This window comes from Amblyomma mixtum, chromosome 2 (assembly GCF_055824585.1).
Source record: "Amblyomma mixtum isolate Tamu chromosome 2, ASM5582458v1, whole genome shotgun sequence".
Classification (NCBI taxonomy): Eukaryota; Metazoa; Arthropoda; class Arachnida; order Ixodida; family Ixodidae; genus Amblyomma; species Amblyomma mixtum.
In genome coordinates, this window is record NC_143013.1 from 59,940,148 (window position 1) to 60,227,643 (window position 287,496).

General features: G+C 48.0%; 7 protein-coding genes, 1 non-coding gene and 1 pseudogene across 11 annotated transcripts; 4 read left to right on the forward strand and 5 right to left on the reverse strand.

The window, feature by feature from the left end:
- Positions 1–18,963: 18,963 nt before the first annotated feature.
- Positions 18,964–23,707, reverse strand: LOC149359458 (3'-5' RNA nuclease TATDN2-like). The gene is made up of 5 exons (XM_089567686.1): positions 23,417–23,707; positions 22,823–22,992; positions 21,515–21,644; positions 19,867–20,079; positions 18,964–19,101 (listed from the first exon to the last, which is right to left on the reverse strand). Exons 1-5 carry the CDS (start codon positions 23,705–23,707, stop codon positions 18,964–18,966), a joined length of 942 nt encoding a protein of 313 aa, XP_089423812.1.
- A 14,644-nt stretch (positions 23,708–38,351) lies between these two features.
- Positions 38,352–41,134, reverse strand: LOC149359459 (3'-5' RNA nuclease TATDN2-like). The gene is made up of 4 exons (XM_089567687.1): positions 41,031–41,134; positions 40,451–40,580; positions 39,002–39,214; positions 38,352–38,489 (listed from the first exon to the last, which is right to left on the reverse strand). Exons 1-4 carry the CDS (start codon positions 41,132–41,134, stop codon positions 38,352–38,354), a joined length of 585 nt encoding a protein of 194 aa, XP_089423813.1.
- Positions 41,135–44,040: 2,906 nt separating this feature from the next.
- On the forward strand, positions 44,041–49,105 carry LOC149359460 (putative phosphorylase b kinase regulatory subunit alpha). Its single transcript, XM_089571674.1, has 3 exons — positions 44,041–44,238; positions 45,060–48,014; positions 48,271–49,105. The coding sequence occupies exons 2-3, from the start codon at positions 45,126–45,128 to the stop codon at positions 48,832–48,834; spliced, it is 3,453 nt and encodes a 1,150-aa protein (XP_089427800.1). The 5' UTR covers positions 44,041–44,238; positions 45,060–45,125; the 3' UTR covers positions 48,835–49,105.
- Positions 49,106–57,114: 8,009 nt separating this feature from the next.
- On the reverse strand, positions 57,115–73,442 carry LOC149359461 (procathepsin L-like). Its single transcript, XM_089571675.1, has 8 exons — positions 73,289–73,442; positions 72,212–72,326; positions 71,235–71,377; positions 68,680–68,877; positions 66,892–67,083; positions 63,794–63,959; positions 58,830–58,935; positions 57,115–57,299 (listed from the first exon to the last, which is right to left on the reverse strand). Exons 2-8 carry the CDS (start codon positions 72,312–72,314, stop codon positions 57,200–57,202), a joined length of 1,008 nt encoding a protein of 335 aa, XP_089427801.1. The 5' UTR covers positions 72,315–72,326; positions 73,289–73,442; the 3' UTR covers positions 57,115–57,199.
- Positions 73,443–95,192: 21,750 nt separating this feature from the next.
- On the forward strand, positions 95,193–152,371 carry LOC149359462 (uncharacterized). Of its 4 annotated transcripts, XM_089571679.1 has the most exons (3): positions 95,193–95,311; positions 143,486–144,310; positions 144,479–152,371. In XM_089571679.1, exons 1-3 carry the CDS (start codon positions 95,246–95,248, stop codon positions 145,121–145,123), a joined length of 1,536 nt encoding a protein of 511 aa, XP_089427805.1. In that variant the 5' UTR covers positions 95,193–95,245; the 3' UTR covers positions 145,124–152,371. The 4 variants fall into 4 exon arrangements, with proteins under 4 accessions (XP_089427805.1, XP_089427802.1, XP_089427804.1 ...); XM_089571676.1 differs by having other exon boundaries at positions 143,486–152,371; XM_089571678.1 differs by lacking the exon at positions 95,193–95,311 and adding an exon at positions 142,284–142,322 and having other exon boundaries at positions 143,486–152,371.
- Positions 124,209–138,182, reverse strand: LOC149359463 (cathepsin L-like). Its single transcript, XM_089569053.1, has 7 exons — positions 138,065–138,182; positions 133,287–133,429; positions 131,157–131,354; positions 129,938–130,132; positions 127,625–127,790; positions 127,235–127,343; positions 124,209–124,758 (listed from the first exon to the last, which is right to left on the reverse strand). Exons 1-7 carry the CDS (start codon positions 138,180–138,182, stop codon positions 124,659–124,661), a joined length of 1,029 nt encoding a protein of 342 aa, XP_089425179.1. The 3' UTR covers positions 124,209–124,658.
- Positions 152,372–153,416: 1,045 nt separating the features above from the next.
- On the forward strand, positions 153,417–161,201 carry mRpL42 (mitochondrial ribosomal protein L42). Its single transcript, XM_089571680.1, has 6 exons — positions 153,417–153,684; positions 153,798–153,840; positions 154,326–154,410; positions 154,506–154,538; positions 156,717–156,841; positions 161,004–161,201. The coding sequence occupies exons 1-6, from the start codon at positions 153,630–153,632 to the stop codon at positions 161,056–161,058; spliced, it is 396 nt and encodes a 131-aa protein (XP_089427806.1). The 5' UTR covers positions 153,417–153,629; the 3' UTR covers positions 161,059–161,201.
- A 16,866-nt stretch (positions 161,202–178,067) lies between these two features.
- Positions 178,068–178,139, forward strand: TRNAG-UCC (transfer RNA glycine (anticodon UCC)). Its single transcript has one exon. It is a non-coding gene; the product is annotated as a tRNA-Gly (tRNA).
- A 40,219-nt stretch (positions 178,140–218,358) lies between these two features.
- LOC149359466 (26S proteasome non-ATPase regulatory subunit 4 pseudogene) lies at positions 218,359–219,664 on the reverse strand (annotated as a pseudogene).
- Positions 219,665–287,496: the final 67,832 nt, after the last annotated feature.

Below are 287,496 nucleotides of genomic sequence, written 5' to 3' on the forward strand. Positions count from 1 at the left end.
TTCAACGTCTCTGCCGGCCCCTTTTTCTATTCGTGCAGCATGCGTCTACACGCATGCAGTGAGCAATTTACCTGCTGCTGTCGAGAATGTCTCTTGGCCGCAAAATGAGTCCCGTGCAGACTCTACCGGCAATAAAGCCAAAAAAAAATTTTGCAACAGCTAAACAACGCTATGCTAGTGCTTTACGTGAAATTTCCAGCGAAAAACTGAGCCGCTTCCGTTCTCGGCTTTGGTTTTTTGCAGAATAATCTGAATCTTAGATAGTTGGTTCACAATGCACTTAAAACAGCAGCCTTTTTGGTTTTTTGTCAATTTTTAAAGCGACAGCGTTACAGCTGACATTAGGAGGAAGAGCCTTGCGTGTTGTCACACTAATCCAGTATTGGTTGGCAGAGGTCGGCACCTCTCAATAAAAGAAAATGCATTGGGTCCCTTCCGAAAAAAATTCTGGCTACGTGCCTGCATTAGACCCGTTCCGATTCGTCGATGTCCGCCAGTCCGTACCGGAGCGAAGCTTGACCACTGGATTGTTTGGAGATTGTGAACGTTGGTTTGATTTATTGGGGTTTAACATCCCAAAGCGACTCAGGCTATGAGGGACACCGTAGTGAAGGGCTCCGGAAATTTCGACCACCTGGGGTTCTTTAACGTGAACTGACATCGCATAGTACACGGGCCGGGATCGAACCCGCGTCTTTCAGGTCAGCAGCCGTCCATATTTCTCCCCCTGATCTTGTTGACGCAAGAATTTCGCCTCTAGAATTTCGCCTTCATCGAAATTCTAGAGGCCCGTGTACTGCGCTATGTCAGTGCACGTTGAAGAACCCCAGGTGGTCGAAATTTCCGGAGTCCTTCACTACGGCGTCTCTCGTAGCCTGAGTTGCTTCGGGACGTTCAACCCCAATAAACCAAACCAAATCCACACGGGACAAATCTTTAGTTTGCACCCGTTAGCACAACTGACGGTCTTACCTGTCTGAACAAATCTCAACTTCCGCGTGCCACCAGTACTCCCACCCAAGGAGGATATATAAAACTTGCTGGAGTGGAAGCCGCCTATACGCGCCTATGCGGGAGAGTGAAGCCTTGGCGGCCATCTTGCCAGTGGCAAAAAGCAGCAGTGCGCAACCGCGCTCGTGCTTCTTCGCGCTGCCTATGAAGTTGCTCGCGTTTACAAAACAATGAAAGCAAGCGGTTGGGGTTGTAAACGTTTATTTTTCATCCATCAGCAGCCAACTGGCATGTAGAAAGCAGTTAACCTGAACAAATATTAAGGAAAAAAAGCTTAATAATCAGACGCACAGTAAAAATAATGGTGAGAGGCAACCTACTGGTGATTGAAGATAATCACCCTTGACAGAACTGGTCTGACTTTATTCTTGATCAATTCCCGATTTCGTTCCTTTGTCATGTGGTGTATCCTCACTTTCACGTACTCTTCAGCGATTTTTTTGCACAAATTGTAGATATGATTGTCAAGCGGATCGAAGTCAAGGATGTGCTCCTCCAGTTTCTGGAACCACTTTTTCTCTGAGGACACATCCAGGACTTCCAAGATAAGGTGTTTTGCCCTTGCCAGCACCGTTGTAATGGCATCACATTCAGCCTGCAGCCGTCGCAGCCCCTTCTCAACTGCTTCACATAGGCCAATGACGTCTTGCGACGGCGAAACAAGTCCACCCCGGCTCTTCTGCTTAATTAAAGGCGCAAGCGCATCAGAGTGCAGGGCTGTGATGCACTGATCGCATGTTGTCGTTGCACGAACTTTTCGCACAATGAAGCCTGCTATATATGGCACCACGGCACCGACAAAAGCAGAAAGACTTTCGGGCCAGTCAATGCGATGTGTGTAGTCGTGGTCATCGGGCTGCAGGACTGATGACCTGCGCATGTCAGTGACCGTGCTTTTTGCATCTACCATGGCTACAGTAGTGGTTGAATTCAAGATGGAGACGATGTCTTGGGAGCAGTTTCCAGAATTGGAAGACGTCACTTCCGTCTGAACCAACAGACGCTTGTATGCAGCCATGAACTGCGCAGCTGTTGGATTGTTGTTATGTCCCCCTCGTCCACGTATGGACCCGAAGAAGTTCTCGGCGTAATATTGACTGAGTTTGTGGGTCAGCAAGTATTTCAGTTGATCCTGGCCGACAAGCTCGTCGAACATTCTTTCGGTGCTTGCCATGCATATCAAAAAGCCAACAAATCCAGTTATTTTTAGTCCTTCTGTAACTGGACGTCCTGCCGGATCTCTCAGCCCGTTTATGTACGCCCGGGTCTCCAAAAAGAATTGCTTCCAGCAGGATTCATTCTGCTTACGAAGAGGTGCCTCACGGGCTTCCGGTTCCCGGTGCCTCACGGGCTTCAGTAATACTCACGGGCTTCTGTAGGTGCTGCGGAAAAGCAGGAAACACAGAAGGCACACTTCCCGCGCGCAGCCGCGTCGTCTGTCCGGTGCAGTCAAAGCACTCGGGCGCGAAGTGTACGGAGCACAGGCGATCTCCATCTTTTGCATGCCATCTTTCACGGCGAACGGCCCACTCCCACAGGCTCCGCAGCTCGGGATCTTTTGGAAACCTGCCAGTAATTTAGGCACTATTATTTGTTGCACACATCTACCATATCAGTTTGCGCCGCTCGACAACGCGCGCGTAGGGCTCAATTGAACACGTTTTCGTGTACTTACAGGCGGAATGTGAGGCCACAACCCTTCTTCAGCCTGTTTGCACATCCGTAGGCAACGCAAGAGGCAACCATTATCAAACCGTTGGTGTTTGCATGCCCGTCGCGTCAGCTTGCACTCAAACAGCGCGCCAAAGCAGCAGCGCGAGCCGGCGTCAAGCGCGCTTTCTGCCACTGGCAAGATGGCGGCGGCCGGCTTCACTTGACAAGCGCCCCCTCCACTCCAGCAAGTTTTATATATCCTCCTTGGTCCCACCACATGCATAGCGGAACAGGTGGTTCAGTTTTCGAGTGGGAAGCCAGTAATAATACTTTGTTTCCTTGCCGCAGTTAAAGGTATGTCATTGCGACAGAGATGAGGAAAACACGTACAAAAGATAATTAGAAAGCTTTGGAGCCGAACTTGACACACCATGCTCGAAATTAGTCAACACTAGCCGCCATCAAAGCCAGCTTATGCCGTCGAATGCATGGAGGTAAAAAAGCTTGCAGAGGCTGAGCGCACTCTCTCCTAGTTTTTTTTACCTCCATGCGCAGACGACTTTCGCGCGAACGCAGTGGGCAAAACCCATAGTAGTGAAAACGCGACGACACACGACGCCAATAAAAGGTTTCACTTTTCTGAAATGCCATTAAAAACCTCTTATAGTGTTTAAGCAACAAATTTTTTTTTGAAAACATATTTACTTTTAAAAGTGCGCCTGTTAATTACGAAATGCTAGTTTTTATAGTGTTCTTTACTTGGCCAATAGGAGAGCGAGTCGTCTCTTATTTTGGGCAAACTTTGCACTTAAATGCTTTTCTGCTTGTTTGTTGCAATCATTAGACCAGATATTGAATGCTAGGACGTTTTTAGTTATCAAACAGCTTTATTTTTCTATTATTTTTTGGCCAAAAGTTGCAGTTCCGCAACAAGTAGCTCACCGCCCCATGATGCTTTGAGCGCCCATGGTGGCTGAAGTGGTCTCGAGGGGTCGCCATGCAAACTCCCGTAGACGGGCTGCCAGCTTTCCCTCTAGGTAATAGTAAGAAACTCTATGGTCGAATGAGCTTCTGACATGGAGGAAGGAAAAAAAGAGGAGAGGCCCTTTCCACACAGCGCCCTGGGAGAAAAGTGTGGAGGAAATCACGTGGTTTTTTCTCAATTGAGAGGCCATCTTACTCCGGCAGCTTAGCAACGGCGTTGTAGTTGCTGTTTACAAACCGGGCGATAGCAGACGGCCGCGGCGTAGCATTTGAGGTGCGGCGTAGGCGTGCTTTCCTCAACTGCTCGAGTTTGTTTTTGATCGTGGTTACAGGCTGACGTTGGCGCCGTTCACTCATATCTCAGGTGGAATTCGCCGCAAAACTCTCGTTGTTGCGTGCATTGATTTCAACGTGCTCGGCGACCACGATCGCACGGGCATTTCGTCTACTGCGTCACTGCTCGGAGCCGTCGGGAGACCGCCGCTGCATTCGCGCTGTTCGTTCACCAGTGATTCAATACGGCGTGCGCTAGAGCGGTCGTCGGCGCATTGTGCGGACGTTTCGCGTCCTGTACGTGCAGTGTGTGTGTGCCATTCGCGCACCCGTTTACATCGGCAGTGAAACCTCGTTGCTACCTATGCGAGTTCTTGCAACGCTCCAGCGATTGTCACTGACGTCGGTATAACTGTCATTTTCGTTTTTCGACGATTGCGCTTGTTTGAGCGGCGGGGGCCATGACATGGGCGGAGAGCGATATTGTAAAGGAAGCAGCTGCGCTCGCTTTGCTCTTAGTATACAGAAACTTTGTTACATGCCCGTTTGAAGCGTGTAACGTTTGAAGCGTCTAACGAGCTATTTGCCTCTGGGACGTGCCGGGGCTCAAGTTTATTCGTTCATATTGTAGCGTGCAACGCGAAATCGAACACCGGAGTACGAAAAACTGCGGCCGGTCCCTCAGTGGTCCGAGCGCGCGAGCGAGAGCCAACTTTCTTTCTCTTCTAGTGCATGCACTACTTCTGTCTCTTCGAATGCATGTATCAATATCGTGGCCAATTCTGTGCTTTTGGTCACGCGCTATGTTTATACCGGCTTCCTGTAGCAGGTTTGCAATTGCTTTTCTAGCTGATGTCATGGTCAAGAAGTGCGAAAAAGGCGAAGCTCTAACTGAATTTGGAGGCCTTTTCTCACATGCGTTTATTGTGCCCATGTCCTGTGATAGTGTTATTTGTCGTAAAACGTGCGTGGTGAAATGACCCAACAAACACAAAACCTCCTCAAAATCTCCCAAAAATAACCCATCGGGACATATGGAATCTCCCCAGGAGGTGCTCATTTTTCCCGAACACATCCAAATAACGTCCCCACAACTAGCGATGTCCAAAAAGTTGTACGTTCCATGGAAAGCCCCAAAAGGTTAATGCTCGATTTCTCGGCTCTGGTTCAATAAAATTATTCCTCCTTTTTCATGCAGCCTGCGGGCATCCAAGCGCATATATTTGCCAAATTTCAGGCGCATACTTACTTTACAGGTGATGTAATTTGCCTGTCCACTTGTGTGAATGCGTGCTGGCTCGGCCGTTCCGCACTGTGAAATGTCCTAGCATTTTACACAGAAAGGAAATATTAATTCAAAAAGTCACCCCATCTTGCCCATATAAGAACAAATAGCAGCACCACACAGAAGTCATTTCAGTTTACTAGCCGTACACTTAGCACGACTTGTCAAGGGCGTCCGCAGAACTTTTTCCAGGGGGGGGGGGGGGGGGGGGGGGGCACCTGAAGTCCGGAGATGGGGGCGGCGGTAGGTTAGCACCAAAAAGAAGCTAGTGCATAAATAATATCCGTAATTCCAGGGAGGGGGGGGGGGGGGCGACCGCCCCCCCTTGCCCCCCCTTCCGGACGCCCATGCGACTTGTAGCCTATTGTTCATACCGGCGATAGCATTATACACCACCACAATCGAAATGCAAGTCAAAGAGAAACAATACAGACGAATTGAAAGTCCGTGCTGAACAAAACTTCCGGTGAACGGCGCAACTTTGAATGAATACAAACAGCAGACGCAAACGTAGGCACCTTTTAATACACAATTTGTACATAGCACTAAGGCGCCATGCATATAATGATGACCACTTTTTTCTCTAGCTGTGAGAAATCTGCAAAATGAAGAAAGTAAAACAGAACATGGGCTGGAAGTTGATGCACCTTAAACAAGTATTCTAAGGGCTACAAAAGCAGATATGCACACGCAAAAGCAAACGTACGTAAAGAGCAACTTGGATGACAAAACAAAAGGCGAGATGAGCGTACGCTGCAGACACGCAGTTTCAGGTCATGGATTTTCTTCAAGTTGAAACCCCCCTCTCTCGGAACAAGCTTCAGCGACATGTTATCAAAACAGAAAAAAATAGTTCTACCAGGCGAAAATAAAAAAAAAGTACGAAAGGGCCCTGCAGTATGTTTAAATAAATAAATAAAATAAACCAACATACCTTGACAACTTTGCCTACGGAAACCCAGGGATGAAATAGGAGGCTGCAACAGCTGAAACCATGAATTAAACGCAGCCTTCCGTCCTGCGCCTTCTCACAGCACAGCGAACGCTCAAACATACGCGTTACACCCTCGTAACGATCCTGGGAGTTTTATTTTCTTGTGACTAAGTGTGGGGATAAGACTGCTTGAAGCTAGGCTGGAGGGGGGACGTCTTGAGGCAGGTGCGGTGGCGCGCTGCATCCATGGTGCGGCAGACCGCGCATGCGGCACAGTCCGGCGTGGGAGTCGAGATCGAGGCACGATTAATCCGGTGCGGGAGAGTCAATATAGCCACGCGAACACTGCACAAACTACACCGCTGCGACAGGATGGCTGGGCGGTGGCGAAGTAGGTAGAGCAGGCTAATCCATGGGCACTCGCAGAAAGAGAGTGGTGAGTCTCCGAAGGTCCTTCCCGCCTATGACCGTAGTTGAGGGCCACGCTTCCACCACCGACGCGTTGCAGTCGTCGGAGGCGCTGAGGAATGCAAGTGCGTATGAGGAGTCGCCTATAGCCACTAACTCCGCCGCCTCGAACAGCGGCATCAGTAGGGCCGTGAAGCTGCGCAAAGGACTTGCTATGCGCCGCCGCTGCATCAGTTCCAAAAGGAATGGTATGGGCACGCCGAGATGCGCGGGAAAACTGCCGTGAATCCGTAGCTACGAAGTCCACGACAGCCCAGTTGGCGTAGTGATAAGAGCAAGAACTGCCGCGCGCTGGGGCTTGTGCTCGAACGGCTGAGGCAGCGCGAATAACAGCGCGCAAAATGGCTTCCGTCCAGCGAGGAAGCCGGGCTAGCGACGGGAGGCCATTACTGCACTTCTGCTAGACAGCGGCGCAGCTAGGAGCGCCGATAGCCGGAGATGCCTGGAGGGGCCACCACACAATGTTGCAGTTGGACGGCAGCAGGGGAAACGCTAGAAGACGGGAAAGGTGGTGACCGCCGCTTACGGCGGCGCGATGAAAATGGAGACCGCCGTCACCTGCCTGCAACATGGAGCCGACGGCCCACGTGCAAGAAACGCATGCGCCGAGAGAGATGCGGGGCTAGCGGGGCTAACCGCTTCCTTCGGCTGTTCGAATGAAACTGCCGTTTCATCTCTCAAAACGACGCGTGCAAGAGCAAAACCTCCTCTCGCCGCAGCTTGTGGCGCGAGGGAGAGAGAAAAGAACGCGAGCAGTCGATTTTTGTTTCTTGTTGAAAATCATTGGTCCCGAAAACGTTATGCCCAGTTACCTTTCTGGGACCAAAATCCATTAACTCGATCGCTTTTGTTGCTGCTTAAAACTCCAGAAAAAACGTTTCTAGACCTTTAGTGGGAGCACTGCCTTTTTGCTTGTGTTTCTATGTCTTGCCTCTATGGTCTCGAAACGTTTGAGAAACGTCGTACTGGGACTGGGACATTCCATCCTTTCTGGCCGCACATGGGGAGGTCTTGTGCTTGTTGGGTGAGGATCCGCATGTGCGCTGAATTTCATTGATGCTTGTGGTGGTCATTGTGATCAGGAAAGTAAAAACAGCGCTAAATTTTACACAAACCACACAGAAAGACGGACAGCGCTCGTCCTGTCCATCTTTCTGTGTGGTTTGTGTAAAATTTATGCTGTTTCTACTTTCCTGAACATATGTCACACCAACTAGCCCAGCAAAAGGGCCTGTGGTTATGTTGAAGAAAAATAATTTGATGCATTCATTACGTACAACAGATCGACTTTCATAGCTGTATTGTCGATCACAAGTAAAGTGTGGGGTTGAGGTTGGGGGGGATAGAGGGGTTTGATTGACACGCCCAAACCATGTGGAAGGTGTCAGCCACCTCCCCACAGAACTGGCACGCGCCATCAAAGGATGTATTGAAATGTTTAAGCACCGCCGGGCACAGTACAGTGTTAGTAAGAATTTTGATGAGGAGGCGCTCGTCAGCGCGATCCAGACCCTTACAAGGGGCCGGGTAGCGCCGGTGCTCCTCCTTGTAGTAATCAGTGATTTGTTTGAATGTAAGGGCCAGATTGTCTGATTGGGAGTACCCTTCTAAGGACGGGGAGATAGCCCGGGGAGAGAGTGCGCGGGCGGCCTGATCGGCCTGTTCGTTTCCCTGGAGTCCCTGGTGACCGGGGGCCCAAATCAGGTTGCGTGGAGTTGGATCTTCGCATCGACAGCTATATTCCAGTATGCGCCAGGCAAGCGGGGGGCCCAGCCCAACTCGTAGTTCCGACAGGCCCCTCGCGAGTCGGTGATGATGTGTATTGACTTGGGATTCGTGAGAGCCAGAGCAATGGCAATCTCCTCCGCGTGTGTTACGTTGTAGGCTTTGAAAGTGAGCCCGTTAACTGTGTTTGTGTTGTGTACGACTGCGGCCGTGTACCACCCCCCGTGGTGTGGGCCGGCAACGTCCATGTAATACACGTGTTCTTGGTTACCATAGTATCGCGCCAACGCTTCCGCGCGCGCCTGGCGACGACCGCTATGGTCTTCTCTGGACATGTTGCGGGGAAGGGGTCGGACCCGGAGGGCGCGTCTCCAGGGTTCTGGCACTCTCTCCCTTTCCTCAATGTGTTAGTCATGTTTGATGTGTAGCCGGTCCAAGAGGCGGCGACCGGACGTGGTCTGTGCAAGACGCCTGTATTGGTTGACTAAGTGGGCTTCTCGAAGCTCCCTGAATGTGTTCACCACGCCCAAGGCCAGAAGCCTCTGGTTGGACGTGGTGACCGGGAGATCGAGAGCCCGTTTGATGACTTTCCGCAGGATGACCTCCAGTTGGTCATCATCGTGTTTGCGCAGGTGCAAGTAGGGAGTTGAGTAGAGGATTCTACTCGTTATGAAAGCATGGGCAAGCCGCAGTGCATCCTTGCTTCGTAATCCGCCCCGCTTGTTGGAGACCCGGCGGACCATGCGGTCCACCTGGTCTCCCACCGTGCGAAGTTTGGCTAGGGTGGTGTCGACTCTGCGTTGGTGGTGTATGAAGAGGCCAAGGACGCGGATCTCCTTGGCCTCCCGGATCGGTCCCGAGGGGAGACTGATGCGAAGCGTTGTGTCCCGAGGGGAGGGACGTAAGTGCAGAAATTCTGATTTAGCTGGGGCGCACAGGAGTCCGCAGTAGGCCGCGTAGTCGTTGACTAGGGTCGCCGCTGCTTGCAGGCAGGACTCCATGTGGCCCAGGTTACCTTGCGTGGCCCAGATTGTAATGTCATCCGCATAAAGAGCGTGATGTATCCCGGGCAGAGAAGACAATTTGGAGGGAAGACGAAGCATTGCCAAATTGAAGAGCAGGGGAGACAGAACCGCGCCTTGAGGTGTTCCCCTCGAGCCGATGGTGTATGGCCCGTGTTCCGCATCTTGTATGCGTCTATAGGCTTGACGGTCTGTAAGAAATTGTCTTATGTAATGGAATGTTTTGTGGCCACAGTTGGTGTTACTGAGGTGGTCCAGGATTACTTCATGTTTGAAGTTGTCGAATGCGCCTTTAAGATTCAAGGCCAGGACCACCTCGTCGTTGTGGGGACATTCTACAGGATCTAAAATGTCGTGGTGGAGCTGCAGAAGTATATCCTGTGCTAACTTGTGAGGACGAAAACCGAACATAGTGTCCGCGAAAATGTGCTGTGTTTCGAGATAATCGGAGAGTCTGTTACGCACCATCGTCTCCATCAGCTTGCCGACACAAGACGTGAGGGAGATTTGGCGAAGGTTCTCCACATCAATAGGTTTGCCGGCCTTCGGAATGAAGGTCACGAGAGCCGATTTCCAATCGAGAGGGAGAGGAGTCTCTCCGTCCCAAATGCTATTGATGTATTTGAGGAGCGCGGCGTAGGCTGCGTCGGGAAGGTTGGCCAAGAGCTTGACCGTAACCTTGTCGCGCCCGGGTGCAGTGCCCGCTTTATCTTGCTTAAGGCCGCCCGGAGGTCGTGGAGCTGGAACGGAGTGTCCAGCTCCGTGTTCTCCTCGCCTGCGTAAGAGTACGCCGCCGGCCGGGGGTCCTTAGTGGTGCACAGGTATCGATCCCTGAGCGTGTGCGCTAGCTGTGTTGTCGATCCTGTAAAGTTGTGCAATGCCCTATGTAAGTGGCGTTGGGTTTCCGTGCGTGTTTGTATTGGATCAATGAGAGCGCGGAATAGGCGCCACGTGTTGCGGCCAGACATCTGGCGCGCAGCCGCGTTGCACCGGTCCACCCAGTTAGTGTCGGCTAGCTGAGTAGCATATTCCGCTGCCTGTTGTGTGAGTTCGAGGATGCGTTTCTTTAGGCGTCTGTTATGTTTCTGTTTCTTCCATCGTTTGGTGAGGCTGCGGCGGGCCTCCCAAAGGTGGAGCAAGTGGTTGTCCACGTCCGTTTGTGTTTCTGTGAGCTGTATCTGCTTTTCGTGTTGTGTGAGTGTAGACGTGAGCGATTTGGACCATGCGTCGTATCCCGACTGGAGGGGGTCTACGATGGGTAGAGAGGTGCGGAAAGTCGTCCAGTCCGGGACACGAGCTTGTGTTAGTGGGCGTTTCAGGGGACGCATGTAAATGGTTGTGTTGATTATACAGTGATCACTACCCAGAGTGTCCTCTGTATTCAGCCAGTCGGCATGGCGTATGTTGCGTGTAAATGTGAGGTCCGGGCAAGTATCTCGTTCAATCGAATTGCCGACACGTGTTGGGTTGGCGGGGTCAGTGTGTAAAGTGAGTCCAAGTGTGGAAAGAAGTTCCGGAAGCTTCCTCCCACGTCTGTCCTCCCGGGGGTACCCCCATAGCCTGCTCGGGGCGTTGAAATCCCCGACGATCAGAAGGGGATCCCTTCCAGCCACCTGCATAGCTTGGGTGAAAATTTCATTGAACGTGACGTTCTTAAGTTTAGGTGGGCAGTAAATGTTTAGAATGTGTACAGGTGGGTCAGACCGCTTCAGGGGCAGCACTGACACCATCATGTATGGGAAAGGCGGTGTTGTGGGGAGCGTGACCTCCTGCGCAGTATACTGCTTGTGAACAAGTATACCTGTCTGCGGGTTGTGTTGAAATGTAGTGTAGTTTGTTAGCTTGGCCCCGGCGCCGGGTTCCTGAAGGGCAACCACGGCAACGAGGAACTCAAAGGTCTCAAGATAGAGGCGGAGATGAGTCCGCTTCGTGCGGTTCTTGTGACCACGGCAGTTCCACTGCGTTAGTGTAAGCGGCTGAGTTGTTCTTGCTCGCGACTTAGGGTTGGGGGCCATGGTCGGAGGCGGAGGGTGGGGTTACGCTGTTAAGACTCCCCAGTCCGCTAGTGCCCGGCGCAGACGTGCAGGAGTCTTCCGAGAAGTCAAATCCATCGGGAATAACTCTGTTGAATTTGGAGGGGCGGTTAGCGTCCCTGATTGGCCCTACGCGTTTAAGGACGCGCGGATTGTCTTTTATCCATTTTTGGATAATGTGAGTTACGGCTTGTGTCACCTGTGCGATGACACTCTCCACCTGACGCGCAATGGTATCGTGGATAATTTTGGGGAGGTCAGCCAATTGCGTTTCAATCGCGGTCACCCGGGTCTCTAGGGCCGCGGCGCTACTCTCCACAGGAGAAGGAATCTCCCTGTCTGTGATGTTTTCTTCCTCGCCGCTCGACGCGGGCGGAGTAGGGAATTGGGCTTTGAGCGAGTTAAGCTCGCTGGCTAGTTTTTCGTTTTGAGCTCGCAAGAGGGCGAGCTCGCGCTTGAGTTCCTGCGTCTCTGCGGTGCTGGTGGGGGAGGAGGGGAAGGAGAGGAGGCGACCCTCGCCCAGCTGCCTACCTTGGGTTGGTTGCAGGCGGCGCCGCCAGATGAAGCGCTGAGGGCTGGGAACTCCGCTGTTCCGGGTGGTGGCGGTACCGTTGCTGTCTTGCCAGGGGGAGGCCGTGGCGTCTTCTGGTTGTTTTGCTGCCGGCCGGCGACATAGGTCGCGCTCCTTCATGCCTCTGTGATGTCCCGAAACCCTTCGGATGAGGTGCGATATCGCGCCTACAACCTGCTTGAGTTTCTTGAGGGTGGTGGTGTTTTTGCCATCGTTCTGGATGTGCAGGCCCAATACACGGAGGGTGCCAACCTCAGGTACTGGGTCACCATTCAGTTCAATGACAATGGGGGAGCGGGGACTGCGGTGGTTCTTAGGACGGATGAGGAGCAGTTCGGAGTTCTCTGGGGAGCAAGACAGTCCGATGGTCCGTGCATAATTTTGGGTGAGTGTGGCTGCTTCCTGTAAGGTGTTCTCTACGCCGCCGTCACTGCCGTGGGTGGTCCACAGGGTGATATCGTCGGCATAAAGAGTGTGCTTCAGGTGGGGAATAGTTGCCAATTTTCGGGCGAGGGGGATAAGGGTAATGTTAAAGAGAAAGGGGGGAAAGGACGGACCCTTGAGTGGTGCCGATACTCTGAAGCGTGTAGGAGGGGGAAGACAAAGGGCCGAAGTGTATCTCAGCTGTGCGGTCAGTGAGGAATGCTTGAATGTAGGCATACGTGCGCACACCCACATTCAATGGGGATAGGGCAGTCATGATCGCCTGATGTTCAATGCGATCAAAAGCTTTGGAAAGATCCAAAGCTAAGACTGCCTTGGTGTGACCTGGAAGAAGCGGGACGTTCGGCCCGTTCTTCTGTTTCCTCGGCACGTCTTCGTCTCCTAGCTTCATTCCGTATAGCACTGCTGGACTCCCATTCTGAACTTGAAATGGCTTGCTTAGCTGCTTCTGATTCTCGTCGTTTTCGCAAACGTTCTTCTCGCCATTCGTCTGTTTCCTGGGCACGTTGTTTCCGCTTGGCTTCATTCCGTTTAGCTTGCCTAATCCCAGCTTCTGAACTCGATACAGCTCGTTTAGCTGCTTCGGCTTCTCGTCATTTCCGCAGTCGTTCTTCTCGTTGTTCTTCCGTTTCTTGGGCCCGTTGTAACCTTTTTCTTGCATTCTTCCTAGCTTGCTTGAGTTAAACTGTTCAGAAGGAGTAGAGCAACTAGATTCAGATATAGACTCTTCGTCGGTGACTTCCATGGCGAGGCTTCTCGAGGAGCGCCGCACGACCGGCTCCTCCTGGCTGCGGTGGAGAGAGCAAGCATACCAACGGAAAGGCTGACTTCACACCATCTGTTTGGCGCTGCGGCGGCTCCTCGACGAACAGGGGTGTCCACGGACCAAGCGACGAGCGGTTAGACCTGGCGTAGTACTGCTTTTGCAATAAAAAAATTATTTGCGGTTCAGCTACTGCTGAACCTGGTTAGAGCGCGAAAGCTATGGCGTATCGGGCAACTATAACGACTTGGTGTCTGTAACGTTGAGTGCTTTCCGGACACTGTATCGTCAGCGCACCCACTCTGACACCCTGACAGGTGGCAGTTAATGGGTGCGGGCAGTGGTTATGGCGCTCGGCTGCTGGCCCGAAAGACGCGGGCTCGATCCCGGCCGCGGCGGCTGAATTTCGATGGAGGCGAAATTTCATGAGGAGTTCGAAACTGGCACATGTTATAACCGCTTATGGCATTCATCCTTTCTCTACGGGCCAATGAGCACGGGGACCAAGCGACCTCGGCAGAAACAATTCATTAACGCGCATGCTATAGAAATAAACACATGTACGTTGGGCAGGGCTGCGAAAGGAAGTTGCAATAACATTCGGGAATAGAAACTTCATTTTAATTTCAGCTTTGTCTAGTTCCCCGCGTCCCTCTGAAAATAAGTGAGGCGCTCAAAAACCCCGTAGGTTGAGTTACAAAATAAGTATGGACTGCTTTCTTCCGAGGGCTGTAACTAACATGGAGACAATGGACATTATAAGCACCTCTGTCCAGCTTAGTTTGCATTAGTTGCATATATCTGCTTAACAAAAGCTAGCTCACCTTCACGTACAGACCGCGCAACATTAAACAAAAAAAAGTGGAATATTTTATTTATGCGTTATCTAAGCAAGCCTGCGTAGCAAATGACACAATGCTTTGAAAGACAACTCACGTGGATACAAAAAATGCATTTAAATGCGTGAGCGCATACACAAAGAACGAATCATCCTGTAGTTATATTTAAATGATATAACACACATTTGATAAGCAGCATTTCATTGACTGGCGACGCTCATTCTAAGGCCTGCTTTTCCTATTTTTGTGCACCAGAACAGTAATGCAGTTTTCAATGCTGCGTGTCGTATTCATTGTCGATTTGCTTGAAAGTTCTTCGAAATTACTATAGTTCTCTGTGTTTTCTACGCGGCGTACCGTTTTAATAAAATCTCTATGTGACACGATTTCACTACTGATGCGTCAACGGGTAAAAAGCGGCCTAATAAAAGTCGTGTGGTGCGTTGGCGACTGCACGAACGGCTTTATTTCTGGAGATGTGGGCGATATTAGTCGCTGTAGTGAAAGGCTGGTGGCTGTAGTCAATGTAGGTTCATCCTGAAATAGCTTTCAGTAGCGTAAGGGCGGCATGAAAACGTAATTGCATACTCCTTTATTGTTTAAGAAAGAGAACAGTTGTGTAAGATTAATAGTAAGGCAGAATTTATGTGAATTAGAGCTTTAAAGTAAATGGCCGATTACAAATAATATTCGGAAGAGACTGGAAGGTTGTAAGCAAATATAGATTATATGTGTGGGAGAGTTGGCAATCGTTGAAGAGCGTCATCTAAGCTCCTTGCAACAGGGTGGAGACATCACTACCATATTATATCCTCCAATGCGAAACACACACGTGTCCGCTAGTATCGTAAATTATCGTTTTGCCTACCACCTAGAGAACTTTCCACATTACACTCTTCTCTCCACTGATGCCTCCAGCAACTGGGAGAAAGCAGCGATAGGATATTCGCAGGATCTGGCTTGGAGGTATTCCGTCCGCATCTGTGGTTACATTCCTGTATTGCTTGCACAGTTCGTGGCTCTTGATATTAAGGCGGAAGCCTTTAATGCCTCATCGTTGTAAGCAGGAGCTGTCGACAAGAAATGTCACGCTTTTCAGTTGGTCGAAACGGTCGTAACCTCACAGTGCGCGAATTTCAAACGGGGCCAATTGTACTTTGGCTACTAACCATGCAACCAATTAAAGGGATCGTATAGTGATGCTCCAAGTAAGTTTGAGTTTAGTTAATTGCTTACTTAACCAATTAGTGCAATTAACTTTTCTAGTCAGACCAGATAAATAAATAAATAAAACCGAGTAAGAAATTGGCCGAGCTTGGGAATCGAACCCCGGTCTCCGGAGTGCGAGTCGAGCACGCTACCACTCCGCTATGCCAGCTCGATGGTTTGGAATGAACAAAGGCGCGTCTAGTGAATACGGTGTCTTCGTTCACTCCCATCTTCCTCCCTTCCCGTTACGGTGAGGTTCAGGTGTGCACCAAGATACACACCTTGGTGTACACCAAGATACCGTGTACTGTGCGATGTCAGTGCACGTTAAAGAACCCCAGGTGGTCGAAATTTCCGGAGCCCTCCACTACGGCGTCTCTCACAGCCTTAGTCGCTTTGGGACGTCAAACCCCATAAACCAACCAACCAACCTGCACCAAGATATGCGAGACAGATACATTTCCTTTCCTCAAAAACCAATCTACTGACGAGCAAGGCGTATTTGTACGCGTTTCAGATTGGTCCAAATTGTCGTGATGTCACCACGCGCGAATTTTGACGGGTGTCCACCGAAATATGAGACAGTTACTGCGCAACTTTCTTTCGTCAAATACAATTTTCGACTAGTGCTACTGAGAGATGCGAGACAGTTAATGCGTAATTTCCTTTCCTCAAATACAATTTTCATTTTCTTCATTACGGCCCCTCTTTCTTCTTTCATTCCACTTCCTCCCTTCCTGTACAGTGCGGCTCAGGTGTCCACCGAGACGACAGAGAATTACTGCGCCATTTACTTTCCTTAAAAAGCGTTGCGTTCAAAGGGCAAGGCATCTCGCCGAACGGGTGGTGGCGTTCAATGGACTCCGTGGCAGCGCTACAACACGCTGTCGCGTTCCACTCCTAAAGGCGTAGGTAGCTTAAGCGTCATTAATTGGCAGTTAATTAATGCACCAACAAAATGTGAAGCGAACAATCGCGTAGCAGAATGCAGCACTCAGGCTTTCGCCTTTCAGCACTTTAGCCGCTAAAGTTCCTCGTAATTTTTTTGCTTTACACAACATTTCCTGATAAGTATCACAGGTTATCATCCTCGCAGATTGCGTCTCCGTTTTGGTGTCTTGCCAAAAGTCAAAGAAAAGCTGTTTTAAATCGTTCCGTAAGGCTTCGTGTTCCATACCCTATGAGAGAACTCCCTTTTGTACCTTGTACCTGGGTACCTTCGCTATTCTGGTAAGATCGGCTCTCAGCGCCCCTGTAATATTTCCCGTCCCACATTTCATTCTGTTTTAGGCATAGAGTTTCTTACTATTACCTAGAGGGAAAGCTGGCAGCCCGTCTACGGGAGTTTGCATGGCGACCCCTCGAGACCACTTCAGCCACCATGGGCGCTCAAAGCATCATGGGGCGGTGAGCTACTTGTTGCGGAACTGCAACTTTTGGCCAAAAAACAATAGAAAAATAAAGCTGTTTGATAACTACAAACGTCCTAACATTCAATATCTTGTCTAATGATTGCAACAAACGAGCAGAAAAGCGTTTAAGTGCAAAGTTTGCCCAAAACAAGAGACGACTCGCTCTCCTATTGGCCAAGTGATGAACACTATAAAAACTAATATTTCGTTATTAACAGACGCACTTTCAAAAGTAAATATGTTTTCAAAAAAAAATATTGTTGCTTAAACATTATAAGAGGTTTTTAATGGCATTTCAGAAAAGTGAAACCTTTTATTGACGTCGCGTGTCGTCGCGTTTTCACTACTATTAGTTTTGCACACTGCGTTCGCGCCAAAGTCGTCTGCGCACACACGAACAGCGTTTTCGGAATGAAACATCTTAGTAGTGCCACTCCGTGTTCCCGAAAAATTACGACTGTTCCGCAACAAGTAGCTCACCGCCCCATGATGCTTTGAGCGTCCATGGTGGCTGAAGTGCAGCGCCGCCAGCTTTCCCTCTAGGTAATAGTAAGAAAAACTATGGTTTTAGGTGTTCCGTTTCCACCAGTCGCATTATCTCTAAGCCAGCAACCGTGATGCGTTAGTCAACACCGCGGATGTCAAGCACTTGAAATGTCAGGCTACGAAAATCATCAAAGTGTGACGTGTTAATGAAGCTTTTGCGCTGCAGCTTCCGCTGCCAAATCCCGTATATAGTTATCCAGATGCGGTTTCGGTACGACAATACTTTGCGTTATGCGCGGGGATGTTGAATCAATATAACATTTTCTCCTCCCTTGGCACCGGTTCGCACTTCTGGGAAAGACTCATCTGGATGTCCCCCTCTCGCGGTTAGTGCTCCTTCCGTCACTTTTAGGTCGCCTTTGGTTCGATGCAAGGGCCAAGAGAATCGCGTGAACTGGGCTGTGCGTATACATTCACGACTGCATTGATGGTGCTTGAAGGCTCCTTCGTGAGCTGTATTTGAAAATTCTTCGGCATGCTTAAATATTGTCAAATATTTCTGCCTTCTATATTGTTTTATTTCTCTATTAACATTTCCAACTTTCAATCACTGACCTATTCTTTATTTCGACCACGTGCCTGTATTCCCCTTTGAATAGCCTGCGCGATTTCCCTTGGCACTCATCACCAAACCCCGGCCAATCACCGGACGGGGCCATGTCTACTGAGGTCAACAATAATAAGGCGCAACAGGCTGCCACGATGGCCGTGATGCTTAAGAAGCAGGGCAACGAAGCGGATTCGTTATATATATAGCATTGGTTCAAATTGCACTCGAGGCTGAAGTGTTCGTGCGCAAATTTACCCAATATTGCAAACAACCTGCTCTGCATGATCGGAACCTTCAGGTTCTATCTTATGCTCGCGTTTCCCGGACATTTACCTCATAGTCTGGTGCGAAGTTAATGAATTACAATTTCAGTCAATTAAAGCATCTTATAAAGGGACGCTGGAAACGAAGTGGAAATGTCCCAGCAATACCTTGGCGCCTACTCGGAGCTCTGTCATCAGCGGTCACCCACAGTGGGAGATGAATTGAAAACAACCACAGTGCAAGACGAGACAACACCACTCAGAAATTATCAAAAAGACCTTTATTTAAAGTGCTATAAAAAGCCACACCAGAAAGTAGCAGCAAAAGATGCTGTTTCGCCCATACACAAAATGATAACTTAAAACGGGACAAAATTTACCAGCACCATGAGTTCCGTGTCAAGCAGCTGGGGAGGCCCCGTTGTTGTATGGAAGATATATTTTCACTGCAATGTGTCACACAGCACGGCGTTATATTTCGGCTTCAGGATAACCGCGATTACGGAACAATATTGGCCTGAATTTGCAAAGGGGCTAAAAGTATTTCATCCCTAAAAACCCTGTCATGCCGAGCGACGTGCTGATTCACTGCTGTAAAATTGATCATTTACTATTTCAATCCTTTAAAACATCGCATGACGGGAAGGTGGAATCCGTGTGCAAATTCCCAAGGAATACCTTCACACCAGCGGGCGGCCTACAGTGTCGAGTGAATTGAAGACAAGTGCACGGCAACCACAATGCAAGACGAGAGAGAACACAACAGCGAAATGATTAAAAATAAAGCTTTTATTTACAATGTTATAAAAACGGCATCAGGAAGTAACAGCAAAAAATGCTGTGTTACACACACAATATAAAATAGTGTGGTACGGAAATAAAAGAAAATAGCACTAATTTTGATGACAGGCAGCCGGGGCGGCCCCGTTGTCACATACAGCATACTCTTGGCACTGCGGCGTGATGCACAGCACGACGTCAGATGTTGTATACGCGGTGCGTGTTCTTGCGGACAGCCGAAAGGACGTCCTCCACTTCGATACCTCGCAGTGAGGCAAGCCGGGTGGCCACGTGTATTGCCATTCCAGGGTGGGAGGATTTGAGGTTTCCCGACTCCTGAAAGAACACATTGAAAGGGAACAAGTGACTAAACGGAAAGTGGGTGTATCTGGCGAGCAAACAAGCCCCTACATGTATTATTATGCGTTACAGGTATTTCGTAACAATGAATCTGCTACACACGTCCCCTTATATTCTGAGGGGCCCATCTAGTGGTGCCCACGGCTGTACTAGCAGTTAGTCGGGTTGAGAATCACTTTTGACCGCAGCAAAACGTTTGGCATGGGACTAAAGATGGCGCTGTGCTACTGTACGACATAACCTGTGCCATAAAATCGAATGTAGGCGAATCTGCTAGCAAACACGCGAATGCATGTATGACTGCACTGTGTTTCGCGGAAATTAAGCTACTGCAGCAGGTGTCCTGTTACATTTTTGGGGACCCATCTAGTGCTTGGTAGCTTCAGTCACTGTGGGAGACCCACTGCTGCTCTAGAAGGTAGTTTCGCGCCCTGAAACCACTGAGAACTCATTGTCACCGGAGAAAAAAGAAAAGCATGGCATGTTAATAAAGACGATGCTATGCCACTGTACGATACAATCTATACCGTGAACAAACTCTGGAGCAGAAGTTGGGGAAAACAGCTGATCTTTCGTAAGTTTTGTGCCCACTGTTCAATACTGGTGGCTGCTTATAGCGAAATCCTTAGTCGCACGAACCATCTGCCTGAGCGGAAAAACGACAAACAATGCCGAACAACATGAAATTAAACGGCGTACAGGTAGGGAAGTTCCCAGTTTATCACCTCAAAAAGTACTCACCGATTTTGGAAGGAAATATGGCGCATCCGTCTCAATCAACAGCCGGTCCAGGGGGATCTTACTGGCTACCTCGACGACACCTCCGGCGTTTGGGAATCCCACGAGGGGGGTGAGCCCCAAGCAGAGGTTGGGAAACTCTCCAAGCCACTGCTGGGCTTCCCGCCAGCCACCTGTGAAACAGTGGCGATGGATCGGGTAGTCCGTAGGGACCATCTGCGGAAGGGGACGGCAGATGATACACGCCATTAGAAAAGAAAAGTCACAAAGCGACCGGACTGTTCTAGCCACGCGCGCAATGATAGTAACCGGGGCTTTCTGCTGGGAGAAGTTGCGATTGAAGTGCAGATCATCTTCATCATCATCAGCCTGACTACGCCCACTGCAGGGCAAAGGCCTCTCTCATGTCTCTCCAACCAACCCTGTCCTTTGCCAGTTGCGGCCACTGTATCCCCGCAAAGTGCAGATACAGTGAATGAATGTTCTGTGATCTGTAGAAGTGCTGAGAAGTCGGCACGCCACTATGCGACCGATACTGAGTATAAATGGGTAGCCCTGCATAGGGGTTCGAGCGAGATGATTTCTGCCGGATTGTAATACCAACGCTTGTTAGCATGAGATAATAGGTGAATCATAAAAGCTAGTATTGTAACCATTTATAGTAGCCAAGTTTCAGACATGTGGAACCTCCTGCTCCACCATGTTGTATAATGCTATAAGGGATATTCGAATGCCCCTTAGTAACAGCCATGATACCCAGCAATGCAGGATGAAAGCATTATTCAGCGGGAAAGCGATTATGAATGCAAATTTTCATATAGTGTAACTGTCACTGTGACAATCAATATATACGCAGATCACCATATGGCAGACGTATTTTTTTTATGTTAAGAGATCTGCGATCGTGAAAAGGGTTCCCCACTGGTTTTCTGTTGCAGACTTAAATGTTCGATACGATCGTCGTAAACACTTAAAAAAAGATTTCGCTACATATCAGACGAATGGACCAATGACATCAATACTTTCATAAGAGTATCTGACAATATCCTAATATTCAAACTTTTTGTCCAAGACAGCTGCACTTGATGAGGTTTTAAATTTGGAAAACAGGATTAGCCTCGGCGCTCAATTAGTCTCGGCCACATCTCACCAAAATTCGAAAATTCCGCGCCTGCTGTGCACGTACAGCGACGCCTGTAAGTGACGTCACATCGCGGCGCATTTGTGTGCCACGTGACCTTTATTGATGAGCGTGGCTTTGGGCGCAGATACACGATTCCTGAATTTGGCAGTAATGGCCAAAATTTCTGAGCCATGGCACCGAGGCCAAACGCGCTTTCAGAAATCTAAAGAACCGGTGTGGATGTTACCAGAGTCTATAAAAGGCTAGATTAAAATTTCGGATCGGAAACAGGCGGGAAAATAGAATAGTGAAAAAAGCAATTAATAAAAACAGATAGTGCTATAGCCAAAATGATTCTCCTATTTTTCGATGTCAAGAAAACTAATGTTACTATGTCGTCGAAGCCATCTGAATGCCTAAAAATTCTACTGCAAACATCCTGTATATCCGGCATCATTATATTGCATTGAAAGAATTATGGACTTTAGGTTGCATTCAGGATTTAGTGTAGCCAGGAATATAGTGTACCTTTTTGAGGATGTCGAGCGTGTCAGCCGCAGAGTCTCGAGAGTGGATGATCAGCGGAAGGCGCCCATTCAGGGCAAGACGTACCTGCCTCTTGAACACGCACTTCTGCTGGTCACGTTCACAGTTGTTCCTGTACGAGCGAGATGAGTGTTACAAGCAGAAAACGACACACGCATGGAAACTAGCATGCGTACAGGGGTCCCTCTGCGGTGCGCTAGATGGCAATAGCCACCGCAGTAGGGCGAAAGGAAAGCTTCCTGACGGAGCGCGGAAACACTAAAACACACGTGAATTTTGACCAGGAAATTGAGTCAGGTGATTGTAGCATTCACAGCCTCGTGATCAGAAGAAACTCAAAGTGTTTTCATCCGTGCATGGTGGCTACTAATACCTCTGTCAAGCGCACAAGTTAAGGGCCCTTGCGGGGAGTGCGCTTCGACGCCTCTAATTAGAATTTAGACTTCGCGGTGCTAAACGGGAAGGAAAAGTGCACTCGTGGTAAAAAAAAAAAAAAATTCTGACTTGAAATGAGCGAGATTTGTGAATAGGTTGACGAAAAAGAAAACTTAAAAATGGACTCTTTGGCGTGATAGCCCAAATAAAGCGAGCTTAATGAGTTTCTAACAATGAAAAAAAGGGAAATAAAACAGAAGCTAAGAATATTCAGAATAAGATGAAGGCGTGCAGCGGAGTTGCATCTGATCGCGTTCCTTTGTTGTGTTGCTTCGCTTGTAGCCATAACAAATAGATGTTTTTTTTTTTTAAGTCTGATAACAAGTAATATAACTTGTGAGTACAGAGGGCAGAACACATGCCTAGAGCGACCGAACTGTGTGTTCAGCTGACCCCAAAGTCACTGAGACCAGGAAGGCAAAAAATGACGATTAAAACCTATAAGTTTAACTGCACATGCTTACATCCAGACAATTTTTCAACCATATGTTATCACTTCTAGACTTGTTCTAGACAAGCGCTTTGCCCTTTGCACTGTTTATACGCCATACATGATGTGCCTTCAAGGCCGCTGATGTCGGCCTTACGTACTTGGCCCTGAAAGGGCATTCCCTTAATGCACTTTTACCGGAAAGGTCTCTTCTGCGAGTGACACTCCACAGTCGATGTTTACATTTGAGAATGTGCACTCAACTTGACCATTTCGGGCCACAGATCAAAAACGCGCAGCACATATAAACTTTATCTTAAACGTGGCAGCCTAGGCTGACGTGATCGCTCTGAGGTGTTGCTCAATCCGTGCATTGATCGCTGTGAGTGCGATAGAAGAAGCAATTCGCAAGCTCTCGCACTCACCTGCTAGAATAATCGAGGCCTATTTCTCCCAGGGCGACCACTTTTGGATGTTCCAGCGCCACGATGAGATCGTCTTCGACCTCCTCCGTATAATCGCGGGCCCTGTGGGGATGGCACCCGAACGCACCCCAGACGCCTTGCTCCGTCAGGATCTTCTGCCACACGTGGCGCTGCAGGGATACCACAGAATGAGCACATGGCAAGGAGAAACAGGGTGCAAGCTGGTTCATGCCAGTCCCAGCGAATGCGAGTAACGCATCAAAGATGGACCATATGCTCAGCGAAAGCTGGCAGGGGAGAATGAGTACTTTGCGACACAACATCGCACTTCCGAACAACAGCGCTTGTTTTAACGAACGCGCCTACAATACAGCAAACCACTGAGTGCCTTCCCAGCCTTCACGGAGCTAGGAACAAAGCAAGGACTATGCACCGCTGCTTTCACGCCTAGGAAACATAACAGCTCAACTTAATTGGTAATCGCATGAGAGAAACGCGCAAAGCAACCAGAACTTCGAGCCTGACAAATAACGGCGGTGGGACGCTCCTTGTGGAAGCCAAGAACTAGCATCGAGATTTCGTCTGAAATAGTACCTTGCGAAATGTCGATGGGTCGCAGAAGTTAGCCACGCAGGCTTCGTAGCAGTCCGGGTAGGTGTCGCGATGTTTTACGCGGAACTGAGCGTACGAGCCGCGGTGACCCACTCTGTTGAAAAGGAAGTCGAGATGACAGTGGGTGTCCACAAGGCCCACTCGTGATGACAACCGGTAAGGCCACTGCTTGTTTGGCTTGAGGATGACATTCGTGGCTGTTGTCGATTGGTTGTCCCAGCCGACAAAGCCGTCGTTGCAGCAGGAATCAGCGAGTGGCTGCTGTAGCGCCATGATAGTCAACCTGCGCAGTTTTTGAAGAGAATACATGCATCAAATGTTTCTTTATAGAGACTTTATGGAATTTTTTAGAACTCTATAATCAAGAATCAGCCGACGGTCGGATATAACTAACATGACAAAGCTCTTCGTGCTCAAGTTGATTTAGCAGTCTTGGCGACGGACCACCTAAGTTGTCGAGTGAACACATTATGGACAACAGCGTAAAACGGGGCGTAGCTTAACGCGTGACGTATGCGGTGAAAGCAGGGCCTCCGCTCGGTACTTTAGTGCAGCAACGGCTCCTGGTATTTAGGTAATATAGCACTTGGTTGGTGAAAAAGAAAACACTTTACTCACCCGTGCGATGCTTCCAACAGTCCAAAGAAAAGTTGCGTTGGTGACGATCAGCGCGTATATCTCCGCTTTTACACTGCTTGGTCGAGAGCACCGAAGAGGGGAGCGACCTGTCCGCCTTCTCGAAGAAAGTCCGACTGCCGCCGTGCGTGGAAGTGAAGTACCAAGGGGACCATGTGACGGGAGAGGAGGCTGAGCGATCTGCTGGTGGAAAGGAGGAACAAGTTCCTCTGTGGAGATGACCCCTTTCTCCTTTATCACTGCATCTCTTTGTCCGTGAATGAGGTCACCTACCTTAGCTTTTTCCTAGTATTTCGACCATGGCCGCACCTATATGAATCATGCACTAAGGTATTTGTTTGGGCTAGTCGGTACATTGTTAAAACTGAAGGAACAGCGCACGAAAGAGAGGACTAAGGAAGGAACAAACACAGCGCTGAATGAATCATGGCTGACTGCCATCAACGAATTTCTGGAATGTACAGGAACAACTCACACCTGCTGTTATCTCTCGAAGGCCCAGGACAACAGGCTTCTCTTTCGCCAGTGTCCTGCACACGTTAGCATGCCCTGCAGAGCCGTATTCAAGGGTACATTTTATTGCACCCCCCGCCCCCCCCCTCCCTTTACCCAATCGCACAGACTGACCTGGAAAAGAATGCGCCATGTTTTCGCCTGCGGCACAATACAAGGAGGAGGAAGTTTCTTGCATGAGTGCAAGTGGCTTTCCCTAGCGTTTCCTTTTAAACCACTGCTTATTACATTCACCGGAAGCTTACCATGCATGAAGAAATAATGTGGCTGGCTATAACCAGTCCTGAGCATGTCACCATGATAACCGAAGTAAAGCAAAAGCAAATTGGTTTCTGAAAAAAAAAGGACATGGCGCACTGTCTCACTTATCTCGACGGACACCTTAACCGGGCCGTAAGGGAAGGGAGGAAGGTGGAGGTAAAGGAAGAAAGTGATGCCGTAGTGGAGGTCTCCGGAATAATTTCCACCACCTGGGGATCTTTAACGTGACCTGACGCTGTACAGCACACCGCCGCCTTTTGCGTTCCGCCTTTATTGAAACGCGGCCGCCGCGGTCAGGTTCGGACCAGGGTACTCCGGCTCGGTAGACGAGCGCCTTAAGCACTGATCCACCGCGGCAGTTCATGATAAGTTCCAAGTCAGAATTTTCTGCCATATTTCACCAATGTTCCAGGCTGAGGTCTTTGCACTTCACTATCTGCTGACGCATATGTTTCTGGGTTTTGAAGCGCCGACTGAAACAGATGGATCAAAGAAACGATAACGCCTTGTTTAACTGGTTCGAAGGGCTGTCTTTCATGTTTTTTTTTTTTACATTTTGCTCTCAAAAAAAGGTGTGTATGGTTTATGGGGTTTTAACGTCCCAAAACGACTAAGGCTATGAGAGACGCCGTAGTGAAGGGCTCCGGAAATTTCGACCACCTGGGGTTCTTTAACGTGCACTGACATCGCACAGTACACGGGCCTCAAGAATTTCTCCTCCAAAGAAATTCTAGCCGCCGCGGCCGGGATCGAACCCGCGTCTTTTGGGTCAGCAGCCGAGCACCATAGCCACTGAGCCACCGCGGCGGCGTAAAAAGGTGTGTATGCCGACCCACTAAAATTAACATGGCAAGTTAGGAGTCGTTAGCGAAGAATTTCAAGACATGCTCTGGAAGTTCAATAAAACATGGTGCTGGGCTAGTTGGTAATTCATACTTGGAATAGTTGGAATAGCGTAGCATGGTAAAGACTTGGACGAAAGAAAGGAAAAACGTCTTCCCCTCGGAGCCATAACTCCCGGAGCATGTCGCACCATCTGGCGTAACCATTTTTGCTGCTCACTTTTAAGATGGTCTTTTAATTCAAAATAAGGTAGGGGTTCATGACGCTCGCACAAGATTGCTCCCGTATTGAAGAAAATTGCGCAAAAAGATGACATGGCCACAGTTCTTTTCGAAATTTCTGGTCTTAACGACCCCTAGGTGACATGAAATAGGAAAAGTAGAGTAATCGTTGAGAGAGGGCGGAAATTTTCAGACATAGCTCGGTAGAAATAAAAAACGGTACACAGAACTGGAATTTACTATGTAGAGTGAACGGACCGGCATTGAAAGTGAGAAACGAAGAGAAGGCATGCTGTGGGACGTTTCGTGCGCGCGATATTACGCACATCTATACGACTGCCGTTTCGCAATAAACCCGGCGTTGGCATTGTTGTGAGCGATAATCGGGAGTGGTCGCAAAGTTCGCTGCGTCAACACATAGAGCGGTGGATTTGAAACATGATTAAAACGTCACAAATTTGGTGATCAGAAGTTCGCTAACTGTTTCAAGCTTTATTAAGACATGCAAGTATACAGGGTGTGTCACGTAGCTTGAACCAAGGATGTTTTAAAAAATGGCGCACCGGAGATGGGTGACAGCAGTGACATATTGATTCCAACAAGATTGTTCTGCAAAGGTCATCGGAGTTGACAACTAGTCTTATATACGCGCATGAGTGTTATTGGCAACCTCGCGGTACGGTCGCAAGATTGCGTGTTCGTATGACTGCACGTGGCGACCGTGAACGACAGCGGACACGACGCGGCATAGTTCAATATATAAATTTGTCCTTTAATATGTTAATAGCTAGATGTACTTAGGTGTAAGCTATCGGGGATAGATGCAGACTAGGGAGCAAAATTTCCTCTTTTTAGCGGCTAGGTTATTCCAACCGGCAACCAATATTTTTAAGGCATATTAGTGTCATGTTTCTTTCGATCTAAAAGAGCAGAAAATGAATTTCGTTAAGGAAAATTGGTTTTTCTCTTACTGAGTGGTCAGGATTTTCAGTAAACAGAATTATCTGAACAGATGTTTGCCCATGGTTTGAGCCTGTGCACGTTCTGATCGATTTTTGCGGCAGGATGGCCAAGCAAAAGAAGGTTAGACGCAGGGACTGTGCGGGATTTGAGAGCCTAGAGGAAACGCGGTTTGAATCAGTACAGCACACGGAATACACGGATTTTATGTGTACGTCTGGACAGGATTGTCCTAGAAAACGTGACACTATAGCGTCATGTATGGGTGCCCGAGAGAGAGAGAGCTAGAGGTAGAAAAGTAAAAAAAAAATGAGAATTTCCTGAACAGCCTGTTCAAATGAAGAAAAAATGGCCGACACCGCCGTTGATCTGAAGCAGTAGACATTACGCAAAAATGGGGCGTGGCTTTGGAAAGAACATGAAAGTAGGTCAAGCAGGGTGGGACAGGCAAAGCTGTTCACAGGTGACAGCTGGGAAGTCTGGAGAGGATTTAGATGAAAGAAACAAGGTTATTCCCAGAAAGGAGATCCCAGTAAGTGATAACAGCCAGCAGAAACCTAAGATAGGAGAGAGGGACAGAGTTCCGAGGCGCTTATGACTCACGACTCAAAATGAGGAGGTCTGCCGGAGCTATAATGGGGCGCGTAAAGAGAGGAAGTAACACCTTCTGTTGGGCGAGTTGGTTCATCTTGTAAAAGCTTTTAGCGCAAATCGACATGCGCTAAAAGCATTTACATTACTAAAGAGAGATACGCGAGAATCAGTAGCGACTTTTCCAGGAAGGAGAATGTAGCTGGTTCTAGGAGACACGAGCAGCAATCTGTCTTGGGAAAATCGCTGGGCGTTACCCGGTAATGGTAGCGGAGGGACTAAATTGTATGCCCCCAAAAGTGACGCCGCATAAGTGACGTAAAGTGCAGCTAAGGCAGTTGACGACAAAAGGTCAATAGCGCAGCCAGAGCAAATCGTTTTGTGCACAGCACCGAAGGCGCTAGGACGGAAGGAAGAGGTTGCCAAGGGCGTGGTGAGTGTTAATCGTGACATAAGGATGTTAAAGATAGGCTTCGATGTGGCAGAAAGAAAAAGGAAAGAGCGTGTACCAGGCGTTGGCAGAGGGAGAGGACGAGATGGCATCCATTTTGTAGAGGTGCGGGGAGAGGGTTGGGCTGCCGGAGCTTGGCCGGTCGTGCAGTAGTAGCTTTTTGAGAGAGGACGCGTCTGCTAGCAATGAAGGTGAAATCGACCGAAACAGCAACCACGTGACCACACTTTATCACATAGCAACAGTGTGTGCACCTGTACTTTCGATCCTTCATATATGTGCCAGTATAGAGGCCATCGAAGTGCGACGCCCTGGGTGCACCATTGCATAATATTTGGTGGCCACCCGCTTGACACAGAATGTTCGAAGTGGTGCCAAATGATAGCATGTTCCTGAGGATAAAATTACTAATCGAGACAAAGCCCAAAATTTGAGTGAGATTCGCTACGACGACCGTTCGTCACCGAAACCGTGCCCCTTGAGGACCTTGAGACGGCCATTATGGCCGAACCACTTGGCGCAGGGTGTTGATGGTATCAAACGATTCATCGTGTTGTGATATACACGTTTTAAAATTATCAAGCGATATAAATGAAAAAAATATACGAGATATAGCGAAGGTGGCCATAAATCGCAACAGTATAGAGCAAAGTGAATGAGTAGTGTAAAAAAAATATCCGCGGATATTTGGATTTGGTCTTTTCCACGTTTGTTGAGAACATTGATGTAAATACTTGAAGCTCCCATAGCTAACGCTCTTAAGTCGAACACTAAGGGAGTGTTGGCGGAATTTTTTTTTTTTTTTTGGGGGGGGGGGGGGGGTGGCGGGCACGGGGGCTTTAGGCGTTGGTGGAGGCGAAGAAGAAAGCATTTAATGAAGGCTGAGCCAAACAATATTGACATCTAGGCACAGGAACAAAACTATATAAATTTAACTCCAGTATCAGTTATTGAACATGAATATGTTCAATAAGTTACTGAAAGCTATGAATAAGCTTCAAAGATAGAATGGGGTAAACAGAAAGCGTAATGGTTAGAAACACAACAGCAGTTAAGGGCAATGAATTTAGTGTGTACACTCTGAGCGAAACACACATCAGGGATCTGGGCATAACCACCTGTAGATGACGTGAAGATAGGAAGAGAACGGGAGGTGTACCATAGGGCAGAGATTCTCACGGTAGAAATAAAGAGCGCTACACAGAATTGGAATTTACTACGCAGAGTGAACGGACCGGTGTAGAAAGTCACAAACGAAGAGAAGGCATGCTGCGGGTCGTGCATTTGCGCTTAATTAAACGACATCGTACGACTCGCACTCTGTAGAAAACCCGGCGTCGTAATTGTGAGCGATAATCGGGAGTGGTCGGAAAGTTGGCTGCGTCACACATCAAGCGCTGTATTTGAAACGTGACTAATACATCACAAAACTGGTGATTAGAAGGTCGTAACATGTTTCAATCTTCATTAAGACATGTAAGTATACGGGATGCGTCACGTAGCTTGCATCAAAGATGTTTTAAGAAATGGCGCACGGCAGAGCTGGGTGAAAGTATGACATATTGCTTCCCACAAGATTTCTCTGCAGAACTCCTCGGAGTTGACAGCTAGTTGTATCTACGCGCAGGAGCAGTATTTGCAGCCTTGCGGTGCGGACGCAAGATTCCGCGTTCCTAAGATTGCACGTGGCGACGGGGACCAGGCGCACTAACGACAGCGGGTACGGTGGGCATCGTCCGATAGATAAAATTTTCCTTTACTATTTTAAAAGCTAGGTTTTTTTAGCGGCTAGGCTATTGGAACTGGCAGCCAGTATTTTTAAGGCATATTAGGGTCATGTTTCTTTCAATCCAAGATAGTAGAAAATGAATTTCGCGAACGAAATTTGGTTATTCCGTATCTGGGTGGTGAGGTTTTTGGGTAAAGAGAATTATGTGAACGCATGTTTGCACATGGCTTCGATCTGTGCACATTCTGATCAATTTTTGCGGCAGGATGGCCAAGCAAAAGAAGGTTAGACGCAGGGACTGTGAGAGGCATGGAACCTAGAGGAAACGCGGTTTGAATCGGCACAAGAGGCTGAAGACACGGATTTTATCTGTAAGTCTGGACAAGATTGACCTAGAAAACGTGACATTACAGCGTCACGTCTGGATGCCCCAGAAAGAGAGAGCTAGAGGCAGAAAAGTAAAAAAAAAAAATTGAGAAGTTCCTGATCAGCCTGTTGAAATGAAAGAAAAAATGGGCGCCACCGCTGTCCATCGGAAGCAACAGTGGTAGGCATTCTAGCTCGAGCCACATGGATGGGGCGTGCACTGCCTTTGAAAAAAACATGAAAGTAGGTCAAGCAGGGTTGCACAGGCACAGCTATTCACAGGTGGTAGCTGGGGTGTCTGGAGCGGATGGAGACGAAAGGGACAAGGTTATTCCCTGAAAGGAGATCCCACTCAGTGATAACAGCCAGCAGAAACCTGAAGTTAGGAGAGAGGGACACAGTTGCAGGGTGGTTATGACTCACGACTCAAACATGAGGATGTCTGCAGGAGCTATAATGGGGCGCGTAAAGAGCGACTTTTCCAGGAGGGAGCATGTACGTGGTGCTAGGAGACACGAGCATCAATCTGTGTTTGGAAAATCACTGGGCGGCGTTACCTGGTATTGGTAGCGCAGGGAATCAAATGTATGCCCTCAACAGTGATGCCGCATAAGTGGTGGAAAGAGTAGCTGACGGAGATGACGATACAAGGGCAATAGCGCAGCGAGAGTAAATCGTTCTGTGCACAGCATTGGGGGGGGGGGGGGGGGGGAGGACGGAACGAAGAGGTTGACAAGGACTTGGGGAATCTTATTTGTGAGATAAGGATGTTAAGCCTGGAGATATTCTTCGATGTGGGAGAAACAAAAAGGGAAGAGGTGTACCACGTGTTGGCAGAGGGATTGGACGAGATGGCATCCATTTTGGTGGAAGTGTGGGGGAGAGAGAGAGAGAGAGAGAGAGAAAACTTTATTTACAAAGGAATTCGGGGCACGCCCCAGGGTCCCCGCACGACCCCAGTGCACTCAAGTGTTTATGTTCCTGAGGTCCATAACACTGGCAGCACGGCCGGTGGCGATGGTCTGCACGGCCGGGTCCTCCGAATGCAGCAGGGTCTCCCAGTCCTCCCAGGTCTTGAGGTTCTCTAGGTCCCGCGGGTGAGGGTCCGCCGGGCAGAGGGAAAGGATGTGGAGGGAAGAAGCGAAGGGCTCTGGGCATAGGGCGCAAGCAGGAGTGGGGAAGGAGGGATGATAGTGGGTTAGGGTAAGGGGCGAGGGGAGAGTATGTGTTTGTAATCTGCGCCAGAGTGTTGCGTGTCTGTTATCTAGGGAGGGGTGGGGCGGGGGGTAGAGCTGGCGAGAGGCTCTGTATGCCTGGGTCAGCTCACTGAATGAGCGCATGCGATCCTTCGTGAATCCCCGATCCGAGGCCACCTGAGCCCGGTTTAAAGAACCTCGGGCTAGAAGGTTGGCGGCCTCGTTTCCGGGATTCCCGGAGTGCGCAGGCACCCATATCAGCTCCACTTGGCGGGGCGGGGGTGCATCGGGCGAGTCCAGTATGCCAAAAGCAGGGACATGAACTCGGCCTCGAGCAAAATTTAGAATCGCAGTTTTAGAGTCAGTTAAAATATACCGGTCTTCCGTGCGGGTTATAGCAAGTGCAATGGCGGCTTCCTCTGCAGCCTCTGGGGACGTATCTGGAGGGAGAGGTAGTGTGAGGAGGGCGGATGAAGAGGAGTCCACCGCAGCTGCTGTCGCTTCATCACCCGTGCAGGCAGCGTCCACCCATACGGCGTCCGGCTGGGGGCCGTACGCTCGATGGAGTGCCTTCGCACGGGCTCTGCGGCGCTGCTCATGGTGGGACGGGTGCATATTCCTCGGGAGCGGCCTGATGAGAAGCTCTCGGTGAAGGGATCGTGGGATGGCGAGAAGGGTTGGGTCGTTGGCCGGTATTTTGATTCCCAGGGAGTCCAGGATATACCGACCTGTGGAAGTTTTTGTGAGCCTGATGTATTGGGCCTGTCGGTGGGCCTCCACCAGTTCCCCGATCGTGTTGTGGAGGCCCAGGCCTAGTAATCTGTCTGTGGGTGTGTTGAGGGGAAGATGAAGTGCTACCTTGAATGCCTTGCGAATCAAAGCATCCAAAGCGTTTATGTCATGTTTGGATAGTTGTAAGTATGGGGTAGTGTACAGTACACGGCTGAGGACAAAGGCATGAATGAGGCGACATAGGTCACGCTCCTTCATGCCTCTATGATGTCCCGAAACCCTGCGGATGAGGTGCGATATCGCGCCTGCAACCTGCTTGAGTTTCTTGAGGGTAGTGGTGTTTTTGCCATCGTTCTGGATGTGCAAGCCCAATACACGGAGGGTGCCAACCTCAGGTACCGGGTAACCATTCAATTCAATGGCAATGGGGGAGCGGGGACAGCGGTGGTTCTTAGGCCGGATGAGGAGCAGTTCGGACTTCTCTGGGGAGCAAGACAGTCCGATGGTCCGTGCGTAATTTTGGGTGAGTGTGGCTGCTTCCTGTAAGGTGTTCTCTATGTCGCCGTCACTGCCGTGGGTGGTCCACAGGGTGATATCGTCGGCATAAAGAGAATGCTTGAGGTGGGGAAGCAGAGATTGGCTGGCGGTTGGCCGGCCGTGCTGTAGCTTTTTGAGAAAGGACGCGTCTGTCTACAATGAAGGTGAATTTGATCAAAACAGCAATTGCGTTACCGCACTTTATCACATACCAACAGTGCTGAGGCCTATACTTTCGATCCTTTATGTATGTGCCAGTATAGCGGCCATCGATGTGCGGCGACCCGGGACCACCACCATCATCAGCCTGACTACGCCCACTGCAGGGCAAAGGCCTCTCCCATGTCTCTCGAATTAACCATGTCCTCTGCCAGTTGCGGCCACCGCATCGCCTCAAACTTCTTAATCTCATCCGCCCACCTAACTTTCTGCTGCCCCCTGCTACGTTTCCCTTCTCTTGCAATCCACTCCGTTACCCTTAAGGACAAGCGGTTATCTTGCCTTCGCATTACATGCGCTGCGCATGCCCTTTTCTTCCTCTTGATTTCGACTAGGATGTCATTAACAGGCGTTTTTCCCCCCACTCAGCCCCCTTCCGATCTCTTAAAGTTACACCTATCATTTTTCTTTCCATAGCTCATTGCTTTGCCCTTAACTTAATCTGAACCCTCCTTGTTAGCCTACACATATCTGCCCCATAGGTGAGCACAGGTAAGATACAGCTGTTGTAGACATTTTTCTTCATGGATTCTGGCAAACTTCCATTCATAATCTGAGAGAGCCTGCCATATGCGCTCCAACCCAATCTTATTTTTTTAGTTATTTCCCTCTCATGATCCGGATCAGCGGTTGCTACCGGGACCACCATTTCGATATTATCTGGGGGCCACTTGTTTTTAGCAGAACGTTCGAAGCGGTGTGAAATGGCGGCATGGTCCTGAGGATAGAATTACTAATTGAGACGAAGCCCCAATTATGTGTGGGATTCGCGACGTCGACCTTTCTGCCCCCAAAACGTGCACTTCGAGGACAATTCAGACAGCCGTTACGGCCGAACCGTTCGATGCGGTGCGGTCCGGATGCTGTCAAACGATTCTTCGGGCTGTTATGCTCATGTTTATAAAATTTATTAATTGATTTAAGAAGAAATGTACCAGATATAGAGAAGGAGGCTGTAAATCGCAAGAGTAGTGCATGATAGATGAGTAGTGTAAAGGAAATATCCGCGGAAGTTTGTATTTGGTTTTACCCTTGTTTGCTGAGCACACCGATGTAAGTACTTCAAGCTCCCATAGTTAACGCTCTTAAGTCAAACACCTCTTTAGAATGTGATTTTTTTTTCTTGGCGCCGTGATGTATAACTATGGGTATGCCCGCATTTCCTTGCTTGCCCAAAGCTCGTAATTGGCCGAAAACGCAACCTTGCATTTTGCGTGAGGCAGTACTTCTGCCCTCCTCAAATAGCCCACCTACTGCATCCCTCTCGATTACTTGTTCCTCTCGCGCTAAGCCCCTTTCCAAAGGATGCCTTGCTACTAGCGCTATTAAAGTACCATTTTCCAGCTTAGGTTCTTTTGATTCTAGATTGAAACTGCCGCGGTCGGGGACATCTTTACCTGCCTTTTCCTACCGTGCCAATAAACTACTGTAACTATATACACCATTGAGCCGACTCCATATGCGTCTTCGATTCGTTTTTGCTTGGAAAACGTGCGCTTTTTAAGGCGGAAGCCTTTAATGCCTGATCGTTGTAAGCAGGAGTTGTCGACAGAAATGTCACGCTTTTCAACTGGTCGAAATGGTCGTGACGTCACAGTGCGCGAATTTCAAACGGGGCCAATTGTACTTTGGCTAATGGCCATGGAAGCAATTAAAGAGATGGTATAGTGATGCTCCAAGTGGGACTGAGCTTACTTAATTAACCAATTAGCCCAAGTAACCTTTCTAGTCAGACCAGATAAAAAATTCAGGGGGCACTTTGGTTCTCTAAAGTGCTGCAAAGCGAAAGCGTTTCCTGGCGACTGTTTGTTTTTATTTACTTCTTATTTTTCATTTTGTTTTTATTTATTTATGCTCCTTTTCTTAATTTTCTTGTTGCTTTATTTTTATTTTCTCATCTTTTATTTTGTTGTTTTTATTTTTGTTTATTTTCCTATTTTTATTCCCCTTTTCTTGACTGCTCCTTTTATTTCATTTATGAAGCCCATGCATTCACTAGATGCGCGTTTATTCATGCTGGAACCTTGAGCCTATTAAGCAGCGACGCCGAAAGGCGGACGAATCTGCCGACGCCTCTGTCGACACTTCTGCCGACGCGTCTGCTAACGACAGTATGAGGCATTGAAGGCTTTCGCCTTAATAAATAAAACCGGGTGGGAAAATGGTCAAGATGGGAAATCGAACCGTCTCCGGAGTGAGAGACGAGCACACTAACCACTCCGCCATGCCAGCTCGAGAGTTCGGAATAAACAAAGGCGCGTCTAGCGAATACGGTGTCTTCGTTCACTCCCATCGTCCTCCCTTCCCTTACGGTGAGGTTCAGGTGTCCACCGAGTTATGCGAGACAGGTACACTTCCTTTCCTCAAAAAACAATTTACCGACGAGCAAGGCGTCCAGTACAGCCGAACCAGGGTTGCCAGTTCCGCTTATTACAAGCGACTTTGGGCTTCTTTTTTCACCGAGTCGCTTGTAAATTTTTACAGTCGCTTGTCGCGTTTTTTTGGGCTTACTCGCACTTTTCCTGCAAATATTATTATTTTAATGCCCGTCACGCGCGTTTGTCGTTAAATATACGCGATAGTAGCAGGAGTCATAAAGTACGAAACTGTCCCTATCTAATCATGAATGTTTTGACGCCTTCCCAGCACTCGTGGTCATCAATGTCGTAGTGTTTTGCCGGTGGTCTTTGTGCAAATGGCTTCGAAGTGGTCGAAATATGGCAAACGATATTGTAAAGAGTGGGAAAAAGAAACGCAGCTCAAGGATTGGTTACGCCCAGTCACCGGAGACGATAAAAAAGCTGCATGCAAGTATTGCAAGTGTGAAATCTGCGCTCATCATGCCGACCTCGTTCAGCATATGGCAACTGAAAAACACGCGAAGAACTCCCGGCCACTTTCCAGTGCACGTCTGACAACCATGGGCTTCACCAGATCATCGCCTCCAAAGACAACACCAGAATTGGAGCTCAAGCTGGCATGTTACTCAGCGTGTCATGCCACTGTCAACTCTGTGGATCATCTAGTTTAGTTTAGTTTATGGGGTTTAACGTCCCAAAGCGACTAAGGCTATGAGAGACGCCGTAGTGGAGGGCTCCGGAAATTTCGACCACCTGGGGTTCTTTAACGTGCACTGACATCGCACAGTACACGGGCCTCGAATTTCTCCTCCAAAGAAATTCAACCGCCGCGGCCGGGATCGAACCCGCGTCTTTCGGGACAGCAGCCGAGCACCATAGCCACTGAGCCACCGCGGCGGCCTGTGGATCATCTCGGCGAGGTGTTACAGTCGTTCGCGGCGTGCGAGGTAAAGCTGCACAGAACAAAATGTGCAGCGCTAATAACAAAAGTTCTTGCCCGTTGCCTGCTTGAGGACCTCGTGAAGGATATAGGCGCTTCGCAGTACTTATTATTGATTGACGAAAGCACTGACGTAGCAAATGAAAAGCAGGTCGCTGTCGTGGTTCGCTATTTCAGCACCTCACTAAAAAAAGTGGTGTCCACGTTCCTGGGACTGTTCACGCTCGAGGGTTCAAGTGCCCAACAGATTGCACAAGGCCTCCTAGACTTCTTGACCAGTGTTGGTCTGGATTTCATAAGGTGTATCGGAATTGGAACCGACGGCTGCAATGTTATGGTTGGGAGGAACAATTCTGTGTACACACATTTGCGTCTAAAAAATGAGAACCTCATGCTAGTCAAGTGCGTGTGTCACTCGATTCAACTATGTGCAAGCAAGGCAGTAGAAGTGCTGCCCCGGAGCCTAGAATTCCTGGTTGGCCGTTCGTACAGTTGGTTTTCGCACAGTTCACTGCGGCTTCAGGAGTATGGCAAAATTTACAGACTGATGAACGACGGCAAAGAACCATTAAAGTTGGTTCAGCTGTCAGGAACGCGGTGGCTGTCCATCTCTGGCTGCTGTAAGCGTATACTGGAACAATGGGAGGAACTCAAGCTTCACTTCACCATCTGCAAGGACAAGTACCGTTGCTATGACGCTGAGATTCTGTCCGAAATGTATCGGGATCCTGTCAACAAGCTGTACCTAGTGTTCCTGAACCCATTGCTGCAAGAATTCTCAAGAATCAATAAGCTGTTCCAACTTGAAACTGGAAATCCACTGAAACTGGCTGATTGCCTTCAGAACTTTTTCCGGTCATTGATTTGCAGAGTGCTCAACCCGCTGTACATCCCAGCTGCAGGAGAAAGACTTTTGGAAGTCAACCTGGAGGACAGTGCGGCCCACCTTCCACTTTCTGCTGTGGACTTTGGAGTGCTATTCAGCATCGATGTGGCAGCTTCCAAACTTAACGCTGAGCAAGAAAGAGACGTTAAATTGAGATGCCGGGATTTCATTTTTGAGGCTGCAAAGCAAGTGCAGCTTAGGCTTCCTCCCAACATTCAGCTTTGGAATTCCATGAAATCATTCTCGCCTGAGAACGTACTGAGCCAGGTAAAACTGCCCCTTCAGGATGTGCCTCTCCTCAAACTGTTCAAGGGAGATCTAGGACTCCTGGACACTCAGTATAGACGGCTGTGCCTCCTTCCTTGGAAAAATGTAAGCAACAAGGACGGCGCTTCTTTCTGGGTAGAAGTGCTAGATTTCAAGGATGCAAGCGGTGAAATTTGTTTCAAGGAAATAGCAGAGTTCGCTCTGTCATTGTTGGCCATGCCCCTTAGCAACGCCGATGTCGAGCGCGTGTTCTCGCACATGAACCTGGTGAAGTCGCGCCACCGAAACAGAATGAAGAATCCTATGTTGAGCGGCATCCTGCACGTACGTTATGGCCTAAAGTTTCGAGGTGTTTGCTGCCGGGACTTTCAACCGACCTTAAAAATGTTACAGCTGTTCAACTCTAAGAACATGTATGGTTCCGAAGTGGACGCTGAGGAATTTCCTGATGAGTCGAACACATCCGACGATGACTGTGTGTAGTTGAGCCGTGAAATGAAACATACGTTGCAGGAGTCAACAAGTAACTTCATTCATTTATACTGGCAACGTGCAATGAACAGGGTGCAGAGTACCCTGGGGAAAATGTTAAAAAACACATGAGTGTTTTTGCTAATTCTTTGATATCGTCGCTGTTTAAAATAAAGTGATTTGTTCACCTTCCCTTCGTATTTCTACGATTTTTGGATGCTATAATTAAACAATTTTCAAGAATGAGAAAATTTGTTATCGTCCGCTTTTTTTGGGCTTGTTTTGGGGTGGCTATTTGCTTATTTGCTCGGCGGCATCTGGCAACTCTGAGCCGAACGGGCGATGGCGTTCTGTGGACTCCCTGGCAGCGTTGCAAGACGCTGCCGCGTTCTACTCTCAGAGGCGCCAAACATCAGTGACACAAGCAGCAACACCGCGCTTAAGGCTTTCGCCTCACCGCACTTTAGGTCAACAAAGTGCCCTCCCTGAATTTTTCTGTTTAAGTTTTATTATTCCAGTCGCGGTCATTGTGCAGGTAGCCTTCTATGTATACTTTCTCGGCTAATTTTCATCCACCCAGAAAGTTGACAGCAGCGGGATAAGCCTACAGAGTCACACCACTGACCGGTCCCTAGAATGCGAGCACTGGCAAAGAAATAAACAATCAAGGTCATTTAGTTTGTTTTATTTGCAGTTATATTTTTTCTTGCACGCGCAAAGGTTACACACTGTCCGACGTCAGATTTTGTAGATTCGCCGCGTGTTCTTGCGGACGGATGTCAGTATGTCGCCGACATCGATATTGCGCAACGATGCGAGCCAAGTGGCCACATGAATCGCCATTCCTGGGTGCGACGCTTTCAGACGCGCCGATTCCTGAAAAAAAAAAAAAAAACCAAGAAAGTGGGAATGTCAATAACGCGAGGCCCATGCGTAGTACATATGGCTTCTGCGAGCATGACACTGTAAGGATTAGCTACCAGTATTGGCTAACAATAACTCGTTGAAAATATCCCAGTACACATTGAAAATATCCCATTACACATTGGCACCCGTCGTTCTCTGCAAAGTAGCTCTACCCAAGACCCATGGCGTTCCAAAATTTTCAAAGGATGCCTCATATCAACAGGGCGGCTGAAGCAAAAAGGTGGCTTGCGTCAAAGGATGGTGCTAATAGAAACACTGCCTTATTACGTTGCTCTCTGCACAGCACTATTTGCAATGGTGGCTGCTTATAGAAACAAAGGTGTCATACAGAGTTCCCCGATTACACCGACGGGGCGAGAGGGGGGGGGGGGGGGAGAGAAATCACACTACCCAAGCAAATAACATTAAATTAAGGCTAGCCACGTAACTATCATGAACCTGTCGCGAAAATCCGTGCGTACCGATTTCGGGAGGAAATACGGGGAGTCCGTCTCTAACAGCAACCGGCCCAGGGGGATCTCTCTGGCGACCTCGACCAGCCCACCGGCATTGGGGAAGCTCACGAGGGGGATGAGCCCAAGGCAGAGGTTGGGAAACTCCGCCAGCCAACGCTGCGCCTCCGGCCAGTCGGCGGTGAAGCAGTGGCGGTGAATCGGGTAGTCCGACGGCACCATCTGCGGAGTAGGGGAGCCTGGTATCCACCTCGTCAGCAAGAGTGAGCAGTCAACGTAATATACCAGGTGTTTCACCTAAGATGTTCTGCCGTTGTCTACAATAGGCTTTTCGAGTTAGAACAGCACTTTTTTGGGCATTGCGCTATACAGCGCGTCAGAATACAGCTAATACGGGCTAACTAGGACGGTTAAATAATATCGACTAGCCAACTTTGAAACTATTACCACAGTCCTTCAAAAGCCGTTGATGACTATTACTGAGAGACGCATAGTCCACCATCCGCAATATCCACATCAGTTTAGAATTTTGAAAACGCACTTACCCTGGGCGCTATGGGCGAACAAATCTGACTGCATCGCTCCAAAATACATGCGCTTAGCTCGCAGGCAAGGAAACCCCTCCAGTACACCCAAGTCGTCGATATAGAGAAAATTTATTGTACCACAGTGCCAAGGGCAACTGCGTTTTTTGTATTCTAAAAACTGATATGCTTATGGGGTGGGCTACCGGCCTCTTAACAATTAAGGAGACTAACTAATTGCTAAAAGGTTAACTACTCAATATTAGTAAACCCGCCTACTACATAGCACGTCTTAGCTGTATTGTGATGTGCTACACCACTGAGAGTACCATGAAAAAAAAAAAGCCTCTTTTAACAATTGCAGAGCATGTTAAGTGAAACACCCGGTACGCTGAGGCAGCCCGCGCACGCTGCCTCAGCGTACCGGGTGTTTCGACCCCGCTTCCGAAGCGGGGTCGCTCCTTAGTGTCATTAAAAGGAAGTTATACCGGTGATACAATGAATACAAGCTATCTCCTGACCTGGAGCTCGGCTTCTTTGGGGCGAAATGTTTAGAAAGCGGGTCTTGGACCCCGCCTCGAGTAAACGAAGGGCACGTTATGCAACAGTGCTCTTTGGTCCCCGATTTAGACCAAAATTAATTATCATCAGATAACGCACCGCAAGAGTAAACGGCGAATTCCGTTGGGGAGAAGCTACGAAGAAAGCATCCGAGCCGTCCGCAGTGCGCGAATGGAAGCGACGTGCGAGGGATAAAGTTGATAAAAAGCAGCCTAGGTAAATATGTGACTCACACTAACGAGAAACTTATGGGGCACCTGAAGACTCTGCACCTTACAAAAGTTATACATGTGGCCGGAATAGTCTACGTCTGGAAAGTAATGAATATGGGGCTGCGCCAAGTGACGAGTGTAGCAAGGCAGATAGCTTATACCTCTTTGAGGATGCCGATGGTGTCGGACGTGGAGTCTCGAGAGTGGATTATGAGGGGCAGCCGACCATTCAGGGCAAGCTGCAGCTGCCGCCGGAGCACCCGCTTCTTCTGGCCGTGGTCGCATTTGTTCCTGCAAAAGCGAGATAGCACCATTTCGTAACGTGTAGCGAAGAAGGCAGCTTTACGTTGTTAACGCTACTCAGGTCTCAACACGGACAGGAGTCGTTACTAATGCCCCATGACGCCGAAAAGTTTGTCGCATTATATACGGCATGCTCGTAGCAATTACGGTAACAGGGCGCTAATAAAACCCGTCAAATGTATAAGAAAAATGTTATTGACGGTTAAGAAAGGAAAAGAAAAGCATGCAGCCAAGCTTGAGTAAATTTTGGGATGCGGTTGTCTCTTCATTCACGAAGCACTAGAGACAGAAGCTGCCATATACGGTGGTTTTTTGAGCGATGGGTGGAACCGTATTGATCTTTGGCTAAGTCTACTAATGGACAGAAGACAAAAAGCCCTTCTTCCCCCCCCCCCCCCCCCCCCAGCTTTCCCGCATTGAATTGGTATGCGCACTCACCTGCAGGAGTAGTCCAACCCTATTTCACCCAAGGCGACGACTTTTGGATGTTCCAGGGCCTTGATGAGGTATTCGTCGACCTCTTCGCTGTACTCGCGAGCCATGTGCGGATGACATCCGAAAGCTCCCCAGACGCCATCCTCGGCCAGGATCGGCTCCCACAGGCGGCGCTGCGCCAGTGCCAGTAGTGAGCGCCAGTGCCAAATTAATGAAGGCAGAGGCTATAACTAACGTCAAAAGAGGCAGGACTAGCCCAACAAACACAAAACATCCTCAGAAACTCCAAAAAAGGATGGAATGTCCCAGTCCCAGTACAACGTTTATCAAACGTTTCCAGACCATAGAGGCACGACATAGAAACACAAGCAAAAAGGCAGTGCTCCCACTAAAGAAAAAACGTTTCTACGTTTTTTCTGGAGTGTTAAGCAGCAACAAAAGCGAGTACTATGCAGTGACATTACAAGCTAGTATTTCACCAAGTAGAGAAAAGTGGAGCGTACAGCTGCAGCTCTGCACATTAAATATGAAACACAGCATTGAAATGAGGCACAACACCATGAAACTTATACTGCAGCCACTGGGGACTCCTAAACTTCTAGAAGTCTGAAAAGCTACGGTCATATATATTATGCACAATACTAGATCTGTGGATGTGAAACATATGCGATGTTGCCATGCTACAAAGGGTGGATTTACGGAGGGGGCAGTCACATTTTAAACGTATATTTTCTGAAATTTTTTAATTGAGCAAAAGGTGTTCAGAATGGTTGTCCTATGTAAAATTTCTGTCTTTTGGAGGGAAGCGAGCCCCCCACCCCCATCCATAAATCCTCTCCGTTTCTGTCGCCTCTATGAATGGCTTTTGGAGTTGTATCAAAAGTCATTGTTGGCACGGCCACCATTACAACACGTTATGATACTACATTTTGTGTTCAGGGTCAAGAACTCAAACTTATTAGTATATTTGCCCATCCTCACTGCTGTATGAGAAAGCATTCCTTGCATGGCCAGCCACACGAAAACATGCAATGAAGATAAGTATGGTTTTCAACCCCAACAAAAAATTACCGCAGAATTTTTCTAATCCTCACTGCTGCAACAGAAGGCACTGTTGACACTGCCAGCTTCCAAAACATACACAATGGAGGCAGATTGCAGCATTCAGCGACAAGAGCTGCAATAAAAGGCAGGTTGAACTCTAAGGTGGGGTGTGGTCATGAATGACAGCTTTGTACGACGCAGTACGAAGCAGTAACTGGAAGTAGCCGCCTGTCTGACACGGGTATTTCCGCTTTATTAACTTTTCCGCTGACGAACACCAACATAGGGCACCCTAAACCGGCAAGCAGCCAAGCGCCACTCGCGCGGGCGTTGCGCGCGGGGGCCTGCGCCCATGCGGTAGCACGCTCCTTCGTTGGCTTTGAAACGCGCGCGCAATCGGCGCGGCGGCGAAATGTAAACAGAAGCCCGCCGGAGTAAGATGGCGCCGAGCTTGTTTCCGGCTTCACAAAATGTCACATGACGGCCTCTCCTTTTTTTTTTCCCTTCCTCCATGGCTTCTGAGCATGGAGGTAAAAAAACTAGGAGGGAGTGCGCTCAGCCTCTGCAAGCCATCCTCCTCTGACGCCGCTGCCGAGGGCCCTTTTGCGCACTGACTCATGGGAAATAGGCCCTCCTCCACAGTTACCAGACTGCCAGCCAGCGGTGCTTTTTAGTGAACGTCCGTGCTCCGAAGTAGCGCAGCGCAGCGCTTTGGCGGAATGCGTACCGAGCTCGAGGTTGTCTGCAGGCTCCGCGTCTCTGTTGATTACACTCTTGAGTTTTTGGGTGCACTGTAGAAAACTGCGGGTAAACTTTTCATCAAAGGGTGCGGCCGCGACCTCGTCACTGTTCAACTGTGGTTCATAAAGAGAATGGAGAGGAATTCCTTTCGTCGTTATACACACATACCGAGCGTTTATTTCAGCGCATGCTATGAGCGGAGAACTCGAGAGTAGGCGATGAAACGAGCCTCTAAAAAAGGGCGCAGCGGCTTCCAGAGCGCTCACGGCGGACGGACGTGTTGAACGAGCGCTCCGGCGCGCTGCGCAAGATTCTATTTCTCGGGCAGGCGGACTTCGGCCCGCCCATGGGCCCTCCGTTCTCCGCTATTCTCAAGGCACAAGTCGTGCCGAATACGCGCGCGCACATAGGCGGTTCCGACGTGAAATTCAGCAGTGAAGTATTTCTCTCTCTCTCGCTGTCGAGAGAGAGTGCCGGCGGCTTTACGTCTGCCCCTGCGCGGGGTCTCCCGGCCACTGCGCACAATCACTTACAAAAAGAAGTAAACTGTATGTATACATAGCCGCGCGCTCGTAGCGTCCTGTCTCGGACTAATCGCGCGCGCGGCATACTGCTCTAGCGGCCGGGGTGGGGCGCCCGGCCGCGTATACCGTCGGAGGTAGCACCCACGGAGCGTTCGTGTCACGCGTGCACTACCTGGCGAAGAGCGAGCGGGAAGTCAAGCCCGCCTGTTCGATGAACGCACAGAGGCTCACCACTGTTCTGTCACGGGTATAGAGGCTAGAATATTACGGGTGCGCGCAGTGCCGCGCGGCCACAGGAGCGCTTCGAGACTGTCCGGGATGATTCCCAGCGCCCTGCAGGCCGCGAGAATCTCGCGACGCGGCACTGCAGAAGCGGCACAGCGAAGGAGCATGTGCTCCAAGTGTCTCCACTGCGCCGCAGTCAGCGCACGCGTCGCTCGGGGATGGTGGCCGCTGCGGCGAGCGAGCAGTTTGCGCTCACCACGGAGCCGTCAGTGAACGCAAGCAGATGGTCGCCTAGTTGCTCGTACAGCGAGAGAGCGAAACCGAAACCGAAATCCAGCTAAGAGCTACCACTGCCTTGTCACGTGAGGGCCTATTTCCCATGATGCTTTCCATTATATTTTTTATGACTAGGCTTCAAGATTGTGACGTCATGGTCCCTCCTACTTCTGAGCATAGCCTAGAGTGGCCTAGAGGAGCCATGCCAGGCCAAGCCAAATCGCGCTAATCGTCCGTCCGTCCGTCAGTCCAACCGTACGTTTGATTGAGACGGTTATGTTGGCGTAACAATGTAGTTCGAGTTGTTTGGCTCTGACCCGCGTACTTTTATGCGCGAGATCTTCGCGTACTGCAGTTTGTACCTGTTGTCAGACCTGGAATGTTGTTTCAAGTAACCAAAGGTGAGCCGGTGTTTTGGAGCGGACTGACGTGATACAGCAGCCGCAGGCAGCCGCATTCCATTAAGGCCCTTGTTATGAACCCCGAAAGAAAAGTCTCTCTGTAAACTGTAATGTTTTGGCCATCTCTGTATCTGCGCTAGGCTATGGCCGAGGCATTTCTTTGAGCGCTGTCTTGTTGGGCATGGCAACAAAAGCTGTCAAGCCGCTGTTAGACTGCGCATCGGTCTCCAGCGGTTGAGCAATCCCGGTGGTTGTTTCCACAGATAGCGCAGCGCGGAGTGTGTGTCGAAATTTGCCTCGTAAGTGCGGATTCGTTTGCTGCGCGAAGCACGAAACTGGTGAGTGCTGTATTACATGCCCGTGCGCCTATGGCCCAAAAGGCTTCTACAGCGCACAGCGCACAAGGCTGTTGCAGTTAAACATTCGCTTGAAAAAACTTCAGCCCACTCGTGAATTTCAAGCTTCAACCACTGACTTCATGGGTAACTACGACGCTGCTTCTGAGCAGCAGCATTGCTTCGTCATATTGCGCTGTGGTTAATTGACTTTGACATGGTAGCGGAGTGCGCTGTTATCTTGCCAAGTGTTGCAAGTTGCTGCGCATGGCATGGTGGTTAACTAATACCCGGCTGATAGTTGCATGCCTGCATAAGTGCCTTCGACGTAAGCTTGCACCAGTTTGTATGCGTCCTTAGATTCAAAACGTGTGCGCGTGCGTGTGCGCGTGCGTGTGCGTGTGCGCGTGCGTGTGCGCGTGCGTTTGCGTGTTTGTTGTGCGAGCTTTCCTTTGCGAGCGTAACATGGGTTTCCTTTCTTTCCAGTCTGTTCATGCCAGCGGATCACAACAGAACATACCGCTCCAGAGATTTGCAAGTAAGGTAGCCACAATGAGGAGCAGAAGCAATTCTGGTGTGCGGCTGGACTACTACCAGCGCCTGCTTTACCACACCATTCTGAACTTCCAAGATCCCGTTACAGGGCTGATTCCTTCGCAGAAATATGACAACCATGCCTGGGTGCGTGACAATGTCTACTGTGTTCTGTCCGTATGGGGTCTGTCAATGGCCTACAAGAAGAATGCGGAGCTTGACGAAGACCGTGCGAAAACTTATGAACTGGAGCAGAGCTGCGTCAAGCTGATGCGCGGTCTGCTCATGGCCATGATGAAGCAGAAGGACAAGCTCGAGCGCTTCAAGGAGAGTCAGAGCCCTGCTGATTGCCTCCACGCCAAGTACAGCTCTGTGACAGGAAGCACCTGTGTCAGCGATGGCGAGTGGGGTCATCTTCAGCTGGATGCTACCTCTCTCTACCTGTTGGTGCTCGCACAGATGACTGCATCGGGCCTTCAGATCGTGTTTAGCCTCGACGAAGTGGCGTTTGTGCAGAACCTCGTGTTCTACATTGAGAATGCCTACTGCATTCCGGACTACGGCATATGGGAACGGGGTGACAAGACTAACCATGGGCTACCTGAGCTAAATGCCAGCTCCGTTGGTGCGGCCAAGGCTGCTCTCGAAGCCATGAATGAATTGGACCTTTTTGGGGGCAGAGGTGGACCACCTTCTGTCATCCATGTGCTTCCGGATGAAGCCCAAAAGTGTGACGCCGTGCTCAATTCGATGCTGCCACGAGAGTCAAACTCTAAGGAAGTCGGTGCAGCACTTCTGTCTGTGATCGGATTCCCCGCCTTCTCAGTTACGGACCCCGAGCTGATAGAAATAACACGTGCAACTGTCATCGAGAAGTTGCAGGGTCATTATGGCTGCAAACGATTCCTTCGAGATGGTTACAAGACTGCCAAGGAAGATTCCCGAAGGCTGCACTATGAACCTTGGGAGCTCCAAGCTTTCGAAAACATTGAGTGCGAATGGCCGCTCTTCTTTTGCTACATGATTATTGACGCTTTGTTTCGTGGTGACACAAATATGGCTGAAGAATATTCTGAAAGGCTAGAGCGTGTCATGGTAAAGACTGATGAAGGTCTCAGGCTTGTGCCTGAGATGTACGGCGTGCCTGCAGACAAAGTGCATCTCGAATACCAGACTCCTCACAGCCAGGTCAGGGTGCCAGTTGGACAGGTCCCCTTCATGTGGGCCCAGTCTCTGTTCATACTTGGTCGCCTTCTACAAGAAGGGTTTCTCGCACCTGGTGAGTTGGACCCTTTGAACCGTCGTCTGTGCTCCCTGAAGCGGCCTGAGGTAGTGGTTCAGGTAGTTCTGCTAGCCGAAGATTCATATCTCCAGGAAAAGCTCTCGTCTATCTACCCCGACATTGAAACAGTCAGTGAGGTCTGTCCCTTTGAAGTGCAACCCGCTCGGGTATTGGGAGAGCTCTACTCTCACTTGGGCCAAAGCCGCAAGTTGGGTCTCAAAGGCCGTCCATCCAAAGATGTCGGCTTGCTGGCAACAAGCAAGCTATACCTCCTGCAGGACCGGCTCTTTGTGTTCTCACCGCAAAATTTAGACAGCGAGGAATTCCACTTGGTAAATGATGTCGACCTTTTTGCAAACACCCTGCGTTCTGACATTTCTGTCCTTCGCTCACACTGGAACATTTTGGGACGGCCAATAATGGTCGTGACTCTTCAACAGAGGCAGCTGGTAAACGATAGGGTTCCAATGAGCTTGCGGCAAACCATAAAAAAGCTGTCGAGTGGATACCTCAATGGCACACGGGTATGTTTAGGCAAACTGAGCGATTTCATCAGCACTTCCTGCATGGCTAGTCTGGACTTTCTCAGGGACTACGAGGATGGGGACCCGGAAAGCTTGCCAACGCAGGTACGGGATTATCTGGACAGAGAGATGCGTCGCACATGGCTCAATCGCCCTGGGGCCATAATGCGTGACCCGCTGCGAATGGGTATGCCAGGCGCTCGTTCTCGAAAGTCAGGGGTTGCGGGTCTTGTAAAGCGGTCACGTTCCATTACGGGGAAAGATGGATTTGATGCGGAATTCAGTACAGTTATGTCGTCGTATCCAGCTTTGTCTCGTCGCGTGTCTCTTGAAGAAGATGTTCCTCTCAGAGCAATGTCAGAACTGCACCTTGATCATGTGGCCGAGTGGGAACTGCTGACCACTCTGCGTGAGACCGACTCCCTCGAGGAGCAAGGAGACATCCTGCACTACCTCTCCGTTCACAAAGGCCTCAACTGGGACACGGGGCTTGGCCAGCCACACTCGGTAGTCACCGTAAAAGACCTCTTCCAGGACTTCTATGAGCGCACATGCCGCGAGCACAAGTGGGGGCTGGTGCGGCACTTTGCCAGTTGCCTCGGGAAACGGGTGGAAGACCTGGCCAAGTCTGTGACAGACTTGCTCGTGCGCCAGAAGCAGGTGACAGTGGGCATGCCGCCACTCAACGAAGAGGTGATCACGCGGCCACTCTCAACTAAGGAGCTGAGGGTCATAATTGCACGGGCTTACAAGGGAGACCAGAGCACGGCCATGCTGACCCAGGAGCTTCTTGCCTACCTGGCCATGTACATACGGACAGATCCACACCTCTTCCACGAGATGCTGAGGCTAAGGGTGGGCCTCATCATCCAGGTCATGGCGGCAGAGCTGGCACGCGCCACAAAGTGCTCAGTGCAGGACACGGCTGACCGGCTGCTCAATCTGAGCCCATTTGAGATGAAGTCGCTGCTGCTGAACATCCTCAGTGGCAGGGAGCTTGCGGCTGTCAAGAGCATATCGGCAACCAGTCCAGGGAGCTTTGCTGCTAAGCGCAGCATTGTCGACACCTTTGTGCATGGTGATCGCCAAGATGACTCACAGGTAATCGTAACATTAATCTCAGAGGTAACTCTTAATGTCTTTAGATTTCTCATGGCAGCCAGCATGTACCCGTGTGCCCGCTAATTTAAGGACGTTTAATGTCCCTAAAGATCAAATTTTTGAGACAAAACTAACGTCATATTTAAGGCAAGTTTTGTCAACATATGCCAAAAAACTGTACCTTCATTCCTGTGTGTCTTAGCTCTTTGGCCCACAGACGTTTCAGTGACATGCATATTTCTTTGGCCATTTGCAGGTGTCTGACCGTCAGGGCCAGTGGTTGCGCCGACGACGCCTCGATGGTGCCTTGAACCGGGTTCCAGTTGGTTTCTACTCTTGTGTCTGGCGCGTCCTCGAGCGCTGCCCCGGTGTCTGGGTGGGTGGCCACTGCCTCCAGCATACCCTCACCAAGGAGATGACACCTGGGGAGCTCAAGTTTGCGCTGCGCGTCGAGGAGATGCTTAACAAGGTTCCCGAGCCTGAACACCGGCAGCTTGTTGTGGAGGCCCTCATGGTGCTGAGCCTGGTTGTTGAAAACGAAGCTGTGGCACATTTCAGCATGCCCATCGATGTGGAGACCATCATCCAGAGGGCACACGCCCTCTTCCTCGAGGACCAGCGCTTTTGCAAAGGAAACTCCACGCTCTGTTGCCTGGCGAATGCACCCGTCGCTTCGTGCTGTCGAACGGCAGGCTTCTGCCAGCACTTCCTCGACAGTGCACCCAGTGGTTGCTTTGGTACCATGACCTACCTGGTTCGCTCGGTTGCCTACACGCTTCACGACCTTCCGCAGTCGGTTCTGGAGTGCCCACTTTCATGATGTCTTGCCTGTCGATGCTCTTGGACACACTTTGTGGGCAGAAGGTTAAGCACGTTCATGTTTGCAAGTAGCTTTCTCTTTTCTGTTGGTTGGTCATTCTAATCTTTCTTATCTGTGATGCTTTGTTACACAGTTCTCGGGTCCTGCACATAGCAGATTTTGTTGAAGACTGTACATTCCTACGAAAGTCGCCGCATGATGGACGGTGCCTTTTCTTTTTTACTGTGCAGCGGCACTGATAAAGCACATACTGGAGATTGTGTGGCTAGCATTTTCAATGTGGTCTGTTGTACTTCCTCATCAGATGCATGTGAATAGAATGTGTCACAGTAAGCTTGCCTAATCTGTGATTGGGCTTGTCTTGTACATGTGTGCTATGCACACTGTTAGTACTGTGCAATCATTGCAGTGCAGTTTAGGCAGCACTTAGGTTCAGATTTAGTTCAAGAATGCCATCGTCCTGTTATCAAAGTGAAGCTGAAGGCATGGATATCGTTTTGAGAGTGGTTAGTGGATAAAAGATTGCCAAAGTAGAGTCAGTCTAGATCACAAACACACGCTCTAATTTATTGTAGGTAAAGTTTTCGACAGTGAACAAATTTTGCACTTTTGTGCTCTAGCAGTACTCAACGTTGAGGTGTACTGCTAACTAATGCAACTAAAGCTTACACGTGACCACTGTAACGGTCGTCTTCCAGTTGTTTTAACTCAAGCAGAAGCATGTCAAAGATGGCGTTTCTGCGTGGATTATGACAAGGTCACAACTCCTTCAACTTTCTACTATAAGTCTCTCGCACATTTGCAAAGCATCTGTGCATCTCAGAAGTCCGTGGTTGGTGTGTAGCTGCGTGGAGCTCTGCCTTCCTGCTACAAGGCGATTTTATTCCTCACCAAGTGCTTTAGCAAGGACAAAGCAACCTCAAGTGAATCCAGCATTGACTGTGGCTGGGATTTCTTTCCTCGCTTTGTGCAGCTTGCTGTTGTAGGCATGATAGATGCAGCAAATGGTTTGTTTGTAGTAGTAGCTCAAAGTATTAGAATACTTATCACTATCACCTAGGACAAAAAAAAATGGAATGCTCTTAAAAGGGTGAGTCTGCTGTCACCAGTTCCTAAACCTGCAGACAGGGATGGAGTTACGGGCTGTTTCTGCAGGTACCAGATGGGTGGGGTCCTTATTTTGCAATGCATTTCTGAACAGTTTTCATCAAAAATCTTGGGGCCTATGTTATTTCCCGTGCAAATTTTTTTGCTTCGGGCCAGGTGCGTATCCCCTCCACTCCTTGTTAAATCTGCCTCTGACTGCATCCAGTGTGTTTGACTAGTCTAGTGAATAGCAGGAGCATTTCGTTTTCGTTTCATTTCTTTTTTTACCTGCACTGCGTTCTTCCTTCTCAAAGCATTCCATCATTTACGAGTCAAGAGAAATTTGAGTGTGTTTCTCCTAGGTAAGCAACAAAGAGTAGTCTGCAGCAGAAGAAAAGCAGATTCAAGTGCTGTACTACACCGGTAAACTTGGAACTTTTGCATCTTCAATGAGTCATTTCGCTTCTTGTCATCAGTATGGAACATCGACCACTGGTTTGATCTACTCTTTGATGGTACTGGAATACACCCGTATATTTTGTATTACAGCTTTTACGCATCCAACTATGCTCTGTGTTTGTAGGGTGGCAAGTCACTTTCCAGGCATAGCTTGCTTGCAGAGCTTGTATTAGATATATGGCGCAGGAATAAAAATATTGATTTTGATAAAAGCAGTTCCTACATTCTCATTATTGGTGGTCCTTTTACCATGCCCTTGTACGATGAAAAAACTAGAAACGAGGACGTAATTAACTCCTGCTCAGTAAACAATGGTGCTCTTTGGATGGTCAGTTGAAACTCCCAGTGAATACAACCACTCCATGAAGCAGTGTACCCAGGTGTGTGTAAATAGGTACAGCTCATGAAGTTCTGCCGCTGTGGCTCAGTGGTTATGGTGCTCTGCTGCTGATCGGAAAAGCACAGGTTCGATCCTGGCTGCGGCAGTCTCATTTTGATGGCGGTGAAATGCTAGAGGCCAGTGTACTGTGCGATGTCGGTGCACGTTAAAGAAACCCAGGTGGTCGAAATTATCCGAAGCCCTCCACTACGGCGTCCCTCATAGCCTGAGCCACTTTGGGATGTTAAACCCCATAAGCAAAATCAAATATGGAGTATATGCATACTTCCCAGGTACTTTTTTGATAGTACTTCAACAACCAACAAATTATTTATACACTGCATTTTAAACAAACTTTTAAATGACCCAGAACTTTTCTTAAATGCTGGCAATTGTTGAAGTACTTCGCTCTGTGTGGTTAAAGGCCTGATTTACGACATGACATTGTTTAAACGGACACTGAAAACAAATTGAGGTTGGCCTGTACCGACACGGTGCCGCATTTTAATAGAGACCATCTCAATGGACACTGAAACTCCCTTGGACATCGAGGATGTCTACAGGACGTCTAAGGAAATTTCAGTGCCCATTGGGATTGGCCCAAAATGGAGTCTTTGTAATTAAGAAAAGGCCACGAAACGAAATACAGGTGTCACCACTGCCGGCCGATTTTGCAAAATGCATGCGTTGACACCAATTTTTTGGTGCCAATCTCAAAGGCTGTGTTACACCGCCGTTCACTTCAACACAATGGAAGGCAGTTGTTTTCAGTGGGGACATCACGAGTGTGAATCGAGAGGTGGGAAAATTTAATTCAATTCTCTCGGCCCTGAATGCGTATTTTGCTAGCCAACAGTCGTCAGCACACCTGGAAAGAGCCAGAAAATCGATTTCTGTTGAGGGCAGTAATTGAATGTAGTTGTCTTTAGTCCCCTTCAATTCAATTTAGGTAATAACCAACTCGTGTTATAGACTGTGCCATCACTACAGCACTGGTATGCAGTTACAGAAATGGGGCGAATTGAACAGACTAATTCAGTTCTTGTTATGATAGCAACACTCTCATCGAAATTTTTGCAGTAAAATTTTCACTTCAGTCTTTATATTTCACAACCAGAAGTGCCCGTCATTACAGGTTGATTTTGCAGATGTGCTTGTAAGTAGTAGTGCCGAGTCTTCGCTTTTGTCTGGATCGGTGCCAACACCAGCATCCGGACTGGCATGCCACATTGATATTCCACGTTTGCGTCGAGGTAGTTGCATGATATGGTGAAATGGGCTAGAGAGACAGACACTTGACTTGTTCAGTCAAGTGTTATAGCTAGGTTTAAGAGGAATTATGGCACCAAAGTATTGAAAAACTCCCGCGAAACATTTAGGATCCTTGAATGTTGTAGGCTACGCAAGCTTAACTTGATTGGTTTGTTGATACAGATTTTGAACGGTTGCAAAGGATCCCAAAGCTGGAATGATAACTACATTGCTCAAAGTACACCAATGCTTCTCAGCATAAGAAAAATTTTATTTTTATAATGAATACCAATACCTACATATTTACAAATATTTAGGTCATCACTTAAAACTCGGCTCAATTCGACATTATTTTTCAGCATTTTATTTACTCAAGACGGTAACAAAGCACAGTGCTAGAAACTTTCCCTTGGAAATATTAGCAGAACTGTCCCAAGACTTTACTTTAAAGCGCAAAGTGCTTTCTATAGCTACCTTTCAGTATACTTCAATGCAAATCTTCCTGATGCATTTTTGTAGTCCTTGAAATCGCCTGTGAAACAGCGACAAGCAATAGTGCTGCCATGCCGAAATATTACCAATTCAAACTCGTTTCAGGTTAAGCATGAATGATGTATTTGATGTGAAAAAGGAATGTTGCTTCTCAAGTAGTAATACCCACAAAAACAGGATGGCCATACACAGCTGATGTGGCCGACGAGCAAGCGTGCCAAAAATGCAGATGGCCAGTCTGTGTGAATGTGAGTGTAACGTGTGCGATTGCTAGCGAAACATGCAACAACTGAACAATCCCATGCACATTACTGCGGAATTCATGCATCACTAGCAAGAATGTAGAGCCACACATACTACACTCATGCACGCTGTTTGATATGAATACCTGCTTCATCACCATGAAGCGTTTCATGGCTTTGCTTCCTAAATCACTGAGAAAGGACCAACTTTTTGAATTTCTGCATGTTTGTTCATGGATGCAGCGGGAAATGTGTTGTCCACACTCCGAGCTTAGTACAGATCGCAGCTATAAACACTGCATGAGGCTCCCGAATGAAGAACTCCCCTATGCCTCTGCATTATATTTTGAAACTGCACACATCAAACAGTAAAACTAGAGCTCAGGCTTCCTGCATGAAATGGCATGTTGTCATGGGTATGTCATGAGTTGTAACCCTTGTCCCTTGCTACATAGTATGTGTAGAATCATTATTTCTCTATGCACTTTTCTATATTTCCGTGCCAAGAAAGAATAGTGTACCTTCAACAGCTGTCATGAAAACGTCACTATGCATGTCCTCAGTTCCTTGATTGTGTAAACTATGAAAAGGTTCATGTCCTGATCAGCAGTCAAGGGTGGGCCCCAGGCCACAAAGCAATCACTGGCTCTAAGCCCAAAGTGCAACCACTTTCACTGTCTCCGCATTGCTTAACCCCTTAACAGCCAATTGTTCTGACCATGGTTTATTGGTCATACTACAAATGCCACACAGACTTGGTGCAAAGTCACGAAATAATGGAACTAAATTCGACGAGGCAGGTTCGTCAAAAGCCAAAAGAGCTTCTGACCAAAAAACAAAATGGGCTCATCAAAGGCGGTTAATGCATTTTTTGTTTCAATCAATTGCACTCAGGAGCCCAAATTGGAGTGCATCAAGGAAACTGCTAACAATTAGATTAAAAGCACCAAAAACGCCAGCAGAAAAATACTCGATTCAGTTTTGGAGCCTGCACTAACCAATGCTGTATTTTTAAACTGGGTGTGTTCCTAGCATACAAAGATATCTGGAAGATATGTGGGAGCTGCAAAATACCCTCCGATTCAAGAGATATTAGTTCGTTGCTTCCCGAAACATTTTCGTCAGATTTCATAGTGCACTTCTACAATGTTGCTTGTGCAAAGCAAGTATATCACTGCCACAAGATTCTGCCACATAGATGCTATAGTATGCAAAGCTTACACACGTCCAACACTGGCCGCTCTGTTCCATAAAATTTGTGTGGTTCCCATTATTTTTTTTTTTCTACTTTCATCTTCTCTCACTTCCTGTGCCTACAACTCAACTCAAGTGTCCATACTAAGAGATAGCAACAGCACTTTTACTCCATCCATAACCTTTCTTGCTCCTTATTCATAAGATTACAAGGCTATAATAATGAATAACACCTTTTATTTCACTTGAAATTTCCATGTTCTGAATCTGGTTAATATATATATATATATATATATATATATATATATATATACAGTGAAAGCTCGTTAATTCAAAACTCGATAATTCGAATTTTCGGATAATTCGAACTACACTACTTGGTCCGGCCAAGCTCCATAGAGATCTGTGTATAAAAAAGCCCGTTAATTCGAAAGCGAGTCGGTTCCGTTACGGATAATTCGAACTACGCGCCACCGCGTCTGGGCGGCTTGGCACACAGCATGTGGCCAAAAAAAAAAAAGCACCTCCTCCGCATAGTTAGCTGCGTACGTCCTAAACGGGCACAGAAGATGGAACTAGATAAAACCTTTGAAAAGTGGGTAAAGCTTAAATGGCACCATCACCGGCGCGGTGGCCGGCGGCACCGGAGGGTAGGGTTTGGCGACCGCACTGGCGGCTGCCTACCCTCTTTTCCGCGCAACCTCCCGAACTCGCATCTAAATACTCGTTAATTCGAGCCCTGTTAATTCAAAAATACGGATAAGCACTGTCAGCGCGGTCCCAGCCAACGCCCATGAAGGCTATGACTTCGGACCGGCGCTACAAATTACGAGCGAAAAACTTTTTTTTTCTTTGCGAGTGTCGTCGACGCTTCCACCCATCGGTCGGACGCGACGGAAGCACGCGCTCAGCCGCGAACAAGACGCCCGCTTTTGAACTAGGCTTGTGCAACCGAACAAGCGCTGGCACTTTGCCAAAGTTCGCTTCCCCCTTGCTGGAGCTACCCCCCCCCCCCCTTCCCCCCCCCCCCCCCCGCCCCCGGCCTAAGAATCTGAAAAAAAAAAAAAAGCGTCAGTCGTTAACGCTTCCCTCCGTTTGGCACCGTCACGGCCCACAACGCATTTCTTGGCGGCGCGCCAAGATGCTGCGCAGCGATAACAGTCGTTAACGCTTCCCTCCGTTTGGCACCGTCACGCCCACAACGCATTTCTTGGCGGCGCGCCAAGATGCTGCGCAGTGATAACATCACTTATCGCTGCGCAGAATCTTGGCGCGCCGCCAAAAGCGTTGTGGGCCGTGACGGTGCCAAACGGAGGGAAGCGTTAACGACTGACGCTTTTTTTTTTTTTTTCAGATTCTTAGCCAAAAATCAGGGCGGGGGGGGGGGGGGGTTCATTATGTGAGTGGGTTCGTTACGCGAGTAAATACCCTACATATACCGTAATGCAAATGGTTCTTGTCGGTTTTTTCGCGGCCATTCGATAATTCGAACATCGGATAATTCGAACTTTTTTCCTGGTCCCGTGAAGTTCGAATTAACGAGCTTTTACTGTATATATATATATATATGCTGTATCTTTAAACTGGGTGTGTTCCTAGCATACAAAGATATCTGGAAGATATGTGGGAGCTGCAAAATACCCTCCGATTCACGAGGGTATACCCTCCGATTCCCTTGTTTGCTTAATTGCTTAGAGAGGGCCTCGGTTCTGGCAGCCTTGATGCCATAGGAAGCATAAGAGGGTTCTCACGCAGCTTCCACCCTCTTCGTTCGATGACGTTCTACGTCACACCTGCGGTAACTCAGGACGTTCCACGTCCGCCGCTTATGAACGTGGGTGGCGCTGATGAACACTCTCAAGGTTAGGTTACTTGTAAACATAAATACCCCCGAAAGCAGAAGATTTGACAACCGTCGCCGTAGCTCAGAGGTAGAGCACCGGACGCGTAATTCGGAGGTCGTGGGTTCGGATCCCACCGGCGGCATGTGGTTGTTTTTCTTCTGCTTTTCTAATCAATTAGCATTGAGCGATAACATAGTAATATTCTAAATTCATCAACACAAGTTAAATAAATAAATTAAAAAAAAAAATCCCCTGTGCCCCTTGGTTTCTGTGGCTGTTTGCTTCTGTCATATATATATATATATATATATATATTTCAGCGAACACTTTCAAAAATTCTCATAAGTAGAATTTTCTTGGTAAAGATATGGCTTTTGCAGCATAGTATTACCAATGTTGGCGGACACCAGAAAACCGGTAAATCATATTAGGTAGTAAACTGGTTCACTAATTTTTAATAATTAACTTTTTAACTATTACAGTTAGGTGCCTAGTTGCAATTAGATATTTGTAGCCGGTCGTTAGTAATAGCCATATCAGTTTTTAGAATTTTGAAAACGCAATTACCCTCACCGCTGTGGCTCGACAAAGTCTGGCTGTTTTGTGCAAAAAATACATGCGCTATCGAAAGCATGCAAGCAAAGCATCCCCTCCAGTGCACGTAACTAGTCGAAAAAGCCACGTTTTGTCGAGCCACAGCTCCGAGAATAATCGCATTTTCGAAATTCTAAAAACTGATATGGCTATTACTAACAACCAGCTACAAATATCTAATTGCAACTAGGTGCCTAACTGTAATAGTTAAAAAGTTAATAATTAAAAATTAGTGAACCAGTTTACTACCTAATATGATTTACCGGTTTTCTGGTGTCCGCCAGCATTGGTAATACTATGCTGCAAAAGCCATATCTTTACCAAGAAAATTCTACTTATGAGAATTTTTGAAAATGTTCGCTGAAACACCCGGTATATATATCCTTAGGACGCAACTACTGCACAGATACATTATGATGCATCAGCCAATGAAATCAGTCAGCTATGGTCCACATTCCCACACGAAAACAGCCCTATGACTGGAACCTGCTCCACTATGCACACAGCTTCATTAATTTGGAAATACTAAGCACAACTGCATAATTTTGGGCAATTTGCTTGTTGCAGTGAATTGGGAAACATGTAAAATCAGGTTTTTGTATCCCCCCTCCATCTGGAAATTTCTAGGTGGCAAAATAAATTGATTTGATTTGATATTCTGAAACAGTGACTCAGGTGACACACTGCTGCATGGAGATTTTGTACCAACCTGCAAATGATTACACACGCGACACAAGAACACTGTACAAAAGGAGAGTTTATTGGCGCAGAGTGAGAAGAAATGCAATGAGAAAAAAAATGCACGCAACAAGACGCGGCGGTCCCTAGACAAGCGGATAGCTGGCACTGCTGGCAATGCCACACTGGTTCTCCTTGTTCCTGGTCATGTAGATGTAGCCTTCGTCTCCCCAGGTAGTGCCCCAGCTGAAAGCACACACACAAAAAAAAATGTAATCGGGCTGTTTTCTAACTTCTCGGTCCCTACCCACACTGCAATAGCCAAGATCCAGCTGTAGCACACGTTTCCGAGTGTCTATTTACAGTGCACGCTTCTCGTAACAGGTTTCATGGGCTGGCCCCTAGGCTTTTATTTCCATTGCCCGCTTATTTTCACTCCACCTGTGGCTTAAAATATACAGTTTCTCGACCTAACAGATGAAAATTACCGTATTTTTTGGTGTATAAGACGCACCCGCCATGTATGCAAGCTGTCATTGAAAAAGTTCGTATATAAGACGCACCCCAGTTTACCCAGTTAGGCTAGTGAGGCTTAATAAACCCGCTTGCGCGACCATCGCGATATGCACCGTACCTGTGAGAAATTCTTAAGCAACGCTAAATGATTGAAAAAGGCAACACTCACGCCATATCCGCCCACGTTTTAGCAAAAAATAAAGAAAAAACGAATAAGCTCCCCATGAGTGCATCTTGGCTTGTCTTGACAATGGCAAGAAGCGCGATTGTCGCCATCTTTTGGCATTTCTCATTACTTTCTTGGGGCCTCCGAAACGGCCGCACGTTTGTGCTCCCAAAGACGTCATCCCTGCCGTTTCATGATAAAGTTCACCTAAAAAAAGTTGCGCACAGCAGTTCCGGTATTGAAGCATTGACCGTGATACAGCCGCGTTACTGGTAGTGATACTTTTTCGGTGAAAAAAGCTTGAGCATGAACCCAAGTAATCTCTGAACTCGGAAAAAAAAACAAAAAATTCGCATATAAGACGCACCCTTGTATAGGACGCACCAGCAAGATTTTTGAAAAAAAGCCGCGTCTTATATACCGGAAAATACGGTATGTGAGCTGAAAGCAACCACTTGCAAAACAACCACCGGAGTTCATGCGTGCCATAGCTTTGCCCACTGTGTTAACTTCCGTAAGCCTGTAGTAACCAAAAACAATAGGAGCAGCTCTGGCATGCGTTCTTTCTTTGCCAGCACATTCATAGCCAGTTGTCAAATGCAAGCCGTTTTCTGATCTGCAAGCACATGGCTCTTGATGACCATCAACATATTGGTTTTGTACAGCGCATTGGATTAGCATGAGTGCACTTTTTCAACTTGCTTGCAGTCGATTCAATGACGAAATGGGAAGTTAAGTGACCAAACAAACGCGAGATCATTTAACTGAGCATTTGGAAATGCCACAACGTTTGAACACAAGTTCAGAAAGACAGGAAATTTTGTAATTTCTGAATATTCAGACAAGCTGGTTCAAATACTTCGAACAGTAGAAGTGTGGTGCAAATCGACCCGTATGAAATTTTTCATTTTTTGCGCACCCCTAGTTCAATGCAATCCTGCATTGAAAAGCGCCACAGTTCGGACAAAACACAAGAAAGCTGATAAAGACGAGCACCGTTCTAAATCAGCTAGCTTTACAACAAACGTTGTTCAAACATGAATTCATGACGCACAAAACGCGACTGACTCCCAAAAGCAATGAATGACACCTACCTGTTCTTGACAAGCCAGTAGTCCTGACCGTCCTTGGTGCCATAACCGACCACAAGGACACCGTGGTCAAGGCTCTCGCTGCTGCATTCGGGCTCGTTATAAACGCCTGTGCAGAACAGAGAGGACACACGACCGTGTCACACCTGATACTTGCAATGGAAAGTAGAATCGGTCACAGTAACATCACCACACCTTTCATCTATCCCCAGCAACGGAACGTATATTATCAATGGCACGCACCTCTCATTGTTGTTCTTCAAAATAAGACATCCGACAGAGGTCTGTCTGGTTGCGAAAGCAAAGTTAATAAGAAAAGAACGCTAACCAAGTTAAGATACCAGGACGTTTCGGAAATGCGTCAATGAGAGCAGCTCGGCTCATGCAAGTGGTCACTTCTGAAGCAAGCGAAAAACAAGCAGATAACAGAAACTGTGTCTGCTAGAAAGGAGGTCACCTGAAGCCTGGAGATGAAGGAAGGCTTTGCAACTTAGGCTGAAACTACTGATGTAAAAGAACCTTGTAGTGGAAGAAGCAGACATGCTTGCTATGGTAATGGGTATCTGTGGTGTTCATCCACGGCTTCAAGAAAAAACTTTGTGACAGAAAGCTTACAGGAGAGGAGCAAAATTGCAGCTCAGTGTCGTGTCGCAGGTTATCGGTCAGACAAATTGATGTCCAATGCAGGAGTGCTGGGATTTTAAATCATGCCAAACGGGCCCGAGTTTTAAAAATCTTTAACTTTAATTTTCCACCAAACCTTGCATTTGAAGGAAGCACAACAGAGTGTGCAGACAGAGCAAACAAAGCTGGCTTCTCTGCACCAGCAGGACAAACATTTCTGTTGCCTTCACATTCCAAGAATTTGCTTTCATTGCCAACGGTGCCGCTAGATTAGCAGAGCCAAAGAATGACAAAGTGCACCGAGTGAGTGTGTAGCCAGACACCAAGCATGGTTCCAATAACAATAACAATGATAATCACCCACAGCCAGCAATGGAAGAAATTATTGACACTTTTGACAACGCTGTCAAACATCCACAATGAAAGCACAGCACTAACATAAGAAAATATCATGACAGCAAATGGCACCTGAGGCAAGGGTTCATTCACAAGTTTTCCAAGCTAGCCTTCATTTTTTTTTTTTTATGTGCCTTACTTCTGTTATTCACTACTTTCTCGCGGCACTCTCTGTCAGACCACTTCTCCGGTCACTCCAGGCCTGCAAAACCAGTCAGGCATCATAAACTATTCCACCCACGGTCTAAAGCATGTCCTGCTATCACACCATGTTCACCCACTGAACACGTCCTGTCGTGAGGCTCTCCATTCACCTGGATCACGGACTCCTCACATTACTGATGGGAAGCAGCTTCCCTCGTGCAGCTAACGTTCACCCCCTTTCTTTCTTTCCCCGCTCCTCGCTGCACTCAAACTGGCTTTTCTTTCTCGGAAGCCTGGCCCACCTTCTTTCTTCCTTCACAGGTAGCTTGACTTTTTCTTTTGTTTGCCTCCTGGCCCCCCCCAAGGCCTTCAAAAAGTTTGACTTCTCCTCGCAGCTCTCGAGCTTGGTGGCAAGGCCATCTTAAAGTGCACCATTTTATTGTTTTCGCTATTCATCTGCATCCGACTGCTGGCCGCACGATCACTGACTTCGCATGTGTCACAACGTCATCATTCCATGGAAAGTACAGCGCCATGGCCGGATGCTCTTTACTACAGCTGTTTCTTTAAAAAAAAATGTCTTTACTACTATCAACGAAAGAAAAATTTACAGTCGTATATGGAAGGCAAAATGGGACCTGAAGTTTAACTTGACTACGTCTGAGTTTTCACTATATCAGAGTTTAATAAAGTGGGGGTTCTACTGTAAAACTATGTTCACAGGACCAAATCATCAATGGTAACAAACTGCAGTTCAAATCATGCGAGCTCAAGTTAATGATACTCCACTGTACAGCAATCAGCCAAGGGCCTGTTATCACGAGCACAATTTTCGATCACAAGACACGCTCAGTGGTTGCGGCTCCACGATGAATGCCATTAAGGGGGGACACTGGTCTTGAAGAAAAAAAAATTTTATTAATTTAGTCATAGTTATGAAATTTTCAGGGCACATGTATTTTTGTGCACTGATTCTAGATATGTCATTTAATTTCATGTAAAACAATTCCTTGAGCACTTATGCACTTTTTATGCAAGTATTTTGCGAAGAGCTTTGAAGAAAATTTGCTGCGAGAAACTCGCTGAAATGTATGCCATTGGGTTCTCTTGACACCAAGGAATACAATAAGGGTAAAATTATCATCCTGGCTCTCATAGAACTTGAGTAATAGGGTACGGAAACTGCCACTTCAGAAAAAGGAATACACACTATCCTTCTCATTTCTGAAGCGACAAGTTCAAAACTCTATAACTTAAGTTCCATGATAGGCAGGAAGACAATTTTGCCCTTATTGTACCGTATTTACTCGCATAATAGGCGCACTTTTTTTCCAGAAAATCAGGCTCAAAGTTCGGGGTGCGCCTATTACGCGGGGTAAAATTTCCGGAAATTTTTCGACTCGCAAAATTGACACACCGCGTAAACGCACTTGTGTATGGGCCGCGCCCCGTTTTCGCGAAGAAAATGTTAAAAAAAAAAAGGTCCGTGTAAGGGCCGCACCGAAACTTCCGGAATGCACGCGCCGAGGCCTCCGCGATCGGCTCCGGCTGCGCGCAACGGGCGCTTGATCGCGGAGGCCACACACGCGCACAGGAGCTTCCAGACGCCGCCCAAGGCCAAGCTCATCATCATCATCATCGTTTTCCTCCGCCGCGAGCTTTCGCTCCAGCTCGTTTTTTTTTTTTGTTGTTGTTGTTGCTGTCAAGTGCCGGGATTTGCGCTAGCGCGATAGTTATCGTGGTTTATGGCTTTGCGGCGGAGCGTTGATGTTTTAGCTCGACGGGCAAGCACCTTAACAGCTACACGGCTGGGAGTTTGCTCTCGAACGCGGCAAGCGTGCGGCAGGTCGGAAAATACGACGTGGCCGAGAAGTGCTGCAGTTGCGACTGCGGCGTCCCTAAATTTTCGTACGCGACTCCAAGCGCCGAGGTTTTCGCGGGCCTAAGTCGGGAACGTTTCCGGCTGGAGATGAAGCTTTCCAAACAGACGTTTAAAGTGAGCATCCCTGAAAACTGTGTGCGGCTGTTCTACGCGATGTCGTTGTACGTGCTGTGGGTCCGCAGCAGCTGCGACGGCAGCAGCACTAGTAGGGACGGCAATTTCCTCACTGGCGTCCCAGAACCCTCCTCGCAGCGCCGCCTCTCCTCCTCCGCTTTTTTTTCCCTTCTCCTCTTTTTTTCTTTCACGGCTGTTGCGCTCTTCGAAGTTCGGTCTATTCCTCCGGCGAGTCTGCCTCCGCGCACCGCCGCCGCGAATCTGCGCGTCTTCTGGACCTGGTCAGCGCGCCTCTCAATGTGCTGACGCATGAACACGTAGGTGGTGGTGGAAACGTTTATTGCCAATGATGTAAATCGTAGGGGGCGCCTGGTTTGCCGCAAAAGTTTGCATGATTACGAGCATTGGTCTGGGTATCGGGCATGCAGCAGCAGTATTGGGTATTGAGCAGTCCGGGTTTGTAGTTGTCGCCAATGTGCAGCCTGCGCTATGGTGAGGGACGGAGCGGGGGGTGCGTATTCCCTTCTTTTGTCTCGTTAATACGAGAGAATATCACGGAAGGAGACCAGGTAGTGCATTCCCTGCTCACGACAGTATGAGGCATTAAAGGCTTTCGCCTTAATAAAGCGATTTTCGTATTGTCTTTCACAGCTGTTCTGCTCCTGGCGAGCTTCTAGGGCGGCCGGCTCGCGATTTTCGCGTTGCCCTTCGAGCCATTTGTGTGGCCGGCACGTTCCCCGCGCAAAGAAGGCGACTGCGCACGTACTTAAAATGGCGTTAAAGGGCGATTCACACGACGGTCCGTTCGCCCGCGGCCCGCGCACTACCTGGTCTCCTTCCGTGATATTCTCTCGTATTACCGAGACAAAAGAAGGTAATACGCACCCCCCGCTCCGTCCCTCACCATAGCGCAGGCTGCACATTGGCGACAACTACAAACCCGGACTGCTCAATACCCAATACTGCTGCATGCCCGATACCCAGACCAATTCTCGTAATCATGCAAACTTTTGCGGCAAACCAGGCGCCCCCTACGATTTACATCATTGGCAATAAACGTTTCCACCACCACCTACGTGTTCATGCGTCAGCACATTGAGAGGCGCGCTGACCAGGTCCAGAAGACGCGCAGATTCGCGGCGGCGGTGCGCGGAGGCAGACTCGCCGGAGGAATAGACCGAACTTCGAAGAGCGCAACAGCCGTGAAAGAAAAAAAGAGGAGAAGGGAGAAAAGAGCGGAGGAGGAGAGGCGGCGCTGCGAGGAGGGTTCTGGGACGCCAGTGAGGAAATTGCCGTAGGGACTAGTAGTCAGTTCAGCAAAAACTTTGTTAAAATAAAGATTGGGAAGCGGGGGGTGGCGAGGCGTCGGCTTGCAATCGTGTAAATACAGTATTGATCACAGTGCCAAGTTCGGGGTGCGCCTATTATGCGCGGAAATAAAAAAATCTGATTTTTCGCGCCCTAACTAGGGGTGCGCCTATTATGCGAGTGCGCCTATTACGCGAGTAAATACGGTATTCCTTGTTATCAAGAGAACCCAATGGCATACATTTCAGCGAGTTTCCCGCAGCAAATTTTCTTCAAAATTCTTCGCAAAATACTAGCATAAAAAGTGTGTAAGTGCTCAAGGAATTGTTTTACATGAAATTAAATGACATATTTAGAATCAGCACACAAAAATACATATTCCCTGAAGATTTCGTAACTGTGACTTCATTAATATAAAGCTTTTTTTTTTTTCAAGACCAGTGTCCCCCCTTAAAAGCGATATGAATAGAGAATCCTTATCAGATGAGGAAAATCTCACCTTCTGAGTAGAACTGGAAGGACTGGTGGCTCGCATCGATGGCAACCGAGACGGGCCCAACGGTGGCCACGGCCTTCTTCAGCAACCGCTCATCACCCTCCGGGATGTCGACGAAGCCGGTATCGGTGGCACCCACATCACTCTTCTTGAAGTGGCAAGTGCCATCCTGCACGGTCGTTTAGAGGAGGGGGGGTACACATCGTTGAGCATTATAACGTATGAGCATAGTAAATCATAAAACACCTTTTAGGACCAATTTCAGCGATACCACAAGCATCACAATTACTAGCAGTTTTCATTTCAAGAGCTACGCAAGCTCGATCCATACCGGCACTTTGTCACACATTTTCAGTGGTTCAAGCAACAGTTCCCTATGTTGCACACAGTTTGCGAACACGCAATGCAATTAACGAGGCTAGTTGATGCTGTTACCATCATTCTTCCATCATGTCCGCCCTTATTCTTCTGCCACCACTACACACATTCAAGTTGGCATGCTGAACATGCAAGTTTGTTGACTAAACAAATGCCATGACTTGTTGCCCACTTGCACAACCGAACCACACTAATGAATGATTCAATATCAGGCGTTGTGAAAGCCATCAACGAGGGCAGAGCGCTCTGAACCTCACCAAACGAGGCCATCCAGGAATCAATTAGTAAATTGTGGGGATTAACCTCTCGAAGCGACACATGGGCTATGAAGAGTGCTGTAGAGGAGGGCCTCTGATTAATTTATACCAGCTGGGGTTCTCAACATGCACTGAAATGACTGAGCACATTGGCAGTTTTGTTTTTCGACTCCTTCGAGATGCAGCCACCATGGCCGGGATCGAACCCGTGATGTTGGAAGCAGCAGCCGAACGCCAAAGCCATACAGGCCAGGCAGCAGGTGGTCACCCCAGAATCAACATTACCTGAAGCTGCCCCCTCCCCTACCTGACAGCCCTGAGACGGACCTTCTCGCTAACTAAAATGCATCTGGGGTCACCGTAACGTCCCTGTGTGATCCCTAAATGGATGTTTGGCAGCACCTTTTCAGCTATCACAACAAGTGAAAGTGGCTTCCACACTGTGGCCCAACTATATCATTGGTACTCTCATCAAGCATGGCACTGTCCCCAGTCGATGCAAGCTCAGATCGTAGACAGTAGCAATTTTTTTTTTTTATGCTACATTTCTGTGAGGAAACTGGGTACTTATGCAACCGAGGCAAAGTACAACTCACAATATGTGCTTGCGCTAATGAGGTATGTGAAGAAAAGTAGAATTCTGTGGTGTTGCCAAGTAAGTATCAGCACGAGGCCCTTTGCAGCAAGTTTCGATTAGTGGTTTTGCATTTCTTGTCATGGATATTTAATATACATAGAACCTCGTTAATTCCCTACCATAAAATACCAGATTTACTCCATTGGCTCCGTATATTTCATTTGTGTGCAGGAATGCACAGCATGCGCTGTGCCTAGCAGTGTGTTGCAGTGTTGCAGTGTCACGCTGCAAACTGCGTGCTGTCAGGCACGAACCGTCAGGGGGAACGGCTCATGTTGTTCACTGCGGCCTTCAAATTTCAGCCGATCACCTACACCGAGGAACACGATCGGGCGGCTGGGCACAAGTATGATGTTGACAAGAAACGTCTTGGAATCTCCAGAAAGACGACTTCGCTGCAACCAACCGAACACAAAAGGCTTTCCGCAGAAAACCATTCAAGTTTCTGAAACTTGAAGAGCACCCTGTCAATTACATTTGCAGCGCCAGGCGCAACGGCTACATGGTGTCCACTGAGATGCTACGCACGTGAAAGCCCTGGCTATCGCCCTCCACATGGACATCACTCTTGCAGACCTGAAGAGAAGCCGAGGATGGTTTCATCAATTTATGAACCAGCACCAACTGTCCATACACCATCGAACAACATTGTGCCAGAGGTTACTAGCCGAATCTGAGGATAAGCTGTTGAAGTTCCATAACTTGTCAGCACGTGTGAGAAGAGAACAAGGGTATATTGTGTCACAGATCACAAATGCAGATCAGACCCGTGTCTGGTTCAACTTGCCAGAGTCCCACAGTGGACTTCAAGAGTGCTAAAAGCCTAACTGTGCATGTGAAAGGTGCTGAAGAACAAGGATGTACAGCAGCGATGCCACTGCTGAGATTAGGTAGCTTCCACCAAACATGATATTCTAGAGGAAGACTCCCTCTAGAGAAAGGAAAGCATCATGGTCCACATTCAAGACAAACGCTGGATGTCTTGCAAACTGGTCTCTGGACTGTGTGACAGAACCGTACTGCAACCCAACAAGACCGCTTTTGTCCCTTTTGATTGGGTCAAGGCCCCATACACATGATGAGCAAGCTGTAGCCGCTCGATGTGTGCATCAACCGCCCATTTAAAGCGAAGTTTAGATGTTCCTTAGCTGAGTGGATAGCCAAAGGCAGCCATGAAATGATGCTGACTGGGAAACTCAAGGGGACATCTCTTCCACGGGTCTGCATGTGGATTTGGAATGCATGGCATTTGCTGTCGTTTCACATGGTCTCAAAGAGCTTAAAGGTGACAGTCATTTTTACAGCACAGAAGCTGACCACTGGGAGGACGCCGGTGACGTGAGGTGATCGGACAGCAACGAGATTTAAAGTGAAGGGAATAGGGAATAAAAGTGTTTTTAACTCGTCACCAGCAGTAGCATTACTCTGTGCAGAAGTCACAGCAATGTTACGCTGTTTCTGCACGTCTTACACAGGTAAATGCAGTGTCCGAGTCCAGCAGATTTTCAAATCATCAGAAATTGAAGGTGCTAGTCTTGAAATCAGCTGCAGCAGGCACTTCGGAGATGGCCAAGAGTTTGCCCTCGCACTATCGACTGCTCAACCTGAAAGCAATTCCCCTGTGTTTGTAAACGTGGTGTTGGTCTACAGATCAACCGCCCAGTTGGGGATGATCATTTTCGTACAAGGTAGGGCAGCAATATAAAGTAATTCGGACCACCTCGCATACCAATATCGCACAGCACGTGGACAGACATCTTTGTGTTTCGCCTCCATCGGAATGCAGCCACCACTGCCAGGAATGAATCCTGCAACCCATGTGCACTCACCGTGCCATTGTATGGGTAACTCTGCTCGGTGTCAATGCCCCCATTGGCCTTGATGTACTTGAACGCATTGTCCATGAGACCTCCCTCGCAGCCGTTGTTGCCAAAGCTTGTCGAGCAGTCAACCAGGTTCTGCTCGCTGAGTGACACCATCTTGCCGGACTTGCGGAAGTGCTGGCCTTCCAGAGATCCCGTCTGGTCGTGGAAAAATAGAAAGAAAACAATTGAATTCACCTTTGCAAAAGCTCATCACACAGGATACACAAAGTAAACAGGGAAAAAGGGCTAACCGTGCCTGTGGCATCAACGTAAAGTGTAACATCACAAATTCCTAGTGAACTTGTGGTGGTAGACGCGCAAGAAATACAGTCGCCAACAGATTTTCCGGACTCGGCGGGACACGGACAATGGTCAGAATAATCGAACAGGCCGAAAAATCCGAGAACTTCAAAAAACAGAATCTTTCTGTTTAAAACCAGCTTTAACAATCACAAACTTTGCCGCTCACAACGTTCTGCTCGCAAGCAATAATGTTACTGTATCTGACAGAGCCACAGTAATGCTTTCATCAGGTCCGCACCATCTCACGTCATGATACCAGGCAGTGCGATGCGGTGGCAGCAATGTACGCATCAGGTGAAGAAAGAACAGTTGTTCAAGAGTGAGCAGCGATACTCATGAATACCAAGAGAGGTAACCCATGGGAATATGCAAGCGGAAGCTTGCCCCTCTGAATGCATGATTCCCCCCCATGCGGTGCCATGCCAATCATGCGGTGAAGCTAACCTAACTAAAGCCCAGCGGCGGCCCTCACCCGATAAGCTTTGTTGCCAAAGTCGTTGCATAAAACAAGTGTGCCTTGATTTTAATTACCAATTATTCTGTATTAGTGTATTGGTAGCATAGTTACACATCTTATGATAGGCAGTGTCTAGTTCCAAACAACTTCCCACAGTGACTTTGATGCAAAGCAGGTTAGGCACAGCAACACCTTTCAAGTGGAGCACTGCGTAGGCGGGCAGCATGTTGTTGCAATAAGTGCGTCACTAGTGTGGGTGCAATGCATTCTCTCTTCTAAGTTACAGATAAGCTTATTTCTTTAAATTTTTCGCACACAAAACTATTTCGCGATCCCCTTCGAAATCGACATATATCTGGGTTCGACTGTACAGTGAATTGAACAGCAACACTAACCTACTCTGCATGAAGCTTCTTTATATCATTAAGTTTTGCATTCTGTTATCACTCAACATTTGTTTCACTGATTCCTTCAGTGGAAAAAGTGGTTTTTCTTGTCATTAGAGAAAAAGCTCAGCAGCCATTCATGAAAATTCGGTTCAGTTTGTGATGTTTAACATCCCAAAGCGACTCAGGCTGTGAGGGACACCGTAGTGGAGGGCTCCGGATAATTTCATCCACCTGGGGTTCTTTAACGTGCACTGACATCGCACAGTACACGGGCCTCTAGAAGTTTGCCTCCATCGAAATGTGACAGCCACGGCCACGATCGAATTCACGTCTTTTGGGTCAGCAGCCCAGCCCCATAACCGCTGAGACACCGCGGCGGTTTTCATGAAGCTTCAACCACCTAACCAACACGCCTTCAATAGTAATCAAGAGTGCTTGATCTAGCCAGAGAGATGACATCGCCAACCTGCCCACAGCCCTGGCTGCTGATTATTTACTGCAGCGCTGCAGTGTTACTCCTTTCATGTTGCTTTTCATGTTTTCTTTTTTTGCCAAGTTCTCAGTAAACACTTCGGTGCCAAGAGTAAACAAAGGCCAACTCACGGTGCTGAAGGCCCAGCAGGATCCGCACTGTCCCTGGTTCTTCACGGGGGTCACGGCACCCTTCTGGCGCCAGTCGACCGTCTTGGGCAGGTGCTTGTCCTCGATGCCCTCGGGCTCAATGTAGAAGCTTCCTTCCCGTGGCGTCGACTTATAGTCGCGCTTGAAGCCGTTCCGTGTGCTCACAAATTCATGATGCAGCTAAGGAAGCAAAGTGGGAATATCAAGATGTGCGAAACGTCAATGATTGATGCATGTTTACATACTAAAGCAGCCACAGCAAAGGCTACAGCACACGCTGTAGCGGAGAGCTCCAGCTAGGGTTCTTCTAACAAAAAGTTCTTTGAAAGTGCACCAAGACTTCTATGCATGGATGTGAGTCGAGTCAAAGGTAACATATTCCAAACAAACAATCGTTTTTTAAATTTGGTAGACTCTTTGGTATGAATGTGCCGGGGCCTTACTAAACCTGTTCAGTTTATCAGAAGGTAATTATCAGCTTAAAGGGATACTGAAGCAAAATCTGAGAATTGAACAAAAAGGCTGAATATAGACTCTCGGAATGTGATTACACTGAAATCTAGTCGTCACTGCGCATATTTTTCAGCGGATGGTTTTATTTTCGATGTTTCATGAGCGCGCGCCAAGCCCTCCCGGTCGGCGCGAGGTGGAAAGCGTGACGTCATGGCACCCTCCCGCGGCGGCAAATATGGCGGCGCCCTTCGATGCATGAAACCTCGCTTCGGACTGGTTGCGTCGTTGTTACTGGCTTCTTCAGCGCGTTCACTGGCCATAAATGGGCCACCAGTCTTTCGCTTCATCTGCTGTTGCACATAAGAAAACTTAAGAGTAATAAATTTGCTTTATTTTTTATTGAGAGTGATGATTCTGCCCCCTTTAGGCTAAGAGGGGTGTCGGTTTGTTGACAACAATGCTTCCCCTCCTAACCTCCAGATGGCGCCACTAGTGTGAACGTCGTTGGGCTTCTGTTTTAAAAGCGAGAATGCTAGAAATGGCACAAGGTCCGGACAAAGTAGCTGCATTTAGCGGACGTAAGCGTGCATAATGTTATGGTATGTAGACAGCATCGATTAACATTTTGACATATCTGTGTACGCCGTGAGCAGACGACAGATATAGAAAAGCCGCGAGTAGCGATGGCAATCATGCTTCTGCGGGAACGGTGGGCGCGCGGGTGTTATGACGTCTAGTCACAGCTTCCACAGGCGGCCACCAGGTGCAACGATACGGCAGTAAATCGCGAAAAAAAGCATGTTATCAGCCTTTTTCGCTAAAATGCTTGTCATATTTATCAATTTTAGCAGTCAAGCTTTTGTTTACATGCAAAAGAGCAGCTCCAAAAGTTTGGTTCAGTATCCCTTTAAGAGCATGTGGGCACTATTAATAAACCTCACGCAAGCATAAAAGAAGCATTTATAAGCATAATGAAGCATAAGAGAAGCGACAAGTCTGAAGTACCATGACTGGCAATCTGCTGCATTTTGTTTTACGTCTTGCCACATTCCCATACTGAGAAAAAATGAGACTTCGAGAAGTAAGAACGACATGTGGCAGTACGATTCGTGGCTGATAAGGTGAATCACTCCAACGCCATCCAAGCCTAAAAAAAATTTGCTGTAGTTTCACTACCATTGGACCGGGGTTAGAGAGCGAAAGCTCTAGTGTATTGGGCAACTAGATGCGGCTTGGCGTCTGTAACATTAAATGTGTTCCAGACAACAGCTAGCACAACTGCTAGCACTGGAGCTCATCAAATCAACTTCATCTTTGTTCCCACCCATCTTGTCGCCGTCTGTGGCAAGAACAGAATCAGTAGGCGCCTTTTCAACGCACCAACTGACTTCACGCTATGTCAGCGTGACTTATATTGTGTCATATCGGATATGATGTCATCCGTTCACCCATTGTTATTCTTACATTCCGCTAAATTTTTTTTCAAGGTCAAGCTGAAGGTCCTGTCACGTGTTTAACACTTGCAGTTATTCGTTGTTTTAGCACAACATGCATATCAACTGATTAACTATTGTAATTAATGCCTAATTAGTGTTACTTAATTATGCCAAACTTTCGTCTTTCCAATGATGTATTATATGTGTACATTGTTATGTTTACTATTAATTATGCTCATTACTGTACAATGACGTCATCATGGTTAGCCACACTAACTAGTACACACCTATATACTATATTAGTCTAGTGATCCAGCGGACCTACACCATGGCGAAACACGGAGGTCAGTGCAGCAACCACGTGTTTCTAGACACAGATCCGGTTGCTAGGGATACCGTTGCTAATCACCTGCTACTCCGCTTAAGGCTCTGGCAACGCGCAGCAAAACTTTGGTTCAGACTAGCATAGTAGAGCTTTCGCACCAAATGTAGTTTGTGCGCAGTCACTATCACCGAAGTTTCCAGAAGAACAATTAATATGTGGCAGAGTAATATGGTTTTGTGGGCGCGCTACTTCTACAGCCTCCACAGCATTGACTGCGACGTACGAAACATATTGTATAAGTACAACATCGAGTGAAAACTCACCAAGTCTCCATATTCATTCATTGCAAGCTTGTATGAGACCTTGTTGTTGGCGTACTTCTCATTGTGTCGCGCAATCTTCAATCTATTTTCCATGTATATCTTCAACCTGTAGTATTCTTCAGTTTCTGACTGGTATTCCTTGCCTGCAGACAGTGAAGAGGCAAAACATATTGCAACACACAGCAACTGCTCCTAATTCAACATTTGTATCCAAAAGACTGATAGATGTTGAGGAGCATGAGAATGAAATGGGCGCAGTAAACAAGCCGATGTAATTATGATGTGGTTGGATATGCAAAAATGAAAAACGTGGCAGCTGGCGTAGGAAGCAAGGTTGGCAGGATTTTATGACTAGATGCATAGTTTTTTTTCGCAACCGATGTAGTCAAAAATGCCTATTCCAAAAACAGAAAAAGAAAGATGGCGCAGAAAACAGCTCATTGCAATGGAACCAGAAGCTTCAAAAAGAGTCCTTTTCTGTGTGCCACAACGTAATACTACCCACAGCACGAGGAGGCAGCGATATCTATGAAACTCCACACCAAGTCCCACTAGGCCAGAATATAAGATAAAATATAACTCACCCTGTCACGGATTTATGTCTTATATTACAGCGAGTCTGAGCATGCCCATGTCAAAGCTTCAAGGTGCTACTTTGTGGTAGACACTTCACTTCCACTTAGAGCCACGATCATGCACATAACATGAAACATTATAAACAAAGCTGAAGATGCCTGCATAGTATTAGAGCACATTTCTCGCAAAAACCTTGTTAACTTGTCAGTATCAGTAACCACTTTTCCACAAGGATGTATTAGCTTGTTGACAGTAGCACCCTCCGCATAATAGCTGTTGCAAACAGCAAAACTACAGACAAGCACAATGGTTTTACTACACTGCATGAGAAAAGCATCTGCAACAGCCTGGCTTATGCTTCAACAATGTACAGAAGAGCAACAAACATAGCATCTAGTTACCGTGCAGTGCCTTGAATGCTGACCATTCTGCCCCAACCAGTTCTTGATGAGTAATTGCTGCTGCAGTCACGAACAAGCAGCACAAAACGACGAACCCCCTCATTCTGGCCGCGACCTGGAAATATAGCACGCATTTGTGAAACGAACTGAAAGTGAGGCACAGAGCTCTGTTTCTGTTCTAAGGAGATCTTGCTAGTAAAAATACTCGTATTAAGGCCTTCCACAGGGTGACTTTGCGGTAAATGATTAACAGCAAGCACGTAGAATGCGGTGCTATTCAACAAAAGCGCCCTGGGACGCTCTGGGGGCCAGTAACACTAACACAAAGAAGATGCATATCGGCGCACATGGTAACGGCGTTCATTCGCCGGCACGGCTTTGTGTCTTGCGAGAATCTGTAATGACTGCCTCCAGGGAACGTTGCAATCGCCCGATGCGATCTATTTGATTACCTAGCACTACTTGAGGTCATGATGCCCTGTGAAAAGGCGTAATAACAAATCTTCTCTTTGTTTCTCGTTCTTCTACTTGACCGTAATTTCATAAAAACCGCCGCGACACGGAGTTCAAAACAAAAAGAAAAGTCGCGCGACAAACAGCTGTGTAGGCGGCTGACGTAACGTGCAAGCAGTACAGCGCGCCATGCTTTGGAGGCAGTAAACTTCGGCGAAGTTCCTGAATGCACGCAATGTGGTTCGTAGCGCAGGCACACTTTAGTGAATTTCGACATCCACTTCAAGGCCCGAAACAGCGCGTTTGTTGTCAAGGGCAGGTACGGATATTACAGCGAGGTCGACGCAGTGGCTTTTCGTAGTTGATTCAATTAAGCGTGCTTCAGCAGCTCTTTCTACTGCGGTCAGCGCTGTGCTTTCAAAATTCCCTTAATTGTCACTCCGTTCACTTCCCGTCAGTGCTCGCAAATTCAGAATTTTCTACTCAGCACATTTAGCACAACGTGCTGTCCACAACAAAGGGGCGGCGGTACCACCGATACTAAACAGCCAGTACAGTAAATGTTCGCGCTTGCGTTCTCAACCATTGAACTGAAGAGGAAAGACAGCCAAGATGTGCACTCACTCTGTGGAAGCCAGGGAACAAATGAAGCTCTCCAACAAAACACCCCGACGGAGACCGCCGGTCCTGGGCCGTTCTTATCGCTGGCAAGTGCAACTCTTTTCAGCGGCGCCTCAGGGCCACGTGACGTCTTCCTCTCTCACTCGTCGCGTCACGTGAAGCGCGGAGTGAGTCAGGGAGGATGGAGAGTGGATCTCTCTGCCCTCTCCACTACTCTCCCCACCACCAACGATCTGTCGTTTCTCGTCACCCTTTTTTTTTTTTTTCCTTCTTGGCTTGCACACCGCTCCTTGTTGTTTTCGCCCCACGCTCTCGGAAAACGCTGGCTTGCGGAAGGCCGACGGCCTTCTCTGCTTTCTCTCTAATGCCTACCACGCGCTTATGAGCGGTTCTCTCCGTATCTGCACTGGCAGCGACGCACGGCTTTGCGCGCATATCGCTCATATGGCCTGTGTCGAGCCGTCGAAGGCAGTGGGAGTTCTTTCGAGGGTGCATGGTATGTGAGGTAGCGCAAAACGGGACAAGGGACAGAGAATGACGCACACAACACAGGCGCTAACTTCCGACTGACAAAAACCTAGGTGTCCCTTGTCCCGTTTTGCGCTACCTCACATACCATGGATCACCGTTACCGACTAGCCCAAGTATCGACCCTTGTGAATTATCTTGCGAGGGCCTCCGTTACGGTCCCTTTATTGATTTTGCATAGCATGAGCAGATGCGTTTATTTTAACTGTGCGGTGTTGCTATCGAGGTTATATAATATCCGCATAAGTTCATTATGCTGGCACACAGATTGTGATAAAGTTAGTCGAAGTTATTTATAAGTAGCCTAATAATTAGTGCAGAAATAAGGGGAATCATCATTCCTTCGTTATATCCATTATTACGTTATAAACAGTTTCGTTATAATGAGCTTCGACTGTAATAATTTCCGGCTATGACGAGGATAACCTCTGTTATTTTTTTCTTTTTTGTTAGACGAAAACTCGCTGAATTAACCATTTCGCTTTGCTGCAGTGCGCTGCATATGCAACCGAGCGCGCTTCCTCAAAGCCTAAATTGGCCCTGTTTTGTTTTTAAGCCCTTATTAGGCAAGTGTGCCACAAAGCATACGTTCACTCCTGACGCCCTGCACCGATTTGAACAACAGCAACCGCACTTAGTTGTGCGTTCCGAACACCGCACTTGCCCTTTATCCTTCGTGCCTCGAAGTGCCATCCAAAACGGCTACCAAACCGCGCAACAGAAACATGGCGGAGGCTCGTGCTGAAAAAATGTGCATGTCCTATGACCATTCTTGGGACCCTGTCAAGCAGCTTCTGAGGTTTTCTAGCGAGAAATGTTTTAGCTGGTCGATTAGATACAATGTCCATTTCTTGTTTTATTATAACCGAGCACACTCTGTGTTGTTTACCAATATTCAGCTCGTTTGATCGGCTTTGCCTTTTCTCCGGGATTCGGAAAGCACCTCGCAATGCCTGTCATGAAGATTCACTAATACGTGTGTGTGTTCTGTCACCGACATATTTTTGATATGCCAAATTTGCACGTATCTAATACTTTCATTTCCTTACACTAGGTGCCCCAGACAGGTTTTATTTTGGGACTTCCTGTGTTAATTCCTTTCATGATGAAAAATAGTGCGTGTTCCCTTTGCTTTATTTTTCGTCATGTATTTGCACCAACTTGCCCAATTATCGGTTTTTCTTAATTCGTTCCGTGGGTATGTGTCTGCACATTGCTGCTTAAATAAACTCGTGAAATCCTGAGATGCCACGCCAGCAAAGCCGGGGGGGGGGGGGCAGCTGGTAGTGGTGGGGCGGTCCCAAATGCACGTTGCAATTACTGAGTGGTATCCAGTGAAAGAAAGAAAAAGTCCCTGACTTTTTCGCTCGCTCACCCGTATGTCTACGAGTCCCGGGCTGCATTATCTGTGTTTTGCTGCTGGCTTTGCACTGCTTTATCTCCTTTCTTTTCTTTGCGACACACGCAGTGTACGCGTCCACTTCCCCCGCACGCCGAGACTTTTGCACTTTTGTACGTAAAACCTGAGAGGGGACTCGGTACTTGACCTATTTATTTTCGGCTGAGCGATGGCTGGCGTCTTATCCGCCCAGTACGAATGTTTTTGCTTTGACAAGATTCGTCAGGCGTAGCCCAACTACGTCCACTGAAGGACAAAGGCCACTCCCACATATCTCCCACAACCCCAGTCCGGCGTCATCTGCCGCTTAATCTCTGCAAACTTCGTAATCTCACCTCCCCAACTGATGCCACTGTTCTGCTGCTTAGTGTCGCGCTTTCCATTTCATTTATCGGTTCCTTTCGTTTCTCTTCTCCGCTGGACCAAAAAATCGATTCTACAGTGGCGTACCCTGGGAAAACATTGTACGGTGAAAAACAAAAAGAGTAGAACCCCGGGAAGAAGGAGTAGGAATGGTCGCTTAACTTCTTGCAGGTGTACCCATCAGCAGCAGCTTTCCGCTGCTTTACTGCGCCGGATGCGACGAAGCTATGCTATGCTACAGAATGAAGAGAAATACAAAGAAGAGACAGGACTTTCGAACTCACACTCCTGTCCACTGTCTTGAGCGCTGAGAGAGGCTGGTCTGCAACCGGAGGGCCCCCCTGCCAGACACTTATACGCACGGTTCGAACAATATGTTCCAGTGGCACGCATAGTAGTCTGAGAACAGTTTCAATACACTCCGCTCTTGCAGCTCGATCCTGTCTGAAACACGGCCGCAAAAGGGGTCTGCAGGACTGCGCTTTCGGATGGTGTGGTGACAAGCTGGTACGACATGTGTGGCATGCACGTCGTCAACTCTGCCATGCCCCTTTCCCAAAAGAGAGAAGTTGAGGATATGATACAGGTGGGGAGGGGGAGGGGGGGGGAGGGAGGGACCATAGCACACATTCTCTTTTGAATAGAAACAGCGCTTTAGGCGGGACCAAGAAGAGAGAACACACACAGTCCCTGTTAGAGCAGACGGTGGTAGCCGCACAGGGCATTATTACCTTGAGACCAGTGGGCGCCGAACGCGCCGAACCTCACCGCACGACGACCTCGGAGGGATTATACGCCCTTTCTGGGAAAGGGGTCGGGACGGTCGCGGTGGGGACGGGAGATGGGATTGTCAGGCGGTCAGTGTGTGTGAAGAGTGTGTGCTGTGCTGTGTTGTGGACTTGCCGTGGTCGATGATGGAGTGCGCCGCCTTTTCTCATCCATATAAATAAATGGTGGTTGTTGTGTTGTAGAAAAAGGATGTGTGTGGTGGCGAGTGATTAAAACGCCGAACGGATCACTTCGTTACTACAGTCCTGTCTAAAGCGCTGTTTATATTCAAATGATTAATTCCTCTCTTGGACACATTCTCTGTGCACACCCTGCATACAGAGAGAGGTCTGAGGGAGGAGGTGATTCTCGGACAGCGGCTGTGACGGTAGCCGGCGGTGAAGGCCTGCGAGGCACTGCTCCTTTCTTGAGGGCGTCGGTCCTGCACTTCGCGGAACGCTGACCTACAACGACACTTCCTGGGCGTACGCGCTCAGCGTCGGCGCTCTTGGCGTACGCCGGAACGGGCCAACACCTCCTGGGCGTCGAAAAGGGGAATGCATCTCCATGTCCCTGGTGCTGGCTGGCTCCCCCTCTCGAGTCAAGGGAAAGAATTTCAAACCGTGAATAAAACGGGTTGGGGGGGTGCTGAAAGGACGTATTAAACCGCGAAGAAAAGTTCGGGGAACACGAAGCCATGAAGAAAAGAGTCCCCAACAGCCCCGCGGTCCTCCAATTGTTGTCAACCGGACCCCGCTTCCGACGCGTGCGCCAGCGCCCGTGCGCTGGTGCCGATTCTAGAACGGACAGATAGCGGCGCCTCGCCGAGGTTCTCTAGTGTCTCCTGCAGTGCGCATGCGCAGACCGGTTCTGAATTACGCCAAGAGCGCCGACGCTGAGCGCGTACGCCCAGGAAGGGCCCGTGGAGTTGGGGCTAGCTCCCCTGTACACCGCCTCGTCTCTTGAAGCCGTATTTACATGAATACGGCAGTGACGCATCGCATTTCTTTGCGCATATCGCGGAGGCTACACGCCAACGTTTACATGTATACCACGTCAAGTCAAGCGGAGCCGTGGCCTCTTGCACAGTGCACTCGGCGGATCGGCGGAGGGGCCCAGCCGCTCCCTTTTTGACTGTGGCCTGCTTTGTTATCCGTCGGAGGGGGTATTGTGGAACACCTGGGGTGGCGATGTGCAGCCACCCCATGGAGGAGCAAGGGCACCCCCAGACCTGCTTCCATTCGCTAAAATAGCGAGAATTGGGCCTAGTACGTTCTTCATAGTAGGTCAACGCGCTTGGCTTTTCACAGAACGAGGTTGTTGTGTCTTCATCTCGTTCTGTGAACTACGATGCCACCTGTCTCCAGTCATCGCGAAAGACTTGCCTTTCTCGATCGACCCCTGCCTGAAGACACGCTCTCCCGACGCATTTTCCCTGTTTACAAGAGTGCGATACGCCAGAAAGTTGCTGTCGCATTTATGTAAACGCGGCTTCTTCGGGTTTTTTTTTCTCCCGGTTAAGTTCCCTGCTTTTCTTTCTTGACATCATCCTCCTCCTCAATAACCATGATTAACTTAAATTTCTTTCCCAACCAGACAGACCTATGTCGAATGTCTTTTTTTTTAATGACGGTGGAAATGTGCCCCTTGGTAAGGGTCCCAAAAAAGGTGCGTCACCTTCTTCAATCACGTGTACACGTGTCCACATTGGGAACAGAAGCGCATGTTCGCGCTACGCAGGTGCACGAACACGTGGTCTCGATATGAGGCGGGCTCGAAATCTGACCGGCATGCGAGTCACCAGGTGCAGGTGACGGGGCCTGAGTCGTCACCGGAGCTGCACCGGTCAGAAGCTCAAGTTCCAGCTTCTTGGTTTTAGTTTTTTTTTATCGTCTGTCTTAAGCGAGCGCTGTCGCAGTTCGAATGCAGTCTGACATGGCTGATCGCGCGGAATTTCAAAAACAGTGAAATATACAGTGTACAGCTCGGTCACGAGTTGATCTAGTTATGCATGCCGCAGTGTCGCACATACTCGCCCTCGTAAAAAGATAAACAAAAGGAAAACAGGTCACATGATGTTATTACATTCGCGAGTAGTCAAGCAGAAAAGACAGAGTGGTTTTAACCTGCCATTGCTTTTTTTTTTCGCGCTTTGTCTCCGCGCCAGCCAAGCACGTGCCAAAGGCATCGTTAGCACCGAGCGGGGGGGGAGCCTGCAGTCACGCCGCTCCCCCTAATGACCGAGCGTGGCGCGACGCCAAGGGCGCAAGCGAGGAGACCTCCTTCGTGGGAGTTAAGTCACAACGAGGAACAGGCCGCCAGCCACCTCCTCGCAGTGTACCTGCTTGGGAAACAGGACTTGCGCGACGCGTACACATCTTCGAGGAAGTGTCGAACAGCAGGCAGCTGCTCTGCGCCGTGTTAGCTAACCGCCATCCGCTTTTTACTATACGCAACCCGTCCCGCTAAAAGCAAGCAGGCCTGCCAAACATGGAGCTAACAGCATCAACCAGTTAGAGGCCATAACTGATATAACTGTTAGTTGCTGACTGGTCAAGCGGGACAAACGTGCTCCATATGTTAGTCAGAGTGGCAAAGGGGCTGCACTGATGCGCGAACATTGTGCGTTCGTCCGTTGATCAGATAACGATCACGAGAAGAAGACAAGATGAAGGCAGAAAAGAGGCTTTTGTGTCGGCGATATGCTGCCGCGGCTTAAAGTGAAATGATTGGGTTCTGCATCTTAGGTGTTCTTGAGTGGGCCTCAGCGAGAGATATCCCCCGGCTTCTCGGTTGGTGGACAGCAAACGACCTTACTATAGAGATCTGAAAGGACGTCGTCCGAAGTTTTCGCAGATTTGGCCCTGAACAAGCACTACAAACTGAAAGAGAGATGATCATTCACATGGATAGTCCTGACTCCTGGTGTCAACGCGCTTGCTTACACACGTATACTTTTCTCCGTGTAACTTGCCAATTACCCTGCAATTTTGCATCTGTAGTGGAAGAGAACACATGCGCTATGCACATCTTATAGTTTTTCGATTTAAATCAACTTAGGGCGGATCTAAGGGGCCAGGGGAGATGTATGGTTGGTATATTAACAATATGGTTCAAATGGGACCGCCTTCCCCAACCGCCCTCTTCCAAGACCATGAAGGACGTCCGTCGTTGACTTCTCTACGCCACACGTCGAGTTCTGCTTCAATATCTATTCCTTTCCACCCCCTTTCTAATAAGCCTTGCTAAAACGAAAAAAAAATCCGTAATTTACACTTTATCTTCGATTTCTTTTTGTTTACTGGATTGTCCGCAACTGGTCAATCACAAGAACGGCCGGTCACGAGGTTGAAGCCTTCGACGCACTGTTTCCTTTATAGCTATACGGCTGAGAAATCGGCGCGTGGGGAAGCCGTCAGCGGGGCGGTATACGATCTCGCATCCTGGACGGCGCTTAACAGGACACCGGTGTGTCTCATCGCCAGCACATTGCTGTGACGCAGGTGGTTTGGCGAGCCGCATTCGCGCGGGGAAGACGTCTCACTCGCCGTTCCTGCTGTTTACTCCTTTGCACTAGTCTCTGTTCTTTTTTACAGCGAGCCTTACAGCTTTGTGATCAGGAAAGTAAAAACAGCGCTAAATTCTACACAAAACACACAGAAAGACGGACAGGACGGGCACTTAGCTCTTACAGCTTCCCTTTTTTTTTTTTCGTTTCCGTTTTAACACCTCGGATCGGCCACCGTTATTTTGTTTTGCTCGTTCACATGTTATGCCCTGTGTAACACCGTGGACTGCTCAACGTTGATTTTTGTGCCACATTTATCTGACTGACGCAGTATAGCAACGCTTTGATTTATATACGTCCTTCACCACAGCCGACTACACCTGTCGTGCAAAGCGTATGCAAAATCGTAATCGCAACCAACAATTTACTGCTTCGCTTGAATAATCGGGACTGATAATGCAACGTGATGGAACAATTTCTATATATCTTTATCGCGGAAACGTTAAAGCATTTTTAATGCGTACAATCTTGCAAGTTCGCTGATAGATGCAACTTTTGAGGAAGTACACGACTGAAAAGCTCCTTTTATTTTGCTTTACTACCGCTGGACAGCCCTACGTCGCGTGTGCCCACATTCAATTTAAACAGTGACCATTATTTGCACCTTGCCGACCGTTTGGGGTTGCCGGGTTTTCCATGCCGTTAGGAGTGATTCCCTCGTGCGGCACAGATCAGCGCTTGTGCAGTATCGCAGCCATACAATACAGCGTTACGGTCAAAGATCGCGTCGTCTGGCATTGGACAGGTAAGTAACGTTCTCGGGGTAGACATGTTGATGCCGACACAAACGCCAGTCACCAGCTTTCCCTTACCTCCACACCTCGTAAGCAACTCGTGCTTCCTGATCGGCTTACTTTGTGGAATACACGTTGCCCACCTACATTGTAACTGACCGACTGCCTTTGGAGCTCTGGTTTTCCCCTACTGCCTGGAGGCGCATTCCAAAGCATTTTGTTTTTCTGCCTTATCAGTGTCTGGACTTAGAAGCAGGCCGGGACTGAAGACTGGGGAAGAGAAAATGCAGTATAACAAACTCATACTCGTTTTATTTTACGTGTTGAACGCAGATTATAAAGTAAACATGGACAGATACATCAAACCACAGAATCCTGCTGACAGTAGCACAAAGAATTCCAAAGATATCGCACCACTTTATTATAGAACAGGTTTACGGTTTAAGTGGGTTTAACGTCCGAAAGCGACTCAGGCTATGAGGGACGCCGTAGTGAAGGGCTCCGGAAATTTCGACCACCTGGGGTTCTTTAACGTGCACTGACATCGCACAACACACGGGCCTCTAGAATTTCGCCTCCATCGAAATTAGACCGCCGCGGCCGGGATCGAACCCGCGTCTTCCAGGTCAGCAGCCGAGCACCATAACTACTGAGCCCCCGCGGCGGCTTGATTTTAGAACAGGTTATTTCAAATACTCTTTTCTGGTTGGAACCATTGATGAATGGAGCAAACTGCCAAAAAAGGTTATGCAATGTTCTGATTTAAAAGCTTTCGAAAACGCCCTCGCGAAATATTTGTGATTGGTCTGCATTATTATGAAAAAATCTCATTTTGTTTTAATCATTGTTGCGGTTTATTGCTTGCTGTTCGCATCTGCTTAAGGCACAATCTATAACTCCAAACAGATTGAGGCAATACTTTTATCCCTTCTGATGCGTTGATGTATTGCATCTTACTTGAAAATCTTTATTTGGGGTTAATTATGGTTTTGTTTTTTGAATGCTTTGAAGGAAACCATTCATGTTCATGTTCCGTTATGTTCTGCTTTTCCTAAATGATTTGTAATGAATGGTTGAATGTCTCTGCAAAGTTCTATTGTATTTGTTTGTATTGTATTTGATCTTATTCTATAACCGCAACTCCTGTCTTAGCATAACGCTGACAGTCTGAAAAAAAAATGTATATAATTACAGGGACACGACGCTAATGGCGCACAGACGCAGAAAACGCACTAAAGTTACTGCCCCAGTCAAGTAGAAATGATGGAATAATCATAAAATATAGGTACCTATATATGGTATAGATTCCTGATAGACGAGGCTAATAATAAGCTGTCTGCTGAAGGTAACATCTAGTGAAAATGTATCATGGATGCCTGTGTAATGTATGATGATATACTAGGACGCTTACTCTTTGCCGCTGCGAATAACAGCGAAAATTCACCGAAAACTGCTGAAAAAAAAAAGGGGAGCGAAATCTTTAAAATTTTGCGCATGATGGCAGCAATACATGTCATCATGTGATTGGTTCTTTTTATACAAACAATGCTCCGCACACCATTGATCTGTGGAATGAGCTTCGATGCCTATTTGCCGCAGCTACCACCAGCGCGATTTGCTAAGCAAGTGTCTAGCTATGTATCGCAATTTTCTCCTGTTCGCTCTGCGTAACCACTCCTGCAAAGCGGGAAAGAATACGTGCCGTGGTGGCCGCGTTTCGATGTAGTGAAACCCAAAAACACCTATGTGCTGTCCTATGACAGTGCGCGTTAAACAAACCCAGGTGGTCTAAAGGTGGTGAGCTCTATTTAGCGGTGTTTCTCATAACACATGTGCAACTTAGGACGTTAAATTTCCCATACCAACCGCTCCTTCAATAGCTTCGTTTTGAGAGCAGAATTCTTAAAAGTTCACACCTGGGTCGCGATGTTCGAAAATCCGTCAGCACCGCGCCTGACTGGCAGACACTTGTGGCATTTAAAGTTCGCTGGAGACAGCGTTATTCTAAAACTCAGTTCAATTTCTTCTGTAGGCGTATTCTTTTCTCTATATACTCGTTTATGATCAGCATTCCATGATTTTGCTTTTTTTTTTGCCTATATTGGGCCTGCATTGGGCATAAGGACATAATGTATATCACGTCGAGATAAAGAAATAATCACAATATTATTGTATGTATTCGTATTTGATGAATAAAATATTTGTTTGCGTCTTGGACTCATACTGTAGTCTCCGATTTTGTGTTGTTGCAGGGCGCACTGAAATTTAAAAGCGGCTCAAGGCGCCTGTTCGCCTACGCCCGCGACTTGTTCGATTCCCTCGGGGAGAGTGACCTGCGAAAACCCGTTCTGGCGACGCGTGGGGCTCAATTCGAATCCTAAACTATCCTCGTCGCTCCCAAGGCTGACGGATGTCGCCTGACGAGGTCGGCGCTGGTCGCCAGATATGTGTACACTTGTGTCTGGTTGCAACCGCGCTTGAACGCGCCCGCGTCTCCGTCCACTCGACGGGCTTCCTGGGGCTGTCATGCGCGACACTTCAGCCTGCCGGCCTCTTATCTACACAGAAGCCGCGCGTCCCGACGCCGTCGTAACTCGCGCTCTTCGGAGTCAAACGACTGCAAGCGTGGGGCATTTGAAAGCACGCTTTGCTTCAGCGCTCAGCCGAGCATAGTTGCGAATTCTGCCAACATTCGTAGTGCCTGCTATACTAAGGTACCGTCTTTGTCAAAAATAACCAGGCTGCATGGTTTGCTTCTAGCTCGAACAGTGGAGCCCTTACAGCTTCCCTGAAGCTGAAATGGTCGTTAAAGGTAAGAATTGGAGGTCTTCTTACCTTCCAACACCTTTTGATCTTTAGGAAAGCCACAAGGGCTCCACTATACAAGCTAGAAGCAAACCATGAAGCCTGGTTACTTTGGACAAAGACGGTACACCTCCTGTAAAAGTATACGGCCCGAGGGGTTTGCTTGTGAGGCCTGCTTCATGCCTCTTTATGCGTCCTCAGCGACCGTAACCTCTCGAGAGAGGAATGGCCTCGCGTCCTCAATCCTCCCAAGCTTTGAACTGATATACCTGCTTTGGAGACTCGCTAAACAACTTAGAAGCGAACCCCTTGGGGTAACTTTTGACGGGGGCTGTTGGTGACGAGTGGAGAAGGAGAGAGGGAAATTATTTTCACACGCCCAGCTTAAAACCTAGCCATGTTTCTACCATGTCATTACTTACTGAATCATGAGTGGCAGTAAGAATTAATAGGGTACATACACAATATTTTCGGGTGTCCGTTTTTTCTTTGCCTTTAAAGAGGCCTACGGGCATATAGTGATTACGAAAATGAGCTCAGAACACCAGTGCGCCGCGTTAATACTTAATGACGAACTATTTTGCACCGGCAGGTTCGGCCTCGGTCGGCACCAGCGCTAAAGTGCAGCTTGACGTCACTGTCGACCGGCCCATCTACGACAAGACGGGTGCTCGATCTCGGAGCGAAGAAGCTCTGCAAGAAAGGTTCTGCCGTCCCGCCCGAAGCGTAAACGCCGCTTGAGCTGAAAGTGTCAAGGGAATTCGTCGTGTTGGGAAGCACATGTTCGCGCCACAACATACGCTCAGCGAGCATCTCGAGGCTGCCCAAGCATAGATGACACTGGACGAGATTTGGATAAGACAGCTCTAAGCAGCCTTGGTTCCAGTCTTATTCAAATCTTTATCGGGCCGCGAGGCCTCTGTTGTCGCAGTTAAATGAGCTCACAAGTCAACCGCAGTCTTTTGTAGCATATTTTTTTTTTCACATGGCATCAACAAGGGACATGAACGTTCCTTTAGCTCATTGGGAGAACAGATATGAAACTAAAAATAAGAGAAATTACAGAACAATGCAGTCAGGTTTGTACTGAAGCCTTACTGGCTGACAAGCTCAGGAAACCATCTAGAAAACTGCACGTGACGCGAAACTTCGGTGGTTCAGTATTTCTACATGTGCAATTTGCGCAAAACGAGCTCGTTGTGCAGAGTAGTCAGTCAAGAGCCTTCGTATCTGACATTTAGATCGGATTTCCTTGCGGACTGGGAGAAAGATAGGGCAGACAGCCCGCAGAGGAGTTTATAGCAGAGGTGAAAGACGGCCCGCAAATTGCCCATCGAAAAACTCCTTGCACAACTGTAAGGCCGCGCTTCATTATGACCTCTTTAGTTTATTTTAATTGCAGTAACCTGAGGTCACTGCGCGCCTTCGATCTACGCGGAAAGTTCGCTGTAAAGCCCCGAGCTCCCCACCCGCGCGTTCCCCTCAAAAATCCACAAAAGCGCGGAAGTCGCTGGTACGACTACAGCCTCGTTTACATGAACCCGACAGCGGCGGGTCGAGTCAGGGGATCGAGTTGAACAAGGTCAGCCAAACTCGACCACTGCATGTTTACATGAACTCGGTTTTAGCGAGTCGAGACCGGTTCAACTGCAGCGACACCAAGTGTCGAGCAGCGCAGCGGGAGAGGGCAGTGGCAGCCTCCAAGACAGCGGCGCGGCACCGCTGTCTTGGAGGCGCCCTGCAGCCCCCTGCAGCGGAGTTGTCTGGACTCGCTTCCTCGACTCCCGGACCCGACTCTGCCGTGTTTACATGAACCCAGTAACCGGTTTTCAACTCAACCTCTCAACTCAACCCCGTCATGTAAACGTCGCTTACGACGGCCGAGGGCTCCTAGCACCATCATGCCAAGAAGGCACGCGTGACGCACACAAAGGGCAGTGGCGGGCATTGTTACGAGTCGTGGTAGCAGCATCCCACCGCTGCCGCCAGTTGTTGCGGCTCAGGTAGCGTGGTCGGGTCGGAGAGGGGATGAGGGAGGTCGGAGACGAGGTTCCGGGAAGACAGGAAGAACTTTATACAGGTAAATTTACATTATATACAAACAGCAACTGAGAGAACATCTCAGTAAGAGAGTCTCCATAACAAGGAGCTTGATGACGAGAAGCTACATGACGATGAGCTCGATGGTCAGGAGCTACTAAGCCGTCCAAGGCGCCGAGTTTTATAGCGTTTCCTTTCCCTGGAGTCCCTAGATGGGGGCCGGGCCTGCCGACGAAGGAGTCCAGAAAAGTTCACCGTGGCACCCATCACACACTCTCTCATTAGGCAAACAAGGGAAGAGGATGAGGGGCTCGTTATAAATATGACAGAAGCCAACAGCCACAGAAACCAAGGGGCACAGGGGATTTTTTTTTAATGACTTAAAAAAAAAATCCCCTGTGCCCCTTGGTTTCTGTGGCTGTTGGCTTCTGTCACTCTCTCATTAGGGAACACACCCCCGTCACGTGTTGAGATGGAGAGATGCAGTCTACGTCGCGCAGACACCGGAATGTCGGAGAGCGGCGTTCCCGCGCTTTTCATGTGGTCGCACGTGCAGGGTGCAGGCTACGTGCAAGTCCACGCGGTGCAGGAGAAACGCTCGCTGATAACTTCTTTTTAGAAGACGGACGCTGCTGTCAAACTTGATGACTGGACCCAGCTGACACCCGGGCCCCTTGGAATGTCAAGTACTGCCGACCGTGGCAGCTAACTTCTTTCTGTTGAGGAGGGTGCACTGCAGAGCTGGGCTGGCCAGTTGCGGGGTGGATTACTGACACCGCTTCCGTGGCTAATCCAGGCGTTGACCCCGCATGCCTTTCATGACTCGTCGGCATTCCGCTGCAACCGCGCCGATTTTTCCTCACGACGAAGGCGAAACGTAACAGCATGCGGCGCCGCTCGATCCAGTGCCTCGTTCCCACGGCGGCGGATCCCCATGACACTTCCGCGGAAATATGCGAACCTGCGTCGAGTTACGCGAAGGGCCCTTTCGATCGTTTGTTGGCATTCTTGATGGCACCGAAGCGTGGTGGTAGTGGTTTATTAAAAAAAAATAAAAAAAAATAAAAGTGAAGCAAAAGAGTGTTGCCGGCCGCGGCAATTGCTATCTAATATCTTAAGCACCCGAGCTGCCGCCGGCGGAAACGAAAGGGAAAGGAAGAGGATAGTGAGGAGAAGTATAGAGGGGAGCGACAGCGAGAAAGGACAGGGTAGAGCTTTGTACACTATTTACAAAATACAAAAGTAATCAAGTTCGCGCCGCTCGCGCGCTAATGTCCAAGCATTGTCCGAAAATACGTGCGCGCGAGCGGCCACTGCGCACAATCACTTACACAAGAAGTAAACTGTATGTACATAGCCGCGCGCACGTAGCGTCCTGTCTCGGACTAATCGCGCGCGCGGCACACTGCACTAGCGGCCGGGGTGGGGCGCCCGGCCGCGTATACCGTCCGAGGTAGCACCCACGGAGCGTTCGTGTCACGCGTGCACTACCTGGCGTAGAGCAAGCGGGGAGTCAAGTCCGCCTGCTCGATGAACGCACAGAGGCTCACCATTGTTCTGTCACGGGTGCGCGCACTGCCGCGCGGCCACAGGAGCGCTTCGAGACTGTCCGGGATGACTCCCAGCGCCCTGTAGGCCGCGAGCATCTCGCGACGCGGCACTGCAGAAGCGGTACAGCGAAGGAGCATGTGCTCCAATGTTTCCACTGCGCCGCAGTCAGCGCACGCGTCGCTCGACGAAAGTCCGTGGCGCACCCGTCTTTCCCCGGGCCACACGCAGCCGACGCGCACTCGGATGATCATCGCCCGTTGGAGGCGCGACAGTGAGCGCGCGCCGACGAGAGAAATGCGCTCTCCTCGCGCGATGCGAGGGTCCGGGTGTTGCTGACGGAGGTGGTCGTAGATCACCGCACGCACGTCTTCCAGGGCGAGCGGTTCGTCGCTGGGAGGAAGCTGATGTGCGGCGGTGGCGAGCTCGTCGGCTTGCTCGTTGCCGCGGATGCCGCAGTGACCGGGCACCCACTGCACGCGAATACTTCATCTGCGCTCCGCGAGGCGCTCAATGCGCTCGCGTAACGCGCACAGCAACGGGGTGCCACGGCCGGGAGTCTGCAGGCGGCTGAGGGCGGCACGGGAATCACACAGCAGAGCACACCTGGGTGGCGGCGGAGTAAGGGTGAGCACCAGGTCCAAGCCCAGGCGAAGACCCAGTAGCTCCGCCGTGGTCGAAGAGCCCAGGTAAGCCACTCTTTGCTGGCGGTGCAGCTGCAGGGCGGGGATGGTGGCCGCTGCGGCGAGCGAGCAGTTTTCGCTCACCACGGAGCCGTCAGTGAACACAAGCAGATGGTCGCGCAGTTGCTCGTAGATGACGGCTCCGGCTAGCTGCTGCACTGCACATAGTGGTGTGCTGCGTTTTCCCGCGATGCCGACGATCTCTCGCTGTACCTCCGTCGTGAGGGGCCAGGGGGAGCAGAGGCCGTAGGGGGGCGTGGCGCGCGTCAGCTGGTCATATTCCTGCAGTGCCGCGCCCATTCTTGAGCGCGGGTAGTGACGAAGGCGCTACAGGAGTTCCGCGCCGTCTGGTGCGCGCTGAAGGCTGTCAGTGTGGTGCAGCGAGCTCTGCGTGGCCTGTAGCTGCAGCGGCCACGCGCCCGCCTCGGCCAGTGTCGCCTCGCATTGCGAGTTTCCGGGTAGACCGAGGCAGGTCCGCAGCGCTTTGCGATGCTGCACCTCCAGTGCCTTCCATGATGGTTTGCGCACCGTGACGAGGGGCAGCGCGTAGAGTATCGCCCCTAAGGCTGCGGCGTTGTAGAGGCGCAGCGCAGCCTGCTGAGAAATCCCCTGGCCCCGGGCGGTGAGCTTGTGCACAGCGGCTGTAGTCCTCTTCATCTGCTGGCAGGCCCTGGTCGCCGCGGGGCGGAAGGAGAGGCGCTGGTCGATTTCCAGGCCGAGGTACAGCACGGAGCTCTTCCACGGCAGCGGCGTCCCAGCCAACGTCAGCGGCGCCAGGCGGGCGCATCTGCGAGCTGCGCAGGCCATGGCTGCAGTCTTCTCCGCGCAAAGCGCCAGGCCGAGGCCCCGCAACCGGTCGCCGATAGCGTGAAGGGACCCCTGGAGACAGTCTCTCACGCGGGAAGCCTCGCCCGGAGGTCCCAAGCACCACAGAGCGATGTCGTCCGCGTATATGGAGATGTACACGCGGTGACGGTTGCCTGTGGGCAGACAGCCCGGCACCGCCGACATCGCCACATTGAAAAGGAACGGGGACAACACCGACCCCTGCGGCACGCCTAGATCCACCGGGCGGGGCTGAGAGAGAGCCGCTCCCACGCGCACGCGAATAGTGCGCGCGTTGAGGAACCCCTGCACATAACGCAACAGACGACCGGCCACGCCCGCCTCTTCCAGCCTCGCGAGAATTACCGCACGGTGGACGTTGTCAAACGCACTCGACACGTCGAGCAGCAAGAGCAGTGCTACCTGCCGCGCCGCCACGGCGTGCTCGAGTGCGGAGACAACGTCCGCGATTGAATCTGCCGCGCAGCGCATCCCGCGAAACCCTGTCTGACGCTCGTCGAACAAGTCTGCCTCCGCGGCCCGCGCATGCCCCTGTCTGACGCTCGTCGAACAAGTCTGCCTCCGCGGCCCGCGCATGCAGGCGTTGGAGCGCCATATGCTCCATCAGCTTGCATGCCGCCGACGTTAGCGCCACTGGCCGGTATCCGCTGAGCTCCGTGGGTGGGCGGCCTGGCTTCGGTATCGGGCAGACGACCGCTGTGCGCCACTCCTCAGGTAGCACCCCGCGTTCCCACACCAGGTTGAGCTGCCGCAGGAGGACTTGACGTTGTTCCGCGTCCAGGTTGCGCAGCATCTGGTACGTAACCCCGTCTGGCCCGGGCGATGAGCGGCGGGTACAGTGGTGCAGCGCGTCGTTCAGTTCCGCCGCTGTGAAGAGCGCGTTGCACGGGCCGTCATCCGGGGCGGGGGAAGAGTACCTGGCGTCAAAACTGGGGCCCGATGTCGTCACTGCACTGCTCGCGGGACGCTGTGGCGCAAATCGGTCAGCGAACTGCTCAGCCAGCTGTTGGTTTGTTTGGCCGCTCGAGATGGCGAGAGCGGCCAGGGGCTCGCCTGAGGTGTAGTGATGCGCCGCAGGGTGGTGAAGAGCCGCCGCGAGCTGCGATCCTTCTCCATCGTGTTGCAGAGAGAAGCCCACTGCCGTCGATAAAGCTTGTTGGAGTGACGCATTGCAGCTGCGTCCAGCCGATTGTAGACCGTCCAGTCTTCTGGCTTGTCCCTTTTGTCGCGCAGATCGAGCAGCTTATTGTCGGGTGTTGGCTGACCTGCCCGCACCTCTGCGCGACGCGTGGCTGCGAGGGCGCTCCGGACAAGACTGGTGAAGTAATCGGCGCCGGACGCAGCGGCGGCGTCCACCTCTTGGCGGAAGCGGCCCCAATTCACGATTGCGTACGTACGCATGGGGCGCGCCTCTTTAGCAGTGGGCTCTATGGTGATGGAGAAGTGATCCGAGCCCCAGAGTGATGGTGCACGACGCCAGGTCGCCTCGATGCCGCTGGACGCGAACGCAACGTCGATGCAGGAGCCTGACGATCCACGCCGTCGGAAGGTGGGCTGGTCAGTGTTGAGAGGAGTGAGTCCCAGCTGCGTTGCTGTGTCATGCAGGTCGTCGCCGCGCCGGTCGTTGCGCGCACTGCCCCACGCACAATGATGGGCGTTGAAGTCACCAACTATGAGCTGGCGCGGGGCACAACACGACGACACTGCACGAAAACACAGCGCGTTCCACGCCACAGCTGGGCGCACATAAACACTGGCCACTGATGTGTCAACACCCCCGACGCGCACTGTCACTGCCACGCACTCCTGAACGTCACTCGTCGCCGCCGCCGTGCCGACGAGCGCGTGCTGGACGTCGCGCCGCACATAGATGGAGGCCCGCGATTTTCCGGGTCGATGGGCTGGGTCGCCGCAGGGGATTGATGCACATGACTCCTCCTCACACTTCGTTGGTGAATGGTAACCGATGTAGCCGGGCAGCCGCCTTTGGGGCTCCCCATCCCGCAGCCGGACGTAAGTTTCCTGCAGCGCGATCACCTCTGGTTGTTCAGATGTTATGCGTGAGCGGAGCTCAGCGTATCGCGCTGCAAGGGAGCGAACGTTCCATTGCAGGACTGTGGGAATGCGGGGTACTGCCCGGCGACTAGCCATGTTGTTGGCTGTTTAGTGCAGGAGGGCCTGTCGCTTCCTCACAGATGCGGCGACCCTCGGAGCCCTCTGGCAGGAGCACGCTTAGTGCTCGCAGCGCGGCCTGCAGGCGCTCGATTAAGGCGTCGCGTGCGTCCAGAGGGGAGCCACCGGAGGTATATAGTCGGTGCGGGCCTCACTGGTGCGGTGCGGGAACCGGCCTGCTGCTTGGGATGCTGCCCCCGCTGCTTCTGAGGCCGGAGCTGCTGAGAAGGCTGCTGCTGCTGCTGCTTGCTGTGGCCCGCAACCTGCGCATAGCTGCGCTTGCTTGGTTGCTGCTGTGCAGCCTGCGGAGCCGTTTCTTCGCGTACAACCGCGCGCACGGCCCGTCGTGAGAGAGGCACCTCTGACGAAGCCAAAATCGTGGCGACATGCCTCTCTCGTTGCCAGTGGGGGCATGAAGGGTCCGTGGCAGGGTGTCGACCGCCGCAATTTGAGCAGCGCGATTTTCCGCTGGTGCACGCTCCAGTGTCGTGTGGTGCACCGCAGCGGGCACAGCGGGCAGCAGCTCTGCAGTCCTCGGTGGCATGGCCCAGGCTGGAACAGCGGGAACACTGCAGTGGGCGCGGGCGGCAGGGCCGGACAGCGAGGCGCCGCCTGTAAATGAACACATGCGGCGGCGGGATCGGCGCCGCAAATCGGAGAAGCAGCGTGCTTCCCGACAGCGACGCCGACGTCACTGCCACCGCCGACTCCACTGCGGCAAGCAGCTGGTCCGCTGAGGGGCGCGCGTCCACGCCGAACACGAGCCCACTGGACTGGTTGCGAGGAGCTGGCTCCCTGGCGCACACAGCCAGGCCACGGATGACAGTCGTGGCCAGAAGCGAGCCGAAGGTAGCTGCGCAGCCGGTGTCCACCGCCACGACGTTCCGCCGCGTGTTAACGCGAACCGCCAGCACGCCAGGGCGTGGGCCCAGCTCCTCAGCAATCTCCCAGCCCTGTTCCCTGCTTATGGCCACGCCGCGTTAACTGAACGACGCGCTGCACCACTGCACCCGCCGCTCATCGCCCGGGCCAGACGGGGTTACGTACCAGATGCTGCGCAACCTGGACGCGGAACAACGTCAAGTCCTCCTGCGGCAGCTCAACCTGGTGTGGGAACGCGGGGTGCTACCTGAGGAGTGGCGCACAGCGGTCGTCTGCCCGATACCGAAGCCAGGCCGCCCACCCACGGAGCTGACCGGATACCGGCCAGTGGCGCTAACGTCGGCGGCATGCAAGCTGATGGAGCATATGGCGCTCCAACGCCTGCATGCGCGGGCCGTGGAGGCAGACTTGTTCGACGAGCGTCAGACAGGGTTTCGCGGGATGCGCTGCGCGGCAGATTCAATCGCGGACGTTGTCTCCGCACTCGAGCACGCCGTGGCGGCGCGGCAGGTAGCACTGCTCTTGCTGCTCGACGTGTCGAGTGCGTTTGACAACGTCCACCGTGCGGTAATTCTCGCGAGGCTGGAAGAGGCGGGCGTGGCCGGTCGTCTGTTGCGTTATGTGCAGGGGTTCCTCAACGCGCGCACTATTCGCGTGCGCGTGGGAGCGGCTCTCTCTCAGCCCCGCTCGGTGGATCTAGGCGTGCCGCAGGGGTCGGTGTTGTCCCCGTTCCTCTTCAATGTGGCGATGTCGGCGGTGCCGGGCTGTCTGCCCACAGGCAACCGGCACCGCGTGTACATCTCCATATACGCGGACGACATCGCTCTGTGGTGCTTGGGACCTCCGGGCGAGGCTTCCCGCGTGAGAGACTGCCTCCAGGGGTCCCTTGACGCTATCGGCGACCGGTTGCGGGGCCTCGGCCTGGCGCTTTGCGCGGAGAAGACTGCAGCCATGGCCTGCGCAGCTCGCAGATGCGCCCGCCTGGCGCCGCTGACGTTGGCTGGGACGCCGCTGCCGTGGAAGAGCTCCGTGCGGTACCTCGGCCTGGAAATCGACCAGCGCCTCTCCTTCCGCCCCGCGGCGACCAGGGCCTGCCAGCAGATGAAGAGGACTACAGCCGCTGTGCACAAGCTCACCGCCCGGGGCCAGGGGATTTCTCAGCAGGCTGCGCTGCGCCTCTACAACGCCGCAGCCTTAGGGGCGATACTCTACGCGCTGCCCCTCGTCACGGTGCGCAAACCATCATGGAAGGCACTGGAGGTGCAGCATCGCAAAGCGCTGCGGACCTGCCTCGGTCTACCCGGAAACTCGCAATGCGAGGCGACACTGGCCGAGGCGGGCGCGTGGCCGCTGCAGCTACAGGCCACGCAGCGCTCGCTGCACCACATTGACCGCCTTCACCGCGCACCAGACGGCGCGGAACTCCTGCAGCGCCTTCGTCACTACCCGCGCTCAAGAATGGGCGCGGCACTGCAGGAATATGACCAGCTGACGCGCGCCACGCCCCCCTACGGCCTATGCTCCCCCTGGCCCCTCACGACGGAGGTACAGCGAGAGATCGTTGGCATCGCGGGAAAACGCAGCACACCACTATGTGCAGTGCAGCAGCTAGCCGGAGCCGTCATCTACGAGCAACTGCGCGACCATCTGCTTGTGTTCACTGACGGCTCCGTGGTGAGCGAAAACTGCTCGCTCGCCGCAGCGGCCGCCATCCCCGCCCTGCAGCTGCACCGCCAGCAAAGAGTGGCTTACCTGGGCTCTTCGACCACGGCGGAGCTACTGGGTCTTCGCCTGGGCTTGGACCTGGTGCTCACCCTTACTCCGCCGCCACCCAGGTGTGCTCTGCTGTGTGATTCCCGTGCCGCCCTCAGCCGCCTGCAGACTCCCGGCCGTGGCACCCCGTTGCTGTGCGCGTTACGCGAGCGCATTGAGCGCCTCGCGGAGCGCAGATGCAGTATTCGCGTGCAGTGGGTGCCGGGTCACTGCGGCATCCGCGGCAACGAGCAATCCGACGAGCTCGCCACCGCCGCACATCAGCTTCCTCCCAGCGACGAGCCGCTCGCCCTGGAAGACGTGCGTGCGGTGATCTACGACCACCTCTGTCAGCAACACCCGGACCCTCGCATCGCGCGAGGAGAGCGCATTTCTCTCGTCGGCGCGCGCTCACTGTCGCGCCTCCAGCGGGCGATGATCATCCGAGTGCGCGTCGGCTGCGTGTGGCCCGGGGAAAGATGGGTGCGCCACGGACTTTCGTCGAGCGACGCGTGCGCTGAATGCGGCGCAGTGGAGACAGTGGAGCACATGCTCCTTCGCTGTACCGCTTCTGCAGTGCCGCGTCGCGAGATGCTCGCGGCCTACAGGGCGCTGGGAATCATCCCGGACAGTCTCGAAGCGCTCCTGTGGCCGCGCGGCAGTGCGCGCACCCGTGACAGAACAATGGTGAGCCTCTGTGCGTTCATCGAGCAGGCGGACTTGACTCCCCGCTTGCTCTACGCCAGGTAGTGCACGCGTGACACGAACGCTGCGTGGGTGCTACCTCGGACGGTATACGCGGCCAGGCGCCCCACCCTGGCCGCCAGTGCAGTGTGCCGCGCGCGCGATTAATCCGAGACAGGACGCTACGTGCGCGCGGCTATGTACATACAGTTTACTTCTTGTGTAAGTGATTGTGCGCAGTGGCCGCTCGCGCGCACTTATTTTCGGACAATGCTTGGACATTAGCGCGCGAGCGGCGCGAACTTGATTACTTTTGTATTTTGTAAATAGTGTACAAAGCTCTCCCCTGTCCTTTCTCGCTGTCGCTCCCCTCTATACTTCTCCTCACTATCCTCTCCCTTTCCCTTTCGTTTCCGACGGCTGCAGCTCGGGTGCTTAAGATATTAGATAGCAATTGCCGCGGCCGGCAACACTCTTTTGCTTCACTTTTTATTTTTTTTAAAATAAACCACTACCACCACCACCACGCCGCGTTCCGCTGGCCGGAACAGGACTGTCCAGTGGAGCTCTTCATGTACCGCCACAGCAGCAGCAGCTCTCTGCAGAGCAGCCTTACGCCTTCGCTGTGCTCGGGTTGAAGCCTGGCGCCAGGGGATCAGGCTGGCGGTCTTCAGTGAGCATGAGGATGCCAGGGGGGCGTGGCGTTCGTTGCTGTCAGGCACACTGGCAGCGTGCGCCGCGCTCCGTCTGAGAGCCGCAGCTGCGGCCTCTGGGTCACGTGCTGGGTTTGCTGGCTTCTGCGCCGCGTCAGCCGATGTCGTCGCCGGCAGCTGGTCCCTCAGGGTGGGGGCTTGCGTTCCGGCGAGAGCAGGGGGAAAGCAGCCAGCACTGGCAGACACGCCATTGTCGGCTGTCACCTCCCTGGCTCTTTGTCCTGTGGTCGCTCCATCAGGACGCGGAGGGGGAGGTGAGACAGGTGCAGTTAGCTGCAGCGCTTCGCGCTTAGCAGCAGATTCCTCGCCCCCGCTGCCTTTGTTGCCCTCCCCCTCTTCAGAGTGGGTGGAACGGCGCCGCTTGCGATGGGTGCTTTGATCCATGGCATCGTCGCCCTCTGGCTCTTCTACAGCTGCTTCCACCGCTGCTGGAATGTAGCCGCCGCCGAGTGGTGGCTGCAGGACCGGGCTGGCAATGGCGGCTCCCAGGTGTTGGTCCACGCGCGCCGCCATCGCAGCAGCACGTGGCGGAAGGGCCAAGGTGCGTAGCGTTGCCTTCGCCGTCTCCGGAGTCAGGGCAGCGCGCTGTGTTGCGCGTTGCACGCACTCTATCCACCTCTCTAGCAGCGGAGATGAATCGATAGACCGGTCGCGGCGTGCGCTCTGCGAACGAGGTCCGTCCGGCACAGTCCTAGGCTTGCGCATTCCGCGGCCGCGGGCCTCCTGGTGGGGCTCCATGGCCGGGGAGCCACGGGAGGTGGTTATCCTAGGTCCAGGTCCGTTGCCTGCGGGTCGTACGTGCAGGCGATGCGGGCCCAACCCGGTTGCTGCACGGCTTAGCTAGGCCCGGTTGAAGTCGAAGGAGCGTCAAAAAACACGTCCGACTCGGTCAAAGGTCAGAACCGGTCTCCGCACCGAAGCGTCGCGGGGCTCGTTTCCTGCCTCCGCCATCCGACACTTCCACGATGAGCCAGTGAATAACTCGCCCTGTCGATTAGCTAGGAAAACTCCTTCGAGAAGCGACACGCAGGTGCGACGGCGAAAGGAGAAGGGGAGATAGTAGTAGTAGAAAACTTTTATTTAGATCTTTTAAGAGATTCGCGGATTCGAAGCCTCCGTCGTCTTTCGTGGCGCCGGCGACTTGAGGCTTCTCTTCAGCAAGGTTGGGCCCCTAGTCCAGGGCTCCACTGAGTCGCGCTGCATCAGTAGCGTGCCGCACTAAGGCCCGTTGGGCCGCGAGCTCGCTGCTGGTGAGCCGGCTCTCCCATTGCTCCGCACTCGGGAATTCGTGTTGGTGGAATGCTTTATTTCGTTCGCACTCCCATGTGATGTGGTATAGTGTGGGTGTGTCGCCGCACCAGGGGCAGTTTGCTATGTATTGTGTTGGTGACATCTTGTTATAGATGTACAAGTTGGGGAAGGAGTTTGTTTGTAGCCTACGCCAGCCGACTGCTTCCTCCCTCGTGAGGGCTTTGTGTGGTGGTGGGTACTTGAATCTAGTCCCTCTGTATAGTTGTAATGTCTCTGTGTATCCCCCCTCGCGTGCTAGTAGCTGAAGCTCCAGAACATCTGACATGCCTGCTCGGTATGTAAGCCCTCGAGCTAGGCTGTCTGCTGTTTCGTTCCCCGCTATGCCTGCGTGGCCTGGGACCCAGATTATGTGTTGTATGGGTGTCTTCTCAGCAGAGGCTGCTGCCCCACTGATTATCCTGAGGGCCATGCCGCTAATTCTGCCCTTCGTATAGTTTTTACACGTGTCTTTCGAGTCTGTTAAGATGTTTAGGGATCGGCCTTTCCTATAGCCTTCTGCTACCGCCAGCGCGACGGCAATTTCCTCGGCCTCCGTTATGCCCACGACCTCCACTGAGGCGCATGTGGCCATGTCTCCTGTGCTATTAACTACCACCGTAGCGGCTAAGCGCTTCCCTGCATGTACGTACATGGAGGCGTCCGTATAGACTGTGTTCTCTGATCGGCCTAGCCTCCTTTCTATCTGCTCGCTGGAAGTAGTTCTAGAGGGGCAACTGATCCAAGAACAGAACATGGTACGAATCCTAGGCATGTGGCTGCAGAGCAGCCGAAAATGCAGCCATACCATCAGCCTGTTGAGAAGAGCCGCGGAGCAGGTTGGCAGAATGATCAGTAGAGTCTCTCAGAGAAGGTACGGGATGAAAGAAGAAGATACCCTCAAACTCGTCAACAGCCTAATCGTTAGCAGAGTTATGTACTCCTTGCCCTACCACGCAACAACAAAGGCGGAGCGAGAGCAAGCCGACTGTATTCTCAGGAAGGCATACAAGATTGCTCTACACCTGCCCAGAAACGCATCAAACGAGAAGCTACTCCAACTCGGAATCAGCAATACCTTCGATGAGCTTGCCGAGGCTCAATTGGGGGCACAACTCATCAGACTCAGAGGCTCCTCTACGGGAAGGGCGCTCCTGAGAAGGTTGGGTCGGAACACGTGCGGACTCATAGACAGATACGCGGACGTACCGGACGACCTTAGAAAGACCTTTAATGTAGGACCCCTGCCTAAAAACATGGATCCTAACCTACACGAGGACAGACGAAAAGCAAGGGCCGAGCAGAAGGGGAGATAAAATCACGCGGAGAGGGAGAGGACTTCCGCGGGGAGGGGGTGTTGAAAATGCTTTCATTTTAGGCTCGAGGTTGTGCCCAACCTACAGCGCTATGGCTACCGTATATTAAAATTCCATTGGTTATCGAAATTTAGGCCGGGCCTCTAAACATGACCGCCCTAACTTCTTTGTTTGCGAAAACCTATAAAAATTGAAGAAAAAGAATTAGACACCAGTCTTGTTCAGTTTTAGCTAGAGGCTTCGTACTTGGCACGTACTTCTACAAGTACAGTCTTTGGCAAAAGTAACCAGGCTCCATGGTTTGCTTCTCATTCGTATAACAGAGCCCTCACGGCTTCCCTAAAGATCAAAAAGTTATTTGAAGGTGAGAACGGGGGTTCTTACCATACAGAGAGCTGGAACAATAGCTTTAATATACGACTGAGAAGAAAAACGTGCAGCCTGGTTACTTTTGACAAAGACTGTAGGCTTCGACCGTTGGTCGATAAGTAAGATCATGTCTACTAGAGTGTTTCTCTGCGTGAGATCAGTTATTTTAAGTTACAGTTATTGAATTTGTCTGAGTGACTTCGTTTCTGTAACTTGCAGTTTTCTACCTTGTGAATTTCTTTAAATATATGTCCTCGTCTTCATCATCTCTAACACCGAACGTCTCCTCCTTCATCACCGCCGAATAACCCTGTTTGTAGAAGCCTGTGTCCCTGAAGAAAGAAGGCAACGAATAATCTTAAATTGACGGCAACTTTTACTACCCTGCGAGAACAAGTTTCGAGGTTTCAATATTGAACCGCACAAGAACGATAGCTTTACGCATTTAATTAGCAATTAATTCGAAAAATCAACAGGAAAGAAAATCGCACAGCAAGAAATGACAGGGCAAGCGTTGGCTCTCAAGTGATTTTGCTGTAACACGCACAAACATATATGACAATCAAAAAAGCACTTTCGTGCTCATGCACCACACAGTACTATAAAATCCAAACATTAGAGCTTGGTTTATTGCAGAGCTATGAAGAATGGGATGCGATATATCATTAGATTTCACACTAACCGCAGCTCCTGTTGCAACTTCTTTGTGTGTTTGCGTCAGCTTTTTTTTTTTAATGGTCGTCCATCAACCGCTACATGCGCACTGCTAGCTAATCACAGGTATCTGCTAGGCTGTGACGGTGGCGACATTTGCGTATCTAACATTTTTTTTAAATATTTGATTTCTATTCTCAGTAGAGGTTGCTGTCTATAAACTAGGTTGCTCACAACCCGATAGGCAGGTTGTGATGGCAGCGAAAGGTTATATGACCTCTCTCATTACCAATCGTTAATTTCATTGCCGCATGTCACAGTTGACAGGTTGCTCACAATCCGGCGGCCAAGTTGCCTCCTGCTCCGGTTGGTGATTTGGATGACGTCACAAAGTCGTGACCTCTCTCGACAAGTCAGGGTGGCCCATAAGGAACAGGTTGTGATGGGCGTCAAAAAAATCGTGACCTCTCTCGGCTGATCAGCGAATTTCGTGACACCGGATATGGGCGGGGTTTGGGTGTGACGACAACACTAACGCTATCACATTAATAATACTGACAAGCGCGTTAGTCAGCTTTCTCTAGCTCCGAAAACAGAAGCTGAAGCTACCGTAAAGTTATCGACTATCTTATGTTCCCTTGACTTGCTGCTGGGTGTGACGACAACACTAACGCTATCACATTAATAATACTGACAAGCGCGTTAGTCAGCTTTCAATAGCTCCGAAAACAGAAGCTGAAGCTACCGTAAAGTTATCGACTATCTTATGTTCCCTTGACTTGCTGCGTATTTCCGCTGTGGGAATTTCACGGCACATATGAAACCAAAGAGAGCATGGAAGACAAGTAAAGACTACATTAGAACCGTCATTGCAAAGTCTACAGACAATGTGTAAAGGGGAAAGTAATCATTCTAGAATTTCGCTCCAGCACGTTCACTCGTTAGCTGAAGAGTACTTAGTGCGAAAAAGCGCTTTATTTGAGGATTACAACAGCGACAGTTGTATCAGGGAGGCTTCCCCGTGCCTGCTGCTTATCTTGAGATAAGTAGTGCAAATCCACAGCGTAGCAGGGAGAAGACATACAAAGAGATCACTGCTTATCTCTCGTCTCCCAGCTGTCTTGTGTGTTTGCACTGCTTCTCTCAAGATGAAGAACCAAGGAGTGACTATTTACACATTCAGGGCGTACTTGTCGTCGTCATCGTGCGCAGCAGTAGTGATACGCTTGTCGCACCCAGAATCCCAGTGACTCGCTGCTCCGTAGCGAACGTGACCCAGAAGCCGTATTCTGCAACGATTCATTTTCTGATTCACTCTTTCACGTCTTCGCATTTAGTCAGCTTCGCCTTCGACAGCAGAGCTGGCGAGTGGCATAGTTTCTGCCATTCATAAAGGGGCAAAAGAATGATGAGGAAAATGAATCGTTACAACGCACGGCTCCCGTCTGTTCTTTGTCTAGTGGGAACACTTCCCCAGTGCGAACAATATGTACAGGATCCGTCAAAAGTTCCCAGGCCACATGGTCCGCTTTTCATCGGTATATCCTGGCACTTAAGATTCCGATAGAGCTATTGAGGTTCTCAGATGGTAGAACGATCCTTCTTCTATTCTCTACAGATATTTTGAGCTTCGAGGGTATCTCAACAGCCCGACTGTGCTGCTCAAAAGCAAACCCTGTGGCCTTGGAACTTTTGACGGACCCTGTACATCCCTAGTGACATGATGGCCACAGTACCTGCGAGAAAACAAAAAGGAAGAGGGGGTGGAAAAAACCATATAACTTGCCGTACTGGATGGAGTTCGACGGCTGCGGTGGGTAGGAAGCTGGAGGAAAACAACTTTATCGGAGGTCAGTATTTGGGCCTCGTGAAAAGAAAAGCATGCGTACTCCCCTTAAAAACGTCGGTGATCCGCCAGTGTCCGAATGAAGTCAATTGTGGGAAATAGGGGAGGGTAATGGCGGCATTGCATGTACATAATGCGCGTTCTGTCGTCGTCATCACCAGACTAACTAAATGTACAGGAGGAAGGCCCCTTTCATTCGTCCACTATTAACCCTGTTCTGCGCCAACAGTACCTTATCCCCGCAAACTGCCCGATCTCATCCGCCCACCTAACTTTCAGTCTACCCCTTTTACGCTTGCCTTCTCATAGAGTCCAGCCCTTACAAAGTCTCCGCGTTACACCTACCGTTCTTCCCCCGTGTTCTGTACGGTTTTTGCTTATCTGCCTTGTCCTCCGGACAGTTGGGACAGTGAGCTGTTTTGCGACATCTGAAGTCGTAAAGCACGGTTGAGATGAGGAGATAGTGCGAACTCTAAGGAGGGTGCTGCGAGGGCCTTTATTCCAGGAACCATTATGCACCAGAGGCGTCAGCGTGAAATACGTGTCACTGGACATCTGAATGCGCGTTGGGGGCTACGTGGGTCCCAGTCCTGTACATGCTACAGAAAAGAAGTAACTGATTGCAATTGCACTTACATGGTCTAAAACATAACTTATTTTAGTAGTCAATTAGAGCTCCCAAATGTAATTGCACAATTACACAATAGTGATCGATTGCTATTACGTTGCATTCCTTCCAACTTTTATTAGCATCCGACACATATGGACGATCTAGGATCAGCCACAAGGGTTTCCGTTATGTATTGTCTGTTTTACTCCATACGTTGTTAATTTTCAGCCGCAGTTAATCTTCTTCGGTATTTATTTCACGTTTCCTTCTGAAAACATCAGCAGCGACTCGGTGTGCGCGCTCGAAGGAAGAGAGAGAGAGAGAGAGAGAAAGGCAGGGATGTTAACCAGAAAGGATTCCGGTTGGCTACCCTGCACAGGGGAAGGGAATGAGGGGAATTAAAGAGGAAAGGGAGAAGTAAAGGGAAATAATCACAGTCTGTCAATTAAGGCAGTCGCTCTCAAAAAGCGAAAGAGTGCCTTGTAAGCCTTGATGGCAGTTGGCTGTTGTGGCCACGGACCGAGGATCTTGGCCTCTGTGAAAGGGCGAGGGTCCAGGCGGTCCAGAGCACATCGCACAGCTATAAAGCACCAGTTCTGATTTACAAAAAGGACTGCACTTCGTTGTTGTTCGCACTGTGACGGAAGAAAGTTCAAGCTCACTAAAAGCGACTTTCAGCTGTGCCATGGGGAAGAACTGTGCACCGCGGAACACGGGTCCAGACAAATGAAGGCAGTTCAGGTTTTCAGGTCCGGACATCCTTGAGCATTTGCGCGGCCCGATCATTGTCTATCTGTCGAGAAGCAACATTTCTCGCTAACACTATAAGGTGCTTTCCTTCAAGTTCACGCTCTCATGTTTTTCGCAACATGTTTTTCGAATAGAATTTAACCGATTACGCTAGTAACCTATTACTGAAAAATAACCGGTTTGCCGAAAACGTTACCCTTTGAAAAAGTAATCAGTGCTTCACAAAATTCGAAGAAATTGTATTCTATTACTAGTGGTCACTTACTTGTAAAGCATTACGTATAGCTCTGATGGGGCGTATCCAGAATGGGCACACCGGCAAGGATAGGAAACCACTGTCGGAAAGCTGACCTGTTGACCAGGATGGAAGCTTGGGCGAGTTGGTGATGGTTCACTCAGGAGCGCAGCCGGGGGGGGGGGGGGGAATGTTTGGTGCTAGAACACCCCCTGAAATTTTCTGAGCACTGCACCCCCCCCTCCCCCCCCGCCCCTTTCTCCCTTCCTCCTTTCGGGCTTTTAATCGACCGTACTGTTCACAACGCATCGATATATCAAATGTAAAAACGAAGAGTGTCGGATTGTTTACAAAAATAGTTCCTGTTCTAATAGGAAGCGGAAGTTGTTGCAGAAAATAGCCACACTTCTTCACCATCGGACGACGAACGGCACTCCTTTTAATTGTAGGCATAGTTCACCCAATAAGTCATACCTTTTCACATCAGCCTACTTTTTCATCCTTTGCACTGTTCTGAAATGATCATAAACTATCGCGAAAATAAAAGTGGATTTTTGTTTTAAGCGCATCTGCACCCGGGTGCAGGTTCACATGCATGGGGCGGAGGTTTCGACAAATGCGCTCGCAGTTGCTGACTTTGTTGTAGAGCAGAAACTTTCGTGTTGTATATTATGTGGAAATATTGTAAATATCCGCGATTTTTCGTACGAGTGTTATCTTGTGAAAAAAAAAATCTTCTTTACGAATGAAATCCTCGGAGTCTTATGTGCACTCGTATTATGTAGATATTACTGCGAAGGAAACACCTAAACCTTCGGCTTTATTACAGCAGAAAAATGACAATGTATGGGCGCAGGCTCTCTTTCTATCTTTTTTTTCTTTTTACCAGCGCGTATAACACCACTCCGAAAAATATTTCTCACTATGCCATTGCTGTTAACATATGCTAAGGGTCGTCTCTATTTGGAGGCGGACGGCGTTCTTGTTTGCTCATAACTATTTGTCTAGTATTAAAGCACGGTTCGCAGTCGCCTGACGGCCCTTCAGAGTTCGTCTCCTGATTTATTAGCGGCGGCTGTGGTTGTGGCCGCAAGTCGCCAAGGAACCTGTGAGACAAAGCAGTGTGCCATAGGGAAACAGTGGCACACAAATTCCTGCTCGCGTGGGGCACTGCTCTGCCAAATGAGCCCGCGAGTGAGCATACAAGCTACGCTTCTCGCGCTATCTTACCTCCGCCACCAGACACTTAGGGGTCATGCGCCGTTTTTTATCGTTCCTCATATTTCCGCTTGACGGCTGCGCGGGCCGAACGGAATCAGCTCCCTGAAATGAGCGCTGAGAGTATTTTGCTGCTTGCTCGCGGCACTGTGCACGTCGCGACAAGAGGCCACGTGCAGTGAGACCGACATTTGCGCTGCTATCGATATGCTTGTATAGGCCTTTCCATTGAGGGCTTCCTGGGCGCCGCCACGTTGCTTGCTGGGATGCTGTGTACACTTGGCGCTAGCTTGATGGAGGCGACAGCGGAACCGGTTTGCAACAGCCCAGAGATGATCCTTTTGACACCTTCATTGACCGATGACAAATACTATACGACTGACTGCAACTTTGCTGACGGTGAAGAAGGAACGCCGACCAAAAGAAAATACAAAAAAAAAACAAGACGTTTCGGCTCCCGTAGGGGAGCCTTGTTCACGTCGAAACCTCTTGTCTTTTGTTTTTTCTTTTGGTCGGCGTTCCTTCTTCACCGTCAGTAGGTTTGTCCCCGACCAGTCGAGTTTTCGTCCAACTCTCGACTTCACTTGACTGCAACTTGCCTCGTTACAATCATTTATGAGAGTAGTTACTTATTTGCGTACACTTGAGCGCTGTCATATGGCCGTAAAGGAGAGATGTCGCTTCCTTGTGTCTACAGTTGTGTACTGCTTTGTTCAGGTGAAATCTACTCCACATTGTTCGGTTCTTTTAAACGCTTTAGACCATTTCGTATTTGTTCTCGTCAGAGAATATGAATTCAGTTTTTAAAAGCTTGTGCCTGCGATGGATGGTCGTTGATGGCAAAATTAAGTGTTAGACGGCCCGTAACAGGAGACAGCTAAGGCGTTAACTTACATGACGTGTTGTCCTTTGTACGGACGCCAGGTAGTACATCTGCAATTTGATTTGGAGAACCGATAGTTTCCAGGGTTGCGATATGTTTGTGACTAAGCAGGCGTGCTTGGGACGAGGGGAATCAGGTCACTGCTTGGCCAAACTTCGAATCACCGTAGGCTGTCACACTGCGACTCAAGAAGTGCGTCCACGCTTGTAGTACATGTGAGACGTAAATGATTAACGTGCCTCGAGAACTACACTGAGAGGAAGGCATCCGGCTCCCGTTGCGGTTATAAGAGATTTCTTCAGAAGGGCAAAGTCCTATACAAGCATATCTATCGGTTTCGCGACAGTTGAGAGTTTCTTACTGCCTTTTTTTCGTTGCCTATCAGGCCTAGGGAGCTAGAGAACCGGCGGACAATAGCGCAGTGCGCTTTCGAACATAAATTTCGTTTAACAGTGCCGCTGAGCGCAAGTTATACGATTCAACACTGGTCTAGGCCTCACATATTAGAAGATGAGTATTGCTGCTAAAATTTTCTAGCAAAGCTTGTTAACTTGAGGTTACCAAAAAAGGCGCTACTCTATCATGGTCTTAAGTAACCTCGCAGTGAGTGTACTGGGAGCGCTGTGGGCTCCACGCAACAGGAGGCATCGATCCATGTACTGGCATACCTCATTATTATATTCCCCATTAATAAGTTTTTTTCCTGGGCGCTGATCTTTATCCATGTATTTGTACCTCATTAATACGGAAACTCGTTGTCCGGACAATGAACAGGGAAACAATGCATAGAACCTATTGGAGTCCATGTAATCTTATTGCGTTAAATGGACAGGAATACGAACAAAATCTCGACTTTCTGAAACAGATATTTATATTCTTGTATTTTGAGTTCTGGACGCCAGCGATAAGCAGTGAAAAAGTGCAAACTGCCCGAATTATGTTTTTCTTTTGTGGTTTTAGGCTTTCCAGTATCATGGTGCCCGATGGACGGGCCTTGCCATTTGTCATATTGCATGAATGGTCGCTAAGCATGCTCTTTCTGCATTTTGTGTTACGTTGAAAGACACCTTCAGCAAATTGACCCCAGATATGTACTAGAGGTTCGTGATATGCGATCAGTCGTAATAGGAGATAGGTAGGTCATAATTCCACGAGACGTTGTCATGCGTGTCATAGACCACAAGGCGCTTCAGGCAAGAACACATTATTTAAAAAATAATGGCGACCGGGAAAAAACATTTGGAGTTCCCAAGATTTTTCCCAGTTGCCACTTCACTGCCCACCATTATGCAAAGAAGCAGATGCATCCATCACGAAAAGTTTCTAGCTTTTTTCCTTCATTACTCGCTATTCTGGACGACTCGCTTTATGGACAGTTTTGCTAGGGAACCAAAGTGTACAGGCGCGGCCACAAGTAAACGGAGCACGCTTTTGCGTTCGAAGTTCAATCACGCTTTCTCTATTGGCAATGAAGAAGCGTTGTTTGTCTACAAGACAGCCCACCAACCTCCGCTACCAGCATGCGTGCACCACTGCTGGAAATTTCAATTAGGTGACGCGTGAAAAATGTTCGAAGACAGTTGCGTGCTCAGTTTACTTTTGTCCGCGCCTGTACATATTTGCGAGGCACGACGTATTTACGTTTGGAGGTCAAAGAGTCAGCATTGATTCCAAGGATAGGCAAAGTCCGCAGACGCCAAGTAGACATTGACGTGTTTTTTTTTTTTCTAGAGCCGTTGCCGGCCTTGCAGTGGCGCGCTTAAAACGCACATGTCGTACGCATAAAAGTCGATGCGGACTTCATGCGATAGGCCTAATTTCGTGTTCACGAGCCTGATGTGCAACAGTAAAGGACTGAGTACATCCCACGGTGGCGCAGTCCTCTGGTCAACCGAAATGCGTGTCGTCGGCCGGTTGGAAGTGCTCGTGAAAAGCTGCTGTAATCCTAAGTAGTTCGCAGCCCATGCAAACAGCGGTCCTCCAATACCAAGTGTACAAAGAGCATAGAGTAAAAGTGAGTCAAAGGAAAGCGATTCAGAACTCTTTGCTTAGTATTGTGTGCTGTATTTGTGTAGTTGTTTGTTGATCATTCTGTCGTCAGTTCTGGTGGTTTCTTCCCCGTGTGAAAAGGAATAGCCTGCGCCGCTGTCAGGCAGAACTCTCATACTACGTCCATGTAAAAAAAAAAAAGCGACTTCAGTGCAGTTTATCTCAAAACCAAGATACAAGGACAATGACACAGTCAACAGCTTATCTCAATTGATGAAAAGCATTGATTCCTTGAGTTTCGAATGTCAGGAAAACATATGTTATTCTCGCTTAGATAGTATTCTCTGCCTATTCTGTTCGCCAAGGCATATCAGGTCAGACAGACACAGACAGACACAGACAGACACAGACAGACACAGACAGACACAGACAGACACAGACAGACACAGACAGACACAGACAGACACAGACAGACACAGACAGACACAGACAGACACAGACAGACACAGACGGACGGACGGACGGACGGACGGACGGACGGACGGACGGACGGACGGACAGACAAGTACGGAGTGCAAGGAAGTTTTCTTTGTGCGTTGTTGTGCTTGCTTGCTCTTAGTCTTTGTCGTCTTGGTCAGCATGTCGACGTCTCGTCCATCTTGGCCTTGACGATCAGCGCGACGAGAGAGCAGCGGCCAGCGTATGACCCACTTTATCGCTACGAGACACCGAGGCTTGCTCAGTTCTATCAGGCAAAGCACGTGTCGTCAGCTCTTACGTAAACTTAAAGCCACCGCATCTGTGGCCGCAGAAGCCCTCTATCACTCGCCTCTTCCAATTACTCCAGATGATATGAGGACCTTATAAACATCATGTAGTATTAGATATGATAGCCATATCGCAGAAAATGAGATACAAAGCACCAGTTAAAAGGATGGCTTTAACGTTTCCCGCGTGAGATCCCGGAGGCAGGTGGTGCAAAAGTATACCCGTTACGACCACAAAATAGTGTGGGAGATCTCGGTCGAGAACAGCCCTTTGCCCCTGCTGGTTTTAGATTTTAACCCGACACTCGCATGGCTCCATTGTTATACTTAAACAAGAGGAACAGGTGCGGCGGCAATAGCTGCACTTCAAGACGTCCTAAGGAAGTTAAAGTCGACCTCGGAAAACACCTTGGAATTTATTTGCCTGCCGTACGAATGATGTCGTCCGTAAAATGTTTTCCCTAAACTAGCAATATGAGCGGAAGAATAGAAGATGCTGCCGTGGCCAATATGAAAGGGAACAAACGCTTTGCATAAAATTGCGAAGTTTCGGAGTTATTTCTCCACTACACTTGAGAATGACTTTTGGATACCATACGCATGGAAGACAAGTTAGAAAACAAAGAAAAACTGTGCTTGTCATGCATAATTACGTAGTTATTCATAAATGAATGCTCAAACTTAGTTACTTCCCATATTGCTCCCAGTATTTAGCCTTATGCACTTCCCTAAACTCGGTTTATCCCGTTTTTAAGTTTTGTTTTATTTACGCCACGAGAAGCGATACCCCGCTACAAAGGTGTTGTCTGGTCCTTCTCGCCACTATCTTGCGGGCTGATAGTGCTTCTCAAGATAGTGACCAAAGAAGGGCCACCGTTTGCGACGACGACTGGACGCGATTGAGATAGAAGATTGAGACGTGATTGAGAAGAAAAGATGGAAGAAAAGCAATGGTTGCTTCAGATAGAGGAGGGAAAAAAATGAGCCTAGAAGCCACGTTTGATGACTGTAGATTAATTACTTCATTATTCATAGGCAAAAATGTCTGAACTGCATCGAAATAGCGCAAACGTCGATGTAGCCACGGGGACAGTGTGACGTCACATCCAACGGAAGTCGTCACGGATAGTGTCCTCGGCTTTCGCTTCTCAACACTTTAGTTGCCAAGTGTCTTCGCAATTTTTCTACGACGCATAAATTGTGTACGAAAAAGTGTTACATCGCACTGACATGCCGAGCGTGTGGTCAGACGACCGACCCACAAGAGACAGGCGTAGAACCAAAATGGTCTTTACTCCCGTAATACAAGGCGTATTTATGGAGAGGCCTTTGCCCTGCAGTGGGCGTAGTCAGGCTGATGATGATGATGATGATGATGATGATGATTTATGGGCAAGAAAGGAGGCTTATCAATGCACGGCCTGGCAGTGCCGCTAATTAATAAGCCTTTTGAAGAATAACTGCTAGCAGTTACAACAGAAATACGCTGTAATGAACTCTTATTTCACGTTTCCTTAGTAAGCTTTAACGTGCCGCAGCGTAAAGGAACGTTATCCTTGGATGAGGAGACCACGGGAGCGGGCTCTGTGCAACCTGTACTCATCGCATGAATACACGCCCCGCTCGAGGGCAGCCTATGACAGTGGTACATAAAAGAAAACAAACACAATTGGAACAGTCAGCAACATTAGTAGGGTGGAAACTTGGGCGAGTTTGTGTATACCCATTTTTTTTTTTTTTGCGGAACAGCGCAGTCGTACGAAAGACAGACAGAAAACAAAGACAAATGCTGACTCGCAACTATAGTTTATTCATAAAACCATGCTTCAATAATGCATTATATGCATCAGCGTATTATTCAAAACCATGCATAATATGCATCAGCAGCAAACATGTTCTACTGTGATTGTACACGGCAACGCAAAGACCACATCAGCTGCTAAATCACAGAATATAAAAATTATTTCAAAGACAGAGCACGAGTAGGTTCAGGATGGGAGTTCCCATATTCAATACCGTGCGGAAAAAGAAAAGAAACTGCATTATCAGGCTTTATGTTTATCCTTGTTTATGTTCATACTATTATTGAATATGTGCTCCGGCGCCCAAAAGTTTACGGGGCACTGATATGCGGAAAAGTGACGTAATACAGTCGCCTGAAATGCAAACGGGACGTGCATGCTCTCTCCGCTGGTAACAATACCACGTGACTGTATCGCGAGGCAGAGCTACAGTAAACTTTTTTTTCCGAGAACACGCGTCCCGTAAACTTTTGATCGCGATAGCGCAGTCCCGGTCGTAATATAACGGAGCACGCTTTGGCGATCAAACTTTTGGCACGCCTTACCTAACGAAAATAATTAAGAACTTTGTACATACAGCTTTGCACATACATGTTACCACATGCTGCTGGCCCGCCCTCGCATGACCCCAAGAAACCATCATATATTCTCTACGGAACGCGTGAAAAAATTACAAATATCGAAGCATTCCCCGCAATATTTTGACCAGGCCTGCACATCCCTCTACTTCTTCTTGAACGATTTAGAGCTTCATTTAACTCTTTTCGTAATAAGTTGCGGAATTACGCATCAGACCAAATTCCTTGCGTCAAGCTGTGCCGGTGATGTGCTCAGTGTAAAAGTGCGGGCCATATTTTTAAAAAGAAGGCGATACAACTGCACGTATGTCTTAAGCTAATAAGACGATGAGCGCAATTTTTGACGTACCGGGTTAAATTCGAAAGAAATCCTGCCTTAATAATAACGTGTTACCAACTTTTCTGGCCAGTGCTGTTAACAATTTTCTGCACAGATTCAAGGACAGATCAGTAGATACAGTCACACACTCTTCGTCTAATGTTTTTTTTAACCATGTTGGCCTTCTCTGACTTGCACCGTAAATGTAACTGTAATTTCTGAACACACCTCGCCGCGTTAAATAACAAGTAAGAAGAAACGCACAATAGAGGGGAGGGGGATGAACAGATGGCGTGACGCCCTCCGCAGTATACCGGCTCTGTTTTCAGTGACACCTCTGCCCCCCTCCTCTACGGCTGGAAGCCTGTCTCATAAACATGTAACAGCTGGAGCAAACCGGAGCCTTATCGGGTTGCTGCATGCAGATTAACTCTATGACGACATGTATGGAAAGAAATTGGCAAGGCAAGCTGTGCAACAGGAAACTAAGAGCCAGTTACACAGAAAGTAAAGCATAGATATTTAAGTGTGGTATCCACAGCCGACTGTTCATTGAATATGCATGTTAATTCCGTGGTTGCAAATGCCGTCAGGACCTTAAACTTCATACAGCGAGATCTGAGATACGCGCCGTCTTGTTTGAAATCAACAGCCTGCTTGAATACGCTTGTGCTGTGTGGGACGCACGGCAAATAACACTGAGCAATATAATTGAAAAAAAAAAGTCAAAACAGAGCAGCAAGGTTTGTCCTGTGTCGGTACTCGAGAACTGATAGCTGCACCGGTACGAAAAATAAATTAGGTTTGGGAATTCTTTCCTCTCGACGAAGGGAATTGCTACTTAAACTCTTGTATCAAATATATCACGACAAAACTGCCATTCGAAAGGAAATATACATACACAGGCCACGTTATATCTCTGCTCGCACTGATCATTGTTTTAAGATTTTGGAATATAGTGCCAGAACGAATATGTATGCCAGTTCCTTTTTTGTTCGTTTCATCAGGGAATGGAATCGGCTTTGAGGTCAACAAGTGTGCCGTGCTGTGTAAATGAAGATGAATTTTTTGTTCAACTCTTTAACACCCCTGCTGCAGCGCTCTGGGGCTAAGCGGGATAATTAATGAATAAATAATAACGAGATCCGCGCTACCGAAGATAAAGAGTCTTATCAGTTCCGAAAAGAAATTTAATTACTTTTGATTGTTTTTTTTTTATCAAACGCAACGTTTCTCGCTATGTTGCATATTCCGTAGAGGAACGTTATCTTGAGAGCACTGAGCAAGTAAAACAACTGAAGAACGAAAAAAAAAGGCTCTAAAAACCCTTCTGTTTCAATTAAGGAAGGGACTTCGAACTAAGGGGAAGGGTTCTTGAATCGAAGCATGATTTTTTGTGAGTTTTTCGCTTTTTCTGTTTGGGGATGCACATATTCATCTCACATCGCCCCCTTATATGCTTTTCAAAAAAGAGCTCTTCGAATTGTCGCGCAAAACATTCAGCATACTCATCCGGATGAATTATTTGCCGTTCTTGGTATCCTAAATGTATATGACCTAGCTTATAATACCGCTTCCTTAATTTATCAGGTAATTCACAACACACTCAATTTAACTACAGTATGTCTTCGTCACTCACTACGCACCAACACGTCTACTACAAGACATCGGCTCTTGCTTCCTACAATACATACAAATTATGGTCGACAAACGTTGCAATTTACGGGTCCTTATCTGTGGAATAGTCTTGATTATAATGTTCAAATTTCACCTACACTTCATGCCTTTCAGAAACAATTAAAACATTTTCTACTAAATTCAACCTAGTCTACATTCTTTAGTGCTGTGGTTTGTGTTTTTTTTTTCTAATTATAACATGTTTATTTGATATTTTCACTAGTATCCAGTGCCTACTGCTGTAACATGCTTACTGCCATATAGTTGCGTTATTTGTTGCTGTCGTCTACGTCATATGTAATAGCTTATAGTGGTCGGGACCCTTAAACAAATTTTGTTGGATCCCTGAAATTGTGTGTTTGTATTTCATGTTTTATGCTAAATAAATACTTTCTTTCTTTCTTTCTTTCTTTCTTTCTTTCTTTCTTTCTTTCTTTCTTTCTTTCTTTCTTTCTTTCTTTCTTTCTTTCTTTCTTTCTTTCTTTCTTTCTTTCTTTCTTCCCTTCTTTCTTTCTTTCCTTCTTCCTTTCTTTCTTTCTTTCTTCCTTTCTTTCTTTCTTTCTTTCTTTGTACTTATTTTCTATAAACAAGGTCATCAAAACACAGAGAGTGCGCGAAACCGTCGCTTACGTTCGCTGCGATCTTGCTTAAAATGCCGTTTGAATTTATGGCTTACTTCGAACAACCTTAGACTTGCTGGGCCCTTAATTTCATCTCATAGAGGTAAAAGTAAACAAATGTTCATTGTTTTTTGAGTGCGAGGAACAAGAACTAAGTGCAACTGATGTTGAAATCTGATGTTTGCTGCATTATACTGTTCTTATTCTCGATGCATTCTTTACGTCACAAACTAAATGCTTAGCTACGTGCGTAGCACAAGGCTAAATTGTGCCTTGCTGTTTGCTATGATTACCTTTTTTTATTGACCTCACAGAGGGCACAGAGTTCTAATTGAAAACTATACATCCCCCCATTCCTGCCCGCCAGCGCAATTATGTTCTCTACACTCAACGTCCCTAGCCGACCCCTATACACGCTATAGCGTTAAAAACCTCCTTGTCCAGAAAATATGGTGTCGTCGTTGTGAGCAAAATATCAAGAGCATGGCTAAGGCAGGTGGTGCCCAGAGAGCAACTTATGAGAAAGGTGGGCCACTTTGGTCACGTGACCTTGTGGCGTCATCACAACCTGCCCACCGGAGAGTGAACAAACTGCACACCAGCTGTCAGTCAAGTTAATGATTGGTCTCTCAAGAAGAGAAACCCCGCTCGCGCAAGGCTCACCGCTGGAAGCGCCTGTCATGGCAGGGCAGTAGCGCATCGCTTAATCGCTGCACCACTGCGCCAGGATGGGTATGATGAGGACTCCCAGTGACCTACGAATGTATAGAATGACCTTCTGCATATGCAGGGGAATTAATCTATTACGCTATCGCGTCATACACATAATGCGGAGCTTAATCTATTCCAATTGTTTTGGTAGCCGCCATCCTTACTGCAACGCAAGAGCAATATAGTTTTGTAAATAGAAAGATAAACAATGCACGTAACCCTTATAAAAATGGTCTATAGACAGTCTATAGACTTCTTATGGACTTTATTGCCTTCATATATAGATATTGATTTTTGTCTATTCATAGTCTATTGACTGTCCATAGACAAAAGTCTACTAAAAGTATGTGGCCATAAATCTATAGATTGTCTATATACTGTCTATGGCATTTGTATTGCCTATAGACTGTTCTCTATGATTTGTCTATACACAGTCTATAAACACTCTATAGACTGTTTAAAACTTTTTTGTAAGGGAACGCAACCGACATTATATATTCGGCTGAAGAGTAAGCAACAGCCCTACTTTATATGAAGCACTCCCACTGCCTTTTGAATGACAGGCGTCTAACCTAGAGAACTCCTTTCCGTGACGCCTCATGAACTGCCCTCATGTACGAAACTTGATTTGTGTCGGCTTCGGTTTCTGCAGGCATACGAGAAGCGCCGCGAATGGATTGAGTTCATATTTTGAACTCTTTGCGGCAAGATATACGGAGAACCGTTTTTGGCCAAGCTTGCGAAATGAACACAGAAAAGTAATTTTAATATGGATGTCTTCGTGCTTCACGTAAGCACTCGTGTGCCTCTGGAACGTATGTGTATTCTTTCGCTTGTTCTGCCCGAATCAGTTTTAAAGGCTTAGAATAAGCTGAATTGTTTTTATTAAGACTTCTTGCATAGCTGAGTGAACAGAAGTATGATGACACTCTGAAAGTAGTGCATAGTCATGGCTCGGGGTTATCAGGACGGAACGAAAATTGCATCAGGGAGGATGTATTTTTTTCACGCGCAATCTAGGCTGGTCTTTAGAAAAAAAAACTGAAATATTGAAATTGTCCTCCCACGGGATGATGATTTATGAATGAAGGGGGCTATGCGCATGATTCGCTGATTGAAAAAAAAAGTCTAGCAGGAGCCTTGAAACAAAAAAAAAATATATAAAGGCGATAGTAGAAGGGGAACTGCTGGAAGCTGACGGCATGCTCAGTGAATGACTAAAATTTCCTGAGAAAATGTGCTCATGAAGAAACTATTATAAATATTGGCTATGTAGCCTAATACTTCGATGCAAAAAAATACTTTGATGCAGAAAAAAAAGAAAACTGTTTTTTTTTTTTTGGGGGGGGAGGGGGTGTCTGCATAGCAAAATAAAAAAAGACGTAAACGAAGGAGGTTGGCGCTGCTAAATTTTTTGATGCTATAATGTGATGAATTTTTTTTCTCGATCGATTTTATGAAACCTCCGCAAAAAAGAAATTGCTGAATGCCGTTGCCCTATCGGGGAGAAATGTCTCCAGGACGTACGAAAAGCAATTTTGTTGCATAGTTACCGCAACTTCCGAAAATGGCGTAAGTTTACTGCCGCGCTGTACAGCACGCCGAGTCAGAAAAGTGGTCTTGAACCTTTGGCTGAAAACGCAGCTGCCGACCCATGTTGCAGCCCACATGCCCTGAAGCCGTTTGTTTCCTATAATGCGTATTGTTCAAACTCGTTGCCTCAGTGGGCGCTTATAAATGGCAGCAAAATATAACCTCAAAACGGCATGCTTTATTCCCACGCGTCCGTGCAAGGCAGGACTAGTGATGCAAAACTATCGATAGTACTATCGATACTATCGATTGTTGAGTCACTATCGAACTATCAATGGTAAAAAAGACAATCGATAGTACGATAACACTATCGATAGTACCATCGACAGTACTATCGATAGTGCTATTGATGTACTATCGATAGCCGTATCGATAATATTTGTTATATATAATACTATCGATTCTATAAAATCAAGCACGCATACCCGCTGCATCCTAAACTTGGTTTCCCGAGTGTGTGGTATGGAGGTGATGGTGTGAGTAACTGACAGGACTCGCCCGTTTTCGCGGCTTACGCGTCACCGAGCTCTGCAGACGGTTGCTGGATAAAAATACTAGCGCGCGAATGTCCCAGTTGCGAAACATGTGTGCGAAAACCATTTCTGCAGCGGTTACGTCAGCAAGCCAGCACAACGGTTGTTTGTTCTTTCATCGGATGCAATTCCGGGTATTTTTCCGAACTGTACCAGTGCACGTTAAAGAACCACAGCTGGTCGAAATTTACCCGGCATCAATCATAGCTACGGCATCAATCATAGCTTTAGTCTCTTTGGGACATTAAGCCACATGAGACCGTCAAACCAATCAGGTATCGCAAATGTTTTGGTTATATCGCTGGCCAACAAATGCATAATATCAATATTGTTACTATTGTAATGAGAAGACTCGCACAATTAGTGTGAACGGCCGGTCTTTGTTCAAGCGGTGCTGCTCAGCAGGCCAGCGTTCGCAAGCGCGCTCCCGAGCTTCGTCAGCTTCGTCTTATATCTTCTTCGTCTCCTTCGTCGGCGCTTGCCGCTGGGGCAGCAAACCCCAACTCTCTTTATTACAATACCCCCGGGGTGAAAAGGCGCCATCCTGGCGGCCTAAGGGCTCGAAACGATAGCTGGGTCATAGTAGGGCTTCAGGCGGTCTAGGTGCACAATTTCACGGCCGCGGCGGCGATTATCAGACGAAGGCGTGAGGGGCTCGATCAGGTAGTTAACTGGGGATGTCTGCTGAACAACGCGATAGGGGCCTTGGTATTTGCTCAGCAGTTTTGTAGACTGCCCCGAGCTGGAGGAGGGCACCCAAAGCCAAACCAAGGATTGAGGAACATAAGACGGCGGCAGACCGGGGGAAGCGGCGCGGGCGCTTTTCTGACGGTGCTGGTCGTGAGAAGTAAAGGAACGGGCCAGTTGACGGCATTCTTCGGCGTACGCAGCGGCTTGACAGACGGTGGTTAATTCAGACGAATCGGGGCAGTAAGGGAATATGGTGTCCATGATGGAGGAAGGCTCGCGGCCATAGAGAAGAAAATACGGGGAAAAACCAGTAGTGGCTTGCGTTGCAGAATTGTAAGCGTAGGTAACGAAAGGTAGAACTCGGTCCCAGTCTGAGTGATCGGCAGAAATGTACTTGGCCATCATATCGCCGAGGGTCCGGTTAAAGCGCTCGGTCATGCCGTTGGTCTGCGGATGGTACGAAGACGTCGTGCGGTGAACGATATGACACTCCCGAAGGAGGGCTTCCACGACGCCGGACAAGAATACGCGACCCCGATCACTGAGCAATTCCTTAGGCGCACCGTTACGAAGAATGATGTTCTGAAGTATGAAACCGGCTACTTCAGAGGCGGTCGCAGCTGGTAACGGTGCAGTTTCCGCATAGCGCGTGAGATGATCAATAGCGACGATGATCCAGCGGTGGCCGGCGGCAGTGAAGGGAAGAGGGCCATAAAGGTCAATTCCAACACGGTCGAATGGCCGGACGGGACACAGTAAAGGTTGCAGAGGAGCAGGTGAGTGTGGTGATGGGTTCTTGCGACGCTGACATTCCAGGCAAGAGCGTATGTACTGGCGGACAAAACGGTACATGCCCCGCCAATAATACCGAAGGCGTAGGCGGGTAAAAGTTTTGAGCAGACCGGCATGACCGCATTGCGGGTCATCATGATAACTGGCACAAATGGCGGAGCGGAGATGCCTTGGAATCACGAGCAGCCATTTGCGACCATTGGGGAGGTAGTTCCGACGGTAAAGCAGCTGGTCACGCACGACAAAGTGATGGGCTTGACGACGGAGCGCTCTAGAAGGGAGGCGCGCTGAGCGGTTGGCTAGGAAATCCAGAAGAGAAGTAATCCAAGGATCCTTGCGCTGCTCAGAAGCCATATCAATAGAGTCAAGAGAAGGTGTGAGGCCGGAAATAGATGGTGGGTCAGGCTCAGAGGTCACAGGGGAGCGCGAGAGAGCGTCGGCGTCGGAGTGTTTACGACCGGAACGATAAATGACCCGAATGTCGTAATCTTGTAAACGCAGAGCCCAACGAGCGAGGCGGCCAGATGGATCTTTGAGTGACGACAGCCAACAAAGGGCATGGTGATCGGTAATGACATCGAACGGGCGCCCGTATAAGTAAGGACGAAATTTTGTGATCGCCCAAATAATCGCCAAACATTCTTTTTCTGTGACGGAATAATTAGTCTCCGCTTTTGTGAGCGCACGGCTGGCGTAAGCAACAACGTACTCATTGAAACCAGGTTTCCGCTGAGCTAGAACGGCACCGAGACCAATGCCGCTGGCGTCTGTGTGCAGTTCTGTAGGCGCGGAAGGGTCGAAATGGCGCAAGATCGGAGGAGAGGTGAGGAGCTGGCGCAGCGTTGCAAAAGCGTCGTCGCATGCAGGGGACCAAGCCGACAAGTCGTGGCTACCAGCGAGAAGTTGCGTCAGCGGGGCGATAACGGCAGCAAAATTCTTGATGAACCGGCGAAAGTAGGAGCAAAGGCCAAGAAAGCTTCTGAGTTCCTTCAGGGATGTGGGCTTCGGGAAATCAGCAACTGCGCGGAGCTTGGCAGGGTCCGGGAGTACACCGTCCTTGGACACGACGTGGCCTAGGATAGTCAGCTGTCGAGCGCCGAAGCGACACTTTTTCAAGTTTAGCTGCAGGCCAGCGTCACTGAGGCAGAGAAGAACACTCTCGAGGCGTAGAAGATGATAAGGAAAATTCTGGGAGAAGATGACAACATCGTCCAAGTAGCAGAGGCAGGTCTGCCATTTAAGCCCACGGAGGATGTTGTCCATCATACGCTCAAAAGTGGCAGGCGCATTGCAGAGACCGAAGGGCATCACATTAAATTCATACAGCCCATCAGGTGTGATGAAAGCTGTTTTCGGGCGATCGACTGCGGCCATCGGCACCTGCCAGTACCCAGAGCGCAGATCCAACGAAGAAAAGTACTCCGCTCCCTGAAGGCAATCCAGCGCGTCATCTATACGAAGCGAAGCAGGGGGTAGACGTCCTTCCGAGTAATTTTGTTTAGCCGGCGGTAGTCTACGCAGAATCTAATGGAGCCGTCCTTTTTCTTCACGAGCACGACCGGAGAAGCCCACGGGCTGTGAGAGGGCTGGATCACGCCGCGGTGTAGCATGTCGTTCACCTGTTCATCAATGATGCGGCGCTCGGCGGAGGAGACGCGGTAGGGGCGTTGGCGCAAGGGTCCATGGGTGCCAGTGTCGATATGGTGGCGAACGGCTGCTGCACGACCCAACGGTGCTTGAGGGGAGTCGAAGGATGCGCGGAAGCGCTGCAGCAAAGCGATGAGCTGGGCGCGGTGGTGAGGTGGTAGAGCGGCATCGACAGAATGGGAAAACATATCCGAGGAGGACGGGTCGGCGATGTCGGCGGGAGGAGTGAGGGCGTTGATGTCATGGGCGGCAGGCTCATCAAGGACAGGAGAAGCGTCGTCGAGATCGATGACATCAACTGTGCCAAGCGATTCTCCCCGAAGTAAAGTGGTGGGGAAAGGCAACGGGTTCGCGACGTACAGGGCACCACAACCACCAGAAAGTGTGAGCACGGCATGAGGGAGCATGACAGATTTTCGGTGCGCACAAAGAGGAGAGAGTGAATAAAGGACAGTAGCGTCAGAGAGGGCAGCACAAGTCAGCGGCACGAGAACAGATGAGAAAGCTGGCACGTCGACGTCGTCAGCGGCGAGAATAGGCGCGGCGGTAACAGGGGAGGCGTCCAGAAGAGCATCACACAGCGGCGACAAATTAATTTCAGCACGTGCACAGTCAATGATGGCGTGATGCGCGGACAGAAAGTCCCACCCGAGGATGATGTCATGAGAGGAGCGGGTGAGAACGAAGAACTCAATGGTGTAGGAGAGCCCATGGATGACGAGGCGGGCAGTGCACGCTGCCAGAGGGCGAATGGGGTCAGCGCTGGCGGTGCGAAGCGAAAGGTCCGAAAGCGGCGTCATCACTTTTTTTAGTCTGCGGCACAAGTTGCGACTAATGATGGACACGGCAGCACCAGTGTCAATGAGCGCGTCAACAGTAACACCTTCAACAATCACTTCAATAACATTCGTAGGAGCGACGATAGGGCTTGAGACGGTCGTTGACGGCGCAGTTCTTGCCTCCGGAACTGCGGCGCCTAGTTTTCCGTTTGGAGGGGTGGTGACCGGCCGCGCATAGGGGAGAGCGAACGGCGTCGAGGAGACGGCGACCGATGGCTGCGGTTGTAGGAGTCGGAGCTAGACGGGGAGGGATGCTGAGGAGGCAGAGCAGAAGAGACAGGTACGGAAGGCAACGGAACATCGTACGTCGGCGGGCGCCCGTAGTCGTGAGAACCGGATCCGCGCGTGCGGCACCAGCGGGCCACATGACCAGCGAGACCGCAATCATAGCATATCGGGCGGTTATCTTGGGTACGCCACGGATTCATAGGGCGGGGACCGGTACGAGACAGAGGATGGTGAGTGAGTGGCAGTGCAGGGGCGAGCTGCCGCTGAGGGTACACGGTGACAGGTGGCGAATAAGCAGGCACAAACGGTTGAGGACGTGGCCGGGCGACTGCTTCTGCATATGTCAGCGGTGCAGTGACCAGAGGGGGTGGATTAGTGGGCGGCAGGACCTCAGCTACCTGCTCCTGGATGACACGCTGAATAGATGGCGACAGCGATGGCGGTGGGGTGGATTGGCAGGTAACTATCGATAATTGACGAGCGACCTCCTCCCGCACAAACTGCTTGATGTGCTGAAGAAGTGTCGGCTGATCGTGGGCAGGACCGCCTACCGCCAAGCTGGAAAGGCTGTCGTCCGGGCAAATGGCACGTCGGGTGACATGACGCTGTTTGCGGAGCTCGTCGTAGCTTTGGCACAAAGAGACTACGTCGGAGACGGTTTGAGGATCTTTTGACACCAGCATTTGAAATGCGTCGTCCTCAATGCCTTTCAGAATGTGTCGTATTTTGTGAGTTTCGCTCATAGATGGATTGAGCCGCTTACACAAGTCAACTACGTCCTCGATGTAGCTGGTGAAATTCTCGCCGTTCTGCTGGGCACGACTGCGCAAACGTTGTTCGGCACGAAGTTTTCGGACAGCGGGGCGGCCAAAGACGTCAGTCAGGCTGGTTTTTAGAGCCGCCCAGGTAGTAAAATCCGCTTCGTGGTCGCGGAACCACAAGTTGGCGACATCGGTCAAGTAGAAGATGACGTTCGTGAGCTTAACGACGTCATCCCACTTGTTGTAAGCACTCACGCGTTCGTAAGAAGCCAACCAATCTTCTACGTCGGTATCGTCCGTGCCGCTGAAGAGCGTAGGGTCGCGCTGACGGACGGCACCGGCACAGACGACAGCGGTGGGAACGGGCTGGGCCGAGGAGTCGGTCGTCGTGGTAGAGCCTGGTAGCCTGGGCATCGTGGCGTAGCAAGGGAACAGCAGGCAGCACCTCCACCAAGTGTAATGAGAAGACTCGCACAATCAGTGTGAACGGCCGGTCTTTGTTCAAGCGGTGCTGCTCAGCAGGCCAGCGTTCGCAAGCGCGCTCCCGAGCTTCGTCAGCTTCGTCTTCTATCTTCTTCGTCTCCTTCGTCGGCGCTTGCCGCTGGGGCAGCAAACCCCAACTCTCTTTATTACACTATCAATAATCTTACCATCGACTGTTTCACTATCGATAGTCTTGATATCGATAGCGGTTCAATCGCTAGTAGTACTATCGATAGCAACACTATCGATAATATTATCGATAGGCTACTATCGATAGTAGAATCGATATTATTAATATCGATAATACTATCGATAGTCTATCGATAGTAGCACTATCGATAGTTTTTTACACTATCGATAGTTTCAAAAAAATTATCGATACTACCGATAGTCAATTTTCCGATACTAGTTTTGCATCACTAGGCAGGACACGTCGTTGTAGACTTTTCTCTGAAATAAGCATCCATTATATCTTGCGGTACATCTGTCAGAATGCTCGAGAGATTTTTGAGGCTTTAAGCAATAGAAGAAGTAGCAAAGCAAGTGTGTCCACTCCGTCATTCTCACTTCAAATAGCGAAATCTCTCTACTGAAAAAAAAATTGACGGCATGTGGGCCGGCCTTCGTCCGTTTAATTCTGCAGTTCAGTTTCTGCACACGCAGAAAGGTCAAGTGCAGGGGTGAATTTTTTTTTTTTTTGGAGAGGCGGGGGGGGGGGGCAGGGTCCAAAAAAATGGTTCAAATGGGTCCGACCTCCCTCCCCCCCGCCCTCCCTCCCGCAAATGCTTCCTCCAAGAGACACCCATAAATCTGCCTCTGGTCTTGTGTATAAACTGTCCCTTTCTTTGAACAAAACTTCAACGGTTAAACAGCAGCTTGACTTCAGTTTTTTTTTAGGGATCTTTTACGCTGTTGCCAACGTGCACGCTAACTACCTCGGTCGCGGTGGACTGGCGAGTCCACAGTGGACTAGCTCTTACGGTGGACTTAGAGTTACTGTATATGCTACAGTAGCTCTAGGTGGACTGGCGAGCCCACGCCATCTGGTGGTGATGGAAAGATATACGGAAACGGGCCCTTGTCGTCTGCGCAGACATTATGCACCCGAGGAAAGGTTTGGGGATGGAGACAGGGCACTGGTTATTAGGAAATAACGAACGTCTCTTTTAAGAGGTGCAGGATGAAAAAAAAAAAACTAAGCAGTGTTAACTCTCTGGACGAACTCCAACAGAGCGTCTAACACTTTCTTGCGTCGTACGCTGTCTCAGCCTCCCTTGATTCAAGGAGCTCGCGTATAGAAAACGCCACGAGTTAAACCCGAGTCCTCGGGGGCAGCTGAGAGAAAGAGAGAGAGAGGGCGGAAAGAGAGAGAAAGAAGGAGAGCCTGGGGGCGAGACATGGTAAAGATCTGATCGCCATATTGCACGAGGGCTGCTCGGATTTCTCCGGCCGACTCGACCCCCCAGACCGGAGGTCAGTCGATAAGAGGAGCTGTCGTGCTCTTCTCTTGTTTTTGTGCTGGCGACTGTCCACACACACACAAGTACAAACAAATAAAACAGCAACGACCGTTCCCGTTGGAACGGCAGCCGACTGCCGCACAGAGATGTGTGTAGGGGGAAAAGAAAATGAAGAAAACGCTGTCTACGGGCACGGCGGGTGCGCGGATCGAGTTTCGGAATAACAGCTTGCATTTTGCAGGCGACGCGGAGCGCATACAGTCATTCACCTGTAAGTGGGTGGACTGCTCACTCAGGGGTGGTTCCTTTAACGCCTCCTCACCTTAGTTTCCTTGTCGCGGGTAGCATTCAGCGTGTGTCGCCGTCAGCTTATGTGAGACCGTAGTTGAATATCATTTGCGTACTTTAGTGTGGTAGCACTCATGGTGGCCATTTCCCGCAGCCGTTGTGTGTTTGTTTGTTTGTCTGAAGCCTGCTTTGTGGCAGTCCCCACCGGGTTGTGGGCAACCTGCCAAGTACATATGTGAGTGCGTGCGTGCGTGCATGCGTGTGGTGTGTGTGTATGTGTGTGTGTGTGTTCGTGCATGCATGCGTGTGTGTGTGTGTGTGTGTGTGTGTGCGTGCGTGCATGCTTGTGTGTGTGTGTGCGTGCATGCATGCATGCGTGTGTGCGTATGTGCGTGCGTGCGTGCGTGCATGCGTGTGTGTGTGTGTGTGTGTGTGTGTGCGTGCGTGCGTGCGTGCGTGTGTGTGGAAAAAGTTCCTAGGGCTGAGGGTTGGCAATACATGAAAGAAAACATACGTGGTGAACGAACGCTTGACGTTTCGGCCGGGGACCGGCCTTCGTTTGAAGAAACAGAGCTGTAGGCAGTCTCCTGATTTTATATGCGTACGTACGTTATCACTGTCTTAACCAATGACGGTGAACATGTAAGGAAAATGTGTATATAGGTGTATATATATATATATACCTTTTCCCTATGCCACAGCACACCGTCGCAAGTGGCAGCTGAGTTAATGGTAGGTCGCGGGAGGTTGCTCGGGAAGAGCAACCTGGGTCGCACAATCATCCAGAGATGGCAGCACCTGCCATCTCAGGGCAGTGGCACATCGCTTAACCGCTCCAGCACCCCGCCAGGAGTGGTGCGATGATTTCAAGGGATTTACGAACGTAGAGAATGACCAATTGGCATACGTGAGAATTAACCCATTTTCCCTCTTTGAACAACTTACAACCATGAACAATGGATTGAACGCCGGAACCGAAGCGAAATAAGAGGTTCTAGCACACCTAATCGACCGTCAGTCATTTTCTCAACTGTTTAGCCCTTGTTCTTTGGCCTTGAGCAGCCGTAGGGCCCGAGAAAAATAAAATGATTTCTACTTATTTCTCGGCGTCTGGCGTATTGTGACACCACGGGCCAGAGCATATATGAGGACTGGGCCTTATAAAGGGAGAGGTCAACCCAGGGATGAGCCGCCCGGAAATTTGTTCGACCGTTTCTCTGTCCTCTTCCTGTTCTCTTATCCCTCGTTCCCGCACGCTTCCAGAGAGCTCAGGTGTCAACCATGTTGCGAAGCGGTCAATGCGCGTGAAGCTTATATTGCTAGTTTTACCTTAAACGAATTCCTTTTCCTTGTCTTCATTTTTTATCGCAATCTGACAGGTCCATCCTGCTGACATTGACGGAACGGTAGAAAGCGAGGAGACGAAGTTACTTTATCAGCTAAAAATTGGTCCGAAAAATATTTTAATCGAGAGTCTCTGTTATGAGATCCGCTGAGCATACACTTTGATGCGAGAGATCTTGAGACGTATTTCGTAAATATTAGTTTCCAAAATTCATTCCATAACCCTTTGCCTTTGGTTTTTACGACTTGTGACGTCATAACTGACAGCTAAAGAAACGGTGTCGATCGTCTGCTTCCATATAGAAGGTTAGGCTGACGAATGAGATGGGAGCAAATGAAGGAATAACGAAAAAAAAATGTTACAAAGTACTCCGAAAGGAATTGCAAGTGACTGATTTAATACGATTGATTCATCCGTGCTATCTCGAGCTAAATTTGCAGCTTAGTGGGAATAGTGTAATGGTGAATTTCCAAAGCATAAGGGGTGCTTTGCAATATTATCTAGAGTTGACACGGTAAATAGGGGAGGGAATATTAAGACGAGCCAATCATGCTTATATGGTATAAATCAAAATGCAGTGAAAGAATCCCTGAAACGCCTTTCTGTAAAACCTAATTAGCCATAAACAAAGAACGCCTTTAACCTTCCCGGTCGCTTTGGATGTGATCCGTGGCAGTTGACTGCGGCAGCTATAGGACTTAAAAGAAGGAAAGAAAAGATGCGAGCCCCACAGCTCTAGAGTAACATCATGGGCCCAGATGTAGCGCAGGAATGGGCTGCGTGCAAATGCGAAGTGTGAATATGACGCAGTAATGGCGTTGTGTGTACTGTTTAAAAGTCATTTTGTCACACGAACAGGACCTCCGTTGCACAGACAAAAAGAAAAAAACTACTGGGTTTGCAAAAGCGGGTGCTTTCTATCTAAGAGATTTGAGAATTTATTAAGTAGAACCGTTTATTTCAGAATTTATTCGTTATAAAAGAAAATTCGCAATACCCGTATCTTATACATGGTCGGGTTCGACCGCGGGCCGTGGGAAATGCTTTGGCACAACACTGCAGGAGGTGCATCCTTGGCAAGCCATGCATTCGCGTTTTTCAGCGGTCCCTTCTTGAAGGCATACATGGTGAACACGCATTTCGTGTCCCAGAGGCAGCATCGCAGGGCTCTGCGGCCATATGGACTTTTCTCTCACGAGCAGTGCCATTCCTGGCCTGACACCATCTATACAATTCTGTGATGAAAAACGACACAAACAGAGGCTGACCCTGGCAGAGCTGAAGGGAACCAGGGTTTGAAACGAACACTTTTAGGTAGCCACAGGTGACATATCCCGTGGAAGTCTTCTAACTCTTCAGGCTTCCCGGCGTCCTTGACTGAACAGTCCGAGTAGATCGCGTGAGTTTCGACCATCCGTGCAAAGCAAGCGACAGGATGGTGACTGAGTAATACTTGTTGGGGGGCTAGTTGGTGCATGTTTCCAGACAAGGGATGTAGCGACGAAACAGACAACACACAGCAAGATAGACGGGACAGGCGCTGTGTGTTGTCTGTTTCGGCGCTACATCCCTTGTCTGGAGACAGGATGGTGACGCCATCAGACGAGCGGGAAGCTGACCAGGTTGGCGATCCTGCACTGGTTACCGTCGTCCTTGGCCAGCCGCATGTAGCCGTGCTCGCCCCAGCCCCGGCCCCAGCTGCGCAAGGAAGGCAAAGGAGAAGATGTGTGAATAGTAATAGTTGGTTTCTTGAAGACATACTTCCACCCGAAAAATCCCGAAGGCTCTCATTCATGAAAACGTGTGAAATCAATAGAATAAAAAATAAAGGTACAGTTGTAAAGAAGCACACCACGCGGACCAGCCACGAGAGACAGTGAAACAAGTCTATGCTGTTCATTTGTCGTGTTGGTTCAGTGGTTACGGCGTTCGGCTGCTGTGCACGGAGTCGTTTGTTCAATCTCGAGCGATGCGGCCGCATTCCGATGGAAGCGATGTGCAAAAACGCCTGTGTATTGAGTTGCCCGCCAAAAAGCCGCAGGTTGCTCATACGTAGCCTGTTGCTTTGGCGCGAAGGAATCCGTGTCAGTGATCATCCTGAATATATGAACTCATACCCAATAACTACGGACAAAAGCATTTTTGGATGGGAAAGAGTTTATCAGCGCAATTTTTTCATATATTGTAAGATTTCACTATAACAGTCAATATATCCGCTGATCTCCCGTCGGCAGGCTTGAACTTTTTTTGCTAATAACGTTTTTGCTATCGTCAAAAGCGTTCCCCATTGGTTTTCAACGGCAGTTTTAAATGTACGAGGCGAGCGATGGAAACACAACAAAAGTGTTTTGCTACAAATCGAAAGAATGGACCATTACTTTCAATATTTTCATATCAGTACTTTACAGCTTTCCAAGATTCAAAATTTTTCTCCAAGAATATTGGACATGTTTCGCGCAGTTGAAAACAAGCAACGGAATGAACCAACTAGCCCGAGAACTAATCACATATACGGGGTCTGTTAGAAAAGTATCCGACTTTATTTTTTTTTTTTTTTTGCGAACACCTGATGGATATGAAACAAGCGCGCTTGCACCAGCCGACCTTGAACCTTCGTGCGCATGTACGAATATTTTCCGGCCTGCCGATAGCGTCAGTCGCTGGGACGCAGCGTTTGAGTGAGGCAGTGCGCAGTGCTCTCGTCGGTTTTTTATTACAAGGAAAATGGCGGAGCGACAGGAGCAGCGCTACTGCATCAAATTTTGCCAGAAACGGGATGACAACCAAGTGGAAACTGCTCGGAATATTTAGTGCGGCTTTCGGTGAAGATGCTATGAGCAGCACACAAATTAAACAGTGGTACAATTGGTTTAAATACGGCCGCACATCGGCGGAGACCGAGCCACGCTCCGGTCGGCCATCATCATGCCGAAATGACCAGGTCATTGCCGAAGTGAACGCTGTGGTGATGCGGGACCGTCGTGTGACTATCCGAGAAATTGCGGAAGAGGTGGACATCAGCAATTTTTCTGCACATTCCATTATCCCCGAAGATTTGGCCATGAAGAGAGTTGCGGCGAAATTCGTGCCGAAGCTGCTTCGCGGAGCAAAAGCAGCTTCGTGTTGAAGTCTCGCAGGACATGCTAGATTCCACAAACAGTGACCCCGACATCATCAACACCATAATCACTGGTGACGAGTCTTGGGTGTACGGGTACGACCCGGAAACCAAATTCCAGTCGTCACAGTGGAAGCATTTCATGCCACCGAGACCAAAGAAGGCCCGCCAAATGCGCAGCAATTTCAAAGTGATGCTGACTGCTTTCTTTGACACCCTCTGTGTGGCACACCACGAGCACGCATCCTACAGGGTCAAACAATGATCAAAGAGTACTATAGGGACGTCTTCCGTCGCCTACGTGGTGCTGTGAGGCGCCAAAGACCGGAGGTGAGGCCAACAGGAAATTGCCCCATCCATCACGACAATGCTCCTACACATTCCTCGCACTTGATTCAGACTTTTCTGGCGAAAAACCTCACTCCTGTAGTTCAACAGACTCTTTACTCTCCTGATATGGTCCCCTGCGACTTCTGGCTGTTTCCCAAGGTCAAGAGGACATTGAAAGGAGCGCGATTTCAGACAAGAGAGGACATTATGGCTGCAACGACAGCTGAGCTAAACTCCATTCCGAAAGAGGCCGTTTCGGAATACTTCCAACAACGGTAGCACCGCTGGGTGAAGTGTGTGGAGTTCCAAGGAGACTACTTTGAAGGTGATTAGGTTTCCAGCGCTCCAGTTATGCCAGTTTTTTTTTATTCGGTCAAAGGTCGGATACTTTTCTAACAGACCTCGTAATACCTCACTGCAGCCGGAGGGCAGTTATGCGCCTTCCCTCTGGTTTGCCCTCACCTCACGCTACGTATATCCTGGCATAGCAGGATTAAGCGACTGCCATTTTTTTTTCTGTTTTTACATTAGACTTGCAGCCTTTCCCTTCAAGTGATTCTTTCTTCCAGATTTCAGTAGTGTAGTACAATCACTGTAGCCCACCACTTGAGCACCTGTGCTGAAACCAAGAAAGCGTTTTCGGCTCACTGGATGGCAACGCGCGAGAGGCGGATGCCATCGGCCATTAGTGGCAAGACATCATCATGGGAGGAGTGCGTGACCCACCTGTTTTTGACGATCCAGTACTTGGTCCCCTTTAAAGTGACTCCGTATCCGACGATGACCACCGCATGAGTCACCTCGTGCAGGCCGCACTCGTCGTCGCTGTACACGCCTGCGCCGAAATCACGCGTCCAGCTCAAATTCCCATTTACATATTCGTTCACTCAGTGTGAGAACAGAAACTGGCCCGCCATTGTGCCTCACTGCCTATGGTGTTCTACGCCCGAGTACGAGTTTGCGGGCTGGATCCCCTGCCACGACGGCCGCTTTGCGACCGCTCGTACGGGAAGGGAAACGCGGGACAAACGGTGATCTTGTCCGTCATCTCTCGTAACGTTCACCGTCAAGACAGACATATAAACGAACAGAAGCATGCACTGATCGATGTCATACCTCCTCCATAGAATCGGAAGGTGTGCAGCTTGGCGTAGACGGCGCCTGACACTGGTCCCACGGTGGCAACGGCCACCTCCACCAGCCGCTCGTCTCCTTTCTTCACTGTCACCGTGCCCGTAACAGTAGCACCCACGCTGTCGTTCCTGAAGTGGCACACGCCGCACTGCAGAACACCGAGCAGAAACGTCAATGACACGTGCGCCTATCTAACCTGCTGACAATTTGTGAGTTGATCACCATCACAAAGGAACATTGAGAGAAAAGATTGTGCTGATAGGAGCACGCGACTATTGTGCTCTGTCAGGGTGCAGCTTCGTAGTGCGTCCGGTAGATGGCGCCGCGACTTCAGTGTCCTTGGTAGAAGGCCTCCGCCTAGTGGGCCACGCTTTTCTTCGGCGGCAGCGTCTTACGAGGGCGACTGGTAAAGTCGAAGCACCATTAGGTAGATACCGTTTTTTGCTCGTACCAGCATTTCGGTTCGCCGTAGCATTGGCAGGTAGCGCGTCAGCTTAATCGTGACAGCGAGGAGTTTGGCGAAAGAGGAAGGCAAGCAGAAAGGCTCGTCAGCAAGAGAAAAGGAGCGGAGAAATAGAGCACAGGGAAATCCTGATTATTGGCCTGCGTATATTGAGGCGCGCCCAAGTCGGCATTTGTTCGTCTTATTCCATGGTCGCCATAATTACCAGCAGAACTAAACTGAATCCAAGTAGAAGGTCTCCTTGACCCTTCTCCCGAGCAAGCCAAGACCACGCGCTGAGCCACAGATTTTCTAAGGTCATTGCTCACATTATCCGGAATTCGATACACGCGCTTTTAGTTCCCTTGGCTACCCCCCGTGGCGCATAGCTTTGAACATTCCAAACAGCGTGTTGACATCGACCATGACGTAAGAAAAGTTGGAGGCTTATCAAGGTTTAAGCCCAGTGGATGCGAAGCAGCCTTCGTTTTGCATTCTTATTATTAACGTCCTTAGCGTTTGGAGGCATCTTGACCGCATACACGCCCGGCGCAAAGACGCTGGCGCGGTTGCGGGCAAAGAGACTGACGCGACGGCGGGCGCGCGCCGCTTCATCCCTGGCGTGACGTCACATATCACGTGATGCAGCGATGGTGGCGCCGCCGCCGCGTCGCGCGCGACGGCGCGAACCGAAGCGTGGAGGCCTCCGCCGGGCGACGTCCGACGGCGCGATATGAGGCCCCATCTGCAGCCGGTGTGACGTCATCACGTGACGTCACATCATGTGATCTCACTTCAAGGTCAATGGTGGCCACCGCCGGGCGTCGCGCGAAGGCCCAAAACCTACGTTAATATGCTCCGCATAAAAGAAAATGACCGAGTCGCTGCAGAACAGAACGTGATAGGCCGCTAGGCTTAGCGACACCACAGCTGGGTGCTCTCCCAAATTTCTGGCAATGTTCTGATTCTCCCCTGATTCCGACTACGGGTTCCGTTCTCTGCTATAATCACCGACCACTTCTTTACGCACCGCATGTCGTGCTCAACACCACGCAATCCGGCGTGAACAGCAGTGATTCACAGTTTATCTAAAACGCGCTACTTTGGGACAGTGAAAGAAACATTTACGGAACTCCAGCAACGAAGCTAAATTAAAGGTACAGAAAATAATAATTAGAGGAAGCTTATGCCAGAGAATTGTAGAACAGTCTTATCCTGTCAATACTCAACTATCAGGATGAAGGCTAACGAAAAGTCTTGAGGTTAGATTGAGGACTCCGCAATGAACAGTGGGAAAGGAGGCAGTAGGGGCAACGATAATAGCAACAACGTGGATTGGAGAACAGACCCGAATTCAGGGTTTCTTAAAGGGGTACGGACAGAAAATTTCGAACGGAAACAAACGACAGAATTTGTTTCATGGCGTAAGGAGATGCCTTTTAGCAAGTTTAAGTCGCAGGCGTTGACTGGAACATAATTTAATATGAATGTGAATGTTGTCCGAGGAGCCGCTCGACGTATCCACCCACATCGAGTAACCTCAAGGTGCACTTGCCCCAATTATTGTGACGTCACCAAACTCAGTAGATTTTTTTTTTTTGGCCGACGGTTCCGACGTTATCAAGTGATCAAGGGTTCTGGTGACCCATATTGGCCAGTCAGCCATGACGTGAAGGTGCACTTAAGCGCTGGTGCCGACCGAGATCGAAACTACCAGTACAAAGTTTTTTGTAATTAGTTGTTAACGCTGCGCACTGGTGTTTCGAGCTCATCTGTATGACCACTAGGTCTGTGGTCATGAAAAAATAAGAGGGACAGCACGGGACGTGGAGTGGATAGATAGGAGGACGCACCTTTTCCTTGTACGGGTAGCTGTGGGCGGTGTCGATGGCCCCGCGGTCTCGGACGCACTGGAAGGCGTTGTCCATGAGGCCCCCCTCGCAGCCGCTGTTATCGTACCTCTCGCCACAGCAGTCGAGCAGGTCCTGGGCGCTCAGCTCCACCAGGCGGCCAGTCTTGCGGGCATGTTGGCCCTCAATGGCGGCCGCCTGCCAACCCGAATGTTGCGGCGAAAGAGCGAGGGAGGAACTGTTGATGTTATCAGTAACAGATTTTTGTGGTCAAGGCTGCGCTGTGAGCGATGCAATAAACTTGTTTTTTTTTTTTCATTTTGCCTCTGTAGTATTCTAATGCAGTATCCAGCATCGAACCCGTTAGCTCATGCTCAGTATCAGAACAACAGAAAGATAAAGGGGAAGTCGGAAGGCACGGAGGTTAACCAGAAGGTACGTTCCGGTTGCCTAGCTGCCCTACAGTGGGGAAAGGGATGAGGGACTCTAAAAGAGAAAAAACAAAGACGTGAGGAACATGGGCATTAAGTAGGGATGGGGAAATGCTTGGTGTCAAGATATACAATCTTTCGCACAAGCATGAAGCCCTCAGGTATCGAAACGCTGCTTTGTAGGCCTCGCGGTCGCCGCGGGATTGCTATGGCCATAGCAGAAAGCCTAACCCCTGAGCCAAATAGATGTTTTAGGGATAAATAGACATGTTTCCATGAATGTACAAAATCAAAGTTGCGAATAATTTCGACGCGGAGCAAACGGTTCCTCTGCAGCGAAGCTATGGTGTCAGGATTTGCAGGCAGCGCCGAGAATAAGTCATCTGTTGAAAGATTTAGCACTGCCTCTTCGCTCGCTTGTGCCCAAAACTGCCAGTCCAGCTTGGGGCCTCGCTCATTAAACACGGTACAGCTGCGTGTACGTTTAGTGTTCCACTGCATATTGACGTTCATGTGACGTACGTAGTTCGCCACTCTTGTCGTTAAAAGCAGAATTTGGAAATGATGGGCCTTGCATGGACTGTGTAGCAAAGAGAGAAAGCTTTACAAAGGCACGCAGGTTCCGTTTCTTGGAGGTTAATTGGAAATGTTTATCTGTTTTTTTTCTCGCTATAATGTTGCTTTCGGCGCTGGTTGCTTCCAAAGTTCCTGCAAGCCAATACTTCGAAGGCTGCCAAATTCAACGCTCTTGAGCCAGCATCAAAAGGTCGCCACGTGACTGGCTCCCTCACCGCGCTGAAGGCCCAACAGGATCCGCATATTCCCTGGTCCTTGACGGAAGTGACGAGCTGTTTCCGCCAGTCCACCGACGGGGGCATTCTGGGCCCGAGATTCTCGGGAGGCAGGAACGTGGACGTGTTCTGTGGGCCCAGCGGCGTCGGGATAGGCTTGATGCCTCCCCCCATCAGCTCCTCGAATTCGTGCTGCAACTGAACAAAGGGTACGAGCACACCAGTAAAGAAACCAAGTTCACTCGGGTACACTATCACATACAAAAAAAAATGTTTAGGATGAAAACTTGTCTTCAGTGCAAGAAGGCATGAAAGATAGACGGCACGAAATTTCATGTCAGTCAAGACGAGGAGGAGCAAATAGTCTTGTAAGGATCAGAGGGCGCTGGGCTCTATGGATGAGCACTGAGGATGAGAGTTCTCTTTTCCGCTTGCCTTTCCTTCCTCTCTCTTTTTTTTTAATAACTCTCTGCATAATTACATTCACTCTTCTGCATCTTCTCATCTGTAGTTCGTCTCTTTCTCTATTCTATATTTTGCGAATTATTTTGAGGCTATTTCATAATATTTTAAAGTACAACATTTTTAATGCGTTAGAGCATTACTGTCATCACCTGCTCGAAATCTCTCCGTACGGTGTCGTGTGATGCCGCCATCCTCCAGAAGGCCTCCACCCACTACCCGCTTACCTTTGCCCTACACCCTCCGGAATCCTCCACCCACCACCAAACACGCAAATACACCCGCCCGTACCTTCGCCTGCCACCAACACCCACCTTTGCCCTTTACCCACCTTCACCGTCGATAAGTCTCCAGCCTACCGAACTAACCCACCACTAACTACCAACCTCCGCCCTCCGCAAGGCCTCCACTCACCTTTGCCTTCCACCCCCCAGAATCTGCCACCCACCCACTCGCGCATATATCCGCCAGTATCATCATCTACAGCAAACCACCCACATTTGCCTTCTACCCACCTTCACCGTCGATAGGCCTCCACCCTATCCAACTTCACCCACCGCCAACTACCCATTCCCACCCTGCACAAGGCCTCTACCCACCAACTTAGCAGTCCACCCCTTCATCGTCCAAAAGCCGCCGCGCCACTGCCTACACAAACAGCTAACCTTCTCCCCACCGAAGTCACCCACCACTCACCTCCACCCTCCCCAAAGCCCTAACCACCACTGAACCGCTCAATTCCACACTCATGACACTGGAACGTAAAAGCGGCGGCGAAATACCATCCAAAGCCGCAAGCGTGGGTGATCATGTATATAGCAGCGAAATGTGCACCGAATTTCGATTCCTAAAATTCTCACAATTTCGGAAAAAACATTCCTTCTTTGCAAAATGATTGCTTCTCAAATTCTCTGAGAAAAGAACAGTACCCATAAGAGAACTTTACTCCATGGTCTTATTTGACGATTTTGAAGACCAAGAGTTGCACCAGATAAAGGTTGCAAAGGGTCTGTATTGTCATGCACTGATTTACTGGCGTCTTTAGGCATTTGAAACGCTCATTTGTATTGCTACAGATACGAGTTTATACATGTAAGAACCGATAGTTGTATTTTTGGTTGTTTGCACCTATGAATAGTTTCTTTTCCTCTTATTCAAATAGTTGTCTCTTTAGCTGCATCTGTTATTTAGACTTTGTAGCCACCATGTTGTAACCACTACGGTCTGATCCGTGTATACTTTTCTTGGCCGTCAACTAAGCCGCATGGGTGTCTATCCCAATATCTTGTAATGTGTTCCCCAGACACTGTGCAACCAATATTTCCTGTGATATTCATTGAATTCTAATACTTTCATACTAATGTACTTGCAGTCATTGTAAGCTTTAGTGAGATATATGCAATTTTATGCACCCAAAATTATACCACAACACCCTGTTCTAGAATCACACTCAGAGCCTTGACCATTCACCTCGCAGGCTGGCGTTGTCTTACGACTCCAGCAGTACAAAGAGCGATTGAGGACGCTTTTCTCTTGTCAGCATAAAAGGTAGGCGATCATTTTCAATTGTTTTAGAAGAGAAAAGTCTTCATTTGAATTCTACGACTCTCGCCGTCGCTAGATATATCCTCCCACCCCCTCTCGAATGCATAGCGGACAGCCACTTACCAGGTCCCCGTACTGGTTCATCCTCAGCTTGAATGAGACAAGTCCGCGACCGTACCGCTCATTGTGCCTGGCGATCGTGTAGCGGTTGTCGAGGAAGATCTTCCTGCGGAACGCCTCTTCTTCCACGCTGCTGTAGCTCTTGTCTGCGCGTCGAGCATTGAAAAATGTTATAGGACAAATAACCAGGTTCGCGAAACACCTCTTCACACAGGTGCAACTCCTAATTGGCCAAGGTGTTTCCTGCTGGAGGCTGTGACTGCCTCGCCAACAATCGTGGTCGGCCAGGATACGCGCCATGGCCAACAACAGCCCAGGTAGCACCGAAACATTGCGATAATGTTACATTTTTGTTACGCTACAATGTTATTTCAATGTCCTTAATGTCCTTTTTTTCTAATGTTTTTGTAATGTTACATATCAATGTTCGAATAACCTTCCCCAAACATTCATGAAACATGTAAACAACATAAATGCAACATTCTCGAAAATGGTGAAGCAGCCCCGCACAAGCATGCAGGCCTGCCAGTGGTGACGGCACACAACTTACAGCACTTTGCAAGAACCAACAACAAGAGCGACGCCTTCTCCACTACACTACAGCACAGCAACTCGTATTCACTCACCTCCAAAATGCCGCCGAGCTTATATACTCGCTACTGCGGGATGTCCCATGAGTGACAGTGGGGAATGGGTAATAGCTAAAGTTTTGTGACAAAATAATGGGGCTCTTCATGTAATCTATGGCGAGTACTAAGAGGTGTGGTTACAAGGTACTGTTAGTTGAAAAACATCTTTACTCTAAGAACAGTGAGAAAATGACTGGAAATCCGTGCTCGAAATATATTTGCAATGTTGTTTTATAGTTGCGACTCTAACATTATAATAAAATTTAGAAGATTATATTAAAACAATGTTTGTTTATAATGTGAAAGTAACGTTTCTTATGTAACTTATAACGTTATATGTTAATTTTTAATGTTAATGTAAAGTTACTATGCAACATGTAACATTACTCCAACTTACATAACATTTTTATAACACTATTCTAATGTTCAATGCTACCTGGGAGCGCTCTTACGCATTGTAGCCAATTAAGGGCTGCACTGGCATCAAGCAATCGTCGCAGATAGAGAGGTTATGAATGGCTCAGTCGTGACAGCCAGCTACTCTCTAAACGAGAATACGCCTGTATGGGAGTAAAAACGGAATACGCTGTCTTCTAACGCACTCCCGTTTATAATACGCTTATATGGAAGTGAAAGGGAATATGCTGTCCCCTAGTGCACTCCGTTTTATAAAAGGAGGTGCGTTAGAGGACAGCTTATATATAGGACAAGCATATATAATCCTGAAGAAGACCGCACCGCGGTCGAAACGTCGACAGTAAATGTGCCTTTGTGTCTTTGAGAAGTGCGTATATATATATATATATATATATATATATATATATATATATATATATATATATATATATATATATATATATATATATATATTACGATGAAAAAACTTGCTCGACTGCTGATAACATAAGGAAAGAGTTGAAGTACACTTCTTCACAAGAAGTACACAAACAACGTTACCCTGATGAAGGACGGTCCACCGTCCGAAACCGTCGGTAAATAAATGTTTCTCTAAGAAGTGTACTTCAACTCTTTCCTTATATTTATATATATATATATATATATATATATATATATATATATATATATATATATATATATATATATATATATATATATACGTTTATTTTGCCAACAGTTTCGGGAATGGTATTCCCTTCGTCATTCCCGAAACTGTTGGCAAAATAAACGTTAAAAGAACAGTCGCGTTTGTCGTAATACTGTACCTAAACTAGTAAACTGGGCCATTGAAACCCCTACTGAATACAATATATATATATATATATATATATATATATATATATATATATATATATAGCTGACTGGCTTCTGCCAGTCAGTAACGGACGAGCGACGCGCAGGAGTCCCCCAGGGCACTGTGTAAGGACGGCTTCAAAATTCACAACAACGCGGGTTGCTAAATAGGATAAGCAAGAAATATAAAAATAATACACAAAAAAAATATTCGAATCCATGAGGACAGTTTAAAACAAGTCCTGCTTTTTAGCACGTTGCTTCTTCTGCGGCACAGCTACAGATCTCGCTTTGCGAGAAAATAAGGTTATTCGATTAGAACATTCTTCATATATTTGTCAATGACCAGGTCTCTCTCCATGACGTGGAAATTCATTTGGCATTGCAGACCCTTTCGCAACGAAGTATGCACTCAAAGAGACGTGTACCAAAACAAACAGGACGAAGCGCGAACTTTCAACTGGTCTAATCTTTCGTATCCCGTACTATCTATACGCGTCTGCAGAGTTTCTCACGGCTTCCCGCTGATTTTCTTAGCTGTGCATACATGCCGGAAACTTGATAAACCGCGTTCTTCCAACACATTCAGACGAATACTGTATTCGCCTAGAAGTAATCAGGTAGCCGTTACAGCGGGAAAACCGGCAACTGCAGCGCGGTCTGTAGCCCTTCCTTTGTAAAAAATGGTCTATAGACAGTCTATATACTTCTTACAGGCTCTATTGCCTTCCTATAATAATTCTTTATTGCGCCAAATATTAAAAAAAAATGTACAGAAATCCGGCCTGCCAAAGCCTCATAGGGCTTGAGCGGCAGAGCCCGACAGGCAGCGGAACCACGCAGACATACACACAGGCAAAAAAAAACACATTCAAAATAACGGACATCAAATTAGTATGACGGTGAGAACAAAATAGACACAAGACTCATGTTACATGAAGGAAAAAAAAAATCCTCATCAGATTAAATCGCAAGGAAGAAAAACCAAAGTGGCATATAACAATACCTCAGATCAGTGCAATAAATACAGCAGTAACCAATGACATCACAAGATTTACTTGACAGGTGGTAAAGCACATGCATGATGTCGTAAATCCTCTAATTAATGTATCGCAGCATCTTTTTTATTTTGTATTTAGTTTTTGCCCGGCGAACACTTGGAGGTAATCTGTTAAAGTGAAAGGGAACGTAATAATCTCTTAAACGCCTTCCATATCTTGTAGACCGTCGGGGAATACAAAAAGGTTCCTTCGGTCGAAGAGACCGTGTGGGAACATACGGAATCTTATAGTCACTAAGCCAAAAATGTTTCAGGACGATCGTTTCCATCAAAAGGCGATCAAAATCAGGTAGAGAAAATACCTTAAAGAGATCAGAATTGGAGGGAAGGCCTAAATCATAGCCGATATTTTTAATAAAGATCGTAGGAGAGAATTAATCCTGCACTTCCAGCGAACTGCACAGTGACCATAAATCGTTATGCCATAGCGCAGTATGCTATAACCAAGGCCGTTTACGATAACTTTGCGTATTGAAAGCGGCATGTAGTACCTGATGTTGTAAAGCACACAGGAGACGGTTCGGAGCTTTTTACAAACGTGGGACAAGTGATCATTCCATGAAAGAGCACTGTCAAAGTATAATCCTAGGTATTTCACTGTATTTGTATAGCTCAAGGGTATACATTGACATTGGGAACAATCGGATCCGTGCAAGAAAAGGTGATGGTTTAAATCTACCTTCTTCATCGGGCTGTGAAAGCATATAAGCTGAGTCTTAGAGCTGTTAACTTTAATTAGGTTGCCCTGATCAACCTTTTCGCTCATGACGCCTTGAATACATTCAAGGAGACAATCTCCACGAGCGGAGAATCAGACCTGCATCATTGAGTTCCCACCACTATGGTTTAACGTGGTAAGCTGACAACGAGGTCCACATAAATTGCGTTTGAGGTGACTTATACAACAAATCTTACCATTCCCGCACGACAAAAAAAAATCCATTTATTGATTTAAATCACTCTTTTCCATTCGTGACCTATCCACACCGGGTGTTCCTTTACCTACATCATCCCGGAAATCTAATTCTTTTCTCAAATGTGCGGAGTTTGATCTGGCCTCCTGTCGTTTAGTTCAGAACATTGCAAATGACGTCTCACAGCCTATGGCGTTACTGTAGAGCCTCATAACACGGTCAAATCTTCTGAAATGTCGATAACTGTGTTAGGTTCACGCGAACAACGTCTTTCCTCGACGACCAACTTGGTTGGTCGTTCTGGAGTGTCTACTGCGAAGATCAAGAAAACAAACCTCCTTTGAGCCTATATCTCTTCAAAACTTGAGATGACGCGGACTGCGCTACTATGAAATCTAGTGAAACCTGTTGGTGTTTCATCACATAGCACAGATAGCTGCCATACGAGGCGTCCTGATGGTGTTACGTCAACCTCGCACTTCGCCCACTGCTTGTAAAGATATGCAGTAATACATATAACCGCAGAATATGTCACCTGAAAGTGACAGCAAGTTAATAATAATTTATAACAGACGGAAATTGAAAGCAGTGAGAATCGTGCTTGAATTAAAGGACAAAAATGGTAAACGAACAGAAGGCAAAGAAAGAGTTCGTGCCCTCGAAAACTCCAGACAAAAGAAGGAGGGCATTATTGCACAATAATATATTAGGTCTTATAACTCTGATATTTTGAATATATGCGAAAAACTGAAAATGTAATCTTTTTGTACCCTACTTTATACCTATACTGACTATAGCAGACAATTGCCGCAGTCTATTGCCGCAGGCTATTGCCGCACTTAGACGGACGTGCAAGAGGAGAAGTTATGCGCTAGTCTATATGATTTACTTAACGTGACGCCGGCAACACGCCACGATTGTACTCACGGTGCATAGCCTTGAATTCCGCCCATTGCGCCTCGGCCCAGAAGTCTCGAAACGCAGAAGACCGAGGAATAGACAGTTGTTCCAGGAACAGGACAATCCAAATCCACAAGAGCTTCATAGCTGTCCTGCAGGCAATTTAGACAGGTCGTGGTTAAGAGTGAGTAAGTGAGAAAATCATCTAATGCACAGAATAAATCGAGGTTAATTGGGTGGGCCCTTATTCCAGGATCCCTTTGGCTTTTGCTACCGCGCTTGCCCGATACCAGGCGTGTATATGTGTTTGATTGAGGATGTTTTTGCTAAACACCTAAATTCACGATGCGTAGATGAACATGGCAAGTTTTTAGCGAACATTTCCAGCAGCCTTGATTCTTTTACTTAACCAGCTGTACTTAACCAGCTGTGGTAAAAACATTGTTTTGACTGCGAACACTTGCCCTAGAGAAATAACGCACAAGTGACGCAAACTAGCCAGTAAATAGTAGAGTAGGTGAGAATAGTGCTATACGAAGACGCGAATTAGAATACTTGTCATTATTAAGAGCTGCCTATAAGCACCTGCTACGGCTGTCGGAAAGCAAAGTGACTAAACGGCACTCACCCCTGTACGAAGAAGAACTATAGGTGTACGAGGGACGAAGGGCTGACTCTTTAACGTGTCCGCCTTTTTAACCACTCTGCAGTCCATCGATGACTGCCCGTGTCGTCTGCACAAGTTTTTATCTTCTAGACGCCACTTACTTTGTCACATGAGTGGCTTGAGGCCTCCGTCTCATGCCCGATCCCGTGCCTTGATTGGTTATCCTGATGTCCTCTCCTCTGTGAAGCGTAGAGTTTGCAGGGCGGTTCCCAGGCAGTCGATAATGTGAGGACGACACGGCCTATCCTGGCGGGCTTGATTCACGCGCTCAGAGTGCGGAGAGCTGCTTCTCATTCTTATTTGTGTGGCAGTCCTATTACGCTTGATCATTCCGATCGTATTTCATGAGCTTGTCCTGCATATAATGCTTTCAGCAGCGTTGCTGAACCCACATCGTGCGCTAAACAAACCGTTTTTCGTCGCAGGATGTTTTTTTGCATCTCGACCGAATGGTGCAGCACAGGAAAAAACTGGCATTTCTTTGTCCCTCAAGGTTTTTGCCCTTATCCCGGTATTGCCACTGTGCTAGAAGTTACATGCCTATAGTTAGGGGAAATAGTGGTGAATAAGATTGCTTGCCGCCTAGCTGTAAGCCCTGGCGAAACAGGCAGCAGCTGCCAGCGATAAAGAAGCATAACAATGAACCGTAATATTAAGCACCACAAAATAGGGTCCTGTTCTCTCTTCGTAGAAGACAGATGCCATCCGCACACAACAATGGATGGCAAAAGATTTAAAAAGAAAAGACGCAGAATAAATGGATTACAGGTCTGTTTTTGACCAGTCTAATTAATTTTCTCAGTATTGAGCACTATTATATAGACCACGAGCAAAGAGCACACACACACACACACGCACACGCACGCACACACACACACACACACACGCACGCACGCACGCACACATGCACACACACACACACGCACGCACACATGCACACACACACACACACACACACACACACACACACACACACACACACGCACACGCACGCACGCACGCACGCACGCACGCACACACACACAGCAAACGCTGTTTTTTTTCGTTCTGTATTTCATCTTTCTTTCTATGTTCTCTTCGCGTTTCGCTCAGCAGCTTCGACTTCACTCCATGTGAAACAAGCCAAGGCATCCGTCTGCTCGATCACGAAATTGCAGTTCACCTTATGGCCTAGGCGGCCGCATATTCCTATGCAAGCGAAATGCGAAGCACCCGTGCAGTCAGGTTTCACTGCATGTAAAAAACTCCAGGCATTCGAAACTGGCCCGGAGCACTCCACCAATGCGTGCCCAGCAGTAGCCCAGATGAAGCTTCCACACCTGGCAATGCGCTATCCGGCACCGAAGCGCAGCACTGCTATTACTAGACTGCGAACTGCAATGCCAGGAAGCGCAAGGTGGGATGCGACAGATGTACACATCACTCCTCTAGGAAGGCGGCAAAAATATTCACAAAAATCTGCGCGTAGAAGAGAATAATTAATATATAGGTCCCTACTCGTTTTTCGCTTACATTAATAGGGTTTTGTGAGAAAAGGTAAGGACGAGGTGCGCGGGGATGTACACTTTGTGAAGTCAATATTTGATCGCCAACAGTTGTGTACAGTCACTGCCTTTTTGTATTTTTCAATACGCGAGAATGACTAATGAACACAAGTGTGTATGATTTTCCAATTAGGTGTTCAAACTCAAATAATGAAGGTGCGTGTTTTTAAATGATGCATATATTGTTGTGGAAACATCATACAAAATATCTGCTTGGCAAGTCAAAGTAACTGTTCAAAGACGTTTCGCTTTATTCAGCTGAAAGGAAAATTGTAGGCGCAACAGTAAACAACTGCTAGAAACATTTTGTTGCAAGCCGCCGTGATGTGGTTATGGTGCTCGGCTGCTGACCCGAAAGACGCGGGTTCGATCCCGGCCGCAGCAGTCGAATTTCGATGAAGGCGAAGTTCTAGAGGCCCGTGTGCTGTGCGATGTCAGTGCACGTTAAAGAACCCCAGCTGGTCGAAATTTCCGGAGCCCTTCACTACGGTGTCTCTCCCCGTAGCTTTTTCAACGTGATCGGCACGTGACCACGCTTGAGGCGCCGAGCCAAACAGCACTATCAGTGCAGGAGCAAACAAAGCAGCCTTTCCCGCCAAAATCGACCGGCCGGAACCGTTTCGTGCCAGTTGACGAATCACAAACGAGAATGCGCAGCATATATATCCGTGCATGTAGAGAGAGGCTAAAGTAGGATTTTTCGCAACCATAAGATGTCGCAGTGTGTCGCGCGACTCTCCAGCGGTTGCATGACAGACTGATGCGCAAGAAATCCGAGTTACTGATTGGACCGCGTTTTGTCAGCATGGTTCTTTCAACAAAAATGCTGCTAGGGGAAGCAACTGAAAACAGCACTAACATTAGGTTACATCACCCCCCCCCCCCCCCAATCCCTCCCCCCCGCCTCCGGCCTCGCACCACGCAAAGACAGCCCCCTCCCCCTCAAAGTAATAGTAAGGTTCAGCAGGGTGGCTACGCCTACATTGGAGATAAATTTGAAATGAGTGTCCTGCAGTGGACTCTTTCATGCTGCTGATAATGAAGTAAATGCGTCAAGCTTTTTACTGGCTTGGAGCTCTCCTTATTATAGAGAGTTTTAGCACAACCGCACGGATAATGCAGCAACGCACTGCACCGTAGTCGTGCTTGTCACGCCGCCTTTGCCGCACGCACTGTTTTTACCGAACGGCGGTGCTAAACCTCGGTTACTTAAATATTCGTAATACATACATGCAGCTAGCCGACTCAGGAGAATTCGAGCTCAAAGAGCACCGAAAATTTGTTCGAATTAAGGGGAGCCTTTTTTATACTTCGATGTTGACTTGACACGACCAAAGCGCCGCTGCGAATAAACCGCAAGTTTGAATGTAGCGCTTAGAAATAACGAGGTTCCACTGTAGTAAGATTTTAGGAAACAACGAAGGGCTCAAAACTTAGAATGTACAGACTGTCGCGTCACCTACGGGCAAATTTATATACCACTGCCACTTTAACTGGAGTTGGCACTCTTCTCGGTGTAGCTACATAGCTCACAAGGAGTCGGTACAGCCACTGGCTACCGAATATTTTCTCAAGGCATATTCTCGAATACGATGAGAGCCGGGACAGTAATGAGTAATGAGTATGAGTAATGAGTTCCACCTTTAGCAAGCTAAAGGTGGAACTGAAGTGCACTTTAGTTGAGCCGCTTGGATTGAACGGGTAGAAGACAAATTCAGGCACCTCACGCTGAACCGATCGCACTTCTCTTAAGACACTACGGCAAATGTGAGCGACAGGGAGACGGGGAACAAGAGCCTAAAACGCCAAAAATAATCCATGCAGAAAATCGATGACCACGTTGACACGCAACAGCCGCAGTTTCGCAAAAAGAAAGAATGCATTCGTTGCCGTCGCTCCACATATTGATATCATAATTTTGTTTAATGAAGGTGCAGTTAACGTCACAAAAAGTTAAAATTTGTCCAACTGCAGAAATTTGGGCGTGAACAAACTTGGCGATGCGCCGCAGTGTTTCGTCTTTAGGATGCCACCAGTCCAATCGTCATCGCAGCAAGCAATATATTTTTGACTCGTAAGTGTACATAAGTAGATGAGATTCGCATTTCGTTGTATTGATATTAGAGAGCTTGAAACAGATGCTCGGCATGCGCTCGTTGTTTGCTTGGCTGGCATGGCTTGTGTGTGACGGTTGTGGTCAGAGGCGCTTGCCGTGCCCGACCGTCTAGTCGGAGGCACGGCTGTAGGCGTAAAAAAAAAACCTCAGGCTAAAAAAATACCCTCTTTGTTCTCGGCGAAATTTGTGTTTCTGGATCGCATGCGGTCGTATATCGCTATGAAAACATGGATGCGGCGCATCATTTTTGAATGCGCGCTGGAGGCGGGCGCTCGCGGGCGCTTGCTTAAGACTTGTGGTTGTCGTGTGCGATGCCACGGGATGGGTCGTCGTGGTCAGTGCGTGTGGTCAGTCATTAGCGAGCTAAATTAAAATCGACGTTTAAAGCCGCGCGTCCGCGTAGTTATTAATATGCGCTCGGAGTCGCGTGGGGCGCGGCACATGGTTTAGTTTCGCTAGAAGTGCTCGGTTGTGCTCTGTATGAGAAATGTGCCTAGAAAAGCAGTCATGCTGAACGGTGGCGCAGGTGCGAATGTCCATTTTGCGCCCGCGGTGGACCGTGCCTGTCGATGGCGTGAAAGGATGGAGCGCTCGCTTTACCTTCGCGCGTTGTTGATCGGTCGGACTCTGTGATGTCTTTTGGGTGTATTAGCGGCGATTGCGTTTCTTAATGCTGCGATTGTCCGCATTATCTTGTAAATCAGTAATCGACGCGTGAAAAGGCAAGGCGAAATGTGTTGCTGTATGATCTTTGGCGCCGCGAAACCGCTTCCATCGAGCTGTGGTTAAGAGCTGGCCTCCAGTTTCGGTCCGGTAAGTGTTTTGGTGGGTATTAGAGGCATGTTTAAGAGATGTGCCCGCCTTTGTGAGCGCGGTGTGAGCTTACGCAGGCGCTGTAATCGGCTGTCTTGCTCCTTTACCAAGCATTTGTGCGAGAACTTGCTCTAGTGGTTTGAGTGGACTTTTCAAAGTAGACCCCACAATGAACGTTTTAAATTTGGGTCGCCGAATTCTCTCCGTCCGCCTGTGCAAAAGAAATGTGGCAGATGTGGATGGCTATCTAATTTATTTGCTTGCAACTCTTCTGAACCGTTTCCCGTTTTTCTGTTTCCTGGGTGCAGAAACGAAATCGGAAGGCTGCGCGCGAGGCAGCCAGGATGACACTGCAATATGTTTGCCCCTTGTGCCCGTACGAGACGCGGTCGCGGGGCATCCTCTACCGACACTTGCTCATCCACACCGGTGTCAAGCCGTACTGCTGCGAGCACTGCGGCCGCCGCTACGCCCTGCCTGAGACTCTGCTCGAGCACATGGCCGCCCACCGCAAGGAGCCGCCGTACCAGTGCAGCCGGTGCACCATGGCACTTGACCACTTCTCCGAGTACCTGAGGCACCAGGTGTACCACATGCTCAAGAGCATCCACCGGTGCTCATTCTGTGGGGAGGGCTTCGTTTGGAAACAGGCCCTCAAGCACCACTCCAAGACTCACAAAGAAGGCAAGCACCTTTTCCACATGTTCTTCCGGAAGACTTCCAGCAGGCGGATGTCTCGGTATCAGGACGAAAATGATATGCCCCTTGATCTCAAGATGAGAGGACCTGCTGAGCCAGGCAGGGAACCTCTGGAATGTGCTTTGGAGATGAAAGCCGGCAATGGCTTGAGTAGGCTGAGTCGCCAGGACGGGGCAGTGGAGCACCACAGGCCGCCCCCACTGCAACCACCACTGTTCGGCAACCTCCTCACTCCAGGTTGCCCATCGCTTTTGGACAGCTACTTCAAGTTCTACATGTATCCACACCTTAATGCGCCACTGCCTTACCAGAATGGTGCAAGCCTGCTGTCCCCGGTGTTGCGTGCCTCACCGAACGGTCACACCAACGACGAGGACCTGCTGACAGAATCTGGCCTGTACGTCTGCCGGGTGTGTGGATGGCAGTTCACCAAGGTGAGCCACCTCACGGCCCACATGTACATCCACACTGGTCGCAGACTTCACAACTGCGACGTCTGCGGCAAGGGCTTCACGCGCAAAGGCTCACTCAAGCTGCACCGGCTGCAGCACCTCGAAGAAAAGCCGCACCAGTGTGACATCTGCCACAAAACCTTCTTGCAGGCCCGCTACCTGCGTGCCCACCTGCTAGTCCACCGCCGGCAAGAGTCCACCTCCTCGAGACCTCCGGACCCAGAGCCCGCCAAGCGCCTGGACGCTCCCGTGGTTCCGCCGGCGTTCCAGGCTGCCTTCCAGACCATGGCGGCTCTGCATGCTCCGGACGTGGCAGGGGCGCCACTGGAGCCAGAGGCCGCCGAGTCTCCCGAGTCGTCTGGCAACGCGCAGCCGTCCGCTCACCGATGCCCCATCTGCCAGAAGGGCTTCTCGCAGCCGTACAAGCTGCGGCGCCACCTGGTGATCCATGCCAGTCCACGCATCCACCAGTGCAACATCTGCCAGAAGGTGCTGCCCTCGGTGACGGAGCTGCGCAGCCACAAGAAGTCGCACGGCCGGGCCCGGCTGCACTGCTGCGAGTACTGCAAGAAGGATTTCTCCTGCTCGTCCACGCTGCGGCGCCACGTGCGCATCCACACGGGTGAGAAGCCGTACCAGTGCGAGGTGTGCCTAAAGCGCTTCTCGGACCTGTCCAACAAGAACTGCCACATGCGCACGCACACGGGCGAGAAGCCCCACCGCTGCCAGGTGTGCGGCATGCGGTTCTCTCTCAAGAACGCCCTCAACTGCCACATGCGAAACCACATGCTGTAGACTGGGCCAGTTGTGGGCTGAGGAAGGTCACTCTGTGTCCCAATTGGCACCGCACACCTGCGCTCGAGTTCAGCAGCAACCACGCTGCGCTGTCCAGGGTGTCTTGCTGTAAGTGCCTTCACTCAGAGCGGCTCCTGAGCCATGCTTGATGATGCACCACATACCAGGTTTTGTGGTTTCAGCAGACTTAATTCTCTCACTCTCACTGCATGTGTGTGGTGTTTCTGCTGGGGCCATGTCGCTGGTAGTCCTCACTGCTGTACTTAAGTTTATGGCAGTCTGGAGTCAGATGCTGAGTTAATCTGGCAGTAATTTTCATTGGCTGGTTTTCATTGCACTCTCAATGTAGCATATTTTGGGAGGTTGGGCATCTGCTCAGTAGGTTTTCTCTTGAAGCTTTTAATTTAGTTAGGAATGCATGGACTATTGAACTCTGAAGTGCTTTTTGGGGATCATCTCCTATTTGAGTTGACAGAATCCATAGCGAGAAAATGAAATCCTTAAAATTAAGCAGAAAGTTACCTCTACTTGCCAAATGTGTGTTAAAGTTTGCATACTGACGTAAAGTTGGTACCTTATAGCATGCTGCCTGAGGTGCTGACAAGAGGAAGCCTCAGAGACAAAAACTCTCTTCAGTTGTGTGTCTCAGGGCCAGTTTAATTTGCTGTGAACTTTCTGATCGGAACAATGCTCTTACTTCGTTTGAGAGTGGTCTAAAGGAGCAGTTCAACTCGAGTTTTGAGATTGGCATTAAAACTTGGCATCTTCGCTCAAATACATCAGGTAATCAAGCGTGCAGGAGAATGTATCAGCAGAAATAGGGTGCTAGCAACACTTGCCACTGCAGCTAAGGGATGGTGGCATTTGGTTGCTGATCATGAGATCATGGGGCCAAGTCCAAGCAACGATATCTGCATTTTGATAGAGGCAAATTGCAAAAGACGTCCATGTGCTGTGCGATGTCAGTGCGCATTAAACTGCCCCAGGTGGTCGAATTCAGTCTGGAGCCTCCATTGCAGCAACTCTTCCTCACTTCCTCCTTTCAACCCACCCACTTCATCCCTTCCCTGAGCCACCACGGTGGCTGAGTGGTTATGGCGCTCGGCTGCTGACCCGAAAGACGCGGGTTCGATCCCAGCTGCGGTGGTCGAATTTTGATGGAGGCGAAATTCTGGAGGTCCGTGTACTGTGCGATGTCAGTGCTTGTTAAAGAACGCCAGGTGGTCGAAATTTTGCAGAGCCCTTCACTACGGCGTCCCTCATAGCCTGAGTCACTTCGGGACATTAAACCCCCATAAACCATAAGCCATCATCCCTTCCCTCATGGCATAACTCAAGTGTTCATTCTAAGGTGGGCAGTTAGTGCACCTTTCCTTTCGTTGTAACCTATTATTGTAATCAGTTTTACCAGTGGTGATGGAGCCCTTTGCTGCAGAAACACACCACATGCTGTGTCACGTGGACATGAAAAGCATTGCTGCAAGTCGTCGTTTAGTAATGTGCTTTAAAACCTGGATGTGGTGCACAGTTGGAGTGCTCGTGAGCTGTGCTGTGTAATGGTGAGAGTGCTTGCAGCGAGATGTGCTGGGCTTCCATGGATGTGTTGGCCTGCATTGCAAGGCTAGCGGAGAAGGCCAAAATGTTCCACGTGTGCTGCTGTTCTCGCTCGCATATGGTGGGTCACATGTGTGCACGTGGCAAACATTGCCGGAGCTGAGTATAGCCTCAATATTCGTTTTCCTTGTACCTGAAAAAGGATGCAAGACATACATGGCTGTACTGTCAATTGTTTGTTTCATTTTCTATAAGATTGCATGTTCTTTTGTTTTTTCTCCTTTTTATGTTTTGGTGACTTTGGATTTCAAATTTCACGTTTATTTATACTTCAATTGTAGTCCTTCCAGCCCAGGAGCTGAGGCGGCTCACGTGAGGCTTTCATGTCTTTAGTCAGTGACGTGTGAAGAATTCAGGAGGCTTACTGAACTTCTGCTTGCTTGAGCAAATAATTGCCTAAAAACGGTTCTTTTTTTTTCGAAATATGCCCTTTGCTGATGTGGTACTTTATCGTGCACTCAAGTTCTGCATTCTAATGAAAGTGTAAACATGTTTTCTTCAGCCTGAAAGGAAGGAAAAGATTTACAGGTTTCAATGTTGGCCATGCATGTGCTTTACAATGTATATCTGGGCAACTTGGGCACCTGGAAAGAGAAGAAGAGCTAAAAGAAGTGTGCTATCACGATCAAAAGTTTATGGGATTGCGTGGTCCCAAAAGAATGTTTATTGTAGCTTTGCCTTGCAACCCAGTCACGTGATGTTACCAGTGGATAGAGTAGGCACATTCCTTTAACCATGACACTTTTCAGGCGAATGTATTGCGTGACTGCGCTGAAATAATTTTTTTCCACACACACTCATCCTGTACACTTTTGATCATGATAGCACATTGTACACGGATGTTGTGAAAGTATGCAACTGAGTAGACACCGGTGCTTAACTCGTAAATTTAGATGGAAGCTGTCTCTTTCTGTGTTTGTCCATTAATGCAGCATTATCAGTACACTCAGATCAGAGTTGTAGTTTCCTCACTTTTCTGTTTACATCATCGCTTCCTTTTACCAACCATTGGAGTTTTTATGAGTGATGTGTACTTGTTTTATTCCTTGTGGTAGTTGGCCGTTCCCACGGTCCCATAGGTTTTGCAATCCAGGACACGAACAAATCAGCAATACTTCTTTTGCAACTAAACAGTAGCTAACATGATTAGCAGGCTGAGATATTCAACGACTGCTTTTAGGCCGACTAGTTATATTAGAAGCATACAGAACAAAAGAGCTGTTATGTAACTATCAGGGTCATATAAACGCCCTTCCTGTTCAAACCGCTGGCCCAGTCATGCCAGTATCTTGCGCAAAGTTTGCATTTGGTTGCGTGGCTTTAGAAACGTCAGCTTTTATTGCCAGCTTTTATGCTTTTTGTGTGAGATGTATCAAAATATACCAGTGCTTGTGTTAATGTTGGACCCACCAGACCACATGTTTACTTTTACCGCCGCCGCGGTGGCTCAGTGGTTATGGTGCTCGGCTACTGATCCGAAAGACGCAGGTTCGGTCCCGGCCACGGCGGTCAAATTTCGATGAAGGCGAAATTCCAGAGGCCCATGTGCTGCGTGATGTCAGTGCACGAACCCCCGGTAGTCGAAATTTCTGGAGCCCTTCAGTACGGCGTCTCTCATAGCCTGAGTCGCTTTGGGACGTTAAGCTACATAAACCAAACCAAACCGTTTACTTGTACCAGTTTTATTGGTAAAGAAAAAAGCAAAGGTAGTTGCACCTGGTCACTCATTGTTGGTTGTCAGGTGGATATGCTTACCCATTGGAAGTGTATTTCGAGCTCAGTTCTTGACTTCGTCGCTGACTATAATTACAGTGTTTGTTGCAACATCTTTCTTAGATGTTTTAGACTCGGCTTCACTTCTTGTCACCGTTTGGTCTCAGCATTTTTGTTTACATTTTGCTCAAACGATTTAATTGATCTTTTGAAACGTTGTTGCATTTGTATTTGTAATACCTCGTTACTTTGCATTTGCTTTATCTGATTTGTCCTTGGATCTTACGGTTTTGGAATGATCACTTGACAATACAAGGGCCTCATTTTATATTAGGGCACTGGAAATGCTTGCATGAGTGTTCCATTGAATTGTGCATGACCGGTCAGTTGCATGTTAACACACAAAAGAAATCTTGAACACATTAGTGTGCAACAGTATGAGCATTACAACAAATTCTGTTGCAGTCTCAGCTTGCTGGACAGAGAATTTACTCATTCTGTGTTACTGTGATCAGGACGGAATGCTTTGCGATAATTTTGTATGCTTTCGTTGGGGTTGGGATTGTTCACTTTTTTGGGACGCTTGATTTGTTTTAATTTATTGCTATTTTTGAGACATAAGCTTGACTTTAAATTGATGATTTAGCTATGTAATGTTGAAGAGGAAAAAGCTTACATGTGCTTCATGATGATGGTCATCAGCAGACCACTGAGGTCAGTTTGTTAGTGATTTTTGTAACTGCGCGTGTGTGTGCAGTTTTGCTTTGATACCTGATAATATTTTAATGCACGGCGGTGAGGTGAGCACAATCATTTTATCTTGTGTATGCCACTAATGCGGACAGCCTCTGTAAGATGCTGGCTTTTGCTTAGCTTTCTTAGAGGGATTTTCTACTTGGTTTATCGTTCTTTAACCTTCGCACTTGGCAATTGGTTTTCGATTTGCCATTAAGAACAAGAAGTCTCTGTAAATGTTGAATCTTGGCTATTTGCTCTGTGTTGTTTTGCTCTTTTTTCTTACACGTAAAATAATGCACACAAGTGGAATGCAGGTGTTGTGCTGTGCAAAGAAAATTTTTACATGCGTTGAACATTCATGTGATGTTCATTGAGCAAAGGTAGAACATGCAGAGCTCCATGCATGGTAACAGGATCTCGCCTTACGCTTGCTTTCTTCATATCGCGGAGCTCTTTGTACTGCAAAAAGTGCAATTTCTTGTGGTCACAATGCTTTGTGCTTTGTTCGATTGATTTTATGTCTGTAGTATACACGAAATGCTCACAATCAAGCGGTGCATTGTTTGGCACTTTCTTTTATTTGCGCTGTGAAACAAAAGTGGTTCTTCAAGTTGGCTGCTTTGTGGTAGATTAAGCTCAGTTAATTTCGCACGTCGTTCACCGCATACCTGGCATCTACCCCCAGGTGTCTCATGAAGAGTTCTTGTTTTCGTTTTAAGTGGGGGCTGCGACTACGGTGTTGCTTTGTTTTGACTTTTGTCATTTACCTTTTTGTTGTGTCACCGGTGTTTTGTAATCTTGCTCACTCACCACTGCTCTTCGAAACTGAGCGATACTCATGTCTGAGAGGCTACACTTTGATGTCAGGCAGACACAACACCTTTGAGACATACGACTGTTGTTTCTTTTGGAAAAAAAATATGACTATGCAGCCGTAAAGGCAAGAGAAATGTACATGTATCCAACCACCTGTCCCCTTGCTGGGTCTGGTGTGTAAAAATAACTCACTTGTTTCAGATGTCTGGTAAATGTACACAGTGTAAATATACTCGGAGCTCGGTGATGAGCTGCATTTAAGAGTGTCGTGCGCGCCCCACTGCGGCGTCAGACTCTTCTGCTACCTCACAGCTGATCATTGTCGTCTTTTCATAGTGAGCAGCTCAGTTTGCTGTAGTAGCGGCAAGTTTCTCTCAGCAAGGGTTGTCTGCTTAATTCGGTGAGATGTTTTTCTTTTGTGTAAGTGTTGTGTGTGTTGAACTGTTGGTACTCCATCCACCTGAATGGTGGGTGATGCTTTACGAGGCATTGTATTGAGCTAGTGACGAAGGGCATTGCTACAGTTGGGTATTATATTGTGAAGAGTGCTTTTTACGTGTCCACATTTTTGTTGCCTGCTTATGGACTTCAGATCATAGCCACACAGGGGCACATCGTGCACTGTGTGCTATTAGTTGTACTCGTTAAGAGCACTGTGGTGTGGGTTTTAGCACCACAGTGTGTCACTACACTTTGACATCTCTAGGAGGCTAACTTTGGCTTCCAGTATTTGCTAGGAGAATGGTAGCTTAAGTTCATGCATGTCCCAAATTGTGTGAAAAGAGCATGCACAGAAGATTGAATGGATTTGTTTCTAGCCATTTCCAATGTGTATTTGGTGCAAAAGTACCCAGGATGCATCAGCAGCAACCTAGGCTGGTATCTATTGTTAGCTGGTGGCTTGAGACCAAACTTTTGGGAGTTAAATTTGGACTCAGTTCCTCTAATGTGTCGTAGTCAAGTCACTGAAAAGTATGGCAGCTATGTATCTTGGTTACCTTTCACACGTACTTGAGACTTTTGTCAGTAGCACATTTGTGCTATTGTGCTGTGAATGTACTGTAATTGGCATAGTTAGTCAATTCTAACTAAAATTTGCAAAGCTAAAAGCAAATCAAGAAATGTTTCCTCATCTTGTCACATTGTCGTTAGTCATCATGTCATTGGGGGGGACGTTCTCGGCTGTGGCCGTACAGGCAAAATGCTCGTGCATTTTTTTGGGAAAGTTAAACATTTTGAAGCATTTTTGACTCTCAAGCTTTGTTTTGCAATTGATCTCCATGCTTGTCTCATGCATTCATTTGCTAAGGTTTTATGGGAAGTAAAATGTAGAATTTCTTTGCCCCTTTCGGGCATGCAGATGTGCTGGTGCAATGCTTGTCCATGGTTGTTGGTTTCAATGACCTCACGGTCTTTGCTGGGTATGTGTAAATATTTCATGTTCTTTAAAGTTGGAAATATCTAGCTACCTCAGGTCACTGACCAGCCACCACTGAAGACGTCCAACGTGTCGGGCTAGTATGTGCGCTCGCCGACATTTCGAGTCAACTGCTGCTTTCTGCACATGTTTTGGTGTTTAGCACTTTGATATCTAGTGTCCACATCTTGTGTATGCTTGATTATTATGCATCATTGTTCTTCCTTTGGAGTACTTTGCCCCATGTTATGTGCAGAATGTGCAAGCTGGAAGTTTATTAATTTGTATATTATGCAAACATTGGTAAAGAAACCTAAATTTATCGGTGCTGTAGCTAAAACTGACTTCAAACTCGGAGTGTCAAAAAGTGATGGTGTGATTTAAGGCAGCATTTGTTTGCCATGAAGGCATTTGTGCATCAGAACCTTCTCCTCGGTCAAGGTCGTTAAGAATGTTTTTCAAGTCCTGTCGCTGCTTTTGGTTCAGCCGGTCGGTTGAAATGCAGTGTATCCTCTATTCCCGTGTGATCTCGCTTGTGCGTTTTGTACTTTTAGAAAAGTATGCAACAACGGTGTTATTTTTTGTTTGTGACTGCTTTGCATTGTTTTTACGCTTGTAGCAGGTCTGTGAGGTGTGACATATCATAGAGCACAAGTGTTTTGTTCTATTATTTCCTCTGCGAACTCGTACGAAATGAGCGGGGTGCAAGAGTTGCTTCGTGATACTTTTTTGAGCACTTTAAACACATTTTGCGTGACGTTCAACTTGTTTTCCTGAGCAACGTTTATGCTTCCTTTCGAGTCCTAGGGTCATTCATAGTGCTCTATGGATTGTCATTGTGAAGAAAGGTTGTTGTAGAGGGAACGAACGCAGCTAAATGTACCGAGTTAGAATATGCTCAGTGTAACATAGTGTCACCTTGAAAATAAAGCATCAAAGTAAACATGAGAGTGAAAGTGTCTGTCTGTGTGGTCTTCATACTTCCGTATCTGCAGAGAGTTGTCACAATGGTGAGGAGTGCCGAAACGGTAATGCGAGCTCATCCTTATTTTCGCGTTCATCTCCCTTCCAGGGAAAGAGAGAGAAAACATTTATTTAGAATAAATTCGCTGTAGCCGGGTGATCGGGGCCCGTAGTCCAAGGCTTCGCTGGTGGCAGCTGACATGCGTTCTAGCTGGGTGATCCAGGCTTGCTGGTCCAGGTCTTCGCTGGTCAGGGTCTCCTTCCACTGCTAGTGTGTCGGCACTATTAATTTTCTGTCCGGTTTGTCCTGGCATTCCCAAGATGTGCCGCCGCGGTGGCTCAGTGGTTATGGTGCTCGGCTGCTGACCCAAAAGACGCGGGTTCGATCCCGGCCGCGGCGGCTGGAATTTCTTTGGAGGAGAAATTCTAGAGGCCCGTGTACTGTGCGATGTCAGTGCACGCTAAAGAACCCCAGGTGGTCGAAATATCCGGAGCCCTCCACTACGGCGTCTCTCATAGCCTTAGTCGCTTTGGGACGTTAAACCCCATAAACCAAACCAAACCATTTAGTATAAATTCGCAGGAGCCGGGTGATCGGGGCCCGTAGTCCAGGGCTTCGCTGGTGGCAGCTGATTGCGGACTAGCTGGGTGATCCAGGCTTGCTGGTCCAGGTTGTCGCTGGTCAGGGCCTCCTCCCACCACTCGTGTGTCGGGTGTGGCACTATTAACGTTTTTCCGGTTTGTCCTAGCATTCCCAAGATGTATGTTAGAGCGTGGGACTTGCTCCGCACCAAGGACAGCTAAAATGTGAAGCCTTGGATATGTGTTTGTATTTTCCTGTAGTCAATGACATCCGAGGAGGACAGTTGTTTGTATGGCGGTAGAAATGCCATCTTCCTAGCCTAAGGTGTTCAAACCTGACACCATACGGTCCTAGGAGAGGGCTGGGGTAGGGATGGGATCCGCCCGGTTTGTGAGAGCAGAAACCGAAACTGGCGTACTCGGCTACGGATATGACCTTAGCTATGGCAGCCTGCGCCATGTGGTCGATCGTACCTCCTGTGTTACCTGCGTACAGAGTCGGGCGCGAGCAGCGAAGAGCGAGATGTATTTAGAACGGTAGCAATTCGAAATCATTGGCTCGCAGGCTAGGTTACGCTCTTGTTGCGCAGGTTACGCTACGCGCTCGTCTAAATAGCTTTCGCGTTTGGTTTGAAGCTTGCATCTCCTGTCGGTACGTGCGAAATGTTCGCCTGTCGGAGACTGGTTGCTCTTCGTTCTCAGTTACCACCACTACAAGGTGAGCAGCATTGTTGATTGTATACGCATGCTCATCTCAGTTAAATAAGCATTCGCGCATCTCGACAGTAAGCGAGCGCAGTGGCAATTTCGTGTGACTGACTTTCTTCGCAGGTCGGACTTACACGACGACCAAGGCACTACTCAAGTCGCAGTCGTAAGTTGTGCATGTGACAGAGAAGGGAATTTAAGACGAGGAAGTCGGGTATGTTTAGAATCAGGCAATCAACGAAATACTACTACTATTCTGTAACTAGCAACGAAAAGCAGATTTTTGTCTCTCGCTTGCTAAGTAGACTCTTGCACATTAATTATCAAGCTTTCGCTATTGACTAGTACAAATGATTCATCGCCTTTCTTGCTGGTTTTACTGTGTACCAGTAACGGCTCGTCGCATTCTTAGATTCGGTTTGAAGAACCCTTTTGTTCCGCCTCAAAATATTCACAAGCGTGGCAGGGAATTCATGGGGCGAGATTTGGCCCGCAGTTGGCTTGTGTACTCTTAGGTTTCATTCCTGGTTTGGCTCAGTTACTGTTGCCAACGTAGAGGCAAAGTATTGTAATAGGAAAGATTGAAACTTCTTGGATCTCCTTAGCACACACATTGACCCTGCACCTCCTTTGATGGTTATTTGTGTGCAGAAAACAGAGGATCGTGGTCACAGATGATGGTTCCACCATAGTCATGTGGCATCCAGAGGAAGAATTTCCCTATGAGCACACAAAGGTATGAAGTGTTGAGCCTTTGTTACTGTCTCTAGCTGTGTTTACAATGCATTCAATAGGCTGTACTTACGTGTTATCTTGATTTGTGTATTTCAGCCCCTCCCCAAGATCAGAGCTAGGCTGGACGAGGTATGTAGCCACATGCTTGGCTTACTTTTTAGTAATCGTATGTTCCATTTGTACAAGGAGTGAATAAAAGTTCTTTCTCTCACCGTATTCTGGACACAACTGGGATGTGGTTTGGAGCAGTGCCTTCACCATTTGTCTACACGGTTGTCCTTTGGCGTTGGTTCTTTGTGCTGTTTTAGTAGGTGTATCCAAGTTTCAGTGCTTTGCATCTTTCCACTACAGTTGTGACCACCCTGTCGCTCTGAAAACATTTTTCTGATATACACTTTATCGCAGTTAAAAACATGAAGAAGGCCAATGGATGTCTAGCTGGAAGAGCAAAAGTTTGCTCAAGTGTTTTGTCACAGTCATTACGGCTCACGGGCAGAGCTATGTCTGCGGCTTGGCACATGATTCTAGCAACACTGCGTCCTTCAACAGCTAACAACGTATTTTTGTCTTAGTAGTATCAAATAGCACCACTTAACTATATGTGTTTCTGTATTTCTGGCCGCTGTTTAAGTCATTTCTGAAAAACAGGCTTGTAAATTCTGGAAAATGCAAAAACAAGTCCTGTTGCTTCCCCCTTTCAAAGTGCTTGGTCATGTAAGAGTTAGAGACAACGTAAAAATTAGTAAGAATATCAGGTATGTGCATTATAAATACGCATATGTTGCACATACACACTTGCATATATGCGCTTTGTAAAGATATGTTACCCATGTGTGTTATGACACTGAAACCTGTTGATAAGCAGGCACACTTTAATAATGTGCTGTTTGTACTTGTGGTGCACCCACAAAATACTTTTGGCCAGTTTCATAATCGGCATTTTCTGCAAAGGCATTGGCAGCAGGCAAACTTGCTGTGCGCGCTTGCGTTTCGGGAAATGTGTGATTCGTGCAAATATTAGGAACTGGCGGTGGCCAGCTAGCGTTTTCTCTTTTTGCTTGCAATTTCTTCCACTTGGATATCATTTGGCAGTAGTAGTGAGACAGCGGAAGTAAAGTTTAATGTGAAGAAAGGTGGAGAGGTCGGCCAGCCCAAACATGACCCTGGCCTGAGTGTTGTGGTAGAGAGCAGGATAAGGGTGGAGGGAAGTAGAGTTGAAATGTAGGGTGATGATTTCATAATGCAATAAATTGCGTGCGGTGACCTGGGGCAGAAAACACGACGTCAACGCCATATCTGCCTGTTTCTGCCCCGAAGAAATTAGGCAGGATGTGCAAACAGGTAAGGCAGAGGCAAGAGGGAAACAAAAGGGCTTGTCAGGTGCACCATGTTTCCCCTTATGTACCTTGCGAGGTAGGGGTAGTATACCAAATTCCCTTCTCGCGTGGTGCCACATATATTGGCCAAACAGGAAGATGCATCAACAAGCGACTCATGGAACATGAGAACACCAGGAAAAAAAGACCCCCTGTCACACGTGGCGCTCCACTGCAGAAAGTGCAAATGTAAACATGAAAAAGATTACGAAAAAAGAAAATCAGAAGGAGACCCTCTCGCTAAATGTGCATTTCGTTGCAAGAAATGCAAATGTACCCCCGACTATAAGAACACCAACATCGTGTTCCGCCATAGTGATGAGATGATGCGAGAAGTTATTGAAGCTTTTCTTATAAGTGAGAAGGGCGCAACGTGCATTAGTTGCCCATCGGTAGCCCTTTCCAAAGGGGAGATTGGGTATCTGGCGTCCCATGTGGCATGAGTTGACTATAGTGGCGATCAATTCTTTCCTAACTCTGTCTATATATTTGTGTTTTTTTCAATAAACTCAGTTGTTAGTCAGCGCCTGTTTGTCTTTACCCCTCAGTTTCCACGTCCCGTCTTTTTTGCGCTGTTTCAAAAATGAATACGTACCAACTTGCCCAAATTTCTGCTTTACTCAGCGGAAAGAATGCTGCATGCATAAAGGCAGATTCATATTATTGGTACGTTCAAAACTGATTCAAAAATGTTCCACAGTATGCACTGGATTACTAAACAGTTTCACACGCAACATCCATTTCAGTTGCAGCATGTACACATGCCAAGAAAATGGCGGGAAAAAATAGAAGCCAGAACTTTCATTTGTTAACACGGAAACAGCATCTGGGTCATAAAAAAGAAAATGTGTTGATTGTGCCTCGGCCATGTCATTAATGCGTGTAATGCTGATGGTTCACGTCATTTTCGTTCGTTTTTTTTTTTCTTTAGGCAAACTCTGCACTGAAGCTGCAGCATCGGCTGGAGCAAATCGAACCGTATTACAGAAACGAGCGGCTGGAAATTGAAGCTCTGACGAAAATGACATACACTACCAAGCACAGATGGTATCCAAAGTAAGTTTCAGGCCCACGTAGGCTGGCTTTCGCTGCATTTCTTTCGAGCAGATCTTTGTTGTAGCTGATTCTAGGATGTTCATAACTGATGCGAGTCTGGTGCAGTTGGTGTCGGGCATCCATTATTTGACGTGGGTACTGTTGGAGTTAGCATCATTCATGGCTGAAGTATGATCACAGTGCAAGATGAAAAAATTAAATTACAATTAGAGGTGCTAAATCGAGGATGTAAAGTGCCTAAAGGCGGTGCTTTAAATGAGATTTAAGCACCTTTCAAGCACCTTTCCTTTTTTTTTGTATCATTGGCCCTGTAACCTGCTAAGAAACTCGGAATTAATGTACACCTAGATTTACGACTACTTTTTTTCTCTTCATAGTGATGTCAAAAGTAGGTTGGCATTTACAATGTGCTCTAATTTGCAACACTATTTTGAAATGCAATATCGTAGAAGTCGGGATGTAATAAAGCACTCACATATACAACAATGCCAAGTGTTATGTTTTGCGATCAAGTTTTTTGTGTGTGTTTTGGTGGTGCTTTAATGGTAAGAACAAAACTGCTTGTATAAGATGAGGACAGCCAAGTTTGTTTTAGATGCATTAGTTGCTTTTCTAACCTAGCTTTAGGCAGACGCCTAATGCTAGTGTTTTCAGTTTCAACCACAGGAGCTTCTCTTACTTCTAGCTTTATATATTTTCTTTGTCACATTTATAAACATGAAGTATGTATATGCTCAGTTTCAAAAATAGCTCAGGGTCTAAGAAGGACAGCGGGCAGAAGGTAAGTTTCAGTAGCGACTGAAAAGACATGAAGATTCTTTAAAAAAAAAAAAAAGAAAGGTCATGTGAAGTTACAATGGCAAATGTAGTAGTTTTACCTTGTCCATTCAACTAAGGGCCATGCTGCTGTATGGGCTTTTCCCTCCAACCTGGGCGCCGCTAATTGGGAAGAAAATTGTCCGCAGAGAGCTACTGTGTTTCACGTTTGTACAAGTTTCTTTGCGCTTCACGCTCCTCGGGCAGCTCCCAGATGGTGACGGCTGCCTGCTGCATGCTACTGCTGATTCTGGTTTGGTAGTGGTCCAGTATTACAGTGAGCTACAATTTGCGTTCAAAAGTCGTAGCTGCACCTGATCTCTTAAAGGGGTGGAGACACCAAATTTTGAAGCTATAAAAAGCCTGCTATGGGATTCTTACGTATGCAAGGGCACTCACAGCCAGGTGTTGGACGCAACAAACATTTAAAAAATATTTTAATTCGGTTCCAAAGATTACCTAAATGCTCACTCTCACGATCTAGACCCATCGCTAGCGCCATCAACCCTGACGTCACAAGGGGGTAAACAAATTAAAGTTTTAGTGACGTCATACCAAAATACAGTGACGTATGATGAGCGGGGCACAGCCGCGTGAGCGCAGTCGACGCACCAGCGAGCCTCATTGGCTGCTAACCGCCACTCGCTCGGTTTGCGGCGCGCCGTTGCGAACAGCGTCGCAGCATCCGATTGCAGCTCGTCGCCTGCGTCCGGCCTGCTAGATGTCAACGGCGAGCCGCTCGCGACAAACGCAACGACGGGAAGCGGCAGCCAATGCAAGCCCGGAGAGCGGCAGCGTCATGATGAAATAGGGCGCACTCCTTGGAGCCGGGCGGCCTGCGCCAGTCCGTGCCGACCACCGGCATCCGAAGAACGCGACAGTATTGTTTGTTCACGTTCATAGCAAACCCTGGGATATATGAATATCAAAAATGCATCGTTTCTGACGATCGTTGGCAAATACCGAGTTCCTGATAGAAGTGATGACTGCGATGCAAGCAAATTTCATCCCATAGCCGGTTTTGTGCTGCTGCTACCTGGTGCGGTTCGCCTGCCGTCTGCTAGCTCTGTTGCTGAAGACGTCGTGAAAATTGAACATATCTTTTATTGTGGGACGAGTTCACAGTAAAGGGATGCCGAGCGGAGCACGTTTCTGAGCGCTGGCCAGTCCCGAAGCGCCCTCAGCTGCGGAGTCGGATGTGAAACCAGCTTAGGCCTAGCGACGACTAGGGCAGTCTGGGACCAGCGCGCAGGTCGTCGCCCGGCGTTGCCGCAGGCAGTGTCGTTGCCGAAAGATCCACTTTTAGTACAGTCATGTTGTCGTATCTCGAATCTAGGAAGCATCCTTACTGGTAGCATGGCTGTTTTGTGCGGACGTGAAGTACGCCGTGCCTGCCAGCCGGTCGGCCAGCCTGGATACCGTCTGCCGACGTCATAAAAGCGAGCTAAGGAGTGTTCTTGACGTAAATAATAAACCATGGTACAAGAAATGTGAAAAAGTGTCATTGTTGAGGATCGCTGACCAATACTGAGCTGCTGGTAGAGGTAACAACGGTGATACGAGCAATTTTCTTGCCAGAACCGCCTCGCAGCTGCCGCTGGCCCGACGTTGGGGTCCGGCTCGCCTGGCGCCCGCTAGCTCCGCTGCCGAAGGCGTCGAGGAGATTGACCATACTATTATTTTATTGTGAGATGATGCTGTTGACACTAAAGCTATTTGTGAAAAGTATTCCTTTTATTATAGCGCAGGCGACTTCCGAAGCGCCGGCCGCTTGCGAAACAGGCTATAGGCCTAGCGACGACCATGGCAGCCAGGCAGCAGCAGAGCTCGTCGCCCGGAGCGCCCGCAAGCGGTGCCGTTGCCGAAAGCTCCCAACATAAGCAGGCATGCTTTGTCGCTGCTCGAGTATAGCTGGCAGTTCTGATAACAAGGCGATTTTGTCTTTTCTTGAGATATTTGTACACCATCCCAAGCAGCGCTCAGGTACTGCTGCACGGCGGCGAAGTGTGACACCGGTTATGGGCGCAGCTTAGGCAGAGCGGCGCAGCGATGCTTACTGGCATTTTGCAAAGTGCTTCGCATCCTCACGCGAACCCGCGAAGGCGATATTAGCGTGCGAACAAAAAAAAGTCGATGTCGTCACTCATTGGAATCAGATCTGTCAGAATACGAGCTGCTGGGACTAGACATGCAGTTGTTTGTTTTCATGCGCTGGTCAGCATGTGTGTGAGAAAGCAGGCGATGCAGCAGTAGGTGCGTCACAACTTTTGTGGGCCCACGTGACCAAGCGAAGCAGTTGATCTTCCCCCTCTGTGACGTCACTGTCCAACTCGGCGTTCCGAAACCGAAAATCGTTCACCTAAAAATGCGATAATAAGTTATTCACTGTGAATATATGAATCTCTGAGTGTGTATCATGCTTCCTGGAGCCATAAGAAACGTTTGAAACTAAGAACGCGCGAACCACAAATTTGGTGTCTCCACCCCTTTAAGGAATTTTAGATCAGAAAGGTAGGTATGGTTCATTGTTGAAGGAGACAGCCACAGAACAAGACGTAGAGAATTGATGAGTGTGCTCCAGCTTTCAGGATAACCATTAGTTCAGTGCTAATTGGGCGATCCCTTTCGTACTGGACTTCCCTGAACCCACAAACCCCAAGCCTCAATATTAAACTTGCTGTTAGATAACAAATCCTTTGGTGCAGCAAGAAATGTGAATGCCAACTCTACTGACAGCTGCAGTAAAGTAGAAGCTCTATAACTGGAATGTCACGGGGTTGCGAGAAACATTCGCATCTTCCAAATTTGTATCATCCAAAAAGAAAACAATCCATATGCGGAAGCATGGGAAATACATGTACGCAGATCTGTTCACGGCTGACGGTATTTATGTACAGCCGCCTGTGCCACAGCTCGCTGTTCGCAATGCATAGGCGCGACTGGTGATCACGATGTCAGCGATTGCGGGTCGCACTTCATCACCCAGTGCTCATGGATGCGCGGTCATTGTTCCCTTGTGCATATAATCCATAGTGGTGCGGGAGGGTGTTAGAAACATTTGACATTCTGCCCATTCCGTGCAGTGCACTGTGGCCTGGAAATTTTACAAATCTGCATCATGCTAAAATAATATTAGCTATGATGGCATCATTGACATTCTACTGTAAAATGGACACCCCAGGCCACAGAATGTGTTGGTCTGTGGTTAGTGCATCTTTTTTTGTTTTATGGTAGATGATTGAATGGTCCCTGAGCATTTGCACGCACCTTTGTGAGGCAGTTTTTGTTGTCCAGAAAGTGGTCACTGACATTGTTATTCATTCATGTCAATTTTTTCTGCTTTCAGCAACAAAAAGAAGTATGAAGATCCCAACCCACCAATCGATAGAGAGGGACTGTGAATGTCAGGGACAGTCGAATATAAATAGGGGGCCTTCCGAGTGAGCTACACAAATGTCTTGTAAGTTTGCAGTAGATTTGAATGAAAAGAAAAATAATAAAAAGAGAAAGTGAAATGTCAGAAAACTGACTGAGCACAGCCTGACTTCTTGATGTCTCCCTTGCAGTAGCAAGGGAAACATTAGCAGTAGCAAATAGGGTAGTAAATAAGGTTTTTAATGCTGCTGAAATGGGACTTGCTTTAAGGGGTACAGCTTTTTATGCCTTGTTTAGCGTGTTCATGGTCAGGTTAGGCTTGCTAGGTGGCACAAAAGAAAGGAAATTCTTCCCCAACACTGCCTCAGTGTTCAACTTAAGAGCGTTACCTACGGGAGCTTAAGTGTTTACTTTGGTGTGTCCAGCAAAAGTGGAGAAGACCAAATACGAACATCCGCGGATGTTTCTGTTCCGGAAACATCCCTTCTAAGACACAAGCATTGCCATTTACCTCATGGATTTTGCACTACTGTTGCGATTTACAGCCACCTTTGCTATGTCCAGTAACTTCCTCATTATATTGGTTAATAAATTTTATAAACGTGTGCATCACAACACGACGAATCGTTTGACACCATCTGGAATCACCTGCGACAAATGGTTCAGCCGTAATGGCCATCTGAAGGTCCTCAGAATGCACGGTTTGGGGGCGGAAAGGTCATCGTTGCGAATCCCGCACATATTTTGGGCTTCATCTCAATTAGTAATTTTATCCTCAGGAACATGCCAAGTCATTTGACACCACTTGAACATTCTGCGTCAAACGGGTGGCCGCCAAATTTTATGTAAATGGCAGTCGCAGGGGGATCCCACTTCAATGGCCGCTATACTGGCTCATATACAACAGATCGAAAGTATAGGTATCAATTTAGGCGCTACATGTTCGCTGTTGCTAAGGGGTATAGCGTGGTCATGTGGTTACTGTTTAGGTCAATTTGACGTTCATTGCAGTCCTTGGCAAACATAAGTAGTAAGAGCTAATACTCATAACCCTTTCAGGCGCCATTTTTTGTTTTGACTGAAGTGAATTATTTTTGCACCTAAGTAGTATATTCTGGCCTCAAGAAAGGGAATTTGTTAGTTTTTGAACGTGAAAGACCAGCAGGTAAGCTTTTACAACGATGTGGAGAATTGCGTACAAAGTGTCAGATTTGATAGAAATAGTAACATCGAAATGTTCTTGTGTGTCAGGTAAACACCCAAGGGATCGTGGAATCACTTTGTGTTCCGAAGATTCACATTACACTCGAAACGGCACAAAAACGGCGGACAAAGTGCTACCTAGCTCACTCTTATGTGAAATATTATTTGCTGCATTCACTACATGGTACAAAAAGGCATCTTATTTGCTACAAGAAGGTTGCTCAATTTGAAATAATGAAATCGCTGTCAAGTGCTCCAATTTCTCAGAAAAAGCTGCAAGTTTGCCGCTTACACAATTGTGTACAAAGCACCTGAAAGGGTTAAAAGAACATGTCTCTGTCTTGTGGGTGTGTAGAGGGAGAGACGTAGAGGGGAAGCTGTAGAGTAATTGGAAACTTTTCAGTGCACCACATTCCTCTTCTCCATGCCACTGGATTTGGAAAGTGCTGTATCATAATAGCCACCTTTGCGGTGATTGTGTACCGAGGGGTTGTTCAGGGGTGCTCACACGTTTGGCTGGTGCCACACAGTGGGTTTTCAATTGCATGGTTTTCAGTTACCATCGAGCGCGATGGGGCTCGCCTCTGTGGAGGTCCACCTAGAGCCATTGCAGTCTTGAGATCCTTTGTGGGCAGCCTCACACCCAGTAGATGCTGAAAGAAATTTATATGTAAAAGCTCTAAACAAACAGAAATTGTTCTTGATTTAATTGCAGAATTTCAGGCTGCACGAACAAGTCCAGAAATAATTTTTTTTTTAATAGTTAGAATGACGGCTCCTCTAACTTGCATGTAAAGAAACCGACTGTAATGACATCGTGTTTGTTGTGTGTCGTACCTCTGCGTTTCACTTGTCTTCGTTTCTTAGTATGCCTTACAACAGCTTAGGCCAAGAGGTGCTTCACAAGTGCTGCAATTATTGTGGCTGTGAACGCAAAAGTCACTGACATGTGTTAGCTTCATTGGCGAAAAATTAATGTTTTTGAAGGGAGGTGTGTATTGTTGCCTATTGTTATCCGCCATCGCTGTCTATGGATTTTGCTGAATAATGAAGTATTTGGATGGCTTTTTTAAAGCCAACTTTTAATTAAAGATAGCACTTACCTCAATATGCGACTTTCATTTTATTATTACTGCTTCACTTCATGTTTCTACTAAATGTTTCTGCGCTTATCACCATCTGTCATGTTGCATGCTCGGTGATCATTGAAATTTGCTATGTGGCTTCGACAGGCCTGGATAGGCCTTGAAAATTTAAATGGCCATCGACTCCATGTGCATTGAGATTGCCTGTGTGGCAAAGTATGAGAGGCACAGAAATCACTTGGATCAGTTCTTTCCTGCTATCATGCTGATCAGTTGTTACTCCTTGCATTAAAGCTAGTTTTAAATGTTTGGCATTGTCACTAGCCTGTGCTACGGCAATGCCTGTGCATTGGTGTGCATAACTCCTTACCTAATTAGCGCCGCCGCGGTGGCTCAGCTGTTATGGTGCTCGGCTGCTGACCCAAAAGACGCGGGTTCGATCCCGGTCGCGGCGGCTAGAATTTCTTTGGAGGAGAAATTCTAGAGGCCCATGTACTGTGCGATGTCAGTGCAGGTTAAAGAACCCCAGGTGGTCGAAATTTCTGGAGCCCTTCACTACGGCGTCTCTCGTAGCCTTAGTCGCTTTGGGACGTTAAACCCCATAAACCAAACATAAACCAAACCTTACCTAATTATGCTTATTTCAAAAGCATGGCTACTGTACCCAAATGCACAGGTTCTTCCCTCTCTGCTTATTTTTGAGGTTTGGTTTTGCTGAACAGCACAAAAGCTTGCTGGTACCTGTTCTGGCGGAATACCCAATTTTTTGTGGCATTTGTTTGAGAACAAACTGCATTACTGTGTGCTCGTGTAGTCTGTGTGCAAGATATAGGTACCATGAAGTGATATTTGCTGAGGTTAGAAAAAGCGCACGAGCGATCAGTATTATATCACTCGTCACTGCACTAAAAATTTTAAGCTAGCTTTATTGACACTGAAGATGTAGGCTATTAAAAATGATGCTCCTCCTCTCCGACACCCCGACATCATACCTGAAAAAAATATACAAAAAACAGGTTAGGACTGCACCCCTCTGCACCCAGTCCCACCCACATCACTTGGACAAGTCTAGTGAGAAGAATCACCTAGATTCCTCATTATAGGGGGAGGGACTGCTAAGAACGCATGATAAGGTGTTGCCCTAATCGTTTGCGAGCAGCAATTTTTAAAAGTTATTTGTAAATTATAGGGTCCACGCAAAGCTTTTAGATTTGACTCGAATACTGACTAAAACCTCACCTACAGATTTGTTGCATTAGAATATGACCATCAGAATCATTTCAGGATCCCTTTAATGATTTGCTGGCCCTTTGAATGCTGTGATGAGCTCAGGCTGTCTTTTTGCCAAGTTACTTTTGATATGAGCCCATCGAAATGGTCTAGTTTTAACTGCTAAGCAGCTACAGCCTGTCTGAGGTCGTATGCGCATACAAAACCTTGATTGCTTCACTTGTAGGTAAGCTGGCCTCAGTGGCAGGAATGAGCTAGTTTGGGTGGGTAATCGGGCACATGTAGCTTAGGCAGCCTTGAGAATGTGGCCACGGCCGGGTGCCTCTTGTCTGCCATGTAGTGCAGGTTCGAATTGGGTGCCATTTGAAAGAGATTTAGTTTGGGTCCAGCTCTTGGTTTCTGATCCAAATGCGAGGGGCGTTCAGTTAGTTTGCCTCCCGCATTATAATGACTTCATTAAAGGTGCACTGAAGAGGAATCTGAACTCGTCTTTTTGCCCTGGGAACTCAATCTACATATTCTGAGCATTCTTAGAAACTTTGAGTTATTACCCTGTGTGGCCGATTTCCCTAATTAAATTCGGGTTAACGTCAGCTCCTGTCTTCTTTTTTTTTTAATTTCCCGCAGACGGTGGGAGGAGTTGACCAACGCATGGAGTGCCTTTCAGGCAGTCGCGTGGCGGCTTTGCCTTCGCTTTTATTTTGGTTTCTAGGTTTCCGTGAGTAAATAGATCTAGTCAGAGACTACATAGCTGCAAATTAGGCCCACGGAAATAAAAATACGCGTGGACTCGTTGCTTTCACCGATCACTACGTATCACTCCGCCGATGGCAGAGCGGCAAGCCGCCACAGTACTGGGTGAGAGATTGGTTGTCTCCTCCCACCGTTTTGGGTGAAATTTGCTGCATTTAAGAAAAAGGCTATTCTAGGTTGTTTTTTTTTCTGGCAGCTGAGATGTGGGTAATAAGAGCCAAGCCCATTATTCACATGGTTTCTTGTGGAAGCTGCCTAGAGAACTGAGCATTTTTAAAACATTATCATAATTTTATATGCATACTGCTGCTTTAAAATGTCAGTTGCTATCGGTTCCCCACAAATGTGAAAGGAACTTATATTCTTTGAGATTGCTATGATTCAAAACAAAGGAAAACACGAATTCTGTGGGAAGGAGCATGAATTGGGGTTTATTTCTGTTGATTATTTTCATATAAGGAAGTTTACTGTGTTTACATGCACTTTTCTGCAAAGCCGCCTCGTTTAGAATGCGCACAAACATGTGCTTATGACACCAGCGCTGGTCAAGCGTGTAGCTTGTTTCAGAATGCCCAAGGAATGCAGTTTTCTCAACTTTTAGACATGTTGCCTGCTTAATCGTCGCTTTCATATTCCTTCAGTGCTTCAAAATCACTGATTATCTTGGCCGCGTGGATTGCAAAATGTGCATTTGCATAAGGAGGTACCTGTACTCGTACTCCGCATCTTTTCCTTATTTCTATGGGTCAATGCTCCTGTGGAAGTGGGCTTAAAAGTTGACACTTGCAGAAACTGCTTCCAGCTCTCATTGCAAGGGAGACACTTCCTGTCACCGACAATCTGCTATTCTTCCTCCGAGGAAGCAGCTGTCAGTGCACGGTTCCACAGCGCAGGGGCAATCAGCAGCAAAGGAGGCATATCTTTGCCTTGGCCTTTATCATAAATTCTACCATTCACTGATGAGCATATCCGTCATCACCCCAGCATACTGTCATTCATGCCATATTAACCACCCGAAATCCGTGCATCCAACTCTAGCATCCACCTCTACCCATCTCAAGTCATTCTTTAACCAGAGAGTGGAACAACTTGCCAATAGGAACTGTACAGTGGTGAGCAGCCTTGTCTAGAGCGCTTGAGCAGTGCGCACTTGGTAACAAAAACCGAAATTAGAGAGCAGCCCCTCATTACAGGGCAAAGTTTTCGTGCCTGCTTTGTTTACGAGGTTATCTGGCGCTACTTCCGTGCAAGCGTTGCAGCTGGACCCTAGAGGCTGCCACAAAATCTGGATTTGTTTGCAAGGAAGTGCACCGCCCGAGCGCTCTAGACAAGGCTGCTCACCATTGTACTTCATAACACCCCTGACTGCTTCAAGGCAGCAATCAAAGAGCTACTTACTTAATACTTAACTCAGCCCGCTCCTTATGTAATGCTCCCTTGCGGGCTTTTGAGGTACAAATAAATAAATAAAAATCGGCTACTTTCATTATGTTGTGCTACCATGCAGCTCATATAACTCTTACTGTAGTCATTTAGCTGCACCTTTGTAATTTGTTGATGTGTCGTACAGCAGTGCTCCCCACACTGCAAGAGAGCAGATCTTGGCACATTTAACTTGAAACCACTAACTGATCGTCAGCCTCTTGGCCCCGCTTTGTGCAGGACCCTCTTTCCCCTCTCTCTTGATTATAAATATTTTTTCTCGTCTTTGGAACATAAGCCTCGTCTTTTTTTGAATGTCATTACTAGTCGGATGTGTATTTTCTACTTGCCAGGATCTGCAGTATTGTCCATCACACTCTGAAAATGAGTTTACCTTATCCTGAGGCCTTTGTAACGCGTTCTGATGAGGACTTCGCAGGAATACATGACAACCACAGCCATATCATTTGAGATTCTGCTGTTTCCTGCATGAAAATGTTTCCCCTATCTTCAGGAAGTGAAAAGAAAGCAATTCATTAAAGGGACTATGAAACAAATTAATTGAGATTACGTAAAGATAGGCAATCCATCACCCGTCACCCCAGCGAAAGAATTTTCGAGCTAGCATGAATAACAACGAAGTTATAGACGATTAAAAATCACGCTCCTCCTCTCCCCCCTCAACTCATACGCGCGGAGCACCAAGAAAAAATAAAGAAAACAGCTCCGGGACTGGGCTCCGCCCATGAATACGTCATTCGCTGACGTTCGGTTTACGGCTTCCGGTTGTCGCACTCCCGAGGAGCAGCGTGCGTCGGCAGCGTGTCTCCGGTCTCGGCGCTTTCTTTGCTCCCGAACTCCCGGCAGAAAGAGGCGGCAGAGGTAAATTGGAAACATATGCGTGAAGGCAATGCCCTGGCCCGCGCTTGCCCGAGGGGGTCGCGCGGCGCCTCGAGCAGACGATTTTCACCGCTACCGGAAGTGTGCCCGTGACGTCGTAGCTGCCGCGGCTCGAGCGAATGACAGCGTGTGGTGGCCTACCGACGTCATGGGACTAGTGACGTCTGTTTTCCCGGTTTTGGTTTCAAAATCGCTCCCTACGAAGACACCAATCGGCCCGCGAATTTTAAAAAACACGATTTTTAAAAATCCATAATAAATTGCCGGCTCAGTTCCGAAGACTCATACTTGGTGTCAGTGCTTCTGAGCATAACTTCTAACATTTACAAGCGTCTTTTAATTCTTTTCATGGTCCCTTTAATTACTCGCTTGTAAATAAGGTGGTTAGTGAAGAGCAAAGCGAGGAAAAAGCAGTAGGAACCTTGTAGAGTACTAAAACAGTGAAGCGAGGCTGTTCTGTTTGTTCAAGTGGTGTTCTTGAACGGTACATAAACTTCCTTCTATTTGTCTTTTTCAGGCACAAGAACATTTTGTCCATGATGTGTTCAGCTACATCTAGTTACAGCCAACAGAGGCCTCTCAGTTATTAAAGGGACACTGAGGAGAGCACTATTAATATTTTTTTTATAGTAAAATCCGATAGTTTGGCATTTCATGGCTTTGCTGCCACTTGGCCGTCAGCGAAAGATGCATTTATTTCTAAGAAATTTGGATTCGAAGTTGAAAAAGTTTTTCCCACCGCTCTGATTCAAACTTGGGATTCTCCTATGACGACACAGGACTAAGTGACGTGAAACATGACGTGCGCATGACGTACCGCAGACTCTGTGATTTCTGGCGGCCAGCAGTGCGGCCTAGCAGCAGCCGAAAAGAAAGCTACCGCCGGCCGCACGTTGAAGGCATCTATTGGCTATTGCGGCCGTCGCTATAGTCGCTTCGATTACGTTTGCACTGGCGTTTTGCCAGCGTTACGATGGATCTCGTTCTCGAAGTCGTCAACGAAGTTCTCGCAAATAGACACCTTTAGCATACCGTGTACCTTGTTACCGCTAGCGGAATACCGGGAGCCCGCCTACCGCCGGAAAACAGGCGCTGATTGGTCCCGATGCTTCAGGAGCGCGCATAGCTGCCGGGCACGTGGCGCCATCTGGCGACGTCAAGGACATTTGCGCATGCATTGGCTGCGCCTCAGGGATTTGTGGCTTCTCGGGTCCTAGAGTTGCTAGAACCATTGGTTCTAGCAACACTGTTTTGTCCTATGACGTCATCACGCTTGTACTTGCGAGTTTGGCCTGTGTCGGCGATACCTGTATTTTGGTTCTTGCTCTTTTCTACGTTACAACAGCTTTGTTGTCAGTATGAGTGGCGTTTTTGTAATCAGGAGCTGGTATTCTATCGATACAAGCCAACTTCAATTTCTCCTCAGTGTCCCTTTAATAAATGTGAAGTTGTGAATAGCTAAACACAAAATTGGGTTCACTCCAATTCTACTACTTGTGCACTTTCGTTGCTAATATGTATACATTGCTGATATATGTCATATGTACAATCTTAGTCAAAAGTTTACGGGAAGGGATATATGAAAAGAAATTTTGTTCAGCACTATCAGGCAAATGAGGCCAGTGAAAAGCACGGAAACATCAGGGAAGGTGAATACTGCATTCATTGGAACAAATGTCAACTGACTGGCTAGAGATCCAACACAAGAATTAATTTGTTTCTGTGAACCTCTTTCACGTAAACATTTGTCCATGACTGTACTCCTTTGCCTGCGCGGATGTGGTGTTGGCGAAATTATTACCTGCGCTTACTCATCATGAAGTCCGCTTGTTACGTGAAGAGGCATTTGGGAAGCACTCACCATCATGCGCATGTCTTTAAACATGAAGCTTGAGTTTGCTTTGGGCATCATCCTCAAGTTGTCTCTTGTAGTGAAGGCTATGTCAGTTACGGTGCTTTCTTTAAGTGCTTTTTTTTTAGTGCTTTCAGATCATGTATTGTTGCAGCATGTGCCGTGCTCGGTGCACCACATTTATTGTGCTGCAGAGTTAAAAAAAGCACTGGCACTATGCATAATGATGATGCCACTGCTGTTTTGCTTTTGGTGGCTAGTGAAAATGCGTTACATGTGATGATGTGTTCCAGGCAGGATTTGGCGTATGAGCTGGGGGCAGTGTTCAAGCGCGAAAGATATTGCTGTCACTTATTTGCCTGAATGTGAGGTGAAGAGACTGGGAGAATATTGTATTGGGGCTTCTTTCATGGGGAACGCAGGGCAAAGGTGATGATTTCGCCCTTCGCTCAGACCGGTGTTTCGTTCCCAGATATGTCGCCAGATGGCGCTACTGGTGTTTCTATGCTACGAACACTTGTGACTGTGGTGATTAAAAATGGAAGTAAGAAAATTCATACAGTGGTGCGTCAACGAGAGAAAGGGAGTGGAGGGAGAGATCGTAGGGAATTGATGAGCATGTTACATCAGCATGGCATTGTCAGTGTGTGTCGAATGCATTGCACTGAACTCTAGTCAGTGGTCCTGTCGCAGCCTGTGGTGACAACACTGAGCAGCGCACCAGTGCACGAGCACCAAGGTTACGTATCATTCGAGCTGCATAGCGCATGCTTTCTGTGCTCAAGAACTTAACGCGAGCACATTACGCCATGCTGAAGGCCCTTTTGAATGTAACATACAATGTTTGGAAGACTCAGTCTGATAGAAATGAAGAGCCTCTTACATGACAGATGTCTGAATCACTTTATTTTCAGCATCAATGTGTCAATCACTTGCGCTGAGTTCAGGTTATAGCTGTTCAGATTATAGAGAGCCTGTTCACTGAACAGAAACCTTTGTCTAGAGCCTTCACATGCCAAAAAAAATCACTGATGAGGTGAGGCAGGTGAGCAGTTGGACTGAAATAAAGTAACTTGATCAGGAGAGACATGGAAATGAAAAATAACAGAACAGAACAAAAGAAACTTAATTTATATAAGATTAATTTACCAACTTACTGTGAGCCTGCTGCAGTGGCTCCGTTATGGCACTCGGCTACTTCCCCGAAAGACACGGGTTCAATCCCGGCCACGGCGGCCGAATTTCTATCGAGGCAAAACTCTAGAGGCCTGTGTACTGTGCAATGTCGGTGCGCGTTAAAAGAACCCCAGATGGTCAAAATTCCTGGAGCCCTCCAATACGTCCCTCATAGCCTGAGTTGCTTTGGGACATGAAACACCCATAAACCAAGCCAAACCGAACGAAACTTTGCGTGAAGACTGACACAATCTTTATTGCCCCAGTAGCCAACATTCGACAGCAGTCTTCGCTTACTCGTCACAGCATTATTGCTGATCGGCCTAGTGATGGAATTCATCATCAGCCTGACTACACCCCTACACCCACTGCTGAGCAAAGGCCTCTCCCATGTCTCTGCAATTAACCCTGTCTTCGCCAGTTGCGGCCACCGTATCCCCGCAAATTTCTTAATCTCATCCGCCCACCTAGCTTTCTGCCGCCCCCTGCTTGCCTTCTCTTGGAATCCACTACTCCGTTACCCTTAAGGACCAGGCTCTTACTATACTAGCGTCTGCGAGACCACTGTGTTTTCGTCTTCTGTTTTGAGGTTCTGGTAAGTTTAAGTTCGACAGAAAAGAAGATTTTAGAGAACATCATTAATGGTTTCTGTGAAACCTGGGAGAGACATTACAACAATATTACATTTTTCTTTCAGTCAGATGCTAATTGAATGTTCTTAATGTTCTTTTTTTTCTTATGTTTATAAAGTACTACGAATAAACATTCAAATAACATTCCCTAACATTACTTCAGCATTTAAACAACGTAAATGCAACATTCTTGAAAATGGTGAAACAACCCTGTGTAAGCAAGCAGGCCTGTCATTTGTGAAGGTGCACATTACTTTGCAAGGACCAAGAAAAGAGAGTGACACTCGAGATGTATAGTACAGCATAACATGCAGCTCAATACACTTGTCTCCAAATGAATACCATGAAGTCAAACTTATATGGGGTGTCTCATGAGTCATAGGGACTAATGGGTAATAAGCAAAGCTTTCTAACAGAATAACGGAGCTGTGAATGCAGTTTGTGGCAGGTACAATCTAAAAGATCTAGTTGCAAAGTCTGTTAGTTGAAAAACATCTGTAATGTAAGAACATTTGGAAAAGCTCTGAGGCCCTGTGCTTTAAATACATTTGTAATGCTGTTCCGTGTAAGATTTAAACAGCAACGAAGTAATGTCTATGATACAACATATACTATTATATGATAATTTTTAACGTTGTAATAATGTTTAAAATTGAGCATTAAATAACGGTTGCTTCCAATGTTAAAACTACTCTTTTTCCCAGGTGGAAATATTCAAATGGGATTCTTGTAAAGGTCCCAGCTCAAATGATTTAATGCCCCGTTCCTTGCATCTGCTGGAACCAGTAGTTGCAGCCAGTAGTCTAAAAAGTTACAAAGATCAAAGCGTTAAAAGTCAAGCGTCAACAAGAGCAGCAACAAAAAGTCACATTCAAACTATATCACCATATGCTTAGTATACACCCTCACGAAGGGTGTGTTCCACAGATGTTAGTTGGATATAGGTTTAATAGGCAAAGTGTTTGCATTAAATTTTGGCGCCAGTTATGCAGTTATGAAGGCAAAAGGTTTAGCTGAAAAAAATTTGTTAGTTGAAGACTATCTGTGAGCGCAACCAGCGGATCCCAGTTCAGAACCAAAAGATCCCAACGCAAAACCGGCTGCATCCTACTGGGACCATATACACTAACAGATAACGAGACGGTTTTTTTCTGGGTCCATGTAGATAGGAGAACAAAATTGGTGCCCTGCTGGGACCACCCGAACCAGCAGCAAATCGGAAGGCTTTCTTCTGGGACCAGATGGAACTGTTAGAAACCAGCCGATTCCCATTAACAAGTTTTCACCTGGGATTGATGTAACATTATTTTTTTCATTTTTAACATTGATGTATCGTCATAATGTTACGTAGTATGCTACTACAACTTACAAAATATTTTCCGCAGAGTGCCTAAGACATTTTGTAACTAAAGGCGTTTAGTATAACAGCATAAAACATCTGCGCCATAATACAAGCAGACTAATTTTTGCATATTTTTGGTCGCTTTTATATATATTCTGCACTCGTATGTCACATTTCCCGCTCCCATCTGAACCCTTTTCTTCACGCGTAGTAGCATAGCAGCAGGCAGGAGGGTTTTACACTCAGAAAACAAAATCTACTTGTTACGTCCTTTATTGCTGGTAGCAGGGTACAGACTGGCGGGGAAGCCGCCAACACGTGACACATGGTAGCTCAGGGTTGCTTGGCCCTAAAGATTGTCCCGCTATAACACTCCTCCCCCCTACGTCACGAAGTCCTTCAGATACGCAGGGCGGCTGCGTTGGCGCTGTGGTCGCTGGACTTGAAGGGAAGCACTCGCTTCACGGTCCTCACCACAGGAAGCAGATTCGGTACTAGGCGCTGCAGCCTCCTCCAGTCTTTCTCCTTGGTCCCGTCTTCCAGGGTCCTCTAGGCTTGAAGGAATGCCAAGCCCGGAACACCCTGCCGGGGAAGCAACCAGCGGTTCCTCCTCTTCACACATCCCAGAAGCGAAACTGTCCAATGCGTAGCTGGCAGAACGACTTCTGAGTTGGTCAACATGACGTCTCCATCGACGACCGTCCTTGGTGACGACCAAGTACGACACTGGTCCTGTGACAGCATCCACAATGCCCGGCAACCACTTGGGCCCATAGAGATAGTTGCGCACAAACACTCGATCCCCCACATCAAACAGTCGCACTGCCTGGCTACGGCGCTGCATAACCTGCTCTTGTTTCTGCTGCACACTGGACTGCAGGTCAGGATGCAGACGCTCTAACACAGTTGAAAGTTTCCTGCCCATTAGCAATTCGGCCGGGCTCTTGCCTGTTGTAGCATGAGGCAGGATATGCTGGGTCATTAAAAACCTAGCCAGACGTGTGTCGATATCGCCTCCAACCATTCGCTTGAGTACTCCCTTGGTTTCGCGCACCATGCGTTCTGCTTGACCATTCGAAGAAGGGTGATATGGGGCAACGGTCACATGTCGGATTTGATTCCGGCACATGAAGTCTCTGAACTCCTCCGAACAAAAGGCAGTGCCATTATCAGAAACAACAGTTTCTGGAATGCCATGGGTAGCAAAAAGGAAACGAAGCTTCGCACAAACTGTAGCTGTCGACATGGAATTCATCCGGCACACTTCCAACCACTTTGAGTGAGAGTCCACCACAATGAGGAAAACTTTGCCTTGGAAGGGCCCAGCAAAATCGATGTGTAGTCTTGTCCAAGGACGCTTGGTGAATTCCCAAGGGTGAATCTTTGCAGCTGCTGGCGCAGACCTGGATTCCTGACAACGTGCACAGTCTCTCACTTTCTGCTCAACATCTCTGTCGATTCCTGGCCACCACACGGCTCCTCTGGCAAGCCCCTTCATCTTGACAATTCCTGGATGAGCTGTGTGAAGAATGTCCATGACATACGGTCGAGCTGGCTCTGGAATGACCACACGACTGCCCCACAGCAAACAACCTTGGTACACCGACAGTTCATGCTTGCGGCTCACAAACGCTGCAAACTCTTCTGGCAGCTTACCCTCTGGCCACCCATGCTGCACCCAATTGCAGACTCTAGCCAACAGCTTATCCCTTGACGTGAATCTTGCCACCTTCCTAGAGTTCCATGCTACTTCCGGCGCCATTTCCAGCATCCCTACTTCCTCAAGACGCTGCTCCTCTTCCTCTGCCCTACTGGCTCTCAGTGGTAAACGACTGAATGCATCAGCATTGGAAAGCTTCTCCGCTGGTCGATACTCAATTTCATAGTCATAAGCCGATAACATGAGGGTCCAACGCAGCATCCGTGGTGATAGCACCTGGGGAATGGGCTTGGCATGGTGCAACAGTCCTAAGAGGGGTTTGTGGTCTGTCACAATTTTGAAATGTCTCCCATATAGAAACTGATGATACTTCTTTATGCCAAAGCCGATGGCGAGCGCTTCTCGGTCTGTCTGGGCATAATTCCGTTCTGCCGCACTCATAGTTCTCGACGCATATGCAACCGGTCTCTCGCTGCCATCTTCGCACACATGACTCAACACAGCACCCAGTCCGTACGGGGATGCGTCACAGGCCAGCACTAGGGGTTTGTTGACATCATAGTGCACCAGAACATGTGATGACTGTAGCAGATCTTTCGCCTGGCGAAATGCTTCCGCCTCAGCTTCCATCCAACGCCACTCGCGACCCTCGTCCAACAGCCGGTACAGTGGCTCCAAGGCATGAGCTGCTCCTTCAAGAAACTTGTTGTAAAAGTTCAGAGCTCCTAAAAAGGCTTGAAGTTCCTTTTTGCATGTCGGCTCTGGGGCCTTGTGAATAGCACGCACCTTGTCTTCTGTCGGCTGCACACCTGCAGAGTTCACACGGAATCCCAAGTAACACACTTCCTCAACACCAAATTGACATTTGTCAAACTTTAGTCGCAGACCGTCTTCATGAATTCTTTTGAGCACTTCTTGTAAACGAGCATTGTGCTGCACCTCATCCTTTCCACCGATCAAGATGTCATCCAAGAACACAAGAACACCATCAATTCCATGCAACAGTTCTTCCATGTACCTCTGAAAGATAGCCACTGCCACTGCCACGCCAAATTGAAGACGGGTTACGCGGAACAGTCCCCGATGTGTTGTAACCGTCAACAAGTCAGCTGTTTCTTCATCAACAGTCTTCTGTTGATACGCCTGTCCGAGGTCTAGCCTTGAAAACTTCGAGCAACCTGCCAGCCTGGCAAACAGCTGCTCCGGTGTCGGCAGGGGATACGTCTCCCACTGCACTACACGATTGACTGTGCTCTTGTAGTCCCCACAGATCCTTATCGATCCATCTTTTTTGACAACTGGAACGACAGGTGTTGCCCACTTCGAGTGCCGCACAGGCTGGAAAATGCCTTGGCTCACCAACTTGTCCAGTGCTTCGTCCACCTTCGGTCTCAATGCAAACGGTACTTGTCGTGGCTTCAGAAATCGCGGCGGAGCTGCCGGGTTCACCTCTATGCGTACAGGAGGCCCTTTACTTGTCCCAAGTCCAGGCTCAAAGACTGAAGAATACTTCTTGAGCAAGGCTGTTGTTCCCCTACTGCCAGTTCGACTCGGCTCGTACACACTGTGAACACCACTCAGACTTATTCCCAAAGACTTGAACCAGTCCCGACCGAGAAGTCCGATACTAGCACCCTTAACCACCACCAATCGCAGGCGATGTTCCTGCCCCTTGAATTCCACCTTCACGGTCAGTTCACCCAACACTCGTAGTTCCTTGTTATTGTAAGCTCGGAGATGAAGAGTACTTGGGCGCAACGCCCTTTTCGATATTCGCAGCTTCTGCATAGTCCGGTCGTTGATGACTGAACACACTGCACCAGAGTCCACCTCCATCTCTAGGGGACTTCCGTTGACGCGCACTTCCACTCTCACGGCTGGCTCTTCACCAGACAGCACGAACACGTCGTAAACGTCCGACGCAGTATTCTTGTGACGGCCTCCACTGGCCCGTTTTTTGTTCTGAGAGTTGGGTTCAGCCGAAGCGCGAGCTGCCGCCTTCCTCCTGCATGCTCTCACTATGTGCCCTCGTTGCTTGCAGAAGTGGCACTGCATATTCATGAATGGGCAACTGCTTGGCGAATGCGCACCCTTGCAGCGGAAACATACGCTTGTGCTTCCAGGCGAACCAGCCTGCTTATGGGTACCCTCCTTGGCTGTCACTGGCGCAGAGACCTTCGCAACACACGGGTCGAAACGCTGCCCGCTCACGCTGCCAACTTCACACGATGCGGCACTGCCGCGAATTTGCTCGGTCTGTCGCTGCGCAGATTCCATTGCAATGGCTTTCTCCCGAGCTGTAGCAAACGTAAGCTCCGGCTCCGCCAGCAACCGACGCTGAAGGGTCTCGCTTCGCACCCCGCACACTAGCCGGTCGCGCAACATGTCATCGAGCGACGCACCGAAATCGCAGTGTTCCGAGAGACGTCGCAATTCTGCGATGTAGTCGGCAATTGACTCACCGGGCTGCTGTTGACGTGTGCCAAACTTGAAACGCTGTACTGTCACCGACGGTCGCGGCGAGAAGTGGTTTGAGAGACGCCTGACGATCTCATCGTAGGCCACGGCCGACGGCGCATCCGGAGAACAAAGGGAGCGAACGATGGCATACGTTGCTGGGCCGCAAACGCTGCAGAGCGTTGCTCGCTTCTTCTCGTTACCGTCGATGTCGTTTGCTTGAAAGAAAAATTCGAGGCGCTCCAAATACAAGGGCCAAGACGCCGCCTCTGTTGGAACGAATTCCCCAATCGTGCCCAGCGCAGTTGCCATTTTTACCTCGTCGCCAATTATATGTTACGTCCTTTATTGCTGGTAGCAGGGTACAGACTGGCGGGGAAGCCGCCAACACGCGACACATGGTAGCTCAGGGTTGCTTGGCCCTAAAGATTGTCCCGCTATAACACTACTTTTTCTGAAAATCTGGAGATTACGCTTCGTTTGCTTGTTTAATTTTGAAGCCACAATCAAGAGTCATCGCTTCTGGTATCAAAAAACCCTGAATGAATGAACTTTATTGATTGTAAAACATTTTATTCGCCGGAAAGAGCTTGGCAAGAGGTCGCGTTAAGTGGTCGAGAGTACATAGCCCTCGACGACTTTGTCAGCCCACTCCACCGCCAAAACTTGCGTTCTGGGGTCAGAGCTAGCCAGCACGGTCTCCCACCGCTCGAGAGAAGGAGCTGTAACTAGATCACCCGGAGGTGGCTCTATTTTGCAGCCCCACAGGATGTGATCGTAGGTAGCACATTGGCCACAGTGTTTGCAGTTTGGTTTCCGCCATGTGATCGCAATTTTTAAAAGAACCGCGCATAGCGCAGCTCCCATACGCCCAACTGGGCCATCGGTTGCTTCTTCGTCCGACAGGTGCCGCAACATGTCTGATCGATTCTTTTTTTTTTTTTTGTCGTTTGCTCGGTTCTTCGGAAACGGTACTTGGAGCCGGTAACAGTTTTGTTAACTTAACACAATCCAGGCTTGTGCCGGTGTTAGGTAGTTTCTCCAATAACCCAGACCATAATATGTTACTTTGTGCGCGATGCTTGCGCCCGATTAGGCCAGCAGTTTGCAGAGAGAAACGTTGTCTAGTCTAGTCTGTCGGCAAAAATGGAAGGCGCTATGTGCTCCATGTCTGTATGCGATTAGGCAAGATTGAAACTTAACCCGCTTCTCACACCGAGCAATAACTCACTAAAACTGGATTTATCAGGCATCCTGCTTTATGCAAGACTCTCTGATCTATCAGGTGTTTTCCCGTGTATAAAATCCGTCGTTTTTCATCGGGCGTCGGTGGTATAGTGGTTAGCATAGCTGCCTTCCAAGCAGTTGACCCGGGTTCGATTCCCGGCCGACGCATGTTTTTTTTTTTTTTTCAGCCCTGCGTTGTTTGGGTTACGCGTTTGCATATAGCTTCGCGCACCTGTGACTGTTTAAATTGACTATGGTTTAAACCGTTGGTCAACGCTGCATCCGCAGTAGAAGCAGTTCTTGATTTAGCTCGTTGCATGCAGATTCACATGAATGGGCTGCCTATTGCTCTAAATACAGTTGAGCTGTGGCTAAATGTAGATAGGACGGATTCGATGTATTTTTTTTTTTTCTGGCATACGTCGGGTGGATCCGATCAGAGCAGTCAACAGATTATGCTGAAGAAAAAGACCCGAACGGCTAGCGAGCGCCGATGCGCTTGAGTTTTCTGATGTTGCCGTTGGATGGCGCAGGCTATCCAGATGGAAAAAATCTCGGACTGCATGGCGATGGTGCCCCCATGGAGGAAAAAAAACTTGATCTACTCAGACCTTAAATGTGATTAGCGATCGTTGCGGAGACTCTGGCAGTAGGTTGCTCGAGCAGGCAGGGGTCACAACCAGGTCTTGATATATGGCCCCTCATTCTAGGCCGCATACACAGAAACAATATTGCTGGCGAGCATTCTCAGCAGAAACCCTGTTTAAGCGCATCGTTTCCAGCGTACTGCCTTATTTATAACTAAAATAAACAAATTGCGTCCACAACGTTAGACTTCGAAAGTTCCCCGAAATATGACCCGGATCGACAGAGAACGACGCCTCGCGCTCGCTTTTAAGCCGCTCTTGTGACATCGTCTCCTCCTCCATACTTTTCGAATGTTTGTTCTTTGCTCTACAGCTTCGCTTCGTTGAAATAATGCCGGGTCAAGTCGATGAGGAGTCTCAGCAAAAAATACACGAAATGGGAAGGGTCAAGGATTGGTAGCTAGTACTTTGATCTAGATCGGTCTTAAGCGCTACAACCAGCGAACTGTGCCTTTGGGAAAAACCATGATATTTTTTTTTTTTTAAATATAGAATCTTCAATAAAGAATGTGCTTGTAAATATATTACCTATTAAGTTAGAGGACTTCCTCGCATAGTTTTCTTAACTAAGCGTTGACTATTATGCTATCCCTGCTTTCCTAACACGGCACACGTCCTTTGTCTTTTCAACTACGATGTAAACGGCTGTGTGGGGTGCGACATTAGAATCGGATTTAAGAAGCAGGGTTGCCAGGTGTACTTACGGACAATGCGCGTTGTACTATAATTTCCGAGAAGAAATTGACTTCAGTTTTCTTTTATCTGGAATCAAGCTAAGAGGAAGAGAAAAACATTTGTTGAGAACAAAATACTTGTGGGTGGAATCGCTTACTCTAGGACACCACTTGACTTGGTCGCCAGCGGTGTGCATACGCATGCTCGAGGCGTTAGCTGGACCAGACACACATGGATATGTCAGCAAGCGCTTTTTCTTAACTGTACTTTTTAGTGTCTGTCGTTCCCTATCGCCGGCAGTTGCTTTTTATGTAAGATTTATGTCGCGAGCTTGGTGTTATTTTTTATTTTCGAACCTTTCAGTTCTCTGCGCTGTTCCTTCGTTGTAAAGCTGGCTTTACGGTCGGTTTTAGTGATAGAAGGTGAAAGCTTGCTTGGCGAAAGGGAAAGTATGTGCGCCGTAATTTCTGGCATGCAATTCGGCAACTATACGCATATATAAATGTCAAAATTTTATGGTGTGCAGGCTATGCTTTATTTTTGTTCTCAGAATCGCTCAGTGTAATGTCCTGCCGAAAGGTATACTCAATATCACGATTTTTCTTTCGCGCGCTCATACCTAAGCTGTGTTTTTGCGAACGCGCTACTCACTGGACGCGTAAGCTGCTATTTGCGTAAGATGCGTAAGATGCGTGGCCTATGATCTAGGTCTAACTTCCATTACGCATGCGCGTAGTCAAATCGGGGAGACAAATTAATTTTATTTGGAAGAGCAGCTAAGGAAGCTGGCTTCCTTGCGTATGACAACGAGTGACAATAAGGCACATTTTCCGCGTTAGTAACTCTGAACTTTGCAACCAGTGCTGCATGAAGGTTTTAGCCGGGAGGTACAAATACGGTTGCAAGTACACATAAAATAAACTCTGTGATAGTTGAGAAAGAAAAAAGAGGCACGAAACACAGAAAGTTAGTGTAAACACTCATTTTCGGGAACGAAAAAGTAATCCTCGGTGTCTTTGACTGTTCAACCTCATAGTCAGCTACTTTTTACAACGAACTTCATGGCGCAATTGTTACATGCTTCGTACAGGCTTTCGCTCTGCACCTTTATTTCTTCTTGGCGATTTTAACTTTTCTCATATTGGGTTGAACTCACAGACACCTCTCTTGTGATCCTTTACTGAGGAGGCCGAGGAATTTTTAGACTTGTACTCTACATCTTCGGCCTTCCAGTTAGTATTACAGCTGCATAAAACTGCTGAAGTGGTTTTGACTTAGTTCTGGATAGCCACTCTGAGTACGCATCTTCTGTGATATACTTACCGGGCCTGAGCGATCATCATCATCATCATTACCGTTATCAGCCTGACTACGTCCTGACTGCAGGACAAATACCTCTCCCATATCTCTCCAATTAATCCTATCTTGTGCCAGCTGCGGCCACCCTATCCCCACAAGCTTCTTAATCTCACCCGACCTACAAACTTTCTGCAACACCCTGCTACGCTTCCCTTCCTTTGGAGTTCGCATAACATGCCCTGCCCAATCCCATTTCTTCTTTTAGATTTCAACTAGGATGTCATTAACCCGTGTTTGATCCCTGACCCAGTGTGCCCTTTTTCTGCCTCTTAACGTTACACCTATCATGTTTCTTTCCATAGCCCGGTGTGCTCTCCTTAAGTTGAACACTTTTCGTTAGCCTCCATGTTTGTGCCTCACAGATAAGTGCCGGTAAGATATACATCTGTTATATACTATTTTCTTGAGGGATATTGGTAAACTACCATTCTTAACATGAGCGATCACTGCGTGCTATCATTATTCTTTAACGCGCGTGTGTCAAAGGTAAATAAACATGTTAAGATCAAACTAGTTACGAAAGATAGCATAACGAATACAAAACACCTAGCCCTCTAAATCGAATTCACGAATTAACCGACCTCAGTGCTAATATCTCCAAGAAATACGCTTAGATATCGAAGTCCGAAGATTGATCCCATCATCCTTTTCATGCAAGACAGTGTGCGACCCTTCTTAATTATTCCTTCATGAAAAACTTCTCTCGAGGTCGTCGCGGTAGCTCAGTGATTATGGCGCTCGGCTGCTGACCGTAAAGACGCTGGCTCGATACCGGCCACGGCGGTCGAATTTCGTGGGAGGCGAAATTCTAGAGACCCGCGTACTGTATGTTGTCAGTGCACATTAAAGAACCCCACGTGGTCGAAATTTCCGGAGCCATTCACTACGACGTCTTGCATAGCCTGAGTCTCTTCGGGACGTTAAATCCTCATAAACCAAACTTCTGTAGTGTTTCAAACAATCCTCCCCCTCCAACAAACCATTACAACTACACTGAAGCGCCCAGAATCATCGCCGACGTTCAAGGCACTTTTAAGCTAATCGATAACCTAACTAATCACTCCTCTCCCGGTTACAGCGTCGATAGAGCCGAGTTTTTAAAAAAGTGCATGTGCCCACAGTTACATTATCCTAACAAGGATGTTGCAACCATCGCTTGATGCATGTTCACTTCCTGCTGCTTGGGAAATAGGGAAGGTGGTCCCCTTGAGTAAACCCGGCGTTAAAAATAACCACGAGATTACTATACCGGCCCATTTCTCTCAACAGCACCTGCAGTAAGCTGTTAGAATGTGTCATTCGCATATGTCATTCGTATTTTTTTCGTAGTTGGTAAACTCCCCAGTATCTAAGTCATCTCTCACCCCAGCTCAGCATGGCATCATTGTTCGAAAATCATATTCATGTTCAGCTCAGCTTTTACCCCTCACAGATAAACTACACAACATTTAGATCGTCCGTCGCGTGTCGACTGTGTATTTAGATTAAAACGTTGGACAAGGCTTCTCTCAAGCTCCTACTTCCCACGTTAAAATAGCTGAGTAACGACTGCAGTCTTCTGAAATGAATTAAATGTTTTATTTACTGATCGCTCACAGCTTGTTGCAGCTTATTTTTGTAATTACGACCGTCACTCCCCGCTTGCGCATGTGTACTTTGGTGTGGCGCAAGAGCCTGTTCTTGGGCCACTTTTATTCCTTATCTATATTAATGACCTACCGTCTAGACTCTAGAGTAAGCTGTGATGGTCGTATTTTTTTTCTGACGGCTGCATGCTTTTTTAGTGAAATAACAATAATGATGCCACTGTTCTGCAAAAAGATCTGACTGTTGTATAGAACTGATGTAATACATGGCAAATGGCAAAAACTGAATTGAACTGAATACCAATAAATCCAAAGCCGTGCTTGTGTCTCGTACAGATTCCAGTCCCTCTACTTGCTACTTAAATATCATTGCTTTAGAATCCGTTAACTCCTACAAGTACCTCAGTGTTTATATAACAGCTGACTTATCCTGAACTAGCCACATTAATTAAAATTTCAATAATTCCAATAATCCCAATCGCAGGCTAGGTTACCTTCATCGTAATTTTGGCAGTGCTCTATCTTCCTTTAAACTTCTGCTTTTTATGATACTAATACACCATAGACTTGAGTACGCGTCGTCAGACGCTTCCGTCTTTATTGATCCTTTCACTGTCTACAGCTTGATTGAGCGTGCGTGCGTGTCGGACTATGCTTCGTATGCGCAGTAGATCCCTGTATGAAATCCGCCAATCACAACCCTGCTGGCACGCCCACTGGAAATATGGCTGCTTCCAAGCAGGCAAATGCGAATAGGTATATAGTCTCGCCGTAAATTTCGCGCTAAACTTTATTGCATAAATTTTCCGCCGTCTCGTAGTCCGTAGCGAAGTAATTCTTGAACTGCTCTCTCGTTCCCATCGCACTGGCCACACTCGCAAAGTCGGTGTCCGTCGTTTTAACGCAAAAACTTTTTTTTTCAGTTATTTATTCCTCTTGCATCTCACGAATGGAACCACCTTCCCAATGAAATGGTCTTAGTCGATGATAACCAATTTTTTCGCAATTCTTTAGCGAACGTTGTATGATTAGCAGAGCTTTGCTTGGATAACGGTTTACTCTGTTTTTACCGCTCTTTGATGCATCTGGCCCTGAGGGTAAACAAATGCATAAATATGTTAAAATAAGTCAAAACAAGTCATAGATGACGGCTGTGATGCAATTGTCATGAAGTTACGTGGCACTTTACAACAAAACTGTTTATAGCGCTGGCAGCTGGTTGCTTCGTTCTGTAAGCTGCGTGGACTGGACTATCGCCAGCCTCGTTAACTTGGCTGCCTTGGCCTGCGGCGTGCTCCGCTAACATGTTAAGCGCATGAAGGTTATGACTGATGCGGGGGCAGCCCCACGGAACAAGGAAACGAAATTCTGTTTTCAAAACACTTTCGCCAGCTATCGTTGTTGTGGTCTTTCTCTCGTCGGGCGCAATTTGGCCTCTTTGTCCGTGCTGCTCGCGCCAAAAAGGAGCCCTTTGCATTCCGCCCGCCTTCGCCGCCACAAAAACAGAAAACTAGCGCGACCGTCTTCATGAGCAGTGATCTGTTTGATCGGGCCGAACCAGACGTACAGCCTTTGTCAGAAGTTTAGAGCCCAGGGGGTTTGCTTCTGGGCCACACTGCTTTGCTCGTAATGCGAGCTCAGTGTCCCAAATCTCCTGAAGGTAAGAAGATTTTTAGTCCTGCTCCCTCCGATGCGTAGGACTTCCATGAGTGCTACAGGAGCGCCACAAAAGTGCTTTGAAGCAAACCTCCTGGGCTCTAAACTTTTGACAAAGGCTGTACTTGTGTTGTTAGTAAAAGCACTTGCTCTCTGTTGTTTAGCTGCGTCATCGTGCGCATAGGTATAGTTATCTAAAGCAATAACAGCTGTGGCAGGCGCTGTGGTTAGAATGCAGGCAGCTGTGGTTAGAATGTTGAATTCCAAAGGAAGAATAGAAAAATTTGCAGGTTGTCTTATATTGTGATCCTGCATTTCTGCGTCGGCATGTATGATTTTCATTTTAGTCTTTTCAAATTGTGACACTCAAGCTCCGCCCTAAGGGTAGGACGCGATAGCGTTAATGCCCATATATGCGGAATCGGTAATTCTCTACTTTACATTCACAGATTTCTGGGAGTCCTCATACCACTCTTTACGTAGTGCTGCCGCCACTTCCCAGCGGTGGCAGGTGCTGCCACCTATATAGGGCTTCTGTCCCAAGTTGCTCTTCCCAAGGAACCTCTCGCGACCAATCATAAACTGAACTGCCACATGCCACGGTGCGCAGTTTCCTCACAATCCGGTGTGCAGATTATGATGATGCCGCACGGTTATGTAACATTGTAAGTTCACTCCTGCTTGGGCCAAGCAGCGGCCTGCAGTATTATGAAATAAATAAATAAATAAATTATGTGACCTAGGTGGCTCACCTGCCTCTTATAGCTAGGTTGCTTCTCTGGGGATTTTTCGTGGATTTTTCGCTCACTGTGAACGACGCCAACGATGACGACGACAACGCCGGATTTTCTGTGGCATGAACTCCTTAACGCTGTCGCTTTCAAAGTCGCTCAGCGACACTTCACAGAACGGCTCGACCGAGATGTCCCTACAGTATTCTAGAAGGCCTGCACGGGAGAACCCGATGAGCACATTTGCCCACGACGAGCATGGGGGTCCAGTGGGAGCTGTGTCCTGACATGTAGTTCTGAGAGATGTCTTTGGAAAAAAAAAAGAAACTTCTGAAAGATGACATACACGCGATTGCTGGATGACGTACTGTACTGCAGGAATATGCAGGTGCCTTAATTTCCCCTCTTCATTGCCTTTTCCTCCTCGCAATGATAAGTGCGATCGAGTTCGAGTGCCCGAATGCTACCGCGCCTTTCGTTTTTCTCCAGGAGCGGATCTGCGCAGTCGCCTTTCCCTGATACGTCGCTGTAACAACTGTAGTTGTAGTAACGCTGTCGGCTGTGTACACTTTTTTTTTTGTTAGTACCATCAACTGAGTGGCCCATGCATTTCCCAAAACTTTATATTGGCTTTACCTGTCTCTTGTAAGGGTAGCCTACAGCCACATGTACACTGCCGAGTCCGAAAATCCCTTCAACAACAACAAACGTTTATCAGAATGCCATTTCTTGAGGTCTGTTTTAAAACTGCGTTGATTTCGCGAATTTCGCTTTGGCGCGTATGACAGTCGGTGTCAGACCGTGGGGTCTGTCGACTACCGTCGGATACATCTTAAGAAGAAATAAGAAATAACCCTTAATGGAGGCCTACTAACCAATGGCGTCGACCCGTTGTTATGACACCATTCCCGCAGGTGCCAGGCAATTGACCGTAGCGTCTTGAGTCTCATGGCAATAGGTCGACGCCATCAATTGGAGGGTTTCCTTTGATGGGGCATTTGCCATTTATTCGTTCTTTTCCGATGTATCGGATATGCGCTGTTTAACACTGACCTTGGAGTGCATCATTCAGTATTCTCTCTACTTCGCGTCTTGCCCCTCTTTCTCACCTCCGCCCACTCTTTTTCCTTCTAATTGCGCCCCGGCGTGAAATACGCAACATGAGAAATTGCTATCCGGCAGTGCGGGCGGATGAAGCGAGCGCGGAAAAGTGGGGCGGACGTGAGGCGAAACTCAAATGCCTCCTACGTCGGGACTCCGCCGGAAGCTGGGAGCCACGCGGTCGTTTGTCGCGGATCTTTTGAATTAGTTGCTCCCCATCGACATCTCGCTCACGTATGTCGACCCTGGGAACACCGCGTGCGGCAGTTTACGTCTAGACTGCTTCCTTTTCATTTGAGTTACTTTTGTTTTTGCTCGAAGGCAACGGTAGTGCGAAAGTAGGACAACGAATGAACCATTTTTTTTTCCTGTTTTTGTGGTGTAATTTCAGTCTAATCGCACATATATTACAGCTTTGAACTCCATTCTCGCTTTTAAAGCTGCTGTGCTAACCGAGTATACGACACACCTGTCTGCAATGAGACGCCTGCGCTCCCCGATACATTTGTGGTACAAAGGACAGTAAGAAGGTTTTGAGACGCACAGTGATGAAGAAGTACTTTGGTTTGGGCTGGTTGGTTCATAGCTGTAAGGTTGATTCTGAAGACGGCGCAAAAGGGAGAAGGAAGGCACAAGAAAACAACGGAACAGTTCCCGCTGTTTCCCTGTACCTTCCTTGTCCTTGTCCCTTTTCAGCCGTCTTCAGAATCAAACTTAACAGTGATCAAGAAGCGCGAAATTTCCGAATTACATTTATTTTAGAACACTCGCATAACATACTGCTGTACTATTTTCGAAAGCAATCTATGTGCACCTTTTCTTCGAGCTATAAAAGTTCACTCTCCTTGGTCTCGAAGCTTCTCTACATCTCGAGAACCTTTTTAGAACCGCACGTGCATTTTTTTTACCCTTAAAAACCGAGAATAATCACTCGAGGCCTGATTAGGTCTCAGCAGAACTTGTAGCCGGGCATGTTGGCGCATATTCAGGAGGTATACAGGAGTGCAATTTACAAACACGGGCGAAGAGAGGGGACGGGAGTGAGTGAGTGAGTGAGTGAGTGAGTGAGTGAGTGAGTGAGTGAGTGAGTGAGTGAGTGAGTGAGTGAGTGAGTGAGTGAGTGAGTGAGTGAGTGAGTGAGCGAGCGAGAAATGCTTATTACCCAGCGTTCGCCCCGTCCCCTCACTTTGTCCGAGTCCGTAGTTTGCACTGCTCTATCTTTCCTGAAGAAGCCTGTTCGGCAGATGAGTCATAAGCTGGGCCTTTTAAAACTCAAGGAACAGAATGGCAATGCTGGCTGTGCGCGCAAGGATGCATTCGAGATGACCCCCCACAGACTTATCCTTGGCAGCCGTTTGATTTGATTTGATTTGATTCAATTTTATTTCTTAACATAAATACAAGGCATGATTGTGAAAACATCTGGATCCCTAGCTAAAAGCTAGTTGGGATCCATGCAATTCAGTTTCAAAGAAAATTGCAGGCATAACTAAAATTAATTACATACATATAAAAGCTCATGAAATTAGAAAGACATAAATGGGTACATAGAGCAACAATATTCAGAGCACCAAGCCTCTTTTACAAACACATACAAAGACACAAAAATACATGGAAAGAAAAAACGCTGGCTTCACTCATTGTTTATAATATTTCTTCAATATTTCTTCAACTTCGTTCTAAAGCTTGACGAAACATTTAGCTTGCATACTACGTATCTCTTGGCAGCAGCAGTCCTTTTAACGCGATAGAGTTAAGGCTCACGTTCTGCACGAAATCTGTCGTCGTCGTCGTCGTTGGCGGCGGCGCTGCGAGCGAAAAATCGGTCGGACTAGGGTGGCCCACCTTGCCCACCTAGGGTGGACACACTATAGCCAACCTAGGCCAAAGGTTGGCCCAGGTTCATCCCGTTCTCTTTGCACAGTTTTACTAGCTTGCTTTGTTGTAAAACTTCTACCGCATGCAGCGGCGTTTTCCCCAGTGCGGTCGCGGGGGCTCGTCCTCTCCCTTGTCTTTCTGCAGGAAATCCACTGGAAGTGGAATCAGAGATCCAGGGCGTCGTCGCTGCATGAGGCCACGCTGACACGAAAACGGAAACGCAGATAGCGGTAAAGCGTAACGATGCTTGTATACAGTTCGTGGCGGTTATCCGGTCATCCCACTGAGAAGCGGTTCGGACCGGTTGCCGGCGATATTCGGTTTCTCGAGACCCGCTTTTCTGGACACACTCCCCCTATCTCTCCCAGATATCCAGGCTTAGCTAGTGAGTGAAGGCGAGGCAGCCAAGGTTGCCGCTTCTTATAGTACGAGGCAGCGAAGCACGTTTCTTTTTTTAATCTGGTGGCAGTATACGAAGATGTGAAACGACACCTACGCGGGTGGGTGACTGGCCGCTGCGGGCTGTCGAAATATCCTCGAAACCTGATTTCCTTCCTACACTTTTTTTCTTCAGTCTGTCTTTCTTCTCTCTTTCACGGGAGGAGTTGTTACGCAGGGTCTGGCTGTGAAGATGGCTGATAGTAAACAGGCCTGCACCAGTCGCATGAATGAACGGAGAAAAGTTTGTGCAGTTGTCCCAGACAGAGGGTCCCCCAATGCTCCACGCTGAAAGCTCCACGCAGGCCGCCACGATGCACGGCCTGTACGTGGGCTGTGGTGCTTATGCGTACGTGCACAGGTCCTCGCCATTTCCTTGTCTTGGTACGATATGGAGTGAGAGGATATATATAGGCATCAGGATATAGAACTTTCTCCACAGGTGTCGCAGAACAGGTGCAGAACGCATGCGGCGTTGTGGTAACGAGCGACATAATAGTCAGAGTGGACGCTTTTAAGTCGTGCCGTCTAGACAGCATCCAGGAAAAGCTGGGCGTAATACGCTATAATCAACAGCGATATTTGTTTACTTTAAGTTTTTGCCCCTTTCCACTGTTTCAGAAATAAATGAGCAGCCGGAATTAGCCTTTCTTGCTAAAGAGAGCGTATCGAGCAACTCCTGATGTGTATGAGAAGTCACTTAGGGCAGCTTGTTAGCAACATGCAATACGGACTACTGCACGGGACTAATTTGAAATATTCCGTAACTTTCGCTTGGTTTTCGTTGCTAGAATTTAAATTACTTGCTGTGGTTTCCCTCGTCTGACAAGCTGCAGAACGATCGCACGATATTCCCTCCGACTGTGCTTCCGCCTGGTTGTTCCTTGAGCCGTCGGCGACACAACGAGCATCTTTTGCAGCAGTACTTGCGTCGGGAAAAGTAGTTGATACAGCATCAATTGAATCCTGACGAGAAGCAACTCTCTTCACTCTCGTCCTGTAGCCCACATGCAGCGCGGATAGTCGCGTGGCTATCTTTGCTAGAGGAGTGTCATCTTGCCGCGGTATCAGTGCTATAGCCGAACGGTAGTATCAGTGTATGTACCATCGCAGAGGTACAGGTAATAGCGAATTTCTCAGCCAACCGTTGTCAAAAGCACTGGTAATCATCGGTCGTACTCTTTTTGCTACTAACTTTGAGCGAATTTGGAAACGAATTGCGCGTGGATATTTATGATTTTGGACACTTCTTATTTCGTAGATGTTAACTGTGCACGTTATCCAATTTCATCACTTGCCACTCACTGGTTACTGGGTCCCGCTGGGTTGCTGAGCACGGATATGCAGATTCGACAGCGGCCGTATTATGATGTTGGCTTAATGCAAAGAGGGGAAAAAAAAACGCCCATGTGCTGTGATTTTTATGCGTAGTGAAGAAGCCCGGGTGATCGAAGTTAATCAGGCGCCCTCAACAACAACTTTACCTTATTTGTAGGACTCATCGGCACCCTTTGAGCAACGCAATATATATCTCTGAGCGTGTATTTTACTGTGCGTGACGCATGTGCAAGTGTTTATATCAGTTCATGAGTCATCGTCATTGTCATCTGGAGTAGCCATCTAGGCGCATGAGGCACATGTCTCTCTGTTCACCATATGAGAATGCCACCGCTCCAGAGCTGCAGTGCAGATACCGGTCGCCTAAAAGGCATACCGACTGGATACTTCGTGCTTCAGGTCACGTGAGTATTTCAATTTTACAAGATGAAACTTTAGTCAAGTTCATTTTAGTATATTTCGCTTAGTAAACAGCTAAAAAAGCAAAAACAAAAGCACGGGACACTAACATGAAGAGTTGGCACTTGCGCAAGGCCTCGAGTCTCGAGATTTCTTCTCTTTTTTCAGTATACATTTGAATTTTCGCACTGAAGTTACGTTAGACGCGTTGAAATATATAAATCATGCTGCGCGCCCCCACTCATGCCAAACCGCTCTCGTTACATTTCTTTTGCAGTGGCGTCACAGGCCAAGATCTTATTCTTGGTTCTCGTAAAAGTGACAAGGGTGACGCGAAACAGAAACGGAGAGTTCCCAACATGGGTCGGGTAGGCACTTCCTTCCTAAGAGGAGACGGACTTGTGTGGTCGCTTTCTCATGTAGCATCTTGCACATGTTTACGAGGAGGGAGATCCGACGCAGTCGTGCATCGATTGAGACGCTGGCGAAAAAATTCTCTACATAGTCAATAGACTGCCCATAGACTTTTATCTGTAAAGTGTGTTAAAAGGTACCAAAAAACAGACGGCAGACGGAGAAGAAGCCACAAGACACACACAGAGCGCCTACGTGTGTCTCGTGTCTTCCTCTTCGTCTGCCGTCTACTTTTTCGGCGTCGCTCAGTAAGTCGCCCACCAATACGTGCTATAAAAGTCTATAGACTTTCCGCAGACAAATCTTATAGACTACTCTATAGGCAATACAAACTCTACGGACAGTCTGTAGACAATATAGAGGTTTATGGCCACGCACTTTTAGTGGACTTTTGTCTATGGACACTCTATAGATAGTCTATATGCTATGAATATCTATAGGAAGGCAACGGAGTCTAAAGAAGTCTATAGACAGTCTACAGACCACTTTTTAAGGGACAGCGATGAAATGAACTTCGACGCGCTCTTTTTGCCTCCTCTCAGGCAGCGCTTCACAAGCGGATGAGGTGCAACGAGATATCCGGGACCCTCTCGAATGGGAGGGAGAGGGAGATGACTTCTCGCTGTCTTCGCCCACGATTAAGATCTGGTTTGCAAACACTCTCGGCTCGCCTGTCGCGCCTTGGCCTCCCGAGATATGCCGTCATTTAATTGAGGCACGCGCGCCCTCGGTTGATGCCGGTTCATCGGCCGTTGTCCTTGGCTTCTTCGCGCTGGGTGCCACTGGAGTCAATGAGAAGGAACGCACGCGCGAAGAGTGGCGTTTTAGTTATCATTTATATTTCTGGCGGATGCTGCGACTGAGTGGCCCCGGTTTTTCGGGAACTGCGCTAGACGAGGTCGTTATGTCGCGAAGTACGGGGCCTGGAAGGATGTATATGGGACGCGAGTGTGCAGACGAATAAGTCGTCTGGTTCCCCGAAAGCGGCTCGCTTCTGTGAACAGTTGAGTGCGCGCGAGTTCAGTTTGTGCCTTCTACGCTTGAATGTTGAGGGCTCGCCGCACCGTCATTAGAGTGGCGCGGGACTTCGTCGCATTGAGCGTCTTAGGAACGAGCCCGCTATATCATTCTTCACGCATGGAAGGACACGGCACAGCAGACGCGCACACATACGCACACAGCGTCTTCTTAGTTTATAGTTTTTTTTTTTAATTTCCTCATCGTGTTCGCGCTGTTCCATCTCAAGAATGTTAACCAAACAGCATTGCGTTTTTTTTTTCTCGAAAGCAAGTCGTCTATTCGATGTTATACGTCGATGAGCCCTTTAGTTATTCATTTATAAGACATTCATGCGTTCTAGCGGGGTCAATCGGATCCGTTTGTGAAAACTGCTTTATTACTATTTTGCTTGTTTTGCCTCTCCGGAGCTCGTGTCTCTATTCTGAAACGTTATATGTTCGCTCATTTCGGCGCCTGTGGGCAGTGGAAAGCAACTCGATCAGATTTCTTTATGGTGGTCATTTCAGCGCTCGTCTCGCTATACTAAAACCTTCGTAAATGAAATTTTGCAGTCTGCAATCTGCAGTTACAAGAAACGCCTCTCGTAACAAACACAGACTTCGCTCGTCGGGTGAGCCGTGGAGAGAACTTTACATGATAGTTTGGCCACGGAACGCATTGCGAGCCAAATGCAACGATCCCTGGCTTTTAAGCTGCAGTTTTAGTTCCTTGATGGTCGTTCTTTTCATTTCCCTGTTCGAGATGCGGTAGCGAGGCCGGCGCGGAAGTGTGTTTTTGGCGCTCGTGTTCACGCGCAGCCTTGTCTATTAATGCGCCTTGTGAGTTTCCCAACGCAGTGAGGGGTGTAAGTCTCATGCCGGTGCGTTGTACGTTGTACCGGAAACTTCGCTTTAAGCCATTTGGCGATGATCCTTTTCTTCTTTCTACAAGGCAAGCTGAAACAGGTAGCGGTGGTGGGCGTGTATGTTTTCGACTCATCAATTGAACGTTGAACGGCAACTCTCTCTTTTCCTTTGTCGCCACCATTTGTTTCCAAAGGACGATCGCACGTCACGTTAAACTCGCCAACTTCAACTAGACTGTCTGCGAACTGCTTTCCTGTCGAAATATGTGGAGTATTACTACCACGCTCCTACACTTTGAACAGGAATACGTCTCTGTGATAGTAAAAAGGGGGCATGCAAGCTGTTCTTTACCGCACTCCCTTCTACAAAACTGAGTGCGATAGAGGACAATTGCTCCCCTTTTCACTCTTCCGTTTAGAGTGTATAAGTCGTGTTGTTCACGCAAGCCGCACCAGACGGGCGCGAAAACTGCGTACGCAATCAACTCAGGTATACGGCGAGCATGGCTAGCGATATCTGGTTAGCACTTGAAACCGTCGTGCACGCAGCCGTCATAAGGAGGCAGGGTTAATATTCGGAGCTAACCACTGTCAGCGAAGGGTGCAGACAGCGAGCTGTATTTCTCCTGACGTCACTATATCGTATTGGGCTCGGATGCCAGGGCCGTGGAGAACAGCCCTCTTCAGTAAGAAGATAACCGTGTCAGGAAGAGTAACACTATCCTGTACAGTCTAAACAGAAAGGATTTAAAAGGGAATAAGCTGTGTTGCAGCGCACTCCCCCTTTTTTTAAACTCTCCTTTTTACTCCCATACAGGCGTAATCGTTTTTAGAGTGTAGAAGGGTGGCTTGCGTCTTTGAGTCTCGTTGCCACGTCATGAATCTGTGCAGTATAGAGCTAATGTCGGACGCCAGGTTGCAGCCCAGATCTGTCTTGAAGTTGCATCTGCCCGGGCGGGTAGGTCCGAAGCGCAAGGAAGAATAGGGAGAAGAGAGGAAAAGAAGAGACTTTATTGAGAGCAGGGCGCTCAGGCGCTCAACCGATGGACGCGGTAAAGAGACGAAAACAAACACACTAGAAGCGGGCAGAATGCCGGAGCACTACAAGTATGTCGAATAGCACGAACTCTGCACTCGGCTTGAGTACACCCTTCGTGCTTTCTTGCGGCTTTCGCTCTCTTCCGTCGCATTGCCGCGGAACAGTACAGTATGCGTGCACGGGGCTTCCCGAAGGAGTGCTCTCAATTTCCTCTCCGCAAGTATTCCCGCCCCGAAGAGTGCCGTCGTTCGAGCCTGGCCCACTTCGGCAGCACCAGCGAACTAAGGTGGAATACAACACCAGCTGCATAATTCAGCGCTGAGTATACTTACGGGTCTTGGGAACCTGCTGCTGAGCCGGTCCGTTATGCATCGCAAGGAGAGGGTCGAACGAGCTAAAGGGACGCAAATGTAGTTATTCCTGCTGTTTTGGTCAGGCACAAGACAATGGCCAAGAGAAAAGTTTTGCTGCATTCTGAGACGTGTTCAGTAAGTTCTAAGCCAAACACAGAGGCAAGAACTCTGTGAGCGAGAAAACCTTTTCTTTTATTATTATTTTTAGCTCACCTCACTTGCTCCTTCGCATTGATCGTCAGTAAGTACTTGACATCGTCATCGTCACCATCCTGTCTATACGCCCACTGCAGGCAATGCGTCTTCAATTAACCCTTTCCTGTGCCAGCTGTGGCCATCATATCCCTGAAAACTTCTTAATCTCATACTCCCACCTAACTTTCTGCCGCCCGCTGCTACGCTTCCTTCTCTTGAAATTCACTCTGTTACCCTTAAGGACCATTGGTTATGTTGCCGAATTAGCATTACGTGCTCTGACCAAGCCCATTTCTTCTTCGTGATTTCGACTAGGACGTCATTTAATCCGCGTTTGCTCCCTGACCCACTCCGCCCTCTTCCTGGCTCTTAATGTTACACCAAACATTTTTCTTTCCATACCTCGCTGCGTTGTCCCTAACTTAAGCTCAACTCTTTTAGTTAGCCTCCACGTTTCTGCCCCGTAGGTGAGTATCGGTAAGATACAGCTGTTGTATACTTTTCTCTTGAGGGATATTGGTAAACTGCCATTCAAGACCTGAGAGAATCTGCCATATGCGCTTCACCCCATCCTTATTCATTTGGTTATTTCCCTCTCGTGATTCGGATCAGCGGTCACTACCTGCCTTAAGTAGACACATTCCCTCGCCTATTCGAGCACCTTACTACTAATTGTAAACTGCAGTTTCCTTCCTAGACTGTTGAGCACTACTTTGGTTTTCTGCATGTTGATTTTTAACCCCACCGTTCTGTTCTGCCTGTCTTACTCATTGATCATGTTATCCAGCTAACCTCCTGAGTATCTTAGCAAGGCAATGTCATCAGCGAATTGCAGATTACTATTGTATTCCCATTAACTCTTATCGCCAACTGTTCCCAATCCAAGCCTCTGAATGCATCCTGTAAAGGAGCGGTGAATAGCACTGGTGAGATCGTGTCTCCCTGCATGACACGCTTCCTTATTGGAATTTTATTGTAGACTTTATAGAGGACTATGGTTGCTGTGCATCAATTATAGATATCATTCAGTATTTTTATGCAAGGCTCTTCAACACTCTGAAGCCGCAATGCCTGCATGCCTGCTGAGGGTAAGCTTCACATATACCTCACCAAGTTTCTTGGTTCGTGGAGAGAACAAAATTTGGTCTTGCGCCCTGTAAATAACGCTCAACTGTCTCTTTTAGTTGTACGTTGTAAATAACTTGCTAAGGAGTTTTATAACAGGGGGACCCTATTGATTGGAGGATAGGGGAATAGAGGGGAGCCAGTGCGCACGCGCAGGACAATAACCCGAGCAGGGTTATTTGTTCTGTTCATGCACACTGGTGCACCCATTTTTTAAAACATTCTACTCTCCTCTACTGGTACTTCTTGAGGTGTTCAAGCTGAAAAGGGGTTGCTTGTCGTGCCACGTCGGTTGCATACAGGCCTGAATGCAGACATGATGAGGAGAATATTTCTTTTTTCTTTTTCTGTGAAAGATAGCTCTCTCAGAGACTTTTTCCGGGATACTCATGGGGTTGTCATGCAGCTGTTCCAAGAATTAAGCTCTAGAAGCCGGGGAGTTCTTTTCTTTTTTTTTTTCTCAATCCTTCGGGCACTTGTGTTTTGTTGCTAGGCGCATGCAGTGAGGCTACACTTGGATATGTTAGGCCCGTGTTATCCTATTTTTTGATGGTAGGCTATAAGCCAGAGCACAATCCTTATCACTAAAAATTGCCCCCATGGTCTTTCTCGTGCTGGCTGTCTGGAATATTATGGGTTATTGTGCTTCCAGGCAATACTCCCTGCACTGTTATCAGGGTCCCAGCATTACATGCAGGTTTTCGTTTCCAGTCACCGACAGCCTTTGAAAAAAATAGCCCCGTCACCGTTCATCAAGGCTTACTCTCAAACATTATACTCCGTTTGATTGTTTTATAACATTTTTACGTCACGCTACAGTGTAGTCAGAAGAAAACGACAAGTAAACTGACAGTTTCCTTGACTTTCTCGATCCATGCAATCCCTCTAAATAAACCCGTTTTTATCTTCTAAACTTCGTATCAACACGATTCGGTTTAATTTCATGCGTGGGCACTTGAACACCCAGATCGGGCAGGTGTTATTCGTTCGAGATCATTTAAATGAAGCCAATAACTTGTGAACTATGTAAGAATCAGACGAACCTAGCATGCATACAGTACATAACCGCGTTTTCGACTTTCCGGCACGTTTCCTCGGTGATGAAACTCGACGACAGGCCCATAGGTCGTCTTTTAATTTATGACTCTTTGCAGTTCCTTAACAGAGCTGCTAATATTTTTAACTAGTGCATTTCCCTCATGAGCTCATAAACATTTTCACCCGGTCGTTCCCTCCTTCGTCAAAAATCGTACTGCTGCACAATTCAAGATATTGTCCATCTCGTCAGCCATTGCAACCTAGAGAACTTAGGGCAGAAACGCGAGACCTATCGGGTCTGTACAGTTAGATGTCGCGTAGCTGTGACCTCTTTAGGAGGATGCATTGCGCAAGCAAAGTGGCAATATCTACAATCTCTTGCATCATACATATTGCATTCCCTTTAAAAAACCCACTCCAACCTCTTTTATTTTTTTTGCCGACTTGCCCTATGCGGAACACCTTGCTTCTAATTCCTGCCGGGATCTGTAGTACGTCTCCGTGTTTGTTAAGCGCTTTTACCTAGTTTAGGTCGTAAACGTGTCTTTGCCGCAGGGATGTCTGATTGCTGAAAAGCTTTGAACTTCGCGCCGCGGAGAAAGCAAGCACACATCTTAACATTCTGGGTTGCTGTGCACTCTATCCGCTGTTGAAACTGTGCGGTCGCTTTCTTCATTGCTCGTTCTTTCTTCCTCCCATCTCACTCAACGTGGTGTCGGTGCTTTTAAACGAGTGCTGTCACACCGCAGTGACGTGGGTCGAACCAGAGAGAGGAGGGTAGGGAGGGCGGGGCAGTCGTGTACATTTTTGGGAGGGCGCCGCTGTCTCTCGGCCGTGGTTTCAGAGGCGCGTTGTTTTGGGTCTCGGCGCGCGTCGCGTGTGCCCGAAATAAGCCCGACGACGTCTGGTCGCCCGTACACGTGCAGTGCCGGCCGACCGCTTTGGCTCTTTGCTTCGAAGCCTCCCAGCGCGCTATCCCACGTGCACTGGCGCTTCCGTTATCGCCTCTACTTCAGAGAGGGGGAATACAGCACAAATCAAAGGAAGAAGAAAAAAAAGAGGACCAGACGTGGGAGCCGCAGTGTCCTACGTGCCTCTTTCCTGTTTGGAGGAGGATGTGCCATCCGGTTGTTTGTCGCAAGTTTTTTGCTAAGGTCGTTTGTTCTTTTTGTTTTGTTTTTGCCCGCCCCCAAAAGTGTCGCTTCGAGTCAAGGTACATAACGGACATTGCCCCTCTACCTGAGCGCAGTTGCTCAATAGTAGGCGCCGTGGCTGTTTTGCTCTCTGTCGAACAATGTTGGTGGGCTAACAGCAACAGAAAAAAACCACTATGGGCTAAATTCAGCGCGGAGTATAGCTTCGCCGTGAGTCAGGTTACTTATGGAATACCAGCGGGAAAGCTGCCGTTGGTGGTCGTGGTGGTCTGTCTGGCTGTTGGAACCGAGATACTCAGATTGGCGGCTGCATCAGGAAGCATGTCTTCCGCTGCGTGGAATTCGGAATGGAAAGAAAATGCAGTGCTGGCTGGTCTTTACGTTAGTGCACCGAAGTTGATGCACTAGGGCGGTAGCAGCCTGAAGTAGTGCGCAATGAGAAAAGCTTTGAGCGTCACCATTTCTTTCCCGCGGTGAAAAAATCAGCACCACCACATGGAGAGAAGGATGAGCACAAAAATTCTGATGAAGCCAATAAGAGGGATAGGTCAAACTACATGTATAGTCTAGCCCGGTTATAACGAAGTCGGCGGGAATCGGTAATCACTTCGCTATATCCGCTATTTCGTAAAACACTATGTAAAACTCCAGGTACGTTGTTTAGGAGCTGGCGTCGCGTGTATCTATAAAAATAATTGCTAGTGAGTTGGCAGCTATGATACATTTCCCTTTTGCCGCCGCGATGGCTCAGCGGTTATGGTGCTCGGCTGCTGACCCGAAAGACGCGGGTTCGATCCCGGCCGCGGCGGCTAGAATTTCTTTGGAGGAGAAATTCTTGAGGCCCGTGTACTGTGCGATGTCAGTGCACGTTAAAGAACCCCAGGTGGTCGAAATTTCCGGAGCCCTCCACTACGGCGTCTCTCATAGCCTTAGTCGCTTTGGGACGTTAAACCCCAGAAACCAACCAAACATTTCCCTTTTATATACATGGCGGCGCTTTTTAACTTGGGCGGCTACAAGCTATGCCGTAGCTGCAGAAACTGAAGATCGATAAGCAACGCAACCAATTAAGCCGACTGTGCATGGAAATTAATGAATTCAGAACAAGCAGAGTTCAGGAATACTCCACACTACGAACAGTTTGTTCCATCCGAAAGCTGAAGGGTCATTGCAGTTCCTGACGAAGTCCCTACAGAACAGCTGGGCTAAAGCCAATGCATATGGCTATAGGTAGTGTCACCGCAGGGGTGGTATACCTATATTACGCGGTTTGAACATTCGACTGATATGCCGGCGGTGTTAGGGCTCGATCCCCAGCACCCGCAGGGTACCCCCTCCCCGGCCTGGCACTTGTTTTTCTTTGAGTGAAGTGCTTGGGAAAAACGCCTTTGACCTTATCATGAAAGACCCGAGTGTTGGTGTATACATCAGCACTTGGCTTACCATTTACGTACAACAGCACCAAAGTCAAAGTCAAAGTCAAAGTCATTTTATTCAGGCAGCAGCAATAGGTGCCTAGGAGGCAGACATAAAGGCAAATTAATGCCTGACTCAGTGTCGGCCCCCTTCCCCCCTTCCCAAACACATCACTCAACAGCAGGTACAGTCACATCGTTGAACAAAGTTTCGATCAACATAAAAGGAACACATTAATACAGCATAGCATACAGGGCTAAGTCATACTGCGAGGAAACAAACAGCCAAAACAAATCGCATGCAGTAATAGGCAGAGAAAATAAACAAGCGGGAACAATAAAACATTCACAACAAAAACCATCTGGTGTCTACTTGGAACCCAGAAAAAAAAAGGAAATAGTCAAAATTGTGTGCTCAAAAAAATGTGTTAATGTTTCTTTTAAAGGCTAGAGCTGAAGAACTGTCAGTAATGATATTCATAACCATGGCGTGCTTATTCAAGAAGTCAGGAATCTGATATGTTAACTTTTGTGTTCCGTAGTTTGTACGAATCCTGTCTCTGTTATAAATGGTATGCCGGAGATTGTACATGTGTTCTTTATGAAGATATTTCTCAGTGAACGATGATGCATTCTGTTTGATTTGAGTGTATATAGCTAGTGCTAGTTTTTTACATAGCATGTTTGTGATAGTCAGGATTCGGTGTTTTTGGAATAACGGTGCTGAATGAGTTCGGCGTGGGACATTTTCTATTTGGCGCAGAAAATGTTTTTGTAGTACATGTAGGTTCTCTAAATTTGTTTTTGTGGTCGTACCCCATACAAGAAGACAGTAGTGCAGACGGGAGTGTATTAGAGCATAATACAATTGCTTTTTTAACCATGGCGGTAGCAAATCCTTTAGTTTATAGGTGAGCCCAATCGTTCTTGATATATCTGTTCGAACTTTTGAGACATGTGTAGACCAGTTTAGGTGTTCCTGAAAGATTACACCTAGAAATTTATGTGATGCAACGCGTTCAATTTGCTCATTGCCGAAGCGCAGAAGTATGTCTGACATACATTTATTTTTTGGTCGAAATACAATATATTTTGTTTTGTTCGTGTTTAGGGCTAGTTTATTTACGTCAAGCCACACCGATAGGTTACACAGCCAGACATTCGCCTGCCTCTCAATAGCTACAATATTCGCACCAGAAAAAAAGGCGTTAGTGTCATCAGCATACAGGATAATTTGCGGGGTTAGTGGAATATTTACAATATCATTAATATATAACAGAAACAATAATGGACCAAGTATGGACCCTTGTGGTATTCCATATGCGATAACACCAATATCTGACTGCACTTTGCCTACCGCTGTGTACTGAAATCTGTTTGACAGGTAACTCTTAATTAAGTCGAGAGCAACACCCCTAATTCCGTAGTTGGGTAACTTTTGCAGTAAGATTTCATGTTTGATAGAGTCGAATGCTTTTTTGAAATCAAGAAACAATCCTACTGTGTACAATTTATGCTCAAAGTTATCTATTATTCGATCTTTAATGTATAGAAGGGCCGTCTCCGTTGACTTAGATTTTTGGAATCCATACTGTTGCTCTACTATGACGTCGTTGTGCTGGAAGTAGTTTAGAAGGCGTGTATTTATAACTTGTTCTATTATTTTAGAAAAGATTGGCAAGACAGAGATAGGTCTGTAGTTATTAAGGCTACATTTATCACCACCTTTATGAACAACGGATACTCTTGCAATTTTCAGTTTATCAGGAAAGACACCCGAACTTAGGATCAAATTGCATATATGCGACAAAGGGCGGCTAAAAAGATGTGCAACTGATTTTATTGGTTGCGCTTTCAAGTTATCCACTCCGCAAGCACTACTGTTATTTAGCTTTTTTAGTAGCGTAAATATTTCTGCCTCTGTAGTAGGAGTCAAATAGATTGAACCCGCAACAGCCGAACCCATATATGATTTGCAGTCAAGGTTAGAGCTATCCGCGTTGTTTGTATTAAATGCTCCTGCGTTTAGGAAGTGTTCGTTGAATTTATTTGCTAGCGAGGTTCCCGTATAAGTTGTGCCTTCAATACTCAATTCCTTGAGTTCTTTCTTCTGAGTATTTGACATGTGATGGTTTGCGGTTTGCCACATTTTTCTTGGGTTGTTGATGACACCTGCAAACTTGTTTTCGTAGTAGGAATGGCGCGCTTTTTTAATGTCATGTCCTAGTTTGTTTCTTATTTTCTTATATTGATTTAAGTAGTCCAGAGCTCTAGTTCTGATAAATAGAGCGAAAAGTCTATCACGTTCCTTGATTCTGTTTAAAAGTGCTCTGTTAATCCACGGCTTTCTTACTTTCCTAGTTTTCCTGAATTCTAATACTGGAAATGATTGTTTATAAGTGTTCTCAACTTTCTCTAAAAATAAATTGTACGCCATTACTGGGTCCTCTGAACAGTAAACGTCATCCCAATTTGTTTGCGCTGTTAGTCTTTCAAATATCTTAATTGTTTCTTCATTAATAACCGTGTACTGAATCCATGTGCGCGAGGGTCGCACCGTGTGCTGTGTAAGGTGTGTTAGAAAAATAAAGATCGGTAGATGGTCGCTCAGGTCCGCTAATAAAACACCAGATTCAATATCGGCTGAGCTACAGTTCGTGAAACAAAGATCTAACAAGGTTCCAGAATTGTTTGTTACTCTTGTTGGTACATAAATGACATTTTCATACCCGTATAAAAGAAACATATCAGTAAGTTTTTGATTATTCAAATCAGGACAAAGAATGTCTACATTGAAATCACCAATGAAAACAACCGATGAGCTATATTGTATGCAGCATTCCAACATTTCTTCGAGAAATTCAAGAAACATAGACAGTGTTCATGACTTGAGTCATCAGCGACACTGAGCTTGGCGGTGTGTGCCGTAAGTCCAGAGACTGAGTGAATTTGGGCAGGCCACTGCGTAGTGCTAGATTATAGCACTGGCGTGCTGTCGGACGTCGACATCATCGGGCCGAGTGTAAGCGCTGCTGAGATAGGCGTCAAATCCTGCGGCGATTCCTCGTAATCATGAATCAGCTATAAAAATTAATCATCGTGCACGAAACCTTTCGTTACGTACACCGAGCAGAGCCTCGCAGTACAAAAAGAATATCCAAGAGTAAAGTCAGTGCTCTAGATTTTTCACAAGAATCAAATCTAGGACTTGTAGAGAACCTCTCTACAGACCTACAGCTCTGTCAATTCCCTTCACTCCACTCCGTGGAGTGCCTGACTCTGGTCGGTGGAGCTGAAAGATCGTCTCGCCATGCCCAACCAGGAGCAAGAACTATCGAGCGCCTAATTTGGGCTCTTTAGTGCAATCATTCTATCTCTTTCTTGAAAAAAGAAAGAAAAAGGGGAATGCTAAGAAAAAGCTGCGTGTTTAAGATCTCCTCTGCAGCATCGAGGTGGATTCTGTTAGTCGCATTAAAAAAGAATTTCTTACTTCTCCATGCGTGTGATTGACTTGTGATGGGCGCACTCAATGAATGTCGTGGTGAACGAACCTGCGCCTACTAACAAACATGATTGCGCTTGAGCAAGGGCTTGAACTCCTATGTACTCTGACCTCGAAACACGTCGAAGGATGAACGTACGCTTAATTAATCAATGGCCGTCCACGTACTACTGGGTGCCTCGCGATCCACAGCGTTGCTTTGACAGGTAAGCTTAATTAACTGATGAAAGTTAACGGAAACATGCGAGAAGTCCTTTTTTTAACTTTCTAAAAATCTAAACCTAGTTTACCATGTTCCGTCTACTCTGCGGCCGTATAGCGAGCCTGCACGCTCACCGTCCAGGTTCTTCAGCGGCACCGAAACATGTTTCTTTTTCATTGACATACTTTCAACCACTCCGTTCGCCAACTCCATGAACCTGAAGCAAAAAAAAAAAAAAAAACTTCGTAGTCCTCTGGCCCGCCGCACACACATTCCTCAAAGTCGTAACTCCCCGTGTATTGCACCTCATCGACCCTGTCTGGCTCCGGCCGCCCACACTCACTACCTGTGGTCTCAACGACCTGCACTCAAACTGCCAAACTAAATATACTCGCCAGAAGTTCAGCGATCCGCTCTCAACGGACAATTTCTCGAATGCCACACAGTTCGCCCGCCGTCATTGTGGGTGTTATGCAAGAAAAGAGGAGTCACGAGTGGGAGCCTATCGTCCATGGACCGGGCTTCAGCCGTCGACTTGGCGCGCAGACATGCAGACCCGTCGCGCCGTACGTCGCGTAATATTCGCCCAGAGCGGGCGGGCCTGCCTTGCGCATTCCTCGCGTCACGGGACGTCGGCCGGCGCTCGCATTCTCACGTCGCTTTAGCTTGTAACTGTTCTCCACCTACGAGCGGGAAGCGCTCGTCGAAGGTGCGCGCGGGGCCTGACGCGTCTCTAGGGACCGGGCTCGCGGCTGTGGTAACTATGCAGTCCGACAGGAGTGACGTCAGCGAGCGTGTGAGCCAATCAGGAGGCGCAGAAAGGCGTTCTGTGAGGGGAGTTCCAGAGCCGGAGGTGTTGGGAATGCGACACACTGCGACTGTGCTGTCGCTTTGCCTCCGATCAATTGGGGTGATGGCCTCGAAAATAGCCTTGCGCGCCGTGCGGGACATACTTGAGATGACTGTAGGTGTGTATACGCAGTGACGCTGCAACTACGCCGCGCTCGTGTCGGGAATACCATCTGGTTACAAGATCAGAGGTTATGAGAGAGAGAGAGAGGTGAAAGGCGGGGAAAATAACGAGGAGAGTGTTCCGGTTGGCGACCCTGCACCCGGGGAAAGGGAAGAGGAGAATGCAAAGGGGAAAGAGACGGTTGATGAGAGGTCTAAGGACATCATTTGGGAACGTGCGTGCGACATAGGCTATGACGGCAGCCATAGCCTGTGTGCACCTTCATCCAAATGCAGTGACGCGTGGCAGCAAAGAACGGGGGAGAGAGGAAAAAGGAGGGAAAGGAAGCTATACGGAATGCTGTGGCCAAGTCTGAAAGTGAAAAAGGGGAGAAAGCCAAATATTAGGTGAAATGCAAATAAATAACCAAAATAAATGAATAAATAAATAAATCCTAGATGTAGTTTTGGAGTTCTGCACAAGAATAGATCCTGCGTCCATATGCTTAACACTGAGTCACCTCTGCTGGTCCTTGGCGCGTCTTAGAGCTTGATGTCGCGATGAGTGCCCACGACCGTTATATTTTAAAGTGATATTATTAATTTCGATATCAATAGCATAAAACACGTCGTTGGTCATCAGATCCGCCCATTGGCTGGAAGGATGTGACGCCACCTGGCCGGAAGTGACGGCATTTCCGGTAAAGACATCAACAGCTCCTAATGCTGTCGCATTGGCAACACATAATGGAATTCGGTGTCAGGTTGTAGCACAGCATATGACGTTGGAGAATCGTATTTGAAGGTAGGACAAGCGCTGATCAGCGTTCGGCCACTGCATTTCCTTCGTACGTGTCGTAAGTGTCGTACTTCAGTTTCGGCCAAAAATACCCTCGTTTGCTGACTGTTACGAAGCCAGGAGTAAAAAGAAGGCTGAGAATAGAAAAAAAAAATGAAGAGGAGTCCGAAGAGACAACGACGCACTAGCGCTGTCTTGGACTGTCTCGCATTGCGCTGGTTAAAAGCGACGTCTGCCCTCTTAGAACAACCACGGCACAAAGCATCCTGCCTTACTCCACCTTACTACAAGGCATTCGTGATCATTCCCACCGGGTGAGTTTCGCGCCTTCTGGGTGAACGTGTCGTGAGCAATAAATCATCGCTTCCCGCACGCGTTCGGTCGTCGCAGCTGGGAGTACGTGTAATGAGAGCTCCGCGTGACTCTGTAACTAGCTTTTTTTGACCCTGCAGGACACGCTCCTCGGCGGAGAACGTTACGGCTTTCCCCACGACACCCCAGATAAAGGCCGTGCAACGAACCACGGGGCTGGCTCGGCACAGACGCCGCATTCAACTACAGAGCGAGGAACGCTTTCACCGGGGGTCCCATCGGCGGCGAGCAGCGTGCCGCGAATTCCGATGTCTTTGCGAGGCAAGGCGGCGAAGTTGTTCGGCGTTCCACGAACTTTTCGGGCTGCGCTTTCTTGACGAGTCTTGGCGGCGGCGACATCGGGTACGAAGGGAGGAGCGCCTGATGAAAGCGGGTAGAACAAAAAAAAAAATAAAATAAAAGCAACGAGTCTAACCGCTGGGTGGAACGACCATCTCGTATGTGCGCAATACGCGGAAACGTCGCTTTTGCTGTTCGGTTTCGTTGAGTATACAGGGCCGTCTTGAGCTGCAGAGAGAGAGAAAAAGAGAGAGAGATAGAGGAGAGAAAGAGAGAGAGGAGAGAGAGAAGAGATAGAGGATGTTTTTAAAGCAAAGGCAAATTAAGCGTTACCAGTGCAAGACTGAGCTTCATCAAAGCTTCCTGGCATGCGCGGAGGAAGGGGTGTGGTGAGTGGGATGCGGTGGATTGCGTTTCGGTTGGAAGGGGGATTGGACACCGCTGGAGCGCGGCCATTGTTCGGGCGCTGGCGCGCCAGCGCGCAATGTTTCTTATAGTTTCATCGTCAGAAATTGGACTACTTTCAGCTGTGTGGAGTGGACAGTAGCCCGTAGATGCGCTTCGCGATGCATAGAATTTAATTACAAGTACTGACTGTTCATAGCTTAGTGCGCAAAAGATATCGTTCTTCTTAGCTGCTGTTGTGAACAGCGTCCTACCGCTAACCCTCAAGATATAAAGCTGTGTACAGGTCACACCAATACGTAAGGGAACAAGGTTTAAGTATTCAGGTACTGGTGACTCAATATTTATGCGCAACAAGCACGCTTTTTACTTTTTTTTTTAACTGGTTTTCCTCCTGGCGTATATTACATTATTCGTTTTGTGGAAACTGTATGGTTGTCCCCTTCCATATTGTAAGGCCCTGTACATCCTTCCAGTTCTTAACCTATGGGATGGAAACATGGAGGCTAGTGAAAAGGCTTGGCTTATTGGCTTATTAGGGTTTATCGTCCCAAAGCGACTCAGGCTATGAGGGACGCCGTAGTGAAGGGCTCCGGAAATTTCGACCACCTGGGTTCTTTAACGTGCGTTGACATCGCACAGCACACGGGCCTCTAGAATTTTGCCTCCATCAAAATTGGGCCGCCGCGGCCGGGATCGAACTCGCGTCTTTCATGACAGCAGTCGAGCACCGTAACCACTGAGCCACGGCGGCGGGTTAACTAGCGAAAAGGCTTGAAATTAGGTTGAGGACACAGCGTGCTGTGGAGCGACAGAGGTTAGGGGCATTTGCTAGGGACAAAAGATGGAAATTACGTGGATTAGTGAACAAACTTGAATTGTTGATATCCTAGTTGAAATCAATAAGAGCAAGTGGACATGGGCGAAGCATGCAGTGGATCCGAAACAAGGGGCATATGAAAGGAAAAAAAGAGAGAAAAAAAAAACATAAGCGGTGGTCGCCGAAAGTCAGGTGGGTGGATGAGATTAGGAAGTTTGCAAGGATAAGATGGTCGCAGCTGCCACAGGGCAGGGTTAATTTATATAGAAGATGCATTTATCCTGCTGTGGACTTATAACTCCCATGACGATGACGATCCTGATAACCTTCTATTTTTTTTTGTTCTTATTTCATTCTTTTTTCTAGCAGACTGGACGGCGACTACAAAACGTTTGCAAGGCTGACGGTCAAGTCGCATGGACCCGTATGGTGGGAGGCAGCGAAGCGTTTTGTTCCAGCTCGATTTCCACCTGAGTGGAAATTGTAAATTGTGCTATTTAAATTATTGAAGTGACGCATGGGCAATGAAGGACGCCGTTGTGTTGTACTCCAGATTGATTTAGGCCACCTGGTGTTCCTTGACGTACGCTAACACCGCAAAGCGCCCAGCATTTTTGTATTTTGGCTCCTCCTTATAAATGCGGCCGTCGTTGCCGTGATCGAACCCGCTACCTTGGGATTAGCAGTCGAACGCCAAAGCCACGTAGCCACCGCGGCGTGTCTGCAAGCTGGCTGGATACACGCGATCTTACCCCGCATATATTTTCACGTAGGAACCCATAATAACCATATAAATAAAGGCAGAGGGCTATAACTGGAAGGCAGATATGCGTGAGTGCGACATGCTGTGTGAATGGATTGTATACCTAAAATAATAAGAAAAGAAGAATGTCGTGCTGCATTCTATGACTGCCAACGCCGGACTAAACTGTACTGTAGGAATGCGTCGATAATGTGCCGTGCTGTTTTGACATGCATACACAGCGAGCGTTCTCTATAAAGGCACCGTTAGTGTAGAGGCAGAGAGCTTCGTGCGACAGTTCTTCGTCTAGCAGGAGCTCCTATACGACCCCGTGTACTGCGTCGAGGCTGTGTTTTTCTCATGCGTCCACTATTTATTCTTCTTCTGCCGAGCTAAGCTGAGAAACTTGAATAACCATTTCTCGTACCTGTATGCGACCACACATGCATCAAGAGTGCGCAAGCTGCGTATACAGTTTAGACTCATGAGTGCAGACAGCTACAATATGAAAGGGAACGTTCACTTTGCAAAACAAGAGAACAAATTGTGTTGTTACTTATACACTAAGGTATAAAATGCTTCATGGGCATTATCCGTACTGGTAAATAGTATTTAGAACCAAATAAATATAGTGTGCTTTCCACTCATAGTTACAGGGTAAACGTTGGTTGAATGCGAATAGCGCACTCTTTTCCGTATTGGCGTTAGCTGTGCATGGGCGCTTTTTCCATCGCCCAGGTAAGCTTGGTACTAGGTTGTTGTCAAGGTGAGGAGTCTGTCATGGACTGACAAACGGACGGGCTAAAATTTGCGAGCACAGAAAAATTAAAATGCGCACATATAATGTGTTTTTGTATTACATACACTAAGTCTGCACTTAGGATGCTGTTTTCATCGTCAGTGAAGTTGCTGTCATTGCAGGAATAGCACTATCAAAAACACGCGCTAACCTTGAACCCAACGATTAGCGTGAACAGGTATCAATACTTCGTTCTGAGCTAGCGGACGGCTTCACGACGTCGTCTCGTATAGATAACGCATGCTTCCTTCTTCATCACTGCTGCCAACCTCCAGAGCCGCTTCTCCCCCAATTTGCAACCAAAAATTCCCTAGATTTCCCTAGATACGAAAAATAGTGTTCAATTGTGAAAAAATATACTTATGCGTAGTTCAGTAGCAAGCTTTATCATGCAGCTGCCCTATTATCAGAAGTTTGTAAGCAAATTAGCTGTAAATTTAAAATGAAGGATGTAAAATGACGAACTTATAAATGAAGGTACAAGATAAACCGTAGCGCTGTTTGCAAATTACAAATCAAAGGCTCTATATCGTGTCGGTGTTTTTTTTTCTTCACTGTACGCAAGATATTAACAAACATGCATCGGCATGTGGAATTAACAGAATTGTTTTCCCTCATGTTGTGTCGGTTTAGACTTCAGCCGAAGGATACCACGTACAAAATGCCTGGGGGTCGCTTGAGGAGTGTACAGAAACTGCGATATGAAAGTTGCTTGTTCATTTGCTGCGATTGCTCTAGAGGGTAGCTGACGTAACAGTTTGAGTCAATTAAAACAATGAAGCAGTGATTGTTACAGCTTTTTTATGCCTCATATGATCTCAACTCACTTTGTTCGCCCTGGTAGAACTGGGAATTATGGCTTATGATTTTGGAGGGTCTAACGTCCCAAAGCGACAACAGGAAACAGGCAAACGTCCCAAACCGGCTTTACTCGCGCGCGCGGCGGTGTTGTGCGGGCCTCCGTCAGTTGTAGAGAAAAAACAACGAAAAGCTTGTACTGTCTTCCCAATTTTGAAAAAAAAAAGAGAACTCTCCGAGCAAAGGAAATTTCCCTACATTATACATAAAATCCCTTTTCCCCTAAACAGCGTCTGAATTCCCTAGATCTAGGGGAAAATCCCTAGGGTTGGCAGCACTGTTCTTCATATTTGGGCTCGGATATCCGGTCTGCGCAGTAGCTGTTACAGTAGTTCCGGACGGATAAGATGACTAATTATTTATAGTGAGCCGATCATACACGATGCGAGCATCTCTCGTGGCGATGTCGTAAGCGCCTGCGCAGGCCATTGCCCCGCGCTGACGGCTAGCGGTCCAGGTAGAGGTCGATATTTCTCGCTTGGGGCGCAACGTTGAGCCGAAGCTTCCTTTTCTGTTTCTTTGCATCCGGGATCGAAGCCCACGTGACTGCTCCGCGAGTTAGCCTCGAAGACAGGGCAGAGGACATTCTCTCCCGATCGTGCTGAGCTGGTGTTGTAGCACCTCGATTTGCACGTCCGGTGCGACCTTTCGCTCGGAGGAGGGAACTGTTATCTTAAACCTTTGCCTTGTATGCTATTCTTGTATCGCCTTTGCGCTTAGAAAACTTAGGAAACGTGATGTTCAGGGCACAACATAGTTCGCAGTTCTGTGGCTGGTTGCCGGCAATTAAGGCGCATTCGAAGGTCGCCCAGATTTTCACTTACGTGTATATGACGCAAGAGAATAATGCAAAAAAAAAAACGTCGACGGGAAGAAGTTTTAGCTGACGTGAGCAGTGAAGATGTCTTGGAAAAATGGGCGCCAGTCAATGATAGGGATGCAAATACGCTGTCTATCAACGCGCGATGTTCTGATTCGTAGTTCGCTATAACGGCGAACATCTGCTCCGCCGTTATCTCTGCCTGTACCTTCGAGTGAGGCGCAAACTATGAGTCGAGTAAAAAAAAAAGAAACAAAGAGGCAGGGCAGTAAATAAAAAACAAAAAGTCGAATGTCTTTTCCTGCACTCGAACGCTGCTGCGATGCTGGAACGCTGAACACCAAACTGACTGCATGGATTCATTTCATTTCATTTTAATACCTTAAAGACCCACTGGGGGTATTACGTAAGGGGTGGGTACAAACAGTCAAATGAACAAGTGTTATGTTGAAAAATGGTTGGTAACAGCTTCGGCGAATGTGGATGGGCATGAGATGGTAGCGATGTCGTTGGAGAGGTCGTTCCAGTCTACAGAAACACGGTGAAAAAAAGAAGCGGCACAGGTAACAGTACGAGCTATGCATGTCTACTCATCGGGTGAATCGGGAGGGGAACTTTGCAGTGCTACATCGTAGCACTACACTCTAAGCAGAGAGGAGTAAAAAAACGAGTGAACTGCCCTCTAGCGCAGTTCATTTTTTAAAAGTAGTGCGCTAGAGAACAATTTACTTCCTTTTTACTGCCGTATAAGAATGTTTTGGCGGGACTGATGCGCTGAGGCGTACACGGGTAACACCACAGTGTCGACGCCCTGAAATCGGCCCTCCTCCCCTCTACCAGCAAAACTTTGAAAGGATAAATGGGCGGAGGCAGGAAGCTCGACCAGTGACCAGTAGATGCATATTGGTGCGCAAGTGTTTTGTCCCAATAGTTTTCGCAGTTTAGGCATTGAATAGACGCAAAGCATTAAAGGTGCACTGAAGAGGAATCTGAACTCGTCTTTTTGCCGCAGGAACTCGTTCTACACGTTCCGAGCATTCTTAGAAACTTCAAATTATTGCCCTGTGCGGCCGATTTCCCTAATTTAAATCGTATTAACGTCCAGCTCCCGCCTTTTTTTTTTTTTTAATTCCCCGCATACGGTGGGAGGAGTCGACCAACGCGTGGAGTGCCTTTCAGGCAGTCGCGTGGAGACTGCCTTCGCTTTTGTTTTGTTCCTTTTAGGTTTCCGTGAATAAATAGGTCTAATCAGAGACTACATAGCTGCAAAATTAGGTCCGCAGAAATAAAAATACGCGTGGACTCTGCTTTCGCCGATCACTACGTATCACTCCGCCGATGGCCGAGCGGCAAGCCGCCACGGGACTGGTTGAAAGGTTGGTTTACTCCTCCCACCGTCTGCGTGGAATTAAAAAAAAAAAAAACGGGAGCCGGGACGTTTAATCGGGTTTAAATTAGGGAAATCGCCCGCTCAGGGCAATAATCAGCAGTTTTTAAGAACGTTCGGAACGTGTAGATCGAGTTCCAGCGGTAAAAATACAAGTTCAGGTATTGAGAGTATTCGTTTTCTCCATACTCAAGCTGCGATGTCGTCTTCAAGAAGCATTTGTTTTGTTGGTAAAGCCGCGTATTATTGCCCACAAAGAAATAAAAAAAGACATGCGTTAGCGGCGTGCTGGCTTCCACGAAGTCCCATAAATGGCCCGAGCAATCTTGTCACCGCTCTTTCTGCGGGTCATGCGCGGGTTCATAAAGTCAATGATGAAAGAAAACGCTCTTCAAACACGTTCGTTCACGTGCCCTTCGTATTCCCATGGTCACCGGCATTCCCCGTTTCAAACGCTGCCGACCACGCGTTAATAATGTCAGCGGGAACCGGTTTCATCACCGGCCGGGCACCTTCACTTCTTTTTATCTTCACCATAACGCAATACGAGAAAGTGCGCAGTCCACCGTCCATGTGCTATCGTGTTCACGCTGCGCGCATGCCCCGTGCACGACTCTCCCGGGATAAAATGCGATGCGAAACAGAGAAAGCGGCGCGCTCCATTCACTGCACGTGGTCGCTGCTCGCTCACCGCGGGGACTATAAACAAATACTGCCGCGCTGCTGAGGTCACGGCGGGCGCGTGATCGCAAGTTGTGACGGGACGCCGTCTACGCGCGCGCGTTGTGGGCGAGTCAGCGGACACGGCCAAGGCGTTGCGGCGGATTGCTGCCGCTGTCGTAAAAGCGGCGCAAGGCCTCGCTGAGCAGTGCACCTTGACTGGCTGGCGCCCTTTCGGACTGCTGTGAGCTTCCGGCTGCAAGATTAACGCCCCTTCTGTCTTGTCAGGCGTCGCGACATGCGCAGATGCAGTTCGTCTTTACTGCGTCTCGCGAAGTCGAAACGTACTGCAACCTGACACTCTCTTCCTTCCTCTTGCCGCTGCTCTAAAATAGATTGCAAGCTGGAGATAAAAACGCGAGTTTTCATTCCGGAGTTTTAAAGTACCGGATACGTACTACAGTCGGTTGAAACTCGAGAACGTTCTTCAGTTGTTTCGGCGTGCCATGCTGCCAGTCCACTTGGACACTGCGCATGCGCTGCTGTTACCCGGAAGGTCCGGTACACGTCTACTCTAGTGCTACAAGCATGGAAGAAGGAGCACTCAGAACAGGCGGTTATGTCACATTTTTTTAAAGCCTGCCACGACTTATAGGCCGAACAAGCCTTAGTTGGGCGCGCCCGGGCGGCGGCCACCGCCACGGGAGTCCCAAGCTAGGGACCTCCACCTAGTGCTTGTAAGGACCGCTCCCTTACTGGCTGATCCAAGCATACCCCCTTTCCATTTATAGCCTATTAAATGTTTTCACTACCACCACCCAATTCTGTGGAGCGTTTTGCTACGCTTGCTTTGTCTTGGAATGCAGTCCTTTACCATTAGCGACCATCGGTTCTCTTGCCTTAGCATCACCGGCCCTGCCCGTGTTCCATTTTGTTTTTCCTGACTTCAGTTAGTCTAACTCTAACTCGCGATTCTTCCCTTCGCGCTTATTGATTCCTTCATTTCTCTTAATGTTACAGCTGTAGTGTGCCAACTGTGACAGGTTCCGCTACCGCCATGCGCCGACACTGCGCTGCGCCTGACGACGACGAAGTTATGCGCCGACACTACGCTGCGCCTGACGACGACGAAGTTCCCCCGCTCTCTTGGTGCTGGCTACGCCCGTCTACGCTGCCAGACCCTGCACAGCGGTTCGGTCTCTTGAGGACACCTAATAAACGCACCCCTACACAGCATAATTTTCCTTTCTATAACTCTTCATATTGTCTGCACCAAAATCGGAAATTGTATGAAGTGTTGCGTGAAAGCCACTTTACAAAAAGCTTCAAAATGTCAACACTGATGTATGCTCTTGTACGGTAAATTTTCTTTTATCGACCATTTGCCCTTCAGCATGTGGGGCATTTCAGAAACAAAATATTGCGCCCCATATGAGGCAGAAACTAAACGAGTAAAGAGAAATCCTATAGGCTGCGAACCATCCATATAAATGAATGGGTTGGTGTTCTGTAATGTGTGTTATCGATTAGCCTACAGCAATGCTTATTGCAAGCTGGCGGGTAATAAGCAAGAGATGATATGGTGGCTGACTGATGCCGACGTCGTCAGTGGAAGGTTTTGGGGCAGTCGAACGCTCACATTTCAGGCATTGTGTTCACTGTGGGCGGAAAAAAGGGCTATGGGTGTCATATAATTCGGTACTCGCCTAATCTACACAGTCGCTAAGCATCGCCGACTAGAACGGCTTTTCAGCGCAGAATGTGGGGACAGCATAGTAAAGTCCTATATGGATTCATACTACACTGAACCGGAAGTAATAGGAGTCCCGGGGCCTCATATTGTAGCGATTGCTTTTTCTTTGCCGTATTATTATTTTACCCCTTTTCTATTTGTAGCCGCGACTTGTGACATCATTTCTTGTATAGACAGCTATAGAAACAATATCTTTCGTCGGTTCCTGTACCTAAGCCGAGGCTGACCGAAGGCATGACCACGAAAAGAATCGTCGCAGTACTGCCCCGGCGTCTATTTGATATTTCTATTCAAAGAAAACTGCCTTCTCACCATTGTTTTGCTCCTGAAAGCCCGCAGTGAAGTCTTCGAAAGACTAGGCTTAGGCGACATGAGTGAATATAAATGGCTGATAAAGAGAACTAACTCGTATTATTGTCCGCAGCGAACTGCGGAACGGCTGCATAAACAGCATATGCTTGAAGTAGACTGCTCGAGGCGAACGTCATGGACCCGTAAGTGCTACCAATTAACGATCTAACAAAAAAAAATACGGAGTTTTTCTTCTTTAAAATTACACTGGTTAGCCCTAATTAATGCAGCGCAAAGTAAAAAAAAAACATAAACAAGAAATCTCGTTTGGTGGAAACAAGGCAAAAATAAAGCGAGAAATATCAAATCGAATGAAGAGGATTATGAGAAAAACCGTAATAAAGCCAGTATGAAACTTGCTGGCCACTTTTGTGGGCCCCGTTTCAAGCGGCTTGCTTACCAAGTTACGATAACATAAATTCTACAGGAAAAATAAGGCTGTATTTATCTTAAGGGATTCGGTATAAGTTCGCAGCCGTCCAAGGCTACTTATAACCTCCTGGACATTTCACAGCCTGAGGGTCAAAAGGCTTAGATTCCAACTTCGCCCGACTTAATTCTTGCCCGATAAGGCTGCGGTACAAACGCATCACCCAGCAACCCACTACGACGACCGCGCAACGACCTTACCCACCGCAGCGCTCGGTATTTCTCGCCGCCTTTCTGCCTCAAGCCAAGACCGCGGTGGCCGAACCAGCCAGGCATCCAGAGCTGCCTATTCATTCACGATTCCCCCACTCATTCACTCGCGCATTCGCGGCATCGCGTAGGTCAGAGGTAGACGGGGGTGGGGTACTTGCAACACAGGCCTTATACACGCAACCGCTTGCATAACGCCCCGCATACTACATCACAGCAAGGAGCGAGTAACATAAGCGCGCCATGCGAATGCACGACCACACGCGTTCCTGGAAAACTGTTTCTCGAAGAACGCCTCCTTTCCACCCTATGTCCTTCCTCCTCGCCCCCTTCGCCGCCTGTTTTGAGCTTTGGTGAAAGGGTAGGCCCTGTATAAAATAAATTGAGAAGAGGGAGTAACCAGGCATGCACCCCGTCGCGATCTGCCGCAACTGGCTCACCGGGGCATTGAACCTTTTCCGCAGCGAAAATATTACATTTCGTGCAAGGTCTCTGTTTCTCTCGCCAACCCTCTACGGGAGGGGCTACTGCCACACTTCGTTCCGACTGGAGTTCGATGCAGTACGACGGAAGCTATACGAGTCCTGCGAGCACCTTCCCTGTGTTGACCCTATAGGTTAGCGACGTCCTTCGGGGACGACTGCATTGTCTTTTTGTGCCACATCCACAAACGGTGTGAACAACGCGTATTGCGTTTGTTCGCTATGTAGTGCGTGAACCCCAAAGCCACGTAAGGTCGGGGTTTGAGAAGCGAAGGATCGGCGCGTTCTGCCAGTCGACCCAGCTTCGCCACTGCTGATCGGAATTCACGAGACAAGCATCTCACTTCATGATGCGGCCTTGTCGACTCGGTCCCCACCGATCCTGCGCAGCTGCGTTTATCACTGCCTAAACGAGGTGTCTCAACCCTTGCGACATCGTTATCTTTTGCAAGACATGTACCCCCCCCCCCCCCCTCCCCCCGTTCTCTCGGCTACATCGTCCCGCTTCCCTTCATCATATTTTATATTTTATTAGTGCACAGATACAATCATTGTGAATTGACGCTCTTGATTTTTATGCAGCCAGCAATTTCTCCCCACATGTGACTGGCGGGCAATATTTCTGTTGGTTCTTTTTTTTTTTTGTTAAGTGACTGCCTTCTCGAAAAATGTTCTCCTTACAATTTCGGTTCTTAAATTAGATATTTGGGTTCCCCTTTCTCATTGCTTTGCTTGCACCTTAATATTCACCGCCAATTAAGTTTCTGAGGATCGAAATTCAGCGGCACGCAATATGGCTTTTAGGGATGTATTTTGCGAAGCGCTGGCTTCGATTGAACTCGAAGGGCTACCACAGCGTGGCATGAGCAAAAATGCGGAATAATCGAGTGCCATCGTCACGACGCCATTGCTGTTTTCTTGACTTCTTTAATTCCGTTTGCTTGTCCGCAATACCTAGCTGATCTCAATTCTCGTAACTGGGTACTTTTTTTTTCGCCTGTGACCCTAAAGATATGCACGTGGCGGTCACAACGCTATCCATCCTTGTGCTGTAATTTGGACTTATGTGCCATTTCTTAACACTGTCGATGCCACAAGTCACTACTCACTTTTCAGATTTTGTTAACGAAAAAAGGTTGTTCACACTGCAAAAAGCTGGCACACTGTGCGAGTATTGAGCCAAGGCGCCCCCTTGTTGGCGGTCGTGTGAAACCTAGCTGTTTCTGATTTTCATCAGGCATTTACTGACAGCAACCAAACTTTGAAGGGAAATAATTTTTGGCGCAATATCGTGTTTTAAATGCTTTTGATCTGTCCGAACAGCAATGAGAAGGAAAGTATGACGTGAAAAAGGAGACAAAACAACCCGTAACAAATTATTAGAAACCTTCCCAGACTCCTTGGCGATCCTTTGTGAAATCGTGTGAGTTATTCCACCTCTTGTTTAGGAATGCGCCGAGGATAACAACAACCGCATCATCATCATCATCAACAACAACAACAACGACTGGAAGTAACCTGCAAACGTCGTGCTTATGAAAAAATGGGTGAAAGTAGTCGCATGAGATTGTGTGAAATTTTGTTTCAGAAGACTGCAACTAAGCGTCGCCGGGAGAGTGAAGGGGACAGGGAACTTTAGATTCCAGTCCAAAAACTTCGGAAGTTTCTTGACTGCAGATCCATCGCTAACTGAAACAATCTGTGCGCTGCCAATGTCTGGTCAAGACCCTGGCAGAAGCCTGGCCCTTTCATGCGACCACGAGCAGTAGTCATAGCCATGTGTTCCTGCTTTCAGTTTCTTGTGGCCGGTCCAGTTGACTAACCGATTGTGGTCTGATGTTTACAGGTCGCATGTTCATGAGCTGTGCGCTCTCTTGGTTTTTAAGGCGGAAGCCTTTTATGCCTCATCGTTGTAAGCAGGGGTTGTCGACAGAAATGTCACGCTTTTCAATTGGTCGAAACGGTCGTGACGTCACAGTGCACGCATTTCAAACGGGGATAATTGTACTTTGGCTAGTAACCATGCAACCAATTAAAGAGATCGTATAGTGATGCTCCAAGTAAGTGGCCATGAGTTTAGTTAATTGCTTAATTTAACCCTATTAGCCTAATTAATCTTTCTAATCAGGCTAGATAAATAAATAAAACCGAGTGGGAAATTGGTCGAGTTCGGGAATCGAACCCCGGTCTCTGGAGTGCGAGACGAGCATGCTACCACTCCGCCATGCCTGGTTTCTTTTTTTCTTTATTGCTCCGCCATGCCTGCTCGATGTTTTGGAGTGAACAAAGGCGCGTCTAGTGAATACGGTGTCTTCGTTCACTCCCATCTTCCTCCATTCCCGTTACGGCGAGGTTCAGGTGTCCACCGAGGTATGCGAGACAGATACATTTCCTTTCCTCAAAAACCAATTTACTGACGAGCAAAGCGTAGAACCGAACGAGCAGCAACACTACGCTTAAGGCTTTCGCCTCAACGCACTTTAGGTCAACAAAGTGCCTCCCTGAATTTTTCCATCTTTTTGAACAGCAGAAATAGGCCTCGTTTTCAGGGAAATATTTTGGGAGCCTTCTGGAAGTCCGTGGTTAGGTGTCGACCTCAATTTAACCGTCACTCGGGAGGACAGGCGGCACCAGGCTATGATAATGAGTCGAGCTTTCTGATTTCTTTTTAACGTTGACTCCAGCTGCGGACAACATCCTCTGCAAATACACCAGAAAATATCCCTTAATGACGAGCAAAGTTTCCAGGTTCAGGTTTTGTCGAGCTACGTTTGCGTTTGGGTTAGAAACTGCGTGATTTTTCTGCTCTTTTCTGTTGAGTCCGGGCGCCGCGATTGAAAAGGTTTCATGGGGAACAAATCTGCGTTTTAAGGCGCTGTCTAAAGAAAATTCCCGTAAGCCTTGAAATAACGAACCAGTGAAGTTAAATCAAAACTGAAACATTGCTCGAAAGGCATACATGACACCACTTTAAAGCGTGGCCAAATTTGGCCGCACGCGATGTTCGTTGTCAAAACCCTGAACACTGCAGCTCGATGCACATGCCACACCTACCGCGCGCTTTTATAAAGGCGCCATACTTACCACGCTTTTAAAAGTGGCATCTTGCTTTATAAAGATACACTTCCTCGCAACTTGTTATGAAGCCAATAAATAGAATTCTGTCAAATTACTGCCGATTTACGGCATTCCACTGCTTCTGCCGAGAAGGTGTACACTGGCACCGGTGTGCAAAGCTTAAAGGGGGCTCTGAAAAGGTATCTCAACAAAGTTGCGGTTTGCCTAGGTATACCGAATATCCTTCAGCAAGAAATTTTTTTAATGCGTTTGTGAGAAACTGAGTTATCTGTCTTTGAGATTGGAATTTAAGCATTTTTGCGCCTTTGCCTGTCCTCTCATTAGTTTTTTGCGCGCTGAAAGGTTGGCGCTCCTTCGTCGACCCTGCCCACTCGGGTCCGTCGCCGGCCATATGTCGGCGAACTCTCATGATTGGACTTGCCCTGGCTCATTCACGCTCATTTCAGATCAAGATCTGAGTTAACATCCTAGTCAAAATCAAGAGGAAGAAATGGGCTTAGGCAGGGCATGAAATGAGAAGACACGATAACCGCTGGTCCTTAAGGGTAACGGAGTGGATTCCAAGAGAAGGCAAGCGTTGCAGGGGGCGGCCGAAAGCTAGGTGGGCGGATGAGATTAAGAAGTTTGCAGGGGATACAGTGGCCGCAGCTGGCAAAGGACAGGGTTAATTGGAGAGACATAGGAGGGAACTTTGCGCTGCAGTGGGCATAGTCAGGCTGATGATGATGATGATGATTTAGCTCAAGCATTGGTGACAACATAATGTAGTGATTGAGCGAGTTCTTGTACTCTGCTCATAAGGTGTTTCAGAGTTACTTTAAAAGGCATGTCATCTGCCTGTAAAAACGCAATGCTTTGAGAAAGAAGAGATTTTATTTACTGTTTGCTTTCAGAAAAAAAAAGTTCCCATGTCCTCTGTCCACTTTGCGGGCAGTAGAATTCAACGGCTCAACCAGTCTGTCAGTGGTCACTGGGAAGAGGGACACGAAGCACAACGCCGTCGCTTCAGGCAACTAGGCTGACGAGGTGCCAATTATCTGGCTAGCCTCTCGAAACGCTGACCCTCGCCCTTCGCAGCTGCCGTCAGTTCTTGGCTCCCTCCGCCTTCGTTTCCTCCAGATTCTTTTCCTCCTGCTTCTCTTCTTTCATGTCCTCTTTCTTCTCTTCCTTGGTGTCTTCTTTCTTCTCTTCCTTCTTCTCTTCTTTCTTCTCTTCTTTGGTCTCTTCTTTGGTCTCTTCTTTCTTTTCTTCCTTGTTTTCCTCTTTCTTCTCTTCTTTCTTCTCTTCCTTCTTTTCCTCCGGCTTGAACTCTGGCTTGGTTTCAGCAGCAGACACAGCCTTTTGCTCTCCCGCAGCATTGTCGGTCTCGGACTGTTGAATGGACATTTGCATGGCGTAGGCGATCTGCTCCTCCTCCGTCATGGCAGAGAAGTCCGGCAGATTTCCGGTTGCCGTGGTGGCAGCTGGAATCGTCTCGGTCTCCATAGACATCGCCAGGGCCTCCTGCAGAAGTCGCTCCTCGCTCGTCGTCGGCTCGGCTTGGGTCGCGGCGGGAGCAGCCTGGTCCGTCTCCATGGCCGACTCGGCCATGGCCCGTCTGGCCGCCTCCTCCTGACGCAGCCGCTGCTCCTCCATGGACACGCGCAGCGCCAGGGCCAGCTCCGGGTCCTCGTTCGGGTCGATGCCGTACTCGAATCCGCCAGAGCCAGAGCCGATGCCACCCATGCCATCTTCCCCCTGGATCACCGGTGAACTGATGAGAGCGTCGGAAAGATGCGTCTGGTCGCCCGACGGTACCGTCACCAGATGAGAACCGGTGCCGTCTTCTCCGTTGAGCGTGCTGATAAAAGCAGACAGCTTCTCCGTGTTTGCGACGTCTTCCCCGAAGTTCACGATGTCGACGTTGACCTTCTCTTTCTTGAGGCTCTTGGCAAGCTTTGTGAGGTCCTTGAGATCGGTCTCGACCGGGCTGCCGACGAAGACCACGATGCGCATCCTGTGGGTCTTACCCAGGCGGTGCTTGAGTACGAGGTGAGCGATGCGGATGGCCGTCATGAAGTTTATGTCCCCACTCGGTTGCACCTGGTGCAGCTTGGAAAGCAAGCGCGCTACGTCACTGGTAAGCGTAGTCAGTACTTCGGGGCTAGCAAGGGTCAGTAGGCCAACGTTGTTCTGGGGATGAGACTGGATCTTCGCCTGACAGACGTAACCAACAGCCTCCTGCTGAGCTTGTAGGCGCGTCGGTAGAAAGTCGCCGTTCCTCATGTACTCACTGTTGTCCACGCAAATGATGGTGCTCTCCAAAGTCATTTTGATTCAAAGTGACCGCTCACCGTTGCCGATGCACGAGCTTCGTCGCGATTACACACAGAGCTGCTCCCTGATCCCGCTGTTAGCTGGTCGCTTCGGTCGCTCCTTGACGCAACGTGGCCTGTTCTATCCTCAACTTCCTCGTCTTCCTCGTCCTTCCGGTATGGTTATCCTTCTTCGTCTTTTTCTATGTGAATGCAAGCGTGAAAACTAATTAAACCTTTGAGGCTCACAAACAACTGTGTGTCGGTTTGGAGATTTACAATAACGCTCCTCGTGGACGCTTACTTTCCTCGCTTTTTTGGTGGGTTTTACGGAGTTACGTTGTTTGTAGCATCGCTAACAAACTTCAGGGGCTCGCGCAGCAGAGCGCGCAGTGTCCGTGACTCTGGTACAATCTTGGAACGCCACGTCTCGTGTGTTTCGTCTTCTTCTTTCACGGTCCGCTTGTCAGCTCACCCATTTCTCATACGCATGAAAGCCAGCCAATGCTCTCGCGTGAGCTCGGGGGTGTAATGAACGCCTTGTTAAATAAAGATACCAGCAGAAACAAAGGACCGTCTACAAAGCGCGTAGTACAAAGTACCAGCGCTGTTTATTTCTATCACACTGTATTTCTCTTCAGAAAGGCCGCGAAGAAAAAGTAAGTTTCATAGTTGCGTTACAAGTTAGAAGTGAAATAACACGAATGTCAAAAGCCTACATGCTGAGTTGGTAAAGGCAGTTACTGCATCACCACATGTAACCACCTTTCGTTAGCAAGAATGGATGTCGAAACGCCTCCGATGGGCAATCGTTACTCCGTATTTTTAACAAAAGGGGCTGCCAACAGCCGGACCTCACAAGCGCCTCGGCTATTGCTGAGACTTCTAATTTGCCTCAATCCTGGTTCACATTTTCAAAAGGTTTATACAACACTCGTCCCGTGTGTCATGCGCTCTGCGGGTTTTTATGCGAAGCATATTAACGTAGGTTTCGGGCCTTCGCGCGACGCCCGGCGGTGGCCACCATTGACCTTCAAGTAGGTGATGACGTCACACCGGCTGCAGATGGGGCCTCATATCGCGCCGTCGGTCGCCTCCCGGCGGTGGCCACCATTGACCTTGAAGTGAGATCACATGATGTGACGTCACGTGATGACGTCACACCGGCTGCAGATGGGGCCTCATATCGCGCCGTCGGACTATCGGACGTCGCCCGGCGGAGGCCTCCACGCTTCGGTTCGCGCCGTCGCGCGCGACGCGGCGGCGGCGCTACCATCGCTGCATCACGTGATATGTGACGTCACGCCAGGGATGAGGCGGCGCGCGCCCGCCGTCGCGTCAGTCTCTGTGCCCGCAACCGCGCCAGCGTCTTTGCGCCGGGCGTGTATGCGGTCAAGATGCCTCCAAACGCTAAGGACATGCTTCGCATCCACTGGGCTTAACCTTGATAAGCCTCCAATTTTTAAGGCGGAAGCCTTTAATGTCTCATATAAGCAGCAGTTGTCGACAGAAAATGTCACGCTTTTCAATTGGTGGAAACGGTCGTGACGTCACAGTGCGCGAATTTCAAACGGGGCCAATTGTACTTTGGCTAGTAACCATGCAACCAATTGAAGGGACCGTATAGTGAGGCTCCAAGTAAGTGGGACTGAGCTTAGTTAATTGATTAATTACCCAATTAGCCTAATTACCTTTACTAGTCAGGCCATATAAATAAATAAAACCGATTAAGAAATTGGCCGAGCTCAGGAATCGAACCCCGGTCTTCGGCGTGAGAGACGAGCATGCTATCCACTCCGCCATGCCAGCTCGATGGTTTGGAATGAACAAACGCGCGTCTAGTGAATACGGTGTCTTCACTCACTCTCATCCTCCTCCATTCCCTTCCAACGAGGTTTAGGTGTCCACCGACAAATGAGAGACAGATACATTTCCTTTCCTCAAAAACCATTTTACCGACGAGCGAGGCGTAGAACCGAATGGGCGATGGCGTTCTATGGACTCCTTGACAGCGTTGCAAGACGCTGTCGCGTTCCACTCTTAGGGGCGAAGCTTAACATCTTAACCACACATCAGTGACCACACTTTAGGTAAAAAAAGTGCCCCCCTGAATTTAGTGAGACAGTTACTGCGTAATTTCCTTTCCTCAAATACAATTTTCATTTTCTTCATTACGGGCCGTCTTCGTCTTTCTTCTTTCACTCCCACTTCCTCCGTTCCTCTACGGTGCGGTTCAGGTGTCCACCGAGATGACAGAGATTTACTGCGCCATTTCCTTTCCTCAAAAACCGTTGCGTTGAAACGGCAAGGCATCGCGCCGAACGGGTGGTGGCGTTCCGTGGACTCCCTGACAGCGCTACAACGCGCTGTCGCGTTCCACTCCTAAAGGCGAAGCTTAAGCGTCATTAATTAGCAGTTAATTAGTATTCGGGCATTAATCAGTAATTAACCATTAATTAGTTATTTGTCATCACTTAGTAATTAGTACTCAATTATATGTGACGCCACCAGTGCCACAGAAACAGCGAAGGTGGTGCGGAAAACGCTTCCGCCTCTATCCACTTTAGACAGTCAAAGTGCCCCCTGAATTTTTTCTGTTTGCGGTGGGGCTTTTATTTAATAAGGTGTGCGGAGACTGAAAGAAGAAGACGAAGAAAAAAAAGAAACGGAGGTGGAGGAAGAAGAATCAGTTTGATTGATTTTTATTGAGGGAGAAGAAGATTTTGACAAGATCCATGCCTGATTTCTTTTATGTTCTTCACTCGGAAGGAGGGTGGAAAGAACTGCGTAGCGTGTTTTAGAAGCAGTCGTCGTTTGTAATTTGGAACAAGCCATGCCATACTAAATCCGTATCGACGAAAATCTTCAAGCTGAGATTTTTCCTGCTTATATTGTCGTGTTCGTTTTTCATTGATAATAGTTCTTTGAAACACTTGTTTTATCCGTGGAAACTGCGCGCAAACTAAACCTAATAAAGATTACGAATATTCTTCCAAATTTCACCAGCGCTGCGACTAGGAACAAGAAACAGAGAAGGAAGGACAAGGACAAGCGCTTGTCCTTGTCCTTCCTTCTTGTCCTTTGGAGGAGAAATTCTAGAGGCCCGTGTACTGTGCGATGTCAGTGCACGTTAAAGAACCCCAGGTGGTCGAAATTTCCGGAGCCCTTCACTACGGCGTCTCTCATAGCCTTAGTCGCTTTGGGACGTTAAACCCCACAAAACCAAAACCAAACCTTCTCTGTTCTTGTTCCTAGTCGCAGCGCTGGTGAAATTTGGAAGATGTACCAACTAGCTCAAACCACGAATATTCTATGTCTTCTCTTTGACGATCAAGATATTTGTGCAATCATCTTGAGGCATCGGTTTAATATTGCCTACAGGCTCACACAGGGTGATGAGAGTGGTCATAAAACATTAATAAGACACCAATGAAACCGTGCCTTATAATACAGGTTTAGCAAAGCTGGCACGATGACACATGACGAAGCACCGCGATATTGGTTCCTCAGCTAGCCTCTCGAGCCCTTCCGCAGACCTATTACAGATCAGAGCACTCTTTAGCCTGCTACACAGATTACGGCTATCGGTCAAGGCGGCTATTCCTTGACAGCAACGTCCACTGACTCGACCTCCATTCGTCGTCGAGCTGAACTCACTCGTCTGCGTTTCCTGCACGGAATCCTTTCTTCAGAGGCGGGACAAATGGGGTAGGATAACGTCTACAATTTGGCCCGTCCTATGGAGCCCGTGTACATACTGGATCTTCGGGCCACTTGTCGTATTGTGGCGCCAGACCTATGCGTCTTTGAGAGACGACACTCAGACGACAGGCTATGAGTCATCAAGCAGTATCAATCAGCGAAGTGTCCGGACGCGGTATATACGCCTTCGGCAGACTGCGCCGTTCTCGGCGTCTCTCAACGCCCGTCTGCCGAATGGCTACGGAGCGACGAAGAATGCGGCCTGCAAGGACAATCCTTTTTCTTCCAGAGTAATTAGCTATCGACCGGCTCGGAGATGACCGTACGTGGAGTCGGGGTATTTTTTCTGCTCCCTTGTGCTCAGGGACACAGCCGCCGGACGTTCGGGGTGGCGTTTCTGGAGGTTTCATTCCATGTATATAAAGCACCGAAGGCTTTTCAGGGGACGGGAGTGGGTGGCAGAGATCGCTTATGGCAGCCTGAACCCGGAAAAGCCACCAGCTACTTCGTAAAGTATACAAAAACCGTTCAAAGTATTTCATGGATTAAAAACTTCCGCGGTCGCGTATGCTAGTAAGCGATCATGTTATTCACGTAGGCAAGAGCCGGACCCGTTTGAAAATTATCCTTGTACAGCTATGTGGTTCAGGCCGCCCTTAAGTTGTGGTTTAAGCGTCGATAACAGTTTTTTTTTTTCATATGGGACGAGAGGTGCCATTTTTGCGTGCCATCATCACCTCTCCACGCTGGAACAGGGAAGCTTTCTTAACAATTTTTTTGTGAATTTAGTTTCCAGTTTGAACCTTATGGCGCCGAATGTTTTTTTGCGGAAGAAATCATCGAAAATTTGTTTTTTCTAAGGACCCAGACCACGACTGCAGAGGAAACTCTCCTCCACTCCCAGATGATGAATTATGCAATTGCTCTCGAGTCCTCGTGTGTGAGCACCATTGCCCAACGCTACTTCAAGACATGAGGTGCACATTTTTAACCCAGTCTACAAGAAATACTTATATAAACAAACAGACATAATTTAGCCATTTTAGAGCACAGACACACTCATCGGATCCGTACAAGAGGTACTGAAAAATGCACAGGCGTCCACCTTAAAATGTTTTTTTTTTGCGTTCACTGCATGCCTGACTTTTCGTAAGTTTTTCAGATTTTGAACACAATTTTCTTCCTCGCAGATTTATGGCCATCGCACCTTTTATACGAGCAATGGATTTGTTCAGTTCGCTTCAATAAACTCTGGCGCACCGCCCGAAGGGCTTAGCTCACAACTGTACACTCAACTCGAAATAAAATCTTTATTTTTACGTCTAAATTTCTGTGATAATATAAATTCTCAAAGTATAGTTTACGGCGCCTGGTGAAAAAAAAAATGAATTATTGGCTTGTCCGACACTTCTAGATAGGAAAGGCCGTGTGTTTTTGGCTGGATTCCCGGATGTCATTTTATCTTGGAGCTTCATGTGAAGGATAGAAAGTTGACCGTTTTGTTTCTATTTTTTTAATTTTCAGTTCTCTCGTCGCCACAGCTTCCTCATAGCAGAAGTGTTCCGGCCACAACGCTTGTCCGCTGTCACAATTTATTGCTCAAAGGAACCTCATTAATTGTCGAAGCTTCTCTCCGCTTTCAAATGCCAGCCACAGGAGCGAGACCGATGTCACGCCTAAAACTTTCGCTCACATTTTGCACGTTTCTACTGTCGTATTTCTTCTGTGAAACGTTCGTACTCAACTTGTGCGCTCAGCCCAGATGGCACACCGAGATATATGACGCAGGTAGCGGCTCTCAGCGAGACATATTTGTTTCGCTCACCAAACATCTTCTCTTGTCGTTGAGGGGGTGAAGTGCACACTCTTAATCATCCCCCTCCCCCCTTCCCCCCGTCTTCACATGGATCAAAACACCAAGACCCTTCCCCACTGCCCTCTGCGATGAAAGAATCTGCGAAAAAAATTGAACGGGCCAGTTTTCTTCTTGATATACTGTCTTCATTATAATCATCATTGGCGCAACTATATACATCCCCCGCATCACAAATGCCTCTGCCATATCTCTCCAATTATCCATCTCCTGTGCAAGCTGCGGCTGCATCATCGCCACAAGCTTTCTAATCTCATCCGTCCATCTCAGTCTGCTAGTTTGTCCTCTCTTGGACTCCACTCCGTTATGCCCTAAGGGACGATGGCTTATCTTCTCTTTCAATTTCATGCACTTGCTATTCAAGCCAAGGCTCAGAATTTCTTAAGTGCTGGTGTAAGAAAGCAAATAAAATTAAAGAAGGCATATAGGCAGTGAGAGAGAAAGAAAGCGAGAGTAGGCACAACACCTGCTGGCGACATATTAAAAAAGGGCGAAAAGAAGGGCTCAATAACATCATCTGAGCGCAAGGCAAGGCTTCACGAGGCTGCGTGGCTATGTGGAAACTAGTCAGCAGGCCCGTGAGTTGCGGCGGGTGTAATAGCCTACATGTCCTTGCGCTGATGACGCTGCTATTCGGATGACATTGTTCATTATTGGCACACACATCCTTCAGCGTCGAAGTGGCATCTAAAGAAAGGGGGCAAGGTTGGAATACTGGTGTATACCTGGCCTTGCTGGAGCAATGCGTCAATCATTTTATCAGGGATAACATCTCTGCTGTACGGGCGACTTGCTGAACTTTGCCACTCGCTCATTTTCACAGTTTCAATGAAGAAGCTGAGCATCCGTTTCCCGTAAGGTCCTAGTGTCTTGTAACAGGAGCAATGACTAACCAATGTTTCTCATAATACATCTTTCTTCTCCAGAAGACCACGTGCGTGCGTGGTCTTCCTTGACGCAAGATATTTTCTCCTAGATTGCCTAGAAGTTGCTCGCTCAACACGCGGTTCTTTATTGGTGCTGATAAGAAGTTTGCGTGAAAACATTTTACGATTACTTGCTAGACCTACTTCTAGGCGACATACGAGTGGTTCGGCAATAACCAGGAAACATAAGACGACGTCTATAGTCGCTCAGTGGCTTCTCTGTCTCGTGACAGTGACTCTAGTTGCAAGCGTCCACTCAGTCTACCCCTCCTCACATGCAGCGCTGTGTTTATCCACAAACACAAACAGATCGGCGGCGAAAGCGATGACGCAGAGTGCACGTGCTGCATCGGACCTACGTAGTCTGAACGGGTCGGGGCTAGCGCGTGACACACCTTCGTTGCCGATATCTACGCCTCAAAGATAAGCGGCGACGTAGTTTCGAGCGACTTTCGCCACCTGCGCTGCGGTCTGAGATCTTTTCTTCGCGGTAAAACCTGTTATCGGGACCGAAGCGCCTACGTGTGTGGCGCCTGTTTGATTGCAATGAGGAGCGTCAGGTCCGTCTGGGTCTCAACGCTTATCGGTATCCAAATTTGTTGTCCATGATCTGTGTACTTTTGTTAGTCCCGGGGTGGCATTCGGCGATAGCTGGCCTGGGGCGGATATTGCAGTTTCTGTGCCTCATGATGAGTCTCCTTGTTTTTGTGGTGGCTTGCTGAAGCTTTTTCCGCGTGTTTACTTTAGCGCACTCGTAAGCAAATAAGCTTAGGCGGTGCAATGCGTATAACAGCTAACCGATACTTCGTTAGGGTAATCGAGTTTGTTCCAGGGGAGGAGAAAGTAGCAAAGGAAAGCAGACAGACCGATATAAAGATGGGATTAGGAATTTTGCTGGAATGCGGTAGTCGCAGCTGGTGCAGTGCATTTGTTCTGCAGTGTGTGTAACTGGCGTTGTGATGATGATGATGAACGTGAAGGAATTGCGCATCAGTAGAGGCTCAATCGAGATGCAGAATCTGTTCTGTTTCACTTCTGCACCGCAGGTAAACGGGGAAAGACGAAAGGAATTAAGGAAATATTCAGTGTTCATTCTCCGAAACACGGCAGAATTAGCGTGCGTAAAGGAAGATTTAAAATGAGCTTGACTAAAGATGCTGGCAGAGAGAGAGGCAAGTGTTTTTGCACAGCAACACCCTAAGGACCGCCTAAAAGATGCAAGCCATTAAAAATGGATTAACAGGGCTACAACCTTCCTAGATGATCAGTTTGAAACTTGCTGTGCAGGCGGGTCTTGAGCAGTCGGGTACGTAACATACGTATCAGCAGTAAGCAACGTTGCTTGTTTGTGGGCCATCTGTTAACAGTACACAGCGGACTTATCATACTTATCCACTCTGCATTCCTGTATGGAAAAGTCAAGGACGGACTATACGGTCCTCCTCCGATGAAGTTCTCACTTGTGCAAAAATATCTTCGCAGCTTTGACATTCCGAAGGCAGCAGTGCCAGTTCGGCTATCCTGATGGCAAACTAAAGCTGGCCCCAGAAAACTAAACTTCTTTTTCTTCGTGGTTGAGAGTGGAGAGGGGTGAGCCCCCGAACCATCAGGTCACAATGCTGAGCTTTGAGCTTTTTGGTTTGTCTGCGTTGGCACAAAGAGAAAAAGAGATGGTCTCGGGAAGTCTTCTCGTAACATGAAAGAGCTCTGCGGGTGGCAGCAGACAGAAACAGTGCTCATCCGGTTGTTGCGCATGCTTCGAAGTCTTCCGAGCGACCATAGACGATTGCAGTATAGCACAGGGTTTCGTCGCCAAGGGTAACCGTTGCGCGTTTTGATTCGACGCGTTCATCGTAGCGAGCTGCCTATTACCTCCCTCGTGCATGAATTTCGGAGATGGACACTAATTCCAGTGTCGGTGTGCATCGACGCAGAGGTCGCACTAAAGAATGCATCTAAACAAAAAGACCGATAAGTGAGTGCAATAAATTTCTCGTGCTTTTTCTTCTCCGCCAGGATTACCCGAGATCAAGCAGAAGTCGTAGCTGTTACTTTCATGTCTTATCCTCGTTAGCCTGACTTACAGCTGGAAGGTTTTGCGGAAATCGTAACATGAAAGAAAGAAGATATTTGAGGGACGCCGTATTGTAGGGTTCCGAATCAAGTTCGACCATTTAGCGTTCCTTGGCGCCCGCCGGCATCGCACAGCTCTCGGTCGATTTCGCATTTCGGCTCCATCGAGGGTCATGCTCGAGCCCGCAACCTTGGGTTCAGCAGCCGATCGGCATAGGCACTCGTGACCACGGAGGGCAGATGGGACAAGAGAAATGGGGCCAAGAGAAAGGCTGAAACGTCATTCAAGCGCATGTTCATTTTATAATCTGCCCATGAGGAGCGTGCCAGCGGAAGAAAAATTTAGGATGGGGCAGTGCAAGCAATTCTTTTCGCAACAAGAAATAAATAGAAGTTCCTCATTTCTGTCGAGATTCTATGCCCAAGTATTTTTTCAGGCTTGTATAAAAAAAAAGAAAAAAAAACATGCTTATTTGCTTACCTGCCTAAGCGTAACTATGGAGCGCCGTTAGTAAGGCTTTTCGCTTCTCAAGTGGAGCGAGTTATAGCCAGGGATATCTCGACTAAACTCTCTCGGGAAATACCCTGACGACATTGATCCACTTTGGGATAAGAACGTTGTCAGTTCAGTACATATAGTATCGTCTGGCTGGGCGCAGCTGTTGTCATGTTGCCTGTTGTTCCTTCTTGTCTTTCATTTTCGCGCCAAATTCACTTCAGCGGAAAACCAACTAGACCAACTTCATGCGCTTGCAGCTAAAGATGCATGCGATTAACATCTTCCTTAGATTGTTTTTAACTTTATACTGTATGTGCAAAGAGGAGGTCTGATATCGTCCTAAGTTTTCGCAGGATTGTCTTCGCTTTACTGCACGTTCTCGCTTCATTAGAGAAGCCGAGGTTCCCGTGTACAAGCATCCGGGAAAGTTTGTTACCAGCATATACACACCTGACATCAAAAAGAGAGCTTTGCAGTTATGCAAGTTATCCGGCTGCTTAAAATGTCTTTGCCCGCAATAAATTAGATTCGCCCGTGTTTCGCTTACCAAGGTGACTTAGGCCATGAAAACGTCATAATTAAAACAATGCATGACTTCCGCTTGATTGCGCAGCACACCCCTGCGTGCCATATAAATAGACAAAAACGTCTCGTACTCTGTTCATGAACGATAAGAGTCGACCCCTGGTGAAGGTGAAGGTCAAGGTCACATGATAAAAGGCGCGAAATGTGGGTGTTATTCGCCTGTATAAAGCACAAATGAAGATTGTGGGACTAGCGGGGCAAGGAGAGAGGCGACGATAAGAAGCGCGTCTATTGGCGCTTATCTCCCTTCCTTCGGGCTGCTTGTCTCGCTGGGTGGGCAATTTGTTTTGACTAGACTCTGTCAGCGAATTAATTCCGCGTCTCCGATGTCTGGCGACTATCTTGACTGAAAGGCCAAGAAGGAAGTACATGGCTTGCGTTACCAGCGCTCTTTTTCCAGCCAGACACAACAGGGGGTCTTATGACAACGTTCTTTTTTCCACATTTTATTTATTTATCAGCTTATTTATTCATTTAAATTTACTGTACTAGCTTCCCAATACCTATGGAATAGTTTTGGACACAATAACACATCTCAACAACAAAGACCGTTCACAAAATAGAAATATTTACATTGCTTGTGGAAAGTAAATAGCACATAAGGGAAAACACGGCATACAGCTATAATATTGTTACGCCCAGGGTTTATTAAGACCGGGACGGAGGACTGAAAGCAGCTGGGTCCGCTTGCCGAGCACGAGACACCACCAACCTAGTTCTCCTCATCTTCGGCTTAGTCAGCAACGCCGACCATGTAGAATAGGAATAGGTAGAATAGGCCTTTTCATGGGCGTCACCAGTAACGCAGAGTGATCAGAAGTGAGGCACAGTAAATTTCAGCTGCTCTATCGACTACTACCAGCAAGATGGTTCTTATTTGAAAAAATAAATAAATAAATAAAAATTAGTGGCATAAACAACTATTTTCACAGAACAATTCATAACCTCAAAGGCAGTGTTCTGCGCTTCAGGTCATCGCTCTATGCACGTTTGATACACGCTTGATCGACACGCTGTAAGGCTTGTCGGCAGGTTGATCATCAATGCCCGCTTACAATTGCTGGATGTTTACTGGTCGCCGCGATCTTTCAGGCTCCACAAGAGCACAAAACAAGGCCGAAGACCTGCTGCGTTGCGTCACAATCGTTATAGACTCGCAGCCTCTACCCACTAAACCCTTTCGCGACGCGGATGTGGCCATTGCCTCCTCCTCGGAGCGTTTGCCAGCAAGCGGAGACGCATTTTCGTCCCCGTCTTTACTACACCAACACCGTTTTACGAGTGCACTCGCTGAGCACGTGAGGCTACTATACCGGCACGGAAAGGAACCGGAGCCGTTGCGCGTAAAGGCTTTTCCTCGAATTTGTTTTGGCGCCGAGCTTTTAACGCTTATCGGTATTGCAAGCGACGCACGCGCTCGGGCAAAAGTTTTTTCGCGGTGACGGTGAGAACGCTTGGACGAGCTGTCACGAGTTTACTTACTCGCCCGTATCTACGGATGCGTCTCCGTGTGATGTTTGTGTATGTGTGTGTTTTCTTGTTTATTTTTCTTGCTCAGCGCCCTTGAACGGCGAGACGCGGAAGGTCGCTTATCGGACAAAGGGCAGTCCGCAATACCGTTCTTCTTCTTGCTGTGTTTTTGTTTTCTCCCTGTCCCGTCGCTGATAACGCGGGCGCCTTCTCGTGTCGTAACTCTTGCCAGACACGTGTTATCATCTCCTTTTCCTTGGCATTCATGTAGACAAGGCTAAACGCGTACCCGGTGAAAGCGAGGTTGCGAAAGAATGAATGAAAGCAGTAGTTCCTGTAATGGAGGCCACAGAATTGATTTGCGCGTTTTTTTTTATCTCCATGCAAATTTGCCCATTCGTTACCTTGTATGCAGTTTCGGTGGCCCTAAGTTAAACAGACAACCTCCTTCTGAGCCGTATATAGTGCCGAAGTATAATGAAGTTGGGCGTGAGATGTATAAGCAAAATGATTGCGCCTTAAATAAAAATCACGAAGCATGATTTCCGCTTGATCCTGCAGACGCCTCCGTTTGTTATTTCTTTTTCTCGCACGGTTTATTTCTTCTGCTTTTCCTGTGTACCGGGCATGGCGTTCTATTTTGCTAATATATCAACGGCAGTAGCACCGTGAAAGAATGCTTGCTGAGTTAGTCCAACGTGTCGTGGCACTCTTTATGCCTTTCTCCGCACCTTTTGTCTCTGTTCTTCCCACGGCGGTTTAGCAGGCTCCCAATGGCCTGCATACCTTCGGTGAATAAAATCCAGTAGGCGCTTAGACGCGCTCACTTGTTCAAGGCACAAAGTTAATGAAATGGTAGCAGTGTTATCGGTGCCAGGTCATCAGTAATGAATTGAGTTACCGCGGACCCTTCTGACGATCATACTTGTTCGCCAGCCTTTTTTCCCGTCATCGTTCGACCTCAGGAAACGGCTGTATTGGCTCTTCTTCAATTACGCTAGGAACAGACGGAGCACAATACAGGAAGAGGTTGCAAGGCGAAGTGGAGGAGCTCATAAGGAAGTGACGTGGAGAGGGCTCATCAAAAGCAGCGACTCTGTATTGAGATGAGACAACGCTAAAAAGCAGAAAATGAATAATCAGCTGTAGGTTATACTGTTGGTGCCCATTAATTTCTGCCTGCTGACCTGCATCTTTGTCGTAAGTATTGTTACATGAACGCTTGGGGAATGTTGCCTCTCCATGAGGCACATCACTGTCCGGTGTAGTCCCATCTAGCAACGGCAATGCACTTCTCCTCACCGGTGCTGTAGAGCCTTCGTAAAAGAATGAGAACCTTTGTTGGTTTCATCAAACGCAACAACGTCAGCATCCGACGTGCGTGTCACATGCTCTATTTCGCGGTGCGAGGGCGGGAATAAAGGGCGGGAAAAGTGCATGTGACAGGCACACAGGCACATCCAGCAGTGGTCCGGCATTGTGGCAGTGACGGTTCCGGCCAGGCAGGCAGGTATTCAAGGGGCCTCCCCCAGGGGCCTCTCCTGCCCAGATTGCCTTGGCAGTGCTCTTATTGAGCGTGCACCACCGAGCAACGCCTGCGTCCACCTGTACAAAATATTACCTTGGGCTCTCCCGAAAAAAAAAAAAAGATGCCGAGGCTTAGCTTGGTTAAGCCAAGAATGCGTTGCATATTGCGTGGTCTTTTTGCGCGAGGTATTGCTTGGCAGCACTCGATTTTCTCAGCAGCTTTTCCTCCGTGACGTATGTATGGATGGATGGATGGATGGATAGGAGCGCCCCCTTTGAAAAGGTGCGGTGGCAGCCGCCACCATGCTCAGCCGTTCTTTTTTTTTATATTTTTTTCTGTTCTTTTTATTTTTTATTTCTTTTTCATTCCTTACTGTGTTTGCAATTCTCGCCAAGAATCGCCATCATCTTTACCTACGGTTTTTTCCCCCAGCTGTCGTGACGTCACGTCACGTCGTTTGTTGGCTGCCCGGCCGCGCCCAAGGGCTGAACTGAGTGATTGCAATATGCTACGCATAAAAAAGAAAAATGCTGGCTGAGGCAGCGTATGAGTATCGAGTGTTTGATCATCCCCACAAAGTTGCCATCCCTTTATGCAAAACAGTTTCTTTCTTACGCTCATTTGTTCCCCGCACTTCTAAGGAATGGAACGATCTTCCTGATGAAATTGTATCTATTACTAACGTAAATAACTTTCGCAAAGCTTTGGCTCCTGTTGCATAAACTCTGACGATTTTGTTCTGCACTAATGTATTTTTGTCTTAGCTAACATTGTATACACAGGATTAATCTTTTATGTACCCGTTTCTTTTTTCTCCATTGTTTGTTCTTTATTTTCTACCCACTCCCCTCTGCAATGCCTGCAAGGCCCTGAGGGTAAAATAAAATAAAATAAATAAATAAATAAATATCGAACGAATAAATTGCGTCAGTAGCCATCTTCGCTATATTCGGTACAATTTTTTCGTTATATCCGGGTAGCAACTTTTTTGATGCCAACATGTACAGCGCAAGAAGACAAACCGTTTGACACCACTTCGAATGTCCTACGTCAGTTACTTGCACCGTAATGGCCGTTTGAAGTTTCAAGAGGTCACGGTTTGGGGAACCAAAGGTCGTCGGTGCGAATCCCTATGATAGGATATGCTTTTATTCGACTAGTATGCTTCGTAAACCGCTAAATCGTTTGTTACCACTCAGAACGTTCTAGGCCAATTAGATGGCCCACAGTCTGTGTGTCAGTGATACCACTCTCTGCTCTCACTTGAATGACCTTGTGATTTATACTAAGGCGACTTTGAGTAATGCGAGTATTGGAGCAAACGCGCAAAAAAAAGAAAAGAAAGAGCAAAGAAGAAGACGCCCTGGCTACCTGCCTGCATCCAGAGCTTGCTTTCCGACCCAGAAGTGACCAGCAGGACTGTCGGTCTCGAAATCATAGCGGTTGATTAAAAGCTGCCGTCACAACAGAAATGAGTCGGCATTTTTTTTAGCGCTATTACCGTGGCCATCTTTGCATACAAGACGCTGGCGGTTTTTCACGTCATTTCCTGACATTAATTTTTATAATTTTTCCTTCCTTATTCTTCTAACGAGGCACGTCCCTAATCAGTCATTACTAGTAGCTCCCTTAACTCCCTCCCCTTAGCGCAGCTCTGTTGCGGTGGTTCTTTATAATATAGGCGACAATATAGGGCTGCTCAATCCACACTTTTGTTTATACCCTACTTCTTTCACACCTCCTCCACCGTTCAGAACCTTCATTATTACTATAATCACCAACGATGAACTACTACCACCACTAGAAATACGTTGCTTGACAGTACGCACTGGTGGGCATCGGCGTTACATTTTCTCGGTCAAAGTAAAATGAGCGTTGCGCCGTTTATTATGCAATGTTCTATTCCCGCCTCTCTCGCCACCTACGTATGCGCTGTGTATACACCATTTGTGCGACATTTGAGGAGAGGCACTGTAATACAAATGTATATAAAAGCAATTTGCACAGAACAGACAGGAGGGGGAACGGAGAGGGCTGAGCTGGACTTGTCTAGAGAGAAAAACGTAGGGGGAAAGAGTATTTACGTTCAGAAAGTAACGAGGCAAGAGCAGAGAGAAGAAGCAACGCCTAGAGCGAAAGAACCCGAAAGAGAGCGAGGAGGAAAAGAAGAAGGGCGGAATACTGCGAACAAGGCGACCCCCGCTGCTCGAAGATGAATGGAAAACCCACGGCCAGACATATACGCAAGACGCGCGCCCAACCCACGCGTCTTAAACGAATCACCCCTCCAGAGGAACTCCATTACCGGGTCACACCGGTGCGTATGCAAATTAGCGCGGGGGCGCTCTGTTCTCTCCGAGTGCCTCCAAGTGCGGCCACGTGGCTACTTTGACCCCTTCCTTACCAGGCGCCAAAGCCACTGAGGCATCTCAGACACAAGACCTCGCGTTGCCTTTAAGCAGGCGCTGACAACGGGCCTCGCTTAATTTTCCTTCTGGAAGCGTGGAGCGCGAGCAACTGTTAAGAAGGGTTGGTATTGCGCGAAGGTTGGGGCTTGGCCGAGGATGCTACAAGAACAAAAGCGAACGCGCTCCGCGGGAGGTCGCGCGGCCCGCCGAAGGCGTAGCGGCGGCCGCCTGCTAGGGTTAACGAGGTCGCCGAGCCTGTGGCGGGGGACGGCGCCACGGTGATTGCCAGGAAGCAAGAAGTAAAGACAGTGCACGAGGAAGGCGCGGCAGGTCAGAGACCCCACCTGAGCCAATATCCGGTCTCGCGAGCGCGCTGGAAGCGCTCATGATCTTGTTGAAAGCTGTTTCTGTATCGTCTTTCTTGTTGTCATTGGTAGTTGTTGTCCTGGTGCAAGGACTCTTGTTTACTGCTGAAAGGAAAGAAGACAAAATGATCATGGTATCAGAATCGTAACAACGCAAAGGCCATTCGCAAGCATTTCATTCGTTTCTTTGGTTTTCATTGAATCCTTTTTTTTTCAACATCCTCTTGTCAACGATGCGTGCATGCCATTTGCTTCTGTGGCGCATGAAATATTGAAACGAGCTTTACAGCGTTTGCAATTTTTACATTCCAAAAGCTGCACCGGCGGCTGTACAGACAGGGGATTGCGGATTTATATAGGCTTTACTGGAAATCACAAAAGCGTTCCAAAATTCCTCGCTCAGTGTACACCTTACATTCCGTCGTAATCAACTTAGGGATCCAGGAAAAGGGGTCGAGCTGCCATCTGGTTCTGAGCTTAAAAGAACGTCTTCGGCACAGGGCCATCGCCCCAGGGGTCGGCAAAATCCTGTCACCGGGGTGCATTCAAGTTTTGCCCCATGAGGCTGTGATACCGGATCCTTCTTTTCGTTTTTTACTTGGGTTCTTCATTAGACGTTCGTTAGGAGACAGCTTAATGGTTGGAAACAAGCATAAGCTATCACCTTCCATGCGTCACGTGTCCAATTCCGGGGCTGGAAAGGGCTTTATTCGTTGCATGCATCTTTAGCATTAGCATAATTGCATCTCCATAGCTGCTTTGTCGCACCATAAGATAAGTAAGGTGACACCATGAAGGAACCGGAGAGATGCAGCAATATGCCTGATATGCATGGCACACATCAGGGATGTGTACGCAGTCTTCGCTGGAGGACCCAAGAAGAACTGCGATGGTTTCTTTGAACTCTGCATCGTCGCAGCGTTTTCAGTTTTCAGCTCGTCGTCGTGGTGTCCCTCTGCCTTTTTTTTTTTTTTGCAGCTCAGACTTAGCCCTAGCTGCGTGACGCCGATTTCTGCGTGCTTCATTTTTTTGCTCGCAGATTGGCCATGACAGGGGCGGATAGGATAACTTTGGACGCATTAATAACTCACATCACGTTGCCTGGGGGTTGCGTTCAACGACCGCTGGGGCGCGGAGCTATATTATGCGTAGCAGATAACAAATCGACCGAAAAGAACTGCCGGCGTACTTGTTTCTATATCACTTGGGCGTTCAACTCTCGTGGGAGCGTCTCTTTTGTGATTTTTTTTTTTATCCTGAATCCCCACCGAGCGTTGGCGGGAAATGCCAGTGCGATTTCGCAACGATGTAGCGTCGTGTTTGAATGCGCGTCAGAAAGGTTTCCTCGACTGCCCCCCCCCCCCCCCCCCCCCCCCCCTGCAACACCGGACAATGTCACCCGCTGCTGTTCAGATTATAAGTGAAGCCATCATTATGCATATCACTCACTACGACGACACGTGTGTATAGCCTTTATCAAAGGTATACCATAAGGGACTTATTTATAAGCCATGCTTTTGTAGCTCTCTGGAAGTCCTAAAGGTCCGAAGCGGTGAGAAGAGTCGCTTCCACCATCGAAGGATTAGGAACGTTTACAATACAAAACGCACTGTAAAGCGTAGATACTTCTGAAGCAAATCAGGCGGACTGCGCATTTATGACAAATGCTGTACAATATTTTTCAAAAGCTTAAATACCATTGGGTTGGCCGCTGGTATGGTACGTGTGGTCTAGTAGCCTCCCTGGCACCCTAAATTAGTTAAGAGAGGAGGACAGTAGTTCTTCCCACTTTCTAAAAACTCCAGCCCTGAGTATGCCACACGAGCCAGGCCAGCTGGTGGAGGGCGCTGAAGTCAATCAGATCCCCATCAATGTTTTGGCAAAGGCTGTACGCGCGTTTAATAAATGTATCTACCGTGAGTGTGTTCATCCGTTGCTCAGTGCGTGTGTTGATGTGTAAATACTGCGAGTTAACACAGCTGAAGGCTATCAGTATTTTGTCAGTGAACTGGTATGTTTAAGGCTTAACGCGCTTTCATTTCAATTTTTCATTCTATTCGGACGGCATCATTCCGCATCGTTCGCTTTAGTGTGCACTCTTTCTTTGCATGACTACTCAACCCAGTGAACACCTATTCGAAGCTGGACGTTTTGCCTTCTTCAACCTATCCCCATCGCCTTCGTGGTTCACTTTAACTAATAGTCGGTTATAATATAGTGAAAATCCCTTATCCGTTGTGTTCGCATAGTAGTGGTCCTAGTTTTGCGAGCGCTATAGGAAGAGCACTCCTGGTCAGGCTCTCCATCTGCTTCTTAGCGGTCCAGTTCACACAGCCTATAGGACTCGAAATGGTTAAGCAATCAGCTTCGCCTTCGACTCCTTGGACTGCGCATTGGGACCCGCCTAGTTAACGTCTCCAGCCAACACACTCAACGTCTGACTCGTTAACCCCTCGCTCGCGGCGTTCAATAAATAAAGCTGAGCACTCTGAACGTCTGCAGCTCTGCGCCCTAGATCAAAGAGTTCCAATACGCGCGCGAGACTCGCACGTTTTTTCGCCTGCTGGGGCGCTCTCGGTCATACAACGACCGCCGTCGGGCGAAATCAAGAATTCCGCTTATTAACGTCGTCTCGCCGCATAATGCGGCCAGGAGATTTAGAAGCCCGCCGCAGACGCTTTGACCAGCTTCTCACGCACGCCCTGCAATGCGTCACGCCTTTGACTCCCTTGGCCGCAGACGGCGTCGCCTTTGCAGAGCTGTCTGAGTGGTCAGCCCACTTGATTCTTCTTTGCCCCCCCCCCCCCTTTTTTTTTTCTTTTTAAGAGTTAGAACACGGCTGGAGTCCTCGCCGCCACTCGATCACATCTGCCATCAATCTCGCTCTGTGGAGATCGGTGCAGCAAACCGCCGGAAAGGGCAGGTAATTCGGTCGCACACAGCGAAGCACGTATTGCGCATTGCCTCGTGTGTCTATCCTTGCAGAACGTGTGTGAGCCTTTGTCGGCGCCTTTTATACACCGCTGAAGTTGGCTTTGCGATAGTGGCGAGAAAACTTTTGCTTTTGACGGCAACTAGGGTGGCAGCTTTGCTCGGTGTTCTTCAGAGCTCTGCTGCACCGAGTTCTATTCAGACAGCACAACCATGATCAGTCGGATATGTTGTTATTATCATGCAGTAACTCTCCCCCCCCCCCCCCCCCCCCCCCATTCTGCTCTGACTCATCGAACAATAATAATGTTCTGGGGATTGGCAAGAGGGGTGGGTCGGAGACAGGGTCGTGGTCCTTGCTGTGCTTCCTTTTTCTGTATATCGTAATACCCCTGTGTAGCAAAACACATATCTTGCATGGAGGTATACCTACTTGCCGTTTAATGAGACAGAGGCGGGAGGATTAAACTTTTTAAAGGACAGCTCCAAGGTGGCGCACAATGCGTGCCAGATGCCATGGACAAGGGTGGGCCGAGTAGCTAATTCGGTCTTTGTTTTTTGTGCAGATCGGTGCGGTTTCCGGTCAAGCCACTTCTGCGCGCTTTTGACGTCTTAGCACATAGGCCTTTCCGATCTAGCTCCAGATACACGCAGTTGACCAGTCAGAAATGTGGTGACGGTCTGGTTGGAAAGGCCTCAACCCCGCACGAAGTAGACTGTCAGGGAAACCGCTGAAGACCACACAGTCGGTCAGTCTGGTGACATTTAGGGCAGAGTACACAATAACTGCCCTGGTGTCGCATTTAATTCGGACTATGCGCTTTCCATGGCACACACAATCCAGAAATGCATAACGACCAACGATGAAAGCGCTCATTTTATTCACTTTATTTATTTCTTATTTTATTCGTCTTAACAATCTATGCCGTGTCTCTGCCAAACGACCGGTGATGTCTTCTCACCACTTCCACTTCTTCGACTAGATGATCGAAGAAGCGCCAGGCCTGTACACAGCAAGAGAGAGAGAGAGAGACTCTTTAATGAAATACAGAGAATTTAGCCGGCGTTTAAATTACGCTGGCATGCTACTCTGCGGAGGGAGGGGAATTTGGGAGATAAAGACCGAAAAAGAGCAGCGTGGAAGAGGTAAAAGAAAAAAAAACGAAGATAAAATGCGGCCATGAAATGGGTACTAAGGATGCAATGGCGAGTATTGATGTAACCTATGGAATGATGGAGTGCATAGTCCGACAAATGGGCTGACGAAGTTCACTGCATGAAGAATGCATGAAGGTAACGTGCAAGTGAATTTGAATTATGCACAGAGCGTACTTTCGTGTTCTCATACCCAACAACTCTGGACGAAAGTATTTTTGAGTGGGAAACCATTTATGAAAGCAATTTTTTCATATAATGTAAGATTTCACTAAAACGATCAATATCCGCAGGTTACCCGACGGCAGCCTTGTATTTTTTTTTTTTGTATTAACTTTTTTTGGCATCCTCAAAAGCGCTCCGCATTGGTTTTCTATGGCAACCTTAACTCTTCGATGTGATCGATGGAAACGCTTTAAAAGAAAGATTTTGATACATATGAGAAGAATGGACCATTACCTTCAATATTTCCATAACTGTGCCTTACAATTTTCCAGTTTTCAAAATTTTTCTCCGAGAATGTTGGACATGAAAGATAATCGGTCATAATGGATGATGAAATAAGGGAGTAATTACTCATTGGCATCCACCCAAGCGCACCCATACGGCTACAAAGAAAAGCTATACAGCTTTCTCAGAAACTTCGTAGTTAAAGAAAAATTCGTCCTGGTCCGGAGTTCGAACCCGGGGCCACCGCTTCACCGGAGCAGTCGCTCTACAAACTGAGCTAACCGGGACGGCAAGCTTATGGTAGAGCGAGAGCGAATTGATCAATAAGTGCACCGGTGAAGCGGTGGTCCCGGGTTCGAACCCCGGACCAGGACGAATTTTTCTTTAACTACGAAGTTTCTGAGAAAGCTGTATAGCTTTCCTTTGTAGCCGTATGGCTGCGCTTGGGTGGATGCCAATGAGTAATTACTCCCTTATTACAAATTTACTCCACCTTGGGGGACTCCCCTAAACATTTGACCAATGGATGATGAAGTGCAGTTCATGGCGACCTGACCTTACTCCCTTTGACCAGGTGCACGAAATTAAACTGCGCTGTTTGAAAACTGACGAAGGATCGCTGACTTTCTTCACAGCGCATAGTAAACCTTTTTCCCCTATACGCGTGGCCGTAGTACACTGCTCGCTGCATCCAACTTTCCGACGTTGTCCGTGGGCGATCGTTTCACCGGCGCACCCGACACCCACGCGTGCGAAGCAGGAAATCTTTTCCACTGTGGGCGCACACGCACAGAGTGTTGCAACACACGCTCAATCGCGGACGTGGGTGGCAGGCGTGGCAGTGAAGATTGCTTCTTTTGTCTTTCAGTGGCGATCATTACGTTTGACCAGTCTCATGCCCTTATTTTTATTGGTCTCTTCTCATTCTGCTTGCGCCGCGCACAGACACAATAGCAAGAAAAATGCGCATTTCGGAGTACGTTTACCGCTCAACAGATGGCGCGCGGAATTTCTTCTTCCGGGATGACGCACGAATCTGCAGAGAAAGGAGTCTGCAGGTGCGAGCGGTATACAGAACTGAACATCTGCGGCGAGGCAAGGGCAGACAGAATACATTACAAGGGCTAAGCACGAACAAGAATGGAATGGCATAAAGTTCGTTTGCTGAAAGACCATGCGCGAGGAAATTGCTCGGAGGTTGCGTCAGAAAGACGCGTGAGGCTATTGAGCTTTGAGGCTTGTAAGCCTGTACATTTTTTTTCTATAGAACGCGAGAGTTGGAAAAAGCACACCGGCACTGCGAGAGGGGGTTGTCTTTTGTACCAGCTTTTTTCCCGGTTCATTCTGGTACCTGTGAGCCATCGCTCAACACGCCTTTGATGGAAGATCAGACGAATGATAATGCTCGCTACCGTCAGACCTATCGCTGTTGGTACAGCGAGTACTGCTGAGGGAGAAAGGAATGTAGCGGGAAAAGAGTTGTTGAAAATGTAGTGCCTTGTTATGCGTCCGGGACATCTTCCCGCGTTTTTGTTGGTAAGCCTTCCTGCAATGAGGTTCCGCGGAAGATTACTCAGGAATAAAGGCGAAGTAACCTTATGGACAAGTTGAGCGTAGGTTCTCCTCATCTTCAGCAGTGTTGCGCTGTGACAGAGCAGGGAAACAGCATTGGAGCCCTTTCAGTTGAGCATAGATAACGCACGTTGTAGTCAAGTGTGCAGGTGATTCTTTATCACCACTTCTAACCAAATCTTTCGATTAATTTTGATATCCCGAAAGCGAACGTAACTAAATGTGGCCTTCAGAGTTTTAGAGCTCGCGTATATTATTAATTATGCCATATTTTGCCTAGGGATGTAGCTAAATTTGTTTGCATGCTCTATAGCTTGCACCGCTCGTTACCCTGGTTTCAGTCAGTTCGTCGGCTGTTAGTAGGAAAGAACGCATGGAACGGCTCCGCGTCCTTTCTCATAGAGCACTGCACAGAAGACTAGCATTAATCAGGTCCAGTGTAGAGCTGTTGCTCGACTATGAGCTGGCTGGGACCCACTCTGCCAAACTAAACACATTTCTCCTTGCTTTTTCTTTGACGTATTTACAAGGAACTGCTCATTGTTGGCGAACTGCTACATTGGTGGGAACTGCTAAGTCTCGCGGTTGAGCTAATTCGCTATAGTTAGCATTTAGCCAGTTTCAGCTCCTTCACAGCGTTGCATGTAGATGGGAGTTTCTCTGGGAAATGATGGACACGTCATAAACGGAAAAACCCGCGTCATTTGTTGTTAAAAGACATTACCAAGGCCACAAGCCTATAAAGGACGTGCAGTTCGTGCAGCGGGCGCTCCCAAGGATTCGCCAACGGCGTTCGTGCGATGCATGCCTTGCCTTTCTACGATGTCTTTCTGAATGCATCTATAGAATCGAAGGTGGGTAGGGGGGATATCTATTACTACCAATTCTCTTCCATGGTGGAAGTGCGCAGAATGGCAGCTTTCTATGTACAGAAAAAGCACGCAGCTCTAGACGACAAGCATGTGCAAGTTCAGCAGCTTTAGTGTTATGCTTCCTTATCTCTCTACTGTGCCACGAATTCGGACAAGCCTAAAGGTTCTATTCTCTGCATAGGGCCCGCCCAAACACAATACAGGAGACTGTCGCTGCAAAGGGTTACACAGCCATTGCGCGCTTGGGTCCATCTTGATTGAGCGGGGCTTTGTCTTCCGATGGTCGGAACAAGCCGGCGTTTTTGTGCACGGCCGCACGATCCCAGGCATATCTTCCGCCCGCGATGTTTTCGTATCAGCGTCGTTGCACAGATGGCTCGCGGATTCTCGGGCGAACACAAAGGGCACGCTCAATGTAATCAGGTAGCGTTCGGGCAGTGGCCGACACAACGTAGTGCTCGACGCCTTCGACAAGGCCCATCATCCATCTTCGTCGCGTACCCACTTGATTGTAAACAATGCACGGGCGCTGTTATTTTCTGCTGTGGTTAGAAAAGCAAAAGCACTACAGTAGAAAAACACTCGGAATTGCAACACGTGCATCGGCGCAGAGTGCCGTACATACAACCGCTGATTACGGCGCCAGTTTTCTCTGCATTTTAAAACATGGTAGCTCGCAGAGTGAAATGTGCGCTGTCAATCTGTGCGCGCTAATTTGTGCCGGCCTCTTTGTGGAGCTGTTGAAGCACGTGTAGGAGATTTTTTATTTATGAATACTGCAATTTCGGTACAAGATCCTAGCTGTGCTAAAAGCAAAAGTACAGGCACACACAAAAAGAGATGCGTCCAAAGAGCCTCAGCAAGCATAAGACCGCGGCAAGCTAATTAACAACAATCAGTTTAACTGTTTTTCATATATATCCAGTGACTTCCGGATAACATCGTCAGTGAGACTGTTGAATCAGGCATGGTTCGTGGCAAAAATAAAAGTACTCAAAAGAATTCGCATAAAACAAAACATGTTTATTTAAGGTACGCCTTAATTGACGGCGATCTACACTCTAAACACAAAAGAAATAACAAGAGAGTACGATGTCCTCAAGTGCACTTCGTTTAAAGGGAAGCTGAAACGGTTTTCTCACAATTCGAGGTTATTCAAGAATTCGAATCTATCAAGCCTCTAGATGAAGCATGCAAAGTATTTTTGCACTAGCATTTGAAATGGTGGCATAATCGTCGATTAAAACCGCGATGATGATTAGGCTTCTCCTCACTACGTTGGAAGAGTGCGAGGAAACTCTGCGGTGACGTCATTGTCGCCGAAATTTCAGATGTCCGCTGCTTACGCCTGCATGCTGCTGTGTGTCGTCAGAGGTGCCAAACAATGCATCGTTAGCTTCAGCTTCAATGGCGCCGGTTTTCTTCCATGGAATAACGCTTTCTTCGCTGGAAACGTAGTGCCGTCATACGTGACGTCATTATCGGGGCCTCTGCCCGTTGCTATGCACTTCAGAGAAGCTGAACGCCGACGACGACTTTATTCGGCGATTACGCCACCATTTCAAATGCTAGAGCAAAATCATTTCGCAGGCTTTACCTGCACATTTTGCACATTCGGCAACCTTAAACTCATCGAATTCTAAAACCGCTTCAGTTGCCCTTTAAGGAACAGGGCATGCTACCCAAGCCCTGGAGTATATTTTCATCACAAAAAATAGGGAATACTCATGGTTGGCAAAGGAAACTAATTCTCTTTTCAAAACATGCGACGTTCTGGCAGTTACGGTGGTCTTAACCGGGGTTTCAGTCTCATCTATTTGCTAGCCTCAAGCACTCAGATGCCACGTTTAAAATGCTCCTACCATTGCTAACAACATCAGGTTACTATGATTTGCAGTGGGAATATACATCCGTTGTCAAGACTAAGCATTTTGTATATTTTTGCGGCCGCGGTGGCTCAATGGTTATGGTGCTCGGCTGCTGACCCGAAAGACGCGGGTTCGATCCCGGCCGCGGCGGTTGAATTTCTTTGGAGGAGAAATTCTAGAGGCCCTTGTACTGTGCGATGTCAGTGCCCGAGGTGGTAGAAATGTCCGGAGCCCTCCACTACGGCGTCCCTCATAGCCTTAGTCGCTTTGGGACGTTAAACCCCATAAGCATAAACATAAATAATTTGTTTATTTATTGATCGAAATCTGCTCCAGAACTTGGGCAGCATACCTTTCCCCTAAAAGGGAGTGCGATTGAGGATAGCTCTACTCCTTTTTCACTCCCATATAGGTGTCTTCTTGCTTAGAGTGTAAGGAGGCGTTGGTGCTTTCTCTTGATGCATGGGGTACACACTTCGGTTAGACAGCAAGGAAAATGTCCAGGCACAAGAAAGGTGCCGCGATCGGTTAAGAAAAAGAAGACCTTCATAAGGTTTTGAAGCGAAAACTTCACTACGGGACCTCGGGGTTCAATCTCGGACCGTGTAAATTTGACCTTCAGCTGAGTTGGAGGTCAAACCATGAGAGAGAAAAAAAATTGAACCAATATCCATGATTGGGAGTTGAACCCTGTGGGGACGCACTCGTCCTCTGTGGTTCGCTTTCCCGCATTGCACCCCCTACTGTGGTTAGCTTCCCCAAAGCACACTCCCTTTACTTGCGTTACTTTAACTAACAGGGTAGGGCTCTCGCGTCGCAGCGCCACCAGCGCCACGGATGGCGTGTTTTGCCGCTCGCGCGCGGGGAAGACATTCTGCTCGGCATCGGGGAAGTGCGTGGACGTTCATGCGCAGGACTCTGCTCTCCGCCGGCGGGCGACCTCATGGTGGAAACATGTTCCCGTCAACTCGTCCCGTCTGGCCTCGCAGTTATCCACTTGCCCTAACGTGGGCGAACGTTCGCTCGTAACCGTGCTGGTGAGTCGCACATCCTCGATTCCTCAGTGTATTTTGTTGCTAGCTGGCGTTATTGTTGTTATAGCAATAAAAGCCTTGCTTGTGTCAGCCAGTGTGTCGTTCCTTTGTTCCCACAGAGCAAGGCCCGCCGTGATCGGCGTGCGCTCGGTAGCGCTCGCGACCACGGGAAGGGGTCCGCGCGGTTTTGAACTGGGCCAGCCGCGGTTAACAGGGGAGAACGGATTTATCCCCCCAATTTTAAACCCCACAACCCGTGGCTGAGCGAACAGATATCCTTTAAGCGAGACCACTAGGCTGTCGCCGCAGCCAACACGCCTCGTGTTGTTGTTGTTGCCTCAAAAACAATGGCACATACCCACAGTGGGGGATTGGCCGGGGTTTGGTGCAGATTCAAAGAGGAAAAAAACTCATCCAGGTTTATTGCAAGCGGCTCTTAAATATAAATAGAGGAATGTGTGAAAAAAAAGAAATTACGAATTTTGAGAGATCTTGAGGAAATCGGAATGGAAATCGAGGAAACAAAGCGGTATTGGTTCAATAACTAAATTTTAAAGCAATGATCAGAAAGAAGATAATTTTTGAGAGAAAAGTAAAGACATCCAGAAGTTAACACGAAAATCTCTCGGATTCAATAATGTACACTTGTGAAGAAGCTGACACGCCTGCTTAAGGGTTGCATCGAAGGAGAGGAGGACGGGAAGACTGAGCGAGAGGATTTTGCAAAAACTGAATTCTCTGCCGGGCAAACCACCGGCAGTATAGAGGATGAAATGATCTATCGTTTCAACGTCCCCGCATGACGCACATAGATTCGACAGCGTGAACCCAGAACGGCATAAATATAAAGGCGAGGAATCCTGCAGCGCAGCAGCGTCATGGAAACCTCACATTGCCTTGATGCGCAAGAACGTATGTTCCATATGAAGTTTAAATGTTCGAAATCCACTGTACCAAGGATGGGCTCATGGCTCAGGTACTGGTGTATTTGGTAACGTTCATAACGCGTCGTGATCAGCAGGGTGAGCTTCTGAACGACATGGGCAACAGGCTCAGTGATGGCTGATTTCGCTAAGAAATCGGCCATCGAATTTGAAGTAATGCCCCGGTGCCCTGGGATCCACTGAAAACGCACTTGTCGCACATGAAGTGGCACAAAGTACATTAGGGATCGGTACAAAACACTAGTTACCGAACTTTCAAGCGCTGCCAAGACTGAGAGACAGTCCGATAGAATGATTACTTGAGAAATATTGCGGGGAACCTTTTGAAGGGCCAAACCAAAGCGAGAAATTCAGCATCGAAAATTGGTGTGTAATCAGGGACCCGTATAGAATAACACCAATCTAATGTGTGGAAATAAACACCTTTTGCTGCTTTTTCGCCTTGTTGAGCGGCATCTGTGGAAATAACAGCATGGCTCGGATACTGGGACAGATATTCCTCCAGGAGACCGTTTAGCACATTGGCAGATAAGTGCTTTGCATATAGCGGTAACGTACGGTCGAAGCGAACAGCTACGGTAGCCTGCACATTGCTAACGCATTCCACGGATCTAAGCGAGACTGCAATTCCAGGCAACAGGAGCTCTGTAAACAAAAATTGAGGCAGTTTGTAGAGCGGCAATGTTCATCTAGAAACAAAGCTGGCTTAGTAAAAAAAAATTGGAGGAGCCACTGCAGGCTTTAGGCTCAAGTCCCTGTAAGAAGGTGCAAACTGTGAGAAGCTGGAAGCGAGAGTTCAAGTCCCGTACGCGAGCTTTCAGAAAGAGGACACAATTTGCCACTGATTTCGGCAAACCCAGGCAAAGCCGTAAAGCGTGCCTCTCCAAAAGAACCAGAGGTTCAATTTTGTATCTAGGACAACCGCAGAACAGAACCGAAATACAAAATTGGTGTTACGTAAGACTAACGAGAACGGAAGATTTGTTCGCCTTGAGGATTAAATGTAAGTCAGCCAGCCATACTTCCAGGGCATTGAGGTAGGCATGCAATAGCTGGTAAGGTGAATGAATGTCTCTACCAGAAGCAAAAAAGGCTATGTCGTCTGCATACACATGCACTTTAATGTTACCCTGAATAGGTATGTCCCGCATAAAAGTAAAGGAGACAGAACCGATCCCTGAGGCACACCTCTAGTCTGAGAAAAGGTTTTGGAAGTAAAGGAACCGTCGGAACAGAAGAAACATCACTTTTTTAGGAATTCCTACACCCATGCAAGAACGTAAAAAGGAGGCCGAATTTCGTCAAGCTTGTTCAATAGTATAGAATGCTCTACGCTGTCATATCCTTTAGCGATATCCACACTTTCGCGTTGTGCGTTGGAGGGCGTCGTCTTCATCAACTTCTCTCTGCTCCGTCCTGCGGGACTGCCTGCTCACCACCGTCTGCTACGTAGCACAAATCCGTGCTTTCGCTCCGACTCAAATGTAGTAAACATTATCAGTAGTTTTTCCATCCTTCTGCCGCCGCGGATACGAAGTTGCAGCAATACTTCTGTAGCACACCCCAAACCGTATCACCACCTCCTTCAAGGGCTAAGGCGCCGCCGCCGCTGAATCACGTGATACCAAATGAGCCATTACCGCGAGCACCCGCTTATCCTCCTTAAACTTAGCTTAGGCTTAGACAAACTTTATTATATCAGATAATCAGGACGACGGCCTCGCCATCCCGTCCTTGTCAGATGGCCGAGAACCCCTGGGACCGGGCGGCTTCGAAGGCATATCTGATGGTCTCTTTTTGTTCTTGGAGGTCCTGGCTGCGTAGCAAAACCTCCCATGACTCCTTGCAATTCACTAAAGGTGTGGATTTGGCGCATGCCCACATCATATGGGCTAAGGTGGCTCGTTCTCCACAGGCTCTACATTTCCCGTCATTGAAGCCGGGCATGAACCTACTCAGCGTGGCTGGATTCGGAAAAGTGCCCACCTGCAACTGCCGCCATGCTACTTCCTCCTTCTTGCTCAGCTTCTTGTGCGGTGCGGAGTATTCTCTTCGACTAAGCATGTAGAACTGTGTGATATCGCGGAAAGAGTATAACTGCTCGTTTTTTGAAATGTGTCTGTCCTCGGACGGAATCGGTGAGATCGGCCGGAAGGTCAGTCCTCGGGCGAGCTCTTGGGCTCCCTCATTGCCTTGAAGGGTTTGGTGCGCAGGCGTCCAAAGCAAGAGGATTGGACTCTCAATTTCGAGAGTCCTTAAACTGAAGACCTACAGTTTGGGCGAGCTGTTTACTCATGATGGTTCAACAGCACAAACTGAGAGGGCAGGGTAAAAGGACGCACATAACTTTTACCCTGTTCTGTTTGTTGTGCTGTTGAACCACCATGAATTATACTGCCCAGTTGTTCCTTGTGGCTCAATTCGCTTCGACCACGAAGGAGACGCCAAGTTTTGGGTTACGACATACTACAACGACGATGACGTTGAGGCCTTTTACACTCAAAAAGCGTTCCTTTATTGTCTGAATCGTTTACTTTATTGTCTCAATGACAGCTTGCGGACTTGATTCGTCATCATATTTTCTTCGTATTTTCTGTTTGCTCTCCCCTGCATAATTTCTTCTTGTGCTTTGTTCTTTATCCTCTTTTTCGGGCCTCATTTCGGTGGATGTTGTCCGTAACAAGTGAAACATCATTAACCCACACTGTCGTTCTGTGATCTGCAAGTTTTGGTCACCATTCTATTGTGATGTACATTTTCCTGTTAAAAAAGGCAAGAACTAGGGCTAATTGGTGCTTCCCGTCCTGTTTGTGTGTTTTCTGTATAAGTTAGCCCGATATTTTCCACTATCATATCCCCTCTGCATAGCAACATTTTAAGTCCCTCGGATTGTTTTATTTTTTTGTTTTTATATTGTTTCCTTTCCTTATCTATTACTATGCTCTTTCTCTTTTGTCTTGCCCTCCCTCGTGTATAGTTTCTTTATCTTCATTTCAAGTTATTTATACTTCAGTATATATTTTCATTCTGCAGTATATTTTTCTTGTTTGTGTAAATTCCATCTCTCATGTAGCTCCTTCATCTTTTTTCTGCACTTGTTCGGGTGTTGTTGACTTTTTACCTTTTGTATGTTTACCTTTTTGTCTGCTTTTATATATGCTTCTTGCTTCCCAGCGTACTTGTCATTTTAGTTTGTGTTGTATTCCCGCTTTTCTCGGCTCCCTTGGCTTATGTTTGTCGTTTATTTTTAAGATTTCCAGTAGATGCATTGTGACCTTTCCGTGCCTACAGGCAAGTTTCGACGCCAATGTACTGCACCAAAGTCGTCGGAGTGCTCCAAAGACCTGCTACGAATCTTGGCACAATGCCTCCTGGATAAATGCCGCGGCAGCCGCGCCACAGATAAAGAACGATCAAAAAAGGTCCAGGTCGTCGTCGTCCCGTACGTTCGCCGCTTCTTCCAATAAACTCAGGTGCGGCCGGCCGTCCTTCATCACATATTGCACCACCCCAGGTGCAAGCCCTAAAGCAAGCGAATGAATGAATGAATGAATGAATGAATGAATGAATGAATGAATGAATGAATGAATGAATGAATGAATGAATGAAAAACTTTATTGTATAAGGGTTCTTTCTCGCAGCGTAGGTGGAGCCCTCAGTCCAGGGCCCCAGCGGCCTTTGCAGTCTTGCGAGCCCTGTCGATCAGCTTGAGCTGCGAAGTGATAGCTGCACACACGGAGGAAGGAAATATGGCTGCACTGTGATAATGTGGGGGAGAGGGCAGGAGCGGCCGTTTTGTTTTCGGCGCCCAACAAGCTTGCCACCATGTGCAGGAGAGTGAACTGTGAAAAAGTCAGCTCCATCGCCTGCAACCAGAAGCGCGGGAACTTCTTTCTGGACCGGTATGAGTATGTTATTGATGACGTCGCGTTGCCTAGTATGCTCTCGTCGTTAATCGCATACCTGGAAATGCGTAAACAATAGGCTCGGGGAGCATGTGTGTGCGCGCTGTGGTCTGTCACGAGCAACCACATTGCTTTGAATAGAAGGGATTCTTGTCTGTAGACCTCTATTTGGTGAGAGCGAAATCTTGTAATCACTCCGCAACGTGAGGACGCTCTCGCTCTTGTTAAAGGGACACTGAGGAGAGCTCTATTAATATTTTTTTAAAAGCAAAATCCGATAGTTTGGCATTTCATGGCTTTGTTGCCACTTGGCCGGCAGCGAAAGATGCATTTATTTCTAAGAAATTTGTATTCGGAGTTGAGAAAGTTTTTCCCGCCGCTCTGATTCAAACTTGGGATTCTCTTATGATGACACAGGACTAAGTGACGTGAAACATGACGTGCACACGACGTACCGCAGACTGCGTGATTCCTGGCGGCCAGCAGTGCGGCCTAGCAGCAGCCGCAAAGAAAGCTACCGCCGACCGCACGTTGAAGGCATCTATCGGCTATTGCGGCCATCGCTACCGTCGCTTCGTTTACGTTTGCACCGGCGTTTTGCCAGCGCTACGATGGATCCTGTTCTCGAAGTCGTCAACGAAGTTCTCGCAAATAGACACCTTTAGCATACCGTCTACCTTGTTACCGTTAGCGGAATACCGGGAGCCCGCCTACCGCCGGTGAGCAGGCGCTTATTGGTGCCGATGCTGCAGGCGCGCGCGTAGCTGCCGGGTACGTGGCGCCATCTTGGGACGTCAAGAAGATTTGCGCATGCACTGGCTGCGCCTCAGTGATTCGTAGCTTCTCGTGTCCTAGTGTTGCTGGAACCATTGGTTCTAACAACACTGATTTGTCCTATGACGTCATCACGCTTGTACTTGCGAGTTTGGCCTGTGGCGGCGATACCTGTGTTTTGGTTCTTGCTATTTTCTACGTTACAAGAGCTTTGTTGTCAGTATGAGTGGGGTTTTTGTAATCAGGAGCTGGTATTCTGTCGATACAAGCCAACTTCAATTCCTCCTCAGTGGCCCTTTAAGAAAGGTACTGACAGCATCACCAAACATTGACTTCAATATTTTCGGACGAGGTCACCTTTGTGACAGATGAATCGTACTGAGTGCCTATTGAAGTGTCATAAGGGAGTAGTTAATCATTAGCATCCACTCAAGCGGCGCTGTAAGGGTTCAGAGGAAAGCTATAGCCGTACGGCTCCGCTTGGGTGGTTGGATGCTAATGAGCAATTACTACCTTTGTTCAAATCTACTCAACGTTGGGGGATTCTCTGAAACACATTTGTCTATTGGAATATCTCTACGTTGTTGTGTGGATATTAAATTTTTTTTTGTATTTGATCGTCCGTTTTACAATAAATCTGTAATTTGCTAGAAGTTCCAAAGCCGTCTTACGTGCGTCCCTCATCTTCCCTGCTATTTTGAGCTGCATCTTGAGGAGCCCTTAATGCCACCTCTTTGGTTTTCCCCAGTTCAAGATTGCGGAGCTTAACCTTTTTTCAGTTAACGTCGCTGCCCGAAAGGAAATGCTTTTTCTCTGTTTTGAATGAAACTTCCTTCGTCTATCAAATTTCCGCGAAGCCCATTTTGCTAACACCATAATTGAAAACGTGGCGGGAAGATGGGAACAATGCCCGGAATTTGAAAAGTAACCGCACTTGGAGACCTTGGAACGTCAGGAAACAAATTCTCCTCGACTCTTCCTTGGCTGGAAACCAGCCGCCCGCTCTCTTTACGGCGCCCTTATTGGCTGTTAGATGGCGACACAAATGGCAGTTGGTTCTAAACTCAGTTTGTCAACATCCGGAAGCAGAGCTTTAAAGCGGGACGCGGTCGTAAACGTGCACCGCAAGTTTACAGCGAGCGTTAAACGATGCGTTGGAAGACGAAAACAGACTCAACCACATCCGCTGCAGTGGTACAGAGAGATTACAAAGAGCACAGGGATATTTTTCGTATGGCGTAGACGCGCCCTTTTAACCGTCAAGCTGAGATTCAGAGTACTCCAGCGCCTCCTCTCACCGCCTCAACCTTCCTACCCGGGCCCGCTTAAAGGGACACTGAGGAGAAATTGAAGTTGACTTGCATCGACAGAATACCAGCTCCTGATTACAAAAACGCCATTCATACTGACAACAAAGCTCCTGTAACATAGAAAAGAGCAAGAACCAAAATACAGGTATCGCCGCCACAGGCCAAACTCGCAAGTACAAGCTTCATGGCGTCATAGAACAAAACAGTGTTGCTACAACCAATAGTTCTAGCAACACTAGGACACGAGAAGCTACGAATCACTGAGGCGCAGCAAATGCATGCGCAAATCTCCTTGACGTCGCCAGATGGCGCCACGTACCCGGCAACTGTGCGCGCTCCTGCAGCGCGGGGGGCCAATCAGCGCTTGCTCTCAGCGGTATGGGGGCTCCCGGTATTCCGCTAACGGTAACAAGGTACACGGTATGCTAAAGGCGTCTATTTGCGAGAACTTCGTTGACGACTTCGAGAACGGGATCCATTGTAACGCTGGCAAAACGCCGGTGCAAATGTAAACGAAGCGACGGCCGCAATAGCCGATAGATGTCTTCAACGTGCGGCCGGCGGTAGCTTTCTTTTCGGCTGCTGCTGGGCCGCACTGCTAGCTGCCAGAAATCACGGAGTCTGTGTTACGTCATGTGAATGTCATGTTTCGCGTCACTTAGTTCTGTGTCGTCATAGCAGAATCCCAAGTTTGAATCAGAGCGGCGGGAAAAACTATTTCAACTTCGAATCCAAATTTATTAGAAAGAAATGCATCTTTCGCTGCCGGCCAAGTGGCAACAAAGCCATGAAATGCCGAACTATCGGATTTTGCTATAAAAAATATTAATAGAGCTCTCCTCAGTGTCCCTTTAAAGTCTCGGGATGCGTGCGAAGCACGTCAGCCTACACACGCGCAGGCTATCACCTGTGAAAAAGAAGCATGAAGGAAAAGATAAAGAAAAGTCATATATTAGTGCTCACTAGCAGAACTCTATGATTCGGGTCTACCTGCTTTGGGGGAGACATACAAAGAAGAATAACGAAAAAGCACGGAGGTTAACCCGACGATTTTTTCGTGAATGTATCGACACGAGCCCCTCAGTTCCCTATTATTGTGTGCTAATTACCTTAAAGGGGGCCTCGGTTCTGGCAGTCTTGATGCCAAAGGGAGCATACGTGCTGCTTCCGTCGTCGTTCGGTCACGCTCTACTCTGTACTTGTGGTAAACAGCACCTCCGCCAATATGGTCGAGGGTGGTACTGGTGAACACTGTCTAGTTAAGGTTACATGCAAAAAAACAGTACCCTCAAAAGTAGAAGACTGGACTGCAGTCGTCATAACTCATTTAGTAGAGCACCGCATGCGACATGCGGAGGCCGCAGGTTCGGATCCCAGCGGAGGCACGGGGCTAGTGTTTCTTCTGCTTTCTAACCAATTATGGCCCCACTACTAATTTACCATTGATCGACGCCACAATTTAAAAATAACAAAATGTTTACTCCATTCGAATCAGGGCGAAAGCACGGATTGGTGCTACAAGACGGCGATGAGCGGGCAGTGCAGCGGGACATAGCGCTCGAGCTTTTCGGACATACAGTCGGCAAGAGACACTTTTGCTGGCTCTGGCCCTTCAGATTGACGCTTCTGCACTAAAAAATAACAGTTGATTTAGCCTGGTTAGGCTAAAGGCCATTCCCTTCTGTTTCGGTTCGAGACTTGGTTTTCAAGGTCAGGCAGTCTTCAGGCGGAGTATGGCGAAATGGCACACTAAAACTGGAGGGACACTTAAGCTTCGCCTTAAGGGTCTGACGCAGTAGTGATAATGGGTCAGTGCGCATATATGCGGAATTGTTTATTCTGTACTTTACATTCATAGGTCGCTGGGAGTCCTTACAACATTCCTGGCGCAGTGGTGCAGCGGTTAAGCGATACGCCACTGTCCTGCAACGACAGGCGCTGCCACCAATGAGGCTTGCGAGACCCAGGTTGCTTTTCCCGAGTAACCCATGTCTCCAGACAGGCGCCCAATCAGTGATCAGGTGTCTTATGCTTACGCACTAAAAAAAAAAAAAAAAAAACAATCCCTATGCTTTCCTCGGTTTCAGTGACAGTTGGCTTTATTCATACGTGTGTTGTTGCGAGCTCCCCGATTCTCTACACTTTCCTGCTAAAGGCCCATCCAGAAGACGGCCGAAATGGCGGATTCCGGGTGCGGACGGAGTGTCACGTGACTCGACGTCACTGGCTCTGCACCGTCCGCAAGCGGGCGGCAGCAGCTCGCATGCACGCAGCGGACGGCGCAAACGACCGACCGGATGGACCGCAAAATTCTCAAAATCACTGTCCTTATCACTCTACTCGCGCTGCTGTCCTAGGAGCGAGGCACCTACCGCACTCCACAACTGCAACAGCACAAAGGAAATGAGCACGCAACGGCACCACGCCAACTCTACCAATTTGCTCACTAAAAAACGTCCAAACCGTGCAAAAGAAATCGACAGAAATACCAATAATTTACATTACTAATCGGAGGGAACCGCGCTTAGGGATAGTAGAGTCACCGGTAGAACTTATCCAGTGACTCTAAGGTATGGGGGCGCACTTTCAAGAGTATTCTAGTAACGCAGCAGACCGCCGCCAGAAACTGAAAGGGAACAGCCGCACGCCTCTTTTTGGATGAGGAAGCCTGCACACTCTGCAGAAGAGGCGGAGCCAGTGACGTCGGGTCACGTGGCACTCCACCCGCATCCAGAGTCAGTGATTTCATTCGTAATCTGAATGGGCCTTAACTGACGTATATGTATGTCCTGTAGGCTGTCCCGCACCAAAGGAAAGGGGACATAGAATGTAAAGTAGGACGACAAGCAAATAGAGATCTATAAAAAGCGTATAAACGATCCCTAAGGGTTACTGACTTAAGGTACTGAAGCACTAAATGAATGTTTTTGTGAACTATGGAACTATGGCGCCACCGTCCAAGCGCCTCAGCGCACGAGACTGGTCTCATCCGCACCTGGGTGCCTTATAGGCAGTACTCACTTTTTTTTTTGAGGGACAGGTAAACAAGCGCGACACGGGCGCGTTAGCCCTGCCCGGAACACGTCTTTTCACCGCATTTCCGAGAGAGCGGAAGTGGGGCACCCGAGAGAACGAGAGCGAAAAGGAGAGGAGGTGGCAGAGGAAGGGCGAACCGAGCGAAACAAAGGGGAGGCTGTGAAATTAGCTAGAATAGAAGCCGCTTGCCTACGCGCCGGGTCGTTGAGAGAAGCACGTGTGAGAAACAAGAACAAGAGGCGAGTCGTTGGAGCGTCTGGAGAGTGAGGTTGCAGTAGCCTAACTCTGACGCCGTTGCAGCGCGAAGTTGCATAAGCTGTGACGTGCGCCGAAGGCGTTCGCTGGGTGAGCGCGTTAAACGTGCGGCCTCGACGGCGTCCCGGGTACGTGCCTTGGGGCACGTCCAAAGCCCCGGGCTCGGCTTTTTTTTCTCCTCGTGGGCTTCTCTGAAGGAAGCGTCATAGGCAGTCAGGGCTGGGCCAGCGGTTGACGCTCGTACAGAACTTCATGCTAGAGGCGTTGAAGAGTTGGCTGGGTCGTTGCGCCGACCGGGGAGCCTGGGGCCGCGAACGATCCGTTCGTGGCCAGGGTGCTTTGTGTTCGGTCGGTCGACAGAAAGCCGAGCCACAGTGAGACGTGTTTGTGTGGGCTGAAATCTATCCATTTCTTCCAAACTTGGCACGGGTGTACTAATTAGAATCGTCCCTACTGGTTCGTCACAGAACTTTCAAGGTGTAAAATCAGAACCTGTCCGAGGCTAACGATGTCGGTGACGTGGCATGCCCTACCGGAAATACCCCTCTGTCTCCTACTGATGGGGTTGAATGCAATCCAGTACGATATGGGAGTGGGCAGTCTCGAGGATGTGGCCTGTGTGGTCGTGTGTCTGAGGTAGTCTTTTGTCAAACGTATACAGCCCAAGAGGTCTGTTTCTGAGTCCTGCAGCGTGGCTCCTGTTGTCTTAATCTCGCGATGGCGGGAGGAACTTAAGCCCTCAACCCTCCCAAGCTTAGGACTGTCAATTGTGCTTAAGAACTCCGCTACATGGCGTGGAAGCAAAACCCTCGGGGCTGTATATCTTTGACCTTGTCCAATCTGGGCACTGCAGAAGGCGCTCTCATATAAGTGGAGGAAGGAAGTGGGTGGATGAGGGCGCCTAGAAACAACGCTGTCACATCTCTTCTTTTCAAGTTTCAAGCTGCGAAGGAAGGAAGGTGGAGGTGGAGGAATAAATTTTATTCATTAAAAAGGAAATCTCGCTCCTGCTTTGTAGGAGGGCTCCTAACTGTCCAGAAGCCTTCTGACCTCCGCTTTGCAACTCCCCCGGATGACCAGTCTTCGCTGGTTGACCAGGTGGGCGGCCAGCAGAAGAGCAGGAGGGGTTGAGGTTGGGGTAGACGGCCCCCCAAAGATAATGGTAGACGTCGGCCACCACAGCTGGTGCAGTGAGTGGGGTGAAGATAGGGCGGATGCGGTTCTCTATTACGGGTGACGAGTTGGTCTGGAGCTGCCCCCATACTGCACTCTCACGTGGGTCGAGAGAGTGGCGGGGTGGTAGATATAGAGTTGCCTGCATGCTCTCTGAATGGTAAGGGGCGACCGCGTTCTAGTTAGTAACGCCCTTGTCACCGTTACCACGGTGTTTAGGAGAGGGTTCGGTTGGCGCTCTGAAAGAGTTGTATCGAGCGTACATGCATGAACCAGAGCGAGGGCTCTGAAAGTTTCCTTGGCAGCAGACAGCTGTGCTGAGGTTTGGTTTGAAGAGGCGGTGACGCCTAAAATTGGCCAGATTTGCTGTATACGTTGCTCTGGCTCATTCGGGTATGTTTTTTCACAGTGAAGGTCTGTCTGGAATCTGAAGCTGTTGAAGTGGCAAGAAGAGTTCTTTTTTTTTTGTGCAACTCGCAGGGATTTGAATTAGGAGCTCATATTTCATCTCATCTATCGCTTGGTAGAACTGCACTTTCGTGCCGGTGCAACGAGCTACTTTAAAAGTATTTCCGGGGGAGCTAATCTCTTCTCCTGCGGCTGCACGTATCTGTTGTCTGCGAGATGCGATAAAACAAAGAAAAAAGCTCGGCGTTCGTGCCGACGGTCGAATTGACCCAATAAAGATCAATCTGAAGCACAGGCGCCCACAGACCTCGGCGGGACGACGACTGGTCGGAAGCTGACGCGCTTATTAAATTGCCGCGGGGTCGACCCGAGAGTCGGGTCAACCTTGAAATCGTGCCTGGAAGCGCTTCTTCTTTCAACATTGCAGCGTGTCCACAGAGACGCTTTCTCTCAGACCGGCCATTTTTTCTGATTCCAGCGCGACGGCTGTCTCATTACTGAGCGTCCAAGATGGAGAAGTTTCCATTTCGTCGGTGGGAAGCGTCACGTCAGCGGGACTTCGCGGAGTCACTATTTACGTCACAGTTCTGACAACGCCATTCGTTTTGCACCCTCCACTCCCCTCCCCAAACTCTCGCGGGAATCAGCTTTATTGCTCACAGTGATTGGAGTCTGCAGCGCGTATACACTTCCGCTAGAGATATTAGGGGAAAAGCAACCGTGATTCCCCTGGCGTGCTACTGACTAACTATACGTTTCGAAACTCAGTTTCTGGGAATATTAAAGGCAGACGGGTAGTGCAGGAGCAACTGTGAGTAGAATGAACTCAGACAGATAGAAACGAATTTCCACACGTGGCCGAGCTTAATACCCGTGCCACACGCGCACAAGAGATGGCAGTAAATGCTTAAGGCCTTAAGTTTGTTAATGCCATTATTTTCGGAGTTGGTGCTACACGTTCACTTTTAATGCAATTATCGAAAGTGACGTTGACGATAACGCTTGCAAGGTAGTCAAAAGTTTCATCTTAATATAAACATTCCTAATGAGCAGAATATATCGGGAATGATGTTCCAATGTAATGTAAAAACGATTTTCCAGAAAATACGGCTGTTCCTGCTTTACAAGTCGAAAAAGTAGCCATAAACTCGCATGTCAGCACATAAGTCGAGAGTACCAGTCAATAAGGCTGGTTAAAATGGCGCTCTTCGCATCGAAAATGCGGTTTAGGTGCCTCATCTGGCTGAAAGTTAAGAATTAACCATTTTATAGTGGGCTAGGCAGTTGTAACTGACAAAGCTGCATGCTTTTCTGCGTGTGGAATGGGAACAAGAGTACACATTGCACGGGCGAATGAGTTATGGCGAACTCAGTAGGTCGCGAATGGCAGTAAGGCTAATGCCATTAAATTTATGCGTGTGGCACCGCACGAATACCATTAAAACTTAAGGCAGTAAGCACTTAATGGCATTAAATCTGTCCGTGTGGCACGGGTATAACAGGCGACAATATTGAGCATTAGTCGTGCCGCGTGCTAGTGTGTTCCCTATCACGTCTTCCCCATCCTGCACGTGGCAGTCCACGGATAGCGGCACAGCAAATATGTTCACGTTAAAAAGAACCGTTTGCACCAACGATCGTCTATAGTCTGTACGAGCATCCTCCTCTATTGCATGCAGGAGATTCGAGGCTCAATCGCCAGTGCAGCCCGGTACCAACTCCGTGTTACAATGGGTACAAGCTTTCACCGGCTTGTATGGGGTGATATGCTTGGGAACTGGGTCTTTGACCATACCTTGTGTAAACGAAAAAAATCTTGCGCCATAGCACTCTTTTGGCCAAAGCTGCCCTTGCTTCAAAATAGTTCGTCCTCATCAAAAACATGTCTCTACGAGGAACCACGCCAAGTTTCTGTGTGCACGAAAATCAGCCATCCTTTTGCTCCGTCGCTTTTGACAGATATAGCGCGATTTATTTGTTCAGTTCGATGAAATACAGTGTGAATATTTGCGACGCTCTGGCCCGGTTTTTGCATAAAATTAAATGACGAGATAGCCGCAAAAAAAAAAAAATGAAAATGTGAGCAAGAGAGAAATAGTATGATATTTGCTGCTTGTCGGGGCAAAAAGCTCGAACATTATAGCTCTTACGGAGTAGTTCGATACGAAGCCAAACAGCTAAGTTTAAAAAAAAACCCTTTGTCCTATTTACGTTCAGTGCGTGTAGTCTTCGGGACAACATTTACACTTTTTTAACACGCATGCCGCTAATTCCCAACCCGCAACCTCTTGCTTGCGCTTAGCTCACTTACCGTTGCGTTCATGTATGTCAAGCGATTCTGGAAGACAGATTTTACAATAAATGTGCTTTCAAAACATTCAATACGGAGCTGGTATATGTACTGATAAGTTGAGAACACCGGCTATAAACAGTTTTATGGGCTTTCAAACGCTATTTTATGTTTCTCCAGTCGATTTTGACCGCCATGCTCACTACTATGTCTTTAAAATAGAAAACATGAGTTTTACAGGATCTCATCTGCTTTATTCTTTTTCTCTTGTGTTGCGTGAGCGGCATTCGTAAATATTTATCGCCTCACGTTCGGTCACTGCTATTGTGGAGCGTTTTTCCTGCTTTGCAGCCGTGCAAAGCCCACATTTATATGGGAAAACATGAAGCTTCATTCGTGCACTACATAAATTCATGCACGCTAAGTCAGTACAGCGACCCAACAGTGCCACTTTGGGGCAGATTCTAAGCTGTTTATCGGTCATATTCGGGGCCGAGTGTTTGTTTTAGTCTGCCGGTGCTATTTGGGACACGAAACACACACACACACACACACACACACAAACGGAGCCGTTGAGGCTGACATTAAGGTTTTTATATTTATTTTACGGTGTTCCGGCCTCTTCAATAAGCCACAACACTGCGCGGGGACAAACAAGGGGACGACCCCGCTGACGACCTCGGTCGCGTGGTCATAAATGCCAGACAGTCGAGCCAAGCTCAACCTAAATGTTCGATGAGACAGAAGAGGACTGCTGGACAGTTGTTTCCGTTTACGGCCCACTTAACAGGTTGGGTCGCGATAAAAGGTCAGGTCTGCTTCATGAAACATGAACGCATTCGGCGCGTGCTTGGAAAAAACGGTAAAATGTGGGCTTTGGTTATAATATTAATGACTGGTTCTGAGGAAGAAGATGCAGTAACTGCTTCACATTTTGTGGACACCCGAGTCGCGTGCGCCATAAGGTAAGTAACTAAAGAGAGAGTGAAATGAGACGGAGAGAGAAAGTCGCCGTAGTGGAGGAATACGGATTTCTTTTTTACGACGGGGGGTTCTTTAAAGTGCACTGACACCACGCAGCACAAGGGCGTATTTTTCATTTTGCCTCCATCGGAAGCCAAAAAGATGACCGTGTGCCGAGCGATGTCAGTGCACGTTAGATTGCCTCAGACGAGCTTAGAAAACTGCAATCTAGGCTACTTGGTAAAAGGTGGCCATACTTCAAACAATATATAGCGCGAAAAAACGAAATATAGATGCGGAGAATGAGAGGACCAGTTGAACTCTTAGAGCTATAGGAAGTGCGGTGCTGGTATGACCCCTGTCTGGCTTGAAGTGTACCCATCTGTCTATGTCTGCTTTGTGTATCGCCTTTCCTGTTGGTTTTTCCGAATGGACATGAATGGCCAACCACTCCGACAACCTGCGCTTCATACTTAAACTATAATTTATTCCAAACACATCAGCCGAAATTATTCAGCAAGAGAGAGAGAGGTGAACGGAAAGGCAGGGATACATCCGTGGCCTGTAGGGTAGAGTTGGCAGACGCATTTAAATATAAAGACACTTGTAAATATAACATGATAAGGCCCTCAAAATGTAACAGAAAACTAAAAGGAGCCAGAAGCTGCAAGAGCAGTGCCGTGTGTTTAGCAACGAAAACATCGGCAACGAAAGCGATGTTGTGAAATCCGTGAATTACAAATCCAGGTGGCGTATGGTGATTTGCGAATTTAATGTGTACGAAGAAACCGGAGGACGCAAAGAAAGGAGCGGGAAATTGAAATAAACAGTGTATGAAGTATTATCGCTTCAGCAGATTGCGAGCCGGTTTCCAAGAAGCTTGCGTTGTGCGACTGTCGTGTCGGCAACGAATTTTAGATAACTCGCGTTTACGACAGAAGTCGACTCCAGACCACTTTCTGAGGACCAGTACAAAAACGTACGGGAAGAGAGTAGAGCACCAGTTGCGCCTTTCCTTCTCAGAACCTGCTCTTTCTCGCGAAAAGTTCACTCAGGACGCATTCCGTCGCATTCACTTACAAGTGGCAATACCCGGTATCGAATGTTTCTTCTGCTCAGCGAGCGACAATAATTTGATGATTTCTTGCAATCAAGGGTCCTTTCTGTTACTGTTTCCTTGACAAACAGAAGCAGATGAAGTGCAGTTTGAATGAAGAATTAATTTAAAAAAAACGCCCCACAAAGTTGCTGATTGTAGCATGTGGTCGTTTCGAGGTAGGCTGTCTTTTTTTCTGCCTATGGCTTGGTGCTGCTGGCAGCTAGGGAATTTGATTCTGGCATATGGCAAAGGCGCGGTGTCGTTTTTCAGACGAAGCCGGGAAAAAAGAAAGAAAGAAAGAAAGAAAGAAGGAAAGAAAGAAAGAAAGAAAGAAAGAAAGAAAGAAAGAAACAACGGAAGGAAGGAAGGAAGGAAGGAAAGAAGGAAGGAAGGAAGGAAGGAAGGAGGGAATAATCAGGAAAAGAAAGGAAGAAAGAAATAGATAAAGAAAAAAGACAGAAAGAAAGAAAGGAAGGAAGAAAGAAAGAAAGAAAGAAGGAAATAAAGAAATGAAGGAAGGAAGGAAGGAAGGAAGGAAGGAAGGAAGGAAGGAAGGAAATAAGAAAGGAAGGTAGGAAAGAAGGAAGGAAAGAAGGAAAGAAGGAAAGGAAGAAAAAGTGAGAGAAGTTGCCTTGTTCGCTGAAGTTCTAAGGCACGTTGAGGAACCCAGGCTTCATACTGCTGTGTCCCTCATATAGACTACCTGCAGTGCTTTGAGGTGCACTAATATATTCCTTTACTTTTACCTGACCCCCCTAGAAAAAACAACAAATGATCAAGCCCTCCCTGCGGAATTAGGCTTATCTAATACCCGTGCCACACGCGCACAAGAAATGGCAGTAAATGCTTAAGGCCTTAAGTTTGTTAATGCCATTATTTTCGGAGTTGGTGCTACACGTCCACTTTTAATGCCATTATCGAAAGTGACGATGACGATAACGCTTGCAAGGTAGTCAAAAGTTTCATCTTAATATAAACATCCCTAATGAGCAGAATATATCGGGATGTTCAAATGTAATGTAAAAACGATTTTCCAGAAAATACGGCTGTTCCTGCTTTACAAGTCGAAAAAGTAGCCATAAACTCGCATGTCAGCACATAAGTCGAGAGTACCAGTCAATAAGGCTGGTTAAAATGGCGCTCTTCGCATCGAAAATGCGGTTCAGGTGCCTCATATGGCTGAAAGTTAAGAATTAACCATTTTATAGTGGGCTAGGCAGTTGTAACTAACAAAGCTGCATGCTTTTCTGCGTGTGGAATGGGAACGGGAGTACACATTGCACGGGCGAATGAGTTGTGGCGAACTCAGTAGGTCGCGAATGGCAGTAAGGCTAATGCCATTAAATTTATGCGTGTGGCACCGCACGAATGCCATTAAAACTTAAGGCAGTAAGCACTTAATGGCATTAAATCTGTCCGCGTGCACGGGTATAAGGCCTGTTAATGAAGGCCCACCGATTTCTGCATTTTAGTCTTCTTCATTCTTTTTTCGTTTCAGCGGATATCCTTGCGAAGGAAAGAGGAGGTCTGCTTCGACAGGTACGGAAACCACTGCCAGGTCCAATTTATGACGCCTGAACGCCGCGTGGGTAGCTCTGCAGTTCTTCCTTCCTGTCATCCATGAAATGAGGCGGCACGCGGCCGCACGTGAGTCTGCAGTGCACTACGCATGCAGGCATCCCGCACAGCACCGACTGGAAGCAGACATTCACTCCGTGCAACAGCTCTCGTTGCTGGGATGACAGGCTCTAATGCACAGGAAACGTAAAACAACGCCGAATACGGACGCGCGCAAAAGAAAGGCGGATGCAGCTTTTGCCCCATCTGCGCGTGCCAACTTTCCCCGCTGTGCTACGAATTTGCTGCGTTGAGGACATGATAATTTCCGAGCGTGTTTTTTTTTCTTTTCGTTTTTTTAAACCAGGTATCCGAGATGATTCACCTCTATGAATCATTTATGTTCATTTATGTTCAGCGATGCGCGTAAAGTTAGTGAGCGTGACATTTTCGCGTTGTGTTTTTGGTAATGACGATCATAATTTTGATTTCTTATGGTGCAAGGACAGCTTTGGCCACAGAGCCTCATGGCGCGGGGTGTTTCGAGCTAATCAATGTGGAATTAAAGACCCATTTCCCAAGAATTGTACCAGAATTAAGCCGAGTTCCAGGCCAGGAAAAGCCTATACCCATTCTATTACTGGCGGGCACCCGGTTGCACTGGGGATCGAACTCCGCACCTACCGCATGCGTGGCGGTTGCTTAATGAGATTTCGCTGTCTTTTTAGCAGTACAAATATTAGGGCGAGCTGGTCACTTTTCATAGCGGAAAACAGCGCTTGTCTACGTTGCTATGAAGTACATGTCCGTATTGGGGAAGCCCATATTTTGCACAGAATAGCTGCTGTCTTCGAGTGCAGCTGCCACATTTGTACGAGGCTAGGTATCCCGGATGTACTGTTTCTATACTATGTGATAGGCTGCGACTGGTTACAGATCCCTAAGAAAGCGATGGAAGGCGTGCTCAAATGCTCATTGCGTGTTGATTTCTATATTGCCGGGATACCACATCACGTCAGAACAATCGTAAGCAATTTCGTTGCTCGCCGTCGATGTGACTCAGTGGTTGTGGTGTTCGGCTGCTTACCCGAAAGACGCAGGTTCGATCCTGACCTCGGCGGTCGAATTTCGATGGAAGCGAAATTATAGAGGCCCATGTACTGCGCGGTGTCCATGCACGTTAAAGGGGCTCCGAAACATCTCCTGAGGAGAGTACATAAACTAGCTCAATCCCTATCTTTTTTCTTCATGAACATCTGAGCCATATGCACTTCTACACGCGGCAGAGGACCTAAATTCGCGCGCGAAAGTTGACGAGCTCTTTTTAGCGGCTTGTTCATGCTAACGCCTTCTTCTGCCTCACTCTCCGCGTATTTCTGTTCAGAGATGGCTGTTGGTTGGATTCTTTCAGACGTCAAGCAGCTACCATGGCCTAGGCCAGTCAGCTGCGCCGCTTTGGCGGGTAAAGGTCGACGGTGGGGGGGGGGGGGGGGGGGGGGCAAGTGGGTACAGCCGACGGAGGAGCACTGAACTTCGAGCCTGCAAAAAGGGACGACATTATAGAGAAATGCGCGAAGACTCTGAAATTTAAGTTCTGACTATAGATAACCTAGCTTGTACAAACCGCATTAAAAAAATTCTCGCTGGAGGATATTCGGGTCGCGGCGTCTTTTGGCGTCCCAGGAATAACTAAATTTTATTGAGAGCCCCTTTCAGAGCCACTTTAAAGAAGGCCAGGCGGTCGAAATTACCCTGAGCCCTCCACTATGGCGCTCCTCATAGCCCGAGTCACTTTGGAACGTTAAGCCACGCAAACCATGAACCGAAGCAGCAAATTGGTTATCCCGGTCGACTCTTGAGTCCTGTGAAAACTGTCCAGAGTTTGCTTGATATTGTTGTCGCACGGCTATCAGTGAACAAACTGTACGGCAGAAGACGGAAGACGCAGGAACGGAGACGAACAGCATGGCGCTCCTGCTGCTCGTGCAGTTCATCTCCGTTTCTGTGTCTTTCGCCTTCAGCTACGCTACAGGTTATTTACCAACTTTGCGTGGTAGTGATCTCTGGAAGAAACAAAACCGTGGTAGTGGTTAGCGAAAACAAAAAGAAAAATGGGAAAGGTAAGAAGTCGGGATTATACTGAGGGATATTGTTCCTGGGATTTTGTCTCCAGAGCAAGGAAGGTTATCAATAATTCTTTATTCTTTCCCTCGTAATCTCGGACTCCCATCTCTTTTTCCCTAACCATTCTTTTTGAGAGCGCATATGTATACCCCTCGGCGGACGCGCCAGACCCTGAACTCCTTCTTTATTCTTTGTTCGACACTGAACCTAGCACTCTGTCTTGGCGTGATAGCAGCAGGGCCTCAGTTCGTGCAAGCGCGCGCCGCGGTTTCCGAGAAATGGTGCGGGAACACTGCTTCCCAGGCTGTGCTATTAACCAGGCCTTAGTGCCTGCCCGCCAAGCGCTGCCGGCATCTGCACCGCTGTGTCGAAGGCGGGGGCGAAACTCTGCGTGTTTTCACACGCGGTTCCCGCTCGGAGCGCAGAGTTTTAATCATTCCCAAGAATAGTTGCGAAGCTAGCGGACAGCCACATGCAATCTATATAGTTGCGCACTGCTGCCACTACGCCCACGCCTCGTATCATAACCGTTCCAAAAGTTGCACGCAACCCCACGGCCGTCGTTGCGAAAAGTGATAAGGGTTTCATTTTCGCATCACTGCCCGGGCGTGTTTGTTTCTTGCTTTTCTTGCCCAGGGTTTCTCGCATGTCGCCCTACATCGGCCAGATAGACGCCGCCCTCGCGTGTTCAGCAGTTGAACTTGACTGTGCACGCACCGTGCATCGCCGAGCGCAATGTGCTGCGTTGTGTTTTTGCACAGGGGAGAGAGAGCGCACCCTCTCCCGTTTTCCTCCGGTCGGGAAACCGTTTCCCGCGAAAACCGGACGCGGGGAGATCCCGCCGTTCCCCTCTTCGCTTTACGATCTGGCATCGAAGCAGTGCCGGTCGGGGAAGAGTTGCGCAACGGGGATAGAAAGGAGTTCTGGGAAAATTTCCCGCTGCGGGAAGCTGGCATCGGCAATGGTTGGCGAAACAATTTCCACGCGCGGCGTAGACGGTGTGAGTGAATTTGCAGAATTAACTAGCATTATATGTGGGGAAGTTTTAGTTTGATTATGAGCGTCAAACATTGTTACTTATTGTTACTTATATTTACGCAACTAAAAGTGGGAGAATCTCTATTATTCCGACTCGCTTAATTCGAACGTCCAGTTTATTCGGACTGAACTTTCTTCTCTCAAACATCAAGCCCATTTAAAAGTTAGCCTTCTTGATTCGGCGTAACTTGAACAGTTTTGTTCTCCCAATCAAGTTAGAATTGTTGTATGTCGGCTGTAATGAAAATGAAGACAAAAATGTGTTGCGTGCCTTAGACAGAATGCGTGGAAGAATGCTGACGAAAATCGTTTTTCAGAAAGGTCGTGGAATACGTCAAAATGTTAACAAGAAGAGAATAATATTGAGCCATGGACTGCTATGGCCTAAGTGGCTTGGTTTTGCCATGGCTTCCGCAGTTTTTTACGTCGATTTATGTGGGTTATAAATTAAGAACCAAGAGAAACCAGCTGAGATGAGTATGAACAGCAAAAAGTGCACGACCTGTCCGTCCTGAAACAACACTGCTGGCTCAGTGAAAAAGCTCGCAGGCTTATCTTCCGGAAGATAATTAGTGTAAGCGAAAGTTGCGCGGTGCCTTCAGGATCATTGCTTCTAGCAACTTGCTGGGGACGACAGCTCTCGAAAGGCTGAGTAGTGAAAGATAAGAATCATAACTTGTTAGCCCACCCCTGCCTAGCTCAGTCTTCTTGCTAACTGCATGCCAACGCAGGTAATCCTTGTAACACCGATGTCAGCGATCATAACAGTTATCTCTCAGCAAGTGGGTTGTTATCTTTAGCGAAAGCGTGTTCAAGGGGGCTTGGCTTCAACAGCTGTGCTTGTGTTGCGAAACCATGACTTAACTGATCATGCCAAAATCTACGACAATAGAGATAATTTCCTCTAAACAACGCAATACTGATCGTCACAAAAATTGCATTAAAATACTGTGTTAGTTTCGCGTTTAGAACTGTGTCCAGCATTTGTTGTCTTTCTGCACGTGCCTGATCTACTTCCTAGAGAAAAATGCGCAGACTGACACTGCACTCTCCATATCCGCATACGCTAATCACGCCGCCTACATTGTACTTTTCATCACTAACTAAAATAAATAAACTCGCAGAGAAAGCCCCCTCTTGTATTGATCTCGAGCTACCTTTTACCTGCACTAGCCACGGCCACATTATTCCGGAGAATTTCCGCTAACCTGCAGCACTCCATCCAATTCTCTACGGACCTCGACGGTAGCCGGTTATATTTCCTCGGTACCCGCTTTTCTCGAAGAGCTTTCCGTTACTCAGCCCACGCATATCAAGTCTAGCCCCAAGTTCATCTTCTTCCCTTGCATAACATTTTGCACACGCACCGCTTTTCAATAACGCTCCAGAAGGCGTCGTCTCCGACAGGAAACGCGCTCCGACTCGGAAGCGACTCAGAAGCGACTCAGAAGCGACTTAGAAGCTCCGCCTCAGATACGTCAGAAGCGAACACCCACGCGAAAGCTTGCGAAATAATTGAAATCCAATCCGCGTCGACGCAGACACCTATCTATAATTCTGACATTTCGAAAAGTGTGCCACTCAACTGGGACATCGCGCTTTTGTCGCTATTCACTTCATCTGTGAAGGCCAAGCCGTCAATAGCAACGACTCGACGGGCGCGACAATTTCGTCGTCACTCGCGACTCAGAACGCTTCCCTACCTCCCTGTCCCACACCTCTCTTTCTCTCTCACTCACTTTATTGACCGATATGAGTCGTTCCTGAATTGGCCTCAGATCGATGTCCGTATGTCTGCGGAGCGCGCGTGACGGAAAGTAATAAAACGTACGCCGAGCGTTCCTTTGCGTGTGTGGCAGGCGCGGGCGTGTGTGGGGTATACGCCCCGCAGTTCCCCTATTTAGAGCGTTTCCAGAGGGCCCGAAGGCACGTTTTCCGTGTAGTATACGGTCCCCGAGCGTGACGTCGCTTAAAGCGTCGTTACTCGAGCGATATTGATGAGTTTTCTTTAGGCCAGGTTGTACATACAGCCCGTCCTTAATAACGCCCCATACAAGGCTATTCGTGGGCGAGATACCCCGCAGTTGCCGTGTGCGGGGTAGGGGGAGGGACATATATACAAAGACACTTATATAGAGACTTACTGCAAAGCCTTTACTGTGAAGAGGCCTAATCATGAATGAATAAGCGGGCGAAGAATATATACTTCTTTTAAATTTCTGGAACAAATCTGTGAATTCGCTAAAAAATGGTAGTAAAAGAGCGTAATATTAAAAATAAAGATATATATGCAGGACTCGATCTTGAGGTGCTTAAATAAGGTGAACTACCGAAGGCATTACCACAGTCGCCTGCGCAATACGCCCACAACGACGACGGAATTTTCAGGCATGTCGTTATCGACACTGCCGAATGCTTACGAGTACTGGCCTTGCCATTCGCGTTTTAGAAGCGTCGTCAGTGTGCCAGAATTTATTTCCCAACATCTAAGTCTTCGTGTTTTCGCAGCTTCAGCCTGCCGTCGAAGCGTTCGTGCACTGCTCAAAGGCATTTCGCCTTTTATTGGAAACAGAATGTTAGGCATTTGTGTTTTACTCTTACTTTCCGAATGCAGGCTGTCCAGATGCCTCACTAAATATTTTTTATACAAGCTACAAGCTAGCGTTTCTCTCATCATGGTTGCTGACTGCTGTATGCGCCATCCAAAAGTCTGTATTTCATGCTCTTCGTTGTTCGCTGCCCGAAGACAATTTCTTTGCTGGATGGATGGATGGAAGATAGGAGCGTCCCCTTTGAAGCCGGGTGGTGGCAATTGCCACCATTCTCGGCTTTTTTCTCTTTATTTTTGTTTAACTGCGTTGTAAACTGTCATTAAAATTCGACATTTTCTTTCAATACGGTTTCCTACACTTCTAACCTTATGTTACCTGTCTGCTTCTGAGCCACCACTCTCCCAATCGCTTTTTGCTAACTTACACTGCAGATTTATTTACATGACCATTGTTATCTTTAAACCCTAGGGCCTCAGGAAGAGTGACTCTGCCTGCATCGACATCCGGATGGATGCCATTGAGGATAGCATGAGGTGTTCATTTGTTTTTACAGATCTACCACATACAGCACGTGTCAATTTCTTCGTTAAACTTCTTTTATGTAGCTCTGTAGCGCCCTCTACCGCCTGCCACCGAGCTTCCGGGGATGAGACACCAAATCTAATACGACACCACTTTCTCTGCCTCTTATCACATACGCGGTTTTCGTGCTGCCAGACAACACTCTCTCCTGCACCCGCCTCCCCCCCCTCCTTTTATCTTGGAGGCATCAGAGCACTACTTTCCGCCAAAACGGCGTCGCTCACAACAGGATCGCCGTGAACCACCCAGAAATTCTGGACGAAAGCATTTTTGAACGGGAAATAGTTTATTTGCGCGATTATTTTCAATATAAAGTAAGATTTCATTATAACAGCGCACATAACAGCAGATCGCCCGAGAGCAGTCTTGAATTTTTTTTCTATTAACATTTTTGCTATTTCCCCATTGGTTTTCTATGGCAGTCTCAACTCTTCGATGCGATCGATGGAAGCCATTTAAAAGAAAGAGTTTGCTACATATCAGAAGAACGGATCATTATCTTCAATATGTCCTTATAACGGTGCCTTACAATTTTCCCATTTTCAAAATTTTCGACCGAGAATGCTCGACATGATGTCTCCCTCTGTCTCCCGCGCTCCTCTGACGTCAGCCGCCGGAGTGGGTGTGACATTGCTGTTGCGCATCGGCCCGTCGCTGTCACACGTCGATTAAAGCTGGGGGGCGCTATGACGGGCAGGGAAAGACTCCCGTTGAACCTTCTCCACTGTGCTCAAAAGCTCTCTGCACGCCCAGAGTGAAAGATTGACTCGCCGCCTTCTTGTCATCCTGACGGGCGCTTCAGGACCCCATGTTCAGCGACGTATAGGGGTACGCCCTGCCCTTGACATTTATACAGCGTGACATCCTCGCCGAGCAATCGCCGACGGCGATACTAAGCAAGACAAGAGGCAACAGCCTCGCAACATTCCCCTTGCTTCTATCGTGTCGCCTTTGAGAACTACACGTATCTGTGTACAAGAACAGCATCGTCTTGGACGCTCGACGTGGAAGAAGCATTGGCCAGACGTTCGGTGACCTATAGGCGCTAAAGCTGTCCAAGCTGCAGTAAATTTTATGCCCTGACACGGAGGTTTTGTCGTAACAGCGCTCCTGTTCTTAACTGTTTGTAACGTTGCCGTTTCGCGCGGCTGTCGCATGAAGGGACACTACGATCCAAACTTGGAACCAGGGTCGATGGCCATAGTCGTTCGCGACACCAGAGGCACGTGTGCAGGAAAACGCATTGCGATATTATACACACCGCACTCCGTAGCTCCGAATCTCGGCAAAGCGTCTATGCCTCTCGTACTTTCATGTAGAACACGAATTCTCCAGAAGACAGGAGATTCAGGCAATGAAGGCTTCAAAGACTGCCATGTATTCTCGCTTCAAGGGGGGAGCTCAATTTGAGGAACCCACTTTGTATAATCTGGTGGATGGCATCCAATCGTAGTCACAGTGTTGCCAACAATTTCATAGGAGGACTGTCCGTAGAGCAATGACCCTAAACTTGCCCCCGGGCTCCGGTGACCTCTGGTAATGACCGTCAGGAGTCGATCATTGCCACCGGGCTCTCGGCCTCTGCTCAGGGGCTTCCCTTGTCGGGACCACGCAATGTTACGGTGGGGCAACGCCGAGGCAGATGCAGCGAACATCCCTCCATTAACGGAAAATGGGGTTCTTTTGCGCAACACTGACTCGCGAATCTCTTGCAGGAGAGTGTGCTGAACAAGTCGGCGGCTTCGATTTAATGCAATGGCCGTTTCCCGGACCGATCGCAGCTGTCAGATAAGAGGCTTTAGCCTTGCTTGTTTGCTTTGTTACCCTGGAGAAATTATAAAGAAGAAGATAAACTTTCCTGTCACTTTAAATCTAAGCGGGGATTTCGTTTGAAGTATCGGCCATTTCATTTATTTCTTTATTGTGAGGTTATTTTTCGGGCTTCGTTACACGGTGCATTGGATACAGTCGTTAGAAAAAAGGATCGATTGGTACCCAATTTTACTCTTATTCTTCGCATTAATTTTACGACTTACCGATTGTATGCCATCGTATCGTGTATGACTGCTGCCGAACGTATTTGATGTGGCAAGTGGATAGGCCTCTCTCGCCCGCGCCCTTTTTCGCGCAGTCTTTGTGATCCCCTCACCCCTTTTCTACCCGTGTAGGGTAGCAAACCAATTATTCTTCCGGCTAACCCCCTGCCTTTCCTCTTCTTCCTCCTCATCCTCCTTTGTTAACAACGAACGTATTCGATACGCGGATATTAGGCACAAGTGAAGAAACAGTGACTGACTTCTCCTGGTAGACTGGGTGGGGACTCCCCGTTTGATCAGGGATGCATCTACAGAAGGAAAGCTATCGTATTCCTTACAGTTGTTTCTGAAAGGGTGCTGTTTATAATACTGTGTTATTTTATTCATGACCGCAACCAACTGCAGCACTCAATTTTTGTTTCAAACACATAATAGTACGTTACGTTTTAGTTGCTTGCTTCAAATAACCGCAATACTCGTCGACATAACGAGCAGCGAGCAAAGGTGTCTTTCGCAGCTAAACAAAGATACCCTTCGTATTTCAAATGTTGCTGCGTGTTGAATGATGAGAATGTTGCTGCGTGTTGAAGATGAGGGTGACAGTGCTTGCAGGACAGCTATTGCAAACGAGGTGGCTGAAAACGCTCTGCTGGACGAGGGAGGGCCGAGGGAGGGCCGAGGGAATGGGCTGATAATGTTGAAGAATCACCCCGCCCTCTAACACCCCACTCCTCTTCCTGTCTCCTCTCAGAAGTGTCGTGATGCCCTATCACCGACTCAACTTGTTTCTTTCCGTATCACGAAAAGCTAAAGCCATGACACCACTGCATCGCACTAGTACTTCGTCGTCCTTCGATATTTAGCTGTGTATGTTTTGGCTCTGAACATTTCGTAACCTCAAAATAGTCTTTATTCGACATACACGGCAATGCCGTTCTCCCACTAATAACATTTCTTGAGGCGACCGACCGTGTCCTTTAAGAAGCAACAATGGTACTTCGGGAAAAAAAATCGCGAAAATAGCAAGCTCTTGCGTTGTCCACGTCTGGTACCGTCCTTCGCACTGTTTTCAAGAACAAGCCGACAGCAAAAAAGCCCAACTTTCTATGCACGTATTTTGTGGGCTAACCTGGGAAGAGGAAATTAAATTATATTGCTTTAACTTTACTTGCATGTTTTTTTTTTTACGTGCTCATGATTTCATTAGGTCCGGGTACAAAAAAGAAGATCGGCAATAAAGAAAACGTCCGGGGCATAACGCAATTATCCCGTAAGCTTGCCTTCGCCTGTTATAATTAAGATGAATGAGCGATCCTGTATTTACCGGGTGCCTAGAAGCATGTCCAGGGGCAGTTGCTGTATGAAGGAACAAAAAAACGGAAGCGAAGCAGCAAGCTTCAAAACGCTCAGCGCGTGAACAGAGAGAGGAAAAAAGAATAGGAAAGCATTCGATCGGCACGTGTGTTATGGGAGCGAGAGGCAATGGCGGCCTGGGCGGCCCTGAAAGGCACCCCAAAAAGTCTGGCTTCCCCGTATCGATCCGAAATGCGGGAAGCACGGCAGACGGTGGGTCTCACGCAAAAACTCGGGGGCTTGGCCCGCCCTGACCGAGCCACGGCGGCGCTACTGGCGCGGCTGCCGTACGACGCGCCCGCCCTTACCCAACGCCTCGTGATGACGTCAGCATTGACGTCAGCGCCACGTGACCGTGAACATCGCTGGCTCCTCGTCGAAGGCCGCGGCAAGGCAGCGGGTACAAAAGACTGCGTCGCCCTCTCTGCCCTTTTGCTTCCTTCTCTCCTAAAGCAGAAAAATATCAGCGAGAAAATCTGAGAAAGAGAGATGGAATGAAAAAGAAGTTCTGGCTGCACGTGAGGAGGGTGAGCGAAAAGAAAAAATGGGAGAAGGATACGGCCGCGCTCTTTCCCTCAAAAGCGGTGCATTTTTCGATGCGGCAACGTCTCCCATGTCCGAGCAGTGCGGAATCCCGAAGTGAATCCGGCCATCGGGGATGCTGAGTGGCCAGCGAGTTTAGTGACCCCTACATGCAGCGCAGAGGACTCTCGGCGTGCGACGGCTTGCTCTCTGTTATAGCACTGATGCAAGAGGCCGACTCGTTCGTGTCGCAATGGAGGCTATAGCGTCGTTCTATTTCGAGCTTGTCGGTTTGTAATCGGCGTCGGATGCGCTTACTCAGCCCTGAGGAGTTGTGATCGCTGCTGTAAGTGGAAGACGCAGGAACAGCTTTATGGTTGAGCGCTGTTTAATCACATGTAGTTTAGATATCAATAGTGTTTTACGATGACTGAGAAGACGGTGCGCTCTCGAAGCTAGGTCAGGACGTTTTAGAACGTGTTGTTTGAAGACGAAAATTTCTGAAATAGATTATTCATGTGTGCATTTTAGTAAAGCGATTAATCAGGTTTTGTTAGGATGTCGTGGTATCCAGCTAGGTGTAGATGAGACTGCAGTTTTTAATATGTAATTCATTATGTAGCTTTTAGTTATTTAACATACACGCGGTAGCAGTAAAAGACGGATGGAGGTTTCGGTGGCGTAAATGGAGAAAAAGCACTAAATGACGCATAGTTGCACCTACTTTACTATTGAAGTAAAAATAGGCAAAAAAATATTCGGCACATAATGGTCCCATACAATGAATCTGCAGAATATCAAGATTCGAAGAAAAGCACAGAAGAATAATATTGGTAGCAGCCGCGATCATCCCGTTTCAAAGAAACACGCTCATATCATTATTCCATTCATTGTTCCAAACGATGCTAACGCCATCTGTCATCAAAAATCTGCCGGAAAACAGGCAAATAATACAGCACGTGCAAACAAGGAAAATGGCGCTGAAGAGAAAGCTAAACTGTCGTTGAGGTACAAACCGATCGCTCAGGCTTTTGCGTTAACGTGCCAGCAAAGTAAGCCTTGCGCAGCTTTGCATAAACAGTAGCCATTTAATACAGACTGACGAACAGCCGAGATGGTGGCTGAAGCTAGTGCGATAGATTTGCGATCAGTTTTCAGAGTATCTGCTATAAATTTCATCATTAACCTTCGTTGTGTCATTTAGGAGCGATTCAACATGCCCCAAAAGATTTAGAGACGCCATGTTGAATCTCCCGAGGCTTTTGTGCCGTGTCGTAATCTCTTGTGTGATTTTTTTCCCCGCAAAACGCAAACAAATTTTCCCGCGTTCCCACTCAGCCTCATTGAGTGTCTCAGCAAACGCATGTCGTATATATTGGATGGTTTCAACGTTTCGCTGGTTTTCTTCTGATTATTTATTTGTTCGTAACACTCAAGATTAGATTTGCCTTAGGTAGATAGGCATAAACACAAAAATTACAACACCACATGCAAGCAAAACATGACACTGTATATGTCACCTAATAAAAGTGATTCATATAAGAAGAAATGAGAAAAAAAAAAACCGACATGAAATCTAAGTTGTATTCGTTATCCTCAAGAAAATGGGAATGGGGCTAAACGTTCAGTGTTGAGGAAACTTTGGTTACAGGCGAATTTTGAATATGAGCAGTGAGAAGATGGAATTCAGAAAGATTTTAGGACGGCAGCCGTTTGGTGACTAAAAGGAAACTAAAGAAATATAAGTCAAATGAAGCAAGCAGTTTTGAAGCGTCTCTTCGTCGTCAGGTGAGTGAAAAATGGATTAGGAAGCGTGTTCTAATCAAAATTAACTAAAAAAGAAAACTCTACCTGTAATTTTATTTTAGCCAAAACCGGTCTTAAAGAATGTTCCCTTTTATGGGGAGCCCCCGTAGTGGCGTGCTCAAGGAATGTAGAAGAAATAATCCGAAGTTTACCTGCCACCTTCCGTAAAGGAAGAAAGTGCGGTTCAATTTTTTACGTTAATTAAACAACAAAATGTTAGTGGTTTTCCTAACCCTTGCTAGGGAAAGCCATACCTGTCTTGTTTTCTTTTAAACGAAGCGAACTGCTTTACTTTGAGTGAGCTCTAGCGAGTGTACATCTTCTCGTTCCGGTTTCCAATTACTATGAACAATATCTCGATTCACCCCAAGGCTCTGGCGCTTATTTTGTATGTCGATGTACAGGTCTCCTGTACGATGTATGCCCATGCATGCAGAAGCTGAAATATCTTGCAGGGCGCTGCAGCAACTATGGCATTCAGTGGACAGTGAAGACCTCTGGGGATATCAGACTGCGTGCCACGTGACCGCGAGAACATTGGGAGGAATGCTAGCTTGGACAAGGCAGAAATGCCGCGATGAGATGAGCCAGCCTGCTGTATCAGTGCAAGTGGCACTTAGCGCAGTTGGTGTAACCTTAGGACTGTTTTTCAAATATCCCTGGTCGCTGCGTCCGTTTAAGCTCGGACGGCTCATCGCGTTCAGCCTTCTACTCTGTCCTCGCGTTTCACACTACCCACTCTTTTCTCTTTTCGTCACCTCTCCCCCCCCCCCCCCCCCTTCACTTTTAGGTTAGCAAACCAGTTACTCTGCCGTGGTTAAGCTCCCTGGGTTCCCAGGCTTTCCAATTTTCATGTTTTTTTTTGTTTGGTGGTGCTGCTGCTATGCAAAGTGTCTGTATTTTTAGTACTTCCTTCCTTCGAACCCTGTTCTTTCTAGCTTGTCCAGTCTTACTTGTCATAACCAATTTGTTACAGCAAAGCGGCTCGGCTAACTGCCAACTACAGAACTTCTGAAAATTTCCCAGAGGTAAAAGAGGCGCTGCGGTGCTTCGTCTACCGCTGGTTGGCAGACAAGTGCCGGGCAATACACGCTATGTATTTGGCTTGGCAGGAAACGTGGAATTAGTCCTGAAAGTTCGACTTTTCTCCTGGGAAACCTCCATATTTTCCTCCATGCGAGGTTAATATCGAACATTCCCCTGCGGTAAGTTTGGTAAGGAAATGAAAAACGCGAGCTAAAATATTACAATTTGAGCACAGTGAGGAGCATTGCGGTGCAGCTGTGATTTCACAGCAGAGGCCACGTTTCTATCCCAAAACTAGCCAAGGTAAGTACGAAGTTCACACTAATGGCATTCAGCGTTGTGGACGAAATGCTCATTGAGAAAGTCAAAGAGACAGAGGCGCCTCGTTTTTCTTCCCGTAACTTAGAGAAACTGCATTTAACACGCGCTTCGTGCCGCTGCTTTCTCTCAAAGTCTGTCTTCGTTTAATAGCTAAGCGGTTTGTTTAACCTCAAATCGGGTCGCTTTCAAATCTCAGCTCTCCTGAGGCAACACGTCTCCCCTAATCAAAAAAGCTTGCAGGCAATAGCGTGGATAGGGAATAGAAAAACAAAGGCACGAGCATAGAAAGCACGGCCTTTTACGTCACTGTCCATCCAGTTCTTCGCACTGCTGCTCATCGACAGCCTCCGCCATGAGAGGGAACTGCAGTCACTGTTATCTCCTGTGTACACGCTTTGAGATTATGCTTCCTGGAAGAGCTACTGGTTGTCACAGTATGCTGTTGAGTATATGGCTGAATCGGTAGCTTCCAGTGTGAAACCATCACGCTCATTAGAACCTTGAAGCGACTCTCGGATCAGGACATCACGTCGCCAAGAGTTATGCCGGATACCGTAGCATTATGGAAACACGAGATGAATAAAGCTTACTGGTATCCGCTATGCAACGTCCGGCTGCATTCGAAGCCTAACTGTGGTCCTTAAGGAGGAAATGGATAACCAGAATTCCGCTAATTTCTCTGTCACAACCGAAAGAAATAATCTCACAAACGACGAGTTAGGTCAGGACATGATGCAAATAAAAGCCGAAGTTATAAGAAGAAAACATACCATCAGAATATCAAACAATACGGTCAAACACATACGAAAAAAAATTATGCAAATAACCGAACGTTTTGACTCCCGCAGCGACCTCTGCGGCAGCAAGGCGAATGGCTAGCACGCTTCTAGCCTGCCACAATTAACAGCCAGCGACACATCAAAACACCCAAACTGCACGCAGATATATGCTTCAGAAGAAATAACAAACACACGGCAGCAAATATACGGAATAAAATCACCAGCCGACAGGATTACAAGAAGCATCGACAGAAAACCATCGACTGGCCAAACAAGCAAAGCACACTTAAATCCACTTACCACAAGAGGACAAGCATCGTAGCCCTGCCATCATCATCAGCCTTACGTTGGTAGCCTTGCGTTGGTTGATTACGGGGTCGCGCTATGAACGAGTAAGCGGCATTCGGTTGCCTACTCTTGCGTTCCCACAGAAGGAGCAAGTAGGTATAGGATTTAACGATTGTTCAGCGCGTACCAGCCCGCCACTAAGTCAAATACGTATGTACACCCTAGTGGACTTGACGACCCGCAACAACCCTTTCGAGTGCATTACGAAGACAGAGGTGGCCCCTGCTTCAAGTACTTCACTGCTATACATACGAAGGTCAGTGATGAAAAAGACCTTTTTAAAATAACTGTACTGGCCGTCTCTGTAACTATACGACAGTCGGCATGAAGAAGAAATTAAAAAAAATCCCATTAGACATAGAAAGCGAGAAAGGCGGCAAAGCGTTACGAGCAAAAGCAATAAAGGGACAGCTTGGGGGCTCACTTCTTGGCTGACTGCTTGCTTTCACTTATTTTATTTCTTTATTTGGCTGGGGCGTATGGCGTTTGATTAAATGGCAGAGCAGCGAAGCGCGCCCGCATAGACCACAAAAGGTACGCAAAGACGAAAAAGGCCAGAAAGAGAGAGATAGAAGAAAACAAAAAGAAACGAATCGCTAGAGCCGGATATTTTCAGCGACGGAGCCCTCTTTTCAGCAGCGCCGGTGTTTCCCACTTTCGAAGGAATTCCGCTCGCTCAGCGCCAGCGGGCGCCAGGAGACTCGAGGTTGCACCGAGGAGCCGAGTCCGCAACGGAGTTGTTCCAAACTCTTTCTTCGTCGCCGGAAGAATGAAGATATGGGCAGAAAAAGAAAGGAAAAATACTAGGAAATGCGTGGAGAAAGAACGAAGTCGAACAAAAGAGAAGCTGGCTTGCCCGAGCTGCGGCAGTAAATCACAGGGTTACTTACTACGTCACGCCAAAGTCGCGCACAATGTTTCGCCCAGTAAACGGGTGTCGGGTGACCAAGCCAGGTGCGGCAGCGCGGGAAATAAGACAATGAAAAGAAGAAAAAAAGGTGGCAGAAGGCTAAAAGAGAGAAGTCTGGGGTGTTAAATATGCGTCGAGGGCTGCCCTTTGTTCGCCGTTAACATTTAACGGATTCACAACAGCGGTATACGGAACGAGGACAGAAGGAACACGAAAAACACAGGACGGGCGCTGTGTTTTTCGTGTTCCTTCTGTCCTCGTTCTGTGGCGCTGTTGTGAATCTGTTTATTAAGCATGAACCAACTAGCCCTATCCAGAATCCTCTTATAACATTTAACGTTTTGTATTATCTTTTTGTAGCGGTGTAATACACACCCGACTAGACTTGCTCTCGCGTTTCGCTCTATAGTACAAGATAAAATATACAGGGTCTGTTCTGAAAGTAGTAGGACTGGTTTTTTCCTGGGCGAACGGGCGGACGAGAGGTGGTCTGCGCGTGCAGGATCGTTGAAGGGGGATTTCGGGAATGCTGGGGAAAATCGGCAGTCGGCTCTCGGCCGTTGAAGAGAGGAGGTCGCTTGTACTGTGAACCCCTGTCGAAACGTCTCGTCACGCAGAATCGTCGAGCGTTTACTGGATCAGCGATATGCGATCAAATTTTGAGTAAATCTTGGTAAAACGGGCAAAGAGACTCACAACATGATTAAGGAGGCCTACGGTGACGCTTCCATGGGTAGATCAGGTGTTTTTTGAGTAGCAGAAGCTTTTCCGAGAAGGTAAGGAAAGAGTGGAAGAAGACGACCGCTTCAGACGCCCTTCGACCAGCAAGACCTACGAAAATGTGTAGCGAGAGAAACATTTACTTAACAGTGATCGTAGAATGAGTATCAGAATGATTCCTGATGACTTGAGCATTCCTCAAACTCAAGTTTCTGAGATCGTGACAGAAAACTTATCCATGAGGAAAGCGTGCGCGAAGTTGGTGCCGGGAGTGTTGTCAGAGGAGTAAAAGGCCAACCGGTAGGATCTTCTTCATCATCTGAATGAGGACCCCGATTTTTTTGCCCAGCACAAGGCGGCAACGCTGCCTCAGCCCCCCTACAGCCTCGACTTGGCCCCGCCAGACTTTTTGCTATTCCCGAGAATAAAATCGACGCTCGAGGGGAAACATCACGGATCGGTAAAGGTGGTTCAACAGGCCGTGACGAGGGAGCTAAACAGCATTCCGGTCCAGGCGTTCCTGGAGGCGTACGAAAACTGTAAAACTCATGGGCAGCAGCGTGTAGGTGCAGAAGGGTGCTACCTTGAAAAATTGTAATCGTTTGTACTGTTCTCTTGAATAAATTTTGTTTCAAAAGATGAGTCCTACTACTTTCAGAACAGACCATGTATTACACAGAACATCTTTTCACGCTACCGTTGCTACCCAAGCATGAGTCAGTCTTTTTAACTCGTTAGCGTCAAAGCAGTCGTTCTGCGAAATTTCGGCGCCGTCGTCGTTGTCAGCACCCTCGTCGGCGTCGTGAGCGAAAAATGGGCCAGGGTAGGGCGGCTCAGGTGCCGCCCTATCCGCCCAGGGTGGCCACCCTGTCGCCAACCTGGGGCACAAAGTTCTGCTCGGCCACGTGCAACCCACCATGGTCGAAAAATGGGCCGGTCACGGGACCTTGTCACGTGATTTAAGGTCACGTGACCTCGTGGCGTCATCACAACCTGCCCACCGGATTGTGAGAAAACTGCCCACCGTGGCAGATGTCTGTCAAATTAATGACTGGTTGCGAGAGTTTGCTCGGGAAGAGCAATCTTGGTCTCAGAATTAAGCTCCACATATGGCAGCAGCTGTCATCGCAGGGAAATGGCACCTCGCTTGACCACTCCACCACTGCGACAGGAGTGGCATGAGAACTCCCAGGGATCTATGACTGTAAAGTAGAGAATGACCAATTTCTCATGTATGGACATTTATCAATCAAAGCTAATGGGTTCATACCCTTAAGGAGGGGCTTAAATGTCTCCTCCAGTTTTTTTTTTCTGTGCTGGCTTTTAATTGTGCAATAAGTATTTCCCTTCCTGATGTGGTATAACTGCTGTGGCACTTCTTTATGTCCCATGCAGAAATGAAACGAACTGAAATGTTGCATGCGAATCAAGTGTTCCCTTTAATGCTTCGCGAGTACGTTATTGCACTCAACTAATACGATTACGACTACTCCAGTCCACCTAATCCACAGCATGGGGCGACTACGCTGGATATAAAGGCTTTTTTTTTCTTTTGTTGCACATACTGATAACCACGCTTCAGGCTCTCGCAATATGCCTCGAAAGCAGGCCGGCGCCAGTTCTTGCGATCCGACGTACCGCTTGTACAGCCGCGGGTTGAACCGCTGGCCTTTTGATTCAGACACAGGCACCCCATCGGCTGAGCCATACGACTGCAAGGTGAAAACCGTAGCGCAAAGAGACGAGGACACAGAAAGACGGACAACACACGGCGCCGTGTGTTGTCCGTCTTTCTGTGTCCTCGTCTCTTTGCGCTACGTTTTTCACCTTGCAGTTATGAACCAACAAGCCCAAGCATATACCATACGACTGCAGCAACAGGGATGACGGATGCGATCTCGTAGTGCTTGAGCGTGGCACAGGTGTCGATACCCGCTGTAATTCTGAGAAATACTATAGGCAAAACCATGACACTTATCTAGAGGTATTTGACATTTCTCCTATAATACTGTCTACCATCTGGTGGCGCTGAAAGCGGCAAGCGCTGTTAAAGTGAATGGGACGTCATATTTTATCAGGAAAAGTATACGAGGGTGCAGATTTCTGCGGATCTCCAAAAATGTTCGGTTATACGTATATCAGTAGTCCCCAGTATCATGTTTGTGACGTCTCGTGTGTGAGAGGAAATACGGTTCACAATGAGCGGAAATGGAATTGGTTAATAAGGACGGAAAACTGGGCGAGTTGGTGGGGATTCATACTTTAAACTGCGCAAAAAAAAACAAAAAAAGCACGACACAAAGCTAGAAGGCACGAAACGAGCGCAGACTATCAACTAAATTTTTATTCCAGGAAAAAGCGCTTCGAGCTTTTATAAGCACCGGTTCCTGAAATAAAAATTTAGTTGATAGTCTGCGTTCGTGTCGTGCCGTCTATCTTTGTGTCCGTTTTTTTTTTTTGCGCAGTTTAAAGTATGAAATGGAATTGGGTTCATTTCATAAGCTTGAAACAAGTGAACGAAAGAAGCGATAATACAGCGTCCTAATCAATGAGCAGCAAAAAAAAAGTGGTAGGGTTTTAACGTAGTTAAACCAAGAAGACATGCGAAACATGTGTTTAGCCTAGTTGGTTCATGGTTTTGCTTCGCTGGGTCATCGACATGTCTGAAGAGATATTAGTTCGATAGTAGTACTAGTTGATGAAAAACATGATGTACTTACAATGCCTAGCGCGAGAGTGTGCTACAGTTTAACACGTGGCACGATCGGCTGCGGTGATAGCCTTGCGGTCTTGCATGGCTGTCACCGCAGCTGATCAACGTTGAACCTGTTGTTTCGCCCAGAATTCATTTCAGCCCAATGTTGCTGCAGGGAAGCGACACTTACAAAGAAGTGGACTTTTTACCGGATTGGTTTCCTCTCCTGATGCGCTGTATATCCTTACCGGCCTTTTAGTTCGAATATGTTTACTATAATGTTTGTCCCACGTAGCGCCTGCCTAGGTTCTCTGTAAATAGATTTTTTTCGTGTCTGTGTATACACACACACATATGTATATACTTTCTGTACAAAACCATGTAAACAAATACCATGAAAAGAAAAAAAAATGCGGTGATAGCCTTGTGCTCTCGTTCAGCGGCCATCGAAACTTACCTGTTCGCGCCGCCACGGGTTCGAATCCCAATCCCTGCAGTATTTATTTCGTTTATTTGTTGATGTTTTGCCCAAGGTCACCCTCAAAGACAAGCTTCACACAAACTCGATGAGCCGGTTAGACCTGTGAAGTAGTGCTTTGGCACTAAAACTCAATGGTAAGCCAGTAATTAAACACACACGCTAACTCTTTAACGCTCGCCATCAGCATATTCAACTCCTTCATCACCGATCAAAGAATCGCAGTCAGCTAGAGCGTGGAGCATGTTCTTCCTGAAATAAGGAAATTAATAAAGAAAGAAAGACTGGAAAAAAACCGGTACTAAACCAACGCATGTCTTTGATGAATGAGCGATCAGACAGCTGAGGGGAGAAGATAGAGTCTGGTTGGTTTATGGGGTTTAACGTCCCAAAGCGACTACGGCTATGAGAGACGCCGTAGTGAAGGGCTCCGGAAATTTCGACCACCTGGGGTTCTTTAACGTGCACTGACATCGCACAGTACACGGGCCTCTAGAATTTCTCCTCCAAAGAAATTCTAGCCGCCGCGGCCGGGATCGAACCCGCGTCTTTCGGGTCAGCAGCCGAGCACCATAACCGCTGAGCCACCGCGGCGGCTTAGAAGATAGAGTCTGCGCCATCACATAACGTGCAGGGGGATGCATTAGCCCAGAAATAAACCTGCCACCTTGGAATGGGCCGTGCACCCTCAATGTCTCTGACTCAACACCGTCATTGGCAATTAATGAACACCATGTTCGCGCACGATCAGACCCGCTGTTTACGGGCAGTCTTCGTTCACGTAACGACTTTTTCTTTTCTTTTTTTTCGCGCCGGCTACATCACTCAGTGACATTTATTAAGGCGCAAACTTGGGCTAGTTGGAAAGCGTTTGGATTCATATTTGCTAGCGCTTAGTGAACACACGGGACAAGAACAGAAATACACAGGACAGACGCTAGTCCGCAACTAGTAGCTTCAGATTGTTAGTTCTCAGATACTGAATAGCATCTCTAAGAGATGCTCAGAGATGCTATTCAGTATCTGAGAACTAACAATCTGAAGCTACTAGTTGCGGACTAGCGTCTGTCCTGTGCATTTGTTTCTTGTCCCGTGTGTTCACTAAGCGCAAGCAAATATGAATCCAAACTCAGTGACATGCACGAGTGGAAGAGTACGTGTAGACCGCTTGTTCCTGTCGAAGTATTTACTGCGGTTTCGCCGCAACCACTGTAACTGACTAAGTTTCCCGCATGACAAATGCGGCACTTCGCCGAAGAAAGGCTTCGTGTCGCGAAGCCAGGTGTTGTGCCTTGATGGATGTGCGTTCGCGCTCAGTCGCGCTGGTCTTCCATCACGCAGGCAAGAGCAGGCTAACGCGTGGGGCTTTCTTTACGCCGAGTCCTCCGTTACCAAGCAGCTGACTTACTGCAGACAGGCCTTATTTGTGATTCCGCCTGGCGCCCTCCACATTCCTCCGTCGTCTACGAAGCGGCTCACACAGGGAGAAAGCAGGATTCGATTCGTGAGACTGCGCAGCATGTCCAGCATTGTTGGGCAAAAATTTGAATGTTGGAAAAAATGCAACGTACTGGTACAGAAATATTGAAGGTAATATCTATTCCTCCCATATGTCGCAACATCTTTCTTTTATATTGTTTCCGTCGCTAGCATCGAGCCATTAAACGTGCACTGAAGAGGAATCTGAACTCGTCTTTTTGCCGCGGGAACTCAATCTACACGTTCTGGGCATTCTTAGAAACTTCGATTTATTGACCGGTGTGGCCGATTTCCCTAATTAAATCAAATTAATGTGCGGCTCCCGCCATTTTTTTTTTTAATTCTCCCTCGTACGGTGGGCGGAGTCGACCAACGCGCGGAGTGCCTTTCACCCAGTCCCGTGGCGGATTGCCGCTCTGCCATCGGCGGAGTAATACGTAGTAATCCGCAGAAGCAAATAGTCCGCGCGTATTTTCATTTCTGCGGACTTATTTTGCGGCTATATTATCTGCGAATGAAACTATTTATTCATGGAAATCTAAAAAACAACATAAAGCGAAAGCAAAGCCTCCACGGAGCTAGCTGAAAGGCACTCCAGGCGTTGGTCGACTCCGCCCACCGTACGGGGGAGAATTCAAAAATAAAGGCTGGAGCCGGACGTTAATTCGATTTAATTAGAGAAATCGGCCTCACAGGGCAATAAGTCGAAGTTTCTAAGAATGCTCGGAACGTGTAGATCGAGTTCCCGCGGCAAAAAGGCGAATTCAGATTCCTCTTCAGTGCACCTTTAAGATTTCCATAGAAAATCAATCAGGAACGCTATTGCCGGTAGAAAAATGTTCATGACCAACATCCTCGGGCAAAAATTTTGAAAATTAGAAAACTGTACGATACTGTTACGAAAATATTGAAGGTAATGGTCCATTCTTCCGATATGTGTCAAAATATTTCTTTTTGTAGTGTTACCATCGATCGCATCGAGCAGTTAAGGCTGCCATAGAAAACCAATGGGGAACGCTTTTGACTATAGAAAAAACATTAATAGAAAAAAAAAATGCAAGACTGCCGTTGGGTGATCTGCGCATGTATTGATTGTTACAGTGAAATCTTACAATATCTCGAAAATTTCGCTCATTAACTCTTTCTCGCTGAAAAATGCTTTTGTCCAGAATTGTTGGGTATGCAGACCCCTCAATTCAGGGAACATCAGTTAAGCCACGTCAAGGCGCCCCCTTGAGGGAATAAGTCGCGCAGTGTTTCGGAAAGAGAAAATCTGCGTCCATCACTCCTTTCTGCGACGCTTGTTCTTGAAGCCTCGAGGATTCGGTTTAGTTTCAGGAGGCGTAGCACCGACGCCCTGCGCGAGGATGGGGATTGCGTGAGAGACTTTATTAGGTACGTCGGCAATACATTCGTTTTTCGAGATTGACAGGCGCAAACGCGCAGTGGTTCATTCGTTGGAAATTCGCGGTGTTCGTTGGGCGAATCCGCGAAGGTCAGTAAGCCGACGGCGATGTAGCCCGTTTTGTGTAGTTGAATGAAATAGTCATAAGAAACTTGAACACGGTTGGTGTTTTCCGTCTCAAGGAACGAAAATGAATGACCCCACAAACAAAGAAGAGGAACAGTGCACAATCGCGTCGGCATGGGTTGATTACAGGCTCAATAGAAAACTTAATAAAAAAAAAATGAACGGCATAAGAGAAAAGGGGGCACGGAGGACCACTGAATAAACCCGATGACCGGTAAAATTTATTGCAGCACTGAACCTATGCCAATTCGACAATGCAACACGAGTGCGCGGATCCAAACACACACGCTCGCACAATTCCGCTCATATTATACTTCAATGTTATAGTCAGATAGAACTTGAGTCTGTATTGAAGCTCTACCGACATTAGGGACCACCGCATAGATATCCTTCGCGACAAAAAAGTAGTCCGTTGTTAAATCTATTGTTACCTGCACAAAAAAAAAAAAGATAATCAAAAGAAAATAATTATAAGTTCTAGAATTTTGGTACCTGGTTTGTTCAATAAAGTTGAATATTAAAAAACTGATTTCGTTTGCTGTTGGGAATGGCTAGCGGAGTAAGATAGGACGCCGCGGACCGGGGCCCAATGTTAACATGTGCATTTTTCTAAGTTGTACCTTACTATAGAAGGCGGCAAAAGGCTAATAATACACTATGGCGAACTGTTAATATCGCAACGACATTTGCAAGTCAGGCAGTCAATCGATAAATCGCTTATTCAATCTATCGGGCGCCCGGCCCTGGCCGGTCGGTCGGGCAATATCACTCCTTGTGTAGCAAGATTTCTGACACTAGGAGTGAGATGGAGTGAGATCGATTTTTAGCGTTTCGCTCCTCTGTTGGGCTTGTAGAAAGGTCACAGCGTACAAGTAGGTTCGCTGCAACTGTTCTTGTGCTGAAAGGATATTGGTTTAAATCAGTCGACTTGTATCATGCCTAGAAAGTGCCGTTCCGCTGTATCCAGTGCCATATATGCGAAAGTGTTACACTTCATTTTGAAGCCCACACTATATACTTTCTTAGCTATCGTAGTGCTATAGCGTCGTACCTAGCTGTCACGGGGTATTTCTGTTGGTACGGAGAAACTGCTTAGGGAATTATCTCGTTGATATAGCAATGAGATACTTGCACAGTCCGTGCAATGACAACTGCTGCGAAAGTGCTCTTGATATGAATCTTATGCTCAGTGAATTGCTGTTATGACGAAGGTGATTTCGTTATCATATGAGTCATCGTTTAGCTCCCTCTCGAGACGCCAGGGAACGTAATTAATAAATAATTAATTAATAAAGAAATTGACTGTACAGCTACGGGTATACAACTTTGTTGACATGTTAAGCACCTGTTTCCTTCTTGGTACCGGAAGGTAGGTATATGCTGGCGAGCGATTCTTGAAAAAAAAAAAAAATACAATGCTCTGATTCGCACGCCAATGCGATTTATTCGCTAAAGCTCGCAGGGTTGCGATCTTGCACTGCGCAGTATCAGGCCAAGCTCATGCCTCGCTGCTAACGCTCGCAAATGCTTGACAAGTGACGTCATCGCGCGTCTGGGCCAATATACGTAAATGCGCGAAACGGCTCTCGCTGTGACGTGCGGCCATTGACGTATCGTGACCCCCCCCCCTCCCCAACCTTGGTGCGCAATAAAAGGTCATGACACTGATGAATTGTAACATAGCTCAAATTACACTGCTAGGTAAAACCTTTGCCAAAAGTAACCAGGCTGCATGGTTTGCCTCTCCTTCGTATAGTAGTGCCCATATGGCTTCCCTAAAGATCGAAAAGTTCTTTGAAGGGAGGACAGGGGTTCTTCTTACCATACAGAGATTCAGAGCTTGAGGGCTGGCATAATAGCTCCAATATACGACTGAGAAGCAAACCGTCCAGCCTGGTTACTTTTGGCAAAGACTGTACATGACAAAAGTCCACTATCAGCATGGCTTGCTGGTTCATCAAAAAGAGCGCGCTTCTCAGAGCCACTTTCTCGCTGACACACGACCTCAGCAGCTAACACCGGAGTCATTCCGCTTATCTCCATGCCAACCGACTGCGTCATCGCGACTGTTTGTTTACCTGACGCGATTACCGTCGGGCACTTGCTTTTGTACTTTTATGCCCCTGCCTCGCACTCTGAAAACATCAAGCGCAAGCGACCGACGTTCTGCTTTGATCCAAGGCCGATTGTTTCAACAATGCCGCTCCTTGCAAGGGCGAGCTTTGAGTCCGGCGCGGCCGGTGATCCCCAGGTAAAACGCGCTTCGGTCACGAATTGCTTGCGCGTCGCGTCTTGCGTTCGCATTTGGTTTAATGAACGTGGATTGCCGATTGCACGCTTATCACTGGGATTAGAGCTTCAGTCTAGTTAGGCTCTTGCGGCTTCTAGCGGTGTGTCTATTCTCTCCTTTTTTTTTTCTTCTTTCGCCGGCTTCCAAGATAAGAGAAGCGGCTCCGGTATTACAGCCCACAGAGAATAAGTTGGCGGAAGCTGAAGGGTGGCGGGGAGGTGCAGGTAAGGAAAAAAGACTCCTTCCCAGGCGGCGCGTGACTGTCTCGCCAGTGTGGCGGCGTCGCGACTGGCACGTGAGATCCTTTGGCCA

Bases quoted from the DNA above. Each gene is read 5' to 3' on its own strand.
- LOC149359458 (XM_089567686.1), bottom strand. From the start codon at position 23,707: ATGGCGCTACAGCAGCCACTCGCTGATTCCTGCTGCAACGACGGCTTT. The intron at 21,645-22,822 runs GTGAGTGCGAGA...TCGCTCGTACAG, and splicing joins GGCCTCGATTATTCTAGCAG to GAACAACTGTGAACGTGACC. The intron at 20,080-21,514 runs GTACACTATATT...CCCCTTCCGCAG, and splicing joins CGCTCGACATCCTCAAAAAG to ATGGTCCCTACGGACTACCC.
- LOC149359459 (XM_089567687.1), bottom strand. From the start codon at position 41,134: ATGGCTCGCGAGTACAGCGAAGAGGTCGACGAATACCTCATCAAGGCC. The intron at 40,581-41,030 runs GTGAGTGCGCAT...TCGCTTTTGCAG, and splicing joins GGGTTGGACTACTCCTGCAG to GAACAAATGCGACCACGGCC. The intron at 38,490-39,001 runs GTACGCACGGAT...TTTTTTTTTCAG, and splicing joins CGTATTTCCTCCCGAAATCG to GAATCGGCGCGTCTGAAAGC.
- LOC149359460 (XM_089571674.1), top strand. From the start codon at position 45,126: ATGAGGAGCAGAAGCAATTCTGGTGTGCGGCTGGACTACTACCAGCGC. The intron at 48,015-48,270 runs GTAATCGTAACA...GGCCATTTGCAG, and splicing joins ATCGCCAAGATGACTCACAG to GTGTCTGACCGTCAGGGCCA.
- LOC149359461 (XM_089571675.1), bottom strand. From the start codon at position 72,314: ATGAGGGGGTTCGTCGTTTTGTGCTGCTTGTTCGTGACTGCAGCAGCA. The intron at 71,378-72,211 runs GTAACTAGATGC...CACTGTCTGCAG, and splicing joins AGCATTCAAGGCACTGCACG to GCAAGGAATACCAGTCAGAA. The intron at 63,960-66,891 runs GTGAGTGCACAT...ACGACCGTGCAG, and splicing joins GTTACCCATACAATGGCACG to GATGGCACTTGCCACTTCAA.
- LOC149359462 (XM_089571676.1), top strand. From the start codon at position 95,246: ATGGCGGCTCCCAGGTGTTGGTCCACGCGCGCCGCCATCGCAGCAGCA. The intron at 95,312-143,485 runs GTGCGTAGCGTT...TCCTGGGTGCAG, and splicing joins CACGTGGCGGAAGGGCCAAG to AAACGAAATCGGAAGGCTGC.
- LOC149359463 (XM_089569053.1), bottom strand. From the start codon at position 138,182: ATGAAGCTCTTGTGGATTTGGATTGTCCTGTTCCTGGAACAACTGTCT. The intron at 133,430-138,064 runs GTGAGTACAATC...CTCGACGCGCAG, and splicing joins GGAATTCAAGGCTATGCACC to ACAAGAGCTACAGCAGCGTG. The intron at 127,344-127,624 runs GTATGACATCGA...ATTTCGGCGCAG, and splicing joins CTTCCGATTCTATGGAGGAG to GCGTGTACAGCGACGACGAG.
- mRpL42 (XM_089571680.1), top strand. From the start codon at position 153,630: ATGTTCGCCTGTCGGAGACTGGTTGCTCTTCGTTCTCAGTTACCACCA. The intron at 154,539-156,716 runs GTATGTAGCCAC...TTTTTTCTTTAG, and splicing joins TCAGAGCTAGGCTGGACGAG to GCAAACTCTGCACTGAAGCT. The intron at 156,842-161,003 runs GTAAGTTTCAGG...TTCTGCTTTCAG, and splicing joins AAGCACAGATGGTATCCAAA to CAACAAAAAGAAGTATGAAG.